Below are 288,358 nucleotides of genomic sequence, written 5' to 3'. Positions count from 1 at the left end.
AAAAGATCTACTATCTATGGGTTTGTAGGTTTGCATTTTTGTTGCTGTGCCTGTTACAGCTGCTTGGAGCTGCACAAATCCTCCAACCTTTGCTAACCCAACATGGGCAACTGGAGAGGGGACACAGAGCTTGGCCTGATGTGGATGAGGCATGAATATTTTCAGAATCTCACTGAAGAGATCTGCAGATGAAGATTAACACTTACAGGAGTGTCAGCCTCAGTTTTCTGACTGATCCAGAGCTGATGTCCACCTGGCAAAACCCTGCTATGAAGATGGGCTGACAGCACGGCCCAGAATCCAAGAGATGTGTCCATTCTTCCATACCCACTTGTGACTGCACTGGTATCATCAGGTATCAGCTTGGGAAAGTGTTTGGCACTTTCTGGGAGCTCTGGCAGGATGGGTGTCTATGCTTTTTATATAAAACCACAGTGATGCCTGGGAATCAGGCAAAACATCTGGGTCTTGGTCCCCAAGGCTTGGGAGAATCCCAAGGGAAGGGAAGGAGAAGGGCTGGTGGTTGGTGAGGGGGATTTACTCTTTGGGAAGAGTTCAATCCTGCCCTGATGTCCACTTGGAGGGAGTGAATTTCCTAGTTCTAGTCCCTCTTTGTTTGGATTTTAGAGAAAACCCAGACGTGCATTTCTCCTTGGTTTTTGTTGCAGTAACCTGGCAGGACACAAGCCTAGCCTTGCTTGAATGACCTCTGCCACTGGGCAGACAACTGGCTGCAGCTCCTGGCTTTGCTGAAGGATATTTAACAAAGATTTCCCCTTTTCAGTGTTTCAGTTTCCTCTCTCCTTCCCATACAATGCTGCTGTCTTTCTAAGAGTTTGAGGAGGATCTAACTGCTCCCACTGGGGGAGCCTCATGGTCAGCTGAATGCCCCAGCCTCCCTGGGGAATCAGGAACATGGAATATAAAAGGCTGCACTGCAGGGCACTGGGATGGGACATTGGTAACCCAGCCACGAGGGCAGGTAGGGAAACCACCAAACAAACTGCTCTGCAAAGCACAGTGTAAAGGATGTGTTAATTCTAACTCCATTTTGTGTTTCTTCTCCCCAGTGAGTGTTGCTGACGTCCCATCCATGTTCCTCGCTTGCTATTTCCAAGGAGTTATCAAGTTTAAGTGCTGTCTTTTTCTGTCTTACAAGAAGGGGATGCTTGAGCCTGCTGATTAAACACATCCCTTCCTTTTCCCTGTTCAGGCACAAATATCCAGACTCAAACTCTGAATGTAATTTCTATTCCTCCCACACCATGTGAATGTTGCAGAATTTTACTGTCACATTCCATAACTTCTGAAAGTTATTAACAGAGAGGATGGGTACTTCAGCTTTGACTACTCTAGACTTTTGGAGCAGGATAGGCTCTTTATTTTGTTTGTTTTGATGTTTGTTGGTTTTTTGTTTGCCTTTTTTTTTTTTTTAATGAGGGATTTCAGCCCTTGGAGATCTGCAGAAAAATGGGTTGAGGCACGATTGCATGGATCAGTCACAGTTCCTTGCACTGTGCTATCAATCAAGGTAAAACACAACATCCTAGATGACCTTGTAGAACTTTATATACCAAAACGGATAAGCATGTCACTTGGGTGAAAAACAGCCCCCAAAAAGGTACTGAAACTATCTGATCTTATTACAGTGTGTTGAGCAAACTGTCTATTATGGTGTCTGTATTGCTTTGTTATTGCACGCGTGGACATGGACATGACACAGTGCATCACACACATTATTTTTAATTCGGGAAACATCAACAGAGAAGCCATTAGGTGCAGGGCAGAACTCGCAGTGTGGTGCCTGTGAGCAGAGGAATGATTGAGGATGATTTGCAGAGGACATTTTAAAGGCTTAAAATGATTCTCAGGGCCAGGCTGTGAACTTCATTCTCCAGGAGACTCAAGCTGTTCACTGGTTACCCATGGGAATGCTCTCCAGTGGGAGTAGGAGGTGCTCAGTCTTGCTGTAAATGCTGGTTTCCCTGAGTTTCTCACCAAGAAACACTGATAATTATTGTCACCTGCAGGGTTGGAGACATGCAAAACAAGACTCTTGGGAGCTCTCCCTGGAGTAACTCTAGTTCAGGATTTCCAAGTCCTCCTATTCTGAACATGGGCTTCAGAATGCTTTCCTGCCTCCCACCTTCAGTCTGGACACTGGATTTTCTTTCTCAGGATGTGGCTCTGGAAATCTGATTTACAAGAGCTGGATAAGGGAAGGTGAGAAATGAAGGTTTAACCCTCATGTTAACATGCCCTGTTGTGTGACCCAAAACATGGAGTGTGCCACCATGGTACCAGCACCCTCCTTGCATCCTGTTTGTGTCCCACCACAGTGAAGTTGCTCTGAGGTTTCTTTATGAAGAGTGAGAAGTGATTTCTATCTTCAGTGGCCTAATGTTCTCAGGGATTGCCTCTGCCTGGAGGCAACTGATGTGAGTGTCTTCAGGCCACACTCAGATGCTTCATGGCTCTCACAGACCCTGAACAGGTCAACCTGATGCCCACAAGGACCCCTCTGCCAAAACCAGTGAGAAAGAAGGAACGTGTGAGTTCTTTACTCACCTGCATTTCAAATGTGTGCCAGATCTGGGCATTCTGGACCTGATAAAATGAACTTCTGCATTCAGAATGGTGGGAAAACAGGACGTTGGGAAGCCACTGTGCCCCTTAGGCTGTGGACAGAGAGCAGAGCTCAAGCAGCAGTGCCTGCATTGCCACATCCCAGAGTGACTGAGTTGGGAAAATTGAGCACCATCAGAAGAGATTTCTGCCAAGTGCCCTGTTGATGACAACCCTCTGAAGGAAGCACTTTTTAGACAGTGCTGGGGCACCTCTGGAAGTGGCAGAGCTGAAACTGCTCCAGACAGAGTTGCAGAGCTGCAGAGAGCAGCAACTCAAAAGCTGATCCCTGGGGAGGACCCTTTATTCAGTCCTTCCACTGGGGATGGATTTCCTGGGCCTGTTGAGCCCTGCAGAGATGGGTTTGGATTTGGGGTCACAGGGTGGAAGTATCTGAGGGATCTCATTGCCCTGTTGGTTTCTCAAGAGAAAGAAGAACACTGGAAGAACACTAATGCATAGAGTGCTGCCAGGGCATCCTGGAGTCAGGGTCTTCAGGTGAGATCACATTGCTGATCTGTTCAATGCTGAGCTCCTAACTTAACTCTACTTTTCCACCTCCTACTGCTGTTTTGAGCCAAAAAATGTTCCATTTCTTTTAACTCCTTGCACATAGCACTTAGGCATAAGAAAATATTGCACATCAAAGAATTACCTGAAATTTAATTTTTCTCTGGAATTGCACTGAGGTTGCTGGTGTTTCTCTATCCTTCTAGTGAATATAATCAGCCACTCTGAGTCTTTGGGCTGAAGTGAAGTCACTGGCCATGTCAACCCTGTCCTTCCCAGAGCAGCAGCCATTCAGCTGCACAAGTTATTGGAGAGGAGTAGTTGGGGAGCAGATGGAAACCATGTGCAAATCCCCAGCTATGCTCCTGCCTGAGCTTTGGGCCAGAATCAAATCCTGAATTTGAGCAGCCTTCTGGCTGTGGAGGTGGCATAGACAAGAAACCATGTAACTCAGCTCACAAAGCCAGAAGGCAAAAATGGGATATATTTCCTCACTTCCCCTCGGAAACCCCCACATCCCTCTACTCTTTATTCCTCTTTTCCTTTGTGAATTCTCTGCTCTCATCTCCCTTCACAAGAGTCCTGTGTGACAAAGGGGTGAATATCTTTGATATCTTCCTTTCCATCAAGCTGCAGATATGATGAGAGGGAGATTCACCACAGTCTCGACTCACTCATCAAACTTCAGGCGCTTCACCAAGGCTCCAAAATTAGAAGCCTCATTGTACTGACTTACTGCTGTTTGTGCCAGCAGCATCTTGAGAAACGGAGAAATACTGGCATCTTGAGAGAATGATTCACCCTCCTCAGATGTGAATCCCTCTCCTGAGGTGTCTCTCTTCTCTGTGACTGTAGCTGGTGCCCAGATAACAACAGTCCTGACTTCAGTGTCTTTGCTATCAGGTGGGATCCATCTGAGCCGAAATGCCAGATAAGCAAAACAGCCTGTCAGAAGTAAGGTGGGGAATATGAACAACAGGACTGATTCAGCCGTTGCTGTGAGAAGAATAAAAGTTATGGGAAGTCTTTAAATCTGTTTCTTTTTTTTTTTTTTTTTTGAGTCAATCCTCTTGCAACAACTTTCTGGTAATCCACTTTGAGCAAGAGCAATGGCAGTTTTTTAGTGGTCACCTTTCAGAACAAGCAAGGAAAAGCACTCCCACTCTTCCCCACTGCTGACAGATGATGTGTCCACTGAAGAAATCAAAACAAGTCCTACTCCCTCACCTCAAAAAAAAAAAAATAATCCCCTCCCAACCCCTACCAGTAAGTAAACTTTTAAATAAATGGTTGCTGCTTTTCAGGAAAGGGACTTAATAGGAAATATAAAACCTCTTGAATGACAAACCTATATCTAGCCTGCTAGCAGGTACCACTTTCCCAAAATATTGATGCTTTTAAGCCTTAATCCATCTGTCAGAGCTGATAGGATATTTTTAAAAGGAAAACACTGCTTCAGGCTATTGAGGGGAAAATGGAACAGAGTATGTTAGCAAGATGTGTTACCTGTCTTCTGACAGCTAATGTGTCTTCCTTCACGTCACTGCGCCTTTGTCCTCCTCTGGTACAAGATAAAAACAGAATCATTACGGATGTCCCCAAAAGACAGCTTGGTAAATATGGAAGATAAATTAAGTTCTGCATTCTCCCAGTGGGATCTCGGTGCAGAAAACTCAGCACAGAGTCTGAGTGGGGCCCAGGTGCCTCTGCTCCGTGGCTGTGTCAGGAGGCAGTGGGAATGGCAGGGCCTTACATGGGTAAAGGGTTTTCCTCCTTATTTGTCACAGTTCACTCCTGTGTTTTTGCTAAGGCTCTTCTGCTCATGTGCATGGCCAGATGATTTGACTTTCCAAAGCCACTCAGAAGCCATTTAAAGCAGAACTGAGGAGCCTCTCAGGTTAAGGCACCATCCACACAAACTGATGAAAAGAAAAAAATCAGATGGAAACGATGGGTTGGAAGAAGCAAAGGGGCAGGACATGAATTTGTAACTGAAGGAGGAAGAAGAGAACATACTGTCAAGGCAATTTAGAAACTGTCTTCTGGTAACTAAAGGATAGGGAAGTAAATATTATTTGGAAAACCCTAATATTTACTTGTCTGGTGGCAGTACAATGTGAAACCTTATAAATAAATAATCCAGAAGAGAATAGCATTAATTTAACCACCCAGATAATGGTTTTGCATTGTTTTCTTGCATTGAGGAAGAAACAGGATATGCCATCAGAAGTGATGATTCTGCTTTCAGCAGAAGTCGCCCTCAGTATCTTCTTACAGAGAAGAGTTTCAGCTGAGCTTTTCATTAGCCACCTGCACAAGTTTTCCAAGCTATTTGTGCTCTGTGATTTGCTCTGCTGCCTGCTTGAGGCCATGGTCCCAGGTCAGTCATGTGAGACACAGGAAAAGCAAATGGTCCCTCAATGAGATATAAAGAAAATGCCTGACTTGCTTCCACCCAGGAGAATTGACGTGTGGCCTTGCAGGTCACCTGCTGCAGAAGGACTTGTGTGTTTGGGTTCTCTTTCCAGCTCCATTACAGATGTCTTTTGTAGTCCTAAGAGATTTTACTTTGGAACATTTCTAGAAATCTATGCTATTTAGTAGATAAACTGATTTTATCAGTCTCTTCTGGCCTTAAATTCTGTGCCTTGGCTTCACACGCTCATATTCCTTTTTTTAAAGCCTCCCTTGGGCTGCACTAAAGGATAACACACAGCCATCCTCAAGCTGGATTGACTTTACCTTTATTGGTATGATCAAAATTTTTAGCAGGAGTAAATCACTACTGCTCCTCTGTAGGGAGTAATGTAAAAGGTCTTACTCATTTAAATATGTGCAAATCAAGGGTAGTTTAAGACAGGTTAAGTAAAGAATTATACTAGTAGAGGAGTAAACACAGAGAAAAAGGAAAGAAAATAATGGGTTTTATTGCCAAAACACAACAATTTGATGATTATTAAAATGGATTTATTTCCAGACATGTCCCCTTTATGATGTTATTTTCACCTCTGCAGAACACACACAAACCTGGAGCAGTTCAGGAAGGTCCCTTTCACATCCAGTTGTCACTGCATTACAAAGTGCTTTAGGATGTAAGAAGGCAGGAAATCCCTTCACTGGGAAGTCTTTCCCTGACATCCTGACTCTTGTCACATTTTTTTGGAGGCTGCTGGTTGTCCACCTCCTACCCAGAGGCCTCCTACAAACACTCACCAGCTGCCTTCACCACTCACCCTTGCTGCCTTCCTGCTCTCCACTTCCAGTGAAGCTTCTGTGTGGTTGATGTTTTCCCATCTAACAGACTCTCTCATATTCCCAAGCTGCTGCTGGAAAACAGCCATGAGAAATTCTGCCACTAATATATTGCCACCTGGTCTCTGAAAACCTCCTTGGTATCTGGTTTTCTTGTCATGCATGTGACTTTTTTTCCTGATTTTCCTCTTTCTTCCAGTTAAATACTTCCCTTACCCCTTTTATACTTCTCTGTGACAAATTTCTTAGTTTCTGGAGCAATAAATTAACAATGCAAAGCCTCTCATAGGGGATGTCAGCTGGCTTATTTTTTTCCCCCTTACAGCCTCAATGACCTAAAAAGAAGCTCCTGTGATGGCTACAGTTCCTGCAAGAAATGCAAAATTATTTCAGGCAACAGGACATATTGGCCACTGATTGTGGCTTTGATGCTCATATACACATGCACACAATGCTGTCCTGGAGACTATTCCCTGTGGCTATTCAAGTTAATCACAATCACAGCACAAATGGCCCAATACTGCAGGAGAAGTTTATTTTTAAAGACATTTTGAGGATGAAGTCTTAAGAAAATGCTTGGTAACTGTAGGAAGATCCTATCTGAAAAGGGTTGTGTTATCATTGGTGTTTTGTGCTAACCAGAATGGCCATACAGGAAGCTATGCTGAGTTGTAGATTTGGGGGGCTTAAAATTCACAAAAGAAAATCTCTGGGAGTATTCAGGTAGTTAGAGGGAGATGGAAAAGAGTTAGAGCTCAGTAAGGACTGGAGCCTCCTACACTTCAGTCCACTGTCTCCTTGGGACATACATTAGCGAATTTTTAAAAAACCCCAACACTGAATGGTCTTTTAAAAAGAGGAAAGGTTGATGGGTAAGTGGTATTTTGTCCTCCAATTTTTTCTTAATGAGGTCAGAACACATTTAAAAATATTTCCTTAGGTATCTTGCTTAATGTGTAGAGCGTGTGTTTAGATCAGAGAATGGTCAATGAAACCTACAGTTCTCCATCCCTCTGTGGTTTTTAGCTGTTTAGAGACATGGACAGTTCCCATAAATACTGTGCCTTTGGGGCTGACTCCATGCCAGGCATACTTACATATTTTGGTTTCCATGCTGGATCACCCTGGAAAGCCCAGCCTTGAGTGTTGTCCCCAGGTCACCTCTGGCCCTGCTCTGGGGGAAGGCTCAGAGTAGCAGCCCTGACCATTGGGACACATCTGCTCTCCTGCCTTTTGCTGATGTTCTGCAGCAAACTGCTCACCACCATCTGTATTTTCTGTCTTGCTTTTACTTTAGATAAATGTAGTCTTTAAGGAGTGGATTGATTCCTATGGAGACCATAAGTTCATCAGGACAGGGCTGGGGTCTCACTGCCCAAATATACTGACCTTAAACCAGCTGGTAGCTGCCAAGAGCTGGGCTGCACAACCAGGGATTGCCTTGAACCACTTTTTTCCTAGTATCTCTGCCTGCCTTCTTACAGCTCCTTGGGGATTTGACCACACAGAGTGCATGCACTTAATTAAAATTAGTTTAAAAACAGAAGCAGTTGAAGAGATGCAGAAGATGCTGGGGACACAGCTGGCAAATGCAGAGCCTCAAGTTAAACTGAATTTTTTAAAAAATAAGTTTAAATCCACTGAGAGTATCTACACAAGGGTTTCTACCAGGGTGAGTTAATTGGTTTAAAAGAATGCTTTTAATTAATCCTGTGTGTTCCTATAGGTGGCTGAGGCCTTCCTTGGAGGCAGCAGAAAGTGGCCAGCATTCTCAGACAGGGCTGATGGCAGGAAGAAGGATTTTTAGTCACCCATGTTCTCCTCTCATGGGAGCCCAGCTGCTGTGCCAGGGATGCTGATTCAGACCCACGAAGTATCACAAAACTTTTTGTGTCACCTGGGGCAAGCTGCTTAACATTTTACCCATTTCTCTGCCCAAGAACAACAGGATAATTGCATCTAATTCCCTGGGGTGCCTAAGAATAAATATATAAAGCATTAGGAGGGGAAAAGATGCTGCAGTAATGGGAACCGTGTTAAAAGTACCTCTTCCTTTCTATAAGCTGGTTCTAATGATGTATTTTGCTTTGCAGGGTAGCTGCTAGCCATACATTACTTTTCAGACAGTGAAGGCTTTAGATGTGTCACTACAACTATTACTGCTGAACTTGTGATGTATATTTTTATGAAATTTAAATGTTTACAGTGCCTTGCAAAAATAAAGCAAAAAAAAAAAGAGGAAAATTAAAAATCTACAAACCTTTCACCCCTAACATCTTTCAACAGATCTTGTGGTGTTGGATGGAAAATGAATTTAACAGGATATTACAGTTCTGTTGCAATATTTCTGGTGTACAACAATATTATAGTTGGTGTAAAACTTTATTACTAGCCCCGTGATAAAATTAGTTCAATATCTGCTGCTTTTATAATGTGGTTTTACAATTGCAAACATGGGATAATGTGATAGTACCAAAAAAAAAAAAAAAAGAAATCAAAACCAAACCCAAACCTCCTAAACCTAAAAAAATGGAGTGAGGGGAAGGAGCAGGAAGGTGCAGGACAGGGGCTGCATTTTAATGTGGGGTGCTGTGGAAATTTTTTTTCCTAGAATGGCTTGAAGCCAGAATCAGCTTTTTGATTATATTATACACAGGCTGATGGCTGTCACTGCGAAAAGTGTCAAACGGGGAACAGGCAGGAAAGACAGGAAAGAAGGTAACAATTTCAAGGCAGTGATTGGTTTGCCCAGAGGAGAATTTAGAGCAATGTCATTGAACTGTCACTGGCTCCCCAAGGAACAGAGGCTTCCCAAATGGGGATTTTGAGGTTACTTGTGTTCTTAAATTGGGTGACCTTAGCCACAGAGGGGTTTAGTGCATTGGGGTGGAGATACAGCCCTAAGCAGTGCTGTAAAAGCAGAACCAGGGTGTGGTGTTCAGGCACCCAACCTGCAACACTCTGCCACATTCCATCAGACATCTCCCTGTCACTGGGGTGTCATTCCCTGTTTCATCTAGAATCATGGAATCTTAGAATCCTTAAGGCTGGAAAAGGACTCCAAGATCACCAAGTCCAATTGTTGACACAGTACCACCAAATTTACCACTAAACAATGGCCCCAAGTGCCACAGCTACATGGCTTTTAAATGGTAATTCTACCACTTCGTTGGGTAGCCTGTTCCAATGCCTGACAACCCTTTCAGTGAAGAAATTTTTCCTGCTATCCAATCTAAATCTCACCTGGTGCAACTCACGGACATTTCCTGTTGTACTACTGCTTCTCACTTGGGAGAAGAGAACAACCCCCACCTGGCTGCACCCTCCTGTCACGGGATTGTAAGAGAGTGAGGAGGTCCCTCCCTGAGCCTCCTTTTCTCCAGGGTGAGCCCCCGCAACTCCCTCAGATGCTCCTCATCAGATCAGTGCTCCAGAACCTTCCCCAGCTCCATTCCCTCCTCTGGACACACTCCAGACCCTCAGTGTGTAGTGAGGGGCCTTTTTCTTTCAGTGAGCCTCTTCAGATAATATCTCTTACTTCAGGTTTGTGTAGAATCTGGTGCAGCAGGAACAATTCCCTGGTGTTATTTGTGGTTTCTGGACCAGCATAAATCCCAGAAGATCTAGGACTGGATAACCTAGATCTGAGCTGGTACAAACCTGGGCAGCTCTGCTGGAGCCAGGACAAAGCAGACAGAGAAAAATGAAGGAAAGTTCTGCTAAAGGTGACTGAAAATCTTTGTCTGGAAGCAGTGACTTCAGAGTTGTGTTTAGGATGGTGTTTCAAAGCTGTGCTGTAGCTGGTGTCTTGCTGTGTCTCCTTTGGTCTTAGGGATACCCTTCAGGGAACAGCTGGTCCTTGCTGCACCTTGGCATAGAGTACAAGATGAAATCAGAATAATGTCTTCATTAGTATTATACTATTATATCATCTCTTTTCTTCTTCTTTTTTTTTTCTTTTATTCTTTTTTTTTCTTTGTGAAAGTAGGAATTTCACTTCTTGAGATTTATGGCATCCACTGGATGCTGCTGTTAGAAGCAAGGCTGGAGTTAAACGAACTGTCACACAGTTACTGTTGTCTGTGCAGAGCTCTGTGCTGATTTCCAAAGAAATTTCTGCTATAAAACCACTGGGCCAACATGGCTGCAACATTTCCCCTGCTTCAGCTTAGTCTGTTCTCATGTTGGAGCCCATCTCTAGTAAAAAGGAGGAAGGTGGAAAGAATCTGGAAAATGTATTGCCTATATGAGCAGCAAATGCAGCCAGCAGAAGCAGCTTTTCCTAGTAAAGTGAGCTGGGAACAGTCAGGAACACTCACAGAAGAGTACAAAACCCTTCGGGCTTTGTTGTAAAGATCTAGTGATACAGATATGTGGTAGTTTCCAGAAGGAAAACACAGCTAATGAAAAGGCATGGCAAAGTTTCAAAACTTGGAGGTGAAGTTGAGACATTCCCAAATTAACAGCTAAGCTGCAAACTGCCTGTGGAAGCCTGGGCTGTGCTAACTCTTTTTTAACCCATTGGATGCTGAATCCAGGGAATGCTTTGTGCTGGATGCTTGAACTAGATTGCATCAGCACATATCTGGTATGACAAACAATCCTCAGTCCAGAAAGAGAGCAGGGTAGATGTAAGGACCTGCTCAGAGGGACATCACTACCAGACTCTCTGTATAGTGTCTGATGGTTCTTACATGCCTCAATCTCACTATGATTGCCTTGTTTTGCTGTTCCTATAACTCAGACACTTCGGTTTTCTCAGACACTTCTCAGATGAGCTGGTCCTGAAAGCCACCTCTCTCTGAGACTCCTTCTCTCCTCCAAACAATCCAGGCAGAAGATTTGGTTTGTGCAGGACATTTTTGAAGCAATTGGTTTGGCTGTGAATTGCCAGATTCTCCACAACACTCAGTCCCTTTTACATAGCTGAGTTGCACCTCATTGGGTGCATTTCAGTGAGCAAGGTGGTGGGTTGGAGAGCAGCATCATTCAGTGCTCCATGATCTTAAGGGCTCTTCTGCAGCTGAATTTTTTCCATGTTTCTATGAGGAACACTTCAATGAGAACATAGCATGGTTGTGGATGATTTCATTTAAAGTAAAAGTGGCTGGAGGGTATGGGAACATCTAGGTGGGGAGAATTAAAAATGGCGAATAATTAAATCCTGCAGATAAACTGTCTGCTTAACATTGCAATGGCCCTGGTAGCTAATAGTATTGCCTCCACTCATGTCTGGAATTGGTGGGAAGAGGGGGAAAAACTTGAAACTGATTGTCCTTTCCCACAGATGTATATTTGATTCAGCAGCAGCACTGCCCACTGCAGAAAGTACAACATAAGCTCAGCCAGAAGGACTGGCTTCACCCTTGGTGACACCAATGGACCTGAGCTGGATGGCACCACCCCCCCTCTGCTCCTGAATGTGCATCCAAGAGCCACCTGCCCCCCTGTCCCAGCTTTTCCCCTTGGGAGAGAGACCCTGGGATAGAGATCAGAGTGTCTCCACCTCACTCTGGTCACCAGGGGCCATCTCTGTCCCTGAGCATCCTCCAGGAGCAGCATGCCAGAGCAGGAGCAGGGCTGCCTCACCCCGTGCAGCCACCCCGGGGACCCCCTGAGCCAGGCCTTTTCAGGGGTGATTAGGAATACAAAGGGCTGTGCCTGACAATTAGAGAGAGGCTGTGGGAGTGTGACAAGCATGACTGGAATTTGGAGCAGATGAGCACTAAAATCACCCATGGCCGCAGCCTCAGCTTTATGTTTCAGCAGCAAGTTTTAAATCTGGGGGATGTATCTTGTTGTTTTGGGGGTTTATTAATGTAGATTTTTTTTTTAAATAGCTTTTTCAGGGAGTTGGGAGGAAACTGGTGCCAAATCATCCCGTGGTGGAGGGGGGAGATTTGCAGCATTTAGACGGGGAGTAAAGAACGGTACCCAGAAACAAACTGTAATGAGAGCGTGTCCTTTCAGAGCCAACCATCAGGGAGAGCAAATCAATCACGCCCTGCCCTCCTCTGGGAGCGGGATGATTGATTCAGCTCCTGTCGGCCGTCCATGGGCCGGGATGTGCGCGGACATGAAAGGAGCAGAACAAAGACCCCATTACCACAGTGGGCAGGGAGAAGGCTCCCCTGCTGCTTGATGCATCTCTCCCTCTCTAAGCCATTGCAGCCTCCCCCTCTTTGTCCTCCTTTCTCCTCTAGTGCTTTGATCCTTCCTGCCCCTGCTTTCCAGCCAGCCTGGCCCCAGTTCCCTTTTCCAGTTACTCCCAACTGTGATATTTCCTTGTCAGGGAAGTCTCAGTATCCTCATGTTGCAACTGCTGTTCCTGCCCCGTCCTTATGGTCAGTCCTTCTTCCCCATCTATTTTTCCTTCCTCAGCCCTCTTCATCCACCCTTGCAACAGGGATAATAAAATTCAGGCTCAGACAAGTGTCTGTATTTTGGGATCCCTTACTGGTGATGCTCTGGCCTCCCAGTTCTTGCCTGTGGTTCTTAATATCTGTTTCTCTCCTCCTGGGATGCTCCCATTTTTCTTTATTTATTTGTCTCAGTTAGGACCATGCAGTTGAGTCACAGAAGTGGAATGGAGCATAGTTATTTTGGTTTGAGAAGAGATTTGTCCCTTCCCACTGCACAGAGGAGTGTGAAGGGATGAAAATTTGCCTGTGATTTTTCTTCCCTACACTTCTTGTTTTCACCCACATTATTCATAGTCCCTGGCTCTTCCCCCTCAGGGCTTTTCTGGGCTCCCGTTGCTGAGGCCCCCCAGAAAATTGATGGCTGCAGCTGGCAGTGCCAAGGCATGAGATAAATGGTGTGAGAGGTGTGGTGCTGCCTGGAGCTGACTCGCTCGGTGCTGAGCGGCTGACGAGCTCCTGGTACCCCAGAGATGGATGGTGTGAACCTTCAAGCTGTAGCATCTCAGGTACCTTCTAAGACCAAGGGCCAGTGGGGACTTGTCCCAGCTCCAGATGTCCCCACATGTGGCTCTTGGTGGATGTTGAGTCCATCCAGCTGGAGTTCACAGGCTGGGATGTCTTGGATGCTGCTTTCTCTGGGACTCCCTGACTTCCCAAGGAAGGTGTCTTGGTTTGGAAAGCCAGGTGTCTGCTAAGGAAGGCAGGAGTCTCCCCTGAAATGGAGAATGTAAACCCTCCCCACCCCTCTGAATTGTTATAAATTTTAAATTAAGGGGCTCTCAGGCAAAAATATGGGAGCAGGAAATAACAGTTCTTTAATAGGGAAAGGAAAAAAATAAAAGGATAAAATAAACAATGCAGTAAACTAAAACAACACTGACAGAGTCAGAACCCAACCTGACACCCTGTTGGTCAGGGTGTTGGTAGCAGTCCCATTGGAAATGTGGCTGCAGTCCTCCTGAAGTGTCAGGGGTGGTTCTGTTGGAGCAAGGGGGTCTTGTACAGAAGAATGTATTCTTCCTCTGAACATCCAGTGGAAGAAGAGACAGCTGCTGTTCCTCTGGGGAATCCAGCAGAGAAAGCCATGCTGGTGTCTCAAAAACCTCCGGATTATATCCGGGTAGGAATGCTTGGCTCCTCCATCTGGGCGGAGCATCTCACAATGGGATGTTCTAGTTCTTATCAGCCATGCTGATAAGACATTCAATAGTCTGTTATCAGCAGAGGTCCCCTCCCAAGGGAGGTGTGAATGTGGTCACTCAGAGAGAGAGATAAGGCAAACTGCCCACTTGACAAAGGTAATCTGCCATACAGATGGTAATTGAAAACATCTTCCATTGCAATCTTCAACAGAAGATCATGAATGCTCAGAGCTCCAGCAACCCAAATGCTGCTCTGGTTGGCCTTTGGCTTGTGAAATCAAGTCCTGTTGCTTGTTTTGCCAGAAAAAACCCTAGAGGTACAAGCATAAGGCCAGGGGAAGGTTTGGTACTCCAGAGTACCTGGAGTTCAACAGCTCTGTACTGCTTCCAAAACATGAAGAATGGATCAAAGTAAGGAAGATTGGCCCTTCCTCTGCTGATTCATGGGACAGTCCTCCCTTTAATATGTCTTTTCTTTCTCAGCTCTCTTTAATCACCCCTTCGTTACTCATTCAGTCTAAAAGAATTTTCTGGTTGTGCCGAGTGAAGAATTTTTGTTTCTCCAATCCATATGCCCGTGCAAGCTCAGCAAAATCCACTGGCACAGAGCAGCTTGGTTAGAATTCTGCAGCTCCAGGGATTGGCTTTGAGAGTGTTTTTCCCCCCTTTGTCTTTGTGTGGACACATATACACACACAAGGAGAGGGCAAAGGCTAAAACCTCAGAGGGGCTGCTTACAGTTTCATCAATATTTCATGATTAAGAAGGTGACAGAATTCTGCTTTATTTAATAAGAATATTCCCTAGGTAGGTCCTGTTTTCCCAGCCTGCTCCTGTAATTACAAACTGTTTGTGCATTAGCTGAGCAGCTCCAATGGGTTATCCCCCCCTCAACTGTTTTAAATTAAAGAGTTGACTTTTGCCTTGGTCAGACCCATGCTTTTCCTGAAAACCAGTGACATTTTTCATAGATTATTTTAAATGAATCAGGAAGGGAAGAAAAGAAAGTGTGAGAGAGAAACTGGTGTGTGATTGGAGGAGCTGAATTTCACCCTCTTTGAGCACAGCTTGTGAGCATCAGGCCGTAGTAGCCAAAATGTCAGAAGAGACTCTCTAAATTAAGAATTGTAATCTGGGGGCAGCATTGCCCACCAGCTGGATAAATGGTGGCCTGCAGAGAGGTGGGTTTGGAATCACATTCAAGGCTGCCACAGCTCCCTGCAGCAGAAGCTGTCCCTGGGGATTTCCACAACACAGAGTCCAACAGACCAGTACCTGGTTGGTCTTTCAGGGCTACCACAAAATACCTTTCTGTGAGTATGCTCAGTGCTCTGCAAGCCCCTGGTGCTTTACAGACAAAGGAAGCACGAGGAGCCATATTGGCCATATTTTGAGCTCCCAGCATAGAGATTGGGAGGGGCTACAAAAAAGCGCTGCAGGTCTTTGGCTCCCCTGCATTCCTGCAGCTCAGCCTGAGTTTGGACTCAGTCTGGGGATGGACATAGCTCCAATGTGAGATGGGAACAGCTCAGGTCCATGGGAGCAGGCAGTGGTGCCAAAAAGGGGGAAAGGAGGGCTTAAGGCTCCTTAGCACTCTCATGTAAGTGAATCTGTGGCAAGTTTAGAAGGGTTTCTGTGGCTGGGGCCATGTTGGTTCATCTCCAGCTCCTGATGTTTTGAGGCACAGGATGCATCAGGGGCAAACCCAGGGGTTCATGCTGGGGGCTTTGACCCTTGAGGAACTCCTCCTGGTTGGTATAACACTCTTCTGTGAGCTTCTGGGAGAAAAGCTGGTTTTCCCCTTGGACAAAGCAATGGACATCAGGACCTTAGGACCTCTGGAGCCCTTGGGATTACCCCTTAACAGGATATGTTTCATTAGCATCTCCAAGGGATGCTGTTAGATGGTCTGGAGGTGTCACTGTGGGAAAGCTCCGCCCTTCCAGGACTCCCCACCACGATTTCTGTTTTAGTCCACAGTCACAGCTTAAAGGCAGCAGTGTTTGCAGAGAGAACATGGCAAGAAAATGACAAGGTGAGCCACCAAAGGGTGTGGGAGGACATGGGCAGAATTTCGAGAGGTCGCTGCTGCTGTCCCACCCCCCCACATTCATCCGACTTCTTTGTTCCAGCCTTAGGAGGGCAAATTCCACAGGCAATCAGCGATTCAGGATCAAAGAAGCCTCATTTCCAGGGCTTGTCTGATGTTTGGATTCTCTGGCACGGGGACAAAGTCAGGATTATCCATCAGCTGGGTCACGCAGAGCTGCATGTGCTCGTATGTGTGTGTGTCTCTGTTTGGCTCCTCTCACATCTAACACTCTTTGGGGTCTCCATTCTTCTGCTTGGAGCTCTCTCATCTACCTGGCTGGTTTTTATGAACCTTGAAGGAACCTCTAAGCTTTAGAAATGTTTTATCTCTTTCTTGTCGGTGTGAAGTGTCTATTTGGTTCAAAAGTTATTTGGGAAGAAGATACATAACAAGAGGTTAGGATTTTATAAATAAAGTAGAAGTGACCCTTCATTTTCAGTGTCACAACTCCCACCTTGCCTCTCAACAGGAGTTAAGAGTGCATTTTACAAAAATGTGGTATTTTCCCCCCTCATTTAAATGAATAATAGAATACATGTACTTGGAAAGGCTCAGTAAGAGCCATGAACATGTAAAGATAATTAGTGTGATGTGAACAGCACTGCTCACCTGTCTTTTCCCTCTGAACACAGCCCAGTAATCCCACATTCTCCTGGATAATTCTCCCTCAGCCAACACCACATGGAGTCAGTGTGGTACAGCAATAGGATCTGAACAAAGAGGGGAAAAACCCTAATCTGTGCCTATATACCCCAAAGAACATTTAAGACCTCCTGGAAATGTCTTCTGGGGCATGGAGACATCTTCCAGCAACCTGGAACCTGTGGTCTCCTTATGGGGCACCAGCATGGGTGGCTCAAACCAACAAGGCAGAATTATGACCCACGGTTTCCTGCATTTATTTGGGACTCTGATGAAGTGCTCTGGGGTTTCCACCTTCTCTGTGCTGCAATTTTCCTTTGGTGAAATGAGGTGCTGCTACTGACCTTGTGTAAGGTGCTTTGGGGTCCTCAGTTGGGAAACTGCCCATAAAAATGATATATTGTTGGGAAGAAGAATATAAAGCCCCAAGTTCAGAAGGCGACTGAAAGAGCTGTTGGCAGCTTAGGCTGAGTCCCTCATCTCTGAGGGATACTCTGAAAACCTAATGTCAATAAATGGGCCCTGTGATGGCTCTGAAAGCTCCTGCTGCATAAAGGCAAGATGGGAGTGACTCTGAGAGGCTGCAAAGGCTTCTCTTGTCTGTGGCACATCACCAGTTAAATCTGAGCTGGGATTAGGCAAATTTACTGCTCCAGGTTTAGAAAAGGGTACCAGGTTCTGGAGGGTAGACATGCCCAGTAGGGATAGTGCTCAATCTTTTTTTTGAGACCAAAATTTATAAATGACATTGTCCTCAGGACACAAGTTGCCTTAATGAATGTTTTCACAGACCAAGTTCAGTCTTATCTTGCCCCAGGACATAGGTTTGCTTTTAATGGAAGTCTTGAAACTAAACAAACAAACAAAAATTAATAACTACTTATTAACTGTTTATGCTATAGATGAGAGCTTATGGCTTGAGGTGTTTGCCTGTATTTCATGGGTAATTTTCCTACATTCCTGCATGTGGATGAGTTTATACCATTCTGTTTGAGCTTTTCAGAGGTGAGGAGGCAGCTGGGGTCAATAGGAGGCACAGGCTGTGCTCTGCTTCATGGCAGAGCCTTCTTGCAACAATTAGAAGTGGATGCAGTTCTGTGACAGCTGTAGAAGGGATCTCCAGTTTAATTAGGCTGAATGTCCCCTTAGCAGATGCACAAGTGTCTCGAGAGTAGGAGAAGCAGCTGGACCTCATGCACCCATGTGAGATGGAGGGCAGTGATCTAGAGGCATAGGGAAGGTAGGGGGTCTCTGAAGAAAATTTCCAGTTGGCTGTAGTGTCTTTCCAAGCTCTCCCATGGCTCCCGGTCCTGTAGCTGATCTGCAAGGTCAGACTGCCCCGTGCTCTCAAGCAGTTCTGGAAGATGAATTGACAGAGTCCATTGTGGACTTGGTTGTCTCCTAGAAGGGCTCCAGGTTGGCCTAGTTCTGCTTGGATGAGGAGGCTTAGGGCAGTACCTACTATTCCGGCTCGTGCACCGAAAATTAGGTATAAGGTCCCAATATCTTTGTGATTAGTTGAAAATAATCATCGGTTAATGAATGTCACAGGTAAGATGGCTGAGTGTATAAGCATTAGGCTGTAGTCCTTTTTACAGAGGTTCAATTCCTCTTCTTATCGGCTCTGTAGTGAAGTTCATAGTGACTTGCAAGCTCAGTGATGTGCATTGGTTATGTACCAGAGCCTTAGGCAGAGGCCTGTTGGTTAGGGCATATAGCTGTTAACTATAGTATCATGGGATCAAAGCCCATCTGTCTAGTAAATTGGAAGGTCCTATCTTAATTAGAGCCCCTGAGTTGCATTTAGGGGATGCAGGGTAATGGCCTGTGGACTTTAGCAGAAACAAAGAGGGTGTAACTCTTGTTAAGGCTTTGAAGGCCTTCGGTTTAGGTAATCCTAAATTTCTTAGACAATGGTAAGGATTATAGGGGAGATGGGAAGGAGGATGATGGACATGGTAGTAAAGATAGCAATTGTAATGCTGGTTGGCTTGCTAGTACTGTCATTGTTTTATGTGGTTTGTGGTGTGCGGGGGGAGTGTAATTGTTGTGCAGTATGCGAGACTTTAAGGGAAAGGAGGGAGTCTGTTTGCTCTGTGGGGCTTTTGTCCTTCAGATCCCTTGGTTTGGCCAAGTGAGATTCTGCTATGTGGTGGGGCATGTCACCAGCTCCAAGGGCTGCCCCAGAGCTGGGTGCCCCACACAGCCCCTCTTGCACCAACTAGATCTGAAATCACCAACTGGATCCATGGACAGCAGGTCTCTGACCTCATCAGCTCAAACACCATCCACCCTTCAATCCTTCAGGTGCTAAAGCATCTGTAAGACCTTAAAAAGTTGTCTAGCACTCCAGGGCAGTCCCCAGCTGCTCAGCCTCTCTGCCCCAGCTGACTCAGGGTGTCTCCACAGAGGAGCCTTGGTGCTGAGCTCTGAAGCCTGCTGGATGAGCAGCAACACTTGAGTGTGTGCCCATGGACACAGCTTGTCAGCACTGATTGCTTGTCTCACTCTTTTCAGAGGATATTTTTCCCTGCTTTGAATGTGCAGGCAGGATTTTTCCTTTGGAAACCAGCACTGACTGGACTAGAAGTGGAGCAACCTGGGTGCATGGGTCTGTAGACCTGGCTGTGGCATAGATACAGCCAGCGGTGGCAGAGTGGAGGCAAGAAGGGCAACTCCTTCAGAAGATGGGTAAATAGTCCTGGTTCTTCCATCAGTGAATGTCTCCCATAGCCAGAATACAGCAGGATGATACAATGACTGAAGAAATACCAGGCATCATTCCTGGAGTTCCCTGCAGCCTTTCAGAAAGACAGCCTAGCAGGGAGGGAGAAGCCACAAGTTATTTTCCCTTATAAAGACAACACAGAATGGATGGGTCTCACACAGCATCTCCAAAGCTCTGTTTGTGCTGGTGCCTCTGTTTGCTGCAGTGACACTCACTGAGACAATGAGAAAAACCTTTCTAGAATACAATTTCTCAGAAGAGGTGGGCTCACCTGAAAATCTGCTGTTGGTTAATAAACCTTGATCTGCTCAGTCACGTCTTTGTGCAGTCTGGGCTGGTCTGCTGTGACCCAGGGAGGGTTTTGTGGATCTGAATGCAGAAATCTTTGGCATCCCTGTGCTGCTACAGAATCCTTAAAAACAGTTTCATCAGGAGTAGCTGTTACTGTGAAAAACTCTGCCTCACTTGCAGTATGTTTCACGCAGTCAAGGTCTAGGAGAAAGTTATATAGCAGACAGTAAACCCCACCTACACTTTTTTTTTCTTCTTTTTTCCCTTTTTACAGACAGATGTCAGTGTCTTTGAGTGTATGCTACTTTTCAAAGGGGCTTTGTAAGCTGATAACACATTCTTCCGAGGCTACACAATACTTAGCACTGCTCTAACAATTTTTATCTTCAAAGTGCTCTCCCCTGTGTGAAAGGAAAGTCAGTCTCTTCCCTGAAGAATTTCAAATCTAAAAAGACAAAAAGAGGCTAGTGGAGAATGGAGCTACGTGAAGCAAGTTCTCAGCCAGTAGTTCACTCACTATAAACAAGTAATTTTTGGTTAAACTGAAACCTGGCAAAATCACACCACATTTTCAAGGTTTTTCATCCCCAAAAATGTAAGAAAAATATTTCTGAATATATTGCAGTCTTGTACCTTGCTGTTTGCTAAACCAAAACTTCACATATCAAATCAGTATTTTCTTTGGAAATATAACTTACTTTTTTTCTTCTAAAAATAATAAATATGAAAAAACCTCATAGAAAGCAACAGATAATTCATTTTATATTTCCTGGTTCAGCCACTGAATCACGGAAAATAAAATCAATGCAGGGAAGAGCCTTTAAAAAAGAAAAACATTATAACCCCCTCTGTAAAATGGAGAAACTAAATGGTGGTGGATACCACTGCACTGATTTTTATGGTCGACCTTCTGGCTACCCTTGCCCTTCCCAGCCCCATGTCATGCATCAAAGCCAGCTTTGCTGTACTCATGATTACTTGAGCACGGCGCTGAGATGCAGCTGCATTCCTTCATCCTGTTAAAACCAGGGCCCTTGGAGGAACGGCTCTGCACAACACTTCTGCCTCTTAGCTCCTCTTTCTTCAAGATCAGCAGGTTGCAGAAGGAACACAGGAGCTTCTGGAGGTAATGAAAAATACTGTGGGGTGGCTGCTGCAGAACACTTCTGTTGTATGATCCTGTTTGGGATGTAGGTAATCCCAAACCCCACAGACACTGCTGGGCAGCAGTGGGATGTGAAACAACAGCCTTCCCCACAGGATAGCTCTTGGACTTCGGCTGAGCAGCCACTGGATTGAGAGTTTAAGGCATCTGGTTGCCCGATAAGAGCAATTTTCCCTTGAAAATTCATCTTCGGTATCAGTGGAGACCCAATAAACAGCTGTGTTGATTGGAGGGCGAGTTTGGACTATTGATAGGATCCTGGTCTTGACTTATGGTTGCAAACTGCATGAGCTGTGTCCTATAAATGAGTATGGCAATGGCCAAGGGAATGCTGCCTTTGTGAAGGGGATGAAGCCCCTTCCTTGGTGGAAGAGTGTGGAGAAGCTGCGCTGATTCAGGAACATTCAATCTTCCTGCTCTGAGGTGGCACAAGTGTTCAGTTTGTGGATCTCAAAATCCTTTCTCTTCTCATTTGTGGTGAGGCTGCTTGAAGGGGCCTTGAAGGAATATTTTCTCCTAAAGCAAAGGTCTGATCATGGTCCTATCCTTGGAAGGAAGGGACATTTTTGAAACCTCCCATCCTGCAAAGGACTGAAACCATGAACTCTATCCCTCACTGGGGTTTGCACACCCTGCTGCAGACTGAGGTTGTAGAAGGGTGCTGGGGAGCATGGTGAGACTAAACAGTGGGACTTTCCCTTTCCTCAGAGCTCCCTTGCTCTGGACACCGCGATAAGAGCTCACACCACAGATTTACAAAAGAAGCAATCAAAGATCACCACGAGCACTCTGAGAAGCCCCAGCAGAAGGCCTCAGCCTTAAAATAATTAGTATTGATTTGCTCCAATAACTCAGGCTGCATGTGATAGTTCCACAAGCTACATCTGCCTAGAGGCTTTGTGCTCAAAATAGCTTCCTTTTCCGCTCCCCTTCAGCTCCCGCTTCCTTCGCTCCTCCAAATCACTGCAGAGTAGCATTCTACAGGGAGCTATGAGGAAAATCCCATTATAGACTGTGTGGGAGCTCAAAAGATATTCAAAAAAAGTGAGCCAGGTTAAGTGAGGTTGGAGTATTAGAAGACAAATTGCTGAAAACCAGGCCACGCTTCTGTGGTGTTTCGTCGGCGAACAACCGAAATCGACGCCGACAAAATCAGTTCCTTCAAAATTTTGTTGAGAGGAGCAAACACCCTGTTGTCTGCAGGTGTTAAAAAGCTGCCTGGAAGTGTTGGTGAATAACTTTTAAAAAGTCCCCATTTCTTACCACGGCTGTGCTAACAGCACAACAATTCTCCCTGGTCTTGTAATTTTGGAATATAATTCCTGCAGAGGGGAGATGTCTGTTTGCATTTTCCCATTAGTGACCAGCACCGTGGGTGCAACAGAAAGTTTAATTATGGTTAGGCTGGGGGAGATGAGAGAGCCACAAAGGAAGAAAAGGTTCTCTAGCTGACCACCATTCTCTCCTCCTCCTCCCCTGGTTTCTCAGAAAACCTCAGGGAAGTTTCTCATACTTCTCCACAAACAGAATGAGAAGGATTTTAAAGAAAAATTTGGGGGAGGTTAGAAGAAAATTAGTTCAATGTGTTCTGCCAGTTGATCTCCTTATGCAGCCATTACCCTCTACAGTGGTTACCTTAAAGCTTTTCTGATGTGTGCAATTACTGGTCCCCAGAGAGACTGAAAAAACACATTTCACAAGGTGATGCTGGGGCCACCCCTGGGCCCCAACTCCTTCCTCTCATAGCTGGGCACTCCTCATCCCTGATGTACATTAATACATTCCAAAGTTTCCCACAGCAAAGATTTGGGTCGTTTTCCCCCCTATTTTTCTATTTGCAAAGCCAAAATAAATAAAAATAAATAAAGGCTCAAAGCTTCTAATAGAATTATATAAATCAGTGAGCTGTTATGTAGTAAAATAGTCATGCCCTGAAAAACACACTTACACCATTCTTATGCTCTTTTGGGAGCAGCCTCACTCTCCAAATGGTAGGAAATCTCTTCCTGTAACTTTCCAGAGATGCATGTCCCAAAAGGGGGGAGAAATATTCTTCCAGACAGCTAAGAAGCAGCAAAATTTTGGAGTATGATTTAAAGGAATGGATGTTATGATAGCAATACTTACCATGCAAATGAAGCCTTAGGTGTGAGGTCACTGGGGATGAAGCTGGACCAGCACCAAGACGCAAAATGATGAAATAAAATGAAAGTCATGTTTGAGATGAACTGCTTGGGGTAGACCAGTTTACTCCCTGCTTTAAAAGCACTTTATTTCAGAGGGAAAAAAATAAGGGATGCAATGACATGGGGAAAAGGAACAATTCTATTTCCATCAGTGCTGTTGGCTAGGGAGTGCTCTGCTGGTTTCAGTGTCATGTGGGACCACATGTGGTTGTGTGTCCTGTGCTGTGCACACGTAGATCCACGTTGTATTCCTGGGTCTACTGGACCTTCCAGCTCTACAGGCCTGTCCTCAGACTAGATTTTACCTCTGTAGCAGTTGGGGCATGAGGAGAGGGGGAGCAGATGGATTTCCCCTGCTCAGCCCTGCTTTGTTCAGAGGGACTCTGCCTGGCTTTGATCACGCTCGCAAATTTCGCAGCTGAACGGATGCCAAAATAGGAGCTGCTTTCTTGAAAATCTGACCTCTAATAGCCTGCTCTGCTGAAAACGAGGAGACTTTGACATTTTTGGGTGGGATTCAGCCCACAGATTTAGATGTCCAGCTGTCCAAATTCCCATTATAGTCAGTGAAGGTCAGGGGTGTCATGCATTTGTCTAAACATAGGCATCTGATGTCATTTTAAATGCTCTCTTTTATCCAAGATATCTCCCTGGGGCTAGCGAATATTACCCAAAAGCTGTGGAAAACTGCACCCCTATGGAGCAGTAGCTGGGAGCTAGCCAGGACATCCCAGAATCTCTAATGGTACCAGATGCCTCTTTTAGGCAAAATATTTTTATCTCCTGACCAATATTATGTAGAATCAAGAACGATGGACTTCCACAGATTATGAGCATTGACTAGATCTCCATTGGCTACAAAAGACATTAAGCATCTAGCTTACAATACACTTAAATTTAAGACCCAATCTGACCCTTGATCCCATAATTAAGAGATGATTCCTTTTGCTGCCTGCAATTCATAACCCAAGTGGAACAGCCCTGAGCTCCTGACTGGTGGCCCCTGTCCCAAACCCCAGTGTATTACAGCAGAGTGGCCAGGACAGCTGCTTGGTCTGGCTTCTTTGGGAGCTCTTGGCTGGTTCATGGAGAGACAGTGACAAGGCTGTGTTCCAGGTGGCTCCAAAGAGACCAGTGGTACAGTGGAGCAGCCTGATGGCCAAAATCCAGGACGGTTCCACTTCACAAACTCTGGAGCAAGCCATGCCCAGCTCTCCATGCAATCCTTGACCTGGCTTGTCTCTTCTGCTGTGCTCTGTTTGCACTTTGTTCATACTATCCAGATTTCAGGTGGTGGTCATGGTGCTTTTACTCCCTTGGAATTAAGGTGGGTTTTTTTTGCTTAATTTTCAAGCTTATATAAATTAAAGAGCTAAGAAAGTGTATATGAATATGACCTCATTTTTCCCTCCTACCTCCCCCCACACACTTCCCCAGTTGACATGTTTGTGCAAATGTTGAAGATGAGTAACGTAAATAGACTTCTTTAAGAGTGATAACTTATTAAAATAGCATGGGTATGTGAATTTCTATTGCTAACCAGGAACCCTGCTGCTTACCAGTGGCAATGCCATCCATGCATTATTCAGCAGATGAAAAAGGCCATTGTTCCTGTGTTCTGGAATTAATCAGTTCACTATGAAGATTACCTGTCACCAAAATATCTTGTTTACTGAGTCCATCAAAACAGCCCTCTGACAGCAGTTGGGTTTCCTCCATAGGGCCCTTTATGTTAAAATATGTTTGTAAATATGACAGACACCTGGTGGTGGTGTTAAGGAGAATGCAAGAAACTACCTTTTAAATCTGTCTTGTGTGCTGGAGTTTCAAGCCTGTTGAGGGGGCAAGAAGGAAGAAATGCATGGAATAAGGAGCACCTGTGAGTTATAATTCAATCAATCTGAAATCCACAGGGTTATTGTGACAGATCCAAATCTGACTTTCAGGCTTAAGCTCTTTCCAGCTGCAGCAGAGGCATGTGAGGTCCTTGACTTCATTATTTTGCTTCCATGCCCTTTCTGAGACTGGGTACTTTTTTTTACTGGAAGTTGAGGCCTTTCTCCCATTTCTCTTCTCCTGGCCCTTGACCTCTCAGTCCATTCACTTCTCTTGCTGCCAAAGTGAGGTATTTGAACATCTGGCCTTGCCTATTTTCACCACTCTGCTGCATCAGATTAAGGAGGCCCAAGGCTGAGCTGTGCTGTGGCGTATCTAAAAAGACTATTGAGGACAGACTGATGGAACCAAGACCTGAGTGGACAAACCCAAAAACTTCTGTAAAGAAGAATGGCCTGCTTGGCTTTTTTATTTTTGCTTCTGAGTGCCCGGGATATTTGAAACAGGTGGAAATGCTACTTACACAGAGCACCTTCCATTTTTTATTTATGCACAGTTTTTTCCCAATGAATACATAATAAAATATCCATTGAATGGGATCCCATACCTTCAGATGCATGTGCAGTTGCACAATCTTAACTAAAACCAAGTGATTTCCTGAGTGGCGACAGAGGAGGTGGATGGAGCTGTCCCTGTCATGTCTCCAGGACCTTGCGGAGCCCTGGCTGGGCAGAAGCAGATGCGCAGCAGCAAGGTGCTGCCTGCCTCTTTGTCTGCAGAGGCACTGATTTCAGTCTCTCTCCCTTAATTTGCCCAGATGTTGCTTTTAATTAAGCTGCAAAAGTTTCATGGTCTTTGAGGCCTCTTCCACTCTGTCAATTTTGGTAGGAGCTGGCAGGCAGTGTGATCACAGCCTTGCTTCTGCTTAGATTCAGGCTGAGGTTTGTGCACAGAGATGACTGTTTCCAAGCAGGGTTAATGCATTCACCTGGGGTGTGAAATATCAGCCATGCTGCGTGTTTCCCGCATGACCTTGACTCTGACAGTGACTGCCCATATGCTCACTTAAGCTGATGGCAATTTTTTTCCCCTTCTGTTGCCTTCAGGGGGTGCCTGCTCAGGGCCCTAATCTCTGTGTGTCTGTAATCCCAATCAGTAAATGAGCACGCACTTTGTTCATTTAAAACGCGAACTCCTCATGAACACCGACACTGTTTGTGCAGGTTCCAGGATCGTGATGTGGGGGCTGGTGTCTCCTCCTGGATCAACCACATCCAATAATAAATACCAAGCCTTGCCACCCTCCCAGAGGGGTGCTGTTCCATGGCCAAGGACTGTCACAGTGTGTCGCTGCCTCTGACAGCTGTAGTTCAACTGCGACAATGGCAAGGAGTGTAATCCAGGGAATAGGCTGGCCTTGCTACAGGAGGAATATGTCCCCTAAAATCTGGTAGCTTTGAAAAGATGTTTTAAGGATGTTCTGCCATTTTTGAAATTTCCCAAGGAGAAAAATGGATGATTTTAATGGAAAAGGCCAAAGGGAAGATAATCTCTTTAAAAAGTGTTTGGGGGCAGGAAGCAGATAATGATATGCTTTTGAATATTCCAATTAGTACTTTCAGAAGAAAACTGTTTTTAGAAGTGTTTCTTTGTTCTTTTGACTGGCTGAAGCCAATTTTGTGAGTCTGAATGCTGATGTCTCTGCTCTTATTGTACAGATCATGTCCCTGGCCTGGCCACTTGAATTCCCTAAGCTAGAAACAGCTTCATTCATTGCAAGTATGTCTGCTCTGCTCCAGGCTCTGTAATAATAACTCTTTCACTTCAGCTGATGAGATCTAGATACCAATCTTGCTGAGGTCACCAAAGGAAAAAAAAATGAGCTTGGTCACTTCTCCATTGACAATTCAACACAAACCATATATCTCTGCCTAGGGCGCCTCACACTTCCTCCTTATTTTATCCAAATTGCACAAAAAGCACCACTGAGATTTCACTGAGCTTAAAGAAAAAAAAAAAAAGCAAAATCCCTCCATCCCTCCATGACATCATTCATGTTTGGTACCTCCAATGTCATAGCACAAGAGGCAAAAGGGCTCTCGTTTTATTAATGCCAAGCATCTCTAATGGAAAAAAGCTGTGAGGCTGACCTAAGCTCTCCTCAAATGCAAAGCACAAAAACCCTGTACCCAGAGACATTACATAAAGCTAGTAACAGCCTTTTCTCTGGTGCTACTGAGAAAAAAGCAAATGAATTCAAGTCTGTTTATCCCCATCTGGTTAGATGATGTGTTATTGGCAGGCCTGGCTGAATTTGCTTTGTGTGGCACCTTATACAAGACACCTAAGGCATATGTCTTCCAGATAAAAGCCAAGTCCCCTGATTAAAGGGTCAAAGCAGAGTGCTGACAGTAGGAAGACGAAGCAAGCTGTTACTGAGCTCTGTGGAGGGATGGGAGCAGAGATTTCAGAGCAAGGCAGTGAAAAGCTGAGAAAAGGCACATTTCATCCAGGCAGAGATACCAGCATTGAAAGGACTGCACAAGATGCAAAAAGAAATAAAGTGCCTGCTGTTAATGGAAACTGGAGAGAATTCCCCTCCAAGGACCCAGACAGGGGCAGGGGGAAGTGGTGTGTGAAGGAGACCTGCAAGGGGCAGATGTGCTCCTGCAGCAGGTCCTGCACTGGTGGCCTTCACCACACCCTGTCTGTCCCACCATCACCTCCTTCTTTCTCCTGAACCCCCCAGCTCTGGGCTAGCTGTGGGAGGACCTTGCCCTCACCAGCACACAGGATTGGGGTGCCCCAAAAAAAGGCACTGAGCTTTACTAAGTGGCTCCAGGTCCTCATTCAGAACCAGCACCAGCCCTGGGGTGTAAGAGCAGTTAACCACCACCATTTGTTCCTCTCTTGTCTACATTGCCCATTCCTCCAGGTTTTTGCCATTTCACATCTCTTCTGGGGACAGCAAGGCAGCCCTCCTTGCCTCCCAGAAGTGCAGAGCTGAATCCTCCCTGCAGGAGGAATTTCCACCCCCCAGCTCCTGCATGCTCTGGCAGCTCCTTTCCTGGGGACTGGCTGGTGGTGCCCTGTGGAAGAGACTGCTGCACAGGATCCCTGAAGCAAAGATTAATTAATGAGTGTTTGCACAGCACTTTAAAGGTGTGAAGAGCCATATAGATGCTGCTAAGTATCATTGTTAATTATGATTAGGTGTAATATCGTAATATATAAATATTGCACAGTAAATAGCTGGAAGAGCATGAGAGAGGATTTCTCAGCAGTCAAGGACATTTTGTCTTTATAGCTGGAGACACATCTACCCCTTGGATACAAACCTGGTCTGGAATTTTGAAGGGTCCAAGCAGTGGGAGAAGAATAATCAGAAATCTATTTTGGTGGTAGACTGAGTGAGTGGATTTTTGTAGGGAATGGGGAGAAGACAGAACAAAGTGGCATTTTAAAACAAAACATTGGAAAAAATGACTATTGAATGAGCATAATTTCTTCAGTCCATCTAAATGAAGCTAAAACCTCACCAGCATCAATGTTTTTGCCAAGATGTGTTTTGTCCAGAGGCAGGTTTTGGTGCTGAGCACTGGGAGGGGTGACTGCAGCCCAGGGACTGTCCCTGGGGTGATCCAAACAGCCACTTGGAATTTTTCCTCCCCTGTTATAGGAGCTTTGGTGGTTGCTGGAGGAGTTTCATCTGCACCCCTGAGTGCCTGTGCCAAATGTTCGGGTCTCTGTCTGGGTGGGCAGATAATGCCTGTCCTCAGCTCTGGGGATTTTTCTGTGAGCATTGGGATCTGTGTATCCGCTCTCTGCTCACCCAGAAGGACCAAGGTGGACAAAAACTGCCCTCCACATTGCCTCTGTGCTCAGACTGAGCAAATGGGCTGTAAATCTGAGAGTTAAGCTCTTGACCCAGCACACCTGACAGACTTGCAGTATTAAGTGAAATTCTGTTAAAGTCAAACACCTGAGTGTTCCTGAGCCTGGGGCCCTAATTTCTCAGCTTCTCACTTTCCTCACCTGTAAGACTGAGGACAATAATTCCCTTTATGAAACAGGTGGAGATGTATGGCCAAAGGGCCTGAAGACAAGGAGAGTTAACTCCTATTAAGTGGATTCTGAAGGCCAGAAGGACCCCTGTGATGGATAGGTCTTGTCCACACACTCTTCCTCTGCACATCCTTTGTACCAATCCTTTAGCCTCTGTTTTAGTGCTGGAGTGTTGATATTCTGTGCCTTAACCCACCCCTGAGACCTCCATCTGCCTCCCCCAGTGCCACCCCAGAGAGCAGATCTGGTACCTGGTGCCTTTGTTTGTAATGAGGATGAATTTGTTAATATTTGTTAAAGGATATAATTTGATGGCTGAGGGGCAGGTCTATTAATCAGGGGCATGTGGATGCTATTGAAACCCTAATTTGCCAGAAAGAAAGGAGAAGAAGTGAGTAGAGCAGGGAATTAGCACATGATAAATCTACTTAATATACAGAAAGAGAAACTTATAGGGAGTGAGCTGCTCTGCTTCCTCTCCTTTCTGTCATTCATGCCTTATTAATAATGCTTGTGATGTTAATTTTCATCTCACACAAATGACAAATAAAAAGGCCTGATTTATATTGTTCTTGAAATACAAAGATTCATACACAGCCTTGGAGAGAAACTCTGCTCACTCATTCCCCCTGGTAAACATAAATATTCAATAATTAATATTGAATTTTCGGAAGGCTGATCTCTCCTCTTGATCTCTACAGCAGCCTGTTGACCCTGTCATGTGTTAGAGGCAGCATGAGATTGAAAACTGAGCCTCATCTCTATCTGTATATACCAAGTGAATCCCAGCTAAAAGCTGCTGCATTAACTGTCTCTGACTTGCCACCACTCTGTTACTGCCTTGCTGGAGAAGTAGCACCCTGAGTACCCCTTTCATGCAAAACTTTGGACATTATTATCCTGTATTTGCTCAAGGGACTCCTTGATATGCCCCATTCCAGCTTGCAGAGAGAGCTCTGCTGCACAATGGGTGGCAGGAGAGCCTGGTTTTCCCAGGATGGGCCCCCTCCCACCCCAAGGGTCCTTTGAGGTGCACTGCAACCCTCTATCTTCAGTTTTCTTCTATACCATGTGATGACCTGTGCTTTCTCCAACCCTCTATGGAGCACTCAGGCACTCTCTGGAGAGAAGGAAATGCCCTGAAGGAGAGAGAGAATAAACAAACAGCTCAGTCCTGCAAGGAATTTAGATCTGGCTCCTTCCTTGGTGCTGGTGTATAGAGAGCAGGGAGTTGGAATTTTTGGCTGGTAACCCCTCCTTCTTTCATCCACGAGGACAGCAGTGAGGAAAAGCCTGCCCATAAATTCTCCCAGCTCAGGGCAGCTCACTGCTTCTGGAATTGCAATTTTTTGCAGCTTTTGGACAGCACAGACCACTCTTGACAGCAGGGTACCAGCTCTGCTTGAGGCTGAGTCCACAGGGGACCATCTCTGCCAACTCACCAAGAGCCACCAGCACAGAAACCTCTCGTGACCTGTTGTGTCATCTCTGAGAAGAGTCTTCAGCACTCACTCTTTTCTAGACCATCACTGCCAAAACAGCAGTGATGTTATTCTTTCTTTTGATTTCTCCATGTTCCTCCTCTGCCAAAACAGCAGAAGTTATTCCTTCTTTTGATTTCTCCATGTTCCTCCTCTGTGGAGGAACATGGAGAAATCAAAAGAAGGAATAACTTCCAATCCATGTTATTTTGTAAATGAGCATTAAAATAAAAAGTAACCCAAAACCACAAAACCTAAACAACTGCAAGAACACCCCTAGCACAACAAGATTCCTCTCTGGACTCCCTAGTGGTTTAATCAGAAATTCTTCCTCCTTGCTTGACCTCCCTCAATGCCCCTGAAGTATAAATAAACTTGTGATAGTTATGACACAAGCCAGGCTGCCAAAGCAGGCATGGAAAGTGGATGGAGATGTTATGAATGATCTCTACCATTTCAAGTGTTACCTTACTGTATTTCTTGCCAGCGACCAAGACAAGAGAAAGAAGAGAGAAAAACAGCTGAAAAATATCTTCTCATTTTGCGATTTCAAAATCATTCCCTTTAAAAAAATGTTTTAAAATGTGTAGGTGTTTTTTTTCCCCTGTAAATACATGGCTCTTTTGCACAATAAACATGTAAATTGGGTTATCAAGCATTTCAAACACACTGTGTTCCCTTTTGGATATCATAAATATCACAGTGTAACCTCTGCCTCTGTTAGTTTCTCTTTCATAGTCAAGACATAGGAAGAATCATTCCCACAAAAATACCTTACTCCCTGGAAATGGCTTGTTGTAGGTCACCAATCAATCCCTTGGGAGTCTGTAGGCAGAGCCTTTCTTGCTATAAATTTGGGGCACTCCACTGCAGTCAATGGAGATTATACAAATGGAGGGTCTGACTCTGTGTGTGTCCCACTCCCTCATGCATGGTCTGCTTTAATCAGCTGAAGCAGAGAGCTTGCTCTATAACCCATTTGAGGAAGGAGGGAAAAATAACATTAGAGAAGTGATCTTCTTTATCTACGGCATGGATTTTCTGTTTGAAGCTTGGGCTAGTGGTGATGGCTGGGAAAAAGCTTGTTGGTGAGTGTTTGCAGGTCTGTAGTGACTGAGAAGAGCATTATTCTTTTAATATTCTAAACAAATTTTTAGGGTTTTCTTGTTTATGAAGCACACTTCTGCCAGTGGCACCTCTGACCACAGCAGCATTACTTGTCTGAGGCTGCACCCTTGAGTTCTGTTTGCTGACCCATTACTGCATCAAAAAGGGAGAGATTGAATTTAGCTCCAATAAAATTGCATTAAATTTCCAATAGACATCTTTTATTTCCAATTGGATATGGCATCTCCCTTTGAAAAAGAACCAAGTGCAGTGTTTCCAACAAAAACCTCTGGAGGTCTTATCTGTGACCTTCTCTCCAGAACTTTTAGCAAAGTCCTGTAGGATTAGGTAGTTACTTTGTTAGAAAACATACCTTTGAACTAATATTGATAAATATTTCTGGCTTGACAACACTTGAAAACTTACATTTGCAATGTAGTTAAACTCATAGGACTGTCCAGAATGCTCCAAGATGATCTTTTTTTATAGAGTAAGGAAATGATGTACTGTAGAGTGGGACATATTTCTCTATTTCCATAAATATCTGTATCATCTTGCTTTTGTCTAGACATGAACCACATGTCTTCATGAACATTTGCTACTCAGCACTCAATAATTTTTTCAGACAGTAATGATCAGGTGTTTGGTTTTTAAACTGTTCCTTCTGCACATCCACCACTTCTACTGGGTGACTGGCTCCTATCTGACTAAAAGAATATTCCAAACAGAAAAATAGGATGCTGCATTGTGTTTTATTGAATGCTGAATATTATTAGTTCAGCCTGGCACAATTTGGAAACATTCTGGGCATTGTATTTGTTTTTTTTTTTTTTTTTTTTTTTTTTTTTGAATGCCTAAAGTCCTAGCTCTACTTGTTTACAAAGAACAAGCAAAGCAATTGCACAAAATACCAGGAATCAAATTCAAGCTGTTTTGTTTACACTCATTTACCAAATCTGTTTCCATTCTCTGACTAGCTCTCATTGTAACTACAGTTTATCAACATTTTTCAAACGCCAACATTTCAGTGAAACAGATTTGTTTGGGGGGAGGAAGAGGAAATGTTCACTTCATTCCAAAAAAAGAAGACTACTCATGAGTCAAATTGTTCCATTTGATTTTAAAAAAGCCCTCTTTTCAATTATCATTCCACATATCTTGCAAGTTTTTCATCTGAATCAGAAAGTTTTCAAGATATTTCTAAAAGCTGTATAAAAAAGCTCCTGAATGACAATTGCAAATGTACCTTGTTTCTGTCCAGTGAGACTGATGTTTCTGAGTATCCCCATGTATGACAAGTACTTCATTTCTCTTCACATCTTCAGTGCTTCAAGGTTTAATAATTACAAATTATGAAATTATCTAGAACTGCAAGTGTACATAGACACCCTGAGGGCTTCAGAGAAAAAATACAGGAGGAACTAGAGCTAAGAGGGACTAAATCAATATGTTCTTGTCATTGCTTAGAAGGTGATACATGCTATGTTATTGGCTTCACCTCCTCTCCTGACCTGTCTCCCTGCCTGATTGCAATGCCTGATATACATACTGAGAGTAATCTGTGGCACAGACTTGTCTATAATTTCTCATTGTTACTCAAAACAGAAAACCCAAAAGGTTGTGCATGGGCTTCAGTGAAGTGGGGCCTGAGTTAGGGCTGTGCCTACAGCAGAACTGAGCCTGACATTTATGGCTGGGATTGCTGATCTCTAACACTACTGATTACTTAATATCAAATGTTTTGTGTCTGAAATAAGTTTCCTGGTAGTTTGACTTAACAAGTACGGTTTGTACAGCCCACATACTTTTAAAATAATTATTTTCCTCCCACAGCTATTAGTGAAAGCTGTGACATCTTCCCCTTCTTCGCAGTGATATGTCATCTCTGCTTCAGCACCAGATGGTCCAGGAAAATGAGCAGGAGAAATAAGCGTGTCTATTTTCCCCTTCCTTTGCATGGCAAAAAAATAAATGTGAAATAAAGAAAGTGTTACCTGTGCTAAGTTAAAGCCTCTGGATGTGATGGACCTCTCTGCCAGCTTCCTCCTTTGCTCTTTCCTCCTCGCCCCCTCCACCAGTGCAGTCACAGCTGGTAACTGGACACTGTGGATGGGCTGGTCCTTCCTCAGACCATCCTCCTAGAGCTTCAGGTGCACGAAACACCTCAGCCATCTTTTTATAACAAAACCTGTTGCACATTATGTATCATACCTGACCCATCTCATGATTAAGGCTCTCTGTTGGGATTAAAAGAATTGACATTGGTTTCTGACTCTGCTATGGAGAACTCTAATGACCTTAAATGTTGTTCATGCTTTATGTTCCCTCAGTTGTTGAGAGGAGACAGTAACTATTGCTTTTTCTCCTGCATATTCAGAGGCAGGTCTTGTCTGTGGTTCCTGAGTCAGGCAGTCAGAGTAGGGATTCACTCCTAAGCCTAGAAAGGTGATTCTTACACCTGTGAAGTAAAACTCAGAGACCTGAACAGAGTATGATGGAGAAAAATAATATCTATACACATGTAGAAGCAACTGACACAATAGTTTGGAAGAACATGACAAGGGAAGCATTGTCCCACCACCAGACTGCCAGGCCGCAGTGCCAGGCCATCCATGCCTTAGCTTTGGCAGGAAACTGAAGATGGCAGTAAGTGCCAGCAAATATGCTCTGATTAATGTCCAGGCTGGTGCCCAAGCTGTCTAGGAGGGTTCCAAGCTGTGGTGTCCCCTCTTGTGGTGTTCCCAAGCCAGTATTTGCCTTTATTCAGTCTCAGTGTTCAGAGACAGGGAAGAAAGAATGAGGAGTCAAGGATGGCCTTTCCAGTTCTCCTGCAGCCAGAATTCCTCACACATTAAGGCTGTTTCACACACATCTACAAGTCCCTACAAGGACCCTACAAGTCCTTCACAGAATCACAAAATGGATGAGGCTGGAAGGGACAACAGTGGGTCACATCTAGTCCAACATCCCTGCTCAGTCAGGCTCTTCCCAGAGCACATAGCACAGATAGTTCTAGAATACCTCCAGAGAGAGGGAGAATATATCCACAACCACTCTGGGCAATCTGCTCCAGTGCACAGTCACCAGCACAGTCAAGAAGTTCTTCCTCTTCACTCAGGCTGGAGCAAGAACAAGGGGAAGGTAATTTGGACATTAGCTCTAGTTAGCATGTAGAGCTTCACCCTCCCTTTTATTTTGAGCTGGAGCTGCTAAACCAGCTTGAAATTCAAACTGCCCTACCACTGCTGCCTTAAACTGCAACGTCAGGTCAGCACTCCATGCAAGGGACAGACCTTTCACACTAGAGGCACATTCTCCTTGCCCTAGTGGAGGATCCAGTAATCTGATTGCATGACAGGAAACAGAATTCATGAGGGTGTGAGCATGAAATTCAGCTGTGAAATGTCTGTCCCCTCATTTTTTTCTACTCTCTGCTCATCAAAGTGTTTGTTAATCTTCAAATTCCTTTCAACTTCTGCTCCAGTGAATACATGTTTCAGAGTTTCCTAATACATGTTTCTTGTCCTTTTTCTTGAAAGCCCTGTCATTTATCAGATAATAGAAACAGTATGACTGAGATCTAGCACAACCCAATAAGGATATAAAATATTCTGGGTGAACATCTTATGAAGACAAAGGTCGTGAACTTCCTTCAGCAATAGCTTGACAAAAGCAGGAATAAAGAGTACCTTTGCAAAAGCATAGTTTGGGTCATAAGTATTTTCTGTCCCAAATTACAGCTGTTTATCTCTTCTGATAGGCATCCATCAGAAATGGTTTGAGCAGTCACCCATAGTTTTTATTCTTGGCAAAATGCCGTGCTTCCATTTTCTTTTCATTACTGGCTTACAATAAATTGCACTCATGTCCCAAAAGCAAAAGTCTCTCCAGTCCATTATCATTCCCTAGGGCCATTCTTTCAAATGTAGTTAAACTTGGATCTCTCTTGCCTCTGAGGCATCTCTCTTTTTTAGACCCTTTTCCATTTGGACTGATGAAAGTTCTAAAGGTTAAATGACTTGGCCAGGGTCACGTAGGGAGTCTGTGGCTGGGCAAGAGAGAGAGAGACCCTGAACATGACAATAACCAGCCAAGCCCCCAAGCCCCCAAGCCCTCAAGCAGTATAAAAGGATTTTATAGGCAAACCAGCTCAGAAAATTGCAGACTCTTAAATAGTTGAGTTTATAATGGAAATACTAAGAGAAACCTGACTGCAGCAGTGGAATAGTAGTAATGCATTACTTATTCCATTAATGGCTGTGTTCTTAATAGAAACAGGTTCATTACATGGTAAGAAGCAAAGTTTGCATTAAATAGAAACATCATTTGGTGTTTTATTGATTAAAAGGAGATTAGATTTCCATGATGTTCTTTAGCAAATAGGATGCCTCAGAGGAAATGTGTATATTTATATTATAAGCAGGAGGGTTTTATTACAGCATAATGGAAAGAAAATGTATCTCATAATGATAGTTTATATCACACAAGGGATCTGATAACTAAAAGTTTAACTCCTAACCTAGCAGTGAAGTCCAGAAATCTGTATTCATGTATTAGTGCAGAACTAATATCTTCCATTTGGAAAGTCTATTGTTCCATGCTGCAGGTGACATCGAGGTTAGACCCTCACTTCTCAACCAGAAGATCAAATCAAACCTGTCCCTGTGGACTACATGGTGAGGGCAAATTATTACACTGAAATATCAGCATCAGCAGAAACATAATCATCTCCAGTCAGAGAATACATGACACACCCTTGTTTCACTTCTCCCCAGATCCTTAATGGTATAAATATCAGCAATGCTAATTACCCACCAATGATTTCATTTCTCTCTTTCAGACACATGTGGCTGTGAAGGCATCCTTGTTCTCAGCTTTAGGACTGTGGGTGCTGGGCTGAAATTCAGCTGTGTGAGAGCCCCCTTTCCATCTGCCCAACTGTTGCATCACAGTTGATCCCGGTCTCCCAAAATCACCACAGAAACTTTTGTTAGCAGACCAGAAAATTTTGTTAGACCAGAATCACATCAGCTCAAATTGGAGAGCATCCTGGTGAAGGCTAGGGAGGGCTAAGGCACCTTGCAGACTGCTCTGACTTACACCTGGAACCATCCTCCAAATGCTCTGATATCTATTCCCCAAGGAGTGCCCTGGATTCAGGCTGGTGGATTTAAAAACTAAATCTTTAGAACCTTGTGCTGACATGAGTGTGGGGAATGTGTAGGCTGACTTAGAAACAAGCACCTCCATGCCCCAGTGTGTATTTCCAGTTCAAGAAGAAATATGACAGGTGAGTACTTTTTCAGGGGTGGATGAGATTTTACTGAGTAACCCAAAGTGGATGGGTTGTTTCAAATCCTCCCTCAGTACCCAGCCTCCCTGAGACAATATCCCTGCAGCAGATGTTGCCATTCATGGATCTATGGCTTGAAAAGAAACCCATCACTTTTCTATCTGCCATCCATCAAGTCAGTCAAGAGTTAATTGAAAGGCTCCCATTAACTTCAATGGGGCCAGACTTTACTCCTAAATAATTGTGAGGAGTTCAATTAATGTTAATGGACACCTAATGCCAGTAACTAACAATCTCCCTTTAACAACCTAATTATTTCTTGACAGATGTTGGACTAGTAAATAATCTAGTGGTCTTTGGTGGTAGATGTAAGACAGCTTTGGAAAAATGCCTCTCATGCCAAAGTAAAAATGGTTTTCCACCAACCACCCTGCAGATGGTCAGATTTTACAGCTTGGCTGTGTTTTGATGACCTTTTTTTTTTTTTTAACTATGGTTAAAATATGTATGATAGGAAGGAAATACTGTAAGTGTAGCTCAGTTGGCTTTATGTTCTGCCAGAGCACAGGAATATAGTTCCTAAGTGCTTACTGGCAAGTATGACCTGATCATTTGTGGCCAATATTTCTGTAAAATAAAATACCTGTTTCTAAATATCTGTAAAACGGGGCTAAGGATTCCTGTGCCTGACTATGAGCTTTACCCAGGGAGCAGCAACAGCTCTCACCACCCTTTCACCAAGTGCTGCATGTAAAGATGCAGAGAACATCTCTGATGTTCAGACATACAGCAGGTCAGGGTTTCCAGATGGGTGCAAGGGATGAGGTGGGAAGAAAGACCATTTTAGAGGTCTCCCAAAACTTTTATTACTTAATATGAAAAATGCCTCTTGCTTTCAAATAGCCAAACACAAAAAAGACAATGTCAGAAGAGTAAAAACCAGAGAGACCTGTGGAAATTACAGACTACTTCATCCACTGCCCCCTAAGGCCCAAGTCCCTGCTGTGCTGTCCTTTTGCTCTGCAAACAAGGGCTCCCAAAAGATAGCTCACATTTGTCACACAGGATGTAATCCAGCTAGTCTGTAGGTAATAGAATAGAAACATGGCATAAATAGAAATAGAATAGAAACATAATAAATCAACAACAGCTTCAGGAAACACTGCAGCACTTCTAGGTGAAAAATGACAAATTTCTGAAGAACTTGCAGAATACCGAAATTTCTGTTGAAAAATGAAAACTGTTCTGTAAGTGAGGTTAGGGAGGCATAATTAGATTTGGAAATTAATGTGATTCCCCTCATTTTAACCAAAGAGTCATTGAGTTTGCCCCTGTAGCTTACCCAAGCTGTGAGATCAGTGCAGCATTCAGCCTTCCTTTGCATCTGCCTGCTTTTCATATGAAACCCATGTGAAAACCTCCTTCACTCACAGAAGCCTTTTTCACCATTTTCAGAGGCCAGATCTAGAAAAGACTGTTTCTGTAACCATGTCCACCTCCTGCCTGGCAGCCTGCCTGGTGCTGCCTGGCACCAGCTTTGCCTCCTAGGCAAACAACAAAGCTCTCAATCCTTATTGTTTTTATAGGAATGAGGCATAACGATGATATTTATACAGTCCAGTATGCGTCTGATTCAGATTAAACTGTGTGAGGACCATTTTTAAGGATATGGTTTCCTTTTGGATGGTACTGAAAGTCTTCTCAGTATGTTTAATGGTGCTAGACCTGGACAGGAAAAAGGTAAATTTGATACATCTGTGAATTCTGTGTGTTCAAAAGCCTGCTGGGGAAATGCCAAATAATTCCCCAACACAGTCCTACCTGAAGATAAATACTAGGGTATTTGTTACAGAGTGTACTTGAGGGCACCAATCCCACATTTCAGGAATTTGCCTGGCCTGAGTGTTGGCCTGATGGTCAGAGCAGAGACAGAGGTGAGCACTGAAGGGGCCACAAACGGCTTCTTTTACACCCAGGCAGAGAAAATGGGTGTGATTATCTGACCCTGAAGCTGGGTGGTTTAGGATGAGCTGAACTGCAGAACACAAGTGTCTGCTGCTCTGCACACAGCCAGGCTGTTCAGTGCAGGCAGTGGGTCAGCTGAACCTCTCCCACCAGGCTTGGACACAGATCTCTCAGATGGCTGCAAAGTGGTCACTGGAGCAAACAGTGTTAGCCCAGGCCAAAGATGATGATTTTAGATGAGTTTGTTGCTCACTTCCTTGAGAACTGTGATCACATATTGATCTGAGATGATTCCTGTGAATTAATTCCTTTGTTTGTTCACATCTGTTCTTCAATAATTTGGTAATAATACACTGTTTTTTCTTCCTGAATTTTGAGGCAACATCAAGTGTGACTTCTCTCAGTGCGAGGCATTGCTGAGAGCTGGGACACTGTGTGGATGAGGAATTTTGGATGGGATTGGTTGAGATGCAGAGGAGCAAAACCACAGTGACTAAAGACATAATGCTTACATCATTGCTTATAAATAAAATAGGCCAAGGCTTGTGCTCTGGTGCTGGAGCCACTGGCATCTCACAGCTCATGTCCATGCATCTGAACTCTCTTACCCCCATAATTAGACTAAAATGTGCCCCAGATTAGATTAAATGATCTAAAGGTTTGTTGGTTTTCTGGGTTTTTTTTGGTAAGTCAGATGTGGATGCTGATCATAGCATTCATATGTGGGAATGAAGAGAACATGGAGATGTGATGTGTGAAAGTCAGGAGGGGGTAATGGAAGGCAGGAAACTTGTACTTCTCTTGTCAAACAGGGGAGGCTTTGCATCACTGCTGGCAGAGGAGGGACAGAAGGTTCTGAGGTTTTAGGCATGATGTTTTCTGCTTGTGCAGGCTTATGACCCTGGGTGAACCTGCCACTGCTTCATCCAGGCTCTTCTCAACAGTCACGAGCATGGAGACTCCTCCAGGTGACAATTTTGTGGTTCTGCAAGAGCGCAGGACTTCATGGAGCTGAAATAATGTGCCAATTTGCATCTGTGAAGTTTCACATCTGGCCACTGGCTGATAGTTTGAAAAATATAATTTTATGGTCCTGCTTATTGCTCTGTGTGGCTGTAAATGTGGATTAGTCCATTTCCAAAGTAAGAGCAACGCTTTAGATGATAAGCAGACGTTGGAGAAGAGTATGGGGGCACCTGGAACTTGTCAGTGCTGAAAAAAGTAAGGAGAGATTGTTTGAAGAAGTGAGATTTAAAGACAGATTTGGATGTGAGAAGATAGAGACCCAGATTTTCAACTGTTCCCAGCTGCTCTCGAAATACAACACAGCAATAAAATTAGGATTTGAAGCTCTGGGTGGCACAGAACTGGCAGATCCCTGGGGATTTTTATACCATTCACTTCAGGAATTAAAATTAGGAAATCCTGCTTGTGGGAACTGTTTTTTAGGATTACATTTATAAGTCAGAGAAACTCTACTTGTGGTGGATTTGAGTTGTAGATGGAGTAACTCAAAGTCATTTATAACCCCTTTAGGTCCTCCACTAGAAGTATTTCAATGAATACCAGAAGAATGTGGCCCAGGAAACATCCTCTCAAAGAATCTTGGATTCCAGAGCAAAACAAAAACAAGAATGGGAAAATGTAGCAATAGAACCAAGAAGACAGAAATACTTATGGAATAGTGTGGAAAAGGGAAAGATGAGGTCAGAGACATCACAGAAAGAACAAACTGTATATTCCCTGTCCCCTTGCAGCATCTGCTAGCTAACACAATCTCTCTCTCCTTTTCTCACTTTCATTTTTTGCACAACTCGGAGATGAAACTGCTCGTGGCTTTATTTTTGGCTTTTCAATATCTGTGTCCATATGAATTTTGCTCATCTGTATATCTCCAATAAATGAGATATGAAATGTAATTAAGCAAGTAAATTAAATTAGTGTGATTTGTCCTGTCCTTGTTCCTTGCCTCAAGTCCATCTCCTACATGTTTCCACAACTTATCATTTCTGTGGGGAAGTAGATTGAAGGCCTAAAAAGAATAATGAGTTGAAATTAGCATGGTGCTGATGGGGCCCTTGATTCAGTCCCGCTGTACTTTAATGGCATTAAAAGGCCAAGATCTATCACCTCACACCTCTTGAGCAGTGACTATTTCCTGGGTTATATTTACTTATCAAGGGAAGCAAATGAGGAACGATGAAGGTGCATGGTGTATCTGCTCATATTGCTGCAGCAGAAGCTCTCACAGTTCATGCTGGAGCTGTAATCACCAGGTGAATGATGAGGTTGAGTGCGTAAAGCGGAGGAATGCTGACCTGGGTCAAGAGACCCTGTGGGTTTTGAAGTGAGGAAAAAGAGCCTTGTGTGAATTTTGCATTTTTATCACACTCTAAAGTAGCTTGGGTGGAAATTTTCCCTTTCATTTTCCCCCAGTACTTGGAGCTGGTGAGATGATTGCTTTGTATTTTGTATTCTCCTTTCTTTTTGTGTTTGTTTTCTTTGTGGAAATGCATATTGCAAATGTCAAGAGCCTCCTGTTCCCATATCTATTTCATCTCAACATCATGCACTTCTTTGGGCTGACAGATGATTTGTCTCAGTGTTGTAACACTACAGTGTTATGAAAACATGAACTCATAGACCAGACCTGCTTTCCAGGCTTCTTAAAAATGACATTTGGCCTCTGGTTCATGGCCCTTTATATTCACCTCCAATGGCACTGTCTTCTCTCTTATCATGAGGGTTTATCATGCATTGACCCCCATGGGGAAATGGTGGTGACAAGAGGCTCTACCAGCCTGGGGCAGCAGCCAGTGGCCACCACCAGGTATTGCAGAGGACAGCTGAAGAACCTGTGGCAGCCAGAAGTTGACTTTTCCCCTACCATGTTCACATCTCAATTTCCTTATTTAGACATTGCCAAGTGCCCTGACAGGTTTGTCCCCCCCTTCTGCTGCCACTCAATTCCAAATTCTGTGCCTTAATGAAGTCTGTGGCACATCTGGATGGTCTGAGGTCTTTCCAAATGGCTTTTCCCTCTTCTGCATCCTTCTGAGCTCTCAGCCTTGGTCAGGATGCCATCATTTCCTTGGCGCAGCGTGCCACTGCTGAGTTACACATGTTGCCAAGTACCATTCTCCTGCAGAATTCTGAATTTATCCTGTGAGCTATGAAATATCTGTTAAAACTGTACAGTCCTTGCCGACCTGCTACTATTAAGGGAGTAGTGTTACCTTAACCTAGACTGCCCAAAAGAGGAAAGGAGGAGCTGTTCCTGGTTCTCCACCTCATCCTACTCCAAAAGCTGATTTTTACTTTTATAGACACATTTTCCTGTTCTTTGGGGCTTGTTTTCTTCATTCCAGATGCTTTGGAAGAGACCACATGAGCACCAAGATGAATGGCTTGACCTTGCAGAGGGAGGTGTACACATGTCCTGGGGTTTTTCTCCTGCCCCTGAGCATTAGGGACACTTATTTCAATGATCTAGCTTGCCTCTGACTTATGGGATGTGATTTTCCCTTTGGTCCTGCCTGCTCTCAGTGCTCCTAGCCCTGGGGCAGAGAGGTGATGGAGGTGCTGGAGAAGGTTCTGGAGAAGTGTTTGCTTGGTTCTATCCAGTTCTGGTAGTGGTAACCCAGCACTGCTGCCTGTGACAAGCTCATTAACCACTCTGCTTGCTGGCTCTTACCTCCTCCTGAAGAACTCCCCTCCCGTGCTCACTGAGCATTAGCTGGAGTGCAGCTTTTGGGATGGAAATAAAGTGGCCCAGACAGAAACATGACGTGTTTCTTGTTTGAGGGGGGTGCCTCAATCAAGGCACAAACCCCAGCTGTGGTTGAGATGTGATTCCCCTTTTTCTGACACCAGAGGGGGACAGGAGGAACTGGATAATGGCCACCATGAGCACAGGCATTGGAGGGGGATTGACTTGCATGATTAGAAAAAGATGCACTTGGTCAAGTTGTTTGCAAGATAAGCAGTGTCAGAACAGAGAGAAGACTCTTCCCAGGAGTATGAGCACAGTGTTCTGAGGAAAACATGAGCAGAACCATTCAAAACTCTGTGCAGGCAACCCAATCCTCACCTTCACCATCCTGCCAGCAGCAATGAAATCCAGATAATTTACCCTGGGGTCTCTGTGTTGGTGCTCATGGTCTTTGCCCATGTGGTACATGTGTAACTGTGGCTTAATGATGAAAAAGAATGCAGAGCTCTTCTCTTCTTGGAAACACATCCAGCAAACCTCCTTCTCAGAGGAAAATAGGGCCAAGTGTCACAGTATTGGCTCCCTCAAAGCTCTGGAGGCAGTGGTGCAAGCCACTCCCTCTGCAGCCCCTTCAGTGGACACAGCAGCAGTGAGAAGAACCAGTCGAGTTCCCTGACACTGAGGTTTTCCCATCTTGCCAAGGACACAGGAGTCCATTCTCTTCTCATCCCAGCTGCCTGTCCCAAGGACTGCTCACTGAGTTGGGTCTGTTGTGTTACCCTGTACCAGAGGGATCTGCAGGTTGGCCTTCCACCCCAAAGGAGCACAGCAGGCCTTTGGGGCTGTGCTGCCACCTCCACAGCAGTTTCTCTCCTTCAAGTAAATACAACAGGATTGCCTGGCTTTTTGCACATGAAGCAACGAGCAGAGAACTTTATGACCACAGAGTCAAAATCTTGTCTAAGTCCTTGGGTGCCTCCCTGCAAGGAATATCTGGAGGATATTCATTTACACTGCTACCAGGGAAGCCCCTACAATCCCTTGTTCAAGGATTATGCCTTGCACCAGTCGGTGCTAATGGTTGGATGGATTCTGCTTTCTGGGCCAATCCCAAAACACAGCCTCAATTCTGCACCATCACCAAACTGCAACCACTGGACTGAAAATTTATAATACTGGAATAGGCTAAATGCAGGAGAGACAGGACTCACCAAAGAGATGTTTTAAGCGAGAACATAATGTGCACAAACCTGGCCCAGGACACTTTGACTCCCAGTGGTCTGAGCAGGTTTGATAGCACACGTAATCTGGCCCAGACAATTTACTGGAAAAAGTTGTGTCAGAGCAGCAAACTCCAGCCCAGCTTGCTTTGTGAGGATGTGGATGCCTTTAAACCATGTGCTTTACAGGTCTCTCATCTCTGCATAACTCTGCTTGTGGTATGTATATGGGAGGACTGGGCTCATTCATGAACTTTCATTAATTGCAGATGGCAGCACTGTTAAGGGAGTGGTAGATTTTGGTTTCTGGGGAGAAGCTTTGCCTTGCTTTCACCTTCACACCGCATCAATTTATCCCAGTGTTCTCCTGATATCCCCCCCTCCACTCCACCTCGTTAAAACTGTTGCACAATAATTGTAAATTTTACAGTGCTCAAATTAGATTATTTCCCTTGACACAGAAACAAACAGACTGCGAGGAAATGACCATTTCAGATTACTGGAAGAGTCACACAACACTACCGAGCCCAGGCCAATTGCTGCTCTCGGTTGCACATGTGCAATCCCAGGGATGTCATTTAGGGCTGTGCACATGGAAGGAGAGCGTGCATTGTGCCCCAACACGCATAAATAGCCATGGACCCCATCCTGTGCACTGCTGTCATCAAGTCCAGACTGCTGTGCTCATAAACCAAACACGGTAAATTTAATTAAAGGATGATCCCACAATGCTAATCAGATGCATGTGCAGATTCCAACCGCGGGATCAGGCCCAGAGCTCTTGAGGGCTGAGACACATCCACTGCTGTGGACTTGTTTAATAATTTGGGGGCTGATGAACCACAGGATTGGGCTTTATGTTGTTTTGCTGATCAACCAAAGCCCACGCCAGGAAATGCACCCAGAGGTTTTTCTTCCTTCTCCATGATGTCCCTGTGGCTGGCAGCAGCAACAAGCAGAGCTCCCTCCACCATGCAGGCAGGCAGGTTGCCCAGAGCAGTGCCAGAACAGGCTGCTTTGATCCAGCACCAGGCTTTGCCCGCTGTGAATTTAGCTCAGACCAGCTCTGGATTCACCAGGCCACATAGCAGTGAGGCTCTGTTCAGCTTCCAGCAGCTGCCAACACTTCAAAGGGAATATCAACCTGGCATTAAACCTGATAGATGCTGTACAGGGACATCACTGTCGTGGCCATGCTGTGCCCTGAAGTCTGTAGGCACTTGGGTCTTGGCTCAGAAATTCTGAAAAGAAGAGCAAGCAAAAAAATTTTACTGGTTGTTGATCATCATCCTCACAGGAACTGTGGGAGGACGAAGGCACCATTTGCTTGTGTGTGGAGACCACAGGATAATTTGCATGGGTTAGAAGGTATAGGAGAGGCTTGCATGGCTTTTACCTGTGCTGGGTTCAGGCTACAACCTCTGTAGCTGAAGCCCACGCTCTGTCTCCTCTTATCCCTGTGATCTGCTCTTTGCTGGAGGAGGAAGGGAGTCCAGCCTGCTTTATCCAGCACCTTTCCTCCTTTGACAGGAGAATGAAAGGCCCTGCCCTGAGTCTCTGTTGTGCAAACAGGAGTGGGAAATCCCATTTCCCACGAGCTGCTCACCACAATGCTGCGTCGGCTGCCGCGAGGAGGACTCCAAGCTAATGATAGCGGTTATTCCAACAATGTTAATGATTTGCAGAAAGATGATTTAAGCAAAGAGAGAGAGCTGCACAAGTCTATTATTACCCTGTGCCTAACTCTATTAAAAAGAGCTGAGCTGTTCATCCATTTATGAGCCATTGACAGGGAGGCATATATCTCCATGAAAAAGGTCAGATTGCTCCAAAATGGTCATGGTCACATTTCTTTTCAAAGAGGAGCCCTCTGTGACAGAAAGTCTGTGTTTGGCAGAGAGTTTCCAGATGCAAGGCTGTCTGAAAGGCTTACATCCTGCCTGCTGCCTGCACTAGGACTTACCTTCAGCTTTTGAGGTGCTGATTAAGGTGACAAGAAACCAAATTCTGCCTTGACTGCCTGCTTGCACCTTGCACATGGCAAAGGCTACAACCCTCTGGCAGAGGAAAACTCTTCATTTCTGGGGCAGGGGCAGGTCAGCCTTGAGGAACGTTTAGTGTTTTGGATGAGTGTCATTCCTCTGCCCCACTCCAGTCTAACCCATGGGGCTTTCCCTGACTATCTGCCTTGGAGTATTTTAGGAAGCTGTCATTGTGGTATTGAAGTGCCACTTGTTTAGTGCAGTTGGGATGAGACAGAGCTGAAGTCCTCTATTGATCTGCAGAAGAAAAATAGCCTCAGCTGCAGGGGGGCTAGCACTGCTGGCAGCAGCACAGTCTGCTTGGGAGGAGGTGAGGATGTGAGAACCTGGCTCCTCACCCCTGTGGATGCATGCACACCAGAGAGGACCTGGGCAAAGGGCAAGACAGGTTTGAAAGAGGAATTCCTGAGCTCTGAGTCTGTTTTTGTGTAGCTTTAGGTAGCACTGAGAGCAGATTAGCTGTCACCACCTCAGTATGGGTGCACCAGGGTCTGTAAGCCCTGCCCTGCCATTCCCCTGCATACATCAAGCCTCTCTGGAGGTGGAAAAGTCTGCTGGTGTTCAAGTCACAATGGAAGTCAAGTGACAATGGCTCTTACCTACCTAGTGAGCTACACAAGACTCAGATGGAAATGATGACTTAGAACTAAAGCTTCATATCTCCTTCTGTCCAACAACCTGATGTTTAGTGCTGTTCTCAGTTTAACAATGAAGGCAAAACCCAGGCAAGCTGCAGGTTTGGCTAGTTCATCTGTTGGAAGCTGTGAAACTCCTGCAAAGTGTGATGTGCTTTGCAGGATCTGGTCCTGTCTCTCCCTGGCAGCTGCAGAGAGATTTTGTGTATGCCGGAAATTTGTGTCATGCCTTGGTTTCAGTGAGTTGTGCCACTTCTGTTGTGTCGGGGTGTGGTGCATCATCCCTGATGCCACAGCATTATTTACTGACATCTAAGGAAATAAAATGGAAGCATGGTTTGAGCTGTCAGTGCTGCTTAATATTTTCACTATAGTCATGTCTGGACAGCTGAAGTGAGACAAGGCTCTGCAATGATGGCAGCACAGCAAAAACAAGGTAAGAAGTAGACCATTGCCTGATGGATGTGCCTTAAGTTGAACATGAAAGGAAGGCATCAGAGGAGGGAAATATCATGTCTGTGTTTTCCATGGCAGCCTGGGCCACAGAGAAAGGATGTCACTGATCAAGAGCACAAAAACCATCATCAGGGGAGTGGGATGGACCCGGCTCTGCCTGATCCCACTTCTACACTTCATTAGATCTGTCCATCCTTGCCTGCCATTAAAAACAGAGACTGTACCAAAAAAGAGCTCTTTTGGTGTGGAACACCACATTCTACTCTCCAAACCTTTAAGAGCAGTCTGTGCTGTGTGCTGTCTAAACAATGCACACAGTTCTGAATATTTCCTGATATTTCCTCTTATTGATAATGATGTGCAACACAAGATAAGCCCCTGATGAAGATCAAGTGTTTTTTGTGACATGCAATCCAATTTGCCCACCCCCTGCTGCCAGCCAGAGCCACACCATTGCAGCTACTTCATGCAAGACAGGAAAGATGCTTGTGAAGCTCCTTTCAAGGGACATTGCTTCCAAACCAAACCCAGCATGTAGGTTATGGAAGGTCGTTCCCTGAGACCAGTGATGGGTGAACAGGTTTCTGTAAAATAAAAGATAGTCCCAAGTGTCTGGGGATGTTCTGACCTTTTCCTCCAGGCTTGGACAAACTCTATTCAAAAGTTTGCATGCAAAGTCTGTTGTTAGCCAATTTTTGGTAGGGCTTTTCTGGATGGGTGGGTAGGAAATATCTCTCAATTGTGTTGGCTCCATTGTGTTCACTTAACAGGCCTGAAAAAGTCCTGTTAAAACCCAGCACAGCTGTGGGGAAGACCCTAGGTTATATCCTTTAGGTCCAGATCGTATCATGGCTTTTCAGCCCTCATCAATTACTACAATTCAGACGAATGTCTTTTTTTGCTAATTCAAACCAAATGACCCTAGAAGACATTCAATTGGCATCCTAAATAGCACATGTCATCTGTCCATTACTCAGGCAGATGGCTGCAGTTCCCCAAAATCGATGTCCCTCTGCCCCAATGCCGCTAAAGGACTCAATTCTACCTCCACACATTTAGAGTCTCCTTCCTAAAATCACTGTGATAGATCTCTGGAGACAACAGTGAAGGTTATGTTAATGAAGATAAAAAGGGTTTAAGAAGAGCTGCTTGGTGCTTTTGGTATCCAGCCCTATTTCCCTTAGTTTTGTGAGCAGAAGTTCATAAAGCAGTCAAACAAAACAAAGCAACAGGTTAAGCAAAGCAACAGGTTCCCTGTTTGAGTGAAGAGTTTGCTGTGGCCTGAGAAGACCTTTGTAAAAAAAAAAAAAAAAAAAAAAAATGGAACTGAAATCTTCTTGGAAAAGTGGAAGTCCTTAAGGAAGAAAACAAGGGCTGCAAGCAATATAGTGGATAGTAGGGCTGCTATTTTCTTTCAGAACAGATTATAGATAAGAACCAACAGGAACCAAGCAAAATTGATTTCTGTAGCAATTAAACCTACTCACCTTTGAGGAGTTTGTTACAACCTCAGAAAAGAGGAGATAAATGCTTGGGAAAGCTGCAGAAGATGTAACAGAGCGTTGTGCACCACAGCCAAGCAATTTGGTTGTCTCCTTTGAGTTTCATAGGATGAGGAGATGATGTGGCTGAATATGTGGCAGAGCTGGAGGGGCTAATTGAATGTTGTTTGATTAGCAACCTCCTGAGGGATCTGCTGTGAGACAGATGGAATTTCATCATTATGAGTGCCATAAACCATCTCTGATTGCTGGTGGAGAAGAACTTCACCTGGCCCAGAACAGCGCTGTCGGCAGCAGCAGTGGAGGAAACTGAAAGGCTGAAAAGATGGGTATTTATAAATACCCAAATCAACTGAGCTGACCAACCATAAAATGGAAAACTCAATGAAAGAGCAGCTTGTTTTGTAGCAAAAATTTGCATGTGAGCTAGCCCACAGTCATTTATGCCTCATGATGGGATGTGCAGACAAAAAAGGCAATGGCAGCTATCAAAAACAGCCTCTGAAATCCAGTTTTTCATCCAGAGGTAAAGGAAGGGAGCAGGGGGAGGGTTTTATTTTGAGGAGAAGGAGGAAGATGCAAGAAATATCTGTTTTCTAAAAGGCAGTGATGTTCTTTATGGCATAAATGTAGAGTTGAACTGCCTGTCAGTTTCCACAGAAGCACATCCAACACCCATCAATGAATTTATATTCCAGAGGGAAAAGAGGTGAACCCACTGCTGAATGCCACACTGATATGTGGGCTTGCTTTGGAGGACTCTTTCTGGTGACAATCTCATGGTTTGTTTCTCTAAAGCACAAACACACAGATAAAATATAGATTTGTCCTAAATACCTAGGCCAAGCCCCAAACCAGTCAAACAGATATTTTTTGAAAGAATCAAAAGGGGAATGTCAAACAGATCCTGTAGATGCACTATTTCTCTGTGATAACACATGCAGGTGCATATAAAGGGTTAGGACATCTGGAAAGGAGAATAACAAGGATTTATGGAGAGGATGGGCTCATGCTGAAATAGCTGCTGGTAGGGTTAGCTCCCCATGCCCTTGGAGGGAGGATTGAGGAGGGATGGTGGAGGAGGGCATCATTCACAGTTGTTCTTATCTGCCTGGATTGCACTCTGAGTTCCTGTGTTTGAATCAGGAAAAAAAGTTGGTTCCACATGGAATCAAGTCTCTGGAGGAAAAGAGCCTCGTGTCCCTCAGACCCTGCCTGTCGGGGCAGGGCAAGGGGTGGGAAAGCTTCATAGAGTGGGTGCACAGCAGCAATCTCTGCAGACAGGGATAGATGAGCAGTGAGGATCTGATTACCAGCAGAACAAAACAGGCAATGAGAAGCCTCAGAGAGCATCAAAGAGCAAATGAAACCTCAGTGAAAGGGAGCTTGTGTTTTACAGCAAGAGTAGTGGTGGCCTCAAGTGGAAGAGAAGATATTTCTGCAACTGAGGGCAGCATGACTTCATAACCAAGTGTCTGTTCTCTTGTAAAACTAGAAGTATTGTAAGATCCAGAGTGCAGTACCTGGAGTGCTTGGTGGGCAGGGAGAGTATTTACCCTACAACTGTTCACTTGTGGCCTTTAAATAGCCACCTCAGAGGCAACTAACTTACAAAACGTAGTTTAAAAAACCTATTATAATAGCCACCCACAAATACTTAAATTCCTTTAGAGTCATCACATGAAAACCTGGGGTGACTTAGAACCAGGGGAAAAAGCCAGAGAGGACCGTGAGAAATCTAAAAAGCCATGAGGTCATGGCAAGTGCTTTCCATTTGGAGCATCTTAAAGATCATCAGTGCCACATCCTGTGACATTTTGGTACAAAACGTGAAGGCTACTGGAGGGTGGACAGATGGCTTCATCTTCAGGTCAGTGACTAGGGCAGAAAAGACTAAATTAGCTGATAAAAGAAAGCTAAGTTGTTGTGCTGTGAATAAAACATCTTCATCACTCTCTAGATGGGAAGTACTTTATTTTTCTGGCAGATCATAGCCTAGTGAAAGGATTTTTCCTTGGGAAAAAGGCAGGCTGGCCAGTACATCCGAAAAATGAAATAGTCTGTAAGGTGAAGGATAATGTAGACATCTTCCCTCCACCAACCACTGGTATTGCAGAGATGGAGTCACCCAAAAAAGAGAAGGAATCTCCTTCCCCACTACAGGAATGGGTGACTTGGACACAACACATGTTCCATGCACAGTGCACACTGTTTGATACTCAGAGACCAAGAATTATATCAAATGCATTGAGTATTTTTTGTCTAAAATGTTTTCAAAGGCTATAAGGACCTGAGAAGTCCATCAGGGTGATTTCTTGCAAGGAACCTTCTCCTTCTGCCCCTCCCCAGCATCACTGGTATGCTCGAGGGATGTAGGATTGATCTCTTGTGATTTAAAACTTTGTATTGTGGGACACATACACCTACAGAACAAGAATGTTCAAGGTGACCTCAGTGGCCTCCACTGCCATGTCTCTGCCATGTGAAGGAGAGGCACGGTGACCTGAAACAGGTATGAAGGCCTCCACTGCCATGTCTCTGCCATGTGAAGGAGAGGACACTGGTGCCATGAGGAACAGGTATGAAATAAGTGACATGAAAGAGGTTCTGATTTTTAATGCAGTGTCTCCTCTGCCATTTCTCTGCCATGTGAAGGAGAGGACACAGGTGCCATGGGGAACAGGTATGAAAAAAGACATGAAAGAGGCTCTGACTTTTAATGCAGTATATTAACTCTAGTTAATCATCTTGGTTGTTAATGCAATAGATGATAGATGTCACAGAAGTGTTAATATCTTAACCAGAGCACTGTGGAATGCAGCACCCTCATTGTCTCTTTTCTGCAGCTCTGTGCTGAATAAGACAGCAGGTTCCCACCTGCAGTGCTGTGAGCAGTGTTTGGTTTTCTCCAACCAAACAGTCTCTTTGCTCAAGGAATCACTTTTCCCCCCCACCTTAGTTGAAGCCCCGAGGAGCTTGATCCTTTTTGGGTAAACGTATTCCTCGTCTATATGAAGATATTTCCTTTTACTCCCTTTTCTTTGTTTCAAGGAGAGCATATCAGAAAAGCTGGGCTAGTCTGGAAGACTTTTATCTGCTCCCTGGAGGCACATCAGTCAGTGCAGCAGCCCTGGGGAAGTGTTTGCAATTGCGTGGGTGCCAGATACTTGTCCTAACCCGATCAGCCCAGGTCTGGAGCCTACAAATGCTCTTAGGGAAAGATACAAGGACCTGTGAAGGGAAAAGCATCTGCTGATGGAGATGGGGAGTGAGGTGTAGCCTCTTCTTCCTTCCATCTCCATGTCCACACCAGCTCCTACCAGAGAGCAGAGAGGCCAGGAAGGCCCAAAAGTGGGATCTCATGAGCTTAGTTGGTAATTGCAGCCCCGAGATGTGTGAAAGATCTCTGTTTCAGCCCGCGCATCCGAAGACCAAGTCAGAGCTCTTCAGTTTTCGGTCTTGAAGTTGTTTATTAAATCTTATCCATAAAATTTTCTTTCTGCCCAGCCAAGGTCTGCTCAGCAGGGCAGCCAGTGGCACTCTGACCGCTCCCAAGGCGATGTTGTCTTTTTATACTACAAACTACGTATAACATGTTTACAATTCCCTTCCAATACCTATGTTAGACAGTGCACTTCTATTCTAAACCAATCCCAAAGTGCCAGCATCACTACAGAAGATGGAGGTAGAGAAGGAGAAGACCTGGACACGCCCAAGTCCCTCCATCTTGTCCCCAAAACCCCCATTCCAAAAATCCTAAAATCTACCTTTTCACTCGGTGATAATTTTATTATTACATTATTTAAACTTCTGTGACTTTCAGGTCCTCATACAAAGCTGGTAATTTGCTCTACGGGTCATAATCAAATCCACAGGTGTTCTGGGCTGTGTGTCAGGGTCTTTGAGCCCCCTGGCAGGGGCCCCAGCAACTCTGGACACCCAGAGGGATGTCCTGAGTTCTGACAGTGGGAGAGCCCAAAACCAAACCCACACTGAACTAGTTTGTGTCTGCAGTAAGGAAATGAATAAGGCCGCACGGCAGCCGGCTGCTCAGCCGTGAGCGCGCGGCGAGGCCCCTATCACAGAGCAGAGAGGTCAGGAAGGCCCAAAAGTGGAAGAGCCCAAAACCAAACCCACACTGGACTAGTTTGTGTCTGCAGAAAAGAGATAAATAAGCGCTCATGGCAGTCGTCAGTCGGCTGCTCAGCCGTGAGCGTGCGGCGAGGTGCGCGCTGTGCGTGGGACCGCAGCCTCCTTGCCAGCACCTCTCAAAACTGAGACAAAAGAGCACGGTTTGGCTTAGCAGCTGCTTTTTGGAGTTGTCTCTGGCTGTCATTTTTTGGGAAGGGATGGGGGCAGGGAAATTGGGTTGGGTGGCAGATGGTGTTAAAAAGGAAAGGAGGCAGTGTTTGTTTGCAAACATGGCGAGGTGTCGTTTCCATTATTGCCCGGCTCTCTTGACAAAAATCAGTGTGGGAGCTTCCTGCCAGCTCCCGCAGCCCCGCAGCGCTGCTCGGCAGATGAATCAACGCCAACCCGGGAGCGGCTCCGTGCCCCGGGAGTTCCCCGTGCGAGAGCGGCGGGCAGGGGCTGGGGATGCGCTGCCAGGCACGAACGGGCACGGCGCTGCCCCGCATTTCAAGGCTAGCACGGGGCACCGGCAGCCTGCCTCCAGCCAGCCGGCATCTCTAGCTGCTTGTTTCTCCCCCTCACCGTCCTCGGAGATGGAGCGGGATCGGCAGGGAGAGGGAAGAGCCCGTCTGGCGTGCCCACGCGGCGGGATGCGGGCGCGGTGTTCTTTCCCTTCATCCCTGCGGCAGGGAGGATGTGACAGCCCTTCAGTGGTGCCACGGAAAGGGACAGGGTGATGGCTGCAGCCACGGCCGGTCCCTTCCAGGAGGGAGCCCACTTGTGGGTGTCACAGGCATATTTTCTGAAAAAATCCTTTCATTAGGATCTTTTCTCCACTTTTCTCAGCTTCTCCATGCTTTGCCGCTTTGGAATGTGATTTGGAGAATTGTTTACCCAGCGTGTGAGATTGTTTTTACTTGATGGCCAATGACAGCCACCTGTGTCGAGGCTGTGAGCAGCCACAAGATTTTATTATTCATTCCTTTCCTTTTCCTTGCTAGCCTTCTGATGAAATCCTTTTCTCTCTATTCTTTTAGCATCATTTCAGTATATAATTTTCTTTTAATATAATATATATCATAAAATAATAAATCAGCCCTCTGAAACATGGAGCCAAGATTCTCATCTCTTCCCTTGTCCTGGGACTCCTGCAAACACCATCACACTGTGGGTGCTGATGGAGACCCCTCCTGCATGGGGAGAATCCCGTGCTCTCAGCACTTCTGTGGGCATGCAGCTGTGAAGCATCTGCACCTTCTGCACATCTGGCAGCTCCTACAGAGCAAGGTGGGAGTCTCAGGAGTTTGGTATGCTCAGGAGAGTCAGCTTTGCTATGGGCACAAGTTTACGGATGGTGGGTTGGGAGTGGAGTCAGGGATTTTAGCCGTCCCCATAAGGCCCTGGGTTGCACCCAGCCTGGCAGGGTTTTGAGTGGCCATCCCTGGTGCCAGATGTAGGCAGCACAAGGGACTCAGCAGTGACCTGCTGAGCCTGCTGGAGTGGACACCTCCTGCAGGCCCAGGGCAGGGTGAGGGCTGTGGAATCAACACCCTGCTAATCCTGGGGCTGCAGCCAAGGCTGCCTCCACAGACATTGAGGGGGTCAAGCACTGAGGAAGAGATGGCTGTTTTATGACCACCCCCTAAGCCACCACAGATCCTCTTTTTCCTTTCATTTTTCTGTAAACATGGTGTTTAAGGACACTGCTGTTTGTGCATCTCCTTTCCTCTCCTGCTGGGAGAACCAGGATTGATGACTCAGAAATTGCTAAAAACATCACGCTCAGCACTGCCACAATCAGGAGCCTGGCTTAAAAATCATAAGATTTCTACCAAACAGAAATCAATTCTTCTCCCTCGTCCTCTAGTGTTTTTGATGTGGACGACATGCTTCAGTTCTCAGCTCTGAGGAATGCATGATTTTATTTGGTTTGTTTTTTAAATGGAAAATAGGAGTTCCCATCTTGTCTCTGGGAGGGCTTGAGCACAGTACCAAGTTATGTGCCTGTCCCATGAAAAATGGGAGCGCTGCCCACATTCAAGTGTAGGAAACACCAGGAAGGACAAATGCAAACACCCAATTCTGCACCATTAGCTTCTATATGAATATTAATGGCCAAGCACAGTACTGCAGTGAGTCAAGATCCGGGGAGGCAGGTTGTCTCCAGATCCTGTGACCACTTGCCAACAGGAAAAATGAGCGAACTTTCACTGGCTGTTTTTCAGGGCTGGATATTGTACTTTAACAAACAATCAGAAGGCAACTGGCTGGAAAATAACTGGACCTTTAACAGCCTTGGTGCTTAATTTACCATGTACTTTTTCTTACATTCTCCCTCTCATTGCTGATATTATATCAGCATGACCGCCTCCCTGACATGGGTTTTATTCAGATACTGCTGTTTCATCTCGCCTCTGCTCCTCACTCTGCTTCCCTGGGCTGTTTCACCAGGTTTGCCTCACGTGTCAGAACAACCCATCACTGTCTCCTCAAGCACAGCCCGTTAGGAAAGGCTGCACCCTGGAAACCTCCATCTCCATGGTCCAAACACCATTTTCTCCATTGGATTCGGGGCTGGTTTCAAGGGTGCTGAGCCCACCCTGTTGGTGGAGGGGGCTGTGTGTAGTGGCTCTTTGGATGGAATAATTTAAATCTGGGATTTATGTGTTCTCCAGGCTTTAATTGCATCAAGGAATCTCTCACTCAGGCAGTGTGTAATCTCTGGACATTTCACATGCTCTGTGTGATGTCTGGAGATGAATGGCCCATTCAGATGGGGAGTGCTTCACATCCAGATGCACTGACTTACAATGCTGATAGACTGGAGCAAGAGATGAAGGATAGCAGCAGGAACTGGGAATTGTTGTGCCTACCAAACCTTATGCATTCAAAAATAAAATGTGCTCTGTGTTTATCTGTAAATTATGGCGTTTGCACTCACCTGGCTTTCTCCTTGCATCTTCCAGCAGATCTCCTCCCTATTTGCTAGTCTCTAAATAATCTGCAAAGCATATCTTTGCCCTCAGGGTTTGCAGGGTGGTGCTCCAGAACCAGCCTTGGTAGAACAGGCTATTGAGGAAACCTGAAAGCTCTATTTAGAATATGTATGTGAGTATTGTTACTGTTTGGCACTGAATCTGTCACCTGAAATGACTGAGATTTTCTTAATGGTGCATGCACATTTGGCTGGGTCCTTTTCTCTGCTCTCTTTATAATAATTTTGTTATTAAACACTGTGGAGCCGAAGTCCTAAATTTAATTTTTTGGCAGGGTAACAAATAGGAAGAGACCACACCATATCATCAGACAGAGTGGGAGGAAAGAGGTGACTTTATCTTCATCAGAGAAACTAACATTAAACAATTGGCCCAAGGTCATACAGAAAATCTGTATCATCAGATTAGGGAACTAAAACCAGATCTTTTTCAGAGTTTTGATTATAGGACAAGTTTTATCATCCTAATCTGCTATATTTTCACACTGAAAATTATTACTTACCTTTAGAATGGGCAAAACTTGCTTACAAAGGACATTTGCAATGTGTTCCCATCCAGTCAGAAGATCCACTGTGGATAAGTTCAAATCCTCTTCTGCAATTTGTGCATTTGCGCTGAAGTGTTTGGAATAGATGAAGGAGTTAATCTGTATTGAGATGTGGTACAGCACATGCAAGAACAGTCATATCAGACAAGCCTATGTAAATAAATAGATAAATAGAAGCACGAGTCAGAAGTTGGCTGATCTAAAAATCTCAATGCTTATAAATTAGCAAATGTGAAGGTTCATCCAAGGAAGGAGTAGAAGGGAATGTGTCTCACTGAAACTGAAATGTTCTGTTTATTACAACCACCCAGATGATAGCCTGTAAATCTTATTTGCTTGCCTAATAAACATTAAGTTACTTGTGCAGAGGAGGAGCAGCTCCAGCAGAATTTGAGGCTTAGCTCTGAGCAATCCTCACCCTGGCTGGAGCTGGTTAAAGAGTTCTCCTGCACAATTACTCCTTGGTGATTGAATCTCTCCATAATTTTCAGTCTGGAGGCTTTCTGTCAGGCTCATATGAAAATTCTTGGAATTTTGGAAACATTTCGGGGAGAGGATAATCAGTTTTGGCCCACAGCTATTCTTGAAATGCAAGGTCACGGAAGAGCACAGGGATGGGATGGAAATGGAGGGGTGGTCTTTGTGTTTCAGTTGCAGTCTTATGAAGCACTTACAGCATGAAAAAGTGATGTAATTGCACATATCTGAGCAGTCATATACTTGAAAGTCAGGAAGAGAGACTATACCTATCTGCCATAACCCAGGTGTGATCCAGGGGAGGATGTGTGCATTCAGCTTTGAAACGTGCATAGGACTCCGCCCTCAAACCCACCAGCTGAAGTTTTGTTCCCAGTATTCATTTTCTAGGTCGAAATTTCCTGGCCATATCCCTCTGTATGTAATGAACTGCCTTGGAAATGTTGATCAAATATAGCTTCAATTATATATTTCTCTTCTTCTGAGAACATATGAAGAGTAATATGAAAATATGGATTTTTTTTAACACAGAAATCACAGTTGTAAATGTTGTCCTGCTTTGAATAAGACCAGTAAATAGCTGCCTTTAAAAGGGGGGATGGGGCTTTGAAATGGATACAACAGTAAATTTGCTTGTTTATCATTGCAGAGAGTAACATGATGAGATGCTGTCTACTTTAATTTCCACTAATTTGGCAAGTTACTGAAGTAACTCTAGGTCCAGATTTTTGGAAGATCTTAGAGGCTTTTGAGCGTATCCAAAAATCTGGCTCTTATTTTAGGTGTCTAAATGGGAATCAAACACTTGTAAAACAATCTAGCCCAGTTGTGGGTGCTGAGCACTTAGAAATATGGCCTTCAGTTGTTGAGAAAATCTGGCTGCTAACATATTTTAAGACTGAGAAAAACATGGCTGGAACATCAGGCCAAAGGAAACAATTTGTCTTGTAATGACAGGGTTGAGGGGTAGATGATATTCTTTTAAATATGTACAGCACCTAGGCCTGGATGATCTCTGCTTCCAACTAGATGAGGATATAAAGACACTGGTAATGAGATTCATTACAGCAGCTTTCTAATCTCTTTCGCTACAAAATACATTACATTTGGAATTTAACTGTGTGTGCAGCACACCAGGTGGCCAAGCTGCTTTTACTGGGAGAAAATAAAGAAGCTGAAATGCACTGCCATGTAGTGCTCTTAATGCCTAATAATGTCATAGAGGAAGAAGTATGCCCCTGCTCTCTGCTGCTGATGACTGCCGAGTGAAGCACGTGTTATACAAAGTCACATATGCTGGAGAATAACGCTGCTGTGGGAGCCCTTAGCTCACTGGTATGTGACACTGCAATGTGATTAGGAAAGAAATTACATGCTGGCAAAGAGCTTTCCCCCATTTTGAGAGTGAGGGAGAAGAATCACCACCTTGGAAATGTTATATCTGAGTGAATTTACTTTTCCATAGGCTGGTATTCTTCTAAGGAAGAAGGATGTTCCAGCCACTGCTCAGCAGAAAGGACATTATTTTTGTTTTACTTTATTGGCCCTAGGTGGTCATGGGGCTGTGGAACAAATTTCACCTTGGGTGAAGCAGAAAGCATTTCTCCAGTTACAGGGGAAATTTAGTCCGAGGTTTGTGTTGTGCTGAATTTGAATATGGAGACTTAAAAATAGGGCTTCTAGTTCACATCCCAGTCTCTGAGGTGTTCTTGCTAACGGTGGAGGTGTGTTGACATGGCAACTCCCTAAATCTAGCCCTGAATGCTGTAAGCTTAGCTGCTGGCCTACCAGGACTCAGAACTCTTCTGATTGAAAGACTAAGGCAAGGCTTTCTGTCTGCTGAGGATGATGCTTTATCATGTAGGTGAAGTTGACCTATAGGTTTTTTTCTCCTAATCACACAAAACCCCTCAGAAATTTTGCATTTTAAATTAATAAAAGCAGAGAGCTGGGCTGCTCACCTGTAGTATGTGGTCATTATAAAACTGTGGCAAACTCCATTTCCCTCTTTTACTTCCTGAGCCTCTCATGGTGTAGAATTCCTTTACCTTTTTCTTTCCCCCTGTGTTTTTTGATTTTGACTGGAAGCAGTGTACAGGCTGTGAGGCACAGTACGAGAATGAAATGCTATTCCCAGCTGTTTGCCATGGCTCAGATTTCACTCTTTGCCATGGGCTGGGATCCAGTTGCAGGACAGATGCTTTACAGTTTTGTTTATTGGATTTTCTACACAAAGGGTTGTGCTCCACATTGACTGGGAGCAGGTGGCTCGTAGAAAGGAAAAAAAAACCCACACCATGTTTTTGTAATTTTTTCGACTATCTCCAGATTCCTGTGACATACTGATTGCAGCTGGATGTGCAGGAAGGCAGGGCTGGAAGTGTCCATGAGACTGCCATCCCATCACTCACACAAAACACTGATGCTCTAAGACTTGTGTTTTTTCCATGGTGTTGCTCCTGCCATGGCCCATGGGTGAGCTTAGCCAGCTCATTTCCCTTTCCCTTCTCCCATATGTTCTTATTCCTTGACAAAGCTGTGGCCTGTGTGGGTGACTCTGGAAGTCTACCATGTGAGATCCCAAAAGTGCTGGAGAACCACCTAAGGGTGACCAAAATGCACCCAGGGCTCCCCACGTCCCTGTGCAGACGCCTGAGTCCGGCTCTCGTCACATGCAGGACACCTCCCTGTCACTGCCTGGGGGACACTGCCACCTTGGTGACAGCTGTGCTGGATGTTTCCTCAGCCTGTCTTCACTGCTGTCATGGACCTTGCTTAGAATGAGTTGAGAAGTGAAGCTATAGAAATAGGTAGGAAAATTGGCTCACTTGGAAAAGTAGAAGGAAAGTGAATGGACCACTGAAGTCCAGCTTTTGAGGTTGGCCCCAAATGGACCTGACAGTGACTGTGCTCCATTCCTGATCTCTTTTCTTCATCATATGAGGAGACATGAGCCCTTGTGTGGGCAAAATTTAGGTGTCTCCCCATCCTTGCTGTGTCATAAAAGCCATTTAAAGGTATGGGCAAGAAATTTCCTGTATGGGACTGAGGCATGTGGTCTGTGTGAAATCCCATGTCCCTGTGGACCCCAAAGGAAAAGGAACGCCAGCAAAAAGTAGATTAGTTTGGATGGCAATCCATGGAATGTCTTCACCATATAATTTTAAGATGAAATTCAGGGGGGATACAGGGGCCTCTCAAAAAATAACCATATAGAAGGCTCGGGAACTGTTGCTGTCAGCACATGAAGTAGTGGGTTTTGCATTTGGATTGCTCTGAGCAACTTGGTCTACTGGGAGGTGTCCCTGACCATGGCAGGGAGGTTGAAACTGAGTGATGTTTAAGGTCTCTTCCAACCCAAACCATTGTACAATTCTGTGGCTCTCAGTTTATGCAGTTAAAGGACGGGATAAGGTGCATGGTCCCAGCAGCAGGAAGAGCAGATGAGGAGCCAGGATCCTCTTCTTATTCATGGCTGTGATGATCAATGTGTGAGCAATCCTGATGTCAGCACAGGTTTGTATATTAAGTGTGAGTAGGTGCAGATTTGGGAAAGATCAGCATCTATTAGTGGCAAAGGCACAAACAGGAAAAGAAACTGAATTTCTGGGACTGCTCACAGCCAGCAGGTTGCCTGGCTCCGGGCATGACTGAAGAACTTCTGTGAAAATTTAGAAATCGAGGACAAAAATTACTTCACTTTAGTATACAGGGAGGTTAACAGGAGCCTGCTGGAACCCTTTAAATTGGCAAATAGCCCCATGGAGCCTGGGACATGTTAAATGATTGTCCTGGTAACTCAAAGCACAGCCAGGCTGGAAGTGTTCACCTCTATCTTGTGAATTCCTTAAATAACCAACACTGTACAAAGCTCAGTAAACACCCAGATCAAACCTTGACGGAGAGGCACAAGGAAAACAACTCCACAGAGACATCTCTGGAGCAGTTCTGTGTAGGGAGGAGAAAATCACACAGAGATGGAGCCTGGAGCTGATGTCTGCTCTGGAAGGATTTACTGGCAGCATGAGATGAAGTGTTTTGGGCACGGCAGGTGCTTTTTATTCAACGTTTTGAAGCAGGAATTAGAAAACTTTTCCAAGGGCTGGATCAGTCTTTCAGACTCATTTGATGGACCAGAAATGAATGTCAGTCCCTATCAATGCCAAGAAACATTGTGTTCATGAGCTGTATGGAATGGAATTGAGGCTGGTGGAGGGGCCACAAGTACTCCATTCCCATGCCTGAAGTACATGGGATTTGGTGCAACAAATCTCTTTCCTAAGCCTTCCCCACTGTCTGCTACTTCTCTCTGCTGGGGAAATTTCAGTGTCTCTAGATCCTCATAAACTCAAAGTGTGTCCCCCCTGAAGCACCATTTTATCCCCCTGCTGATGGAGGTAGGTTCCTAAAATTGTGGAATGAATCTACAATGTGATGCCTTCAAGGAACCCCATAGGTGGGATGGCTGGGCCAGTCAGCTTGGTCCCAGCTGCATGGCAGGGATTAGAAGCTGTGGTAGGATGAGACCAAGCAGAGGCAGCTTGGAGGTACCCATGGGGAGCAGCTGAGCATCCCTCTCTCCTGGGGAATCGCAGTCCAGGCCTGGTGGGTGAGGTTTGTGGCTCAGGTGTTACACTGTTGGGTGTATGGGTGGGCTCCTGGGGGGATGTGAGTGATGCAGACCATGGTGGGATCTATGGGATCACACACAGGAGGGCACTGTGCCATGCACAGGGCTGAGGGAGGTGGGGAGCAAATAGGGGAGAGCTGAGAGATTGTGTGGAAAGGGTCAGAGCTCATTCTGACACTGCACTGAGGGTGGTGATGTATCCTGGATAAATATTGCTGTGACATTACTGTCCTTGAAAAGGAAAAAAAAAATTGGCATCTCTTATTTGGCCAAAATGGAGATCTCTGAGCCTTTTGGACATCACACCCTTGTCATGTTTACATGTGAACTGCTGGCTTTCCTCCAGCCTACCTGCACCTTGCCTAAGCCCTTATGCCAGGCCCCTTATCATGCCACACTTTGCTGTTTGCAGCTTGCTGATGGGTTGTCAAGACAGTGCAGGGGATGTCACCGCGCAGTTTGTCACCTGCCATCCAAGTGGAAGAAGGCGGTGGTGACATGCAGGTTCTTCTTCCCTGCCTGCCTCCTCCCTGCTCTGCTGCTCATGGCAGCACCAGCAGGACTCCTTCCAGCCCTTCATCACCCCTTGCAGAAGGTGGATGTGACTGGGAGCATCTCCCAGGGCTCCAGGTCTCTCTCTCCTGGGCTGGAGGATGGAGTTCAGTTTTCCTATCATGTCACTGTAATTCCCAACAGTAGTGAGAATCCCAGGGCAGTGGCACTGGAGGGTGTCTGGTCCCTGCTGTGGATGCTAGAGGGAGCACCCTCTATCCACCCCTATCCACCCACTGTGGATATGGGAGCTGATTTCTTCTGTGAAAAAAGAGGAAGAAAAAAAAAATCTTCATTCGCAGTCTCATTCTCTGCCATCATGTCCAAGTGCAAAATCCAGCTAAAAGAAGGAAATAAAACTGCTGCCATCATGGCAGGTCGATGTTTGGGCTTTGTAAAATTGTATTTTTCAGGATGAGGAAGCAGCAAAGTGGGCCAGGTATCAAATAGATATGATTTCATCTATTCACCAAAGAATGTCAACAAAATCCTGCTCCTCTAAATGCAGTAGAGGCAATGAACAGGCATCCCCATCTACTTAAAAAGCTCTAAAGTGCAAACAGCTTGTCTTTTTGTCTATTCTTAAAACCTTCATTTCACCAGCATAAATCCTTGGCTCAGCATGGCCAAATCCAGGGAATTCCTCCTTTAAGAGTCTTCAGACACAGCCTGAGGTGGGGTGAGCACATGGGCAGCTCTACACAATGTTTGTGGATCAACATCACTTGACCAAAGCCTGGCAGACTTTTTGGCTATGATGGGATCAAACTTGATATTGCATCTGAATCCTGTGAGCAAGGAGGACATTGATGATGAGCTCTGGAAGGTGGAGCAGCAGTGAGCTGCAGGTATTTATATAAGGAGGAGAAGCACCCATCAAATCACTCAGACTGCTGGTGGGTCTGGTTGTAAACAAGCAATTGCTGAATTGCCATCAAGTCTCAAAGGACAATAGTGTGAGTGAAGCACCAGTTTATGGCTGTGAGGGCTTTGAATGGAGTGATCTCTACCCTGGCCTCCAGGAAATGAGGCAGAGGAAGCTGGATGGGGGCTGGATCACCCAGGCTTCAGTTATCCTCCTTGAACACAGAGCACACACCAAAATATTACACTTAAAAGGTGAAAGAGAATACTTACCGTGATTTAAACCACTCTCTTGCCTGCTCCCTAAGTATTTTTAAAACTGAAGGATAATGTCAGACCTTTGTCTTGCATGAAGAATGAGTAAATTTCCTATTGAAGTGTGGCTAGCAGAGCCACCCAGGAAGGCACTGAGCTATTGGTGCAGCAGTGGGTGATTTGTACACTCTGCTGCATGCAGTTTGTCCTCCAAAATCATTGGTGAGTGTTTAGCTGCTTCCCAAATCTTGGTCCAAGGAAAATCACTGGGATCTCTCCTGCATTCAACTGGGTGAAGATTCAGGCAGAGGAGCTCTTCTGCTTAGGTCTAGCTCTGCAGAGGGTGTTTGATTGTCCCATGGAAGTGAAAGAAGCGTGGTCACTTGTGGGAAAGCCTTCTGGTGCTGCACCTTTCTTGGGAGCTGATGTTCTTGCAGAGGGGAGCAAATTCCTGTGAGAAACAGGGTGGAGGATTTGCACCCATATTGCTGGGGATGTGATTTAGCTGGCCTAGTTTATGCACATACAAGACAATTTTAGTTGCAAGCTCAGAGAGAGTTTGAGTTTGAAGCAGTTCAGGGCATCCTTTCTAGCCAAGTGAAGAGGGAAAGAGAATTCAGCTCCTCCAGGAAGTGCCCACGGAGTCCTTGCATTGTTTGAACTTGTTTCACCATCAAAAAGGGAAAGCTCTGTCCCAAATGCTTAATTTACAGAAAGAAGCCTAAGGAATTTGTGATCAGACCAAACCATCTGAATCAAGTCTCCCATCCTTTTGTCCTAATGGCTCATATCTGAGGACAAAGCAGGGTGATGCTGCGAGAATAATGTCAGCAGGATTTCCTAATCTCCTTGTTTCCTAGCTTCAAGAGGAGACAATGATCTGCGTGGGTGATGAGTCAAGGTTTCTGATGTCACCTCCTGTGTTGGTGTGGACTCTGTCCAGTGCAGGTTCAGATCAGCTTGAGAGAAGGGTGAGAGGGACCTGAATTGAATTGAATGACCCTGGGGTAAATCAGCACCTAGAAGATTTGCCAATTTTTATTTTTTTAACCTAAATCTGACCGATTGGAAACATTGACTCCTTGCATTACTGCAGGTAGAGCCTGTCTCTTTGCACAGCGCAGCTCAGCTGGTCCTTCTCAGAGCTCTCAGCACCTCTTGTGGGCGCTGATTGGTGGACCAATGTGTTGATGTGAAATTTTGGTCTCTGTAGGATTGTGTAAATGTGTCTTTCCTAAGTTCCCCCCGAAAATTGGACCCTGGATTCAATTTGCCTGGACCTAAGAAGACAATGGGATGGCAGTAGGAAGGATTTGTGGGATGTGTGCTGCATTTCTTTGGAGTCAGCATCCTCAACAGAGGGACAAGATTTGGTTTTGGCTGCAGGAACCTCGAGCTTGACACTGTCTCTCATGGCACCCCAGAGCCCCAAAATGAAAATGTTTATTGCCTTCTTCCCGTGGGCCTGTGGCTTGTGCTTTGAGTCCCCTGCCATGCAATGGGGAGGCCCCCGGGGAGCAGGGCTGTAAAGGAAGCTTCTTTGTGTAAATTAAGCATTTGGGACAGATCTTTCCCTTTTTGATGGTGAAACAAGTACAAACAATGCAAGGACTCCGTGGGCACTTCCTGGAGGAGCTGAATTCTCTTTCTCTCTTCACTTGGCTAGAAAGGATGCCCTGAACTGCTTCAAACTCTCTAAGCTTGCAACTAAGTCCTGTAGGTGCATAAACTTAGGGTGTCACAGACATCTTTTATGAAAAATCCTTTCCTTAGGATTTTTCCTCCTGAGAAGCTGAGAGGGTTCAGGAACAAAATGTAAACAATGATTATCTGCTGCTGTGGAATGCAACAGGTGGATCTGTGATTGGTCCCGTGTTGGTTGTTTCTAATTAATGGCCAATCACAGTCAGCTGGCTCAAACTCTCTGTCCCAGACACAAGCCTTTGTTATCATTCCTTCTTTTTCTAGTCTTAGCTAGCCTTCTGATGAAATCCTTTCTTCTATTCTTTTAGTATAGTTTTAATAGAATATATATCATAAAATAATAAATCAAGCCTTCTGAAACATGGAGTCAGATCCTCATCTCTTCCCTCATCCTCAGACCCCTGTGAACACGGTCACACTAGGGCAGCTAAATCACATCTCAAGCAATATGGGTGCAAATCCTTCACCCTGTTTCTCATAGAAATTTGCTCCCCTCTGCAGGAACATCAGCTCCAAGGAAAGGTGCAGCACCAGAAGGCTTCCCTACAAGCGACCACACTTCTTTCACTTCCATAGGACAATCAAACGCCCTCAGATGTGTTCGAGACTCTAGCCCAGAGAAAAGCCCCTGCAGTTTGACTCCATCGGTGCTGCAGGGCACGGAGAACAAGGGAAAATTGAGTCAGCCCCAGGATACCATCCGGCCTTTAGGGCAGACAAATGCATCTGATCTCGGCCGGGGCTGTAAAGCAGCATTGCTAGGCTGGAGGAGAGGAATGCGGGCCGGGAGCTGCTCTGATGGAAGGAGGGGCTCGGGAGAAAAAGGGAGAGGAGCGTTCCCTCTCCCTATCTGCGAACTTGACGCTCGTAGTTTCCAATAAGCAGTTCATTTATCTTAACTTAATGCCTTTTTACTCCATCGCTTGCAGAGTGATCCCAATTAAGGCAGCACAGCGGGGCTCCCCGTATAAACCTCCCAACGCCGCCAGTTACGTTATTTGCTACAACCAGCCAGAGTTATGATCACCAGTGAAAAATAAGCTTCCTATCTGGCAGCTGGCCAGATCCATCCCAGCAAAGCAGGGCTGGGAGAGGGAATGCATTGAAATGTAAAACAGTTAACATTTCTACAATACGTGTCAGCATCCACCAAGCAGTGTGGGCAATTAAGTAATGTTACATTGTACACTTCACCTTGGAAGAAAAGCTCATTTTGGTGGAATAAAATACCCAAATGCCACAGTCTCTGCCGCTGAATTCAAACCTAAGGCAGTGTTTTCCCTTCTATGCACAACGCCTAGCACAGAAATAAGAAGGGAGAATAAAGCAGCATGATTTTAGACTTAGAAGATAAGTAAAAGTGTGGGCCCTCTGCCAAGTTTCTCACCATTTAGCAGTGCTGAGATGGGATAAAGAGCAGATTTCTGACTGCTTCCCACAGCCACTTTTCTCATTTTGCAGAGCTGTTTTATATTAGAAAATTGTTGAAAATCTTTCATTTCATCTTTTCCCCCGCTCTGATTTAAGGGATCTTCATGTCTCCTCCTCCCCTTGTGTGTCTGTGGAAGCAGCTCCTTTAGGGGTCCTGACATCACTCACATGGGAGCAGTTCACTTGTAGGAATGACAAAGCCCTTTACTGGAGTGACCTGGGAAATTACGGTCTGCACATGTCAGTCCTGCTGCACTGCTGGTTTTTAAGGTAGGGTGTCCCAAAATTTAGTGTGATAGCACTGCTGGAACCCCATGGACAGCCTTGAAACTGGGCAGTGACTTCACTGAAAAATCAAACAATGTATGTGCATCTGGGCCATTAGTCTGAATAGCTGAACTCAAGAGATGAATGGAAATTGCCTGTTGCTTGAGTTCACCAAAAGGGAAAACCTGTCTGTCTTTACACACACACACACACAAAAAAAAAAAAAGAAAGAAAAAGGGAGAGAGGCAAAAAAGGATATAAGCAAAAAAATGTAGTCTCTAAATTCCTGTGGGTTCTATTAAAATTCTTCCTCTGTTGCTATGTTATTGGAGAGCCTTTAGCTTTGAGAACTGATTGTCCAGTACTGCTGGCTTGTCTTTTAAAAAACCTGGATGCTGACTGGAACCAGATGAAAAATTTTAGCTGAAACATCTATTAGGAAACTAATTCTGGGAGATATTCACCAGACTTTCAGGCTCATTTCTGATACCCCCAGATGCCAAAATAAAGAGATACTGCACATGCTGCACAGAAGTAGAAGGAGAGGAATGGGGAAGGAGAGAGCAAAAATAAAATGGCAAAAGTGTTAGCAACACTGGGAAACGTTTTAACCAGGTCTTCTTTTCTCTTTGGTCCAGGAGTCTCATGAATGCTACTGTTAGTTTAGTCACTAAGCATAACATAATTGTGATATTCAATGAATAAAGGTCCTAATTGCAGCTATGTTAAGTTCTGAGGGTGTTTTGAACACAAAACCTGTTGTTATTGAAATGTAAAATGGCTTTTTCTGTTTTATTTTCTGAACCTCTCTGTTTGGGGGCATTGTATCCTGGTGCTGCGTCTTCCTTTGGTGTGGTATTTTGGAAATTGGGCTCGGATTCCAAAGGCAGGCTCTGCTCTTAACACTTTGAGGGTGTAGGAGGCTGGCTTTGATATTTTGCATCGGTTCTGCTGAACCTATTTCAGGCTGCAGTTTGATGGTTTACTCAAGAAAATAATCTGAAAAAAGTAACATTTAAAACCTGATTGTTCATGAGCTACCAAAGCCAGGAGGAATTGTTTGTAACGGGAGAACTGGGAATCACAGTTGTGCAGAGATTCCCTTCTGGTCGGCAATTTTATGCTTCCAAGTAGTCACTGGTTATTCATACCATACAGGGAATAATTTTTTCAGACATCCCAGAAGAACAAAACTGGGTTTCTCAGGCAGCCAGGACTAAATTACTCCCAGAAATGCTGTGTCTAACAGAGGGATGCTCAGATTGCAGCAGAGAGTCCTCCTAGAAAGTATCCATGTGACATTAGGGACATCTGAGCCATGGAGACTGCCCTGAACTGAAATGTCAAACACAAAATGTCCACTATGGAGCTGAACACTTTCTTGCTATGTGTGCAAAATGTTTTCTGGGCTTTGCCTTATCATTTACCCAGGTAAGAACAAAGAATCTCTTGTTCTTCATTTGAGGTAGAGCTGTGACACAGACAAAAAGTCCAGGAGGTTTAAGGCCCTGATCCTGCAAGGACTTTGCCCCCTGAACACATAGACTTAATTGGGACGACCTGAGCCTATTGTTAAACATACATGCAGGCCTTTCCCAGGCTGGAGCCTGGATTAGTAACCAGGACAATAAACTGCTACTGGTGGCTTAGAATGCCAAGAAGCAGGGTGAAAATATTTAGGCTTCCGGGACCTGAATCTAAAGAAAACAGCTTCTGTATTTCCATATTCTGAACAGATGTGCATGACATGGGGTTGTTTTTAATGTTAGCACATTGTTAACCTCTATTGCTTGTACTAACTGGAAAATGAAGGTACTGCCTGTGGTAGCAGCCTGGTTCACCCTTATGGAGCAGCCCTGGCTGCATGGCAGCCCCAATAATAGGCTGGAATGATCCATGCTTTTCCTGTGTTGCTTTCTGTTCCTGATTTTCTTGCCTATCTCTTTGGCCTTCTAATGATTGCAGTGGTCATGTTTGCAGCAGAATTCATAGGCCATTCTGTGTTTCCTAAAATCCTTTGAATATAAATCACCCTGTTAATCAAATGCTGCAGTTGTTAATGTGTCCTGCTACACCCAAATCATGAACATTATGACTCTTGTATCTTTCTTCCAAACTTCTATTTATCCAGTTAATACCCTTTTAATGACTTTTTAATCATCTGAAACTATTAATGATGCAACTCCAAACACCTCCTCCTGCTGTTGTTTCCCATACAGATTCCAAAATGGGACCCACGAGCTTGAATGGTGTCTGACTATGGAAAATCATCCCTACATCACTGGGAGCTGTTCTGTCTAGGAGAATGGGTGATGGATCAGGCTGGATGAACTTGTTACTCATGTTTTTGGGCCACTCATGACAACAGAAACGTTGAGGCACTGGAGTGAGTCCAGAGAAGGGTGATGGAGCTGGTGAAGGGTCTGGAGCACAAGGCTGATGAGAAGCAGCTGAGGGAGCTGAAGGTGTTTGGCCTGGGGGAGGCTCAGGGGGGACCTTATCACTGCAGCTACCTGGAAGGAGGCTGTAGCCAGGTGGGCATTAGTCTCTCCTCCCAATGAACAAGCAACAAGATGAGAGAGAAGAGCCTCAAGTTGTGCAGGGGAGGTTAAATTGGATATTAGAAAAAAAATTTCTTTGCTTTTGCAAAGCAGTAGAACAGTCTGCTCAGGGAAGAGGTAGAGTCACCATTCCTGGAAGTGCTCAAATAAATGTGTATTTATAAAGATGGATGTGGCAGGTTGGGGAGCACACAGCTAACCCCTGAACTGTGCTTTGTGAGGCTTTAGGCCACCCCATTAAAAAGCAACTCACATGCTGTTACTTGGAAATATTCTTGGTCTGTTCAATAGGACAAATTCATTCTCTGCCTGATTTTGGTGAGTTTTATAGCAGCCCTGGATGTAACTCCCTGTGCTCAGCTGAGACAACTCTGGGTAAAGCCAGCAGTGGGGAGAGCTGCTCTGTCATTTGCTTAAGGATCACTGCTACAAGCACAAAGCACTATCAGCAAAATGCCCCTGAATGTGATATCCTATCACATGTTCTGCAGAATGATTACAGAAAATACCCCTGTGTAAGCTGACACACCGAGCACCCCAGATCCAGTGCCCTGAGTTCCAGGTCCTTGTGTGGTGCCCTGGAGATATTTTAGCCCAAAATAATCCATAATGGCTTCTGTGAGCCAGGAGCTCTCCTGTGTACAAAAAGCCTGTGCTAATCTGTGACATGGAGAATAAATTCAGCCCATGGCTCAAATGCACTGTGCAGTCTCTGGGTTTCCTGAGCCTCTGTGAAATTAGGCAAAGCAAAGCTCTGACAGCCCCAGAACTCAGTGGTCACTCACCAGCAAACTTACATGGCCCTTGATAGGCCCAAGATATGGAAAGGTCCCAAACCTTTTGTCCCAGTCTCAGCAAGAGGAGAAATGAGGCTTAAAGCCTGCCTTTGCTCCCTCTAAATCTAGTTCTCTTGGCAAGATGGGTAAAATTCATCTCCACTATAAACATCTTCAAATATTTACATACAATAACAATTATGGGCATTTTGATTTAAATGATTAAAACACCAGGCTTGACTAGACACTAATTGCTATTGATTGTTTAATGATATTGTGGAATGGTAATGCAGGCTTCATATTGACAGTCAAAAGCAATTGACCGAAAAGTCATTATCCATTTTTAGCCTTACAAGTAAATTGCCTGAATTTTGATTGAAAAATATTGCACTAAAAGTAGAAGACTTCCTAAAGAAAAAGGATGAAAACTCTAACCTCCATATTATTGAAAGCATTTAAATTACTCTCATGACCACACAGCAGGAATACAAGAAGAAATGTAACCTCCATTTCCAGAAGGAAGCTTTGACTACAGTCAGTGGTTAGAGCACTAATCTTCTGGTTCTGGGACTGGGATTTAAGTTCCTTCTCTGATTTTTATGTGCAGTATGTTTATGGCCTCATCTCACTCCTATAATTGGCATTGCATTTCATCACAAAACCATTATGCATAATTTAGCTGTGTTCTTCATAGGTCAGATCTGAGTAGAAGGTCACATTGGAGCTACTTAAAACATATGCATTCTGAAGATAAACACTTAATCTTGATGTTCATTCTGTTGCCAATTCTTTTTCTTCTCCTTTTGGTTTCTTTTTTTTTTTTTAATTTTTGTGGGAAAGGGGGAAGAGTGAATCCTGAAAAATGCTGAATTTTCTCAATAGCAGTATACTTTTAGTGTTCTCAGTGTATGTTGTTATGCATGCTGCTTACAACATAATATGGAAACCTGTTATAATATATAAAGTTATAATATAACCTTACCTGCTGGGTAAGGTTAAGGGTCCACAAATTCACTATCTTTCTTCTCATGGCCAGTATGGGAACTGTGATGATATTATTTGAGTTAATGTTCCTCAAGGTAGATGTAAATTAAGTCAGAATCAAAGCCGAATCATAGACTACAGGATGCTAAGCCTTTGGGAGGATCAGAGCTGGACTGAGCTTAAACAGAGCTAATCAGCTCCAGAATTATCACCCTGATGTTGGCCAAGCCCAAATTCTGCATCTCATCTCTCCCACTCAAGTAAATGATTGTCCAGGTTTCAAATCAGATCCAGTTTCAGGAACCAGATTAATTACCCCAGAGAAGTGACTTCAATGGATTTCAGTTCAATGGTGGAATTCTGCCCCTCCTGAAAATCAAAAGTCATAGTTATCATGTGAAACAGGAATGAACCTTGAATTAAAGGAAGGATTTGAGAAGATGAGGATTTCATTTGACCTGGTAATTGAAGGGTGGACATCATCTAAATGATCTGAATACCCAGAAATCTTCAGAAATTCCCCACCCAGGTGTTTTTCTGGATTTCTCTACAGAGTGGTCAAAGCAGGGCTGGCTGAATTGCAGGGGTGAGATTGTTGGGCAGAGCCATTCCAAAGTCCAGCCATGCCTGCAGCATGGAGCCTGGCACCCACAGGGGCATATCCTCAGTATTTTTTGTCTTTCTTTGCGCTGGGTGAGCCATCTCCCATGCTTGGACTGTCCTGGTCAAATTCCATGGGGAAAACAGAACAGCTCCACCGGAACACTCAGAAGAGAGAAGCACAATTTATGCACTTCAATTGGTTAAGAAAAACATGCCTTTTCTGTACCACTTATTGTGATACTCAGAAATCTCTTCCAAGAAACTGAAAACACAATTCTGAGAGTACACAGAAATCTCATCTTTTCTCCTTGTTCGAAGCACAAAGCTATTTCATTACAACTCTGAGAGGATGGGCTGCTAAATAGGATGCCTCAATCAATATTAAATCACAACTGCTTCTCAGGCTCTAAGAACAAAAATACACACTTTGATAATGCTGCTGTGACCCCATTATATGACAGGAATAAACCACAGCAACTAATGACTTGTCAAGAAATAATGTGAAAGGAACCAAATAAACCTATAAATAGCAATTTTGTCGTGAAACAGTTCAGAATGTATTTTCTTAAATTAAATACTCAAAAATAGCTTTCAAATAGTGGTCTTCAGGAAATGTAGAAATATTTGCACATGTTACAATTTAGAATGGAAATTAATACTAGAAGGTAATACCTACCCACCCAGCACAAATCATGACCTTCCAATCTAAGAATGCACTGAGGTTTGCTTCTATATAAGACCAATGTTTCCAAATGTTTGTTTTCACTGGCAGACACCTAAAATCTAAACATAATCAAATAAAATTTGCCTGATTTTCGTAAGAAACTTTGAATGGCAATAGAACCTGGGAACAAATTTTATTTTTTTAAGGCCAGGAAACCTTTAGAACAGCTCATGAAAACAAAACTAAAAATCCCATGGTTACTCTACCAATGATATATCCTAGTGGTATATCCAGATAAGTATTCTCTTCCTGAAAAAAAAAATCTCATTTTGTCTGGGATAACACCATCCATGGAGAATCTTCCTTTTTTTCTTGGTATTCTGCTAAATTTTTGCATTACTTTTAGGAAAGAAACATGAGCATTTTTCTGTTCAAAATAAACTGAACCTCCACATGTTGAATCTAGCAGACAAAGTTTCTTTGCTAAAAAGCCCATTAGGACCTGGTGTTCTCTCACCTTGAAGACGCTTGATGGTGCATAATTACCATTGAGGTTGACCAGTTTTAGGCTGAGTTCTGAGAGCTTCGGTCCTTTCATGCAACCTGGCAGACACAATTGCCCTGTTTGGGAATTAAAGGGGAAAACCAAATTCCCCTGGTGTTCAGGGACACTGGGGATCTGGGAGTCAGGGACTCTGCTCCCTGATTTTGAGTGGTAGGAGAGGTAAGCCCAATCTGGCATGGCAGCTTCCCTGATGTGTGCAGTTCTTCCCTGACACTGCATCCATTCCCTGAGCTGTTCCTGCATGAAGAGCACCCAGGAACCAGAGGGGCTTCTCCTGTCCACTTTTGATATGAGAGTGGAAAGCCACTGGCCAAGCTTCACTGCTTGATGTTTATGATGCTGTTTCATTGGAATCGTAGCTGCCTCATCCTGGGGAAGAATGGAGGGGATATTGCCCAGTTCTCCTAAGACACCTCAACTCTGGGTACCACTACCCAGCTTTAACACATCCAGCCAGGAGGAACGCCCTGGTCAGCCCAGCAGGAGGGGCATGGATCCCTTCTGTCCACCCCAATCAGTGCCCAGCAACACTGGGACAATCTCTGCCTTCACTGCTCTCCTGGGGCTGCAGACCAGCCAGGATTGGCAGACTCACAGGGCTGGCCAGAGGGGATGGAAAAATCTAACTTTAGTCTGATTGCAAGGGCTCTGGGTGGGGGAAATCAGAGCTGGGCTCCAGGCCTGGCTTCCTGGCAATCCCATGTCATTTTCCTCAACTCATCAAGGAGGATGGAAAGGTCTGCAGCAGGGACCACAAGCCCAGGTCTTTTCCCTTGACCACCAGTCACTCCTTTCCCCAGTCCTTGGGAAGCATCCAGGGCATACCACTGAGGATGAGAATTTAATTGCTAGAAAAATTAGCACCACAATCACTGGCAGAGAGAATCCACCACCCCGTGTCACCGTCTTTGCTGCAGCCCTGATCACATCTCTGTACCTCCAGCAAAGTAAGAGACAGCCATCATGAATTAAATCAGGAATATCTGGTGATGGCTGGGGACCACACCCATGCAGCCAGCAAGCTTTGAGGCTCAGTGCCCTTAGACAGCTCCAGGAGAAGACAATTTTGGTGTATACACAGCCTGTTTGGGACTTCTGATGAATTTCAAGTGTTTAGGTCTCATTTGAAGCAGGATTTGAGCTACCTAGATCCTTTTGTAAATAACTAAAAATTGTATGTTTGTGCCTTAATAGATGGTCTATGGGATTCTCAAGTATTGCTTTGGGAAATGAAATACTTTTGAAATGTCTGGCTAGGAGAATGCAATGGCTTTATTTCAAGTCACAGAGACTTTTGCTGTTTACTTTAGGACACTCAGTCACCACCTCTGGTATACCTTGTGCACACTGGAATTAGAGATGAAGACCTTTATGTGTTTCTTTGCAAAATCTATTTTTTCTTAGGTGATGGGTCCTCTACTCTTAAAACTGAAAAGTTTCTATTTGAAACTGTGAAGCTCCAGTTATGAGCAGCACTGTTTTCTGCATATACCTGCCATCTATCTTTATATCTGACCTTTTTGGTGTTAACAAGAGACTTAGTAAACTTCTAATAGGTAAAGCACTCTGGAAAAAACAAAACAAAACAAAACATATAGGCACTTTCTACGCAGCTTTGTTTGTATTGCAGGTTGAATTTGCTGGAATGCAATGCAGATATTAATTACAATCCCTTTTGCTGTGCAATTAGAATAATATAGGAAATACTTTCCACTCTCCTGGCAGTGGCCCTGACCCAGCAAAGCACTTACAAGTAGGATTCCATTCAAATGGGCAGGAATTTTATAGGATCAGAGTCAAAGGGTATATCAAAGAGATTTTTTCTGTGTATCTGAGAATATGTATGCATACACACAGATATTTCAGATTAATTTCTTTTTCTCGTTAAATACCTAAAAGAAAATTCTCTATTTTCTGAATATTAAGGTCAGATCTAAAAGGAGGCAAATGCTGCTCTTTGCTTCACAGCGTTTACTTGAGGCATCTGTCTGTTTGGTAGTACTTCTACTAACCCACATGCAGCCCCATGCCAAGGTGGCCATACGTGACCCCTGGAGAAGAGCTGGCTGGTGGGACGAGTGGGAAGGAGCTGTTCGTCCATCCATGCAGACATGCCCTTAGTCATGCTGAGTGAATCACTTTTTAAAGAAAAAAAAATGAATTCCTAGATGAGAACATCCAGTTCTTTGGAACTTATGATAGTATAGTCTGAAGTTAGATCCAAAATTCATGGCTGACTCTTCCCACCAACAATCCAAGCCAAAACTCTCGACAGGAATAAATATCCTGGAACTCTTGGAGAATCTGAGATCCAGGCCCAAATTCTGCAACTCACATTCCTCTCCAAGGGATTGCAAGGTATTTTTTAATTGAATTGTTGTTTCCTTCAAATAACGCAAGGTTTAGAATTTCACTTTCACCTCCAGCTCTGTTTTGTCACTGGTGAGCAATCCATTCTAACCTGTCCAGGTTGTACCTTGCACCCAAGGTTTACAAACACAGATTTGCATAACATCTCTCTCTTTCCTTGTCTCCAAAAAAGGTCAAATCTCATATGCACTTTATTAACAAGCAGAGCTTTTAATCCTTTATAAGTTTTCAGCTAAGAATGAAAAATTTAAAATTCTCAGTGCTTGTAACTTTTAAGATCTGATTGGATTGAAGGAAGGGGACAAGCACTGGTGATTAGGGGATCAGCAATGTGGCTTCCTCCCTACACCTCTTCTGATTAATTGTAAAGACATTCCTTTGCAGTCTTCAGGCCTCAATCCTCCAAAAATACATAGCTCTGCTTAATATTGCACACAGAAACCTGATATATGAGGAAATCTGCAGAGCCAGGGCCCCAGTGAACAAGGCATTGACTGAGAGAAGTGCAGGGAAGGAACAGTTTGCTTATGGTCAAAATCACCTGGAAATAGCACCAGAAACAAAATCTTGTTCTCCTTAGCATCAGTCCACCAAACCCTCCTGAGTGGCTCCTTCAATGAAGAAGCTGTTGCTGTCCTCTCTGAAGGACCCTTTGCAGTACTGCTGCAGGTGGTTTTTCACCTGGGAATGTGCAAGCACAAGGTCTGAAGAGGTAGAGGCAGATAAAGAACATCTAGAGCTCAAGAGAGGCCGCAGCTGATGGAATGAGAATGCAGGAAAGCTGTTTTCTCCCTTCTACTGGAGAAAATCCTACAAGACCAGTTGGAGTCCCCTAATTCTATAACACCTGGCGAAGAGTTAAGTACTACAAAGGCTCCAGCCTAACAGCCACACTCTTTGTGAGTAGTTAGGAGCTCTCTGGCCCATTCTTCACGCTTTAGGAGGCCCCTCTCAAAGCAAATATACGTCAATAGTTTAGAGGCAGAAACTATCAAATCATGCTGTGTTACTCAGGAACAGAGAGAAGAAACTGGTATAATGGGAAAAAGAAATGAACTCACCTGCCTGGTGGTAGAGAGGCATTTCTCACAACACTTGATCTAAGAACCAGTTTTAGCCTCTGGCCATGTCTATCATTCATCATGACTTAATGAGAGAGGAATTGTCTCATATTGGGTGCAGAGCTGTGCAACAGCAACAACAGTAAACATTTTTGTGCTTGTAGTGGAATACTTTTACCTTTCTTCTTTTTTTTTCCCTTTTTTTCCTTTTTCTTTCCCTTTTTTTTTTTCTTTTTTTTTCCTTGCTTTTGACATATCCAGCACCACACAGCAGGGAATAGTTTGGCTTTCTTTAGAGCTGTGCACTCACTGTGTGCCTTGCACAGTAATGGATTGGTGTAGTAGCAGCCATGCAATGTGCCACTTGGGCTGCCAGCTCAGCAAGGGCTCACTGGGGGATGTGGAGCCTGTGGAGGTGGGGTGATGGTTGGGGCAGCAGAGAACTCCTCCTCCTTCAAGATTTGCAGGGATCATTTGCCAGCAGAATAAAAATATGAATTGCAAAAATCCCACCGGATCTTAGTGATCCTTCGCATTTGAACACTGTTTCTGAGGCTGTGGTGCAATGAACACACAACTGGATTTCCAACAAGGTCCTTCAGACACTGGATCCATTTTAGCTGGAGTGATACCAGGGTTTCCACAGACCCATAGACACCTAAATCTCCATCTTAGCCCTGTGGCACAGTGTCTGTGCAGGATCCTGGTTTTTCTCTGCTTTACTCAGGAGAAGAAGTGAAATGTCATCTTTTGAGCACTCCTTGTTTTCCCTGTGCCTCCTGCTCATGTCAGGTGAACATGGAGGTGTCTCCTTTTGTTTGAGTGTGCTTGCCTTCCAAAATTTTCTCTCTGTCCAGCCACCATATCATAAAGGACAACATATATTCAAGGCCAAGCCTACTGATGTGAAAATCTGATATAGGAAAGGAACCCTAGCCAAGTTATTTTGAAAGTCTGTGGAAAAAGGTATCCCACTGATGTCCAGAGAACAAAAAATTGCTACCAAAATATGATTTTAGATGTGTTATTTAGTGATGTCAAATCCATCTCTCTAGAGATTTTGCTTTCTGGCAGATGAGTGCAGTCAGAGGAATGACAGCCTCAGGTTTTGGTAGACAAAAACACTTGGCAAAATAGTAAGAAAGTGAGTGCTTCTTAAAACATACAGCCCATTCTGGGAAGGGAAGGGGATCTGAGGACTCACAAGCTCTTCAGGAAGATGGCTTTTCTTGCCTCTGCTGTCCCTCCAGGGCATAAGGATCACAGTGTTTGCCAGCTCTGTGATCCACCTAGACCAAAATACAAAGTGGCAGCTGAATGAACATAGTGTGAAGTAAAAAATATTCTTTCTCTCCCAAAATCTACTCTCCTCTAGACAGAGATTGGAACAACGTATCAAGAAACAATACTACATTGAAAAATCACAGTGAATTATGGGGTGTAAAAGATGCTATGAAAAATGACACCCTTCCTCCCAAATATCAAGCCTCTCATCCTAAGGCAAAAGCTGATGGGAAGTTTTGGGAAAAAAAAAAAAGATAATGATATTTAATAACAGTAAGCTGGACTTTCACCCACTCCTTTTCCCCAAGAGTGTTCTTAGAAAACCCTGGACTGCTTTTGATTAGATTGAAAAGAATCTACCTGAGGCAAACACTCCATGTGGAAAACCTTCTCTTATACAGCCAAAAATTTGCAGAGTTATAGGAAATGGAAAGCAGAACATTTTAATGAAAAGCATTGGTTTCGATTAGAAATAGGCAATATTAGCTTCTGTTAAAACAGTATTGCTTATCCATGGATGAGATTACTAATAACCACATTTCTAAGAACAAATTATGGCATGTTCTTAGGAACTGCTCCAAAACCCCTTGAAGTCCATTCCACCAATTTCACTGGATTTTCACTTGGATCAAGACCAAGGGCCTGAATTTGTTAAAACAGCTTAAGACAGGACTTTGAGCTAAAATTTGCAGCTAATTATAAAAATAGTTGGCTGTTGAAGTAATGTACAGGAAAACCACTGTTTGTTAATGAGCATAGCAATGAGCTTAATATGTCTACCTAGAGGTAATAAATAAATGAGTCTCAGATTTAAAGTCTGGGTAGTTACCTGAAGCCAGGGTGAAAGAAGCTGTAATATTCTCACATATGCTGTATAATAGGCACTGAATTTGATAAGGATTTTGGAGATTTGTCTAGTGACAATGGAGCTTTAACATTACTTGAATACATTACTGGATTATAGGCACCAGCTACAGATACACTTGTGAACAAAATGTTAGATTGAAAAAAAGACTTATGTCAAGATTCCAGTCTCACATCAATGACACAAAGCATCAAAACTCAGACCTTTGCATGTCCTGTTCCTATATGTCTTGTACATCCAACCCTTTTGAACTTTTAGGTGATTTTGATCCAATTCAAATAGCTTTCTTCCTTCATCCTATAAATTTCAGTCTGTTTGATCACACTAGTGGAATAGCACAGTTTTCTTCCAGCAGATAAAACAACTCCTTTAAATTCCTGTGGGTGTTAAATGTCTACTACCCCAGTGCTAGTTGTTATAAAAATGGATTCCAAGCTATGTTCCACCTGGAAATGCTTTCATTGGAAATTTCTTCAAGTCTTTTTACAGTGGGCAGGTTATTTTAGAGTTTTTCCTTTTCATTGCCTGTATAAATTCATAGACTGTGAATCTAATTCCTGTCTGAAGCCAGGTCTTACTCTGAAGGTGCCTGGAACTGATTCTGTCGAGCATCAGCTAAAGTCTTGGACTGGGGTTGCCAGAGGAAGTTCTACACTATAACCTCTGCATAGTCTGACTTCTCAGGTACATTTTTGTAGAGTTTATAAAAAGTGGAGTTAAATGGTAGCCAGAACATTGAGCAGATCTGGGCAACAGTTCAGTGCAGTGTGTGGTCATGGACACTGGTGAGGACCTGGTCTGCATGTGTGAGTTAATTTGTGAATATTGGGGTGGAGAACAGAGGTGTACAGCTCTGTGCAGGTGTGGCTGGGGTGGTCACTCAGGTGACTGGATGCAGCACCCATGGCATCCCCAGCTCTCTCTTTGCTTGCTAGGCACAGCTGAAGAGAGTCTTTTTGGAGCATCCCATCATTTCAGGTGTGATTGGGGTTTATAAGGTCCCTGGTTCTTGGTCTGGGCTGTGTGAGGGCAAGCAAGGCTGCTTGGAGCCAAGGCAGAGCACAGAAGGGGCTCAGGACAGCCAGTTTCTCTAGAAAGCCAAGGGAAGCTCTGTGTATCCAACAGATGCTGCAGCCCTTGTCGTGAACAGGAGATTTATTGAGAGCTGCTTGGCCTCAGCTGAACCTGAAAGCAACCCTCCTTCCTTGTCCTCTGCCAGTCTTGGCCCAAAAACAGAGGAATACTTGTGTCTTGGAGTTGTCCTTTCAATTTGCGAGCCCTACACACACCCCCACAGGCAGAAGCATGGAAAGCACTAAATCAGGAATGTTCTCTCTTTGTAGGTGGGAGAAAGAAATGGGAAGGAAGAAGATGTACCTGGAGACAGGGTGGGGAAAAGCTGCAGGGCTAATTTAGGAAGGATGGCTTACTTAGCACAACATACAAACACTCAGAGGGACAGTGTGCAGAAACACCCACCATGCTGGGGTGGGAGAGAGAGCTCACACAAAAGAGCTTTTGCAGAGCAGGACTGTGAGTGAGGACATGGAGATGTTCTTCTTCCTCTGCACCCAGAGCAGTTCCCTTGCAGTCATCTTTCACATTCTCCCCTACTGGGGTTTTTGAGGGTAATAGTTAAGTTAAGGGTCAGGAAAAAAAAAAAGTAACAGAATGGTTCAGGCAGATGAAAGATGTTCCTTCTTTTCAGAGCAAGAAGTCAACATTGAGAAGGGTTGAGGCTGATGGTGGAAAGGGATGAAATTTCTCCATCTGCCCCACACCAGGGAGATGGAATGTGAGGCTCTTTGGGAGGGGTCTTTAGGCAGTTTGGGACACAACCGATGAGAGGTGAAATAGAATTTAGTTCTAGGGATGGCAGCAAGGCAGATGAGGTCCAGCTGCTGGGCAAGGAGACATGCAAGGTGGTGGGCACACAGAAGGATGGGAAGAATGAGCTTTCCCTGGCTTCCTAGATGACTCTAAAGGTACATGCATTAAGAAGACTTGCCTATTAAAGGTGACAGACTGACCTTTGTGACTCAGTCTTTCCCATCCAAACTGGCCCATCCCACTGTATATATAAGATATTTGAATGGAAATAGGTGAAATCCACAGCTGCTGAGAGGATCTTGGCATAGCCACAGCAAGGGCAGCCTTGAAGCTTGTAGTGATCCTTCTTCCAAGGGAGAATGCTGCTCCTGAAACATCTGCAGCCTCTCAGATGGTCAGCAGTTGGGAAAACAGCAAGGAAGTGGTTGACTCTGAGATTTGAAGCAATAAAAGTCAGGAGAAAGACATCTTAGGAAGATGGGTCTGATCTGAATATTGTTGAGTGAAGAGGCACCAGCTCACACAGAGGATCTTTGAAGATCCAGATTTCCTCCTCCTAATCTAAGCTGCATGAGCGTGGTTCACATGTGGAGCAGAAAGGAAGCCCTTCCAGCTCCTGGTCTTGTTCACAGCAAAACAGAAATAATTTTGGCTTTCAGTGAGTATAAAACCCTCAGACTTCTTGAAAAAAAAATAAAAAAGTCTCTGGTAGTTGAGAAATGTGGGAACAAATTCTGAGTCTTTCTGTTGTTTCAATTTTCTTTATTAAAAAATAAATTAAAAAAAAAATTAAAAGTAAATATTAAAAAAAAATACTAATGGCCAAAATGCATTAGCCATGGGAATGGGTTGTGTCATTCTGCTCCATCATCTCAGTGAGGCTAAAGAACACAATGAAGGACAGTGAGGCCATACAGCATCCAGCATACTCTGATATTATTAATATTGCATTGTGAGAGGCCTTTATCACCCAGATTGCAATGGCAGCGGCAATAGCACAAGGAAATTCCTGTGCATTATAGTACAATAACAATTATATAATTGTGCCCCAGAACTATGCTGCCATTAAAGAGAGCTCTGAGGTACAAAAAATTTCAGTGTCTGAATTCAAAATAAATTAATTTGGCCAAAGTCCCTCTCACCAGTAACCTCTTTTTCTGCCTATTGTGGAAAGAGACTGATGATCTGCCTGCTTTGCTTGTTTAAGGATCACCTCCAAAATAATGCCCTTTATGAAAAATTTCAATCAGGTTTCAGACCTTATCATATTGTGGAGGCAGCTCTTCTCAGGGTCAGAGACAATTTACATATGTATGATTTGCTGATCACAACTTACTGTCAGCTGGTTTATTTTTGGATTTCTCATCTACTTTTCACAGGACAGACCACACAGTCTTGAGCTCAGCCTGGGGAAAAGTGACTGTAGGATTTCCAGCATGGCTTTTGGTGAGTTCAGTCCCTACGTTACCACATTCCACCAACTGATTTAGCAAACAAGATGGGATTTTTTTTATCCTCCCACAGCTTTGCCTACCAGTTTCCTGAAGATCAGAGCTTTGGGTTCATGCCTTAGTAGAGTTAATATCTTTTGTATTGGCAATTAAACAGCATTAGAACTGAGCCATGTGTGTGTCATTGACACCAGCCTAATCTGTCACTGAATTCCTCTCCTAACAAAAAAAGCAACATATTCCTTAAATAATCTACAACAGCAGAGAAATGGGTCTGAATTTTCCTTTTGACTTATATTGCTCCTCTCCTTCTCCTCCTTTTTGCACTATTCAGCAAGAAAAATAGAATCATGCCAGTGAAGCTTGGGTTTGTATTCAGGGAGTCATTTGTTTTAAAAAATACCACTAAATATCAATTTTGTAATCAGGACTGAAAGCAAATAGGCCCCCAAAACCCCTTAGCCCTTCCCAAGTGTCCGAATCAGACTGCAGAACAAGAATTATTTTTTGGACTCATTGAACTTATATCCCTGAAAAGTGTCCAATTTTAAGCCACTTACCTGGACCAGATGAACTTGTTATTTCAGCACCTCATGTTGGGAAGGCTCCTCTTAAAGGTCTTAACCCCACTGCTGTTGCTGAGAGAAAAGAGTTATAAACTGCCTTATTTTTGAGAACCTGGATCTTGTTGAAGAGAATTAGGAGTACTCAGATCTATGAACCAGGGCCAGCACACACCCAGCACAGAGCAGCCTTGTTGGCATGAGTGGGGTTGGGACAGGCATCTGATAATAAAATGTCTTTTTTGGGTCTGATTTTTGCTTTTATTTGCCTCATTTGCACTTCTTAAAAGGAAGATAATGACTGTGAAAGGCACTTCAGGGTCCGAGAAAGTCAAGAGCAATTGTTCTTCCTCTTCACTTAGAGGAAAAGAAACGTGATGGAGAATGAGAATGTTTTCCCTCAGAAAGGCTCATCTTGGTGACACTTTACAGTGATATCAAGCAAGGCATGCCTCGTATCATCCAGTGTACACAACCTCTGATTGATCCCATTAACTTTATGATCTTGTTCATGTTCTTAAATTGAACCATGAGTCTGAGCATTGTGCTAAACCGGGACCGTGGTACTCTGCTTCTCTGCTCATGAAGACAAATTGGTTTAATGCAAAGTTCACCTGAGCTTCTTGAATCCATTTGGAAAACAGCAGCTACTCTGGAGTACTGTTCTTTTTATTTCCTATGTTTCTTTCAATTGGATAAGGAACCAGGCACAGAGAATTGGTGACCATGCAGAATCCAAGTGCAGCATGTCAGACACTTTAACACTGTAATCAAACAAAAAAACCTTCATGAACCTGGTTTGTCTGGCTTTTATTTTCTCGTCTTAAACCCTACTTTTCCTCCTGCTCCTTCTTGTGTCTCATGACAGCACCTCAGGGCTACAGTCATGACAGATGTCTCTCCTGCTTATACAAACGCTAAGAGAAGGTTCCTGCCTTGAAGAGATTGTGATCTAATAGAAGATAATGCAGCAAAGATGCAGCAGAGAAAGAAGGAAAGGGAAAGAACATACATAGCATAAGAAGAGCACACAGTGGCTTAGTTGGATGATTACATGCTTTAAAAAGGCCATAACCCACAAGCACAGATAGTTTAAGAGCTATTAGGTCTGCTACAGCTTTTTCACTTCTTTCAATATTTGTTCCCTTTAAAAGATATTGAAGCCAGGTTTGGAGGATGTAATAGACTAAGTTTTGTAATTTTTTGAAGAGCAGCACGTTGTTCTTTTTTTTTTACCCCTTCATCTTTTTAACACCCTTCCATGTGTCTAGAAATCCTGAAAAAATGAGTCAGTAGGACAGCAAATTCATCAGTGAAGCTCCCTTTGATCTCTTCGGAATAGATGTCTGCAGCTATTCCCTCAAGTCCCCTGTCCACTTCTTACTGACAGATTTGACTGCAACTAAACAGTAGGAGGCCAGAAACAATCTGTCAAAACTCCTTTTTATTTTTAATGTTTCAGTAAACACAGCTCTTTAGGGAAAACATCTGCTTCCTGAAGAAGACTTCCACTTTGGCAGAAAAGCGCTGGCATTTACACACAAATTTCCTTTCTCTTTCCTTTTCCTCCCTTGCCCTGCCTTGCCTTCTCTTCCCTTTATGAATTTTTCTCTTGATATCCTTCTAAAATTGATGTTCTTGCTCACTACCTGTTGAGCCAGGTTGATGGGGCTCTGAGCAACCTGGGCTAGTGGAAAGTGTCCCTGCCCATGGTAAGGGGGTGGAACCAGGTGGTCTTTAAGGTCCCTTCCAGCCCAAACTACTCTACTATTCTCCAATTCTATAATGCAAGGGTTACTTGCTGAGTGAAGCAATTCAGAGGGGGGTACAGCTCCAGATACTCTGACTACAGTGCAATAAGAAGGGGTGGAAGATGAAGTTGACTGGGATACAGCCCCTCAAATAGATAAATAAGCAAAGTTGGGGGGCTCTTCCCTTATTTTAAAATTGGCAAAATTTGCATTTAATCTAAAAAACATGATTATAAGATGAGCTCTTATGCCTTATAAGGTATAAGATTGTAAGGTAGATTCTTATACCTTATGCACATCCTAATTGCCTGGATCTTGGCTGGTCACCCTCAGCTCTCTCTCTGGTCAGTGGAGGTCTAGCCCAGGGAGCCAATGATTCATTTCATCATAATTAGGCATTTAAAATGGGTGAGAGAATCCTGCCCTAGGTACTTGTTTGTCTCCGTTGTCTGTGAGGCAGTGATTTTCTGAGTGACCAACTCACCTGTGACATCTGCTTACAAGCACCTGGAGGTGGTCAAGGCAGACTCTGCCTTCTCAGGCTGATTCCTCAAGTTTCATTTCAGTCTCTCTGCTTTTGTGCCTCTTCCTTCTTTGTTAGCTAACTAACCCAATTTCTGTCTTCAGATGCTGCGAGTTGGGCCTGGAGGATTGGATTTAATTATCACAAAAGTTGCAAATATTTACATTTCTACTGTTGTATACTGGCAGGTGTGCCTTTTCTTGTGGAAATACATCACTGTGTTTGTTTGATATAGACATCAAAAAATCTATTTCATATCCAAGTGGGTTTATTTGCGCCAGCTATTGAGAAAATAATCATTTACTGGAGAAATAGTTTCTATCAATATTCATTATCATATGCCTTGAAAACTCATACACAAAATGTAATCACAGCCTGTATTAGTTCTGTAATTTGTGCACCTGACATGCAATTGTCTAAGAGAAACTTTCCCCTTGCAACGTTCTGTAGTATCCAGATGGGAAAGAAGAAATGCTGAAGAGATGTGTGTTATTTCAATTGTAGTCCAAAAGGGCCAGCCAGGTTAAGATCTCTGTAAAAACTGAGAGTTTTAAAAGCCTGGCATGGAAATTGGAGGGGGAAGAAGGTCCTGATGCACTGCTGAGGTGTGTATACACTTAAGGGGTTCACTCAAGCTGAGGAAGCTTGACTTCAGCTTGGAAATTGAATTTGAAAAATAAACATCAAAATGTTTTTATTGTGGTTCAGTTGGAGATGGAGGAGAAGTGAAGCAAAACCTAACTCAAGCAACCCATTCAGTGCTACAGCACATCGGAAACTCAGCAGCAGACACAAAAAAGAGGAACAAGACATAGGGGTGAGATTCATCTCCTCTAACTTCAGAGATAGGCTCCATCTTGCAGAAATGTGGGTGTGCAAAGAGTGATTCACTGACCAGACGTAGGAGTCTGCTTTGCAGTGAGACAAATCGCTTCCTCTGCTGCGCCGACCACGTTCAGCAGATCCCCGAGCTGGCAGTGGGAGTGCAGACTTCCAGCTCACATGTAGACTCTTGCATTACACCATCCTACACTGCCTCCCACCAGGCTGGCTTTGGGGACGGGATTTACTTCGTCTAATTTCAGACATCTCCACAGCACACATCTCCACCAAGCTGGTCACCCTGGGCTCCCCGCACAGTCAATGGAGAGACGCAGATATTTTTAGGGAATGAGTCACACCAATGCAGATCTGTCCCTCCCAACTGCTGGGCTGCAAAGCCAAAGCCCCTCTTGCTTGATCCTGTGAATCCTGTGTGCTGGTCTATATTTAAAAGAAGGAAAAGGAGAGGCTGTCACCTCAGACTCGTGGTAACCTATAGAACGGGGAGCTGCAGGCTCAGTTTTGCAGAAGGTTTGGAAGACAGGTTTTCCCTTTCCCCATTCCCCATCTGCAGACACTTCAGCTGAGTGCCCGTGCCCACAGACAGCTCCAGGCCTTCAGTGCAGGGGATGGCATTGGAATTTACCAATATAGCAGGACGGAACATGCTTGAGCTTGTCTGGTCTTAGTGCTGAACCAAATAGCAGCAACTGTGGTGTTTCACCCCAGAGACACTTTTGGCTGGCTGGGTGTGTGGTGTTTCACTCCAGAGACACTTTTGGCTGGCTGGGTGTGTGGTGTTTCACCCCAGCGACACTTTTGGCTGGCTGGATGTGTGGTGTTTCACCCCAGCGACACTTTTGGCTGGCTGGATGTGTGGTGTTTCACCCCAGAGACACTTTTGGCTAGCTGGGTGCTTCAGCTGGGCGTGTGGAGGCAAGTCCAGGCCTGCAGGAGCTCTGGTGGTGCTGGGATGGAGCTTTCCCCCATAACAGAGTCTGCTCCTCAGATTTACCTCAGGCAGAGAAGCTTTAAGGCGATGGTGAAGGAAAGGAGTCGGTTCTGATGGAGGGTTTCGATCCAGAGCTTTATTCTGGCCCACAGGCCTTTGAATCCAGCAACAGCTCCAACAGAACTCCCAGACCGCATGGTTGCTGTTCCTTTTAACCCGGGGAGAGGGGCAGGGAAGGGGTAGGGAGCCACCAACCAGGTACATCTTAAGGGACAAAGGACACCTGGATGGCCCAGAGGTAGAGGGCATCTTTTGAATTCTGTCAATCACTCAACGCCTTTCTGGAATGCCAGGATTGACAGACAGTGCTCAGCAGGGGTCAGGGAGGAGAAAGGGGAGGTGATTAACGCATCTGGGAGGGAATCTTCAGGGAAGGGACCTGAGGTTCTGAGGTAAACCCTGAAATCACAACGCAACAGGATGGCATTGCTGTTGCCTTGACCATGACTCTGATTCAAGCACCAGCATCTGCAGTCCAGTGCAATTCCAGACCTGGGGTGTCCCAATCTGTGTTCAGAGCTTGATGTCACTCTGGCTTCTAATTAAGTGATGTTGAAACCCAGCTCTGCCCTGTGACTTCCACACCATGGCCAGGTAGCCAGAGGTGTCACCATCACTTCAGTCATGAGCTCACGTGTGCTCTCTGGGTCACAGGCTTGCTAACACCATTATTTCAGCTAGGTATTTTCAAAGAGAAATTGGTTATGGCAGACTTCATTGTGATTTTTCCTTTCTTTCCAGAGAGTTCTGGACTTGGGGAAACACTGCTTTACCTGTTCTCAGCTTCTAAGATCTTGTACCACAGTTGCGAGACCGATAGCAAAGGAAACAAAACCCATCACTTGCACATTGCTTCTCTCCTTTGCCCAATTCCTAAGGTCCCAAGGTGCCTTTCAAACTGCACAGAGGAGACTTGATTCAAAGGACAGTGAGTATCCAGCAGACAGCTGGGCTGTTCAACTGCTGTTTTGGACAGGAAAGGAAGAAAATTGCTAAATGGCAGGGAAAATGGAGGAAGAAATTTAGATAAGTGGGAATAATTACCTGAGCTGGGACAGAGCCAGGACATTGAAGCAAAATATCTTCATTGTTTGGGCTCTCCAGCGTCATTAAATCTTCTCAGATCAGGACTTTGGTCTTTTGCTATGCATGAAAGGGGTCAGTTCTCCCTGAGCGGTGGCACTGTTGGTGGGCTACACTCTGAGCCAACAGTCTCAAAATGTTCCCCTATGGAACTTTGTCCCTGCCACTTCCAAATTTACTTAGCTCTAAGAGATGTCTGGAATTGCTTCTTTTGAGCAGGCAACTGTTGATTTTGTAGTGAGCCACAGTTTTTCCAAGTGCAAAACACAAAATGTAACAAGCAGCACATCTGTCTGTGCCTGGAGAGCTGCAGTCCAAATCCACTGGAGACAGGAAGAGCTAATTCAGCACTCTTGCTGAGCTCCATTAATCCACATATTTAATACAAACACAACATTAGAACTAATTCAGGCTCTGATGTAGAAAGCAGATGTAAAGGGTGCATGTGTGTCAGAAAATCCAGCTTTTCAGATTACCCATCATTTGTGGTTTGGATGTTAATGTGGTAGTCAAACCTCTTAGGATTATCTACCTGTCAAGAAGAGAAAAGTAGTAGTATTTTCTGCTAGGCAAATGTTAAACCACATAAATGAAGTTAGTCCATTGCCAGCTGCCTTAGAGGATTGTCTAAGGATCCACTGTGGTTATCCTGTTTCAGAACTAAAACTTGTTTATCTAGCTAAGTGAATTTAATTATTTGGATTATGTATGAAGGGCAAGATCATCAAGGATGACTCCATTTTCTCTACTTCAATGGCTGGGTGTTCAGCAAGGTTACACCAGAGAACAAAACTTGCAGCACACCCAGGATCTCTGCCCTGCTTGCCTCTCTAGAGGCTCAAATGCTCATGCAGGTATCCAAAAAGAAAAAAAAAAACTTCTTTTCCTGAGCCAAAGGCACGCAGAAATGTGTAGGGCAGAGACTAGCAGTTAACACCTATAAATTTCTTTCCCATCCTTGAGGCTTTGACCTCCTGAATTCCTTTTGTGTCTTACCTGTCAGGTCCTTACCATGACATATTCCAGTTTGCCCTTGAAAGAGAGGTGTCTGCTTGGGGCCAAGCTGGGGCTGGTGCTAGCAGCAGTCAAGAGGAGATGAGATGAAAAGTATTTAAAGGTAGCCACTGTGCAGTTTCCTGAGAATTCAATGGAAAAGGTTTCCTTTCCCCTGGGCACAATCTATGAAGCCCTCTCTGTGCAGAGGGAGCCCCCAGCACAGAGCCTGGCTGGGGCAACAGAGGTGTCCCCGTGCTCCGGGGAAAGGCAGGGAAAACAAAGAGCAACATTACCATAAGGTAAAAACTCTTCGGTGGGGGAGGGATATTTAGTGCTGGTTCTTGTGATCTTTACCATCTGTAGAACAGATGGAGCTTCATTATGAGGAAGGGAACACCTTGAGAAGCATTATAATCTCACACCGGCCCGGAGAGAAGCAAAACCTGACTACAGCCGAGATGTCTCTTAGGGAGTATTTCTGCTTGTGTTTATGGAGGTTTAGGGAGCAGGGAAAAGAGGCTAATGAGTGATTGGCTCAAAAAAAACCTGCTGCCAATAATTTTGTTAGCATGGGAGATGAGAGGAGCAGGAGTGGCTTTATTTAGTTCTCGGTCTGAAATAGCAGAGTGTATATTTATTAATCCTGGGAAGCAAGCCTCATGCTTGCACCTCAGAGCTGAAGTTAGCTGGGTGGTTTTTGCTCATAGGATTTGGTGCAAAAATTTGGGGTTTTTTTTTGCTTGTTTAACCTTTGTGCCTTCACCCCCTGTCTGCCCTTTGGAGTGTCTCTGAATCTGGCATTCTTGCAAATCCCAGACTCTCAGTAGCAAATCTCAGCCTTACCCACTGTGTTTTTTCTGCATTGGCATGCAAATACCAGGAAACTGAGAGATTCATCCAGCTTATGAGAGGTGAATGCAGCACAGATCCCCGGGAGACTGCGCGGGCACTCCTGCCTCACATGCCCAGGGCAGAGCTGGCTGCAGGGAGCCCTGGATGGGGGGAAAGCAGAGGGGAAAGTAGACCTGAACCCCCTGGCAAGTCTGCACCTGGCTTCTGCACCTCAGAGCCATAAATCAGCATCAGCAGCCCCTGGGTTCCACCACCGTCCTGACAAATCACAGCTGAGCTTCAAGTGTGAAACGAAATCCAGGTGAGTTGGAGAGCAGCAGAAACAGCACCACGAAGCTCCAGATCCCATGGGGTGAAGAAGTGCAGCTTTGGGACAACAGCCTTTGCTCTTGATGATGTCCTAAAATTCCACTCTGCAATTTCTCATGGTCAGATACTCCTGATCTCAAAAACTGTAACCATTAAGCAAACCTGGCACGTTCTTACCACTCTTGCAACGACAGCGATGTTTGCCTGCTAGAGGTCTGAGAAGCTTTTTGGTGAAACATCTGGTCTGCTGCGTAGGGGGCACAGGACTGGCCAGCAAGACCTCAGCTACACTCTTCCTCCAGCTTCTCCACACAGCTTTTATCTGCAGCTGCCTTGTCTCTGCCCTCTGTTTATGCCATGCCTGGCACTGTGGGGCTGGGGGCTCAGCTTGCCTGCAGCAAGCAGCCCCATCCCACAATAGAGCCATGCCTCTTTAGAAACTCTACCACCTTCCCTGAATAGCTGCAAGTTTGGTTCTGATCCAAGCCAACCTTATCCACAAAGTACAGAGAGAACCTGTCATGGTGTGAAATACTGAACTCTGCCTCTCTTTGGAGGAAAGCCATCATTTATCAAGCTGAACACCACAAGGAGCGGATCCGTCTGCCTACCTAAATCTTCCTTGCTAGTTAACAGCTAGGCAGGGAGTTTTGTCTTAAACACTTTTTTTTTTTTTGTTATTTTTTAAAACTCAGATCATTTATTCAAAGTGTAATGACGACAGTAGATGGGGCTCATAACAGCTTCAAAATTAACATAATTATATTTGATAATAATCATAACATTTCATAATATTGATTGCTGGAGAGAACTGACAGCAAAAGAATGTACCAGCTGTACGTGTAACATCTCCCAGCTTTTTAACTTTTAATCTCCTGATGGAAGGTATCTAACAGAAGCCTCTTTTATTTATTTATTTATTTGGAGATTGTTCCTTCATAGAGAGGGGACAGAGAGACAGCATAAATACAAACTTTAAAGTCTCTTCTGAGGAAGGTAAAGACCTAAAATCCTTGATCTGGGCCCAGATGTACTTTCTGACCTCGACACCTCTTTCTTGGCCATTCTGACCACACCACCTCTTGCTTGGCCATGCTTGAGCATTCCAAAGAGCACATCCAGATCCAGCACCTCTGGATGCCCAGTGGGACTCCCTGGGCTCCCAAGCCATGGATGGTGGGGAGTGGCTGAAGCTGGTAACAAGAAGGGACTGCTCCCTCACCTGAAGCCAGCAGCAATGACACATTTTATATCTGTATTTCTAAGCCCTCCTTCCCTCTTTTCTCCTTTCAGCCTCAGAGTGGCAGTGTCCAAACTGCTTCCTGCCCATGGCCAGGTGCACAAACTCCTGACAGGGACAGGGACAGAGATCATGAGCCAAAAAACACCCCAGGAACAGGGCAGCCCTGTGGGTCACTGGAGACGAGCCCAGGGCATGAAGCTGTGATTTTATTTATGGGTACACATGGAGCCCGGGTGCTTTGCTGGTCCTAATTCAATGGCACAATTAATCCTTTGCTGGGCAGAGCTGCTGTGGTGCTGCTGCTGTGGCATTTCCAATGGCCAGATGCTTTGAATTTCTTCATTTTTACCCTAGTGGATTCCTGCAGATGTCAGGCTGAGATTTAACTTTCCAGGTGCTTTCAAGCTCTGAAAAGCTCTGTATGTCAAGAGGAACATTCAAAATCACGAGTCACATCAGCCAGCATTGTCTGGGGAAGTGAAGTGTTTCTCAAGAATATGCAAGTTTGAAGAAGAGAAATCAGCCTACCTCTCTCAAGCCTTATTCCAGCTCTTTAATTATAAAATCTGATGGTTGCTGAGCTTCTTTTGGCCACTCAAAGGAGAATGAATTGCTAAATTTGTACTGTGGGGAATTTGTATTGTGGGAAATTATTACCACTCTTACCACAACTTTAGGGTATAAACTCTTCTCCGTGCTAAGGAACAGCTCAGAGGGTTTGTGCACAGGGATGTTGGTGTGCCTGAGAATTCCTTAGCTCCCATCCCCAGGCTTTAACTCCTCTCCTACATTATGGGATAAGTTATAATGCAACCCTGGACATTTTTGGTGAGGAATTTGTTATGCGCATACAATATAATGAAGTGTAGGCAACATCTGTGGCTGGCATTTTCCATCCTGCCATGGAGTTTAACAGTGAAATCAGGGCTGAGATCCATTTTCTGAGAGAGAAGGAGGGAAGGAGTGAGGGAGAGACAGTCTGTTGACTTAAGAATCCCTCCAAAGAGCATGGGATAAGGAAATGAGGAGACTGGTGGAACAGTCAGTCCTTGTTTGGTTGGCTGACTGCAGATTGAACAGATCAAATATTTACTGGTGCCCCCAGTGCAGAAGAATAGCTGGATCTCTGGGTGATTGGAAGTAAAGTGATACTGAGCCCTGTTAAAATATCATAATGCCTAATGCATAATGCAGTTTTTCAGCCTCTATGCTGCTTTTCAGCTGTACCCCTGCTTGGGAAATCTGTTCATCACTGCAATAATTTTCTCCTTGGATGAAGGTGAGCTGGGGAAGAAAAGACGCATTAGGATTGGGCTAATGAGTGATTTTGTGAAGGGAAAAAGGTGCCACTGGTGTGAGTGGAAAGAAACCTTCTGAGGGAAGAATTCATCTGTTGCTGGCAATTCCATATGCAGGAGGGGATGGAGGGACCCATGTCTCCCCATTCCTTGCTGCAATTCCAGCAGCTCCAGGGCTGCTCCTTTGCTCCTCCCTGAGACACAGGCACCAGGCACAGGACCAGCCTGCATGGAGATCTGCTTTTGGGAGATGGCACTGGAGAACTTTGACCTGGCTTTTTTTGGTGAGCTGCCCAAGCCCATGAAAACAAAGGGTTGATGGGTGAGAGCACACCCCAAAGAATTGCACTGGATTCAGGGACACCTGGTTTGGGATGGCAGCAGCGCCCAGGTGCCAGTCTGTGTGCTGGGAGAGGTGCATAAGGCTGCTACAAGTGTGAACCTTTATAGCAATCAGGGAAGCAAAAGGAAGGAAGACACAACCTGAGTTTCAGAGTTGCTGAAATCATTCAGCCTAATGATTTCAGCTGGAATTACAAACACTTGGCACCCCCACAAGCCTTTCTTCTTGGAAGACTGGATGTAAAACAAGGGTGACTGCATTAAGTGTGGTGGGTGAAAGGAGAATGAGGCTCAAAAGGCACATGTGCTTTAGCTTGGTGCTCTCCAGCCTTTTAAAGCCTCTGTAAAATCCTGAAGCTTTTACCTAATGTTGATTCATCCTTGCTCTAGGAAAACATTCTCTTGTCGCAGCGGATAAGTCGCCAGAGGAAATTCTTAAGGATTTGTCTGATAATGAAAAGATGATTGGAATGGCTGAGTAAAAAGCATAAAATGGTGAGAAAGTAGCAGCAGAGTGGTTTGAAAATAACACGTTCACTTCTCTGTGTGTACAGCTCCATTGAATCTTTTGTGTAAACTCTCAGAATTCCTGGAAAAGAAAAACATCAACCAAAGGTGGCATTTTCCAGGAAACTCTTTTAAAAGAATCATCCTCATACTCATTCAGTAGACACTGCCAATAAACTCGTGTGTGAAATTGCAAAGCCTTTTGAGAGAGCAGTTGAATTAAAAGTTTGCAGTTGTTGGTTTTGTAAGACAGAGGATTTTCCCAAATATATTGTGCTATAACCCCTCCCTCCTTTTTTTCCTGTTGGTGCAAAAGTCAGACATTTTAAGTAATTGTTTTTCCCAAACAGTTTTTTCTAAAAATAAGAATTAAACCAATTCCTAAACATGAAAAATGAAAACTTCTGAAGTAGAAGTACTTTAAATGTTCAGCAATCATGTATCAAAGTTTAATGTAGTGATTCTTTCAGTTGCTGAAATGTGAAAATCAGTTTAATAAACATTTCCTGCGGTTATTTATCTGTGGATCTGTGGATGGAATAATTGTCTTGATGGTGGTAGAACACGGAAATGAAGGATTCAGGAGTGAGAATTAGTAGAAAGTGAGCAAACTGCTCAGTGCTTAAATTCCTGCAGCAAGTAAATTAGTCATGGTCTCTGCTAACGAGCTACAGCCCTCAGTTTTTCATCCAGTGTGCTTTTAATTCTCATGTGTTTCACTTCTCTGGAGGGCCCATGGAAGAGCCAGGTGAGAAGTTCTGCTGCCATCCAGCCTGCATGCAGCTGCAGGCTTCAGTCTGAATTGACCCATGCAGGACACACTGATTTATTGAAGAGGATTGAACACATTAGAGATGGTCTGCTGGAGAGGAAGGAATGCATTGAAACACTAAGAGAATCCTCAGGGTCAGCCAGATTCAAAATGGAAATCACAGCTGATATTAGTTAATGAACTACTGGGAGAATGGCAGGAGAAAAGATGATTTTTGATCTTGCCAAGCATGTCAGTTCATTGGGAGGATGGCTGAAGGGCCTTACATGCTCTCCATAAATGTCAGAGAGAAAAATGCACCCACTGGGGAAAAATTTGGGGTGTGTGAGATCAGAATGCCTTGCTGGGGAGTCCTGACTCCCTCCTTTACAAAAGCAGCCAGAGGACATTACATTTCCAACTTAGATTCCTTAATGATCTGCTCTGTGAGGAATCCTGAAATTGCCACATCCCAGAGCTGGTTCCTGAGGAGGGTGGGTTTAGATCCCTGCTTTTCCATGCAGAGAGGGAGGGCTCCAGAATGGCTAAAGCCATACAAAGGAGAGGGAGGTTTAGAGCTCCTGAATGCATCCTCTGTCTCTGCTTCTCATGCTAAGAAGCAATTGAAATATTAAAGGTAATAAAATGTGATTTAGTTCATGCTGTGAACTTCAGTTATTTACTTCAGTTCACGCTTTGCATTTTATCTGCTGGGCCTCAGACTGTCTATGTTGATAAATCACCATGTTCCAAGTACAGAAGGGGAAAAGAACACTTTATTTCATAACTGTTCAATTAGGAAAGCAGGGGAGGAGGGGAAAATGCATGGATCAATATCACTTTTTCCAGAGTTATCAATATCTCTAGAGTCATCATTGTTTTACCCTTTCTTAGCCAGGGATTCTCACCCCCCTTTTAAAGGCAGGAATAGCCACTTGTCCAGAAAACCAGGGATAAAAATGAAGTTTTAAACTGAGGTTAACTTCTTCCACTCTACATAGCTGCAGGGTATGACAGTGCTATGATTAAAAAACATTTCCTCCACCCAGGGATCCTCTGGGCTCAAATCTTCCATGCAGACACCACGTAGCACGTGGAGGTTGTCAACAGCAGCACAGTAAAATTATGAATTGTGACACTAATTGACAGAGTCTCCCATAATTAAATGGAAGGTTGAAAATTATTTTCTTTTTTTTTCCCCTTGCATTTCTATCCTTTTGCCACTCCCAACAAAGGACAAAATGCCAGTCATAACGTCAGCCCATCAGAGCTTTGTCACTTTATCTCACTTTCAAATGTTATTTGAATGTTAGCTCTTTGCATTAGCTTTTCTTTATTTGATAAAAAAAGCCAAAGTGATCATAATAGACATAAAAGCATCATGAGAAGGTCATAAAATGCATATTGCTCACTGAAATGAACAGGGCATCTCCCATCCTCTCTATCTGGTAAATAAATGCTGAAGGAAGTTTCTCTATCTTGCTGTTGTTTACACATTTTTAAGTGTACCCCGAGCTGGTATAAAGTGCCAGATTGACAACTCTGCTTGTTGCCAGAATAGTGACAGCATAGACTCCAGGCAGGGTGAGACACCATCATGCAAATGTGTTCCAAGCCTTTTTTGGACCAGACTGGGATGAAAGAAAATGTTAGGGGGTGAAAGATCCTGTGTGTGGCCCATAAAATCCTTTGTCTGTCTCTGTAGTCTAGCATAGATGGTGGTTGCATGTGTCAGAATACAGAAGGGGAAAAAAAAGAAAAGAAAAAAGAAAATAAAATAGCATTAAAATATTTACTAAGCACAGACTTGGCCAAGATTTACAAATAGAGTGATTTCAGTGGGGTTCATGCCATTATTTGTGTGTGTGCACATTAAGACACCTTAGAGAGGTGATTTTCAGAAATCACAGAGCACTCCTTTGTGAAAATTGTGCTTCTAAAACAGCACACCCCTCCCTCAAAACCTAAACAATACTTCTGAGTACCCAGCTGACATATAAACAGGACATGAAAATGCCAATAGCTTGTGGCAAGTAGGAAGTTTCACTCTGTAAACTGCCTCTGGATTCTACCCAACCAAGCATCCATTAAAATGGAAAGAAATCCCCAGACCCAGAGGTTGCTAAGAAATCCTTTGGAAACTTGAATAATTACCTGGGACCTGTATGTATTTGCAGCCCAGGAGCTGAATAGGTGCTTTTCCTCATGAGCTTGATTTTGTCACATTGGGGGATTTAAAGCTGTCCAGACCCTCATTACTTTAGACTAATCCATCTTGTAACTCTGGCACAAAAATCAGGTCAAGCCCATGCTGCTGGAGCTGAAGGCTGCACAGCAAAGTACATGTATGAATCTATAAAAGATCTGTGAACAGAATTTTCCTTAACCTCCATGCTCATTGGGGGAAGAAAAAGGACAAAAAATTACTTTTTTAACCAGAGAGGGAGTGTGGCTCAAAGGAAAATCGTTGTTTAGAGGTTTGTTGAAGATGTCCTCTTGAAATAGAAGTTGGGGTAAGATAAACCAATGTTTCCATGTTTAAATCTGCAGGTGACACATCTGATGGACAAAGCAGTACCATGGGTGTTTTTCACCTTGGAGCTCAAAGCCAGTAGATGTCATGTCAGATTTGGGGGACTTTTGCAATAACCTCCAACCTGTGGCTGAAAAACCTGTAATCCTTCCATTTATTGCCTCCACAGGAGCTGCTGCCAGGGCAGAAACCCCTCAGCAGAGGTTGGTGTAGCCCAGGTTGGTGCTGATGTGCTCCTGAGAGGTCTGTACACACCAACCCAGCCAAGGGGAGGGGAACCCAACTGTGCTGCTTCATCAGCTCCTGCAATTAATTGCATTTAATAGCAGGACCAAACAATAGCAATTGATGAATTAATGAGCTAGCAAGAGATGATTAAGAGAACATGATGTGGCTTTCAGAGCCTTAGGACTGACACTGCGATGTGAAAGGGAAGGAAAACCAGGAATGAACAAATGTTTCCATCTACCCATTTTGCCTTCCTGTTCCCAGAAACAGGAAAGGCTCCTGGGAAAAGAGTTCCTGGAAGAGCTAAGGCTCATTATAGGAAACAAACCTAGTACAGAAGACCCTGTGAAGGTGAAAGAGCAGGCATGGATGGTATGGGAGAAGGACAGAATCATTTTTGCCAGGGCACCCTGAATCCCCAGTTGGATGCATGAACTTGGAGTTCTTGTGCAGGAAACACACAGCTAAGCCTTGGACCAAACCCACAGCTCTGCATTTAGGACAGCTCAAAGATGAATGTTTAACTTTACACTTGGGCTAAAGTTCCCTCCAAAATGGTCAAGAGCTGTCCAAGAACTCAGAAACAGCAAATGCATTTCTCTGCCTTTTCAAGGGCCACACCTCTTTTAGAAACTGATTTCAAGCCATTTTCAGCCCACTGGGCATTTTGCTTAAGTCCTTTCTTGGCCACTAGTGACTGGCTGCTTTTATATCAGGAATGTTCTCCAGCTTACCCTGGACAGCAGCACTGCCCTGAACTGGGACCATGTGATCTTTATCATAAAATCTGATTCATTTTTGTCCTTTTCTTCTACATGTTACCCTTATTTCCCTTATTGCTGAGCTTACACTGCTGGGAAGCACTCTGGCCTGGGACACTGAACACATTCATATTGTGTTATACATCTCCTTCCCTCTTTGTGATGCAAGGAGTCAGGGAAATTTGTGACCAAGACTGAAGTGAAAAGCAACACATTGCCACTTCAGTCTGGATGAGGAGCTGTAGGCAAAATTCTACCCTTTAAAAGCTATGGACATTTGAGACCCCACAAGGCTTTCTGTCTTACAAACCACGTGATTTTTGGGGAAAGGAAAGTTTGGGTGGCTCTCCTGGCACGTGTCTGGGTGATTCCCGTTCAGATGTTGCATTCGTACCCGATGGACTCCTAGCCAGGTTCAGCAAGCCAAGGAAGTGCTTGGCTGAGCAAAAGAGTTATTTGGGGTTTGAGTCATGGTGGAAATTAGCCTCCCTGAACATTGAGGCCCCAGCTAGGATTGGGAAATCACTGTGTGTCTGGAGATCTCTCCTCTTCTGTGAATAACAGCTTTGCTCAGTTGACTTTTAGAATCCCTCTGTTTGGTCCTAATACTTCTACAACAACATCTTGGGGAAATTTGTCTTAATCCACAACATGCTTATGTTTCTGTTCGTCATAGTCTAAATTTAGGCAAGGACAAAACTACAGTCCACTTACTTTCCCTGCTGAAAAAAGAGGCTGAGAGGGAGCTTTTACTGTTTGCACGAGCTAATGGAGATACATCTCCTAATTCCCCCTTTGTCTCACAGATTTGAAGCTGCTTCTTGCTTGCTGTTAGGGCTGGTAACGGATAATAAAGGTAGCAATTATTTTTACATTGCAGGGTGCTCAGTAGAGAGGCTATGCAGGAGGGTCATTACTAAACAGTATTTGATATTTATTCATGTATGTAAATTCCACTGGTTGAAATCTTGACACATTCACAGCATCACATATTTCATTCAGTTTATCCTCTGTAATTGTTCCCAACTGCTCAACAGCTCTGAACGATGACTCCCATTGAGAGCAGGAGGTACAATGAGTGTAGTGGCTGTTGCTTCATAAATAATCTCAGAGCCCTGAGGACTGCAAATGACCTTCTTGCATTTGAGATTGGAAAAAGGAATGCACTGCTTAAAAGCTGTTTGGTGGTTTTGACTTTTATACTCCGAGTCATAGATGTGCTTCCTTACTCTGTCCTCTTGAGGAGAAGGTGGATGGCACGAAAGGGTATAAGGAACACAGGGTGTAGGTGTCAGCAAAGTTGATATTTTTACTCTGGTTTGCTTTTTTTCTTTTAGTATTTATTATATAGAATCAGATTGTGCAGTTGACAGGATCTTTTTGTAACTTAGAAGCATTTTAGGAACAAAAGTTTTAAGGTGGATGTATGTAACACTGGGTGGAGATTGGGGAGCAGAAGATTAGCATGATTAGCATGCTATAGCTTTTATTTAAATTTTTTCTCCTGTTTTTTCATCTCTGTCTGGAAAGCATTTTGGCATGACTGACTACATTCAGAACGATTAATTCAGTGGAACTTCTGAACCTGACATTTTAGGCATGTGTAACACCCAGATTTTTTCCTCAAACTGTTCACATTGATGGCCCTGGGATCACTGGAAATGCTTGGGAACTATTCCTGAACTGCAATGAATTTATACTGCAGAATTAGTAGTGCTTTGCAGTCGTCCAGCCAAAGGTAAGCCTAAGAAAATGGAGTTCTGACATGTTATTTGGGCACTGCTTTGTTTTCTTACTTCTTAGATTTATCAATGCTGAAATTTCACTCTCTCATTGCTGCTATGCCCCAGGGTGCTGCCTGCCTCTGAAAGCATCAACTGGTTCAGCTGAGGGAAAGAGACCCCTCTGAGAGGGCTGAGCTTTAATAACACAGAGATTATGCTTTTCACCTTCACACGGGGCAATTTGGAAGACACTGCTAAACATGTTGAAAGACAAAAGCAGGAGGCGAATATTTTCACAAGGCAAATCAACACCAGCACAAGGAAAGGAGGAGAACAAAACACCCAAGATTTTTTTAACGTATCTGCATGTTGTTTGTTGCTTTAAGCAACACTCGAGCATTGAAATGAAGCCCAGAGAGGAGGTGGAAGAATACAAACATTATTACTATGTGTAAATGTGGATGTTTTTGAAGAAAGACTTGCCACAAATAATCACAGACTAGAAACTTGCACTGGGGAACAAAAAAGTGAATGGCTGGAGTCCCAAGCCCAGACAAGTGGAAGATAATCAGCAGGCTTGATCTTGCAGAAGGAAAATAGTGAGGAGACTTGAACTCCCATTTAAAAACAAACAAAACTGATCTTGGCACAAAAACGATCTTGGCCTTATTATTGCTGCCTAAAGTTTAAGAACTGCACAGTAGTGATTATCATCATGGAAAGGGGAGAGAAACTGCTCCAGGCTCTGGCCGAAATTACAGCATCTTGTCTTTCACAAACCACTCCTCTGCAGCTCCAATCTCTGCCTATGTGGCAAGAGGCTGTCACTGAAACCTTGGCACAGCCACTGTGTGCTGCAGACAAGACACACTTGCTGAGCTGATGTTCACAGTCCTTTGACATTTGTCCTTTTTTATTGTTTTCTTTGAACTAGGTGATGTTAGACTGAAAGCATATGTTGGCTGCTTGTACAAAGAAAATCATGACCAACCAGGATCTATAAATTACAGCTGGTCTTGTTACTTCTCATTAATAAGAACAAATTTGAGAGGATGTGGTTTATGCTCAGCCTGACAAGGATCTTACATCGTGTCTGTCTCCAGAGCAGACTTTGGAGATTCAGAGTTTTGTATTTCTGCTCTGCCATGATGTAACCTGGCCCATCTGCTAAGTTCAGGCTGCATCACAAGCTTAGCAGGAGTTACTGGGGAGAGAGCAGAGCATGAATGATGAAAAGGAGCCTTGACCAGCTAAGCTGCAAAGGCATTTGACAAAAAAAGTCTGTGTCACTGTCACAGTAATTAATACTGAGAAGCATTTTGGTGCCATGAATATTGTACTTAAGGAATTATATCAGCATGTTAAAAAATGCATCATGAGAGGGCACATTTCATTTGACTTGGTTTCAAAAAGGAACAAGTAATAATACAATTACATAAAACCATGCCAGCAGGGAAAATCATCCTTTCTTTTCTTGGATCGCTGTAACCAGACTCTTTCAATTATTGAGATCCCAAGAATGTGTGCATTTATTAAATTTAAGCTTATCAAGACGCCAGCAATACTGCCCAGTGTTGCCAACTACTTATCAGGTGGTCTCAACAGAAAAATGAAACCTTTCCAAAAAGTTGCATGCTGAACTAAATGTGTGACCACATCTTTTGTGCAGTGCGCAGCTCTGGTCCTCCAAGCCAGAGAAAATCCATTAGAACTACAAGCAAATGTTGCTAAAAATGTGAGGAGATTGCTTGCAAGTATAAAAAGGCTTTATTAGAAGAGGGCTATACCTGTGCTAGTAAATGAAGTGGTCTGGGGCCCTGGGGACAGGTAGCCCAGCACATCTTTCTTGTGCACAGCTAAACCCTTCTTCTGCAACAAAACATGTGGGTCTGCTCCCTGCTGCCTCCTGCTTGGATCTCTCCTGGGGAAGGTGTAGCATCTTCCTTGCTGGAGAGTCTGGAGGTTAAAAGAAAACTGGTTGAAAAGCATCAGGAATAGTTAAGCTCTACCTGAACCTGCCCTGAGACTGAGACTCAGTATCTTTCTTCCAGCACCAGCGCTTTCAGTTCTGTTGGTTTATAAATATAACACTTTTTGCCCTCAGACATGCTGCAGTTTTTCGAGGCACTTTTCAAGCCTTACCTTTAACTCTCTTCTGAAGTGGCTGCAGGAGGTGGTGAAGTAATCCTTGTTCATAACAATCTTTGTATTGTCTGTCTGCACACAATGTCCCTTGGGATCCAGCCCCAGGATTGGATGTGTGCTAGACGTGACTATTTTAGCTATCACCTTTCTCTTTAAGCTGTAGGATGCTGCTCTGCTCTTCCTTTCATTTGATGCCATCATCTGTCCTATTCTTCTTCCAGCTTTTTTGTTTGTTTTGTGTTTGCAGAAAGTTCCTTGATTCTGAACTAAATGGAGAGGTCACTAATGGAAACCCCGAGTCTGAAACACTGGGAGGTGAGAGAAAAACTCTGCCCAGCTTTGAGGGGCAGCTTCTGGGTATGTTATGAAATTGGCCTTCATTTTTTGTGCCTGTGGCAGGGGACGCTGCCCTGGAAGCACAGGGACATGGGCTGTTCTGCATGGATCAGCTGCTGGCTCCATCTCCAGTGACCTGTACCCCCAGCAGTTCTTTGCACCAGGATGTGCTGGAGTTTTACATCCACCCCCTGCAGTTATTGATCTGCAGAGGGCAAAGAGCAGCAGGGAGATGGGAGGAGAGGGAGAGTGACACCAGGGGACAAGGCTGCCATCTGGGGACTGAGCTCCCAGGAGAATAAATGTTCCAGCTGAGCTTTGTGCTCTTCCCCACTAAGTGTTAGATGCCAAGTCTGATTAATTCAGCCTTCTCCTGCTTTGTCATCGAAACCTCCTTCGTGCTCTAAATTCATGAAAAACATGTTTCTTTTACCAACAAATTGATTTGATTTTCTTTGATAAATTATGAGTTATCACAAAAGAAGAAGCACTTTGTGTGCCTGGTGACAACTTCCTTTGAGGTAGAGCATATTAATCTACATCCTGCGTTTGCTTTGAAGTCAGAACAAAATCCTAAATTGTGATGTGTGTGCATGAAAAAGAGACAGACAGCAAGCTCAGTTCTGTTCTGCTACATCTGTGTAAATCCAGATCAATGCCAAGGCTGCAACAAGGATAAGAATCAGGCCCCGTATCTTATCTCCATGTATATCCCATGCTTGGTAGGGAGCAGGAGACAGGAAAGGGAGAAGTGAAAATTCCCCATTTTGCCCAAATGTCATCTTGCTGGTGAATGATGTGTTGACCGAAGGATGATCTTGCACATTAAAGGTAATATTGTGTATCGATATAGAACAGCTTAAAGTGAACCAGTAATAAAAAAAAAGTCAAAGGAAGCAGTTATGGTGGTAAATATCAGGGTGGCACAGACAAAATAAGTCAAAATGTTTTTTACTGACACAACGTCAGGAAGATGTAGAGCCTGTTTCTCCACTTGTACCAGTTTTACAGCCACATAACTCACTGAATGGCAACAGAATAATCCTTGATTTGTGCTAGTTCAAGAGGGTCAAGCCATTATCCAAATTCTTAGGCCAGCATTCTTATTTGCTTTTGCCATAATACAATCTCTTCGTTCCCAAATCTGCCATTACAAAGCCATGAGCCTCCTGCTCTGACACCTCCAGCATTGAGGGACTGGATATCTGCAGGAGGATCCCCCTGCCCTCTGTCAGCATCCCATTTGCAAAAACCTTGTTCAAAGGCAATCTGCATAATGCTGAATGCAAGGCTGCAGCCATGGAAAAGTGAAGAAAGGGTTATCAAGCAAGGGAGATATTTTACCTTTTGTTCAGCATTCATCACTTCCCTTCCTCTGGTTTCCTCTCTTTTGGACTAAGTATGGACCTCAGTATCACCCTTGAATTTGAGTATATGTATATTAATTTGGCTTAAGATTTATACTTCCCAGGTATGTCTAAACACACCTTGGTAAAGGAAAACTACTGCGTAGGAAGAGGTTAATACAGAGAGAGTAATGAATCAGGAAAAGAAATCACAGGCATTTGTGCTCAGATAACATGAGAAAACCACAGAATAAAATAAAGAGGTGGTGAAATCATTGGAAAGGACTGGTTTTATTGTCATCATTGTTGGAGACTGCACCACAGCCTGTAACGCCCAAAACCACAGAAGCAGCTGGTCCACTTCTGGTGAGAGAGAGCTCCCTGCCCTCAGTGAGGTGGGGATGGCTCTGCAAAGCCTGGGGACAGGGTACCCCACCCTGAAAAGGGCCACAGCTTGCCCAGGACCTGTTCCAGTTGAGGTTTGGCATCTCTGGCACACAGCCTCTGGCAGCCTGTTTCAGTGCTTGACCACTGTTGCTCTGTTCTTCCAAAGTTCTTCCAAGCCTTCTGATGTTTACCTTTTTTGTAATGGAGTTTCTCACCCACTTTTCATGTAAATAATGATTGTTTTGCATTCCTTTCCAGAGGAGGAAAGAATTGATGGACTGTTGGTTTGACCAGTGTGGTTGGAGAGGTGGCAATTTCATCCTCCAATCCATGGTCACTTTTGGAATTCTGTAAATATCAAAGTCCAAAAATAAACATGATTTTGCCTTGGACATCTCAGTGTGTGAGTTTCCTTCATTTAGTGTCTTATTACAACAGACCACCCTCACTGTAAAAAAGTTTTTATTTAATTTAAATGGAGTTGTACATATTTCAGTGTATGCCCATTGCCTCTTGTCCTGTCCCTGGACAGCACTGAGAGGAATCTGGTTCCATCTTCTGTACACCCCACATTAGATATTTATCCACCTCCTTCTTGTTCTTTAAGTGTTTGGAAAAGGCTTCCATGGAGATTTGTTCTATCATCATCCCAAGGATCAAGGCAGGGTTGACTGGACTGTGTTGAAGACCTTGGTGACATTTGCTTTCTTCCAGGGCTCAGGAACCAGTCCCAGTTGCCATGACTTTCCAAAAATATTATACAGTGACATTTGGCCAGGTCCTTCAGTGCTCCTGGGTGCACATCACAAGGTTCCAAGGATTTCTGTATTTTCAGATGTTTCAGATGTTCCCTAACCTGAGGGCAATCCTCATTGCTCCATAGTTTGATACAGGGGTCTGGGATTCCTAAAGGCTGGATTTAGCAGTGAAGAAAAGAAAAACACATCCAGCCACAAAAACCAAGTCAGCCTCTCATCTCTTTTACCTTGTAAATAATTGCAAGAAATGCTGTTTAAACTGAGATGAAACAATGTAGAATGCAGAGGCCAAGTAGTGTAGTGACTGGAGAGGACACTAATGCAGCCCAGTCCTTCCAACTGTTCATGTGATTGCCAAATAAACGCTTTTTTTTACTTGAATAGCAGCCTCTTTGACCTATCAAGTATGTTACAACCACTAAAGCCACAGTTTACTCCTGTGAATTTTCCTTACAAGCCTATAAATACTGCAGAGTCTTGCTTATAAATACTCTCTTAATTACACAAAAGGCTCTTGGGGTCTTCAAGGCTTCCCTTTAAACACACCTGGCTGAAGAATCTGATGTTCTTCTCAGAGGGTGATTGTAAGTGAGACAACTAGAAAGGAAAATATGCAATCTGGATGGGTTTGGATCCATCTCAACAATTATTTCAGTGTACATTGTATGTAAGGGATTATTTGCATCTGTACAATCCTTGGCTTTTCTTAAAAAAAAACAAACAAACATCTTTTTTTTTTTTTCTGTGAAGGCAGGGTGAGAGGGGAAAGAATTGTTTCTGAATCTTATCAAGAAATAAAATAACACAAAGTACATTTTACGAAAGAAGAGGCACACTGTGTCTTTTTTTCTTCCACTGGCCTACAGCCTAAGGGAAGCATTCACTGGCAAATCTAAAACTTGTTCAAAACCCTTTGGAGAAGCAGACTATTATTAAATTATTTATTTTATCTTTGAAGTGTTTCCATTTATATACTGTTAAGGATTTCTCTGTAAAAGCCGGGGTGCCTGAGAATATTTGGCCTGTAGTGATCTTTGAAACATAAGCCTCCTTTTTTTTCTCTCTGTCTTTTCTTCTCCCCCACTCTCTCCGTCCCAGTTTCTTCCCAAAATGAATGAGGATCTGTCTATTGCAGAGAATCTGTACTCATTGGGGAAATTTAAGGAGATCTTAGTAGCTGGAAAGAACTAGACCCTGATTTGCACTGTTTGCTCAAATTTATTTTAGGAGAAACAAACCTGGCAGAATCAGAAAGGGTGGGAGACATCTCCAAATGCTCTCGAGCACTTATTAAAATGTTATGTAATTAAATGTTAAGATCATGCCTGTAGCAGTGTCTTTTGAAATAACTGTACTAGCTGGGCCTCCTGAAACCAGCACAGGAAAATAATTCATTTTAAAGGTTATTGGCCACTGAGGCAAATGCCTTGGGGACCTAATTTAGTGGGAGAACTCCCATTGCCTTGCGTGGGCTGGGATAGGGGCCTGCTGTTTTTTCCCAACATGATCCTTGCAGGCTTGGAGGGCAGAGAAGTTGAGGTGCCATATGAGGAGCACAGAGCTTTGTGTAGGGGTGAGGAGCTGCTGTGACCCCTGGGGGGTGGCAGCAGAGCTGGGGGGCTGAGCCTCCATGGGTGGTGGGTACAGGGAGCAGGAAGGATGCTCTGCTGGGTGCTGGATGCAGCCCTGCTGCCAGCAGGAGCTGCACTACTTGAAGACACAGGGACCATCATTGTCTCTGCAGGATTCCTCACTGGATGGCAGAAAGAGGGAACTCAATACACAAGCTGGCATGTGAGCCTGCTAGAAATGTGCTTTTTAAAACAGCATGACAGGACTTTCTGCTCAGCATTGGTTTCCCAGTTAATCCAAGGAGGGTAACTCTGTTCTTGCTGCTACAGGCTCAGGGAGCAGAAATGGTCTGAGTGTTGGGACAATGGATGTGGAGGTGCAGCCTGGGCACTGCAAGCAGCTGTGTGTCAGCAGCTCCATCCCCCAGTCCCACACTGACAGGGTGAGTTGTGTGTGTGGAGGAATTAAATAGGAAAAGGGATGTGTTCACCCATCCATGGATGGGGACTGGATGTGTTAGGGAGCATTTCTATGCAGCAGGGCTACAGCTGAGCTCAGCAGTGAGGAGTGGGAAGGGTAGGGCGGGTGCCACTGGCTGATGAGGCTGCTGCTGCTCCTTCCCACCCCAGTAAGTCCTAACCCATAACACTCAACGACCATCATGGGGAATGTCTAGCTCCCAAGACTGCTGGTAGTGAGAGGTTTTCCCTTTTAGCCAGATCTCTGATTAAAGGGCACAGCTAAAATGCATTGAAAGCAGGTACACAATGCTCCATTTGTGTTGTTGAACTTTATTCCACAAGGGAGGGCTTCTGTGCTGGTCTGTTTTGTCTTGTGCAACCTCCTTTGCTGTTTTACCTGCATGTGATGATTGGGTAAATGAGTCTCTTCTTTCTGGGGAGTAATGGGCATCTTTCTTTAGTGCAGTCTGGGTGGCAGTGGCTCATCTCACACTTTTATCACCCAGCATATTGCCTGTCATCAGAAATCTGCTCATCTTTCCTTCATTTCTAAGGCTGGTTAAGAGCACTTGGCTGCAAATGCCTTCAGGTGCTGCCCCTGCTCCCACACCTCTCCTTTTACAAAATATTTGAAACTTAACATGTTGGAAGGGCATCTTGTGAAGGGGAACCCTGCTGCTGCAAATTTAAAGTCACATTTCCATGGTCTCCAGTGTCAGGCCAGAACAGACACATCTACAGACCTGAGTCTGGACAACCCCATACTTCCCATAAACTTGCAGGAATGGGTTGAGATAATTGTGGGAAGACTAACAACAGAACAATTCCTCATATGGGGTGAATCTCTGAACAGCTCTGAACAGATAATAAGCCCCTACCAAACCAATTCTCTCTGCCATGTGGTCTTTTAGATCCAGAACTTTGACCCCAAAGCCAGAGGTGGTGTTTCATCAATCCATGGCTTAAGTTTGCTTCAGGATCCAGGTTATGATGGGAAAACAGAATAAGTCTGATGCCAAGATGTCCACAGTTTTTTGTGAAATACCTCAAGTGAGTGCAAATAATGATTATATGACCCAAAAGAAATACCAGAATACTAATCACTGAGAGGTTGGTGTTTTTCTGTGTAGCTGGAACAACAGGCTGGCTTTTGGTTCTGGGGAAATCAGTGGAAGCCAGTGAACCAGCCACATTTCAGCTTCCAAAAGGGCCAAGTTTGGAAGGGCCCCACTAAAACTGAGAGAATTCTGTGTGTCTGGGCATGCCCCTGAGAAAACTGCTTCTGCTAGACTGAAGGATTTACTGAACAGGGTACAAGGAGAGAAGACATTTTCCTTGCATACAGCTGTGACCGTGTTCACAGGGGTTCTTGGATGAGGGAAGAGACAAGGATTTGACCTTATGTTTCAGAAAGCTTGATTTATTATTTTATCATATATACTACATTAAAATTATACTAAAAGAATAGAAGAAAGGATTTCATGAGAAGGCTAGCTAAGAATAGAATAGGAAAGAATGATAACAAAGGTTTGTGGCTCAGGCTCTCTGTCCGAGCCAGCTGGGCTGTGATTGGCCATTAATTACAAACATCCAACATGGGCCTATCAAAGATTCACCTGTTGCATTCCACAGCAGCAGATAACCATTGTTTACATTTTGTTCCTGAGGCCTGTCAGCTTCTCAGGAGGAAAAATCCTAAGGAAAAGATTTTCCATAAAAGATAGACAGCAGAAAAATCAGATCCAACAAACAACATTATTTTTATGTCCCCTGAGCAACACTGTGAGGGTTTTTTTCAGTTTTTTAACATTTTCATCTACTGCTTGCAAAGCCCTACAGTCCAGCTCTCTCTTAGCAGATGGAAATTGGAGGGGAAGAGGAAAAAAAAAGGCTGCATGTGCTGACGTATCCATATGGCATTGAAGTGAGAAATCACTTGGAACATGGGGCCTCCTGTGGGGTCACAGCCTCCATACGTTCTTTGACGGGTGCAAAGGGTCCTGAAACTTGTTGCTGCTGTAGCAGTGAGGGAATGGGGCTGGTGCAGCACAGGCTGAAAATTCCTGACAGAGACAGAGGGGAAGGCAAGAGACATTTTCAGATATTTCAGGTATGTTCCCTAACCTGATCCTCCTCTACTGAGGGCAATCCTCCATGCTCCATGCTTTGATACAGGGTTCTGGGATTCCTAAAGGCTACACTTATCAGTGAAGACAAGAAAAACACAACAGCCACAAAAACCAAGGCAGCCTCTCATCTCTTTTACCTTGTAAATAATTGCAAGAAATGGTGTTCAAACTGAGATGAAACAATGTAGAATGCAGAGGCCAAGTAGTGTAGTGACTGGAGAGGACACTAATGCAGCCCAGTCCTTCCTACTGTTCATGTGATTGCCAAATAAATGTTTTTTTTTTTTGCTTGAATTGCAGCCTTGTTGCTGCTGTAGCAGTGAGGGGATGGGGCTGGTGCAGCACAGGCTGAAAATCCCTGACAGAGACAGAGGGGAAGGCAAGAGAGATGAACATCCCCCAAGGTGTTTTGTTGGCTATCTGCTCCCAAAATCCCAGGCACCACTGCTCCGGAGTGATTTGCAGCCTCTTGCTGTAAAACCATAATTGCATCAGAGCAAATATACACCAGCTTTGCAATGTGTAATAAACTCCATCTGAGAGAATCCCTCTCCAGCACAGAGGATCTGCAGAGGATGCTGCAAGCCGTGTGGGGAGGGTTCCAGTGTTGCAGGAGGCTCTTTTGGGCTTTCTGCCTCTCCAGGAGGACGTGTGAGGACTGCACGTGCTGCAGCAGAGCACAGGGGGATAAAGGAGATGTTTGTGCATTGTTCTGAGAGGCTCAGTGTCTGCTTGAGCTGTCTGAGCAGACACTCTAACGAGCAGGGTCTTTTCCCTTATCCCTTCTGTTACCTGAACCTGTTCTGAAGTCATCTGGTACATCCATCCCTGGGTTCTCATTGACTTGAGCAGGTTTGGCACCAGCCCCGTGTGTTCCTGTGTCTGTCTGTGCTTCTCCTCTCTGTTTACATATCTGTCTGATGTGTTTATTTTCCCTGGTACCCAACACTGCAGTATACAAGGCAGGAATCATCCTCCACAATGCCAGTTTCTTTTGGCTCCTTTCCTGTGCGTGTCTGGCTTTGCACTTTTCCTCTGAAGTTAGGGCTGGGATTCTCAGTTCTTCTGCATGGTAGCTCTGACTCTGCTCAGATGAAGGGTCTCCCACCAGCTTCACTGGGAGCAGACTCAGAGCAGGGCTGAGTTTCCCTGGATATCCTGCCTTATCCTGCAAGAGAAACAGCCTGGAGTATCCTCCAGCAAACAAAAGGTGGTTGACTGTGGCTTTCCCAGAAAATCAGAAGGACTTTGGACACCCTTTCTCCCCTGTCCCCCCCAGGCTCAAGTGTTAGTTGTTGCATCTCTAAGAAGGAGTTAAAATAGAGGAGGTGGAAATAGTTTTTAAGAAAAGGATGCCATATGCGAAAAGGAAACGAGCTGTATTCAAAATGCACTCAGATCCATATATATAGATGTAGAATCAGAATCCTGTATATTTTTAAATATATATATATATATATACACACATATATAAAATCATACAAATTCAGAATCAAGGCAATGTGTTCTTGCAGCCCAGAAATCCTGCTGTCTCCTCAAAAGAAGGGTGCCCAGGAGGTCGTGGGAGGTGATTCTCCTCCTCTGCTCCACTCTCATGAGACCCCACCTGCAGTGCTGTGCTCAGCTCTGGGGCCCTCAACACAAGACGTGGATCTGTTGGAACTAATCCAGAAGAGTCCACAAAGATTATCACAGGGCTGGATATTCACCTCTCCTATAGAGTTAGGCTGAAAAAATTGGCATTGTTCATCCTGGAGAAGAGAAGGCTCTGGGGAAACCTTTGAATCCCTTTCAGTGCCTAATGGGGCTCCAAGAGAGCTGGAGAGGGACTTTGGACAAGTGCATGTAGCAATGGGACAAGGGGAAGTGGCTTTAAACTAAAAGAGGGTAGGTTTAGTTTAGATATTAGGAAGAAATTCTTCCCTGTGAGGGTGGTGAGGCATTGGAACAGGTTTTCCAGAGAAGATGTGGATATCCCATCCCTGGAAGTGTTCAAGGCCAAGTTGGAAGGGGCTTGGAGCAGCCTGGGATAGTGGAAGGTGTCCCTACCATGGCAGGGGTTGGAAATGAGTGATCTTTAAGGTTCCTTCCAACCCAAACAATTCTAGGATTCAATGATTCTATCCCCATACCCCAAACTTCCATGTGTGTAAGTCAAGGGCAGAATCCCCTTGCTCATATTCAGAGTGCCAAGAGGATTCTGCAGAGAGGTCACAGGACTGCAGCACTTGCAGTCTGCAGGATCCTCTGAGGCCAGCTCTGGTTCAGCCTCTTGCCAGTTGATTGTTGTGATCCTTCCTGAGATTTTTGCTGGGAAAACCAGACAACAGATGCTCCAAAACTGACTGGAGTGATGGGAAGTCTTGGTCTGAAAACCAGCTCTGTGCAAGACCTTCATGGAGCCAGTGTTAGTGATTCAGCTCCAGGCCAACAAACAGACATTAGATTTGTGCTCCTTATAGCTCTTTGCCAAAAAATTTGCCCATTTATGTGCCCTTATTTTATATTAAATATTAATCTTAGTTACAAGGTCTGAGATGGGCCCCTCATCAGTAACTATAACAGTGAACTTCAACTCTTTCAGATCGAGTCAGTTTTTTACTTCTAATTTTTCAAAAGAAAAGAGTTTTGTAGAATTCCACCCTTCTCATGATTTCCTTACTTGTACCTAAGCAGTCCTTGTAGGGCCTTATAAGAGGTGTGCACCTGTGAGAATGTGTTCTTGTAGCAATAAAATAAAAGATAACCACATCTAAATGCAGAGACCACTCTTTAATCTATTGTGGACTGGAAGCCCAAGAACTCAGTCATTATGCATGGACAGCTTTATACCAGGCATGAGTATTGCTTGGCATGGGTCCTTCTTTAATTGCATTATACAAACATAACAGAAAATTGACCCAAAGGGGGAAAACAATTTTATCCTTAGAACACTCTTCTGACTAAGTACAGAGCTTTTAATTAAATTCCCTATACAAAGTGACTGCCTGTCTCTCATGTTGAGCCTAATTGATATCAAAGCCATCCTTAAAATCAATATTTTTTTCTGGAAAAAAGAGCAAATACCTTCTCCACCCCAACAGAATTCAATAAATAATTTGATAGTACTTGACTCCTAACTGTAATCTTTGTCTCATTTGAGCAGAATATAAAGTGAAAATTTGTCCCCACTGCCCCCCAGCATCCCCTTTGCATCACAAATCAGGCACCACAAAATGTCACTATTCCTCCTCAGCAGGTCTGCTGTTTCCATTTATTTTGGTGCACCACGCTGAGTAAGGGAGGAATTTGAAACCTTCAAGTGGCAACACATTTATGCGGCTTTTGTTACCTATTTTATATTTTTCACTTATTTATGATTATGGTTGCAATTGGATCCCATTAGGAGTCTCAGGAAGATCAAAGGCTTGTTAGAGCAGGCAATACACAAACCCACACTCCTCCAAAGCTGTTAGGGAGGGTTTACAGTGCATTGTACCCCAGCTGCAAACCCCTAAGCAGGTGCCCAGCTCTTCTACTAGAAAAAATGATGTGCAAAATGGGACCTTGCTTTGAGATGGCAAACACCCAAATCAAAGACAAGGTTTGTTCCTCACCTTTGCTTTCTCCTCTCCTTCATCTGTCCTTCTTGCTTTGTGCAGGGACCCTGTCAATCTCTCTCGTCAGAGCTGGCAGGAGCGTCGGTTCCCTTTGCCAGGAGCAGTTTATAAAACTAATGGAAAAGAGCAAGAATATTAAGCTAAATAACAGGATGGTTGGTTTGGGGGTTTTTATAATTATTCAGTTGGAAGCCTGGCATTGATTATTGCCCCACCAAAAAGATGGTCTAACCATAAGTCAAAGCAGAGTCACCACGTGCAGTCCTTTTGCAAAGTCTGTTTCTGATAAAAGCAGGAATAATCTCTGCAGAGACCATTGCCTGGCGAGGGAGCACAGACTTGAAAGCTCAGCCCTGATCTCCAGTTTCTGTCTGTAATGTCTCTCTGTTGATACTGGCCCTTGGGGACTCTTGCTACAAGCACAATTTTCTTTCAAGAGCGTATGCTAATCGTGGCATTAGGGGTGTATTTATGATCTCTGGCTGACTGTGGCAGGTGAGATTGGGAGGGAAGTGATACTGAGTCTGCAGACTGATCACACACATAAAGCATGATTTTCTGCTTCCCCTGCACTGTGACACCCTGAAGCACAGGGGATTAGCATAAAGAGAAACCCGCCTCAGTGTTATTGGAATAAAATTTCATCCATGATCCAGGCAGCTGAACCAGCTCCATAGAGCTGGCAGCGTGTTTGTGCATCAGAATAATGACCTGGGAGCTGGTTTTCCTAGGCAAACAGCAAGTCCTGTGGTTTGAGAAAGGAGAAAGGCTGGGAAAGACTGGTGGCATGGAAAGATTATGTTACTTTACTTCATTGTGCCCAGTCCTTTTTTCCAAGAAAACATCATTCATTTACTCCTGAAGTTTCTTTTGCTTCCAAGGTGGTTTCGTGCCCTTGCACCTTCAGAAACAAAATTTGCCGGTTGCAAAAGGAGCTCGGAGCCAGCTAGCCCTCCTTTTGGGGGGGTTTCCCTTTTGGGATCTGCATCCCACAGTCCTTTTGAAGCCTTGCTGCTGTCTTTGGCAGATGAACACGAGGTGAGGGTGTTTGTGCACACCTGGGACCGACTGCAGCTGCCGTGCACAGAAGGGCCTTGTGGACGGCGTGTGTTCAAACACAGCCCACCCCTCACCCAGCACAAACCTGTTCCAGCCACACACAACACAAATAAAATATTTAGCAGAGGCTGGCTGTACGTCTGAATGCCAGAGGAAAGTCAGAAGGGCTGGAAATAAATATTGACGTGGAGGTGTCGAGGCTCGCGGGAGGCCAGGTGGGTGCGCCGCTGTTTTATAGGCTCTGCTAAATGGTCAGAGCCTGACTCTGCTCCCGCTGCTGTGGTGTAAATCTGAAATAACTCTGCTGGTACGAGAGTTACACCACCTCAAAACTGCTGTGCACGAGCCTCTGTCCAGTGGGGTTGAGTATTTCAATGCTGTCAGGAGGACCCAGACACCCCCTTCCCATTAATATTTATGCAGTGGTCCTCAGGCGTCTTCGGGAGAGCCACCATAAAATTTCTGTTGCTGTAGGGAGAGCCCTGGAAGAACAATTTGCAGGCAGTTATCATCATTATTAGACATGGTAATGGAATTAGTAGTTATTTAATTATTATTATTAGTGTAATAAATACTCCTCACCCTCCTTGGTCCTTCAGAATGAAGCCTGAGGAAATCCCAGTGAGTGGGAAGAGCTCCATTTGGAGACAGTTATTAGGAAAACACTGCAGTGAAGGAAGAACCACAGGAAATATCCATAACCATCCAGAAGTTGATTTCTGCACACTCTAAAATACACAGAAGGTGCCTCTTCCAGAGGTGTTTTTGATTTGGGGAGGAGTTACCCTGGGAGCCAGAATTGCTGATTTATATGTATGTATATATACTGGGCTTTGTTTCGCTGAATACATGGCATACAGCTCCCCAGTGTAACCAGTTAACTTTTCCAGGGACAAGTTGCTTGGAGTTAGGAGAAACATTTATTTCCTGATGGAGGCTGTGTGGTGACAACACAGCCTGTGAGGGAAAGCAGGTGGAAGGAAGGGTCCATCTTGGCCAGTCTTTAACACGAGCCCAAGAGATAAGTGTTTGCAGTGCAGCATGCCAAAGCCATGCAGGGAGATTTGTCTCCTACCCAAGCTAATGATGGAGCAATGTCACCATATGTGTGGTTAGTTTCCAGCAGCTCCTCACTTTTCCAGCACGAATGGAGGGTGACAGATTGTGTATTAGACAAATTACTCTTCACTTGAAAGCAGCTGTCTCAGTGATATCCAAGCGCCTTCTTCACTCTCTCTTCACTGAACAATTTCTGCCCCATCATTCACAGCTCTGTGCAATAAAAAAGGTGGTTGGTGATCAAGACTCACAGTGCTGCTCCTTAGCTCCCAGACAGTGCTTCCTGAGGCTGTGCCTGGACCAGGGACCACAGCAGGCTCCCATCCATCCTCCCTACTCGCTGCCAAATGCCGTCATCCACATGGGCCAACCCTCTTCTTCTGAAAAGAAAAGGAGGCCACATCCCAGCTGCCTGCTGAGAGCAGCCCTGCAGGCTCCAGCCAGGGAGGGGGGACAGCACTGATGGCCCGTGGAAGGGGTTTGAGCCAGGCTGTGGACCTGTGTCTAGCCTGGGATGGGTGATGGGGGGCATCTCCAGGCATTGCAGGTTGGGTTGGTTTCCTCATCTGGGGCTGCTTCCAGGAAAGTCTCCAAAGAAGCAGATCCATCAGCACTGTGGGAAGGTGGTGGGGAATTGATATTCTCAAGGGGAGCCTTAGTGGTTGCCTCAGACAGCAAATTCAGTGGTTGCCCTGGGGGCAAGAAGTGAAAGGCACACAAGCTCCTTAAAAAACATCATATCCCTGGGAACTCTTTGGTAGAGATGAACATTTGTCACTTTTTTCAGCTTTCAGAGGCAGATGGTTGTTCCCCTTGCAAGCTCAAAATTTTAAGGCCTTTTAGATATCAAAGACTGATCTCAGTTATCTGTGGAACCCCGAGTTTCCAGTGGTCATTCCTGTGGATACTGCATGAGCATCACCCAGCTGGTGATGCCAACTGTCCTGAGAAGAAGCCTCCTCTTGGGCTACCCTCCTCTGAGGACACACCTGTAGGTCCCATCAGCCAGATGTTGTCAGGGGTCTGGTGCTCCATGTCACCCTCTGTTTGTTTGCTTTTGGCTCAGATCATCCAGCACATCTCCCAGACACCACCCAAGCCCTCATTCTTGCATTTTCTCTTTGCCCTTCTGCCCTTTTATCACTTTTCCCCTCTCTTTGCCCCCTCCTGAGGCTTCTGTTGCTGCTCTGTCTCCAGGACATCACTATGGATAGTGCATTGCCCTCTAATGGATAGATTTCAAACTCTTCCATCCACAAGAACTTTTGGGAAAATCCTTAGACCAATTAATGAGGCTAGCTAGCCACATCCAGATCTCTTTATATTCCCTGATCCCTTGAATCAAAATAAAATACATTTCTTTTTTTCTTTTCTTCTTTTCTTCTTCTTTTTTTTTTTTTTTAATACCACAGACATCAGACTGGATCTTCCAGCTATTTTTATGAAGAGGCAGAGAAATCTGTGCCAGTATGAACGCTGGTTCCTTCATGTCCATGAATGCTTTAATTGGCTTCAGAGTTAGGAATGCATTAACAAAGCTGATTCTGTGATTCCACGCATCTGGATTTCAGGGTGGGTTTTGTTTTTTTTTTTAGCTTGCCTAATCCTGCTTAAAGTCTTAAGATTTATTTGTATGTTTATAAGACACAGCTTTTCTCATTATATGTATGTTATAGTCACCATTAAAGTAATACAAACAAAAGGAAAAACAGAATGGACTTGCAAGCAGCTGATAATTAATTACAGAGGACTTTTGAAAGGGTGGCTTAGCATCTTAAGCAATTCCTTTTGCTGCCAGATACATGGGCTTGTTTTATAAACTACAATCAATCTGCCATTGGGGGGGGAAACTGCAAAATGAACTTAGTCATCTGAGCTCATTTTCAGTTTCAAAAACTGAAAGGCTTTGGAGTATAAAGTACCCTCTTCTTTTAATGTCAGTAAATAAGTTGATTTGTTTATATGGTTTTCAATACAAGTAAACTGCTTGCCATTTAAACAAGTTCAATCAGCTGTGAAAATTGACATTTTTAACCATAAAATCAGACTTCATCCTACCATGATATTAAATATTAAGGAATCATTTAAAGGACAGTATACATTTCAGAAACCTGCCTGGAGAGATGAATGCCAATTTCTGCCATTCAGAAGTATGTACAAAAAAAAAAAAACAACGCCCCTTGGCTGGAGGCCTGCTGCTCTGTAAAAGCCACTTTACAGACTTATTCCAACACGGTAAATCATCACTGCTCTGAGGAGACATTCAAGTTCCACATTCAGCCCTTGCGTGGCAAAAACCCATCCTCAGAGAGGATGGATGGAAAATGAGCATTGTGTGCTGATGCTGTCCCTGATGGCATGTCCAGGGCTGTGGGAGGTTTGGGAAGGGCTCAGCATCCTCTGCTCCCTGGGGTCAGGGGTTTTGCAAGCCTGGGAGGCATCTGTGGAAGTGAGCACTGGGATTTCCAGCTCCCTTTGCTCATCCATATGGCTGCCCTTGCAAGTGGCACCTGGAAATGGGACATTCCTACTACTATTACCAAGACTTCAGAGTTCTGCTTATACTCTTCTGGTCCCTGCATTCTTTTTCTTTCCCCTTTTCCTTCCTTTTTTCCCTCCCTGTTTCAATCAAATTCTGGGGACAAAAACACACCCCGTGCTGGTTCTGACCGGGCTTACAACTGACAGAGCTCTTCACAGCTCAACACCCCTGATATCCTGCCTGTGCCAAAGGGGTCCCATTGTGCAAGGGGTTTCCTTCTGAATAGCACAAAGCAAAACAGCAAAGCACTGGGATTACTGGGCTGCTGAAGGGAGACAATGGGGAAACAAAACTCAGGCCAGAGAGACATTTATTTTTTGGAGGGGCATGGCTGCCCTTACACAATCCCTTTTAAAGCTCTGTGAAGTTTCTCTAACACAATCCAGTCCCGCAGCCGGGCAGAAATCCAGCGCGTTCGAAACCTTTTCATTCCATCTTTAATGTAAAAAATGTGCACTCGTTTACTACTGCAAACTGCAAGGGTATTCAAGGTACAGGAAGCTTTAACAGCAGGCTTTGGGGTGCCTCAGTTTGGGCATTTCTGGATGTTTGAAGCACAGAATGATGATGGCAGTCAGCTCTTTCCATGTTGACGAGCTATTGCAGAAATCCGAGTGGGTGCAGGTTTTGGTGATCTGACTGAGCACATCTCTACCATTCCCTGTCCCATACTGGCTTCTTTTTGCCTTCCCACCTACATTTTGGCTCTATTTCCCCCCAAATCACCTGAAGTTTTTCTGACTAGGGGCAAGGAGCAGGTACATCCCTCTCTTTATGGCTGTGGTAGGGATTTGCATCCACCGTGGGGTGAAAAGGGGGTGTTAATCCTGGGGGTGATGGGGCTGCTCTTAGGGTCAGGGTTTGCTGGCTGGGGTGGATTCAGGTTGTGACTGTTTTTCCCTTGTTGAAATTTTCTCCTGGACTCCCCCCACCACCTCCAGTGCTGGAAGCTGACCTTGTGCCCATCCAGCTCACTTGTCACAAGGGCTGGGGATGAGCCCCCCAGATCAGCCCGAGGGATTAACTTCCTCTTACCTTCCTACATGCCAGGCTGTGACTCTCTCCCTGCCCTGGGCATAATGAGAAAAATGCTGGAGAGGGAGCACTGACTCATCCCAAGAGGCTGCTTGCTATAGGGCTAGCTCTTGGCACTCCTTTGTTCCCCTACAAAGGCATGTGAGATGGGGGGGAAGCCAATCCCATCATAAGTAAACAAATGCGTTGAGTTAAATTTTTTAAATGGAGTCATAAATAAAGAACTATCAACTGGAGAAATCCCTAAAGACACTGTTTGTGCTAAGGGTTTTTTTTTTCAATGTTGGCAGCTTCAGCAACTTTTGCAGGGATGTCAGAGTAAATAGCCTGCGATCCTACAGCATCTTATAAAAGTCTTTAACAACAAGAAGATTTTTATGCTTTCATATTATATGTGTTCCTAATAGACATTCTGTTCATGTCTCCTTATTTTATGCAGTGTAAAAAAAAATAATAATCCCTGTCTGCAGCATATCTCAAAAAGTACATCTTTAGCAATTTCTGACTTGAGAAAGAAAGAACTAAATGCCTTTTGGACAGAAGATAATCAGGGTTTTCTGGAATTTGGAACATCCCGTAGCTTCTGCACCAGCCATAAAAGGGGAGGGAGGGGAAAAGAGGTTTATTCTGTTTAACTTAGCAAACAGAAATTTACTTGAGACTTAATCACACTGTGCAGGTAAATTTCCTGATACAGTATTAGAAGGCTCTTTCATCTCACAGATTAAAGGCTACCAGGGGAAGCTGTTGCTCAGTGAGGTAAAGGATGCAACATCTCTCCTGGCTCAGTAAGTACAAGGAGGCCCATTTCACTTTCAAAATGGAGTAAATTTTCCTCATGAGTAGAATTACTACAAGCAGCATTAGTACCATGTGCTATATATCTACAAATTATATTTGGGATAGGGTTGTTTTCCCCCCAACAGAAGAGATCAAATCCATGATGAAATATGGTAGCTGAAAGTTGAATATCTCAAAATTCAAACTAAAAATGAGCATACACACATAACCATAGGCATTTTTAGCTCCTGGAACAACTTACCTAAATTCCCCATCATCTGACAGCTTTAAATCAAGTCTGGATGTGTTCCTAGAAAATACACTAAATTAGCTAAAAGTCAAGAGTCTGATTCGTGATTCCCATAGGGAGAGTCTGCAGTCTGTATTATGAGGGAGGTGAGACCAAATGGGCAGAATGGTCTTAGGGATGCCAAAGCCAAAGAACAATATGTTCCACGCTGCTCTCAACCAACTGCATCTCCCTGCAGAGGGAGTGACTTCATAAATCCCTTTTATTTCCTTGTGGCATAAATCCCTTTTTCCAGAGATGAGTTCCTTCACCAAGGCTGGCAAGAAACTTTTGGGCTCAGGGTAAATACAGGTTATCTGGAGCTGGTGATCCCATTTTCTGCACAAGTCCAGCTCGAGGGGTAGGTGCTGCCAAATAGTGCACACTTCCTTGGACCACAGCTCCACAGAAGCGCAGGAGCTGTGCTGGCTGTGTATAGGGACAGCCCAAGCCTTTCCTGTAGGGGAGCTGCCTCCAGCCCTCTCTGAAAAGGGTCTTTCTCTTTTCCTTTCCGTGTTTGCAAACCATCACCAGAAGCTCAGTGTTTCCTTCAATGCTGTAAATAGTCAGACTGCTGCTTCCATGGCCCGTACAACATTTTCAACATTTCTTTAATGGATGACTCTTGTCTTCATTTCAGGCCATTATCAAATCCTTGCAAACTCACAATGGAGATACCACACTTTTCAATGAGGTAGGAACCATTCCAGCTACAGCTGCATCTGGTTTCCCTGCAAAGGCATGTCCTTTGTGCTGTCCTACATAGATAACCTTGGAGACATGGTTAAGGCAGAGGAGAAGTTTGGAAAGAGTGCCTCTACCAAATCTGGAGCAGTGACCGCAACTGAGATGGAGAAAATGAGCTTGGGCAGATCTCCATGCTCCTGTGGGTACTGGAGGCTTGATTCAAGCCAGGACATCGATGTAGTGCTGCACAGTCAATCCAGACCATTCAGAAGTAGATCTGGCACCTCCCATTACTCCACATGTCCATTTTATAGTGTTCATAAGAGTCTAAAGAGGGTGAAGTCTGGGCCAAAGGAATGCAATCCTGGAAATCAAAATAATTTCTTTACAAGGTAATTTCTTACACTGTGGAATGATTTCCAGTGGTGGCTCGATTGCCTGGGGCATTTAAATCTAGGTCTGGAAACAATAAAAATCAGCCATAGGATATGACCATTCGAAAGGCCACCTCCAGCTCCACTTCCATTGAAACCATGAACAGAAAAATGGTGGTGGATTTGCCATCCTGAGTAATTCTGAGGCCATTCCTGGCAGATGGCACTAGACCTGCTCTGCAAGGCTCTACCCAGACACCACCCTCCCTGTTCCATAGCTTATGACTGCTACCAGGTACTGGGTGAGACACTTTTCTCAAGCAAGCTGAACAAAGCTCTTAAATCTTCTGCTGGGCCATGAGGAAGTCATTGTTTCACCAGGATGTAACAAGGGATGATTCAGATTATCCTGTTCATATCTGTGCTGGCCATGCTAGTTTGGCATCCAAGGGCACTTAAGCATTAAAAGGGCTTTTTGCACAAACAGCAAGGTAATATACAGGGGTTTTTAAGTGCTTCTAAAATCTCTGCAGACAAATTTATATCTTTAGTGCACAGAGCTTCAGGAATTATCTTGGTGGTTATAGTGTCTTTGAAGCGCAGAACATCCTGGATACCAAAAGCAAAAGGCAAGTACCAGCTGGAAGTAGATGGAATTAGGGTGGCTTGGTTGTGTGGAGATGTGAAGTGAGACTGGGTTCAGACAAGGACCTTCTTGTTGGATCATGAATTTCTTGTTTACACAGCTCTGCATTAGCACTTTCTTATCCAGCAAATCTGCTGCAGCTAAGCCACGTGTGTGCCTGCTTATAAAGGTTGGTAAAACAGAATTGGGAGTTCAACAGCAACCAAAAGCACAGATATTCCTTGCTCACTCCCAGAACTGAGGAATATGCAGCTGCAGCAACACACTGGGGACCCAAATTTACGTTCCCTGGACAAAGTGACTTTTGTATATCACAGTTCTAAAAGTTACACTCAGCAGATCATGAAAACTCCAGTGGGTCTGTAAAAATCACAGATCTTCTTAAAGAGCCTTTGAAGACAGCAAAAACAAATAGGCTGAATATGGGTTGACTTCCTGATTTGTCTCCCTTCTGTTTAACAGGACCCACACCCTGTCTTGTTCTCTTTATGCTCTTTGATAGCTAAACAGCTACTGTGGGTAAATCTGTCATTAAGACCTTACTTACCTTTTAGACCAACTTTCCTGTTGGATGCAATTTGTGGGATTCTAACTTTGCAGACGTCAGGCAACTTGGTTGAATTGTGTTGATATGAACCAAAGCTTGTGCATTTTGAAATGTTGCAATCAAATAATCCCATCTGTACTTGGAAGCCTGTAGCAGGCTGACTTACTCGTCTTTTTGCAGTAATTATGGAAATGCCTTGCTACGGAACTGCATTTTGGCTGAGCTAAAGCTTAGTCCCAACAGCTTTCAGCTCCCTTGCAAGACAAGATTTATAAAACCAGTGGAAAACTCTGCATTTTTCTTTTTAATGATTTCTAGGAAGACTGACCTCTTAGTGGCAGCATCTTCTACTGTTTTCAAAACATCTCCAATCCTCTATACTTCAATATCTCCATAAGCTTCCAAGCTGATAGGAAGGTATTTTTATCTAGCTCTTCCCTGATTTTTGGGCATTTCAATTTTTTTGTTAAGTACAAGAAGACCAAGAGAAGGTTGCTGTCATCTTCCAATTCAAGCTTTGCCCAAACTCCTGATAAAGAAATGTGGTGTTGCCTGGTTCCTTCTTGCACAGCATTTAAGTGGGACACAAAGAAACCTTCATCAACATGAAAAATTAAAATTAATTTTCCCTGCTGCTTATTTGTACTGTATTTTGAAGGTATAGGCAAAGATTTTTTTTTTACAAACTGGATTTCCAAAGATGTGGGTTCAAGATCTGAACACAGGTTAATAAGGGTTTTCTGAATGCTAGTCTCCTCTTCCTGTAACTGGTGAGGTTTGCTTAGTAGTTCTGAAAAACCAGATCCATTGCTAAAATGTGCTGCCAGACAGAATTTGATATCTATTGTTAAAGTTCATTAGACTGAAGCCAAAAAAAAAAAATCCCCGTCTGGTTTGGTGCAAAGCTCTTTTTCCCCTGAGTGCCTTTGGCTATGAATTCTGCATATTCTAATTTTAAAGTATCATTCATTTTCTATTTGGTGATAAATGCTTTCCTGTGTAAGAGTCTTTTGATTGCTCTGCTAATTAAAGTGGATAGTTTCCTTTTATGTTAGGTGGTTGGGCTTCTGGGTAACTGCATTTTGCAGGGAACAGCCAAGGTTACATGGCAATGTTTATTACCTTTGCTCTTATCACCAATGGGGACATGTTCTGCAGCTCCAAATTCTCAGGGAGAAAATGAATTAAGAAGATGAGGAATTTGTCATTTTGGAAGCTTTTTGGTCTTCCTTTCCTAGAAATGGCTTTTTATCTCATTGCTTTCCCAGCTTCATTACACTTTGAGAAAGTTTTGATGACTTAAATGGCACAGAGACAGAAGTGGGAATGGAACTTCCATGAGGTCCTCTTTTTTCTGTTCCCTCTGAGCCTATTTTGGTCAGCACAGATACTTGTGATAGTGGCACATGGAAGTGCTTGGGAACTGACTCTTTTTTTGAATGCTGTTTTAGTTGCCAAATGACACTGTGCCTTCTCTTCTGCACAAATTCCTGTCTCTTGATCTGAACTGCTCTGGCAAGTGCAGGGGACTTGATATGAAATATTAGAGAAAACACCTGGAACAGGACAGAAAGTGAATATCTATGTCCATTCAGGGCAATCTGTTCAGAGGAAAGCCTCTGTGGGTGGAGATGCAGCTACTTCCCAGGTTGTTCTTCCAGGCTGGATTTCTTCTGTGCTGGAAGGTGGCCTAGAAACAGCCCAGGTGAATATTTGATAAAGGGCACTGTGATAACCAAAGAGAGCTACTGTATAACCAAAACCCTTTCCAGTGAATGGGATTACTGAATGCACAACAGAAGATCAAGGGGAAGGTGTGGAAGTTTTGGGGTCTTTCTGGAAGGATGTCACCCAGATTTTCATGTGTGAGTTCCTGCAGGTCTGTAACTCTGATGGTGTGTCTGTGTCGAGTGTGCACAGGGTTTAGGAGTGCTGTTAAAATGTGACATTGGGATCTTCAGCTGCTTTCACACTGTCAAGGTGACCAGGAGTTCTGCTGATGGTATGGAAGTGGTTTTAGTGAGGGGCAAAGTTCCTGTTGGATTTAAAGTCTGTGTCAGCTGACCTTCAGGAATCATATGGTGCAGGAAGGGGTACAGACCTTAAAGGCCACTCTCAGAGCCAGTGGCTAACGTCATCTCAGTCTCAACAGTACCAAAACTGATGGACCAAAGTTTGGGTTTAATCTTGATGACAGCTTTTAAGGAAGCTCTGTCAATTGTCTTCAAGAGAAATTTGCAGGAATCTGGACGCCTAGGCTGCCTGCTCTTCTCTGCAGACTAATTATCCCTTTCAGACCCCAGCTGCTCCCATCCTGAGTAGTGGCAGAAATTGTCAAACTTGCAGGTCACTTCAGCAAGGGAAAGCCACCATGGATGCATTATCTGTAAAAAGGGCAGCTTGTTTCAGACAGACCCCTAAAGCCATAAACTGAAAACCCTGTAAGAGCATCCTTTTCAGACTGCATGGGAATATAGGAAACCCAAACTGAAACTCTTCAGGCTTGAATGCTTTGATTCTCACCTGATCTGTGAACAATTAAATCACCCTCCCAAACTGAACAGGCTTTTGAGATTGAGAGTTTGAAAGGCAATGTGTGCTGGTAACTCAATAACCATGGAGGTATCAGTCTTCTGGGTATCATGTGAGGGAAAAGAATAAATCTAAAAATAATTTTGCCCTGTTATTGGGGATGTAGTCTCTTCCTGCCCAGGTTAAGGTGCTGGGGTGCAAGGTGAGATCAGCCCTGTCCTACAAGCAACCTTCCCCTCTGTACCTCCAGCAGCAGACTGCATGGCACATTGCATTTGATAGAAAGCTACACTGCTTTGATTTGTCTACAGTAACCAGGATTTTCCTTTTATAACTCAGGCAGTACATATTGTCTGTATGATTTCCCTAGAACCATCTCTCCTGTTCTCCCTGAGGCAGAGCCACTGTGTGAATCACCAGCAGGATTAAGGAAGCTGCTGTAGTCTTCATGTTCTTCACTTCTGCAGATGTGCCCCTTCCTTAGGAACAGAAACAAAGAGCTCAGACCTCAGGAACCTGCACAATGCATCTCCCAGTCTTGTTTACACATTGTTTCCCATTTCTAGGAGCTGAAAGAAAGCCATCACCTCCACCTGGAGGGGTGCAGGACATTTAAACAGGAGGGATCATGACTCTTACTCCATGTTTTGTATCTGCAATTGCAGTGACAGATGAATGTTACTACATCTTCAAAGCCAGGACACTCTCGGGTGGGTGCCTTTGAAATTCTCCTCCTTACACACTGGGGGATGGAGCTCAGGATTTTGCCTTTGGACCATTCCTACCCACCAGCTGTCATCACTGAACAGTGAGTCTGACTTTTTCCCACCTTGTTCTGAAGCCTCCTTTAAAATATGGAGGCACCCAGGGGAAAAAAACCACACTGCAACAGCCATGAGTCCAACACCCTTTTGCTCTGTCTGTAATGGCTGTAACAAGCTGCCATTCATTACCAGGCAGTATTACATGGAAAACAAATGTTGTTCATTTTCCAGGTATCCTCTTGTGGGCAGGATGCTGTCTGCCCTGTGGAGGTTAATTTGCTATTTCAGAAGTGCCACTTCAGGGTAATACACTGTTAATAGGTAGCCAGCAGGTCCTGAAAACAAATATTCAACCAAATAATTCTAGAAAGCAGAATTTCTCTGGATATGATGGAGTCCCCATGAATTCTCCTAATAATGCATTTTAAGCCTGGCTGCCTTGGTTCACTGCAGTCGTAATTCCAGAGCCCCTGTAGAGCTGATGTGGATCAGGGGAGTTGTTTAACAGATGGTTTCATTCAGAAGCTGGATAAGAAGAGCTGCTTGTTAGGCACAGGGCAAGCATCTGTGTGAGGATTTTTTGAGTGTTCAGGTAGCCTTTCAGCCCGACACATCTCTGCCTGAGGCAGCAAGGTTAGCCATGGGAGAAGGGACTCAGGCCAACCAGCAGGTAGATGAGAAGCTCTTGCAGACCCTGGGGAGGGAGCTGCTCTCCAAGTCCTCAGCCAGGGTAACAAGTCCCTTGCTGTGATTCCCTGATCTTATTGTGGGATGAGTCCTGTAAAGTCTAGGAGAAGCATTTTATTGTTCCCTATTTCTTTTTAGCATAGCCTAAGATCTGCAGCTTGGCGTGTTTGTTCTGAATGATTCCCAAAGTCACTGGGTAAAGCCATTGCAGTCATCTGCAGCTCTGCTCAAGCCAGAAAAGTTGGATTTGCACAAACCAGGCTCAAGATTTCTTGGTCTTGTAACGACCAAGTGAGGGGTCCCCATCAAATTGCACCCTCCCATCAGTGAGACTTTCAACAGAGGTTGCATGAAGATTTTTGGCCTATTCCTGCCTTGGGAAGTCATAGGGTCATAAAAGGCTTAGGTTGGAAGAAACCTTAATGACCATCAAGTTCCAGCCCCCCTGGGGTGGGCAGGGACACCTTCCACTATCCCAGGTTGCTCAGAGCCCTGTCCAGCCTGGCCTTGGACATTTCTAGGAATGGCACAATCACAACTTCTCTGGGAAACCTCTGCCAGGCCCTCACCACCCTCACAGGAAAGAGTTGAATCTACCTTCATACAGGTGTGCCCTTATCTCCCCCAGTTCTGGTAACCACTGGCAATGAAAGCCTTGTGCAATTGTGCGGATTTTGTCTCCCACAGAAGATAAGAAGATAAACTTGTGGTCGGACCCACAGCTGTGTGTTTTGTGATCAAAGGGAAAAAAGTTCTCATCAACTTTGATGAACATTGGTTTAAGTTTCCTACCACACAGCCCCAAGAGTTAAGAAGCAAGTTCTGGAAGAAGTGATATCAGTAACTGCTCATTATGGCATAGAGAACAAAGGGAGCTGGATGATTTTCCCTTGATGTGGACACTTTCTCTCCAGGATTCTTGGTGGCACCCTTGTTAAAGGTCAGACAGATCCCTTACATGCATTGCTAATGCTGTGAGCAGCACCGTGAGGAGCAGGTGAGTTTGCTGTACCAGGAGTGCAACTGTAAAGAATTTCAAATCAATATAGGTCTAATCTAAGTTGAACTGAGCTTTAGGGATTAATTAAATCTTAATTACAGATCAAACCACACAGCCACAGTTATTTCTAAATTCAGAGGATGAGCATTCATGCGAGTGTTGGAAACTAAATATCACCTTTTTGCATTACTGTTATTAAACATTGCACATTCATAACCTTTGCAGTTGTAAATTTTTAATGTGTGTAGTTATACTTTTAATTAAGACAAACTCTTAGGGACACATTCTACTGCTGTTATTTACCTTGGGCCCTTTTCCATCAGGAGTTCTCTTAACTTCAGTGGGCTGGTTTGTGTGATAAAGGTACTATTAATTTATATTTATTTTTGGAAGAGTGCATAGCACGTTAGACCATATATTCAACAAGGGAACAATTGAATCCAAAATAACTCGAAATGTAGGACTGACAGGCAAGAAGACACAAACTAAAAGAGAAGAAAGAGTGATACAGGAAAAGGATGGAAAAGCAAGGTGGTAAAATTTATGGCTAACATCACTCCTGTGTCCACGATAGGCTATAAAGAATTTCTGAAGGTCATAACTGAAATAGGCAAGTGGACAGTGTGAAAGGACCTGACAAGTCAGTATTAGCAGCCTTATTTTGTGGGCTTAGCTGTGGATCAAGGTCTTACTTTGTTAGGCGCCCCATAAACCCACATCAAGGTGAGAGACCTTGCCCTGCAATCCTTCAGTTAAACCATTGCTGTTGAATGGAAAATAATCCATATACAAGGGGTAGCAAGGAATATGAGAATGCTTATCAGTTGCAGATGCAGCACGATCATGAGACTGCTGCAGTGATAGATGATGGCAGGGTGTCTCAGGGTAATTTAAAGGGACTTCAGAAGGTTTACAAAAACTTCTACTAATCACAAAGATTTTAATTAGGGGGAAAAATTCCTGAGTTATGTTAACTTCTATTGGCTCAATACTTGTTGTCTGTGGGGGCTAGTGAATGTTTTTCTCTGCAGCCACTAATTACAGGTGCCTCCTGCAGGACCTGAACTGCTGGCAGCAATGGGAGGTGGTTTGCAGCTTTCTAACTGGAGTATTGCATTGGAAATATGAGCTCAGAGGGGGAATGCCCTTGCAGAAAGCTTTAGAAACAATGAATTATCTTAGTAACAGCACTGACCGACAGGAAACATCTCTGAATCATTATTGCACCCTTCTCACTTAAGTTTTCAGCTCGGGTGCAGCTTCTGTCAAGCAGGCAAACAAAAGGTTAGGATGTGTAAGAAATGGGATGGAGTAAATTTCAGTGTGGTATAAAACCAAGGCTTCTCTCTCATCTGGAATGCTATAAGTCACTGCCAAGGGAATTAAAGGATGTTCAGATAAGGATGACAAGAATAATTTGAGACTTGGGGGGGGAAAAAATCTTATATGGAGAGAGATTGAAAAGATAAGTGGTGTTTACTGTGGAAGGGAGCTAAATAGAAGGGCTGTGATAAAAGCTCCTGCTGTCAGGCTTGTGGCCAGGGAAAGAGGGGGAGTGGTGAGAGGAAGCCAGGAGGTGTGAAAGTGGCTGAGCCTGCAGGCAGAGGGGCTGCTGAGCCCACTGGGAAGGCATCAGGCAGTGATGGGAGAGCTGGGAGGATCAGGAAGGAGCCAGAAATCCTGCTGGGCTGGAGGATGTGAGAGCTCCAAAGGGAAGGGAGCTCATGTTCGGGGTTTATTTTGCATAGTGCAAAATAAAAGAGTAAAAGGTAGGGAATTCAAGATTAAATGTCACCATGGAAAGTGTGGTGAGTTTGTAGAGCTCAATTCCACCAAGTGTTGTAGTGGTCAAGGTCTCAAGAGACTTAAGGAGGGACTGGCCATTCCTGTGAGGAGGTAAAACCCAGTTCTGTCACAGTGAACATGAACAGATTATTTAGAGCATTTGGCCACCAGTGAGTGCCACCAGCCTTACTCCAAACAAGAGTTAAGCATTTCCTCTCCATCTCATGCAGAAAACCATTTCAACAGGAGGCCAAATTAAGTTTATCCAAAAGCATTTCATTTAGCTTCAGTAAGACAGTTATCCTATATTAGATAAATACCCACTGGATTTAAAGAGCATATTTATTTGAAGATTAACTGCAAGGCAGAGTTGTTTATCCAGTGGAACAACTGGATTAACGAGGTGAAAACTGAAGCACCTATCCTATTCTTCTACAACTGATGGCCAAACTTTGATACTTCCATATTTTAATTTATGCTAAGACCCTTTGCCTTGTGCTTCTCCTGTTCCTCCTGTCCAAGCAAAGCTGCTGACCTCAGCCTGTCCAGCTTCAGAACAGAGAACTCAGTTAAAAATGGGTCAGTAGGGTCCATGATGTTAAAGAAGTCTTTGGGACACAGTCTGGGGTCTTTGTTCTCCTTCTTGCCCTAATCCCAGGACCCATCTCTTCCAATTATTCTGCATTACAGGATGCTTGCAGAACTCAATTCATTATTCTTCAGCTTCTTCCAAAACTTAATTCTTTGTTTTGCAGTAGGTTTGTATCCTTTTGTCCAATAATGCTCCTCAAAGCAAATTCTTTCAGTTAAACACAAGAAGCATGTTCAGTTCCCTGGAGATATCTGTCCAGTGCCATCAGAAATGGTCAAACTTCTCCCACTTGCTGCTGCAGAGGAGCAAAAGTGGATTTTATATGGTACTGACTTGCCCAAAATGTCCTGGATATCCTGGATATTTACCACATACCTATTTTAACAACCAAATCATTCACTTCTGTGATTAATTAGATGCCTCCTCCTTCATTTGGGGATATGAGAAATAGAATTTGGGATGTGAAAGCATTATAGCTGTAAACTTAGACTTTCAAAGCAGAGGAACCAAGTTTCAGGTCCTGTTGATTTTTCAGCCTATTCTCTGAATTGGTTTGAAAATACCAGCCTTGCTCCTTGCAAGCAGCAGAACTACACAGCATCAACAGCATCCCAAATAGCCATGGTAGTCTTACCTGAGCCACGTCAAACAGCTGCTTTAATCACAAGAGAAGCAAAATTATCACCTCTACAAATCAGTGACAAGGAAATCAAAATCTCCCACGTGCCTCTAATCAGGGAAACATGGGGGGGTTTGTTGCTGTTTTTACAGAAAGGACAAGAGATATTCCAGATCAAAGATGTGCAGCAGATTAGTCCTTGTGGGCATTAGTAAAATGGATCTAACTTCAAATTTGGTGCTAGTTGGACTGGAGTTATCATCATCATTCTCCATCCACCTAAATCTCTCATTTTTTATGCAAGGGTGCATAAAAAATGATGAGTTAGTTGGGAAAAACAGGAATAAGCAGTAGACTATGAGAAGGGCAAGGAATTAGGTTGGGAAGATATGAATCAGTTGAGTGGAACAGTGACTTCTTTAGGGGACAAAAGATACAGATAGATCTTGGCACCAAAGGTGGAAGGGAGGAAAAGAAATGTGTTCGTGACACCAAGCTGAGAGGCATTATCAGTCCTGAAAGGGCTCCAGATATCCTACAGGAGTGTCTGGATGACCTCAGAGATTAAAATAGCAGAAAGGGGGTGAAACTGTAAACCCTGAATGCACTTGGCATTAATTCCTGACTTAATCAAAGATCCTGTGGATTTGCTGAGATTGCAGACCCAGATGCACGGGTTCATCATGAGATGTCTGAGCTACCAACATCCCACCACACCATGTCAGGCTCACACCAGCCTGTGATGCATCAGGAGACATTTCTAGCCAAGCTGCAGCTCCATTAATGTCTCTGTACACGTGGCTGGTGCAGCCTCCTGTGGAACAGTGTGTACAATTCTCATCTCTGGTGTTCAAAACTGATGGATCCAGGCGGAGACAGAAGGACCACTGACCAGGGAAACATCAAACTGCTCTGCAAGATGTGGCTCCTCCTGCCTGGGGAAGACAGATGTACATAATGATGGCATACAGGCCTATCAGGAAGGTAAACATTAAGGGGGAATAGACCTGTTAGCCTGAAGGACAACACTATCAGGAGAGCAAACAAGAATGGATTGTCCATAAATTTAAGGTAGCAAGGGGAAGAAGAGTTCAAGCAGCAGAAGAGAGTCTGCAGCAGCATCTTCTCTAAGTCATGGAGGGAAACCCCTGGCTAAGTGTAATTTGGAGCATGATCATTTCTGAAAAGGAAAATATGGAATATCTGCTGCTGTAGGGATTTGTTTAAAAAAAGCAAAAAAACAAAAACAAAGAACCCAAATAAAACAGAAGCACCTTTAAACCTTAAATAGCTTTCTTTCTTTTTATTATATTTTTTTTCAAGTCCAATGCCCACAATTATGTAGCATGGATGTGAAGGGGGAAGATAGAATCCTTCTAAGCAGAACTCCAGAACCCACACTAAAAGTAAGTCCTCACTGACATGCAGTTTTGCTGTTGCTTATCTATTCTTCATACACTGAACTCAACAGATTAATTTCTCCAGGCATTCTACAAGTGCATAAATGCAGTCCCTGCTCCAAAATCTTACAAACCAAGGCAGGACCTTTTGTTGTGTTAAAAATGTTTTATGGTGTCTCAGAATACTTTCCACAGGGGGGGCCAAAGCACTGAAATAAATTCAAAATATGCTTTTAGTGCTCAACTGATATATTAAACTGGATTATAGAGTTGTATCATAGGAAATTATCCTTGTGCTTTAGTTCCATTAGCCTACTTTAAACATGGGTATTAAAAGCAGATACTTACTTAAATACCAAACTGTGCCTGGGTTATAATCTGTTTCTCTGATATCATAGATCATTTGCAAGCCACAAAGCCCCTTTGATCTCACAGAATGCTCAACTGAACTTAAAAGGAAATTAAATGCAGAGCTCAATTTTTCATTAAATTGTCACCCACTGTTTTAGAGTTATGACTCTTCAGATCTGTTTCTTCTAACAGGTGGACAAACAGAATGTTAATACTGTGGTATCTATGGAGTTATAAAATCTGCACAGGCCAGGAGATTTTCTAATTATTATCACTTCTTTATGAGCAAGGCTAAAGGCTCATTTTTCATCACAGTCCCAGGACACTCTAAAACAAGACTGAAAAATCAGGTCTTAAAAAACTGGGGACAATTCTGTAACCTCCGATGGGTTAAGGCAATGAGAGAGGAACGCATTTTATAAAACTGGAGCTACAAAGATCAGGGTTTATGTGCAATTAAAGAAGTCCTTAATGAGTGTTTTGCTTTCATAAAAAATGGCAACAATTCCTTAAGACCTGCAATACACTCTCAGACTTTGTAAACCCAAAACTGCAGCACGAATTCTTGCAGCTGCTTTTGCCGAGGGACATTCACAGGTAAAGAACCTCCCTGAGAATTCCCAGCTCTCTGTGCCTCACCCAGCAGGAATGCAGGAATTGTTTTGCATCCCAGGAGTGCCTCTCCAGCTCCCCAAACTGCTGTGTGTGCAGGGCAGCTGGGTGACAGCAGCCATAGGCGTGTGTTCCATGGTTCCCTTGCTATCTCGCCCTCCGAGAAAAGATCTATTGCAGCTCCACCAAAACAGCCTTTGCTGTCTTTAATCCAAACTGTGGCAGCTCCCCATTTTAGGCTGGAAAGCCTGTGGGCTTTGGCCAGGATTGTGGTGGTAATAGATGGGCTCATCCAGCTGCCTATTAAGGGCACAGTCAGATGCTGCAGATACAGCACAGCCTGGCTGCAGGGGAGAGGAGATTAGAGCTCTGCCTGTTGAATGCAGCCATCAGTAACATCCATCCATCCTTTTGGACCAGGGTTAGGGTCAAGATGTGTTGAGAGCAAAGGGGAATTAAAAGCTGAGTTGGATCTGTGAATTATCTGCTCTCCAAACTCCAGTTTTTACATCCCAGAAAGCTGCTGGTGAAGGGGAATGGCTGCAATGAATGAGGCTGCTCTCTGTAGCACTTTGAATTAGGCACACTTCTCTGCTTTTCATTTCTTTGTTTGCAGCTGGACTTTGCTTTAAACAAAGATTTTTTAAAATTTGATTTCTAACAGCAGCAGCCTTTAAATTGGAGGAATTTGAGGTGGATTCTGCCAGCTCCAAAAGTCCTGTTCTTGGAAATCTGGAGTTTCATGCAGTTTTGGATAAATCTCACTCAGAGATTTCAGAAAAATTTCTGATTTGAGAACTTGGCTCAGCTTTTGTTTATCACACAGGCATCCCCCTTTCCCAGGAAATGGGTTCAGATCTAACATCTTCATCTGTGCACAGCCTGGCTGGCTCCTGGGCTGGCAGGAGCAGCACTGTGAGCTGTGCTTATTGCTTTTGTACCAGAACCATTAAGAAGTGAAGGGCAGGAGATGTTTTCAAACAGTGCAAGGAAAGAAATGGTGAGGATGCCCGGGCCTAGGTGGGGAGACACACACCCCTTTCCATCCTGAATTTCAGTGAAACAGTGGAAGCACAGCTGTTATTTCCCACAAGAAGACTTTGAAAATACCAGGCAGATGCTTTCATTGGAGGAATACAGGCAATGCTGGTACAATAAAAACTGAAGGCAACCATTTCCTCTAAGCCAGGGAGAAAGAAGAGATCTTTGTGTGTACTCTTTACCCAGAGAGTGTGGCAAGAGCAGTATTTTAGGATGCTTTGGTGAAATTAGGATGAAGGTGTATGAATTCCATATCCAAGGCCTATTGGAAAGCACTGTGAGTTGAGTATCACAAAAGATTCCAACTGAAGACTGTCAGCCCAGGCTGGTTTTAGCTGAACCCTGGAGAAAGTAGAAGCTTCAACTGTAGCCTAGTGGAAAAAAAAAAAGCTCATAAAGCTGCCTTTTCCAGATATATATCTGCAAGATTGCAGCTGTACTGGAAAAAAAATTCCTAACCAAAGGGCTGTAAGTGGATCACCTCTGAGAAATATCCTCTCCTCTGGGCACAGGACACCTTCTCCACATTCTCATTTTTGACAGGGTGAGAGGACACAGCATCAAGCTGCACCAGGGGAGATTCAGGTTGGATTTGAGGAGAAATTTCTTCTTGGCAAGGGTTGTCAAACGTTGGAATGGGCTGCCCAGGGAAGTGGTGGAGTGACATCCCTGGGGGTGTTCAGGGAACGGCTGGACAGGGCACTCAGTGCCTTGGGGGTGTTTACAGGGGGGTGCTCAGGCAAAGGTTGCACTCGATGGTCTCAGAGGCTTTTTCCCAACCTGAATCTGTGATTCTGTGACACCTGGGTGAGAGCAATTCTACTGACATAGACTTGGTTGATTCTGATGGATTTCTTTATCTGATTGGCTTGGAAATCTTTCCTTAATTAGTAAACCAGTGTTAAAGGAATAGCTCCAAAGCCCTTTGGAGTTTCCTAGGGCTGGGATCAGGCTCCAGGTGATTTTATTCTCCAGCAGGGGTGAAGATGTGGCAAGACTGAAGGTTTCTGTTGAGATCTCTCTCCTGACCACCCATGGAGGTTTATCAGGACATGCACTTGCACTCACACAGAGAGAACATCCCTGGCTAAAGGCAGCTTTAGGAGGAGGCTGAAAAAACCAGCAGATGGGTGCAAACATAGCAGAAGAGCATGAGGTAACAGCAAGATAGTAAAAACTAACTTGAAAATACCTTGGACCTCTTGACCCCTGCCCTATCCCCACTGTGGTGGTTTAGCTATTGTGTGAAAACAAAGAGAAGGGAGGAGCAGCTTTAAAAATGGCTCTGCAGTCGAAGGACGTTTAAAAAATTCTTTATGCTTAGTCTCCATTAGTCTTGTAATGTTAATTAGGTCTCCTGGGAAGTAAATGTTCTTCCAGGATAGCCTTTTGCTGGGAGGCAGAGTATGGATGGGAGGGAAGATGATCATTCTTTGGGAACAGAAGGCTCAGAAATCCCCTCTGAAAATTGACAGGTCTGGCTTACTCACAGATTCCCCAGCATAATACCTGTCTATCTGGGTGGGAGAACCAAAACCCAGGAAATCCAGTAGTGAGGGTTAAGTCTTTCTTAGTGTGGTCATAATTTTTAAACTTCAAAAAATGCTGTGCCCTTACAAACCAGGCCTCACCCTCTGGAGGCTGGAGGACTCCTTAGGGCTCTGGCTAACATCAGTGATGTGTTTGATATGTTTAATGCTGAGATTCAACCAGCTAACTGCCAATAATTAGCACTTAACCGGAAATACTTGGCCTCTGAAAGTGAGAGGAGATACTCGTCACACAGAGATGCTGCAAGCTTCCAAGTGTGTCTCATTCAAGTACTTCAAACCCTGTGACAGCAGGAAAGGCTCCACCCAAGGGGATCATCATTTGCACCGCGGTGCTTGGGGGGTCTTGATCCATTTAAGCACTTCCAAGGAACGGTTTACTGAGAAATCAAAAACTTTACAGCATCTTCCAGGCTCAGGAGAGCAAAGCTATCAGTATATTATATGACTACACCACATAACCTCCAGACAGAATACGTTATTAGGATTTATTAGGTTATAATCCTTTTTTGATTAAAAATTATAAATCAGCTCATGTTTGATGTTAACCCATAAATGCATTGCACATGTCAAGCAAAGCACAGTGTACGTGGCCCCTGGGCATGCATGGAGGAGCCCACCCTGCTGCTTCCATCACTTTGTACAAAATAATGGACCCCATCAAAGGACTGTGGCCCTGGCTGTGTCGGGGCCGTGGCTTTCAAGAGGTTAACTCTCAGAGATGGAGCATGCTAAGCTGTTGCTGTTTGATTTATTGTCCCTCCTTTGTTCTTGTTTCTCCTTGAAACATAAAAGCTTGCAGCCCACAGACTCTTGACATTTCTTTTAAATGCTCTTGTCATTCAGAAATTGCCACAGTCATCTCCTGCAACTTTGCACTTAGCGTTCCCAGCCTGTTTGGGGTTACTTGCAGGAGTTGAAAAGGAAATGTGAATAGATTACAGGGCTCAATCCAGCAAGGTGGAGAGTGTCCTAGCTCTGAACCAATAACACACTTAACCATTTACTTAACTCCCAGGGTGGGAGCAGTCTGACAGAACTGCGTGGCCAATAACTGAGTTATAATCTTGAGAATGAGGTGCTGAAGAAGTCTGCAAAACAAACAGCCAAACGTGACGCTCTGTGGGATTTTTAGAGGATCTTGTTGATTCAGGAGCACAATTGTGACTTGCACTGGAACCTGCCACTTCAATGCTTTTCTAAAAATCTCCCTGTCTGGGATCTGAGGTCAGGTCCCTGGGCATTTTGAATCCTCTGCTGCACAGCACAGCTGATTTTCTGCCCATCCTGACCACACCAGGCAGATCTCCCTTTCTCTGGCCGGTGCTCAAGAGGGATGAAGAGCCTTTCAATGTGCAAGACAGTTCAAAAGCCTTGAAACTTATTATCCCAGACCCAAACAACTCCATAGGAAACTCATTCTCTGGGCTTTGTAGGGTTTTATTCTAGGGTTTTATTCTCTGGGCTTTATTCTAGGGTTAAGAATAAAAGTTGAAGGCTAAGAATAAAAGTTAGGAAAGTCCTGAACTTTTGGGAAAGCACATTTATTTGCTTCAAGGCAATGCAGGAATGCCAGGCTGCCAGGTGGAGCTTTCATACCTTCATGAGCCATTGAACTAGCAGCACATTTTTTAGCTCTATTAGCTACGTATATAAACAGTGATGGAGCTAATCAGCTTGTAAATGGCTCCACACTCAACATGAAAGCAAGCATAATATCACCTTCAATATTGCCTTCTGACAGGCAGCCAGAGAGAGGGAAGACACTTATCAGGACCTTCACCTGACCTGAGTGGTGCTGTTGATCACAGACAGTGCTTGGGTTTGGTTTCTCACCTGTTGTGAATCTTATCCTCCAACCAGTGCTCATAGCCAGAATAAATTCTCTGTGATCTAGTCCCTGTAAACTTTTTTTTTCTTTCCTTGGATATTTTTTTCATTTATCCTTTTTGGTGAAATCTATGTCTTTTTTGACTTATGCTTCCAAAATCCTTTTCTTTCAGCCCTGAGCTACAGGGAGCTTGAATACTAGCCAGCTCTTCCAAGGGCACATGGAACTTGGATTTCCTAGTTGAATCCTGACAGTCCACTGGGCAAGAAAGTTTGGTTGTTTTTTTTTTCACACACACTGTAAATTGGAATAAAAATCTAAAGTTTTTCAGGTTGTTTGTGGCTGAATGTAGCAGTTGTTTCAATGAAAAGGTCATGGAAGTAAAGGGAGGGTGGTGGAGATGGGGGTTTCAGACATCCGCTGACAGATGAAAGGAATGGACCCAAGTTTTCAACTTCTTGGGTAAGTGATTACAGACAAGATATTCATGGGAAATGAGATCCCTTCTCTTTTCACTCTAGCCTGCCAAATGCAGTGCTGCTGGAGTCCAGAGAGCACCTTGCTCTGCCTAGGGCATCCTGGACATTTTGGGCAGACACCAGAGTGGCTGCGGGACCTGGATGGGCCTGGTGAAGGCAGGGACATCCCCAGACACAGGGGCAACGAAACTTCAGGGAGCCTCCTCAGATGATTCTGTCGGGGAAATGGAGACACAGCTTTGCAGGCACCTCAGTGGGATGGCTTTATTTTTTTCCCAGATCTCTCCGTTCAGCTGAGGTGTTTATATTCTGTACAACTGCTGTTTTAAATGCTGCCCTTTGGGAGCTGCAAGATGAGGCCTCAGGTGGCTTCAGGAAGCTGTGCTGCACTGAAGAGGAACAGCTTTGTCTCAGAAATCCTGGGCAAGATAGCAGCAAGTGACATGAAAGGTGTGTTTTGCATGATGTACATTGGAAAAGCCAATTACATGTAATTAATGTTGGTTAAATGCTTTGAAGATGAAAAGCTTTCATAGAAGTGTGATTAACATCTCTTCTGTCAAAATGATTGTCTTTCTAATGTTTTAAGAAGCTTAATAGCATGCTTCAGCTTTTCAGTGTTTATCTCTGAGATGTGATGACCCCATGGAAAGCATTCACTGGAAAACTATATAAGAAAGGCCTTCAGTGGGAGTTGATGTTGGCCACAAACCAAAAGTAAAGACTGAGACACTGTGGGATAGAGATGATTTGTCTGCTGACAGCTCAGTATCTCACAAAAGTCCCTAAGCACCAAACCAGTTGAACAATGCTAAAGTATTGTTTGATACAAGTCTTTAATTGTGAGTGCTCACTGCAGGATGGCTCGAGGAGCCTATGGAAAGATGGTCTGTGTGTGCTGGATCCAGGTTTAGAGGGTGCATGGTAAGGTGTACCAGCTTAGGCTTAGCAAGAACCTAGCACCTGGCACAGGACTGAACTGACACCTCCAAGTGGGAATTTTGCCACCGGTTTCAATGAACACAAGAAATGACTGCACTTTAGCATGCACAAAAATAAGCTGTTATTGACTGAAGGCTTATAGTCAATTGTCTTGCTCTGACATATTTTGCTTTCCACTGTAAATAAAGCGGATTTGATTGTAAACCACTCACAGGAGATGAGGAACAATAAGGGCCGGACACTGAACAATAGGAGTTCTGAGAAAACAGTGATTTCATACATTGGCAGTGGTTGTTATTTTCTGAAAATGAGTGCAGATGTTTCACTGTGCTGAAATCACTCAAGGCTTTTATGGCAGAAAGAGGACATGGAGTAAATAAACTGGTGACAGGTATAATGAAAGGCATTCCATTTATTTGCCTGTTCAGAGCTAGTTTATTCAAGGGAGCTCTGTTTTGCCTACCACAGGAAAATCCTTGAGACCATCTTGAAGGAGTATCTTCCTGGATAAAAAGAATTGTGCAAGATCATTTAGCAAGCCCAGGACTTCTGGATGACAATCAAATAGATTACTTAATTCTTTGTAAGCAATTCCTAGAAAGCATCAGTTCCCAGAAAAGACATATATGAAGGCTCTGCTCTTTATTTGTTGGTGGGGAAACACAAGAGCTGTGCCTCCAGTAGTGAAATGAATGTCATTTGAATTGTTCTCGGTGCTCTTGCCAAGAAAAGTGTCCAAATTTCACTGAACATCAGCCAGATAAAGGTCAGGAGGTTTGCAGGCCTATAGGAATGGCACAGATCACATACCTTTCCTCTGTCAGTAAGGGATCTTCCTGTATGAGCTGATCCATTTGGGTTAGGATCAGTCTCTGCAGCTTTTCCCTGTTCAGTGGAGGTTGCCAGATAGCTCTGAGTTGCTGGGACCACCTTCTCCTCCAATGCCCAGACAACCTGGCAAAACCCTGACCTGCACTGCCCTCCTGGCAGGAGTGGGTGAGGGGGTGCTGGGGTCAGCATTGGGATCACTTCCAGCCATATGTGCTCTTGAGCACCGGGACAGTGCCGCTCTGAGCTGTCATCCTTCAGGACAACTCTCTCTTGAGGTTCAACAGATCCCTCAGAAGCACCAGTGATGGGAGGTGGGGGCACTCAGCCCTCACAAGGTGCCACCTTTACCCAGTGCAAGGTCTGTGCTTACCTTGTCAGTCTGCACAAGGCAAACCAGGTGAGACAACTTCAGCTTCACTTGGACCTGCTAACACTCACGGAAGATAGATGAGGTCCTTAGGGCTTATCTCTGTCAGTTCACATTTATTAATACTTTGTCTGCTTTGCCTTCACTGGGATTTTACCTCAGGTTAATTACTCTGTATTTGCTAATGCCGTGTAGGAACATGCATTTTTTTCCCCCGGTGAAGAGAAGCTGGATCCAGAGAAGAGCTCACTTTTCCTGCAGCTTGCTGGAGCTCTGGCATCTCTGTCTTTCAAAAATGCAGTTGGAAAAAATACCAAAACCATTCCCATGAGGCTGTTGCTGCAGGTGAGGATTTACACCCTTTCCCACCAGGCACCAAGCAATGCAGCTGGAAACCAGCTTTGTACCTATCCCTGGTATTTATTATGATCAGACTTTCAAGTCCACCACCTTTCCTAAACACAAAATACCCAGAAAAAGAGTTTTAGAGAGAGAACTGCAAGACAACCTTTCGCTCAAAGGGAGGCATATGATAACTTCAGCTTTTGTTCTTGTGACCTGCCCTTGCAAGACTGAAAAGAGCTTTGAGCACACACCCAGGAGAGCAGGAAATCTCTCCTAGGGATCACTTGTAAAATAGCCCAGTTTGAAAAACACGCTGCAGAAAGAATGAAGCCTGACTGCAAAGAAGAGCGGGGTGGTTTTTTTTTCGCCTGTGAATAGGATTTCAAACTAGCAGCCAAAGTGAATCATTATACATCCTTGCCATATGCCACTTTCAATCAATAAGGCCTTATGCTCTGCTAACAATCATCCTAAAGCATACCTATTAACAAGAATGCACATTTTTGTAGTAATATTCCATGCACGTCACGGCACACAGACTGCAAACAGTCGAGAGCGATCACAGCCGAAGGGAGATGGCTTCTGCAGCGACGTGTGGACACACACCACACTGTAGAGGCTGCCACTCTTACACGTGTGGGCTGCCTTTCTGCTTCTTGCTCCTACAGTCTGATGGGTTTTTTTCCTCTCTTTTAGGCACACTCTTGCTTGGTGACCCAGACAGTTTATTTCCTGATGGCCCAAGACTTCCTCAGAAGCTGCTGATGCTCTGAGGATAAGGAGCTGCAATAGCCACGGGGAATGAGATATGGCTACAACAGGACCCCTTCAGCTTGGAGGGAGATGACAGCAATCATGAACTAATCATCACTATGATGAGTTCACACCTGAACTAATCTCTCCTTGAAGATATGAAAACCTGCTATAAAAGAGACACAGGTTTTTGAGGCATGTGGTGCAGGAGCAGGAAGCACAGACTTCATTTCCTACTGAAAACAGGCCACCTCTGTTTCCCCCCTGCTGTTTCTTTTATCTACTTAACATTGCAAACTCCTCCTGAGGGGTGTCGTTTCTCCAAAAATACTGAGCTTGCTGAAGCAGTTATTGACTGAAATGCCACAGTTTGAGCTGCTCAGAGCAGCCAAGCCCTACACCATGGGCACGAAGCTCTCGGCAGGTTCACCCCAATGAAGCAGAAATCTGCTCTTGGGCAGGTCACCTGTGGCTCCCCTGTGAGCCAGTGGAGATCCAGTCAATACTGTTGATGGACTCCACAGTGATTCATCTGTTCTTAAAGGAGATGCTTAAAACAGAGCAGATGAATGGCATAATAAACCCATCTATTTCTCCTTAATAAACCTTCCTTCTCCATAATAAACCTTCCTATTTCTGCCTGGAAAGCCCAGAGTGGCAGCTCCCACTTAGAAGTCTACTCTGTAAACACCTGAAATGAGTTGAGCCTAATCCCACCACTACCCTCACAACCTTCCCCTGCCCTGGTGCTCTTGGTGCACCTCAGGCATTTGGTGGTGCAGCCCCCCCTGTACCCCACAGTGCACAGAGATTTACAGCTGGACTGAAGGATGCCACAGCAGAGAGGCATTCCCAAAACTCAGGTAGCTGAAACATTCCACCCCTGAGCAACAGCTCACAGCCCCTGTGTGCCCCTATGACCCCAAGCCCCCATTTCCAAGCATGGGCCAGAGCCACAGGACTGTGTGAGCTGAGACTGCACAGCCCTGGGTGTCTGGCAGTGCAGAGCTCCACACAGACAACACAAAGTCCTGGTGACTAAGGATCCTGGATTAGTAGAGCATGTACAGTATCTAATACAATGGCCTTCGGATGCTACCACATCAAAACCCCTTCTATCTTCCTCTCAAAGAGTGAATTTAAGCTTTGCTTATTCCTGTTTTACATCTAAAGGCTGTTTCTGCAACCCTTGTGTAGATAATTGCTCATGGTCTGTGTGACACTCTTCCTGAGCAATCCTTGTGTGTTTTGCAGGGTTCAACATAAAAATTCATTGCTAATCAAAAGGCATTGCTGCTCAGATGTTTCTGTGTTGCAAAATAACCCCCAGTCGATCAAAACTCCCTCAAACAACCCCTGTGTATGCTTTTTGCTTTGCAACCTTTTTTCCTGTGGGCCAAGGTGGGAAAGGAGAACGTGCTTACCTTTGAGCACAAAACTGCGCAACTTTGGGTGTCAGTGATACCTCCAAAATGTAGCTGAGGTGCTGCAGTGCCCTTTTTCTGGCTTTCTGTGCAAGTACACATCCATATAATAGGATATCTGTGGCAAAGATTTCACTTTGTTTCTTCCTCTGACACAGTGTGCTCCCATTGAATGAAGAAATTCTTATTCCTCAGACAATCCTTCTTGCCTTTGATGAAGATTTGCAGTCCTGGAAGGACTGTGCAAAGTTAATTCTACTAATTTATCATAATTGCAGATATTAATGATGTACAAGCTACCAGATCCAGAACCAGAGAACTGGCCAAACTGCTGCAGTCTATTTTGTGTGTGAAGTAAATATACATGATCAAAGGGTTACCTCTGGCTTGAAAAGGCATTAATACTACTAATATCAGCTGGACTAATTAAACCACATGTTTTTATTTAAGTGTTTAGTGTAGATGTTGACCCTATGGCATCCTCTCCTTTCTTAACATCCACAGACACTTAGACATTGGTGAGATATTTAGGAATGAGAGCAGTCAAGGTGGGCAGAAAATGTTTTGCCATCACAAGAATGCTCGAGACCATGAGGGATGAAATCTCCAAATCACAGCCCCAGAATCCAATCCCCACAATGACAAAAGCAGACAGTCCCATCCAGTCTCACATCTGGAAAACACAGGCAAACACCTCCTAACACGTTTGGCTGCTGCTTCTGGCCCATGCAAGATGCACTTGCTCCCAAAGCAGCCCTGCATCCCTGGGGATCCTGTGGATGCATGGATGGGGGTGTACCTTCCTTATGGTAATGCCAGCAGATGGCTTTATTGGGGCTGAGCACACAAGGTGGTGGATATTTCACCTTCACAGAAAGGTTCCTTTTACATGACTTCAAAGGGGGCTGTGGCTGGTTGAAGGATGGATTCTGCTTTGCCTGTGGCGATTTCCCCCTGTGGTGTCCCCAGGCAGGACACGTTGAGTATTTGGGACTCAGGGCTGCTTCCTCACACGTGTCCTCTCTGAGTTTGTAGGAAGGACGGCACCCATTGAGATAATGATTCCATTTCTCCACACTACACCCAGAAATGCAGCTCCATCTCCTACATTAGTGTGTTTTTTCAGACACAGCCAGTGGGACTGACTCTGCTCGGACATGTTGGGCTGCATTCAGAGCAAACTCAACTCCCTGAGCTGCAGCTAATTAGAAGGTGCTTCCAGTGGGTGAGAGAAGAGCTTCAGCCAAACTGTGATCTCCAGCCAGACTTCAAATCCACACCCCCAGTAACAGCACAAGTGTGTTTCCTACCCTGTGCAGACATTTATTAGTATTTGCGCGTTGTCAGTTTTTTCATCCCTCATTTCCCTTTACGTAGTTTTATTTTTCCCAGTCAATAAGAGTGATTTTATTGTTCTTAATTAGATTTCTTTAGGTTTCCCATAGTAATTAATGCACTTTTCTTTGGCAGTATAACCGATTACAGTAGTTAAAATATTAAATCATGACTGTTGCCAGATGTAAGGGAACAAAAAACATAGGTTTTTCAATAACCACTTTGTCTTCATCCTTTGAATTAGTTTGCAGCCTGTTTTACATTTTTGGGTAAGTAATAAGATTTGTTGATTTGAATGAAGAACAATATAAAAATAAATTGCATTGTACTTTTAATTACATAGTCTTAATTTTTTGTGGTGACACTCCAGGCTCTCATATAATGTTGTTTAATGTTTACATCTCTTTATTGATTTGATAATTTAGATACAGAAATGTGGTTTAATTTGCAAATTTCTACATTTATCGTCGGGGTGCTGTGCTCATTAAGGAATCAGGGGAATTGTGCATTTTCCCCCATCTCCTTCACACACACAGGGATGGATGTACTGCATTTGCTTTTTCTCAGGCAGCAAAGCTCGGCTACAGAGATGTTTTTCTTCTCCACTGTTGTGTGACCATGAACGTCCCTGTGTTTGACATTCCAGACCAGGAGGCTCAGTGTGAAATGGGCTGCTGTTGAGTTTGTGAGAGTCCCCAGGATGAGGCAAGAGATGAGGAATCTGACTCCATGTTCTCAGAAGGCTGATTTATTATTTTATGATATTATATTATATTATATTATATTATATTATATTATATTATATTATATTATATTATATTATATTATATTATATTATATTATATTATATTATATTATATTATATTATATTATATTATATTATATTATATTATATTATATTAAAGAAATGCTCTACTAAAACTATACTAGAGAAAGAGAAGGATACAGACAGAAGGCTTCACAAGAATGAATAATAAAAACTCGTGACTGACTCCTCAGAGTCCGACACAGCTGATGGTGATTGGTCATTAAGTTAAAACAATTCACATGAAACCAATCAAACGTTCACCTGTTGTTAAACGATCTCCAGACCACATTCCAAAGCAGCAAAACACAGGAGAAGCAGATCAGATAATTATTGTTTTCATTCTTTTCTGAGGCTTCTCAGCTTCCAAGGAGAAGAAATCCTGGCAAAGGGATTTTTCAGAAAATATGACAGTGACAGGCTGCTGCTCCAGGGAGCCCTGTTTTTGGGGACTGCTTGGATGTGGTTGAAGATAGTGGTGGGCAGTGGCCACATCAGCCTTGGTGGGCTTTTTTTCTTCACCTGGGAAGTCAAATACTCTCACAGAACTGAGAGGGGTGTGAGTCCATCCTCCCCACTGCAGAGGGCATGGTGGAAGCAGATATTGCAAGACTCCCCAGAAAATGTGGGATGAGCCCCAACATCTCTAAGCCACCTCTTCCCTCACCCAGCATCTCTAAGCCACCTCTTCACTCACCCCAGCTCTCCTGGAATGGAGCCTTGGACATCTCTCCATCCTACCCCAGGCACTGACAGCCCCTTGGCTGAATTCCACCTCTACAAACTGTTTTTGAGGTGGTGGTAGTTTAGGTTTAGTGCTCCAAGCATACTTCAGAGTTTCCACAAGTTAGGCAAAATTAAACTTTTCTTTCAAAAATCCATCACCACAAAACTGTTTTCCCCTCCTCTTCATTAATGATTTACTTTCTGTGGAACAAATGCACCAACTGAGGACAGAATCATTATTAAAATCTCAGTTAACAACACAATATTACTTTGGGCCTTTCATTTCCTCCGCTATTATAAAATTCAAGATTCATTTCACTTATTAATATTAGCAATCTATTTTTCTTTAATTTTGATCAGGCAGAAATTAAAAGGGGAATGATATTATGGAACTGGCACCAGAACTTATTCCTTCTTATTCTTTTTTGTAAAATTTGCTTTTTCCCTTCCATCAGTTCTTTCTTTGCATCTAATACTGCCTTCTTTTGCATTGATATTCTGGGTGACTTCATTTGATACCTGGCATTACTCCCATGAAAGTCATCTGGAAGGGGCCAAGAGAATTTATTGGAAGGGACTAAAATAAGGGTCAATGAAAAGAAAGGCTGGCACATGGGTTTGGGAGCAAGGGAGCTGGCCTCTGGTCTGTGCCCTACCATGAAATTGCTCTGTGACTCTGTGCAAGTCATTTTATTTCTCTGTTCTGCAGTTTCCATGTGTTTAAAGTAGGAACAGGAGTGTTTGCTGCTCATTGTTCGAGTCTCCCAGCAAATAAAACATGATGTATCAGGGCTAACGGAGCAGGCAGGCACAGACCCTTCTCTCAGGAAAGCTGAGCAGCAGCAGACAGTGAGGACAGGGCACAACACAGACACACTAATTTTTTTTGAGGGCTTACAAATTGCTCCTGTTCCCTTTATAACTGATCACTGTTGTTGGGCTCTAATGAGATTTCCCTTGTGCCTCTGTAACACTAAATATAACCTGTGATATTCCTCACGTGAGCACCTCCTTGTGAAAGAGAAGCTGGATTTTCAATCCTTTAGAATAACCAGCTTCTCCAGTTATAGCACAGGCACTTCTCAGCTTGATTCAGTGCCCCCACAATCCTGGGAGCTGCACATCAGCTCAATATGCATTTGATTGCTCTTGCAATCCTCTTGATTACAAACAGGGGATTGCTATTGTGGCAGGACTTCCCAAACGCTGAAGAACTGAATTCCAATGACTTCAGTGGCAACTGGAACAAATAGGAAAAAAACCCAGATGGATAAATCCCTTTAAGAGGCTCCCAGTACAATCAACAACACCTCAAGTATCCCTGCAAGAGCTTTGTCCAACAACTTCCTGCAGTGCCAATTCCACAAGAGTCTGTGGGAATATCCCTGAGCTGAACTATCCAAAACACTGGAAATTTTTCCTGACTTTTTACCTGTGTTGCTCCTGCTGCAGCTGAAGCCCATTACTCACCCTACCTGCAGAAGGTACAAGGACATATCGTGCCACTCCTCTTTGCCTTGCACATATTTGGCAACTTGTTTTGTCTCAGTTCAGTCACCTCTTCAGGCCACACACTTCTCTTTTTCAGCTTTACCTCAACAGCAAATGTTCTACACCTCCAGCCACTCTTCAGGCACCTCTTTGGGCTTTTCCCAGCTAAGCCATATGCTTCCTGAGGTGTGGAAATTGTCCTTGAGCCAAGACCATTGCCAAGTGAAATGGAGAGGTTGTCCCATGTCTTCTGCAAAGTGCCCCTCAGAACAACCATCCCAGGAGAGCTCCTGGATTTCTGCAGCGCTGGGTTTGTGCTGTACTCCCAAGCATCACAGTCCTGCATCTTTTTCCCCATGGCAGAAGCCTGGCCAACTGCTCTTCATCTTGCATTTGAGAAATTGATTTTAACTCCCCTGCCAGGGAGTGCAACATTTTAATTACTTCTGTGGATAAAGTATGTTGTTCCCATTCTGATCTGGACTTAAGAGATAAGTAAAGCAAAGCCTATCAGAAATTCTGCAGAATCTTGAGCTGGAGCCCAGGATACCAGAATACCCCAACCAGTACCTCTGCCATATGTCCTTCACCCTTCTCATCCTTGCCTCAAGCTATCCTTGGTCTAAAAAAAAAAATCTTCTTTATCCCTCCATTTTTTTTTGGATTCTTTTCTCACCTGGTATTAGTAGCCACTTGCAAGCATTTGAACAAATGCAGGTGAATAATTAAGGGTCTGTGCACCATCCCACAGCACGGATAGGCCACAAGAATAGAAAAGAGATTGTTTGCATCCTGCATTACTGATAATTTCCCAGCTGCCAGTGCCTGTTTCTCAACACAAATGAGTGGCAAAAATAAAGGACAATATCAGTGGCCTTTGGGAGCAAGAGAGGACTGGGTGCATAAAGGGCCAGGAAAGTCAAGACATAAAATGCAGTCTTCCTTCCAAAGGACCTAATCCTTATTTAGGGAGCACCAAGACACCTACAAATAGACAAAAACTTGAGGCTGGCTATAAAAATATTTCTGTTTCATTCGTCTGAAATCCACAGAGAGGCAGTGCTGATGCCAAGAACCCATAATAATACCCTGGCATCACAACCTGCAGGGCTGTCTGCTCTCACTTGTGAATACATTTATCACTGATAACGTGCCAAAATGTCCAAGAGCCGAATCCTGAGAAGGAAAGCAGGTTCTCATAGGCACGACTGGGTGCAGCAGGACTTTTTCTGCATCTGTACTGGCAATGTGTCACTCTCACCTCCCTACAAAACTGATGGACCAGTTACTGGGATCTTAACAGAACAGTTTTTACATTTCATATTTGTTATGACCCATGGAATGTCCTATGCACAAAGTGCCCTGACACAGCTTGGCAAGAAATAGGTGGTAGGCAGGTAAAGAGGCAAGACCAAGGTGGAAGAACATGAAAGCCAGAAATGGCTTGGATGAGTTCATCAGAGAGCTCTTCAGCATCCCAGTGACCTGCAATGCAACTGGGAGGGATGGATCCAGAGGAACCCCCCAGAGCTGAGGAGTGGATGACAGAGATGTTGGCATGGGGAGTCCAGGACTTCAGCAAGGAAATTTAGCCCCTGGGATTTGGGTAAGCAGCTAAGGGATGGAGTGAGGGTCATGCTGCACAACCAGAAATACAAGGAAGGGACAAAAGAATTGGATTGTTTGGTTTTGGCAGGATGAAGAGAGACAATCTTCCCATGTGAAAAAACTGAAGAAGAGAGAAAAGGAGGAATTGTTTCCCATGTGCTCAGTAAGGACCAAATTACATCAGGAAAGGCTGAGGTTACACAGGATGAAAAAAGTTCTGCAGGTGAAACTCTTAATGCCCTGGGAGGCTGGAGCACTGCAGGAAGAGGTTGGATGAGCATTTACCAGAAATGCCATAGGTCAATCAACCACTGCCAAAGGGAGGAGGATGGATGGGGTGATATGTGAAGATCCCTTCCAACATGATCTCCCTGTTTGCACACCGACAGGATGTAGGATGAGCTTTGTCCAGGAGGGTTACACCAGCATTTCCACACAAGACAGGTACTTTACACTGTGTAAAAGCCAACTCTGCTCTCAATAAAGAAAAAAAGGAAAACTACCTTGTTATAATGTCCAATTCATTACTCAATACCATGTAACACAATAATGTTGCACTTTCAATCTTGGTGCATCTGCCTTGCTCTATTTATACTGTGGTCTTGAGTGTTTATCATCTCCTGCTAATGGCAATAGAGGATTTGCCACAAAAACTTAATTATTTGCCTTCTCTGAGAGGGTATTTTTCCTGATTAAAGCCTTCCTGAGAGCAAGGCAGGAAGCACTCAGCCCCACCGGGCATTCTTATACCCTAACCACTGAAATCTGGGACAAAGGCCAATAATCTGGGACAAACTCTAAAAATACACCAAACACTCCAGGACATATTTTATTGGTCCTTCCACACATGCCTTGAGTGTGTCAGGAGGCACAAGGCCACAGGTAACAGTGAAAGTTAACCCTGCAGTGCAGTCCAGCTGGCAGCAGCAGGGATATGCATGATTTTCTTCAGCAAAGCCATTTCAAAGGGACATGGCACCTCTGTAAGAACTTTCCTGTTGTTAAATCTTAATTGCAACCAGCTTAAAAAGCCTGAGTTGAGCTTTTTAAGTAAAACAGTGGAATTTGAAAGATATTCTTCTGCCAACTGAGCACCTGGGGAGAGAGGAAGGCGAGGGAGGGAGAGATGACAGGCTTTGGCTCTAGGCTGCTGTAGCCACCATATGTGCTTTAAAAGACCTGCATTGCATTTCCAGGTAAAACACCAACACCTGAACACAATGTGGGTGAATAACTCCTATCCTCTTTCACAGGGGATGGTGACTTAAGCAGAAAAGGCTGGGGGCAGTCCGGGGGCTCTCCTCACCCTGCAGGTTCAAGGGCTGTTGTATTCCCAGGCTCTTTTTCAGGTGCTGCAAAACCCCAGAGGTTCTGCTGGCAGCCACCCAAAGGCAGGCAGGCAGGCAGGCAGCACTTCAGGCTGCCCTGACCTGGCTCAAACACCCTCCAAGCCCAGAGCAGGTTTCACACCTCGCCCTGCCCCAGGCAGTGTCAGCAGCGTGGGCTGTTGTGCACAGCAAAGTGGAACGACCAGGGCACCTCAGCAGCCCCACACCTGCAGTGTCACACCTTGGCTGGCCTCCTGCCAACGATGGGGACATTTTCTTTAGCCCTTCTGCTTGTCCCTCTCATGCAGAGGCTTTGTAGAGAGCAAGAACGCCAGCAAAATGATGGAGCTGCATTTATTTACCTTCGGCTTTTAATGGAAGGAGGACAGAATGCTTTATGGCCACAGAGCAAGAGATTAATAGATTGCCATTACTGGAGGCTGTCAGTCAATAGGGCTGTCACCAAGAAGTGATTCCAGTGTTACTACACCAATTTGAGCACACATTTTCCTGCCAGGCAACCAGGCAGTCTTAAGCAGAAGGAATTTTGCTGCCGTGGCACTTGGTAAACTGTTTGAATGGTCACGTACCATCAGCTGGTAGAAATACCTTCCTTCCACTGAATTTAACCTGCACTGACTTCAGCTGGCTGCAACACATGCTCTAGGAAGTTAGAATTATTTACTTTTTCATGAGCTGCACCTCATCAATGCTGTTATTTGTATTTGACAGGGAATCTGAGGCAGAGAGCTTAAAAGCCTGAGATGTCTAAAGTTTAGGATTGTAGTTTGCTTATAAATATATATATATATATATATATATATATATATATATATATATATCTAAACTGTGCTTTTCCTGACTCCTGGTCACTGGCTTTGGAGCAGCCAGAGCTTTTGTACCCGAGGTTGAGGGAAGGCCCTCTGTGAGCTGTGAAAGCAGCACAGTCTGGTGTTCCAGGGGAGTTTGAATATTGGTTTCTCAACACTAAAAGGCAGAGCAGAGCTTGAGGGTATAATACAAAGCTGGCAACTACAGTAGCCTTAAGAACAGCGCATCTCAATGAAGAAAATACCTGAAAGGAGCCTCAAACATCAGGCACTGTGACCTGGGTTAAAAAAGGATAGAAAATGCAGTTCTTTACAAATTAAACATACACTGTCATTGCAGAATTAGTCATGTGCTATCCCTTATCCTCCTTGTCTGAGGACAGGAGTCTCCAAGTTGAGTGTGGGTGTCCTTGGGTACCCAGCAAGCTGGGATGACTTGGGGGTATGGATTAGAGCCTGGATTCTCCTTTTTGGGGGCAGGTAACACACCAATAGCACAGTCACTATCCATCATCAGTCTATCTGTCCTCCAGAGCCTTCATGCAATTAAGTTCCCCACCCAAAAGGCCAGACAAGCTCTCCTGGATTTGAAGAGGAATAATTATACAACAACTGCTGCTTACAGTGGTAAAAATAATGAGCTACGCCCCAGAAGTCCTAATAAAATCCATGGATGAGTAAAATGACACTAAAGCTCCGACCTGAACAAAGCTTTGGCACGTGGCTCTGATGCCAGCTGACATGTGCCCGTGGCTGGTATTTACACTCTAATCAAAACAGAGCTGAAAACCAAGGAAAAAGTTCAGATTCTGAGGGACAGCAAAACTGCTGGATTGTGGGCATTTCAGTAACAAATCCCTTTGCTCTGCGTATTCCCTGCTAATTTGTCAACATCTGATGCCTTGCTCTTTAGTCTGGAGCTAAGAAAAGCTATCAAAAAATATAGTTTAGGGCCCATTCTGTCTGCTGTATCACTTGCTATTTTTGCTAGCTGCACTGAAGCCAGACTGCAAAGGGCAAATTTGTCAACAAGGGTGGGCTTTTTTAGTGTGCAGCCCAAGGGCTCACACAGACAGGAGCAAAGACTATCTGCATCCACGTCTGGAAGTTCAGGCTCTGATTTCAAGCTGCTTCAAATATAGAAATTCCAGCAAAGTTAATTGTAGCTGCATTATGGAGAGGGGACAGCAGCGAGTCCTTAGAAAGCTGGGGAAGGTCTAAATCTGCCTCAGTCATGTTCACTTTGGAGTTAGGCAAATCCACTGGGAGCAGAGGATATTACCCAGGCTGATACTGGGTAAAAACCCTACTGGGAAATGTGGCCAGTGAGATTTGGTTTTGTTGACCACACAGCAACAGCCTTCATTGAAAATAAGGACAAAGCTCTTTAGCAAACCCACCTTTTCTCCCCCTGTTGAGAACTGTGCAACATCACCCTGCTGTATCAACTCCTCTGTGCTTTTAAAAGCTCCCTAATTCTGCTCACAGCTGAGAACTTGCCTTACTGTTATATTAAGAAACAGCTCCATGGTGTGGGTTGGTTATTACGGGGAAGCACTTAATTACAATAAAATGTGTAGTTAAAGTGACAATTTATTTACTCAAGGTTATGAATATAAATTGGTTTTTCTTACCCATGCATTTTAAAACGGGGAGGTAGAGGCTGGGATCCCAGGAGTTTCTTTAGGTTGGGGGTGATTTTCTGCAAGTAGCTTTAGGGACCAATGTGAAAAGTGAAGCCTGTGAACCAGTTTGCTGCCTTGAGGCCACAGCACACAGCTCCCACCTGTTGCAAGTAATGTGAGTTTTGCTTAAGGAGTCTGGAAATGGGTCCCTTTAATTGCAGCAGGGCTCTGTAACCTGCAATGAACCAACGCTGAGCTGAAAAATAAATCCCTGTTAGTGAACACTTGAAGAGATAAAGAAAATGCTGGGTCCTCTCCTCCCAGTATTTCCCATGTTTTATAACACCTCTGTCAGTATAAATTTCCATTCACTGAAGAAATTACACTTCATGAGTGCTACAATAGGATTTTAAGATAAATGACATGCGAGCTCTGCAGTTTTCTGCAGGCTTAAGTGATCCAAGTACCTTAATCACGTGTGCAGTATCAAAATACATGAATTTGACTTGTTACAGGAGTCACACGAGAAAGATTGAGTGTCATATGAGGCTGCAAAGCATAAACCACCTCAGCTAAAATTTATTTTAGCACAGGAGAGTTTTTTAACTGTTAAGTATAATCATTTAAAAGCAGTCGGAGCTGTGCAGCTTTAATGATAAGTGAAAACAAAAAAAACAGCTCTTGAAAGCGCTGCTGGTAAGGGCACTTCTAGCAAGCACTGCCTGCTCTGAGCACTTGCTGCCTTTATTCACCACTATTTCCGAAATTCTTGGAAGGCTGATGAAGTTTTTAAGTGTCATCTTGCCAAGGCTGTAACATTATCTCCAGTAACAATACTCACTCTTGGGCTTTGGTGTTGCAAGAAGAGAAAACATTTTAGCTTTCTGGGCGGGTAAACACCTCCCTGTGAAACGCTGCAAACTGCCACCATGATATTTTCTGAAAAATCCCTTCACCAGGATTTCTTCTCCTGGGAAGATGAGAAGCCTCAGCTACTCCATATTTTGCTGCTCTGGAATGTGGTCTGGAGATTGTTTATCCAAACATGTGAATTGTTTTTAATTAATGACCAAACACCATCAGCTGTGTCGGACTCTGAGGAGTCAGTCACGAGCTTTCATTCTGATTCTTTTCTAGCCTTCTGATGTATCCTTTCTCTATAGTTTAGTATAGTTTTAGTATTTAATTTATTTTAATAAAATATAATATCATAAAATAATAAATCAACCTTCTGAAATTCTCATCTCTCACCTCATCCTGGGGACCCTCACAAACACCACGGCAAATGAGATGGGAGGGTGTGACTGTTTACAGGGGTTTGAGGATGAGGGAAGAGACAAGGATTTGATTCTATGTTTTAGAAGGTTTGATTTATTATTTTATGATATATATTATATTAAAATTATACTAAAAGAATAGAAGAAAGGATTTCATTAGAAGGCTAGTTAGGAATAGAAAAAGAAAGAATGAATAACAAAGGCTTGTGTCTGGGACAGAGTCCGAGCTAGTTGACTGTGATTGCTTATTAATTAGAAACAACTTTTGAGACTAATTACAGATCTACTTGTTGCATTCTACAGCAGCAGATAACCATTGTTTACATTTTGTTCTTGAGGCCTCTCAGCTTCTCAGGAGGAAAAATCTTAAGGAAAGGATTTTTCATAAAACATGTCTGTGACAGGAGGGAGTTTAATAAATATGACACCCACTCAGGGTGTCATAAACCCCTGGGCAAAAATCCCCCGAGGTTCAGCCCTGGTGGGTGGATCAGCGTGCCTGTGCCACGCAGCAGGAGCTGCCCTGGTGCAGGAAGGCCAGGCTGTGCCTGTCCCACCGGGTGGCTTTAGGACAACATCCGAAACGCCCTGGGCGCGTTTCCTCAAAAGCGACGACAGGCGCGTGATGGACGCGCTGCCGAGCCCCTGCCCGCAGAGCAGCCATTCAGGTGCTGTGGAATGGAGATTTTCATAGCACAGCCAGGATTAAAAATAGGAGCAGAGCTGGCCAGGGAGTGCTCTGAGCCCGGGCAGGGAGCAATCCTGTGTTACTCACCCCGCCTGCTCCCCAGGGCTGATGTTTTCTTGGACCCAGCTAAATGTCTCGTTTTAGCCGATCATGGGGATGCTGGTACAGCGAAACACTGGGTCATATTTTATCACCCCACACATTTCTCCGTACTTCAGCCACGTGGTAGCTGTTTAACAACTTATTCCCCAAATGAAATAAACAGAAATATTGACTCATTATTTGCTTTCAAAGGAAATAAGCAGCTTTATAGGAAATATTGACACATTATTTGTCACTTCTCTTGAGGATCCAAGTGCATTCTGAGCTGCTGCAGCCCACAGCCAGGACATTTACTTCTCCTTTGACAACTGTTTTCCATTCCCTTTTGCATCTTGCCTGGCCTTCTCAGTGATTTTTGCCACAAGCAGGTGACAAACATTTTGGTGACAAAATCAGTCCTCACTGTGTGCAGATTAAGGAGCAACAAACCCAAACCCTACTTATGTGTTTCTGAATAAACAGTGATCACCCCGACCCATCTTCTTTTCTGTTCTTGGTTTCACCAGCTGTGTGGCAACATCCACCTTGCTATTTCCGTGCCATAGAACTAACTCAGAAGTTGATCTTTGCAGGCCTTTGCTCTAAAAATTATTTTCTTGAGCCTTTTACATTTCTTTACCAATTGCACTGCCCTTCAGCGCATGTGTTAGCTGTAACTTTTCCCCCCAAGAGTATCGTGTTTAAAGTCACAACCACCGTGCTCCTGCCAATGTATTCCTCTTAACTTACAGGAAACCTATGAATGAGGTATGATACCATGAATGATACTATTAATCACTTTATTGCAACTGCACCCTGGAATCCCATTCACTGTCGAGACCTTGTTACGCAAGTGCTCTACGTATATAAAAACAGTCTCCAGCTTCAAAGTGCTTACAAGCCTTTGTAAAAGCCTCCTGAAGTTTTCTGTGAACTTGTTACTGTAAGAAGAAGAAGGAAAAAAAATTACATATTTCTTCTTGGAACAAAATGCTTTTCAAACTTTTAGAAGAATGATTCATGTTTACTCTTATCTCCCTCCAGAGGAAAAAGAAAATGAGTTTAGGAATATTTTCTGCCTTAGTCCCCACTGGATGAATTTGAGGGAGCTGACCTGCGATTCACTGCTGTGCACAGCATCCATCCCTGCCACGTTCCTCTCTCTGATGAGTCAGTGGACCTCACAGACCCAAAGTCTTGAGAATGACCCGACTTCAGCATCCCCCCCTTCCTCCTCCTTCCCCTTAAGATTCCTTTGCTGCTCCCTATAGCCATATCATTTAGTTAGAATTAAAATAAAATTGTAGAGAGCGTTCAATTCCTGTAATCCTGGCAATGGAGAAAAGCTTATTAACCCTGAAATGGCCTAAAAAAGGATTCTGCTGAGGTGTCCCATCTGCCCTGGGGACCCTGGACACTGGCACTGAGCCATTGCTCCTGCTGGATCTTGGGGTCAAGGGGCTGTTGGGGTGCAGGAGGCTCCAGGACACGGGCAGGGAGCACATTCCCACTGCCTGGAAGAGGAGGATTGTTTTTTCTGCAAGGACACTGTTCATTCCTGGCCCTGGTGGGGGCTATGCTGCCCTCTCCACTGGGAAGGCAAGGAGCCAGAGAATTTCTCCAAGACAATGAGATGGCTTTGCCCCGTGCTACCCCACCCTCCACCCCATCCACAGCCCTGCCCTCCAGCATTCCCTGACCCCAATCCCCCCGAGACGCCCCTGCCCTTAAAATCTCCCCCCTCTGGCACCCCCTGCCCCTGTTTGCACTCCTCCCACTCCCTGCTCCTAATGCACTCCCCCAGTCATTCCCTGCCCCTAAACCCATCCCCTGCAGCCTCCTGCCCCTAAACCTCACCACAGTCCCCTGTCCCTATCCACATACACTCTCTGCCACCCCCTGGCCTGATCCACGTCCCTAAATCTCACTCCCCAGCTCCCTCCACCATTCCCTGCCCTATTTGCACTTCCTGCAACCCCTGCCCCTAAATCCCCTAAGCCATCCTTGCCCCATCCACACACACACCTTCCACCACCCTTTTCCCCTAAACCTTCCTCTCCAGACACTGCCCCTAAAACTGATCCCTATGCCTACACCTCCCTTCCTCTCCTCCCTTCTCCCAAACCTCCCCCATGGAGCCCCTTGCCCCAAAACCTGCTTCTATCCACACTGCCAAGTTCTGTCCCTAAATCTCCCCTTTCCCCAAAACCTTCCCTCGCAAACCTGCCCCTATCCACATATATCATCCACCTTGCCCTGTCCCTAAATCCTCTGCCCCCAAATTTCTCCCACCAGCCTGCTCCACCATCCCCTGCCCTATTTGCATTTCCCCCATGCCCAGCCCCACAGTCTCTTCCTGTCACCCCATGCCCCTAAACCTGCCCCTATCTACACACACTCTCTGCCACCTTCTGGCCCTAAATCTCCACCCTCAATCCCCTGCCCCTAAATCTTCACTTCCAGCCCCTGCCCCTAAAACTGCTGCCATGTACACATCCCCTCAGCCACCCTCTGCCCCTAAACCTCCATGCTTCCACAACTCTCTGCTCCTAAACCTGCCCCTATCCCTACACACCCTCTGCACACTTTTCCCCTAAACCTCTCCCTCCAGCTCCTGCCCCTATACCCTCTCCCAAACCTCCCCCCCACTTCAGCAGTGCCCTGCCCCTATCCACACCCTTCTGCCCCCTAAATCGGCACTCCCACCTTCTGCCCCTCTCCACACACCCTTCTTTGCCTCTTTATGCCCCTCAATCTGCACTCCTACCCTCTGCCCCTAAATCTCTCCTCTGCAGCCCCCTACCCCTAAACGTGATTTCCCCCTATCCCTAAACCTGCCCATATTCACATACACGAACTGCAGCCCCCTGCCCATCTCCACAAACATCCTCCACCCTCTCCCTGCCCCTAAACATGCCCATATCCACACTGATCTCCTCTGCCCCCTTATGCCCCTAAACCTGCCCATATCCACGGACACCCTCCACAGCCTCCTGCCCCTGAACCTGCCCATAGCCACACTCATCTCTTCTGCCCCCTGCCCCTAAACCTGCCCATATCCACACACACCCTCTGCAGCCCTTCGCAGCCCTCCGCCCCTAAACCTGCCCTATATCCACCCTCCCCGTGCCCCCTGCCCCTAAACCTGCCCATCCCACACTCATCTCCTCTGCCTCCTGCCCCTAAACCTGCCCATCCCCACACCCATCTCCCGGTGCCCCCTGCCCCTAAACCTGCCCATCCCCACACCCATCTCCCCGTGCCCCCTGCCCATCGCCGCCCTCCCGGTGCCCAGCCCCGCTCCAGCCGGGGCTCCCCGCGGGCGCGGCCGTGACGGGCAGCGCCGCTCCCCGCTCAGCCCGCGGAGCCCCCGCGCCGCACCGCCCCCTCCAGCCCCTTTGTATCCAACATCCGGGTTTCCCCGCTGGCTCCGCGCTGGCTTCTCCCTTTTTTTAGAAGCCATTTTGGACGCGGTTCAGTTTTTTTTTTTTTTTTAATTATTAAAACAAAACCCCAAAACAACAACAACAACAAAACCCCCAAACCCCATCAAACCTCCCTTTCCCTTCCTCCTCCACGTTGTGGTTTTGTTTTGTTTTTTCATTTCCCTCTCCCACCTCCCCATCCCGCACATGGCACCTCCCGCCGCGCCCCCGCGCCCGCCGTCCCGCGCAGCCCCGCGATGCCGCGGCCCCCCGCCGCCTCTTCCTCCTCCTCCTCCTCCTCCTCCGGACCCCGCGCCCCCTCCGCCGGCCCTTGCCTGCCGCTCCGCAGCCTCCCGCGATGCGGGGTCCGTACAAACCGCGCACGGTCCCGCTGCTGCCGCCGCCGCCGCCCCGCTCGCTGCCGGCGTGGGTTGCGCGGGGAGGAGGAGGAGGAGGAGGAGGAGGAGGAAGGGGAGTGGGGGGGATGCGCGAGTGTGCGCGGGGGAACGGGGGGAGCGCGCAACCGCGCGCGGCTGCGCGGGAACTGCGCGGGAACTGCGCGGGGGGGGGGCGTGTGCGCGCTCGCCCCGCGCTGCTGGGGGAGCCGGAGGGGCTGGGTTGGGAGGAGGAGGAGGAGGAGGGGGAAGAGGAAGAGGAGGAGGAGGAGGAGGAGGAGGAGCGGGAGTCGGTGTGTGGTGCACGCCGCGCTCCCAGCACAAAAGCCCAGGGAAAGAAACTCTTGGAAAGCTGGGAGCGAACGGTGGGGCCGGGCAGGAGCAGGTCGAACCGTCCGGGTCTGTTCGTCTCCACTGGATAAATTTTGCAACCGCGGAGGAATTAAATCCGATTTTCTTGTTGTTGTTGTTGCTTTTTTTTTTTTTTTTTTTTTTTCCACCCCCTACCCCCAGGATTTTTTTTTCTTCTTTTTTTCTTTTTGAGAGCGAGAGGGAAGGCAGAGCCGCGCTTCTCTCCCCCTTCTCTTTTCACGTGCTCGATCTTTTTATTTTCATTTTTGTTTCCCTTGGGGTAGAGGTGCACTCGAGGAGAAAAAAAAAAAAAAAAAGTAAAGGACTATGTTTGCTTCGTGGCTGACTTTCGCCGTGCTCTGGGGAACTTTCTGTGCAGGTAAGAGCCTTCCGGCGTGTTTACCTCCCGCTCGGGCTCTCGGTCGCGTCTCCAAATGCAGAATTGAATGGGCCGTGCGGTTATTTGCAGCCACCCTCCAGCACCCTCCGGAGCACAGCACCCGAGCTGGGGAATCCCCCCACCGCTGCATCGGCTTCATTTCCTTTATTGTTATTATTATTATTGTTATTGTTATTATTTTATTTTCACTCCCGCTCCCTCCCTCTCCGCTTTCTCCCTGCTCGCAGGACGAGCCTTCCCGTGCTGCTTTTTGTTCCCTCCAGGCAGCCTGTGGGAATTCATGGCAATGTAAACACGGCGCGATCTCGAGGAAACTTTGCAAAAATGGGCATTTACTTCTGGGGCGGGGGCGTGGGGGAGAAGCCGAGGATGTTGCGGGAGGGGGGCACAAGTTGGGAGCAGCGGGAGGAGACCTGGGCTGGCTCCGGAATGGTGCGGGGTCTCTCAGGTACTGGCCATGTGTGCGCTCCGCTCCTGCCGGGCTGCGGTTGTGTAACTCGGGGAGGGTGTGGGGGACACCCCCTCCACCCCAAAGGAACCTCCTGGTTCCACTTTTTCCCCCTCGAGACGCTGCGATCCCATAGGGTTAGCACGGAACGAGCCTATGGGAGCTGCCTGGCTCCGCGGGGAGCGGGGAGAAAGTTGGGAAAAAGGGGGTGTGTGCGGCGGGGGGTGCCTGGGGAGCATCCCTCCGGAGGAGGCTTCTGCGGGCGGGGGAGGGTGTTTATTTTGTATCTTCTTCATCCCATTTATTTTACGGACATGGGCTACAAAAAACTTCATCTCCAACCTGCGGGGTGCGCGCGTCGTGCCGGGGGACGCGGGTGGAAGTTCGCCCGGAGCCCGAGCGCGGCCGGGGGAGTTGGAGGGGACACCGGGCAGCGCTTGGGGACGCGGGGAGGGCTCTCCATGGGGTGGCGGGAGCGGTCAGCCCCGCTGTGCTGCCCCCAAGCACCTGAAAACGCGGGCACGCCGGGAATCCCCGCGCTCCCCACTTTCCCTCCTTGTTGTAATTATTCCTTATATTATTGTTATTATTTCCCCTATTCTTTTTTATCATCGCTGCGTTTTCCTTAGGAGAAACCCGTGCGGCAGCAATTTTGCCTCCCCCCTCTTGCCTGGTCACCACGACCCCCTTGGGCTGAGCCCCCCGCCCGGCTCTAGGCAGTGCCTTGTTACATCCCTTCCATCTCCCGGCCGGGGCTGGGGGGCCGCGGAGGGGTCGGGGCCGGCGGTGGGGGGCTGTTTGTGGCCGGGGGGTTCAGGGTGCGGGAGGCAGCGATGCTGCAGCTCCGCGATGGGCAGCCGGGGAGTTCCCGGCGGCTTTGGCATCACCCGTGGCGCGGGTGGGGGCCAGGAGGGGGTTCCCCGCGGGTGCGGGTCCGGGTGCGGATCCCCCGGCCCGGGGAAGGCGCTGCCCGGCGGGGCCGCGGGGGGAGCGGGCGCGGAGCCGGCCCCGGGGCGCTCCTGCAGCCGGGCTTCCTTTGTTCCGAGTGCCCATTAAATATGCGCTGCCACCGCCTGCCTCTGCCATTACCCGCCGTGCCAGCGCTTCGTTATTTATTTTTTTTTTTTAAGTCGCACCGAAAGTGCGTGCGAGAGGCAATAAAAAAAAAAAAAAGGAGCGGACAATAAAATTTAAAAAAAAAAATTAATTTCTTAGTGAGAGCAAAGCCAGCTCGGGGTTTTTTATCTGATGGCTGGGACACTTGTACGCAGCTTTGTTTGCATGTGTTGGGAAGGGGGATGTGCGGGTTTGTATTTACATAGCAGTGCTGAGGAGAGCAGGTATTTTGGAAGGAGCGGGCGGGGGGGGCTGTGTGTGTGCCAGCAGCATTCCTGGTGCTCGGCGTTGCTATCATCACAACAGCTCTCCTGGCTGGAAAATTCTATTATGTGCATAAAGGAGATTTATGGTCGATGTATTTTCTTTCCATATATCTTGGAATCCTTTTATCTCGGGTGATTCAATAAAAGAGATGGCTTCCGGATTTTTTTTTGTTTTTGGTTTTGTTTTTGGGTATGGCGTTGGGTTTTTGTTTGGTTTGGTTTTGGTGTTTAACCTGATCCTATGGCTGTGTGCACAGAGTGGCTGAAATCTAAGTTGGAGGGGAGAAAAGCAATTGCTTCAAAAAACCAAAAAAAAACCAAACAACACCCTGAAAGCTTCTTAAATGTATAATGTTATGAAAAAGATAATCTGACAGGGCATACCTATGCTGAATTTTCCTCATCCCCCTGAAAATACAATAAAGAAACCCCAGAAAATAAATAGAATTCTGTTTATTTGGAAAGGTCCTTTTGAATCACTAAATCAGTGCATTAGCCATTCTGTAAATCCCTCCCTCTCTTTTAAAGACTTTCTTGTGATATTTATGAGTATTTATCAACGTGATCTTTATTGTCCAGTTTTTCCTAAAGCTGTTGAGTAAAAAAAAAAAAAGGAAAACAAGCTGAGATACCCAAAGTTGGAATGTGTTGCTGGGATTCAGAGCACTGGGCTTTGCTCAAAGTGTGCCTTTTGTGTGTGTGCATGTTAGGGCTCTGTGAAAGTGGTGGGCTTTTCGAAAATCACTTAACCTCCATTGTTGATGCTTCTCATCTCTACCTTGGCTGGATGTAACAAAGCAAGCACGGGCTGCTGTTCTTTAGAAAAAAAATAAATCTGTTACGCTTAGTTTTTTGGAATATTGAGGATTCGTTGAGGAAAACATTATGTTTATTTTTAGCCCTTTGTTTGCAAATTCTCTGCAGCCCAAATGTTCAGAAATCATGTTTTAATCGATGAGCTTGAGAAAATACAGAAGGTGTAAACGGATTTGTCTTGCAGAATGCATTGCTAACATGTTTTCCAAGCCATTACATTACTTTTATTTCGGTGCAAGTTTAAGTAATGCCATGCAGCAATGAACTGTGCTGCAAATGGATCTGGTCTCCTCTTTCACTGTCTTGTATTTATCCTCTTGTGCTTGAGAAAGGGAATAAAACTGGCTTCATTAGCTTGCTAATTAAACACAATGAAGTGCGTGGCCCAAGGTTAATGGCAATGGCCTTTAAAAACACAAAACTCTGGAACAGGTGTTTAGGATATATACTTTTTTAATCTGCTATCAAATCTAGATAATTATACCACCGACATAGCCACTGTCAGAGCTCTGTGGAGAAGAAAATGCTGTGTTAGAGATGCCAGTGATCAGTGCATTATTTTTAGTGACATTATTTGTAAACACCTCTCCAGGTCCTGCGCAACCTGTGGTTTCGCTCCCCCCTCTCCATTTCCAAGCATCTCCTGCATCCTCCCTTAGGCTCCTGAATTAAAACCCCTGGATCCCTGCACCAGAGTGAGGGTCTAACCCGAGCCGGGGAGTTAACTAAAGTATTTACAGGCTGGAATTTCTGCCATTGCTGGTGCCTTTGAGCAGCCCGTGCGGGCTGGATGCGATGGGAAGGAGCAGCCAATTAAAGCCGAGGGCTGGCAGTGCCCGGTGGAGCTGGAGCTGTCAGCAGCCTCCTGTCCACTCTGCTCTCCATCAGCTAAAACACGCTTGTCAGGCTTTTCTGTTCTCCCTGTGACGCAACAGTTGTGGACCTCCCCTGCTGACACTGAATAGATGGTAGAGAAGAAAGAAGCAGGCCAACCTCGCTGGTTTTTCTTTCCACCCCCGCCGTTTTTTTTTTTCTTTTCTGTTTTGTTGTTGTTTTTGTCCTCCTCTCTCCCTGCCACCATTCTCCCCCTTCCCCATGCACACACTCCTTGCTTTGCAGATCAGCTTAGGAGGGCTCCCTGTCTCCAGTGCACAGGTTGGGATGGAGGAGAGCATCTTTTGAAATGTTGGTGATGGGATGATGAGACCAGCCCAGGAATCCTGCTGCTGTGCTCTCCATGGGATGGGTCCTCCTGCCGGTGTAAAAGGAACCAAGGGATGCTTATCTTTATTTATCAAGGGTGAAGGAGGTGGATGGCAGAGATTTTTTGAGGCTGGGCACCTGTCAGGGCTGTGTTTGTGTGCTCTGCCCAAAGGCAAAGTTGCCTGTTCCTAGAAAGTCATGACACCTTTAAAATAAGATAACTAGAAGTCAAAGTTACTCCATTTTTGGGGCCTTGTGGCAGAAGGTGTTTTGGCTGTCATGTTCCAGGACCTGCTTTTAGAAACATTTCTAAAATTTAGTGTTAAAGTAGTTGACTTTGTGGTGCTGCACTAGAATAGTCAGAATTAAATGGGATTTTAGGAGCACAGGACCTTTCGAGCCCCATGAAATGTAAATGTAATGACCTTTCTATCAAACACAGCCAGGACAGTGGTCTAAAAGTTGTGACAGTGTCTTGCTCACCCCTTGCTTCTGGCTCTGCAGGGCAGGACACTGATGCTCTGATGTCTCCTTGGAAATCCGTGTGTCCAGCCCTGTCTGCTGGCACTGGAGAAGTGTGGCTGAAATTTGGGAAGGATGCAGGTAGGGGACAGAACCTTCTGGAGCTGAGCAGTGATCGAGACCCAAAGGAAAGCCCTGATGGGGTTGTGCCCCCAGGCAACTGGAGAAGTGCCTGTGCACTGGGAACGTCTCATGGGGGCAGCTTGGGCAGGGTTTGTCGGTGCCTGCTGCAGAATTGGCATTTTCTTGCTAAATGGGCTGAAGGAGCAGTGTCACTGAGGCAGGTGGCTGAGTTTCCCAGGTCCTGAGGTGGGCACTGAGGTGGGCACTGGGGTGCTGTGCCTTGGCACCCCCACAGCACCCGCGCTCCAGCGCTCTCCCTGCAACAAAACGTTGTGGGAACTTGGGAAATGGGAACCACGGAGTGCAATCTCTGCTTTAAAGAGGTGTTGTCTTTCTCTTTTATCCCTCCTTGGCCTTTGATTTTAAAACTAGCAGGGGAGTGTGATTTTCCTGCCTGGCCAATAGCACTGCCTGGATCTGAATTATTCAGTGTAGCACTTGGCATTCTGCACCCTGTTCCCACTTAAGCTCTTTTTCGCCTGTTCCTTCATGTGGAGATTTTCACATCAGTGAAATTGGATGTGTTTAAGAGAGGTGTTTGTGGCCGAAGTATTCACCAGTATAAGCTCCACTCTTCCCCTTCCCTTTCCCCTCCATTAACCATTGAGGATCAACTAATGTCTAATCTCTTCTCTTCATTATTGCTTCATTCTGAAATGATTTTGTATGTCATTAGTCATTTGTTCCTTTAAGGTATATTAGAAAAATATATATCAGTCCCCCCCAGTCTTCTTTGTAAGGTTTCTTGGAGCCACTGAAGTCAGAGGGGCAAAGAAGTAAATTAAAAATGAAACACACTGAAATACTTTGCCTGTGTTCTGCAGACCCAGCACATTTTGTGCTTAGATTTGAATATAACTGTTGGTCTTTTTCACCAGTGTCATGTTCTTTTCTCTCTGTCATCTTCCTCCTTTACTATGGTATAGCTTCAATTCAAACTAAAAGTTAAGAGCAGCAATTGTCAGTGTACACTGTAAAATAATAATGTGCTTCCCTCCAGCACACAAGTGCCTCCGATTTTGCCAGTATTTGAATCTTTTATTCTGATTAGGTTATTGCATGTGGCATTGGTCCATCATGCTACTCAAGGAAAAAAAATCTGTTGCTGGTGTCCAGGTGCCTCAGAAAAATACAGCTCCTCTTTTTGCAAAGTGCTGTTTGTGTAGAGGGAAGGTCCTTTCCCCAAAAACCCTGAGCAGAGGGGCCAAGAGAGAGAAAATTCTGTCTGCAAGCTCTCCCTGCTGCATCACCAAGTGGCTCAGCCAAGGTCACACCCAATATTTTGTACCTGTACTGAAAGAATAATCTGCATGAAAAAAATGTTTCTGTCTGGGGTAAAATTTGGCTTAAACCTGAGTGTGCTCTGTCTACTTTATGTGATTTTTTAATTTCTTTTCTTCTGATGACTGTGCTGGAGGTGGTTGGTGGATTTTTAGTCTTGGAGAGATCTTTTTCTCTTAGGCTGGGCTGCCTGCAAGCAGGGACTGGCTCATACAGGTGTGCAAAGAGAAGCACAGAGGAAGGAGCAGCCCGTTGGTGCCTGGCTGCAGGAGGATGTGAATGCCCCATGTGAATGATGAGTTTCTCATCAATAATTCCACGATTTCCACCTTGGTGTGTGTTTCACCTCAGATTCAGTTTCGGGCTTTGGGGGAGCTCTGCTCAGGAGATTGCACAGCCCTGGCTGCAGAGCAGGAGCCAACCTGGGCCTGGAGCACCAATTTTGCCTTCATGATGGGGTTTGGGGTGTATTAAGGAGCTGAAATAAACCTTTGAAACTGTTTTCTAGAAGGGAAATTTGTATCTCTGGATGTTTAATCTGGGAACATAAAAATTTACCAGTTATTCCTTGGTGGGAGTGACTTCTCTGAGATCTTGAAGTCAGGTCAAGGACATTGCTCCCCATCCTCTTGGCTCCATGGCTGGTGCTCTGACCACCTTATTATCCTTTTTTGTCTACCTGAAATTAAATTTGCTGGGAAAAATAGAATGTTCTGGTAATTTTATTAAACCACAGGTATCATTTTGTGTTTTTTTTTCTCCTGTCTGAGTCTCATAGTAATGTATACTGTATGAATGCCTCCTCTTTAAATAAAGAGAATAAAGCACATGAAAAGATGCAGTGCTTTACAATCCCAGCTCCATTAATTTTCCTTGAAGTGGATACTCAGGCAAATTTAGATGTGGATTTTGAACTGGACTTCTTCTGTCTAATAAGTACTTTTGTGTGACAAAGGGAGAAGAGAAAGGTGCTCCTGGGAGCAGAGGGGGTGAGTTAATCCTCCTCCAGTAAAGCTGGAAATGGAATGTATTGCTGTCAGTTTTATAGAGAAATAAACAAAACCTGGGAGAAATGAGTGTGTGCCTGGCACTTTCTGGACCAACCCCAAATCCCAGACCTGTGCTGAATGAGTCCCAAACCACAGCAGCAAAGGCTGTCATTTTAAAAATTCCACAGTAGCTGACACTGTAGGGTCTTAGGTGCTGTGACTGCCTCTGCAGTTTTTTTTTTTAATTATTTATTTGTCTTATTTAAAGCTTTTTCCCATTATAGAACTTGTTTTCTTAGTGGTAGCAGAACTTGAAATTTTCTGTGTGGTGCCAGTGGTGCTAATGCGATGCTTCTTCCTAATTTATTTCTCTAAGGTGTGAGATGATAAGCCTTTGAGTGGATGAGAGGGATAAAGTTAGCTCCATTTGTGCCTGATCTATCAAATGGTCAATCTAGGTCGCTAACTGTTCTTTTCTTCGACATTTAGCTATTTTAAAATGCCTTGTGTAATGGGTGCAACCTCTAAAATTTGGCTTTTAGGAATATTTTGCTTATACATAATTTACCTCTGCTCACTGCTTTGAATTCCTGGGGAGGGAGGAATGCAGCCATGGGTCTGAAGTGAAGAAATGTTCAATCAAAACTCGTCTCTTTTTTGTGAATTTTTAAAAGTACTTCAGAAAATGAGAATATTGCAGGGTTTTAAAGCCATTTTAGTGCTGCTCTTATGTTTGGAGTCTCTGGATTGCTTCTGAGGGCTGGTGGCTGTTGCTGCAGTTTGGCTGAGCTGCTGCAAACTCCCCAGCTGCTCTGTTTGCTACTGATGCTTTCTTCTTCTGGGAAAAGAGGGAATTTGAGCTTTGCACAGTTGATGTCCAGGCCTTTCTCTGAGGCAGCAAGTTGAGCTTTACAACAGGAAAGTTGTGAGGAGGCTGTGGCACTGCTCTTGGAAGAGCCAGTGAGCTTTGTAGGCACTCAAATGTGGGAAGGCGCTGACTTTGCTTCAGACCTGTGCATTGCCACATGGATTTCCAGGAGTCCCTTACTCAGCAGAGAGAAACTGCAGTTGACTTGGGATGCAGCTGCTCAGCAAAGTCCAGATTTGTGGTTATCCTGGTGGTAGCCTTGTCCTCACTCTTGGGACAACAGAGCCATGGCAATGTGACCTCCAGGCTCCCAGATCTTTTCTTTCTCCAAATCTTTATGTTTTGGGGTTTTACTTCCCCTTAGTATGGTAACTGGAACAGTGGGATTTGTCTGGCCACTTTAGTTCCTGAGAGTAATTGATGGGTTAAGAATGCAAATTCCCCTGTATATTTGCAGGCAGAGAAATTCAGTTGTCCTTGGGTTTCTGTGGTGAGAGTATCCAGTTACAGCCCAGCAGCAGCTCTTGGGTGCACAAAAGTTTGAACTCATAATCCTTTGCTTTCACATGCACCCACAGCTTATCAGGCCCTTCTAGTTTTATAGGAAAGCTTCTGTTAAAGCACATTCTTACACCTGGGGTAAGGCATTTTTCCAAATACCTTTTGCAGTTGTGCTGGAAAACACAGACCTGGCTGGCTCCTGAAAAGTGAGATTTTGTGCTGGGCAATAGGCACTGGTGCTGACACACCTGGAACAGCTCCCTGCTATGAAATTCCTTTTTATGTAAGGAGCCTGGGATGCAGATAAAGCTTAGCACAGCCTGAAGCAGGATGGGATGGTGCTTTTTGATGCTTGGTGCTGCCTTCCTGGGATGCTGGCACTGGCTGCTGCCAGGTGTGCTGTGGAATTGAGTGCCCAGGTCTGGTGAGGATTCTGGAGCCATGGCAGCCCCATCTCTGAATGGAAGCTCAGGTGGAAATGCTGCCATGGGGTGTGCCCTGCCACTGAGCTGTCTCATCCCTGCTCCTGGGCTTCCTTTGAAATATTGCAAAGACAAATGGTTTAAAAAACCCCAAAACAAAACACAAATTGTAACTTCCTCCCCCCCAAAAAAGCAAACCTCAGAAAAAGCCAAAGAATCCCTCCAACAACCCAAAACTCATGGAAATTAATATTTGATCTCATTGCTGTTGTTTTAATGCCATAGGCTCTTCCTCAAGCTCCTGGAGCATCTTTGTAAAGTGAAACCATGAAGCTGGGCCCTCTGGAAGGGCTCAGTAATAGCAAGAAATTCCTGTGTAGGTTTTAATCACCTTTTACAGAGTTTGAAACAACACAGTGTCCCTCCAGTCCCAATTTCCAGGCTTCTTTGGGTCTGTGATAAAGACCAGCAATGCCTGATGAGCACACTTGCTGTCCCTGGGTGTTTCCTCTCCTGGGTTCAGCTTGGTGGCACAAAGCTCGTTCAGCCTGGATTTTGCTGGATGCTAAAAAAAAAAAAAAGGAAAGGAAAAAGCACCCAGCCACTGACTGTGCTGTCCCCAGGGCTGCTGCCTCCTGATGCCCTGGCACTCTGCCTGTTCACATTTGCTGCAGATTGGCTGCATGTGCCTGTTCCTGGAGGGTATTTTAACATTTATATTGTGCCTTAGATAACTATGGAAGTCTTTAACAGCTAATTTTTATTGCTGTAGAAAGTTTCCTCTAGATACATAGATTCTGTTATCATCTAATGGGACAGAGTTAGCGTTGCTAAAAGCAAACATGAGAAACTTTTTTTTTTTTTTACTTAATTGTTCATAGAATTTCCTTTCCCTTGCAATCGTGTAGGGATCGACTGCTTATTATGTAGCAGCTAAAAGAAACCCTCCGAGGTAACTGTGAGCCTCAGAAGTAAATGAGATGCAAGTGTATCTGTCTGGGTAACTGTGTCTGTAGGCTCCTTCTCAATGAATCCCTGGTGAAAGAAGAGACCCTGGGCGAGGGACATGCCCTTCTCCTGCACCCCAGAGCCGCCCTCTTGATGTCCCCAAAGCTTTTTGTGCGTGGAAATGATTTTGAATGAGCTAACATGCGCAGCTTTGAAGTGTGGTACAACAAAATAAAGTTGGCTAAAAATAGGATATGAAAGACAGGCAAAAAGTGGGAGAGGGGGGAGCTGAGAGTAATTTTCCAGGCATTGTTGATAGGATTTCAGGGTCCCGAGGAGGGGAGATGAATGTCTTTCTGTTATAGGAACAGCTGCTCTCTGTCCATCGGGATCCAGTGTTTGCCTATCCAACTCATAATAATTAAACAAAAGAGTTATTTCATAGCAGCCTTGGTGGAGGATTTATGTTGGGATTTTATCTTTTTTCGATTTATACTTTTCCTCGTCTAATTCAGAAAAATATAAAGTTAACCTCTCACCTGAGCTGGGGCTCAGCCCTCATCAGATCTGTTACAACTGTCTGGTGACCGGGCCATTCAGAGCTATATTAATTAAACAAACCAAAGAGAAAAAAAAAATCTTTAAGCTTCTCTATTGCACTTGTTCTTTGTGAGCTTTCCAGGGGTTTTGTGTCCTGAATGTGTGATTCAGGTGTTAGTAGCTCCCTAGTATGGCCACTCGATGCAATATGCAGATTTCTTTTCTTCTTTCCTTTTACTTCTTAGTGATTTCCACTCCCCTCCCCATCTTGAGAGCTAGGAGCTCTCTTGACTGAGAGAAGAGACACAAAGAAGTCTCAGATGCAAAGTGTAGCAGCACTTTGGGGATGGATCTGCACTTTGGGGATGGATCTGCGCTTTGGGGATGGATCTGTGCTTTGGGGATGGATCTGTGCTTTGGGGATGGATCTGCACTTTGGGGATGGATCTGCACTTTGGGGATGGATCTGTGCTTTGGGGATGGATCTGCACTTTGGGAATGGATCTACTTTGTGTGGCTTTATTCTGATGCAGTTAACTCTGCAGAACCCCTTGGTGTGGGTCAGTCCTGGGGGCAGGGAGGTCCAGAGTGAGGCAAAGCTTCCTTGCCTGGTACCTTCCCGTGTATTCAGCCACAACTTTTAACACAATTTGGGGTTGCAGCCTCCTCTTTGCAGAACTCTCCCACCATCTTCTGTCACCTGCCCCCATGGAGGGTTTCCAGAAGATTGCGCCTGGAAATTGCTGGTTTTCCCTTCTTTTCATCACAGCTTTTTTAAAAGGCATGCTGAAGCTACCATGCCTTGAAGATCACAGGCTGGAATTTATCCAGTGCTGAAGCACCACAAACAGCTCCCAGGTGTCCAGGGCTCCTATCACAGGATCCTTTCCCAGGTTTTAATGGAATCCATGCCTCCATGTAGCTGCCTTTTGAGCCCTGTCTGTTAATTTAATACCATTTACCCCTCTCCAAAGGAGAGTAGGCCCAGTTGGATGGTAAGGTTAAAGCCTGAGCTGTGCTATGTTTATATTAACAATTTCTACTGGTGAAATATGGATCTGAGACTTCATTCATTTAAACCTCATAGTTAATAGGCAATAGTGGAAATGTACCATGTGCATGATTATTGCAGTGACCTGATTTCACATGCACTTCTTATGTTATCTGACTTCTGATATAAAAAAAGGAAAAAAGAATTATACATAAAATTGATTTTGGGAGCCCTGTGAAGGAGAAGGAAACCACTTATTTCAACCCCCAAATTCCTCTGAGCTGTAGAAACATTGTCAAAGTAATTGTAGCCTTTTCAATTTTTTTTCTGTGTAGATTTCTTTCCGTGTAGTCTCGGAAAAACTGTGCTCTGTTGATGGATGTCACTGTTTTTTTACTTGTGACAAATATCTCCCAAGGTATTGTTTGAGTGATGTAGAATTGGTTCATGTGTAAAATTCTAGCTTTTCATGAATACTTTATCATGAATATGTGCATGCCAGGTTTTTCTGGATTAAGGTGTTATACCTTTAGAGGTTTGCTGTGGGATATCATCTTAATCATTTTTGCTGTAATTTAATCATCTTAATTAAAACTGCATTGAATTGTGGAAAGTAATTTGGATCTGGAGAGCAGTGGGGTTCATATTTGTATTTTTTTTTTTTGTCTTGTTAGATGATGGTAATGGTCTTGGCAAGTTTCTGCTAAAAATTAGCACAGTGTATAAAAACTCATGTTGCCAAGTTAGTCCAGTATTTCTCCAGCTAATTGTGGCCTTGAAGGGTATAATATAAAAGGTCATCTTTGTTAGTGAACTGCAGGCTTCTCCTGTGAGACAGAAATCCATGTCCTTATCAAGGATGAAATCTTGGCTCCTTGGTTACACAATTGAGCTTTGCTATAATTTGGACATCATTAGGCTCTTTATTAAAGCAGAGGAACACTCTAATCAATCTTGGTGCTTTCTTTTCTTAAATGTACTTCTGTTTCTGCATTCCTGTTATGGCTTCCCTTTCTTTTCCTGCACTGTGCACCCCATGAAGGAAAAGGGTCTGAAAAATGATATGGTATGAAAAGTTGCTGGTTTTCCTCTTTTTTGAGGTGTTTTTTCCCCAGAAAGCTTCTGATTGTGACAAGGGTTATGAGAGCAGGATGTTCAACCTCCTCATCTTGCGTTGAGACGTGTGAGGAGACATTCTGGAAACAGCAACCACTCAGTTTGGTTTGTGCTCCTAAACAATAAAAAAACACCCCATAAAACTCCACAAAACCAAAATTTATTAGCAGTTGGCATTACTTTTGCTTTAAACACAAACAAAAGGGGTTTAATTGTTTTTTTTGGTGGGAAAAAAAGCCTTCTACCCAAGCCAGATTTGTTTCTGTGGCACACGATCACGGGGCAGAATTCTAGGGGAAAGAAAAAGGTTTGCATTGTTCTTTTATCCCTTTTTTTGTGTTCTGGGATTTGTTTTCATTGGGATGTTGGCACTCCCAGGAATGTATTTTTGTGGCTCTGACTTGTGCATTGTAAAACATAGCCAACGCTTGCCATTTCTTTGTTTGACTGCTGTTTCTTTAACCAGCAGATATTTTTTCCAGTTGGATAGATAAATGGATGTTTCCCAGTTACTGGCAGTTAGATCTGACTTTGCACAGCTATAATAGTTAGATCTGTGCTTCAGCAGAGCTTCCTTCTCAGGTTTTTGCATAGTCCAGAATTTGGTGGCTTCCACAGATGGGTGATGTAACAAATACTGAGTAGTTTTGCAGTCAGTCCGTGCATGTGCTGTGGCACTGCTCAGATAACACATTACATCTTTAAAAACAAGCAAAACCTGGAAAAGAGACTGTGTTGTGCTGGCAGGTGGAGAAAGCTCTATCCAGGGACTTTGGTATCTAGCAACTTCTATTCAGGAGTCCTATTTTCCCCTGAATCTGCTTGCAGGGGCTCCCTGCTCGCTGTGTGATGCATGCTGAGGTGGAATCAGCAATGGGCTGTGCACCACCTCATTTACAACCCCCTGGCTGGCACTTCCCCAGTTCCTGCCTAATGGATCCACGAGCTCTTCAGGAGCTCTCCCCTGGGCTCCCTGGTTGGTGCAAAGATTTGCTCTTTGGGTAATGAGGAGAACTGAATGGCTCTGCTCTGGAGGGGTGAGCTTCCTCGGGCTGTGAGTTTTTAATGAAAACTTTAGGTTATGAATGTCTCATCATCTTATTACTGTTCCTTACTGCGTGGCATCCTGTTGGTCTAAGGTAGTTTAACTGTCTCCAGCCTAAATTGAGTGCTGCTTTTGGTGTTTATAAACTCCACAACTGTTAAACCAAGCCAAATCTCCCATTTCAGCAATGGCAGTGGGGTTGAAGACAAGGAGTTGTCTCTGAGGAATACAGTCTATTATAGGTTGGGTATAAATCAACCTCTGCCTTGTGGGTGTTGGGAGGGAAATTTCCTTGGGGACTAGTAATCCAGAATCAGCCTCCTATAAATCTGCCTGGATCTTCTCCTGGAGCGTGTGGAGGTGCTGGAGAGCTGATTATGGATGTAGACCATGGGTCTGGGAGTGTGAAATACTGCAGCTCATCCCCTTCCATCACCACACTGGACAGACAGGTCCGAGGAGCAGATTGTTTCCAGTGTGGTAGAAGTGATGAGTTCATTGTTCTGTTCCCTCCCTCCCTCCAGTAAAACCTGCAGACTTGGCTTTAGATATTGGGACTTGAAAGCAGACAGCAACAAATATAATGAAGTTGTTTTTGTTTTCTGGGGTTTCAGGTGCAAGAATGCACGTTAATTGTGTTTTTGTGCCTTTCTGTATTTCTTTTCCCCTTCCTTGAGAGTAGAAGATATTTTTCTTTAAATGAAAAGTGATGTTTTACATCTTCTAAATGACCCTGAGGGATGTAGCAGCAAAAATCTAGTTCCTCACGGGGTAGTGAGAAATCCTGGGAAGGAAGAGCAGGGCAGGAGCTGATGCCACCATATCTGCAGGGACAGGTTGGCTCTTGTCAGCTGGAGAGAGGCAGTGTTTGCCTGTCATTGCTTGCTTTCCTCAAACAATGAGTGTTTTTGTTGTTTTATGGTACCACCCTGTTGCCAGCAGCTCTCTTGGTGCTGCAGAATCAGGCATTACCTCCTTTAAGGTGTTGGAGTTGTCCCTGTCTCATGTTGGTCACCTCCTTTCCATACCTGTGTCCATCCTGGTTTGCCCAGGGCTCAGATGCAGTGTTTGCAGGGGGAAACACTGTTTACAGCAGGTTTCTCCTAATGGGAAACATGGCCAGTAGCAAGTGACACATGAGCTTGGTTTGTGAGCCTTTATTGACCTTTTTCTTTTATCACTTCTTGTGCAACTTGCCTCCTTCTCTCATTATTTGGGTTGTTTTGCTTTTTGTTTGTGTCCTCTCCACCTCTCATTTCTCTTTACAAGAAGTTGTCTGTTCCTGCTTCAGTAATTGTTTCCTCGCTTACCAGAACAAAAGCAGCTGAGCCTGGTGGATTTTTTTGCTTGTGTGTGTGCAGGGATTTTGCCAGGATATTTTTATGGACACTGCTGCTGAGCTCATCAGTAGTGCTGGGCAGGAAAGCCAGACTCTGGCACAGATTAGATATCTTTACAGATTTTTATCTGTGGCGAAGGGTGTCCTGAAGTGAATCTCCACAGTTCAGTAGAGGAGAGGAGGGATGGGGGCTGTGGGCAGGGACCCTCTTGCAGCATCTCCATCACTGGAGAGATCATCCTGCTGTGATGGTCCTGTCAATCCTTCTGTGTTTGCAATGAACTCTTCCCTTCCCCTCCCCAAGTGCCTGTTGCTCTTCACAGCTGGAGGAGCCTACCTAGATCTAGAGAAACCTGTCCTTGCTCTTTTTCCCCACTGAGGCTGTAATCCTCTCCAATGCCCAGAGCAGCTGCGGCTGCCCCTGGATCCCTGGAAGTGTCAAGGCCAGGCTGGACAGGGCTTGGAGCACCCTGGGACAGTGGGAGGTGTCCCTGCTCATGGCAGGGGATTGGAATCAGATGATCTATAAGGTTCCTTTCAACCAAACCATTTGGGGATCTCCTTGCTCTCCCATTGGTGTTCTCGTGACAACTTGCAGTTGGTCTATTCTCCTTAAAACCATATCTGATAAAAGCTTTTAATTTATCTGTCTCCTAAGTAGATGTTTGTGGGTGGATGCTTACATGCTTACAATGCTTTTTTGCTTATTTCTTTTCCCCTTCCTTGTCTTCCAAGAGCCCTGGAGGGGAGCTGAATCAATCCCTCTGGCTGGAGCATCCCCTGTCCCGGGCTCATCTCCTCTTCCCAGCAGGATCAGAGTTGCCACATTGTTTTTTTCAGTGCCTGCTGTGATTAGATCCATTTTGGCTGCAATTTATAGACATTGCAGGGTCCTCTTGTGTGACACTCATCCCTCCCCCATCCCCCGGGTATCTGGGACACTGTTATCTCCTGCAGCTCTTGTTTGGTGGAGGATGAGCTGTCAGGAGTTAGATCCCAAACAGGCAGCAGGTAGCTGGACTGAATTAAACTGGGAATGCCCTACTAACCCCCTTCTCCCTCCCCTCTTTGGAAATGTCTTTTATCTGGACTGTAAATTAAATTATCGTTGTTGATGTGGCTTCAAAGAAGCAGCAAGAATGAGTTGATGGGAGCTCCTGAGAGAGGTCTTCCACAAAAGCTTTCTCTTAGTAAAATATTCCGGCATCTTTTTTTCCTTTCTTCCCTAATTTTTTTCAAAGTTCGAATGGAAACAATAATTCAGTGTTTTCAACTTTCGTGATGCATTTATAGAGAAATAAAAGTCCTATAAATGTCTGATGTATTATCTCTTCTTGCAGGCTTCATTGTAAAAATATTTATTGAGGTTTCATGGGCTTAAAGTGTTGTGGTCAGCACCACGAATGCAATGGTTTTGTTTAGGTGTTTCTTCCTCAATGGCACTTTAAAAAAAGCTCCAAAACAAAAACAAAGCAAGAAAACCCTCATAGCTTGTTTCACTGGCTTTCTGCTATTTATTTACCACAAATGAATCTGAAAAGGAAAAGCAGCAGTTCCTTTCTCTTGTCAGAGCTGCTGTAGACCCAGAAAATAAGTGTTTAAAATAATACTTGGGTTTAGTGACATACAAAGTTTGTTTAAAAAGATAAGGTATAAAAGGAATAGTTCTATGAAGGATGTTTTTCTTTGCTTTGTTGTTTGCTGGGGTTTTTTGGTGGGGGAGGAAGTGTTGGTTTTTGTTTGTGTTTTTGTTTGGTTGGTTTTGTTTGGGTTGTCACAGTTTTGGAGCTTTAGAGGGTCCAGTTCCCAGGGAAGAGAAGGAGGGGGAACATGGAGCATTAACACGATTTAGAGAGGAAGGAGTGGAGCAACGGGAAGATTTGCAGGAAGACAGACAAGGCAGCCTGTCAGTGCTTCCATTATTTTTTGTTTGTCCTCTTCTGCCTCGGGATCTTGATATCACATGACTTAACACTGACAAATGGAGCACTTAACATTTAAGGATGGAGCACTTCTCCATGGGGAAAGGCTGAGAGAACTGGGCTTGTTCAGCCTGGAAAAGAGAAGGCCTTGGTGTGTGACCTTATGGTTCCTCAAGGGGCTGCAGGAGAGCTGGAGAGGGACTTTTGGGGAGGGCATGGAGGGATTGGACAAGGGATAATGGCTTTAAACTGAAAGAGGGGGAATTTGAGATTAGATATTAGGAACAAATTCTTCCCTGTGAGGTTGGTGAGGCCCTGGCACAGGTTATCCAGAGAAGCTGTGGTTCTCCATGGATCCCACCCCTGGAAGCACCCAAGGCCAGGCTGGATGTGACTTAGAGCAACCTGGTTTAGTGGAAGGGGGAGGCTGGAATGAAATGATTTTTAAGGTCCTTTCCAACCCAAGCTATTTTATTATTTTATGGTGTGTGCATTTCATACACATCTGTTTATCCCTCTGCCAAACCCCTCCTGTTGAAATGTTGGCTTTCACCCCTTGGGGCTGGACAAGAGACACTCAGGCACGTGGGGATGCAGGAAGGTGGTGGCACACACTGGGGTGAGGACAGGCCTGGGGGCCATTGCAGGTTCCCTGGGATGTGAATCAGTGATTATAAAGTAACAGGGAGGTGTTCCTGAGCATTCTCAGCACTGAAGCCCCTTTGAATTTCCCCTGGAGAGGTTGATGTTTCTTGTCAGATGTGTAGCTGAGAACATGCACGGGGCAGAAATGGAAATCCCTGGAAATACAGGGGGGAAAAGCAGCTTGAAAGTTATGTAAGTGTCTCAGGCTGATATCTTTTTATGAGATGTAGCTACCTAAATTTTCCTTCTCTGTAAAGGCATGAGGCTCAACCCTCTTGTGAGCTGTGGTGGCATTTAGCCAGGCCTGGGTGCTGGGGCAGAGGCAGATCAGATTTTGGTGCAAGAGATAGACTTTCTGGAAGTGACTGATGAACTAACTCCCCACATTTGTCAGTAAAAGTACAAACTTTGGAAATCTTGCCCCTGCCTTTGCCAAGAAAAGACAAAACCCAGTTGTGGAGAGTTTCTGTAAGAAGTATATTGCTCCAAAACCCAGCAGTGGTTTCTTGTTTCTTGCCTCTCCAGAGCACATTGCAACTTCTCCTCCAGTGGTTGCAGTGGCTGACGTAAATATTTTTCAAGTAAAAAAAATAATATTTTCTGCAAAACACGGAGGTGACTGTGTGTGTGTGCAAACCTTCCATCTGCAAATAAGGTAACCTGTGTCCTTCCAGGCTTCACCTCAGCTGATCTGTAGCACATGTCCTTCAAGGTAAGCTGGGTAAGTGGCTCGCAGTCAGAGCAGGGGAAGAGAAATCCCATTTGAGGCTGACCTGATGCCATCTGACATTTTGCTTATTTGAAAAGAGGAGGTTTGAAATGGAAGTGGCGGGGCTGGTTCAGAGCTGCTTTAGACCCTTACAACATATAAATCTTCATGTTGAATTACAGCCATGTAAAAATGAGGGGGTTTTCACTCTATGGCGAAGATTTATTCCTCCATGCATCTCCTAAGTTGGTTTGGGTCCTTGACATGTTTGATGCCTCACTTGGAGCATGTTGGGATGCTGTTGTGTACTGAAACTTGTGCATCCATTCTGTCAAACAGAAACCTCCCTAATGATCCATCTGCTTAGGTTTTATGGATGATGTGCTGCATGTTCCCTTGTAAGTGGGACCAATAGATTCTTGCTCCCTTTTTAGCCCTCCATTGTGGGGGAGCTGCAAGTTTGCAGTGTGCTTCCAAGAGGAAGTAGATACCAGCGCATCCTGCCTGTGCTCCAGCAGTCCCTCCCCTAGGAAGCATTCAGCCAGAGGCTACAGAAACTAAAGCACCTCTCCATACTGTAATATTGTTATTTTTTCAGTGGGGTCTAGTATTTTTAAGCCTGGGTAGGACTTTACAACTCCTGCTCTGCTTGGTTTCTTTTGGTCTTTGTGTAACAGCGTTGGCTTTGAGGCATGGTGATACTTTCTGTTGACTTTGTGCCAGGGTGAGGGTTTCTTGAGCCTGCCATCCATCTTTCCATGGCTGTACAGTCTGGAGCGTGCCATCAGCAGGCAGCAGATGAGCAGTCCTGCTTTGGTGTGGGAGCTGTTGGGTGCCCTGCCCTTGTTCCAGCTCCTGGTGCTTGGACTGGCAGAACAGGTGCAGAGATGTTTGAGGCAATGAAATGCCTGTCACTGGGAGCAGGAGTTGCTGAAAGATCGTGTTTTTCTCAGTTTTCCTTGGCACGTGTGGTGTCTCCAGGAGGAAAGGCAGCGACTTCTCAGTTCATTGCATTTCCCAAAACCCAGCAGCTGGCTGTGAGCTGGCTGCTCCTCTGTCCCATCTACATCCCCCTGGGTGCATTGATATGCTGGGGTTGCATTTCTCATTGTGCTCTTTGCTGGGTGCAGCCAGAAGATCTGATGGTCCCCATCCCATGAGGGCGCAGGGAGGGGAGCTCTGCAGCCACAAGCGAGCCGGGTGCTCTGCTGTTGCACTTTCTGCCCACATCCCTTCCACATCGACATGTTGCATCTCATCCAACATTCCTGATCCTCCTGGGTGCCCTTTAAACCACACTGTAACCCAGACATTGGCTCTGTGTGGTCTGTGGGCCACACCAGCCAGGCTGTGGGACAGGAGCTGCTCTCCACAGCACCGCTGTGGCCTTAGGGACATCCACGCAGCCATCCCCCCCTAAGATGTGTGGGAACCCAGAACATCCCTCTGGCTGTCCTGAGCAGCCAAGACCCCTGTCAGGGGGCTCAGAAGCCCTGGCATGGAGCCCAAAATATCTGTGGTTTTGATTATGACCCATGGAGCAAATTACCAACCTTAGATGAAGATCAGCAAGCCACAACAGTTTAGGTAGAATAATGGTGAAGTTATCACAGGGTGAAAAAGTAGATTTTTGGGGTTTTTGATATGGGGGTTCAGGAGGCAAGATGGAGGAATCTGGGCATGTCCAGCCTTTCTCCTTCTTCTTCTTGGCCTCCATCTTCTGCTGTGATGTTGGCACTTTTAGATTGGTTTAGAGTAGAAGCTCACTGTCTAACATAGGTGATAGGTATGGGAAAGTGATTGTAAACATTGTACACGTAGTTTTTAGTATAAAGACATAACACTGCCTCTGGGGCAGGCAGAGTGCCTGGAACTGTCCTGCTGAACGGACCTCGGCTGGACAGGAGAAAGAATTTTATAGATAAGATACAATAAACAACCTTGAGACCGAGAAATGAAGAGCTCTGAGTCCTCTTCAAGCACCAGGCTGGGAAAAGAGACTTTCCAACTCTTCTTGGGGTCACTCTGACGAGCTGGAGACCCCGACACAAATGGACATCAGGATGGGCCAAAGGGCTGTGGGGAGCGTGAGACAGAGTGGAAACTTTCCAGAGTAGAAATCCATTTTGATTTAGGTGCAATGTACATCTTTGAATGAAGTCTGTAGCTTGCAAACACAGCTGTTGTAAAGTTTGTTTGCTTCCTCAAATCAAGCAGCAGGAAGGTGAAGAACATTGGGGATCCTCAGGGGAGTCATCCCAGGGCAGCAAGGAGGCTTGCATGCTTTAGGAGGGTGCACATGGTGCTCTCCCATACCCCATTTTCCAGGCACTAGTGTGTATTTGGGAGAAGCAGTCACGATTTTCCAAGAAATAACCACTTTGAGTACAATTCCCTGTGTGGAAAAGCTGCTACTGTCCTGGTAGAATCACCTTTGAGAGTGCCATCTAATGTGAAATCACAGCTGAATCAAGATTTGCATCTTTTTCTTTTTTTTTTTTTGGTTTTGTTTGCATTCCTAAAAATCTTCCAGACATTTTCTCCTCTTTAAAAGCAGCAGTGCTCAAACCTCTCCAGCTGCCGTTATGAAATGAGTGAGTTATTCCAGCTAAATTGAGTAGATTGGACTGGAAACACTTCTGGAAATACTGTGCAGGTTGTGGACCAGCTGTTGGCAAAACCAGCCAGGGTTTCTTGCACATAGTGGGTCCCAAAAAAAGAAACAGCATTTCACCATAGTGATTTCCCCCCCTCTATTTATTCTGCTACAAGCACAATCCTGCATTTTTTAATTAAAACTTGAGCTGTGTCAGCACCAGGAGAGGGCTAAGTCTGCAGCATGAAAGGGCAGTGATTTCCTTTGTGGTGGCTGGTTCTTGTGCCTCCATCAGGCACTTGGTGACCTGAGACAATGGCATGTGTGAGGGGACTGAGTGGGGAGAGCTGCTTTTCCTCTGATAGCAGTTTTCCTTGTTTTTCCACCCCCCTGGTGGGGTGATTCTTCCTCTGCTGCACTCAACTGGTGGCCCAGCAGCAGAGGGAGTAGAGGAAAAGTTTGCAGTGATTGAGATAACTCAGCAGAACATCCAGAGGGGAGCAGGAGGGGTCCACTGGAGACAGGCACACCCGTGCTGATCCTAATCCATCCTGGCACTTGTGAGCATCTCTGTTTCCCCTCGTGGTCTCTCCACATCTGCCTCAGTCTAATGCTCTCAGGCCCAACCCAGTGTCTTGGAGGTTTTCTGCCTTCCCAAGAGTTTATCTGAACCTTTATTTGAGGGCAGTGGTTGTGCACTGAGGGCTCATCATCCTCCTTCCCTGCCCAGCATGTGGGGCAGGGCTGGGGGGCTGGATGGGGGCTGAGCACAGGACAGCCACAGAGGCTTCTGAGTTACTCTTTTGGATGTATTGTCAAAAAATCTCCCAGCAGCATCTGCTGTGGAGTTTTGTCTTCTTTTTGCTAGGGATTAAATGTATGAGATGGTATTTCTTCTTTGGACTAAGATGTTTGTTAGTTTTTATCTATATTACATTCATCTATATTACATTCTCACATCTTTCACTGGGAAGAATATTGTCATCAAGAAAAATGGAGAGAGACAAATTCTTGTTTGTGAAGCATATGTCCTTTTTGACTCCTTAAATATTTCTCCTTCCCAGTTTGGGCTGCCTCTTAATCCATCAAGTTTTCAATCAGGCACACACAGAGAGGAATTTTGTTCTTGCTTTCTTGCTGCACTTGCTTTGTTTTCTGCTGTCAGGTGCTCACCCAGTTCAGCTGGAGGCAGCTGCTCTGCCCAGGATCAGCAAAGTCCAGACACAGCCTTGCCACCACTGCTGAGGTGCTCTGCTGAATGAATCCAGCTCTGATGTCAGGCTCTCAGGGGTGTTTAGCTATTTAGGGCCACAAAGATAACTGAAGGGATTGAACACCTCCTCTCTAAGGGAATTCTGAGAGATTTGGGATTGTTCAGCCTGAAGAAGGCTCTGGATGACCTTCAGTATCTGAAGGTGGCCTTCAAGAAATCTGGAGAAGGTCTTTGGACATGTAATAATAGGAGAAGGGGGGATGGTTTCAAAATGAGAGAGAGTAGGTTTAGATTGGATATTGGGAAGAAATTCTTCACTGTGTGGGTGACAAGGCACCGGAACAAGTTGCCCAGAGAAGGCCAATTTGGAGGGGGAACTGAGCAGCCTGATTTAATGCAAGGGTATCCCTGCCCTGGGCAGGGGGGATTGAAAATAGATTATCTTTAAGGTCCCTTCCAACCCAAACCATTCCAGGATTTCTATGATATTTGAACATAAGGGGGACCTTTTCCCCAGATTATCCTAAAGGAAAAATCTCCAAATGCTTTAAAGTGTTGTGTTCGAGAGTCTGGAACTTCCTCCAACCAGTTGACCAAGAGGGTGACAGAACTGGGGAAGTGCTGCTGGCTGCATCCCATCTGCTGCTGAGTTACTAAAGCTCTGAGTCCTTAGAACCACTTTGAAATACTCTTTGCAGATTGAGAGGTTCCTGGCTGCACTGAACATAGCATTTAAAAGCAAAAGAGGTGGAGGCTAGCCCCCCTGTCCCTCCACAGAAAACCTTGGAAGTGCTACAGGTCTTTGCAGTCTTGGCCAAAGACTTGCTTCCATTTTGATGCACTTCAGCAGAAGTGGGATACTGAGAGAGTTGGCAGCTCATTTCTTGTTGCAGAGTGGCAGCTGTGCAGGGCAGGCTCCCACAGCTGACTCTGCAGCATCAAACTCAGGTTTTGAAGTGCTGCTCGTGGTCTAACACCACATGGCTTTCAACAACACCTTTAAACTAGGCCATACTCTGATTTTGGGGAAGGCCAGGTGATGGGGAGCTGTGACAGCACCCAAGTAGGCGTGTTGTGCTGGGAAGGCAAGAAATTTCATCTTCCTTCCCGTGCTGTGAAGCTTGCTGGAGACAAGACACGCATAGTGTTTGTTCATGGTGACATGTTGAGGTGACCTCCCTGTGCGTGAGAACCCCCCTGCTTTGCCTCTCTGATGATTTCAGAGGGGTAGAGCTATCATGCAATTGTTACCTTGTGGTAAAAATAAAATTTTGGGGGAAATTTTACCCTTTAGCTGCTTTATCTTTGTTTATTTTGCGGTTTGAATGGAAACACTTCATTTCACAATGCTGTGCACGGAGTCAGAGACCTGCATTCCTTGTCTGGAGCCCAAAGGCACTCAGGAAACTCCCAGGAGAGCTTGACTTGGGTGTACTTGGGACTGTGCTATGCTGATACACTGCTTCAAAATGCCGTGTGCACTGCGGCTGGGGATTTTGCAGGGGACTCCACGTGCTTTGGAAAGCCCTGCTCTGCTCCAGGCAGGAAAACAAGGACCTGAGGGGGCTCAAATTGCTGTGATCGACCTCGGAAATCCTCTGCCTGGCTGTGTTGAGTGAAAGCCTGGCTCTTGGCGTCGGTGGGGAGGGATTTCACCCTTTGGAAATGTTTCAGGAGCATGAAATGCTGTCCCTCCCTGGGCTGCATTTTCCCCCTGCCCCCTCTCACCAGGGGAACTTTTACACCTGCTAAAATTTTCCCTTGTGCTTTTCAAATCTGCATGATCAGCACAAATTGCTTTCTCTTCTCTCTCTCTCTCTCTGAGGTGTAAAAAGCCATTTTGAGTGGCCGGTGTGCTTTCCAAGGAGTTATTTAAGCACAGTAGGTCATCGATGTATCGCACATATTACGGCCATGCCTTGGCATTTGTTTAGCGTTTGTAATCCAACACCCAGCTGCTTCGGCCTCAGACTCCAGGCAGCTATTTAGTGCTTCAGCTTGTGCTGAGGAATGCATTGTGGTGCTGTTTACTTCATTACGTGCAAGGCTCAGATGGAGTACAGTGAGCTTCAGTCAAAAAAACCCCACAAACCTAACACAACAACCAAAGCTGAAAATCGAGAGTAGAAAATAGGTTTAATATAGATGTTAAGTCAGGGTAGAGGGACCCAACAGAGAAAATTTGGGTACATTCTGCAGTCATTGCAAGCATTCTTGCTGATGAAAGCAGAGATTACTTACAGTGCAATAGGGAACTGCACAAAAAAAAAAAAGCCCCATCTACTCCTCTGCTGCAGCTGTTCTGTTGCTTCTCCATCTCTGGCTGAGCAAAAAGCACTGGAAAACCCCACCCCAAGCAGTAAATGGGGCTTTCCTCTGGGAATACTCACCTTTTGCTGGTCCTGATCTAGGTTAACGTTTCAGTTGGTTTCACCCAGCATTTCCCCCTCCCCAACCCCCCAGTTTTCACTGGATTGCCATGGGGTCAGTCGCTCTGCTCCTTAGTTTGTATCCAGTGAAAGTGCGTGAAGCCAAGGCAAATTCATTACGTGTAGCTGGATAATTAGGATGCTGCTAGTTACGTAAGGGCTGGTAGTAAGCAAAGCTTTTGATCAGCTGATGAGGATTTTGCACGTATTCCTGCTGAGGCTCTCTAAGTCCCCCGGGGGTGAGGAGCCCTGGTGGCCCTTAAGCGGATCTAGGGTACGGAACCCTTGCTGCTCTGGGAGGAGGGGGAGAGGGCACAGCTCCCTCCTCCTGCTCTTCAGCAGGTGAACACTGTCACAGTGGGGCTCTCTTGGTTGCAGAGTAGCTTCTCATGGCAGAAGAATTTGTTCTCTCTGAAACGAGGAGTGATTAATGGGGGGCTATTCCCGTCCCCGTGCTGCAGCAGCTGGCGCTGGAGGAGGGGTCAGAGGATACAGAAAAATTCAGGAAGCTGAGCTCCTGCCCCTGACTGTCACCCTGGTGGATGAATTTGGTCGCTAGCTGGACTCCCAGCTTAGGCTGACCACAGCACCCTCTTTTTTTCATTCACACATACTGGTGTTGAAACCTAAAGAAGAGTTTTTCTGGACTGGAGGCTCAGTAGATACATGGGCAAGCTCTTGGAAGAGACACTGCACTGACACCTCCAAATGCTCCAGCTGACAGGGCAGGATGCTCAGACATAGAGCTTTGGTGGTCCAAACAGGTAGCACATGGTTGAGTCACTTCATGGCTTTACTGGAAGTGAGTGACAACCTTCTCCTCATGCTTTATAAAGCCTGGACCCATTGAACTGACATGTCTTTAAAAAATAAAGGATGGCCTGAAAAGAATAAAGGTGAGATTAGGATACAAATCTCATGACAGCTTGGCTGTGTGAAAAGTGTGCAGTAGGCTGGTGGTTTTTAGGTATTGGGGCTAGAGAAGAGTAATTCAAGTTTTAGGCTTGGGTTGGTTTTGGTTTGTTTTTGTTTCCCTTGTTTGATTTACCCATTTGCCACTGGGCTTTCTAAAGATGAGATCATCTCCAACTTAAAGCAGTCTGTGACTGTTTTTTAGCTTCTCACTCTTTTTGTGGTCAAGAAACAAGTGACATTCTGTGTGATGGTACAAGAATACATCCAGGTAGGCCTGGAGTGCTGGATGGACACAGTTATCCAACAGAGCAGGTTCAAAATGCATTTGAGTTTATATCAGCAAAATGTCCCTTGACATATGTAGCTGCTTCTGGCTTGGCATTTGTTTTTTGGGTTGAGAGATCTACTTTAAGGCTCAGGTGTCACACATTTTTGAGGGATGCCATTATATCCAGTAAGCAAACTCTGCTAGGCTCTGGGAAGGATTTAATGAGTAAAGGTTGGATCAGTGACCTTTTCCACATGTATTGTTTTGGATGTGATCCTGCTGTAGAGCCTGGTGTCTGAATGTCCTACATTTGTGCCTGGAGTCAGGGCTTTATCAGTTGAACTCAGCCTTGCTTATCAAATCCTGAGGCAGGAGTCCAGTTTCACTGCTAAAAGGCAAAAGTACTTTTTTTTTTTTTTTTCCTTTTTTTTTTTTTTTCCTTTTCCTCCCCCTTTTTTCCCCTCTGTCTCTTCTTTTTTCCCCTTCCCCTTCCTCCCCTTTTTTTCGTTTCTTCATAGGCACCATCCTTTAGAAACTATCTCTGCACTGTGTTTCCATGTTGAAAAGAGAGAGAAAGAAAAGAAATCTAAGCCTATTTATAACAAGGCAAATAAAAAGAAGCCAGTATTTCATTGAGAAGGGACTAAGACATCCCTTAATTCCAATAAGCTCTTTGTCCTTTGCAGTAGCAGTAAAGAAGGATCTTCCTGCCTCAAAGCTGATGCTTCCAGAAGGGTTTCCTTCTGTCTTTAGACTCAGAGAGGTGTTGGATCCTGCGCACGTCTTGAGCTGTGAAATTGTTATTATCCAGCTATTTCTGTAGCTGAGGGCAGGTAGAAGTGGCTGTGTGGATTTTCTTTGCCTGTTTTCCCTGTCAGGGTATGTTCAGTATCTTACACTCTGCAGTGGCTTTCATTAAGGTGGTTTCCAAGCAATAGCACTTCAGTGGTTTTGTTTTCTTTCTTTCCCTACTTTTCTGTCGGCACATCTCAGGTTTGAGAAAAGTTGAAGAAAGCTAGACACATTTTCTGTGTTTTCTCACCTAACCTGCCAATCTTCCCCTGCAACCTGAGACCAACTCCTACCTGTGCCCCATTTTTCCAGACTCTCAAACCTTTGCAGTACCAGGCTTAAAAAAAAAAAATAAATCCCCTAGCTGATGCTTTTTTATATGTTATGGGATAGTCTAAAAATAGTGCTCTGCCCTTTTTAACAGAACCATGTATTATTAAAGAAGGAATGAATAGGTGATGGAACCAGAATAAAATCTCCCTTCTTCTCACTGAAGAGGAGCTTTAAAAACCTCTAAGTGAAAATATTTGACCCTTTTGAAAACCAGAGCTTCTCCTTGGGGACTGCAGTGTAAACTTTAAATTTCTGAGCTTGTGGCGAGGTGCTTGTTTACCTTTGCAAATTCAGTACCCAGGTGATGCGTGAATTTTTTTGGTTTCTTTATTTTATTTCCCACCAAGAGGAGCAGCAGCAAAGGATGGAGCTGGAACAACCCTCACTTCCCTACCTCTATGCCCTTGTGTTTCTGCCAGGTGCTCGTAGGTGGTTTATATATAGTGATAACGGGGCCAATTGAATTTATCTTGGGATGCAGAGGTATAAAACACTCCTAAATCGGGCTGGTGGCACCTGACACTGCAGAGCCACTCACGGGGGTGTAAAATGACACCGTGCTGCTGCCCTGGCCTCTTGGATTGGCTGCTGGCACAGATGGAAGTGAACAAGATGCCCTGTGCCTGTTCTTGTCTGAATGACCGGTTGGGACAAATTATTGCAGGGTGTTTCTAAGCAGCAGACTCGTCTCTTTGGCTCGGTTTTCTCTGTGTGGTGCTGGTTGAATAACAGTGTGTGTAATAAGCAATTAATGTCTATACATTTAATTTTAGAGGACACTGTAAATAACAGGTTTTACTTCCCTCCCTCCCCCAACTGTTGCATTGAATTTCATTCTCTTTAATTATACTAACAAATGTGGGGGAAATTATAAATATTTATAGTGGAATGAGTGGCTTTATTCCATGAGTGAGTGAATGTCCCAAGGTTGATTATAATCTTCCATTCAGTCACAAATCAAAAGTATCTATTATACAACTTCAAGAATGAAACCCCAAACTTCTGCCAAAGGCAGAATGAAGCAACTTCAGATGTCGGGAATGTTGTTAATATGAACCATGGTGTGACTGGTCAATACATTTTGCTATCCTTCTTTCTTAGCAGCTAAAAAGTGAATTATATGGCTGTAATTCTGGTGTGACAGTGCATTTTAGATGCTGCCAATAACTAATTTTTGAAAAACAAATGTCAGGCATTGTGCTTTGACATTGACTTTGATTCAGCGTGTCCCTTTTAATTTGTTAAAGGGTATTTAGCCAGGCATATGAAATGATGGGAACACCAGTATTTTTCCCACGCTTTTTTTTTGCATTTATTGTAAACACCCTTCTTTCAATATTGCATTTATTTCCCAGGTTTCTCTTTGGCAATCTGGGTTTCCTCCTGCATCCTTTGCATGCATGCTGGTCACAGGAGAAGCCATCCTCCTGGCAGACCAGGATATTACTGGAAATGCTGTTTATCCATTCATCTCAAAGAGTATTTATTAGCAGCATAACCCTTTGTATGTCCTCAAAATTTTTTTACTTAGGTTTTTTTGCTTTTCTTTTCTCATTTGAGAAGTGCTGTGCCATTACAGAGATGGTCTTGCTGCAATAAGAATAGTTTCAAGTGGAGGTGTGGATGAGTGGAAATTTATGGCTTGGTAGAAAATAAGAGCTAAAAGTTTTGTGTAGTTTAAAATTAGTTAGTTTGCATCAGCATGTTCCTGCTTTTGCTTTATGACTCTATGGCTGAGAAGAAAGGAAAAACATCTCTGCTTTCACTACTGGATGTTTGATTGTCACTTCAGTGTTAGTGCTGTGAGCAGCTCTTGGTGGATGAATTCCTCAGACTGTGTTCTGCATCTCTGCTAAACTGCTGGGACTGCTTCTGTGGGCTCTGCTTGTCTATTTACATCCTCTGCTCCAAAGAGGACCTGCCTGAGCTTTTTACAAATGAAGGAAAAAATTATATATATCTATATGTGCATGTATATGTCTATATATATACTTATATAATAATATAAAAAGCATTGCTGCTACAACCACTGAATAATGGTCTGTTTGATTAAAATATTCCACAAAAAGAAATATAGAGAAGACTTTCAAACCGTCTTTCAAATCTTTATTAGCTATTCTTCTTTGTATCATCCAACTGCTGTAAGAGAGCCAGGTAGATTTTTAATGGTGTGGATTGTATTTTATAAAGAGCCCAGCATAATAGAGTCCTAACTGGAGCCTGTAATAGAGACAGTGATCATTATTGCCAATAAAAAGTGGCAAATTTGCTGGAGGTGTCTTGTGATTTCATAACTTCAGATGTCTATCTTAGCACTGTGCTTAACTAAACGGGTCTCAAATTAGGAATTTTAGGTTAGCCTAATATTCCCACAGGTTTCCTGATTTGTTTTGACTTTGAAGAGCTGAAATAAGTTCACTTTGGTTTATCACTCTTCTCCTTTGTTATTGAAGCAGACAGAAGTGGCAGTATTTTCTAAGTGGTCAGATGAAATAGTGGTTGTGTAACTTTTTTAATAGATGCCTTCAACTGCAAATAACAGGTTTGAGTTGAAGCTTGAGTAGAAGATGTCAGGCATAAATTTCTACCTTTTTTGTTGTTTTTTCTTAATTTTTTAGTTTTTAAAGTAAGTTGTAGTGATGGACAAATGGTATGTACTCTCTGATGTCAGGGCTCCTGGTGGTTGTTCCTTTGGCCTTTCTTCTCCACCCACAAACACTCCAGCCATCCCTCACTTCTTTGAACATCTCCCAGCCTTTTCTTTTCCCCTTCAACATGTCCTCCATCCCCAATATCACACAATCTGTTTTTAAACTCCTTTTCCTCATCTTTCAAGCTCCATCCCTGGTCACTTAGGTGAATGTGGTACTTTGTGTCCCTTGGATGATTCTGGCCTTAATCATCCATTTACCTGGCTCTGCTGTGGGTGCCCACAGCAGCTCTTTCATGTGCTCCTTAAATGGGTCCATGAAGATGCTATTCTTTCTTCTAATTGTTCTTTAGGTCCCCAAGGACCCTACAGAGGGTTGGCATTCACACACAATAGGAAAAAGGCCCTTTAGATTTACTCAGATAATTCAGAGAATCCCGGAGACAAAATTCCACAGGATGATAAGGGATCTCTCCAACCCCGATGAATTTTAGGTGATGCCTGTGTAAGATCACATTATCTGCATGTCTGGTGGCTTTCTGTTCTTATCTTTATTGCTCTCCCTTTCCATTGTTTCTTCTCAAATTAAATTGCAAATGACAAGGTGGCAGAGCAGAGAGGGGGGAAGGGCAGGAACCCTTCATGGAATCAGGAGGAAAGGCTGGAAAATACCTTCAAGATCACTGAGTCCAACCATTAACCCAGTACTGCCAGGCCCACCATGTCTTGAAGCACCACATCAACACATTTTTTGATGGTCCCTATGAGTTTGAGAGCTTTGTCCTGTTTCAGACCTTTGGAAACCACTTTAATTCCATAACATAACCATCCCCTGGCACCTTCCTGGAGCTGCTTTGTGCTCTCTGCATGGGCAGGCAATTTCATGTCTTTTACAAGGACCACAATGACTTTGTGACACTCAGCAAGGACATCCTTCCTTCCTAAAGCTGAAGTTAAGTTACTCATGGATCATAATTGCTGGTAAGGTCCCTGGTAGCCCAGCTCCATAAGTCAAACCAAATAGTGATTGTGGAGTGCTTCCCTTGTATTTTCACCTCACACTGTGTCACACTGGGCCTCAATGGCCACGCCATTGGAAAGAGGATGTGTGCTTACCACAGTGGGAAGGCTCAGAATGCTCTTCTGTGGGGATTTGTTTAATAAAGGTGAAGTTTACTGGTTGGGAGCCCACACTCTCCCATTCCTCAGCAGTTCTGATTTGCACTTCCCAGTCCAGGAGGCACCAAGTGTGTGCTGAGGTGAGAGCTAACCGAGAGCCAAGTACAAAAAAGAAGGGGGGGCAAGCAAGGTCCTAATTTTTCTAAAGGAAAGCATGGCTGAACACCTGCTGTTCCCCAACAGAATAATATGAATTTGCATCAAAAAAGGGTCCCAATCAGTTGTGCTGGCTGCTTTTGAGGAGAGCAGTTGTGTCTGGAGGCATTCTGTTGGGGGAGATGTCTTCCAGTGAAAGCATTTTCCACACAAGGGCCGTGGGGCCCACCCCGTGGCTGGCATTTACAGAGGGGTAGAAATGCTATTTAAATTTCAAATGGCCTCAAGTTTTCACAGTTGCCATGTCAATAGATCAAGTTCCTTGAAATACATTTTAAGCAGAGTTTACACAGAGCCGCGGGAGCCCGCATTGACTCCGAGGGCTGCCTTTATTGTGCCTCCAGCAGCGGTAAGTCAATATGGCACATTGAAAGCAGCCCTGCTCTGCCACTGAGTGAAAGTTAGCAAATTCCCCCGTCTCCTTCCAAGTCTTTTTTTTTTTTTTGGTTAGCAGCATGTTTAACTAGCTGAAATGGTCTTTTTTTCCTCCCCTTCTTTCTTCTTTCTGACTGGTTTTGGGAAGGCGGTAATTAGATCAGGCTACCAAACTCATCACAGCTTCCAAATGCATGTCCAGGCAGGGCTGAAAAACTGGAGTGATACAAGGGAAGGTAACAGGAAAACGAGTGGCACCGGGGCAGTGCTGATAAGGGCAGGCAGTTGCTTAGTACAGAACAATAGAAAATAAAACTTGGAAAACAAGACGGGCCAGAAGAGTGGTCGTATTTCATTGTAGGAGGTGATGAAGGTTACAAAGCTTTTGTTCCAGGAACAACATCCTCTGGGAGTGACCTGATCTGAACCTCCCTCCAACTGTCACCCATGCCTGATTGTAATTCTCACTCATTTATCTTCCCTCCCTATTCAAAATAGCTCCAAGCAGGTTTGGGTCTTGCAGAAGATGTGGGTTATGGGCAAAGACTGCTGCAGATGGGATTGTCTCCAAAGAGAGGTGGGATGGATGTGGCTGCTCCTGGGAAAGGCTTGAGATGTTGTCATTAACTTGCCTAGCTGATCCATCAGGGGATGACTGTACCTGACACAATTGCCATGGGTTAAAACCTCTGGATTTTTTTGGAGGGGTGGTGTGTGGAGCAATGCCCTGTGCTTCTGCAGTGCTGCCGTTCATGGCTGATGCTGGAATCCGATTTTGTCGCTGGTCTTCTGGCATGTGTCTGCATTTGGAGCATGCAGTGAGTCTGCAGCCCTGGAAACTGTCTTCTTTGATTTCTACAAGGCATGTTTGACACACTTCTGGAGATGCTGTGTGTGCTTCCCTCTCTATCATCCTCTCATGCGTGAAAAAGCATCACTTCTCCTTGGTGTGACCACCTTACAGGCTGTCCCTTGTAAAATGCTCTTCAATTATTTGTCCCTGTGCCTTCCCAATGGATAAGTGAATCTGAACATCCCCATCCGTGGTGGGCAGATCTCAGCATGTCCTGATTTTGAGTTTGGCCTGCTTTGATATTTTTTTATCTGCAGTCTTACCCCTTGTGCTGGAGTAGCCTGTGAGGAAGCTGCAGCAGTCTGGAAGCTGGAGTGTAGACTTTGAATTTTAAATGCTCTGGTATGAGCTGTTTTGTTTCTGTTTGGATTGTGCCTACCACTTCTATCCCTTAGCCCTCCCCTGCCAGGATAAATCACTCCTGAGGTGGCCACGCATTTCCTGGGGAATGCCATTATCTTGAGCAAGCAAAGGGATGACCTGGCATGGCACCATGTGGTGTTGGGTGCTGATTGATCCTTTCATTCTGCAGCCCAGGGAATGTTCCTCTTCCTTTTCCAGGGCTGATAAAGCTCTGTGATTGTGGTGCCCAAAAAAGGATGGTTAGATTTACAATCTACCAAAAATAGAGGGTAGCATGGCAGAAACATATGTCTTGATTCCTAAATGGGGAAAAAGAAAATATTTAGGAAGGAAAAACAGTTCTGTGACTAATTATTTTTAATTGTTGTCTTTTTTTTAAAAAAAGATCAAGATTGTTAGAGTGCTTCTTTCCCTCCAGAACATCTACAAGTGATCAGGCTACCAAACACACTAATTAGATGTCAAATAGACTTCAGTTCTCAAATTGGTTTAGTTACACAATGCAAAACATCACATTGGGAAGCAGATGGCGTGTCATTTTTAATATGTCTTGTAACTTGCCTGAAACCACTTCAAAGTTTCCTTAAAGAAAATATTGTTACTACTGACCAAAAGAGATGCTCTCAGTATAACAACAGGATGTTGGGTCAGTGTCTTACAAGTATTGTCAGTGCCTTCAGTGGCTGAAAAATAGAGGTTTCAATTTAAAGGGGTTTATATTCAGTGAATAAAGAGCTGGGGCTGTGTTAAAGAGTCAGGACCCAACTGGACACCAGAAAAAATGAAGGCTATGGTATAATTAGTTTTGAAAAATTCTTTTTCTATGCCCAGACTATATAGTTCAATTGGCAAGTCTGTAGGGCTGTGCCTTCCTTAGGAATGCCTTTGTTGCCCTGGAATCTAAATGATCCATTGAATAGTAATATGGGGAACAAGAAACCCTGCAGCAGTGGGGGGAACCCTCACCCTCATTTGCAAAAATATGAAAATCGCTCACTATCTTGTAACTTGACTCATTACAGCATTAATAAAAACAGCATTAAGTGCTGCCAGGCTGTTCCATTACAACCTTAATTACAGAAAGAGTAGGAAATGAGTGTTTGGGTGAAAAACAGCTTTAGGATTTTGGTGGGGATTAAGCAATACCAAATTGGAGAGAAAGCTGTGCTCAAGTGATCAAAGCTAGGAGATAACCTCAGCTATATTTCAAATCCATCCCCAAAGCTATGCTCCAGCGGCTTTGGAAGGGGTTTTTGTCACATGGGTAGAAAGGTCCATGAGATACTCACAATAGTGATGAAAACGAAGGCAATAGTATGTGGAGGGATGATTTTTTTTTTCTTACAGGCTCTGATATATATGAAAGGTCAGTTCAAGTGTCCTCAGATGATTTAATGCTTGAAGAAACACTTCTTTCCATTATAGGTTTCACTAAATATTGTTAGAGGAGTATTGGTTTGGGTTGGGGTGAAAAACAGGAAATAAATCAGTGTAGGCAAAATAAGGCAGAGAGTTTAATTTCTCTCTAATATTCTTTCATACACAGCTATTATTTTCTTCTTAGTTACTTAAAATTCCATTTTCTAAAGGAAAGTGATAAATGCAAAGAATTAGTTTGAAATTAGTATCTTAACGAGTTGTGCAAACTTTGGAAATATCTTTTTCTAGCACGAAATAATAAAAAAAAGGAATAAAAAATAGAGGAATTTCCTCCCTCCCTTCCATCCCAAGCTCTTAAATGGCAGGGGGAGCAGGGAAAGCTTTGCCACAGGGCATCCTCATATCAAGGATGCTTAATTGCCTCCAAGTCTAGTAATCTAATATATGAACAAATACCAAACCCATTAACTGTGTTGATTTAAAACCCATTTCCCCTCTTTTCTTTCTGCTTCCCCCTCCTCAAATCTCTTCACACATTCATCCTGTTGGTGACAAATCATCACTTGTGAAATTGGGTGATGGATTGACCTTTTTTGGGGTTGGGAGGCTGTGCCTTGCAGGGTGAGGGCTGCTTTAGGAAGAGTTTGGATGCCTTGGTGGTGGGGGATGCTTTCTGCTGGGATGAGGTGTGATCTAAAACCACTGTTGGATGTGGGACCTTTGGTCATTCATCCCCATGTGGAAAGAGGCAAACCAGGCTGGGTAGCACCTTCCCTGGGAAGGGAAGAGGGGAGATGGCCCTTTTGAGTTATTTTCACACCCTTTAGTCCTCCTGCTGGTAACACAGCTTTTAATTAACCTCATTAATAGGGGTATACAGGGCCTCAATCAATCTCTGGGCGAGGGCCCCCGAGGATGTCTTGCCTGGGGACTCTCTGATAAGTGCATTTGGCACCAGAACGTGCTGAAGATCTTTGTGATGCTAATTGCTTGTGTCATCCCTCTCCCTGCTGCCAGCTATGCAAGGTTCTGGAGGTTTTCCTGAGCAGCAGAGAGTTTCTGGGGAAGCAAAACAACCCTGACTGTACTTCTGATTGTTTTAAGTGGCAGCAGTTGGTTTTCAGTGCTGCTTGGGGCGTTGGAGGAAGTGGCAGAAGTTTGGAGAGGAAGCCCATGAGGACTTAGTGGGGAGCTGGGGAGTTTGGAAGGTGCTTGTCTCTTTTGGGTTCCTTAGAAAAATTTGTTTCTAAAATAAATAAAAAAAGCAAACCCAAGATGTAAATCCAAAGGAGTAATGAGCAGGATTGCTTGCCCTTGGTTCTTTGTGGCTTCCCCCAAACGGGGGTGTATGACAACATGGAGCTGCATCAAGGTCATGAAGTTTTGCAGAATAGCAGCCAGGTGGGAGAGAAGGCAAAAGTGAAGCAAAAAGACTGGAATTAGTTTAGTTTTTGGTGGAAAATGGCCATCCATGGTGTTTTTGTTGCGTGTTGCTTTCGGTTGAGTGCAAATCACATCATAATATTTTATTCATCTCTTGGAATGATTTTGTTTTTAATGCCTGATTCGTTTCATCCAATGTGGTTTTTTGGGCACATCCACATTTTTACTAAGGTTTTACAGATCTTGGGGAGCACCTTTTAATAATATTGGCAATAGATCAAGAGACTTGTTTTTATTTCCTGCTTCTCTAGACCCTTCATAGACAGTTTGTGCCTCAATACCTTCAAAATCCTCATCTCCTTTAATTATAGTTTTGAGAATTTGGACCCAATAGATTTTGATCCATTCAGTTCTCTTTTTTTAAGGGCAGAGCAAAACTGAATTTTTTACAAAGGGGTTATGGAAACCTTGAGCACAATCATGGTTTTTTACCTCACTCTGGGAGTAAAGATGCCAGAGCATTTAAGAGAAATTGCTGGGGGGCATGTGGGTTCTGGGGGCCTTTGCTGATGGATGTGGGTGTTTTCTCACCTTCCTGGTGGCATTGAATTGTTGACTTTGTGTGACTCTGGAATAGAAATGGTGTTGGAGAGGAGCATCTCTAATGTCCATCTTAAATGTTGAACCCTACCCTGATTGTTATTCTAATTACAGATGTTTTAATTTGCTGTTTGTTTGCATGAGGGCTCAATGCCACAGTAGCATCTTGACCATACACTCAAAGGAACAAGAATCACCCCAAAAATCTTTCATTCTCCAAGCTCTTTGCATTAACTAATTTTTGTTTATGCCATATCCAAAAGAATCCACCCATTTAGCAGCCTCCCTTGGTGGCCTGCAGAAGAATGGGAAGATCCCCTAACCATTTCCTCCCATTTTATTTTCCATGAAATGCGAGGATTTTGAACAGAAGACCTGACAAGTTGTTTCCTATCACGCATTGTAATTATCTATTATAATAGGGAATAAAGGATTAATTAGTTTTCAAGCTGCAGATATGATTTAATTAGTTTTCAAGCTGTATCTGAAACACCTGTCTTGGCAAAATCAAAGTGTTTTCATTTGGGGGGGGGAGGAAAAAATAGGGGAGTGGGAGGGAAGAGGAGGGGGTCTGTTGTTTGCTGACCTGCAGGGTTGTTCCCCCATTTTCCACCCTTATTGAGGTGTGATGTGTTTTTTAAATGGCCAGTTTATAGTGTGTTTAATTGTTCTCATGTGCACACACTTGCTCAGTACACACAGTTGCCAGTTCCTGCCACTCTTCCCCAAAATCGAAGAAATTTTGAGTGTTCTCTATAGAATGCATGTTCTCTCTCCAGGGATGTCACAACAGAGAGGAAAGGACCAAAACCCCAGGAGAAGCTTCTCTGCCTCAGATTGAAACTGCTGCCTCTCCACTGCCTTTTCCTTCCAAAGCAATAATAATGGTTATAATAGTAATAGTAGTAATAATAACAACAACAATAACAGCATCAACCGCAACAATAACAACAATAAAGGATATTTTGTAATATATAGTATATATTACATCTATCTATATAGTAATATATAGTATATGTTACAATGTATAGTATATATTGCATCTATATGATATATTTTATATGGTGTTTGTCATTATTATTTTTATTAATATTGTAATAGTCATTATCATCAAAATCTGCAAGAGACGAAGCTTGTTCTTCCTCTTTCCCTTCACAAACCCATATTTGAGAGTCACTCTCCTCTCACAAAACCATGTTTCAGTCACTCCCTCCAAAGAGGTGTGCAAAGGAATGAGAGTTTTCCTTTCTGGAGGTGAGAAAAATGGATAATTTCTGAAGAAAAAAACCTGCTTTTTTTTTTATTTTTTTAAATTCAGTATCTGTTGATTTTTTTTTTTTTTTTTTTTTTCCCCTGCATATATTTTTTTCTCTCCATCTCCCTTTCTCCCCCCCACTTTTCCTTGGAACCCTTGCCTTGTGGAGCAGCTCTCCCCCGGCAGGCAGGCAGGGTGCAGCGTGCTTCCCTCCTGTAGTAGTAGTAAAGGTCACGCTTCCCTGCCGTGGCTTTTTTGGCTGGGTTTATTTTTAACTCAGATCAGCCCATCCAAGCTTCTCCCTCTCCCTTACACCACTCTCACCCACTTCAGTATCCACAGGAGCAGCACAGCGAGCCGGCTCCGCTTCAATTTCTTTTCTTGTTGTTATTATTATTTTTTTCGCATTTATTTTCGGGCTCTTCTTTTTTCTCTCTCCCTATTTATTTTTTTTTGTTGTTGGAACCGCTGGAGCTCTGCGGTTGGGTTGCTCCTGGGTGCTCGCCAGCAGCTATAAATAGCCTTGTGTACAAGCAAGAAGTGCCTGAATGAGGTTGAGCGGCAGGAAAGGAAAAGCCCCTTTTGGCTTCCAGCTGGCTGCCGGCCAAGCAGCGCATTGCTTCAGCAGATGAGTGTTTTGAGGTAGCGTGGGAAGGAGAGAGCAGTGAGTAAGATGGTCTTTCTCTGGTTAGAGGTGTGTGTGGATGTCTCTGTGTGTGTGTGTGTGTGTGTCTTTTGTTGGGCTCTGATTTTATGAATGGCTGCCTGCAGAGAGGGTGGCTGGTGATGCTGAGGGCAGCTGTGGTCCCTCGAGCCTTGGGAAGCACGTGAGGATGCTCAGGAGGATCCCCAGTGAGGTGGTGCTGGGTTGGGAGTCAGGTGGGTTTTGGGTGTGATTTTACACCTGCTTCTGGCATCACTCGAGTTTCTTCTGCCTTTTTCTCTGGTCTGGAAATGCTGCGTTTGAACTGGGGTGTTGCACTTGTGATAGATGAGTAATACAATGATTTGCTCTCACAATTAACAAAGAAATATTATGGATATAGGTTAAGAAAAGTTTTTTTACTCCTTGAGTAAAAAAGGATGTTTTGAGGATCCCTGGTGAACTGGTGCTGGGGTTTTGGGTGTGATTTTACACCTGCTTCTGGCATCACTCGAGTTTCTTCTGCCTTTTTCTCTGAGTGAGAGTGAGACCCTCTGGAGGGAACGGAATAGGGTGGGAGCTGCTGGCTGGAAATACCATTAGGGGAATTTCAGCAGAGAAGGTCACCAGAGCCTTTTCTTAAACTCAAGTGAAGGTTGTGACCCCTAAGTCCTGGTGGGACAAGATCCTTTTACTCTGGTCCGGAAATGCTGTGTTTGAACTGGGGTGTTGCACGTGTGATAGATGAAGAATATGATGACTGACCCTCACAATTAACAAATATCATAAATATAGGTTAAGAAAAGATTTTTTACCCCCTGAGTAAAAAAGGATATACTGTGAGAATCCCTGGTGAAGTGGTGCTAGGTTGGTAGTCAGGTGGGTTTTGGGTGTGATTTTACACCTTCTTCTGGCATCACTCGAGTTTCTTCTGCCTTTTCCTCTGGTCTGGAAATGCTGTGTTTGAACTGAGGTGTGATAGATGAGTAATACAATGATTGACTCTTACAATTAACAAACAGATATCATGGATATAGGTTAAGAAATTTTTTTTACCCCCTGAGTTGTTATCAAGGGACAGCCGGGGTTGGGATATTTAGGGGGGGGTTGGCTTGTCACTATGGTGACATCTGACCTCCAATCAGGATTTTGGGCCGTGATCTCCACCACTGCACAGTGAAGGAGGACTCAATGGACAGAATTTTGGGAGGGGCTAAAGGGTTAAAATACAAAACCTCCATTGTGTGGGTGAGCACATGGTGGGAAAAATCCTTTGTTCCCTGAGCCTTAACATTTTCTCTATTCAGTCTTCTGTTGGGTTTTTGAAAAGGTTTAATAAACTTTTCTAAATCAATGAAAAGTGAGTGGCTATTGCTCACACACACACATGTGGATGGGTGTCCCAGCTCCAGGGCTTCTCAGGACAGCTCAAGATCCTGGTGGGTTTGGATTCCCAAGCTCGGGATTTGGGAATGATCCCTCTGCAGCAGAAGGGATGGAACTGTCATTGCTCCCTTGTCCCCCATCATCTCTGGGGCTGAGCTCTGGTTGGGTACCCCAAAAAGCACCCACAACCCCAAACCTGCTCCTGAGGATCTTCCTATCCAGGGGATGGTGATGATTTCTTGGATTCCTGTAGCACCCTGGTGCAACTGAGGCTGTGCAAACTAGAAGAAAACACTCGAAATCAATGCTTCAGAAATACATTTTTACCCTCAGTGCCTAGATAACTGATTTTTAATCAGACTTTTTTAAAGGAGACTTTTATCTCTTTTTCTCTTTATGTATATATTAAAGAGGCAAGTAAAAAGCACCTTTAAGTGCTGTATAGAAGCATGGATTAAATGGCAGTTACTATTGAATTAAATGAGTTTTTATCAGAACATTTAGAGATGCTTTTTCAATAAAGACTGAATTGGAATGGGGAAAGCCTGAGTTCCCTCTGTCCAGTTCTTTCAGCTCCACTGAAAAGCTTTCTAGGGAGAATCACTGCTCAGCCTGGAGAGCCTGCCAAGTTTGTGGGAAGGAAAGAGGATGAGGAGAATTTGGGGTCTTTGGCTTTCAGATTTAAAACCAATAAAACCACCACAGAATTTCCTTTCTTGAATTCGCTAAATTTTAGTCTGAAGCTTGAGTATTTCAATGAGTTATGATATACTAAAACCAGGTGAGAAAAGTAGAAATTAAGGAAATTTTTCGCTTTTCCCTCTCCTTAAGATAGTTTGTTTGCAAACTCAGTGAGAAACATTTATGCTAAAGCAATACAATGTTTAAGACGTACAGTTAATGATTTACTCAAGTGGGTAAGATTTCCTTAAAACTTTCAACCTGATGAATTAGCACTGCAAAAAAAAAAGAGCAGGATATTAGGGATCAACTGATCTGCTGATGATGGCAGCAGTGAATTTAATAGTGATGGTGATGAGTCAATGATTGCTTGTGTGGCAGGACAATAGAATCAGATGTTTGTGGTCCCCTGTGCTGTGTCCTGATATGATTTAGCAGTTTTTGTCACCAGAATAAACTCAGATCTTCCCCAATGAGCCTCAGAAAAGCCATACACTGTGGGGTTTGCTCTCCTAAATATTTTGGGGACTTCCTTTCCACTCCTCCCTTTTTTTTTTGGAGCTTCCTGCTAATTGTGTTGACCATCCTGCAATTCGGGTAATGCAGTGTTAATTTAAAAAAAAAAAATCAATCTCCCTCTTCCTGGTTTCATAGCTGTTCAAATGCTATAACTGCATTGTATTGATGGGTCATTTTTTCTTTTCCTTGTGTAATTGAATAGTCTCAAAATGCAGGAATGACACTCTATTTATTTGAACTGTTTAGAGGAAAATTAATAGGGCTATTTTTATGATTGGTCTTTTGTGTCATGGTCTTATTTTTCACTATCTGATTTATGTGGCTAAAGTAAAAGGACAAAAAAAGTCAGCCTCATTTGAATTGCTGATATTTCTTTTCTAAGGTTTAGGTTGGGATTTTGTAATTTCTGCTTTTGGAGCAGGACACAGAGAGCTCCAAGCAGGAGGATGAAACATGAAGTGAAACACGAAGTTTCTTTTGTGCTGTTGTGATGTCAGGGCTGCTTTGATTCCCACTGTGAAATGTAAGATCCTGCAAAATGCAGGGTGGCTTGAGAGACCCAGGGATGCTTTTCCCCCCTCCTTAAATTCTTCAGGTGGCTGGATCAGAGCGAGACCCTCTGGAGGGAATGGAATAGGGTGGGGGCTGCTGGCTGGAAATGCCATTAGGGGAATTTGAGCAGAGAAGGTCACCAGAGCCCTTTCTTAAACTCAAGTGAAGGTTGTGACCCCCCAAGTCCTGGTGGGGCAAGATCCTCTGTGGGGCTCCTGGATGGAACCCAGACGTGCAGGGCTGGATTTCCACTCTGGAGAAGGGAACAATTTGTTCTGCACGGCGCTGTTTGCTCAGCCCGGTCAGAGATCAAACGTCAGCCCGAGCTGGGAGTTTGCAAGGGACACTTTGGAGAGTCTGTGAAGAAGTGGACATGGGGACACCGCCTTCCCGACCAGGTCTGACCCCTTTCCTGGACTGCTTTCTCCCTGCTGGGGCTGGGGGAGGTATTTCAGAGGTGCTGCTGGGTTTATTTGTGCAAACACGGGGTTTGGGTGGGGGCAGTGCGTTGGTAGCTGGAAATTGGTGACTGCCTGGCCAAATGTGTCTGTGCCAGGACAGCGGGGTGGCTCAGACCCCAGGAATGGCGCAGGGGGCTGGGTGTCCCTGGCAGTGCTAAGGGCTGGGTGATTCCTCAAACCCAGCCCTTACTCACCTCCTCTCTTAGCAGAGGAAAGCATGAAGTCCCACTCTGCTTTGCCTGTGCTGAGCAGCTCTGCTTTGGTATAACCCATTTAAAATGCTGAGAGTTGCTTTTTTTCACCCCTTTGCCTTAGAGATGGTTTGAAGCAGATAGATATCACCAGCTTGTGGTGCTGTTCTTTCATCCCCTTTCCTGGTGTGAAGGTCTGTGAGGACACGAGGGGGTGCAGAGGGACTGGCCACCCATCCAGGGGTCCTGGCATCACTGTCACTGAGGGCTCCCTGTCTTTTCTGGCAACAAGAACTTGCTATCCAGAGGGACACTGTTATCTCTGTGATAAAATGCTATTTATGTGAGGGCTTTTACTGTTGTTTTTGTTAATTTGTGGGTTTTTTGTTTTGTTTTGGTGTTTGTTTTTTGGGGGTTTTTTTTTTTTGTTGTTGTTGTTTTGGTGGGGGTTTTTTACAAATAGCCTTATTACAGTCACAGCTCTGTCACAGATAAATCATCCAGCTCTAAGGAGCCTGAGCCAAGCAAGGCTTTTTGCTGCCTGGTCCCTGGGAGCTCCCTCTGCTCAGGGTGGCCTTGGCCTGTTTGTGGAACCGGAGCTGATAGGGAAGTGTTCCCTCTAATAAACGAGAGATAGCGACTAAGGAGATGTTAAGAGCAGAAGGTGCCACATGAGAAACAAACAGCTAAAGCACTTTGGGGGCTGCTGGCAATGATTGCCTTCCTGTGTGGACTTTGGTTCGTTCCTGGCTTGCACAGTTCATGGATTCACCACATCAGGGTGTTAGGAAGTTACTGTTGTTTCTGGGGCCAAAGCCTTCTTTTGCTAATTGTGGCACAATGCCTCTGCATTTTATATTTTACATTGATTTTTTTTTTAAACTGTACTGAGGTATTGTAAGTTAGAACCTGGCATCGTAGGAGTTTTTATTTTTTCTCTGAGCACCTAATGCTCATAGTTAGGAGCTGAAAACCTTCTGCTTCAGGTGGGGCAATGCACCCAAGTTCCACCACCCCACAGAAGGGATTCACATCTCCTGGTGCAGCTTGGAAGGTGGGGCATCAGTGGTGAGAGGCTGAAACCACACTGCTCCTTTGAATGACAGGCAGAACTAAGTAGGAGACTTTGAGAAAATTCATGTTTCAGCTCCTCTGCTAAGCCAGAAAAAAAGGGCCATGAAAAAATAAACTTGTTCCTCTTAGAAGACCCCATGCCCACATTGGTTTTATAGATGTTATAGCCAGAGTTGGTGGCCATTTTGCTTCATCCTGTTGATGAGAGGATGGATGGAGCAGTCATCAGACATGCTGGACATGTGGAAATGCTTGGGTCGATCCCCTCTTGCTCATTTTCCCTTGGGTTCTCCCTAAATCACTTTGTCTTCCAGTCCCCCAACCCCATGCCTGTAAGCACAGAAAAGACTTTCCAGCTGCACTGGGAGGCTGGAAGTGATGTATCAGTGTTTGCAGGGTACTCAAATAATAGAAATAATAATTAAAAACTAATGCATTATTAATGGTTTATTAATAATAAATAACAGGCATGAATGAATAATTATAAGAAAAATAAACACACAAGTAAACTAAATAGTTTAAGCAGCAGTTATGTACTCACCCAGCATGTGCCTTATGAAATTGTCTCTTGGTTATGTACAGGATAAATTGCCACTGTGATAATCCTACATGAGTATAAGGTGTCTTAAGAGATGAGGCTGCATAAGTTCAGATTGGATTGAAGGATTTCAAGTGAGTTCAATATGCAAAGAACAAGATGCATCATCCCCAATGAAAACATCTCTTCTCTATTGCTACTTTATTTATTGTTATCTAATTGTTATGTTTTCTTATGTGTCTGTGCATGGAGATTATGGAGAGGGGTTTGTGGAGTTTTTTCAGGAGCAGAAGCATCACTGGATACTTCCTCTGTTTGAACTTTGGAGTGTGAGATTGCATCTCAAAACCACAACTCTGTACAAAAGAGCATATTGGTGTGCACGGTGTAATTAGAAGTGTAATTAGCCTTCTGATTAACAAAAGTCTTGATTTTGACATCCAGAACAGTGTACTGGTGGTAAGGAAGAATGCCTGTTGCTGTGACAGGGTTGCACAGTGTCCCTGGGACTCCCTGAGAGCTGCTGGTCCCAGGGAACTCTGGCAGAGCTGCCATAGGGACCCCAGTGAAACAGGCAGGGCAGGGATATTATGTGATATTGGGAGAATGATGTAGGCTCAGTGCCACCGAGGTAGAGGTTAAATCACTGTGGCCTAATGCAGATTGGCACTAAACCTTGCCAAATTAAATGTTCAACCTTTTCTCTGTCAGGGGTTGCATTAGCCACCGGTGTAATTAAGAAAAAAACAGTAATTTTACTCTGAGAGAGAGTTCTGAGAGGTCTTGTGCCTTGAGTTGCAAGAGTGAAGAGTGCAAATGCCTGTCACGTTCAAGTGTTCATGCTAACAGGTTTTTACCAAAAATGAGCCAGCAGGGAGAATGAATTCTAATGCCAAGCAGAAGCTCCTGCTGCAAAATGCCATGGCCTAAAGAAATGGAGAAGAATGGAGGGTTGAAAGGAAAAGTAGAAACACTCTTTTCATTAGTGAGGTGTTAATGATAATGAGCTGCTTGATGGTTACTTTAGCTGTATCTGGTGGGTTTAGGGTCAGACCCCGCCCATTTCTGGTTTCCCTCATCAGAGAACATCCTTGAGACATAACAGGTTTTGTGCTAGGTCTTGCCTTTTTTCTGCCTGCCTCTTTCTAGCAGTTTGGAGCTCTGCTAGTTGTAAACTTGGTTCTAAATTAGCTAGTCTTTAATTTTGTGGCATGGTTTTCTCTTTTCTCCATGGAAGGAGAAGATGCCCTTCTCTAACTCTGCATTTAAATCAAATGTAATGGAGGTCTCCTCTGAGCAGAGGTAACAGTGAATGGGAGGAGGTGAAAAAATCAAACAGCTGCTTACTCTTTCCTGTTTCTCTCCTGTTTTAACATGGAGGCAACCGGAAGGCTTGATTGCTTGTGGTAAAAATGATTTTAAGCAGTTCAGCCATTTAAACCAGATTTAATTTTTGGCTTGTGTTTTGGCATCATCGTTCATTCACACCAATGAAGTTTACTGGTGACCAGTGTAGCCTCCAGGTCAGGAGAGGCATGAGCTCTGCAGGGCAGTCATGCTGATATGGTGGCCCAGACCTTCATCAGTTTTTATGTTCCTTATGATGGTGCTATTTTTTATTTTCTTATACTCCTTTCTGCTGTAGCTATCTGGTGTCATCTCAGCACGCTGTGCAGAACTGATCACTTTGGCTGTGATGGCTCTGCAGTGCTGGAAAGCAGTGGTTTGGTTTTTGTGTTGGGGTGAGGTGTTGAGTTCCTGATCCTCTCTGTGCCTTGTGAGCAAACAGAGCTGTCCCACTGCAACTGCTCCTTTCCACTGTGAGAGGCAACTGCTGACTTTGAAAATTTAAAAAGGTGTATTAAACCTTGACAAAAATACAACAAATATGAGGAAAAAGCTGCAGCACTGGGAACTGCCCCATGGCCAGTTCATCTTCACTTTGGATGCTCAGTCTTTTATACCCCTGGGATTGCATCAGCCAGCCCCGGCCCCTCCCAAAGTCTGTCAGTCAGCTCTTCTTTGCCATTTATCAGTGCAAACTGCTTTCTTTAACTGGATTGGAGGTCAGGTGTTGCCATGCTGCATCCCCTAAGCACCAAGCTTTTCCATTCCCAACTGCCCCAGGCAAGGGACACCTGTGCAGCTTCTTTGTACCTGTCCTGGACAGCCCAGGCTGTGTGATGGTCACAATACAGGGGAGAAAGGGAACTATGGGGAGAACAGAGGACATCTAAACTACAATAACATAACCATACATCACTAAAGCTTTTCTTAATATTCACACAATAGTTATCTTTTAACTGGGAGAGCCAATCATCTCATTATCTACCTGTAACAGGAACCCACACAAATGTGGGTGGGAGGATATGGAGAAGAACATCCACTCTCTTGGGACAGAGGAAGGACCTGTTCCAGTGGGAAAAAACCTATTTCAGGGGGAAAAACCCATTTCCGTGGGCTGGAGGGTCAGTGCAGGCTCATCAGAGGTGACAATCTGCTAGTGAGGTGACAATCAGCCAATCTGCAAGAAACCTTCAAGTGGACTGAGCCTCCCAGGAGCCACTTAGTCACTGATGGTCAAGCCCAGGCTCAGCAGCTGTGCTGCTCCTTTCATCTTTCCAAGATGACCCGAGTGCTGTCACAGTCGTTGAGGTATCATGAAAAATTCCAGATTTAATGGCATGGCTGCAGCATCAACCAGGAACAGCCCCTGTGGGTGTTGTTTGACTTGACAGATTGAAGGTGCTCCTTCAATTAATGCTGCATCATGGTTCCCTTGCAATAAGGCAGGAGGTGTCAGCAGTTTTGTTTACAAGCCTCCCCGCTCCCCGATTGAAGTCGTTCCTGACAAAAGGAAGTTTAAATGCTTGCATTGATTCCTGGCTCCGCAGTGCAAAATATCCACATGTGGCAAAGACGTGGAGATTTTTCAAAGCAGCCTAAAGGATTTAAAGTGCTTTTAACAGCTCACAGGCCTTGGACCACTGCTTTTAAGCATCCCTGAGTCACAAATAGATTTAGAAGATAAAATGCTGCAAGCTACTAGTTCCCTCAGCACATCCTTTGCTTATTTATTGTTTTGAAGAAAGCATGCTGACTAAATTGACCCTTTGTAATGTTTGGAGATTCGTATTCACATATTTGGTCTTTCTAAAAAACATGTTGGGTTTTGTAAAGAATGAGATGGCTTAGAAGTAAGATTTCTGGAGACTGTCATAAGTTTCCCTGTCACTGAATAAACTACCCAGAAATATAGTCCTTAACATTTTCATACGTGACACATGTAAGAAACAAAGATGCTTTCTAGTTTCCAAATAAAAGCTTGAAAATAGCAAGGTGGGTTGTGGTTTTGATTTGTGGTTTGGGTTGGGTTTGTTTTTTGGTTTTTTTTTGTAGAAACCCAAGTTTTTAAGAGAAGTTGTTAACCCTTTCCACTTTTCTGTGGACTTAAAAATGTTTCAACCCTGAATGCTTGCTTTGAATTTTTTTTAAAAGGCTAATTTTGTGTTTCATTCAGATTGTTGTATATTAAGGAGGCCCAGTATTAGATGAAAAATGTGGAAGGAGAAAAAAAAAAGCCACACAGAATTTAAAGTGTGAAACAATTTTACATGTCAGATATGTTGGAGTTAATTGGCTTTTGTACGGTGTTCATCTGCAGTGGGTCTACCAAAATAGCCTAGATGTGTGCTCTGCTCCATCTGGTTATTATCTTGCTTGCTGTAATATCCCTGTGCCACGCTGCTGTGGCCAGCCAGGGCTGGGAAAAAGCTCGCTGGAGATTCCCAAAGATCTGCTCTGTGATATGTTTCCAACTTGTCAGGGGCTCACTTGACAAATTGAAAATTAGCCAAATGCTTTTTCCAAGCCAAAAGTAGCCTGAGATGATGTCTATGCATCATACCAAAGAGCTCTTTTGAGTTCCTTAAGGTGCCTGACTCCAAATACTCCTCAGATTATTAATAGTGCCCTAATAAACCTGGAGAGCGATCCTATAAATTTCAACATGTTCGGAGGTCAAACAGTGAAGTCAATATTAATTAATAGTCAAAAGCAGTGTTTTATTTCATGTAATCAGCCTCCTGACAGTCTGAGCAGTCTTGGAGGTTAGTTATGCTCCAAGAGTGGGAGCAATGCCAGGGCGTCCCGTGCTCTGTCGCTATAAAGTACCAAATAATCTGGAGCTGCTGCATGGAATAGCTGAAGATTTAATGAATCTCCTGAAATGCTCTGTGCCCCTTCATGTGGGGCTGTAGGAGTGATGTGCTGGTGGAGCTCAAGGTGGTTTCTCTTTACCTCTCCACAGAAGAAAACAACAACACAAGAAGTTGGCTTTGTTGTGAGGGCAGAAGAGAGGTGCAAAAACCCAGGGTATGGTGTACGTATCAAGGTGTGTGTATGCACATCTCAAGGTTGAGATGTTTGCACATCTCAAGGCTTATTGGTGACCTCAGGTGGGTGGAAACTTCAGTGGCTTTGTGGGGGCAGCTCCAAAGCAGAAGTTTGCAGGGGGGAAGGAAGGAGATATGAAGGAGCTCTGCACTTGTAGCACAGATGGGAGAGAGGCTCCATAGGAAGGGAAAGTGTACCTGGGGATGCACTCATGAGTGGACCTGGCAGTGCTGGGTTCATTGTTGGACTGATCTTAGACTGGGTTCATGGCTGGACTGATCTTAGAAGATCAGTCTTCCCAATTCTAAATAATTCAGTGATTCTGAGCGGATGTCCCTGATGCCCTGTCCCTGATTAGTATAAATTAAATTACTTCAAATTTGTTTAGTGTGCACTGCTGAGAATATTTGAAGGTGTAATATTCTGTTTTGAGGGAACTGTCAGATCACTGTGCTCAAAAGCCATTCCATTAGTTCAATTAATTTTGTAGGAGTGATTTATAGATTATTCTGCCTTTCAATAGCTGTCCTGCTGCTCCTGGAAATTCCTCATAAACTCTTCTCCTTTTGCCTGCCCGGTAGTTGACATCTCACCTGATTTTGGCTGTAGAGTCGCCCTTGCTGGACAAAGGTGTGTGGTCCCAACAACTCATTGCAGAAAGCCCATCTTGCCCAGAAATTTTGCCTTCACTCATTTTGATGCTACCTCAGAAATACAATGTGCTGCAAATGCCACCCTCCACTCTCAAAAAAGACTGAGGGGGTAAGAGAAAAACAAAAGAATATTTGCCAGGCAGGTGCACAGATTGCTCTTAGCTGAGATGCAAAGGTGGATGCTTCATCCAGGTATTTGTATTTCCTCCCCAATCCATTATTAGAGTGAATTAAGATGCCTTTTGGCCACCATCTCTCCTCCTAGTGACAGGCTCCTCATAAGTTATTTATGTGGGATGTGTCACCTGATTAATTATATTCCCATATAGCCTGACCAAGCTGATGCAGAGTGTTCCCTGGATTCACGTGTGATGGAGCTGTGCTGGATCCACGGTGCTCATCTCCAAACCTGCACCACACTTTGTTCTTAAGGAAGGAAAAATATAAAAAAATTGCAGAGATTTGTGGCCAGCTAATCCAGGCAATGCTTCATTTTTGTGGAAGGAAAAAAAAAAGATTTGTGGCCAGTGAAAGGTTTACTATTGAATTTTTTAAATATCACGTATACACACACGTACCCATAAATAGAATACATGAATATAAAATAAACATATATTCACTGCCAGTGATAGTTATGGTACATTAGTGTTTTAATTCAATTTAAATTTGTTTTCCCTGCCATCCCTTGCAGCTGGAGTTGCAGTGTCTACAATGGAGTCCCTCACCGTGGGACAGCTGGGTGCATGTTGGTTCTTCTAAAGCAAAGCTTCCCTCTCTTTTCATTTATTCTGCTGTTGAAGCTGCTCAGTTCACTCCAAGAACATGAAATTTTGGCTGAAGCCATCCTGTGTCCCAGTTTTGGCCCCTGTTCAGTGGAGCACATCTTGTTATTCTTGTTGCAGCATATATTAATTTCTATAAGACCTTTGCTGAGAGAGGACTAAAGCATGTGGTCTGAATGCTCTGGATTGGTTGTTTTTAATGACATTACCCAGATGTTAGGCAGCCCTGGGGGGGATGTGTGTAAATGGAATGGAGCAGTGACATGCTCTTTGTCATCCACATTTTTATATCCTGATGAAAAGAAATGTTCCAGGTTTTAGCCATTAAAAAAAAAATGCTGTAAGTCCTTTGCTGTATCTTGAACTTTCCTTCCATGAGCTCTTCTTATCCCAAGTGTTTCCTAAAGGAGATGTTTGGTGATGGCATTGCATCTCTGCCTGTGACTGTGTTCACAGGGGTCCCAGGATAAGGGCAGAGACGAGGATCTGACTACATGTTTCAGAAGGCTTGATTTATTATTTTATGATATATATTATATTAAAACTATACTAAAAGAATAGAAGAAAGGATTTCATCAGAAGACTAGCTAAGAATAGAAAAGGAAGGAATGATAACAAAAGCTTGTGGCTCGGACACAGTCCGATACAGCTGGACTGTGATTGGCCATTAATTAGAAACAACCACATGAGACCAATCACAGATGCACCTGTTGCATTCCACAGCAGCAGATAACCATTGTTTACATTTTGTTCCCGAGGCCTCTCAGCTTCTCAGGAGAAAAAATCCTAAGGAAAGGATTTTTCAGAAAATTTGTCTGTGACATCTGCCCCCTCTGTTTTCCTGCTCAGCCTTTTGACACAGGTGCCATCTCAATAGATGGAGATTTTGAAGGTTGTGTGTTCCTGCTGCTGGCTTCTGAGACCTTTGCTCTGCCATCATCTTGGCCAGGTGTTTTCTCCCATCTGGGGTTTTGGGGTGCAAAGCCCAGCTGCCCCATGGATCTGCAGGAGGCATTGCCCCGTGGGCCAGCCCTCCAGAAACCTTCCAGCAAACCCCTGCCTGCTGGGGCACCCAGAGCTGCTGCAATCCTGCAGAATTCTACAGCTGCTGCCTTCCCCAGCTTCGTTTATTCACAGCATTTTGACTTCATCTCTGGTTGTAATGGATTTTGTGCCACTGAGGAGATAGACTGAGAAGCTCCACTCATTGTCAGCTTCTCCTCTGCCACAGGAGTGCTTTCTCATTCTGGCCACACGTGGTTTTGAGCCTAAAACGTCTGAGTTTTGGATGTGGCCTGTCAAGCACATCTCAAGGCTTTTTGGTCAGCAAAGCATGTGTGTGCACAGAGCACTCAATGGCAGCATCACAGTGGGTTTTCTTTTAATGCTAACTAATCAAAAAGGTTTAACTTGATCCCCTCCTTCTACACTGGTATAAAAGTAGGAGCAATAACCAGAGATCAGGTAATTTATTGAGAGATGGGCTTTTGGGGTGTATTTTTTTTCTTTTAATCCAAGGGGTCAAAGATTAGTCTTGGCTTCACTGGGGATGAAGGTGTGTTCCTGTGGTGTGGGTTTAGATTTAGCTGCAATCTGATACATCTTATGAGAAAACTGGGAGCCTCCTCTCCTCTGTGGCATTTCTTGCTCTGGTTTTGTTGTTATTTGGTTGGGTTTTTTAAGTGTGTGCCTTCATAGAATCATAGAATGGTTTGGGTTGGAAGGGATCTGAAAGATCATCTACTTCCAACACCCCTGCCATGGACAGAGACACTTCCCACTAGACCAGGTTGCTTCCACAAAGCCTAGAAGCCTGAGCATATTTTAGTTTCAGTTTAAACAACTGCTAATGTGCTCACTTGGCTAGGTTAGGATTAAGTCCTGAGCTGCCTGAGAATTTCCCTGAGAATTTCCCTAAGAATTTGTCTAAAAGAATTGTCACAAATCTCCAGCTTTTTTCAGCTACACCTTTGACATTAGTAAACAAACAGGTCAGTGCTTCTGTAAAGGACAAAATACATTCCAAATCTATATCAAATAACCCTTGTTGGTCAGACAGGGGTATTTTGGGTGAGACCATCCACCCATCTGGTATTTTTTTCACTGGTATCACTGTGCCTGTACTTGAGCTTTTATTGCTCTGGCTACTTCAGCCAGGGATGGTTCAGCCACAATGCTGAGGGAAGCAGGAGGTGATTAAATATCTGCTTTTCAAGCAAATTCCTCTCTTGTGGGATAGGTCTGAATGGATGGAGCCTGATTAATGCCCACAACTGAGTTTGGGCATTCATGCCTGAACTTCAAGTGTGATTTTCATGATAGGGAGAGGCAAAAAAGCAGTGTCAGGAGCTGGTTTAACTGGTGAAGAGTTGGTGTTGAGTGAGAGGAAGGGCATGATGGATGGGTGAGAGTCTGGGGTGCCTACCTTGGCTGTGCTTTGTTCTCCAGCTTGGCAAAGATGTTGCAGGCCTCAACCATAAAAAAAAACCAACTTAAGTACCTTGATATCTGGCCAGGTCAGAGCCTTAGATCTGTTTTTTTAAAGGATGTTGGACCCCTTGTGTGATTGTTGGGTTTGGGTGATACGTGCCCAGGCACATCCAGGTTTGCCAGCAGGTGCGGGAGTTTGGTCTTCCAGCTTCATCCTTGGTTTTATACCAAATGCTGAGAGGCTTTGGGTGGGATGCTGAGATACTTTTTCTCTTCCTCCTCCTGTGTTTCTAGGGGAGGTTTAGTGCACGTGCAGAGAGAGGATTTAATGCCAATGCATCCTCCATCAATATTTGTACTGAATGGACACAGGGCTCACAGAACTCCCCTCATGTCTGGTTTGTGTGGCTGAATGATGGAGACAATCTTGGCCTGCTTTGGAGAGAGGAAGGGGATGTGTAAAGGGAAGCAGGAGCTGGAGTTGCTAGGGAAACACGAGCGGGGATGCTCGCATGGCTCTCACCTGCTCCCTACCACAGCAGCTCTGCAGTGCAGGTTCCCTTTCATACAAGTCTCATGTGGCCTCCTGGGTGAATCCACGGCCATAAAAAGCTGCTGGAATTGTCCCAAGGCTCAAAGGGCAGCAGTGATGCCCACAGGAGTCCCCCAGAGAGCTGGAGAACACACAGTCAGCCCCATGAGTGCTCTGGGCACATGCAACCCATGGGCATCGCAGCTGGTCCCTGAGGGCTGCTCTGGGGAATGAGGCAAACGGGGATTTGCTCCTTCTGGGATCACTTTAGGGGAATTGCCAATTCTCCCTCACTGAGAAGGAATGCAGCAGGTTCAGTGATTTCCCCACTTATGCCCATATTATGGGAGGTGGGGATGATGCTGGACCCATCTGGGGTGTCCCCATTTTCATCATTTTTACCACTGTTGTTCCCATTTGTCCCTCTGGATTTTGAGTCCCAGAGTACTTTGCTATTTGAATAATTAGTGCCAGGCCATGTGCCCTGTGCTTAGCACACCCAGTACCAGGAAAGATGACTTCCACTGAATTTCTGATTATGCAGGTATTTTATTCCTTGCAAATGTTTTATTTCTTGCAATGGTTATTGATAGCTGCACATACCAATTCTGTTGAGGCAAAACAACCTTCTACAACTGCTTTTTTAATTTGTGCATCTGGAATAAAATCAATCCTGGCAAAAATTTGAATATCTGGATTCCTCTTGGCTTCCCCACCTGGTAAAAATTAATAATAGCTTGTAAATGTTTTCATCAGCTGCTCCTCTGTTCTTTAATTGAGCACAGATGAATCTTGAATGAGTAGTTTTTGTAAGACTGGGTGGTTTTTTTCACGTTTAAGCAGCGAGTGCTTTTGGGACATGGATGCAGCACTGTTTGCAGTGTGATTATTTTCTAAAGTTTGGAATGAAACAGTTGAGGAGGAAAGCAATCGAAACTTTTCCTGTGCTGGTGGGTTCCTGGAAAGCAGCTGGTACCATGCAGGAATTAGAAGCAGCTGGCTTTGCTTTATAACAAATCAAGGGAGTGATTATCTTGTGATAATCTCACCCCCTGCATCTCTTATTGCATGAGTAAACAGAGCTTCAGCTTGTAAACTTTGAGTTTGGCCTTCCACCTTTGCTACCAGAGATGAAAATCCAGGCGTGCCAGGATGTGCTGCCCCTCCATCAGCTCTCCCTGTCTCCCTGGGGTGGTGCAGGGAGGGGATGAGCGGGGCTGGCTGTGCCAAGAGCAGAGATGGAGCCCAGTGCCAGCTCATGGATGAGCTGTTCCTGACTCAGATGAGCAGGAACCACATTTCACTGCCAAAAAGCCACGTGGGGAGAAGGTGGGTGCTGCAGCTGTACTCCATGAACTGTTCTTTCTGTGACATCTGGCCACAGACTGTTGCCTCAGCTTCTAACAGAAGAAAGGTGATGAGGTTTTTGGTGTCGAGGTAACTTCAAGGTGTTAGAAAGTCTCTTTTTCTTAGCTTTGAGGCTGAAGAAGAAAACAGGAATTTTTTGGCTTTTGTTCTTAAGGTTGTTTATTTTTTTCTTATCTATAACATTTTTTCTTTGACTTGCTGAGGTCTGTTTAGCAGGTTGGGTTGAGGCACACTGCTTTTAAGGTGGTGTTATTTTTTATATTAAAAACTACTTGTACATTAATTACAATATTTTTTATTACTTATTGTGTTAGACAGTTTGTTTCTACTCTAATTTAAAAGTGTTACTATTACAGCAGAAGATGGAGGACAAGAAGAAGAAGAAGAAGGAGAAAGAGTGGACATGTTTAGATTCTTCTATTTTTCTTCTTGAACTCTCATTCTAAAAACTTTAAAATTTTACTTTTTCACTCAGTGATAAATTCACTGTCATTTTATTTAAACTTTTGTGGCTTGTAACTCTTTGCACAAATCTGGTAATTGTTTCTATGGGCTAAGATTGAAGGCAAAGGTGTTTTTGACTCTGTGCTAAGGTCTTTGAGCTTTTTGTCAGGGTCTGGAGTTTTTTAGGGCAGTCAGAGGAATTTTTTGGGTTCTGACAAAAGGGACCAAATAACAGATTGAAAGGCCCCTGCTAAGAGGTGAGGGTGAGGCTGTCACTGTGGTGCCAAGGAGTCGATGCCTGGAGTTCAGCAGGGTGGCACTGGGTGAGATGAGCTCAGATTAGCAGAACTCCTGTCCTTAAGAGCCTTGCTTACATCTGAACTCATGATGGGCTTGAGAGGCAGCTGGCACGCACACCATGGGCTTCAGGGCCAAGCCTCAAATCCCTCTTGGCCAGCTCACCTGAGTGCTGCCAGCAGGTTGGCTCTGCCCCTTCTGTGCATCCCAGCACCTCCGGCTGGGCTTTGTCTTTCCAGGCTGCTCTGAGGCCCTGTTTAAAAGGAAGGAGAAGGCATGTCTAAACAGAAAACTCCTCATCCATCTCCATTTTATCCCTTGCCCTTGCCCTGCAGTATTTTCCTGCTGGGAAGGTGAAACCATGAGCTGGGAGGATCTGGCTCCCTGCTCGCAGCGGCGCCGGCGCGGCCGCTCCGCTGGCCTGGAGGCGGGGGACGCTCGGTGTCAGCTCCTCTTCAAAATACATTTGGTTTCTAAATTGAGACAGGGATTCTGCACAAACACTTGGCATAGGTGAGCTGGAAAAAGGTTTTAAGGGTAAGCAGTTATTTATACTCTGTCTTGCGTGTCCAGCCCGTGTTTGTGCTGCTAAGTCGTTTATGTTTATTTTATGGAGGGAGACCTGTGCCATAAATACTGCTCTAACCAGCAGCAAGAGCAGGGTGCCATAGGGGCCAGCTTGGATGGAGGAATATGGTTGGGAAGGGGGGTTTAAATAGGATTTAGTCCCTTCCCAACGACTGTATCTAGTTTGGGTACCAGCCAGAGGTGTCTGGCTGGGGAGTGGGGTCTTAAATGGGGTTTAGTCCCTTCCCAAGGACCATATCTAGGGCATAGTATCCAGTTTGGATAGAGGTGTCTGGCTGGGGAGTGGGGTCTTAAATGGGGTTTAGTCCCTTCCCAAGGACCACATCTTGCACCTTATTACAGCTTACAGAGTTAACAGTGGGCTGGGTGGTGCACAGCCTCTGTTCTCCACCCCTGGGCAGCTTAATTTTCAACACTAGAAATATTTTCAGGTGCCTTGGGCTGGGAGCAATCACAGGTCGATGCATATGATAATTTTTTAGCAGGTGTTGGTCCTGCTCAGATGGCAGTGATCCTACTTGTGAAGTCCCTGGAAAGTACTGTATAATATACATTTTCTTCCTTGGGCACTCAGATGAGTAATAAAAGAGGTTTGGAGATGCCTCTTGGTTTGGGGTGGAAAAAAAGGTTTTGAAATTTGTGGGATATTAAAGAAAATCCTTGTTGTCCCATGTTGGTAGCGCACTTACCCTCACATTTGTCTCACAGGCCCTTTAGTGGGAAAGAGTTAAATGTCTTGTCACATGTGTTCATTGCCACAGCCTTGAGGAGATTTCTGGTCTTCAAGAAATAAATGCAGCACGTGTTCAGCTATAAATATTGCAGGAGGAATCCTTCCTTGGCCACAGCCCCGACATAGGAGAGCAGCTGTGAGTCGCAGGGATTTTGTTTGTTTTTAAACTTCATCTGTCTTCAAAGTGATGCTGTCCTGGGGTGTTAGAAGAGCCAAAGTCCCTGTTGACCTTTGTTTGCATCCACTGATGGCCATGGAGCAGGACTTCTTCACAGCTATTTGCAACAGGAATTGGAGGAGGCTGCTGGCTTTGCTTGAGGTTACCTGGAAAAGCAAAAACCTGGAGGTTACTGAGATGATTTGAACTTTGGTAGCTGCACGGTGGAGCACCTTTGAGGCTGCTCCTCAGTGTGACAATGTGCTGCTGCACAGAGGTGGAGGCTGAGGAGAAGAGTCTCAGCCTGGCTTTTTACAGGAATCACTCCATGATACCAAAACTCCCTCTTTGAGCAAGGTGCCTGCCTTGCTGTGTTTAATGGGCAAAATGGATATTGACCCTGAGAATTCGCTGTCTTCCTTTGGCTGTGTGTGCCTTTGGTCAGTTCACTGCTCTTGAAAAGTCAAACCACTCCCCTGTGTGTCTCACTGGGGTGGGATTTCTTAAGTTTGCCTTAAATTTCTGCTTTAGGGCCTTTTACCCCTGCAGGTAACTTCAGTTTAGTGTTTCTGTTGTTAAACTCTCATAGTGTGGGGTCATTGCTCCCTTGATAAATGGGTGGCATGGGGTGGGGCTTCCTGGCCAGCTGGGATGACTCTGCAGGTGGATGCTGCTGCTCATTAACATGAAGGTGCTGGGAAGCTGCACTCCAGGACTGGCATGCCCTGTGATAGCTGTTCCCACTCCCAGACAGCTCATTTTAAATGATGCTTCACTTTGCATTGTAAAAGCAACCCTCCCTCTTTTTTTCTTTATCTCTTCTTTTTTTTTTTTTTTTTTTTTTTTTGCATTGCATTGCTGTCCAGTCCTTTGCCCACCACCCCAAATCCCAATTGAGACCTGATGCTGAGGGCTAGATGAAGCAGTGAATGTATTCATCCCAATGATTTCCACATGAGCAGGGCTCTGCTGGTGAAAGAAGTGAACTCATTGCAGAAACCTCCCAAGAACAAAGCTTTGGAGAAAGGATCAACCTTATTAGCACATTCAGGGAGAAAGGGGGTTTGTCACTGTATCAGTTTATGCTTCAGCACATTAGTGTTGTAAATCTCTTTGTGGAAAATTGGTTAAAAAACTGTATTTGCTTTCCCCTGTTAAAAACCCAGAAAAAAAATCAAATCTCCAGCACACTAGTTTGCTGTAAATCTTTTAACACAAGTTTGTGGGGTTTGATGGTTTGAAGCCTCCCTCAATTAAAATGATTTTTTTCCCCCAAGCAATCTTTTGGTTTCCCAAGTATTCTTCTGGCCTTTTCACTTGAAAAGGAAAGGCAAACTTTCATGAATTGAGCAGGGGCACTCTGAATGAAGTGAGGGTCAGTGCTTCTCCAGGCTTTTCTTCCCATTGTTTGAAGAATACACTGAGGATAGTGGGAGCAGATGTGCTGCTTCTATTTGGGCTTATTTTGGCCCTAGTATGGAGAGATGTGAGCTGCCATTGCATTAATTCCTCCCATGGCTGCTGTGGCTTAGTCTGTGTTCCTTTGTAAATATCTTCTGATAAAGACTTGGTGCTTTATATTGACACCATCCTGTTAAAAAGAAAACCAAACAAACAATAAAAAAGGTGAAAAATATCAGTGGAAGGAAAAATCAGTGGAGAATCTCTTTGTTCTGTGATTTATGTTGTGGGACAGACACCCTGCACACCACTGGCAGAAGTGAATGCCACAGCTGGGATGGGCAAACCTGGCCAGGTGTGTTAGGGATTGAGGGTGAGCATGCATCACCCAGCCATTGATTGCTGAATGTGACTTGTTTCTAATAGTACCTGCCACAGGGATTTAATTCCACAGAGGGGAAAAAAAAAAAAAAAAAAAAAAGTGGAAGTTGAAGGAGATTGCATTTAAAAAACCTGCTTGTGATCTGTCTGTACTTCACACTACACAGGAAGATTAACCATGCTTTGAACACTGGACTGCTGCTTTTGTTTGGCCAGTGACTCTCAATTTAACTGTGCTATAAATGAAATGGAGAACAGACACTTATGGGCATGAATGTTTTAATGTTAACAAAGGAAAATCTCTGTTGTGTGTTAAGGTAAAAGGGTGAGCAGTTTGGCTTTGGAACAGAGATGCTGCAGTAATTAAAGGCATCCAGAAACCTGGCAGATCTTTTGCTTTTGGAGGGAAATCCTTCAAACAGAGGCTTGATTCTGCCTACATAAACTGATATGAAAATCTCTGCCTTTAGTTACAGAGGTGTCACCCTCAGATGGGCTCTGACCCTATAATGGAAATACTGTTCTATCACTGTATATTATAGCTGGAATCCTCTGCTTTTAAGGGAGGTGTTTTCTTGTGGGTACACATCATTGCAATCACTGCTTCAAGGACAGTATCTCTTTCATGAGGACCGCATCTCTCTCACCTTCTGAATCTCCCATCCTCTTGAAACAGAGCAATTATTCAGTGGGGAATGTAACACACTCACTCTGCCAGTAACAATGGAGGTGGTTTGTTTTGGTTGAGGAAAAATGCACATAATACATAAAATATATATAATTGCTCAGCTATTCATCTCCCTTTCTGTCCCATTATCTTACCTTGTTCACACAGGATTGTGGGGTGTGGTTTACCCAGGGGAGAGGGCAGAGGTGGGCTCAGATCTGTGCCAAAGGAGGCACCTCTGGGAAATCCCTCCTGCAGGAGCAGTGGCTCCAAAGAGGCACATCATGGTCTGCTCATTCCTGTCTGACAGTCAAGGAATGATCTTTGCCCCATGAAATGCCCATGTGGAAAATGAGGGACGCATCAGTGGCATGTGTCCCTCTTCCCCAGGGGGGGAATAGACTGGAAAGAAATCCCGGTCTGCTCTGCTGGAGCTGCCTTTGCTGCAGCCCCTCCTAACTCAGCCTCATCACGAGGAAATTACTGCTTTGCACCTGATGCATTATCAAAAAATATCCACTTGCAATGAGGCTGGATTAACCATGACATTTTACAGGGCCAGCTGGGAGGAATGCTTTGTGATTAAGTGAAGCTCGTTTCTAATGAGCCCTGAGCTTTACTTTCCAAAAGATCTCATTTTTGGAGGGTGGGATGTGTATTTCTCACTTTCTTTTCAACAAGCACATTCTAAAAACAGCACTAAACTGCAACCAGTCAAACCTACTCCATTGCCCTGGTCAAACAGGGCTGGAGAGATGCTATCTTCAGCAGGATTTATGATGTATTTATGTGCTTGGAATTTGCTGTGGGATACTCAGCCACAGGCTGACCATTCAGGGAAATGTTGGGATGAGAAAAGGAATTACCCAGCAGAAGTTTAGTGTGATGGGCTTGAGATTTTGTAGGTGTTAAGGTTGTTTAAGAGGACTGTGCACTAATTTAACCTTCTACATAGCATGGACAGAGGAACTTGATCTTCTGATACCCACAACCTGTCTTCTTTGTGCTGGATGCTTAAAATCCTGTCCAAGATAAGAGGCTACTTAAGCCTTTAAGATTGCTTAGCAGTCAGTAGAGCTGGAAACAGCTGGATGAGGAGCAAAATTATACTGGGTAAATCAATTCCAAATCCTGAAGGAATGCCCATCATGTGGCAGAAAGCTCTGCTGAAGGAATAGGACCAAGAAACCTAATGCATCATGGAGTTTGAGTTGAAAACCTTGTTTTCAGAGAGCTTGAGCTCTCCTGCTAGTCCAGCATGAGAAGATAGTGTGGGAAGAAGTTGTGTCCTTCCTCTCTAAGTGGAAGATGGAAATAAGAATCAGGGGATAGAAATCTTTCATCCTGTGATAATGAAGGAATCTTCCATCCTGGGATAGTGAGAGGAGAACCACAGAAAATACCTGGAATGCACATTTGGCTGATGGAGATGATTCCTCTGGAAAAAAAAAAAAAACAAACCAAACAAAAAAGGTCATTCCTTAATCTCTTACTGAGGATGCTCTGAGTCTGGGATTCCTCTTGTGCCCCAGAAAACATCATGCAGATTCATTGGACTTCCCCATGTGCTAAAAAGCAAGAGAAAGTTGCTGGATTTCTAACACTGCTGCAATGAGCTCTCTGTCCTTGCCACCCCTTAGGCAGATGGTTTGCAAGGAGGGATTTCCCAAAAGCACATGATATTGACTCAGCCCTGCTTCCAGAATCCAAGGGAAATATCTGCTGAGGCACTTGGAAACTCCTCCTAGAGTTGCTCAGGTCAGTGGGGACTTCCACATGTGCTTTGATCTTTCTGTCTGAAGCTTTTCTGCAACAAAGATTTTGTGGGGAGCAGATAGTCAGCATTCCTGAAGGCTTTTAATTCCTGTTCTGCAGCAGGTCTCAGCACGTTTTGCCTTCGTGGTGATCTTTGTTAGAAGTGAAGACCCAGATCCAGCAGAGCTTCAGCACAGGGAGACACAAGAGGGCATTCCCAGAGCTGCATGAGGGATTTCCAGTACAGATAAAATCAGAGCAGTGGCTTTCTGGTTTGCAAACTCTCCTTGATGATGAGCAATGCAATGCTCTGCAGAAGGGGACAGGTCAGGAATATGGGAATTTGGATGCAAACCACTAAATCTTGGTGCTAAAACAAAAACTGCAGTGGAGAAGGTGTCCCTGTGCTGAGTGCTGTGCTCTTTGAGTTTTTAAGTGAAATCCCATCCACGTGAGGCTTTCCTCCAGTGACACAAACCTGGCTGGTGCTGCTGCCAACAGCTCCTTGGATGCTGCACTGGGCAGAGCTCTTTGGATCATTGTTGAAATGCTCTGGCTCAGCACACCCCCTGTTTGCCTACCTGGTTTAAAGTGTTACTAATTCCTGACTGGAGGAACTGTCTGCAGGAGCTCAGTAGCTTCCCTGCTTTTCAGCACTGCAGCTTTTAGGAAGTGGCTGCTGCAGATGTGGTCAGATGAGCTGTTGAAATTAAAACATGATATGGATTTAATGTGAAAAAGCTGCTCCCAAATGGCTGCATCCATCTAGATATTCCTAATCTGGAGTGGAGATTAATTTTTAATCTGGTTTATTTCACTGCAGTATAACCACGAGGCTAAATTGAAACAAAACAGTATTATTCCAGGATAAACACACTCTCCTGTGGGTATTGAGAAGGAGCAGGAGCCTGAGCAGCTCTGCTGGAACAGCTCCATGTGTGCACAAGCCACAGACCCATTGCAGGCAGCTGCAGCTGTAAGAGGGAGCCCATGATGTGGAAAATCCCTTGCAGATGATATGTCAGTCATACCTGAGGATCAGCCAGGAGGGAGGGATAACAAACAGCACTTTTGCTTCCCATTTGAAGGTGTGCAGCTTGAAAAAAAAAAATTTGAGTAAATCTGGAAATAAGATGCTGGGACTTAGCGGGGAATCTCAGTGAGGGGAACAAGTGGTTTTAATGTTGGAGAATAGGAAGTAAAAACAGTTGAAGAAACAGAAATGGGAGCTGGTGCTCCTGATCTTGATCAGTGTTTAAAAAGCAGCAAGATTAATCAAAATTCCTTGCAAAGCAGCACATTCTGGGGTGCTGGCATGAGCCTGCTCTGAGTTAGGCAGCTCTGTCACAGGTGGCTCTGCAGGACTTGTTTGCACTGAGGGTCGTGTGAGGAGATGGGGAGTTTTTCAAAGTGTTTCTGGGAACTCATTAAGCTAAAAACCCCACATAAATCTGTGGTGGGTGTCAGTTATCACTGTACTTTCCCCTTTTAATGTGCCTAAGCTGGGCTGCCTCACCCTCCATCCCCCCCTCCTCTCTGCCCATGTGAACAATGCCAAACCAGAAATGCCCCTCCCTGTCCCCCTTGGGCAGATTCTGGGGTAGGGAGAGGAGTTCCCAGCTCACAGGGCTTGAGGTGCCTTCACAGCAGCAGAAGTTTCCACACCAGGCTGCCTCCTCATCCTCTCCCTGCCTTTGCAGCTGGCATTGTGCCAGTGATCCCAGGCAGGCTCATTGTCCCCAATGTCCTCACCCTCAGAACTGTTGTTATTTTAGACTCCTGCATCCTCTGTTTGGAAGCAGTGCAGGATGCCATATTTTCTCCTTGATAGAGTTAAATAATGATGGGGGTTTTTTTTTCCCTTTTATTTTATTTCTTGCCTTCTCTTTTCATGGGGGGTTGTGATGCTTTTTTTGCTTTGGGTGTTTATGCATCCAGACAACGCTGCCTGCTGGTGCTGGTCCCTATTTCAGCACAAAGCAGCTCCTTCCTTTGTGGTTGTCTTCATCTTTATTCTGTGATAAAATGAGCTCATCTTCACTCTGGTGTTACCTTTAGGGCTGTGAGTTAACTGAGTTAAGAGCTCTGGTGTTTTTCTCTTGGTCATTTAGAGGTGCTCAAAGCCCTGGTGCCAAACAGCTGATCCAAGTTCCAGCCTCCCAGGGTCAAGGGCTCGTGTAGAAACTGGGTGAAATACCCCTTGGCTTTTTGGGTTTTTCTATAAATTGGCTTTTGCAAAGTGGAAGAAGCTCTCAAAAGTGATTTCCCTGTTTTGTTGCTTAAGAAATCAAAAATCCATTGTTTCAAAAGAGTGAAGAGAAGAGGTACAGGGCTGCAGCTGAAAGTGCAAAGCAGTAGAATGCTGTGGGATCCTGGACTCATCACACCCCTGTGGCATCTTGCTGTAGGGGAATGCTGGATTTCATCTCACTTAAACCCAACAAGTGCTTTGGGATGACAGCAGTGACACTCCAGGCAGATTCCTTGTTTTTGATGATGTGCTGTTTCACCTCTGGTAGAAATGGGATGCTTTTCATCCAGCCCCAACATCATTTGTGCTGAAGTGGTTGGTGGTTGATGTGATTTTCCCCCTAAATTCAGGGAAATCTCAGCAGAAGGGTGGAGAAGAGCAGGAAGCAGCAACAAACACTGTCTCTCCCTCATGGGGAAAGATCCTCCTCCTTCCCTATTAGGAAATTAACAGTAATGAAATAATTATCTTCTATTCACAGCTGGTCAGAATACCCTTGTCTGTCTCCAGAGTTTCCTCATGTGTTTGCTGGGAGTTTTTACAGGATCAGGGGGCTCACTTTTTTCTAGTGCACACCCCTGGAAGTACTCAAGGCCAGGCTGGACTGGGCTCTGAGCAACCTTGTCCAGTGAAAGATGTCTCTGCCCATTTCAGGGGATTGGAATGAGAACATTTTGAAGTTCCCTTCCAGCCCAAACCATTCCATGATTCAAGGAAATTGCATCCTTGCTGGGAGGGATGCTGTAATGATGTGTTGATGGGGAAGTGATCCAGGCTTTGGCTTTCTCTCAATTAAACCTTACTGTAGGTTTACCTGCTGGAATCAGGAGGATTTAAAATGAAAATGGAGACATTCAAATGAAGGTAGCACACAGAGTCTGATGGTGATGGAAAATGGCTGTGAAACATTAGGGATGGCAGACTGAAATCTCAGTCAGAAGGCAAATGAGGAAAGATAAAAAGTTCCTTAGAGGTGTTTGCTACAAAAAGAAAAAAAATTAAAATAAAAATACTGATGCACACCTGAAAGATATGGCAATTCAAAGAAGAAAATGCTAAAAAAAGAAATTAAAATTCCATGTATTGTTTGAAAGGCAAGAGACTGCTGCCTTAGAAGTGCCATTGGCATGTGTGGCATGTTCTGAAATTGCTTGGGAGAGTATATTGGATTGGGGTGGGGAAGGGAGGGAGAGACTAATTATATATAATCTTAAAATGAATTAGGTGATATAAATGTAATGAAAGCAAATCCTGTTCCTGGATAGACTTTTCAGTTTGCATTTTGATATCCTAGGGCAATGGCATGTTGCTCTCTGACAGACAACCATTTGATTTGGAAATATGTGAATAATTGGGAAGTAAAACCTCTTTGAATTTGTTCCTTTCCCCTCTAGCATTTGAAGGACTAATTATAGGAAGAGATGCAGAATGCCCTGTGCGGGCACGGATGCAGCCAAGTTTCTACTTTGCTGCTTGCATGAGTCACTGTGCTGCATCCTGTGCTCTTTGATATGTGTCCTTGCTTCGAAAAAAATTATATATTTATTTTACAGATGGAGAGGTAAGAGAGTTCTGCTCCATGCTGGAGACACCTGTGCCAAAAGGATGCTCAGCAGTGGGTGCTGGAGGCTGGGAAGGGCTGGGACGTGCGGGTGGTTGGGGAGGAGTAAACACCCATGTGAGGAGTGAAAGCTTCAGCATCTTGGCAAGGCTGGTGCTGCTGGCTCGACTGAGAGGCAGCACCCTATTTTAAGATGGTTTTAAAATGGGTCTGAGGATCCTCCTGTCTGCAGTTCTGTGCTTACCAGCAGCCAGATGCTGACCCTGTTCCAGGCAGGAGGGACCATCTCCCCACTGCCAGTCCCCTGCATGGCACAAGTAAAATTGGTGTGTCCAACCTGAGCTCTCTGAGGAGAAGAGAGGGTTAATCAGCCTCATGGCTGGTCTGAGGCACTTGGTCTCATTTATCATCTCTGCCTGTGCTCAGCCCCAAGATGATGGTGGGTGTGCCAGGGGAATTAGGGCCAGCGTTGGGGCGGGAGACACCGAAAGCATGGATAAAAATACTCCTCAGTCTAGAAGAAAAGCAGGATTTCACCCTCTGGAAGAGCTCACAGATCCTAAATAATAATGCTGTACAAAAGTATGAATGTCTTCAAAATATATGAAGTCCTCTCCCACTGAAGGTGACATGCGTGATGGGAGCAAAACTGCTGCTGGGTTGGGCTGTGTGGGGGAAGAGAGGGAAGCACTTGCAGCAAGGTGATGGATAAAAAGCTCCCAGCCTGTGTGTGAGATCTGTAATTCCCAAGCTGTGCACAGCAGACCCGTTATAGTGTCTTCCCTTAGGCTCTTGTTGTTTAGGTAACATGGAAAGTTTGGGATCTTCTGACATGGATGAGTCAAATATTCCTGGTGGCTCGTTCCTGACTCGATGTATAACCTTGAGCTTGGAGCTGTGCCTCCTCCTCTGGCTCTCCCCACCTAAGATAACTGGGATGGTGACATTTGCTGCTGTTTGTAAAGCAGAGCTGGCATGGAGACCTGCAGAGTGAAACAGGGTAGGATGCAGGATGCTCTGTTCGCTGTTCTGGCCGAGAGCCCACGCATGAGGTTGCTCAAAATGCAGCACATCCTTTGTCTCACCATCTTTAGGCAATATGGTGTTTGGGAAGAATCTTAACACAGTGAGGACCAGATGTATGTAAAGCCCTTGGGGCCATATTGAAATGCAAATGGAAATGAAACAGTGCATTACTTCCAAGAGTGGTCTAAAGATGAAAACGCTGTGTTGGGAGATTGTGCATCCAAAGCGGAGAGCTGGGTGTGAGCCCTGACAATGCTTTATCCTGCTGGGAAACCTGCATGCAATGCAGTGTTGTATTTGGGGTTTTGAGGTCATTGTTACACAGATTATTTAAGCCTGGATGCATTTTTAGCTGGACTTTGTCTAAAGAATAAACATAGCCAGGGCTGTTTTCCAGTCATCAGCTAAACGCTGGATCAAGGGCTTGAGTCAGCGATTCCTGCAAAACATTACTGACTGTCTTCAAAAATATTTCCTAACACTTCTTGCTTTTGAAAATGTAATCATGCATAAAGTGATGTACGTTAGTTTTGCTTTGCAAATGATTCTGGTGCCTGGATTCTGTGTGTATGTTGGCTCTGCTTCTCACTTGCTTGTATGATGCTCTGCTTCCTACATGCATGCCTGAAATACAACCCAAAGATGGGATTTGTCCCCTTCCAGGAATAAAAGAGCTACATTACCTCCTTCTGCAAAACCAGGCTTTATATTTTTGCTGCATTAGGGATTTGTGGCTTGTATGAGCAAAACTGACCTGCATATCCCACTGAAACAGCTGCTGTAAACAAAGGGCTCCAGCTCTTGCTGCAAGGCTTGTAGGTGTGCCTTGGATTTTGATTCAATCTGTAGATCTACTTTGCAGTAGAAACACCAATATTCTTCATATTTCCTGGTGAGACAGCTACTCCCCATTAGTTCTCCTGTCTAGAAATTGTATTTTGTATGGCAAGGTAAACAAAATGTTGATTTTTCACTATGCTGAGATGAAAGGGGGTTGTGAGATGCCAGCTTGGACCAAGCACTATGGTGACTTCTCCTTTCCACTTAGATTTTTCAGAACTGTATATTGACTTGTGGATACTTGATCTGAGATGTTTTAAACAGTTTTTGTTCTCTCAAGAATGAGGCACCTTTACAAGATAGCTTAGGCTGGCTATCCTACATGAAAATATTTGCTCCCTTTGAAACTTCTGGCCCTGCCAGAATACAGCCAGGCAGGCACGTGGCTTCCTCTGCTTCAGTGTAAAGGTCACTTATGATGTGTTTTTAATGAATAATTACTACTGCATGCTTCCCTCTTTAAATGGCAGGGGCATCCTTGCTACATAAAACATTAAAAACTTGTTAAGATGGAAAATACCAGCAAAGAGATAGAAAGCCTGTGCAAAATCTCTGTCTATTGGGAAATGGTTGCAAGGGTATCAGGGAAGGACTCTGGCAGGAAGAGGGCTTTGTGTTCTCCTCTCAGCAGCTGTCAGCTCCAAATGGCCCTTCTGGGCTCAGGGCAGTTGTTCAGGGGGATTGGGTTTCTCAAATCCCAACATGAAAAGAAATGCAGGCTGGGCTGGATGGGTGGGGATGGAAATCAAGAGCAAAGTTGCAGTCAGTGACAAAGCGCATTTGGTTGGTCAGTAGCTGCTTGGGTCTTTCAGCATTTGAATTATTTTTAAAAGATCTTTTTAGGTTGATGATATTTAGTGTAGGAACTGAACAGTGGCCAGACTAGGCCAAAACAAAAGCTCACCCAGCCTGGTGGTCTGACTCCACCTTTTGCTGAAACGTGCCAGGGGAGGAACAGCAGAACAAGCAAATGCACGTGGTTCTTCTTAAAACAATATGGTGAATCTTCTGAGAAGGAGTTCCCCACATCAGCTGCCCTTTGGGTGAGGAACTGCCTTCTCCAGATGTGCTTTGAGCCTGATCCCACCAGCTGTGATTGGTTCACCCTTCATCACTTGTTGTTTACCACTTGTTTCACCCTTCATTACTTGTTTCACTCTTCAGCAGTTGCCTCACTCTTGCAAAGCAGGGGCCATGTAGAGATGGGGGAGGTTGATCAGCAGTTTTATTCTCTGGTTTTCATTCAGCACAAAGAAAAGTGCATCTCTTAGTGCTCACCAGAGCTCCTAGGATATAGCCAGAACAGCAGGTTATGTTTTCCTGGGCTTATTGTATTAAAGAAAGTGAATCCTGCACTAAAGTATTTATTTTGAAAAGCTTGAACTGTGACATGATGCCCATGGAAAATACACACAAGCAGCTTGGGCTGGCACTTTCCTATGGTCATTTCTTTGTTCCCAAAGAATGATATAAAGTTGGAGGGGGTTCCCCTCTGTGCTGCTGCCTTGCCTGGGGCAGGTGTGCTCACCTGCTTGTTGGTGTGGAAACAGATGGTCCTGCACCTTCCAAAAAGTTATCAAAAGTTTTGTTTGCTCTTCCCAGATGGCTGCAACGCCTTTCCAAAGTTCAGGGAAATTGGCTGAAGAGCCCTGGGATCCATGTGCCCCAGCCTAGTGGGGAGATTAATGGTTTTATTGCTCAACTGGCTGCTGTCACTGTGAAGCTTCTCACATTGCCTTGGAACTTTTTATTTTCTTTAGTGAAAAATGGAATTTACTGGTGGCACATCTTCCATTTCTGTTCCTACTGATTAGCAGAAGTGTACAGTAATGTCACAGAAAGTACCTTTTTATTAGAGACTTTGCATGCCTGTGTCCCCAGGTAAATCTGAGCAAGGGGAGGCAGTGAAAAGATGTGTTCAGGGCTGTAGTTTGCTCATGTCTCTACAGCTGCCAGTCCTCTGTGTGTACATTCCTCTCCCATCTCTCAACTGAAGCACGTGAACCAAAACAAGTGATTATTGCATCTTGTTGATGAAGCTCTTGAGGCAAAAGGAAAAGGTTTGACTGCAGCCTAAAATGATCTTGTAATAGGTTATGTAGGAGTATTTGAAAGATTTGGGTTGGAAGGGACCTTTAAAGATCCTTTTGTTCCAACCCCCCATCATGTGCATGGATGCCTTCCATTGACCAGGCTGTTCCACACCCCATGCAAAGTGATCTTGAACACCTTCAGGGATGGGGCATCCACGTTTTCTCTGGACAACCTGTTGCAGTGCCTCACCACCCACACAGGAAAGAATTTCTTCCTAATTTATACTTAACATCTTTAATTTTAAAACTATTTCTCCTTGTCCTATGACTACAGGCCTCGATAAGCAGTCTTCTCCCACCTTTCTTGTAAACCTCCTTTGTACACTGAAAGGCTGTGGTAAGATCTCCCTGGAGTCTTCTCTTTTCTTGAATTCTTATTGTATTTCCAGTGATAAATCCCTCTAAATATTCATGGTGTCTCTGAAAGTGCCAGACAAGGGCACCCTCATCTCCTTATTCACATACATCAGCATCTAAATATGTGGGAGCAGCATCAGAGGTGTTGCTAATGGAGATCCCTACCTGTCCAAGGTCAGGAAATTGAGAGTACTGTGCTGAATCTTAGAATATTACTTTATGCTCTTTTATGTAATATTGGGGCCTGGTCACCATGGGAACAAAATGGCATCCAAATAGAAAGTTGAACTGGAAGGGAGCATACCCAAGTTTTGGGCTGGAGCTGTTGAGCTCAGGTCATCCAGAAAGCTTGGATGTGGATGGAGGGTAAGTCATTCTTTCACTCCATGTGCATGCTGTTATTTGCTGTTTTAGTGTTTTAGTCTTCCTCTGGTGTGAGAAAACCAGGAAGGAAAAGACCTGTCCCACAGCACACAGTTATTTTATTGCTTCTTACCCATGAAACAGGCAGGATTTCAACTTCCTGGGACAATCTGCTCAAAACCATTTTTGTTTCAAAGTGGGATCTGGATGCTGCTTAATGCATGTAATCAAAATAAAAGCTAATAGGTGACTTTATTTCCCTCCATGCCCCTTTACATAAAATCTCTTCAGCATCTCTTTTATAACTTGTCTTTGGAGAATCGCTGCAGTTATCCAGACATTTCTTCCGTGCCTTTCATTATTGTAAGAGAAACAATCACTGGAAATTGCATGATGGTATTGGGCTGTGCTGCATTCCTTCCTCAGGTCGTTTGACAGCAGCTTTTTTCAGTAGACCCAGAGGAGAAAGGTGCATTTCTGTAAACATGAGACGAGTCCTAGATGTGCTGTAGCCACTAGGGAGAAAATTCCATTGTAAAAGAGGCTCTTAAAATTGCTCATGTGGGATTTGCCATTAAGAGCATAAAGAGTGGAGAAATGGACTTCTGATTTGGCTGGCAACTTGCTTCTCATCCTCGAGGAATTTTAGGAATGTCTTCACTTCCTTTTGGAGGGCTTAAGGCTGGTTTGTGATTGCAAGGGCCAGAGACTTGCTTTTTTCCTGCCTCCCTTCTCTTTTAGGGCTGGCTTCTGCTGGCTTGTTAACTCTTGAAATACCAGTGTACACTGGGGAAAGAGCATTTTAAAAATCAGTGGTTTCATCTGCAAACCTTTGATCTGAAGGTTTGCAGGTCTGAATGGTCTGAAGGTCTAGAGTGTGATGCAAAAGATGTTGCTTGCACCAAGGAGTTACCAAGTATTTTCACATGTGCTGCTGTGGGCTGGATGGAGGAATCTCTTTTTGGGATGTGGCAATGGATGCCTGTCCTTCATCAATGTAAGACTGGCTATAAATTCTGCTTTTTTGTGCACTGCACTTCCATCAGGCTCTACTCTTTGAGCTGAAACACACCAGGGTGTCTGACCATTGGTGATTCCTCATGTGCTGGGGGGAATGCAGGTCAGACTGCCTGGTAAAATGTTCATATTCATTCTCCAGAACATGAAGAAATATGGGGATTTTGTCATTGTGTATTTTGTATAGCATATGGACGGTCTTTACCCAAAAGGGCTTGATTCCCCATCAACACAGTGAACCCTCAAGCTTTGCTGCAGCTCAGGGCCCTTTGCAAAGAGCTGGGCAAGCATCCCCTGCATGCTCCTTCACCATTTCTTGTCACTGAAGCCCTTGGTTCCTCTGAAGAAGTTTGGTTTTCTCAAGTCAGTAAAGAAGAGACCCCAGTTGGCACCTGCCAACAACCATGCATCATCAAGCTGGATCTGAGGTTTGAACTTAGACATCTAGAAGATTTTCTCTCTGTTACTGCCTCCCCTTCAACTGGCTGGCAAAGAGAAGCTGTGATGTAGCAGAAATCTTAGAAACCTGATTTCTAGGTAGAGAGAATCTTATTCTGAGAGCATTTTCAAATTAATTGTTCCTTGAGTTTCCCACTTGCTCATGTAATCTGCTGATGAAGTGACTCATCTCTATGGTGTGTTTGAATTCTGGTCAGTGATGGAGTTTAAAACAGTGATTTTTGAACTGGTTCCATGGTTTAGAGTGGTTGTGGTTTTTATTGCCTTTCTTCCTCCATCCTGCTGAGAAAACTGCTCAGCTCCAAGCTTTGATTATTCAAGTAGAAGAGGGTGACAGAAACACAAACAAGCATCATTTAGTTCTTGGGGACACGTTTTCCTGATGCTTGACCTTTTGGACTTCCCACATCTTCTTGTCCATTTACATGCATTACAGTTTTTCCAATTACCAGTGAATTAAATTTGGAATTGTGGTATTTGGAAATGTCAAGCAGAATCAATAGAAAAGCACTTGGGGCCCAATCTTAGTAGACTCAGCACATTTTAAAGCATATTTGAAATGTCCCTGCTGATAAATCTCAGAGGACCCTGTGTAGATTATGAATTGAGATGCTGCTGTTCTGGTACCAAAGCTCTCTGTGGCTTGCCAGGTGTGCTGTGCTGTGTTGGACACACATCACTCTCTCCCTGGAGAAGACCTTAAAAATCAGGAGCTCTGAAAAGCATTTCTGCTGGTGGCAGTGTCACAGGATGATGAGGACAGTGGGATGGAGCAGATGCACGTGAGAAAGCTGGGAAAGGCATCACCACATGATTATTGCTGTTCCTTAAACCTCTGCACTCCACCAGGAGATGCTCCCATACCCTCATTCCTCTGCCTGGAAGGAAATTCATTTTCCAGGCTCGCTTTGAAAGCTTTTCAAAACTTCACTGTGTGTGGGGAAAATATTTATGAACGTTCGTGATTTCACTTCCTCCTCCCATGCTCTTTGCAGACCCCATGCTGGCTCCCAAGGAGAATGGAGAGAACAAATGATTGTGTTCTAAATGTCATTTCAGAACTTGCTGCATATTTTACTTAGTGATTTGTGGAATCTGGTCAAGACTTGCCCTCTATTTGATTTTCAGGAGTGCAGTTGGAAATACCTTAATCTTGCAATTAAGCTCTAATATTTTCTGGTTTAGAGGCTGCAAAGTTTGGCTGCTGAGACACCTTCCTGGTAGCTTGTGTGTGCAGAATGCTCAGCCCACAAGGGGCCATTTTTCATGCCAAAGAGTAGTCACTGCTGTTACAAGCCAAATAAATGGCCTGTTTAATGCTTTTATAAATGCACACCTCAAACTCAAAGAAGAGAAAAAAATTAATAACTTTATGCCTGTTTGGAAATTCATGGTCTGGGGGAGTAAACACAACCTCTCCTTATGGAATTCCTCTGTGGAGCAAGGCATTTTCTTGGTGTGGCTGTGCAAAGGAAGCCTGGAGGTGTTTTCTAGTGAACTGGGGGGATGGAGGAGCATCATTCCAGAGATGCTGCCTGGGGTGGCATCCTCAGGGCTGGTCACACACGGACAAGGAGCAGCTCAGCAGCTCTGGGGGTTTGGATGGGATCTGCAGCTTCTCCTGCACCCCGTGCCATGCACAGGCAGGCAACAGCACTGCCCTTTTTGGGTCTGTGACTTCGTGCTTGTCAGGGCTGCCTTGAGTTTGATTTCATTCTCTTGGGTGCAGCTGAGGAGGAGTATGTATCTGTGCAAAAAAAAACCAAGAAAAAAGAAAAATAAATTAGGAATTAGGCCTTTTTTGTGTGTTATTACTAATCTGGTTTGAGCTCTGCTGTCCAAATTGCCTCGTTTGTGACCCAAAGTGCATTTAAACATGAACTGCAAAAGCACCACAGCATTAAATGCTTTTGATTGATCTCCCTGATGGTTTTATTAAAGAACTAAAACCTTTTTGGGGGAGACAGATACAGTTAGTGATGTGAAGGGAGAAATGTAATTACATTTTTGGCTTTGTCCTTAACTGAAATGATACAAAATAGGATTTTTCTAATGGATAACTAAAATGATCTCTTCTTTAAATAAAATATAGAAGTGACCCTCTGAGTTCAAGTCAAAAATGCTCAGCTTCCAAAAATTGATTAACTGCTGGCAATGTTTCTGTCCTGCTGCACACCAGGCCAGCCAGCAACCTGGCCAAACCTCCTTGGATCACTCTGCCTGGCCAGAGGAATGATTTACTAAACCTTTTCCTGAGTGATCCTCCCCTCTGGGCCAAGAGATTACTCTCATCAGATCCGTGTGCATGTATGTGTGTGTGGACACTCAATAATTCACTCAGCTGAGATCTCTGTCATCTCACTCAGCTCCATCCTCCCTCTGCAGGGTCTGCCTGGTTTTGTGGCTTTGTGAGGAGCTGGGATGCTCCATGTCCTTCTCCAGGTCCTTCTCCATCCCATCCTGTTTGACTTAAAATACCAGGGAAGTTATTCAGAAGAATGAAACCATTGAAATGAAACCAATGAAACCATCCTTTCCCTGAGCTGGTAATAATAACTCCTAAAACACACCCCTTACATTTTATAAAACAGGTTTTGCAGTCTGTTTGGGGGGGAAAATTCTAATGAAGATCTAATTCTTTGGAATAATTTTCTTGTTATCGTTTACTGACTTAAAACCCAAGTTAAAAAAAGAAATATATTTGGGGGGGGGGTTGCTACACAGATGTCCGTGGAAGCTGTGAAGTGTGAGTCATGGTGTGAATATAGAAGCCCTGAGTTGTCATCCCTGGTGAGCAGGGAGGATGTATTTCTTAATATTAAAGTTCCTTTTTTAATTTTAAAAGAAAATGTCTTAAAGCCTCCTGTCCTTTCGAGAGTAGTTGTCAATGGCATCATTGCAGGTTACCATGGCAATATATGCTGAGATAATAGATTAACAGCCATTGATTGACTTGAAAACTTGGAGCTCTTTTACTGTGGGATAAGCCAAATCTATTGACAGAAAACAAAATTCCAAGTAATATCTTCCCTTGGCATTACACCTTTGCTTCCTCAGTCCTGCCTGTGCCCAGATTTACCTGATCTGGCTTAAGAACCAAAACATTTTGCAGTAATAAATCCTTCTAATTAGCCATCCCTGCATCCAGCTGGTTGGATGGGGCATCTCTGCCTGGACAAAGCCTGGCCATTGTGGTCCCCAAAGGTGGGGTGAAGTTTTGGCTTGAGAAAGAGGCTCTGCAGAGTCACAGGGGCTTGTTTCTGCTCTGCTGTTTAAAGACTTTAGTGAAAGAACAGGAGGATAAAAGCAACAAGTCTCCAAATCCTCATGTGCAGTTACGTGCTTAACCACAGATGTCATCACGAGTTTGATGCTTTGCCTAAAAATGTATTTAGCCCCTATTTTGTAAGTACAGCAGGAATGAAATCGCCCTGCTTGGGGAATAAGTGCTGGAGCAAGGCTTAGAAATCTCACATTCGTTTTGGAGACATGCAACTGGGTGGTCTCTCTCCAAACATTCCCAGTTGCAAGCCTTCTTCAATCTGGCTTGATTTTGAATTTCTAGCAACAACTATTTGAAATTCTTTCATTTGCAGTCCTGCACATGATTTCTGGGCAGGTGTCTGGCAGAGGGAGGCAGCAGCCCTCTTTCCCTGCCTTTCCCTCCCCACCAGTGCCTCTGAAAGTGCTCCACACATTCTTAGATTGTGGTCCCCCACTGAAGGCTGTGCCAAAATGCAGCTGTGGGTTTGGAGGCAGCTGGGAAGGGGGTGAGTGGCTCATCCCAGCAGATGCTGCACTGCAAGGTGAGCTCCCAGCAGCTCCCGATTTCCCAGCTCTGCTCGTCCTGCCACGGTTTGAGGGAGAGCTCTTGAAAGCAAACCCAAACCTCAAACAAAGGGCCCGACTTCCATAATCACACGTGCAAGAATGCATCCGCAGTTGCTTAATTGCTGCATGCAATTACCCTCCAAATTAGAGGGCAATTACCCCAATTCAGTGCACAATCTCTGCCGTTTTATATTATAAAATTACATGAACAAATAGCTATATAGGGACATAACGAAGTGTTTGCAAATAACTTCAGTTGCATACACTGCTTCATATAGAAAGCCCTGTGGTTTTGACAGTCAGGCAAACAGACTGTCTGGTAAATCACTCAGTGTTTATGCAGACTATTTTGACACATCCCATCTTTTCCTATATACTTTCATTTTAGGTTTTCAAAAGGGGACAGGCAGAGATAAAGAGCTGAGATTTATAGCAGCCTTCAGCCTTGGGGAAGATATTCCCTATGTATCTAATTATGAGTTAGGAGCCTGGCAACTGCTAACACCTAGACCTGGAAGTTGCTACACTGGATCTTGGCTATAATTTAGAAGCTGTTGGATAATGATACAGTCTCAGTGATCTGTCAGCGACTCCAAATTAGGAGAGCAGGGTTTAGTCTCAGATCAGCAGCAAGGTCCCATGTCTCAGCAGGCTGAAGTCCTTCAGTTCACGAGGATCTTTTTTTAATGAGCTCCCTCTGTGCCTTGTAACTCCCAAGTAGAGGCGAGAGGTCTTCCCATGTCGCGTGGTGCTTCGACTGCTCTTCCCATCATTATGTGCCTCAGATGGGTGCTGGGGGTCTTGCTTGGCACAAACCTAGTGATACTGCAGTCATTTGGAGCAGAAAATTGACCCAGGGGAATCAGCATAATGACAGCTCCTCAGGACTGAGGTCAAAAAGTTGATTTCCACCCCAAAATTGGGTGATGGTGGGTAGCCTCCCTCTGCCTGTGTGATGTATGGGAGTTATTTGGGCTTGGTTATTTTGTGTAAAGGTATTTCTGTGCAGCTTTTGTTCAGGGACGAGCCACGCTGCGTCATCCCCGAAGCGCTGGGTGGATGCAGTGGGATGCCAGAAACCCATCTGCTCCTGCAAAGCCTGATTCTTCCTTAGACTTTGATTTCAAACAGGACTTCAGGCTTTATTGCTTAAATGACTATTTGTGGATGGTGATATTAAAAAGTTGATTGTTTTTGTCTGGCTGCTGGCACGAGGCTCTTTTCCACAGAGAGAGCTGGGGCTAAGAGTGGGATGCAGTGCTGGGGATGCTGTGCTCCTGCCCCATGTCCATCCTCCTGCCCCATGTCCATGCTCCTGCTTTGCAACTTTTTTTTTCCCAAAGTTTGCAATGTGGCTGGTGGAAGAGGCTTAGGCAGGAAAGGAATGGGCGCCCAATGAATGAGACCAGGTTCCAACAGCAATCTTCAAACACTTGCTTAGCAAAGATTTTATATCTCCTTGCACCCAAGTCCCATTGATTCTTTGCCAAAAGTTGAGCATTTCTCTGGGGTGTTTATTTGCCTTCTCAAATGAGCCAGATGTTACCAGGCAGTGCCACCAAATGAAGGCACTCAGGAGCTTTCCTGTGTACCAAGGCTGCTATGAGGGAGATTACAAGAATAAGGAGGGGGAGAGCAGGACTGTGGGGGCACAACCCCTTTAATCTGTCTCAAGCTGTGGTTTGTGACTGCACTGAAAGACTTTTGTTTCAGGAAAGGCCCTTTTGGCCAAAATGAATGGTGTCACTCCTGTCAGATGCTCAGGTTTGGTACAAGACTTCTCTTGAGCCAGGTTGTACTGCTGGGGGCACAGGGCAGTCCAGTCAAATCCTTGTTGTGCTGATGCATCAGCTGTGTCCAGTGGAGGGAGACGAGTGTTTCCTGCACATATCTTGGGGGAACCTTCTGATTCTTCTTGCAACTTGAAATGAGAAGCAGGACATGGTTATCCATGCCTTTGTCACTTGGCAGAATCACAGAATAGTTTGGACTGGCAGGGACATCTAAAGGGCATCTAGTCCAACTCCTCTGCAGCTGAGACATCTTCAACGACACCAGGTTGCTCAGAGCTCTGTCCAACCTGACCATGAATGTTTCCAGAGATGAGGCATCTCCCACCTCCTTAAGCAACCTGTTCCAGTGTTTTATCACCCTCGTTGAGAAAAATATTTCATCCTTATATCAAATCTAAATATTTTTTTCGTTTAAAACCATTACCTAATGTCCAGCTCAGTGCTTCTTACAGACCTACGGTGGCCTTGGGGGTATCCATTGCTCAGTGGGGGAGGAGGAGGCAGAAGAATCTACACAGCTCCCTGGGGATGGATGAGCAAAGCTCAGATTTCCTCCTCTTAGTCACCACCTTTCTCTCTCAAAGGGACAAGCCCCTGTTTTGACTCCCCCTCCCTCTGTTCAGTGAGGGTTTTACCACAGCAAGTGCAGAACAGGCAGTTAGCTGCAAACTTTGGTCTCTGCGTGATCCATTACAGAGCAAGGTGTGAGTGTTTCTTGATGAGCTAAAGCAGCAGGTAAATTAATACCCAGACCTGGAGCCGTGCCCCTTCCTGCTGAGACCATCTTGGGTACAAACAGAAGGGTTTCTTGCAGTCGTGAGCACCCAGCGGGGCGAGGATCCTACCAAATGGCTTTTAAAGAGATCTGAGAGCAGGTAACAAACACACAGGTTTTTAAAGTGTCTTCTTAATGCAAGCATCCTTAGGAGCTGTTATAAAGAAAGCATACATCTATTTAGTCATCTCAAACTTTATGCATGCTTTTATTCAAATCATCTAAACTTTAACAGCGGGGGGAAGACTGGGAAAGGCCTTTTTCCTGGCGCGGTTGCTGTTTGCAGAGTTGGGTTTGCGTGTTTGCAAGCAGCTCTTACTCTTCAGCTGAAACTTGTTCCAGAAAAGACAACTGTCTTGGGGGAAGGGAGCCTGGGCTCAACACAGGATTTAGCAGCCTTGGTTTGCTGGTCCCAGAGCTGATACAGCTCCTGCTTCACATCTTTTCCACATTCCCTTTCCAAAGCACAGTGGAAATATCAAATCTCACCGCGGCTCTGTGCATCGCATTGGCTGTCGTTTATGGTGGGGAAAACAGAGGCTACACAATATTGCCTGAGTTGCAGGTGATGGTGGCTGAGCTAGGATTAGATTTTAGGGCTGATTTCCAGCGAAATTGTTCATTAAACCTTCCAGCTTGCTGGGAGATGGAGTTGGAGAGGGAGAGGAAATTTCTGTCTTGATCAAAAGCAATATTCAGTTTGGGATGATAAAAATGATATCACAAAGTGTATTTCCAGGAGTGGAGAAGAAGATGGTGGGTGAGGATTGGGTGTCAGGTACCAGCTGGAAGCCATGTGACTTATTACAATGAGAATGGTGAAACTCTAGCCCAGGTTGTCCACAGAGGTGGTGGCTCTAGAAGTATTCAAGGCCAGGTTGGATGGGGCTTTGAGCAACCTGGTCTAGTTAAAGATGTCCCTGCTCATTGCAGGGATATCAGACTAGATGACCTTTAAAAATCCTTTCCAACCCAAACCACTCTATGATTCTATGCAGTTAAGATATTTATTATTTCCTTTATAAGTAAAAAGATATTGCCCTCCATCCCCCCACACAAGAGAAAGCTCTTTTGCTTTCCTGCTGATTTAACCAGTATTTAGCAAAAATGCTTAATCTGCCCTAAAGAAGCATGGTGTAAGTATCAAGAGAACAAATATCAAGGCTTTAACAAGGAGTGTCAATATTGACATTGCTCTGTGTTGAGGGATATTGGTAGGTTGTTTTCATTATTGTAAGCAACTTGTCAGAGGAAAACTCTGATGGAGCTTTGCAAGAGCTGATAAAACCTGCAGGTGCTATTGAAATTGAGCTCTTGTTCGTGTGTGCTTTGAATATAATTTCCAGTTTCAGAAGTCAGCTTTATGACATTCTCATACCCTCATTCCCTTGCAGTCTCTCCCACGATGCCGATCAAGCAGTCTTCCTAAAAAGTGTTATTGAAGGATTGAACACCTCAGCAGCTTGCAAAGAGATCTTCCTAGTGTGATGAGTTTGCTCTGTGCCATGAAAATTACCCAGTGCTGAGTCCAGGTGTTGGGATTGGGAACAGGTTAGACCCACCACCCCTAGTTTATTCAGAACTGTGGTTTTCTAGCTAGAAACTTATTTCAAGGCTTCACAGGAATCTGGCTATTTTGGGAGAACAGCACTTTTGTTTCACCATCCTGCGGGACCTATTTGTGTTTTCTACCCAGCTGTCAACACATTTTATTGAGATACCTACATTTTCCATGATTGCAATCCATCAAAATAATGGCCAGGCCTGACCTTACCTTAGTTTGGGTAATCCCAAGGAGAGATGGCTGCAGGGCATTTCAGGATTTACAGAACCATCATGGTACAGGGCTCATGGTCTCTTTTGTGTTTGTATGCTCACAAGACATGTGTTTGTTTCATTCTTCATTTTCTTTTAAACTAATCCTCAAAATGCCACAAAGCAGAGTATTTCCAGATGAAGAGAGGATTTCTAAGGTTTAGGACAGAACAGGTCACCTGTAAATATCAAGTGTTCCCTTATTTGACTCTGGTTTTAATGGATGTGTCTGCAATTGTATTTCAGTTCTGCCACATGGTGGCTATGGGAGAATTGTTTCCCTGAGGACAGTAGGCGTTCCACAGTCCTTTGGTACAAGACTTTAAAGGAGGGAAGACCCACTGGCTATGGAGACTCATTTGTTTGTGGTGGCCAAGCATCCATTTGGGGTGGCCAGCGTTGTTTGGGAAACAGAATTTTCTGTTCCTGTTTTCTTGGGTGGAGAGGCACCACGAGCTGTGTCAAATGCAGCTAAAACCATGACATTTATCATATGGAGTCTTACCCGAGGAAACCTGAACCAGAATCTAAGTGATTCTGGTCTGGTCCTCCTCTGCAGGATGAATATTATCTGTTCTCAGTTACATCCATGGAAGAAACTGGGTATTTTTAGGTGGTGTTTCCCAAAGTAGTGGTGCAGAGGGAGAGTAACTCCAGTGCATGACATCCCAGCAAGCATCAAATAGCACCCTGGCAGGTTGTCTTTGCTAAACAAGGTTTCTGTGATTAGACATTCCTGGGCATGCATTGCCTCATGCATCCCCTGTTTTAGGGTCCTAAGGTTGAAGCATTGTCCAGAGGAGATCTGGGAAGGTCTCACCTTGGCTCTTGACTTCACCATGAGCTTAGGCAAACCTGGCCTCTCCATCTCCCTCCTCACCCCAGAGGAGAAGAATAATCTCCATGCTGTGTTGAAGCTCTCACTGCTGAGCTGCTCAGCTCCAAGGGAATGCATCACCTAAAACAAAGCCATACAATTCCCTATTTCTGATTCTACCTGAATGTTCTTGGGGCTTGATTTTTCAGGGCCAGGCCACGGGGAGGCTGAGACAAGGGAGTGCATCTACTACAATGCAAACTGGGAGCTGGAGAAGACCAACCAGAGCGGCGTGGAGCGCTGCGAGGGGGAGAAGGACAAACGGCTGCACTGCTACGCCTCCTGGAGAAACAACTCGGGCTCCATTGAGCTGGTGAAGAAAGGCTGCTGGTTAGATGACTTCAACTGCTATGACAGGTAAGAGCCCAGCTGGTTTATCCAAATACAGGTTTAATCAATCCTCTAAGTGTAAAAGCTTGTGATTTTTTGCATAGGGGGAAAGAAGGCAAGTCCAAGTTAATTGGCAAAAGCAGCTCTTGGAATTGTCACTTACCTGCTTTGACTTTCTAAATAGAAGCTGCAAAAATCACTTTTAGGGGCTTTGTGTTGTGTTTTGCTTTGTTTTGTTTTTTCCCTAGCAAAGCTTTGATAATTCTGGCATTCTTTGAAAAACCTGTCCTGTACCATGAAATGAAGAGCAATATGTTCTTTCAGGAGCATTTGGTGATAGAAGTTAAAACTTGGAATCATTTGGAGCTGTCTAGAAAAGCACAGATATCTGGGGGTGGTTAGGGGTTGAGATATTCTGATGTTTGTGATATTGCAAAAAGTTCCACTGTTCTTTGGCTGAGTGAAGAGGAGGGCCAGGAGAAAGAGTGGGGAGCAAAAGCAATGTGAGTTTGTGTGTCACTGCTTGTAGCAAGCTGAAAAGGAGTGAGGTTTTGTAGTGTGAAGGCTCCAGCCTCATTAAATAGCTGGGAAAATTAACTAGTCTTTTCTCACTTCCCTTGATGCAATTCTACAAAGGGGAAAAGAATTACAGCTAAAGAAAACAGCCCTATGAAGTTTTGTGGTTGAAAAGGACAATGTTGTGTAGCTCTGAGCTCAGGGTTTTTGTTAAAAAAAAACCCAAACCAATGACCAACCAACCAAGCAAAGCCCAGCCCTTCCAGTAAGGATTAGCAACATAAAATTGAAGGATTTCCCTTGATATAACACCGATGTGGGTCGATCTCACCTTTGTGCAATTCTCAGTTGTGCATCTTTGTAGTGTCTTGTTCTGAAAGCTTTAGGAAGATCAGGTGCTAAGCTGTGGGGTTAAGCTGGAACTAGATTTGTCTGTCCCATGGCTGCAGTGTTTTCTCCCTTTGGTGCTGTACACTTCCCCTGCTTTTGTGCCTGTTGTCTTGGCTTATCTTGACTGTAAGTTGTTCCTCATCTTTGTTCTATTATTAGCTCCAGAGCTACTTTCCTACCACACCTATTCCCTTGCCAATTGAGTAGCCAGGCTCTATATATAGTTAAATTTTTATTCCTTCCCAATAAATCAATCCTCCTTGGCCCATTAGTCATCTTAATGCCCATTCTTCTGAGAATAGAAGGTCACTGGAGTTTCCTACTTGCAAGCAGAAGTGTTTACTGTAAACAGATTTCTCCTTTCAGTGCCTGCTCTCATATCCAGTGACACTTGTATTGTCACTGAGTGTCTCTGCAGGGATGTAGTGTTTCTTAAACTCTGTCATAATGTGTTGCTCCGTTACAATGGTAAAAAGTTTCCAGGGCTCCTCACCAGCCTTTTGCAGCCCTTGAATTGAGCATCCAATATTCCATTGCCTGACTTTTCAAAGCCACAAGTTCCAGGGCAAAGCTAAAAGCCCTTCTGAGAATTAAAAAACCAGTACAAATATCAAAAGCAACATTTGGAATAAAGGTTAGCTTTAATTATATAAAGGAACAAACCCTCTTTAAATGCAGTCCTTTTCATTTTTTCTCTTCCCTTGAGTGCCCTTGGCAGACTTCCATGCAGGCAGTATTGCATCCCAAGGTGGCAAAAATGGTTAAGAAGATGATTTTTCGATCAGTGGTGCTGTGCTGATGCCCTTTGTGTCTCTGGCACTTTTGGACGCCGAGTTTCTGGAAGCATCCTTGGCAGATGCACCTGCATTCTGTGTCCCTGGATGCAGAGCATGGTCCTGTTCTGGCTGCTGCAGCTGCTTTTGGAGCAGCACGTGCTGGGATGTGCCAAATGCTCCCTCTTTTGTCACCAGAATGTGGAAAAATTTTAGAGTGCAAGGGTTGGGACGTTGAGGGTGACAGCTCCTTACTCTGTTCTTTATCTTGAGGAAACAAGAACGTGGCACATGTACATTTAAGGTTATAGGAAAAAGGTAGTGTTTAAAAATCGACTTGTGTGCTCTCATTTATTTACACAGCCCTGCTGGAGAGGTCATATTCACATTCCCCTGCAGAGCACGTGAACCTCTCTGAAACATGCCCTCCCTGCCACAGAAAAATGTGTCATTCTCTCCCTCTGCCTCAGCTGTAATATTTGCTAAGTGTAACATGTCATACATACCTGGATGGCTTCACTCAGAGACAGGGATAATGAACTGCAGATGTGGAGCAGGCTGTTTTCACTCATTAGCTTGATTTTTTAACCAACAGATTTAGCAAAGGATGTGTTTTCTATTGAAGGCTCCAACACTGATGCTGTTAAATCCAAAGGGCTTGTTATCTGATTTCACAAAAAAGCATCTGGAAACGCTGTTTAACTTGTTGAAACATCTTTGTTCATTTGAATAAGTCAAATGGCTGCTTTTTTGCTTTGAAGTTGAAAAAAATGAGAGCCTGAAAAACAAACCAAGTGCTTCCCAGCTGAGACCTTGGAGGAGACAGTTTGGCTATAGCCATTTTTTTTCCCCCTAAGGGAGTAAAGCACTGAAAACTACCCAGGCCTAGGATTGAAGGGAGCCCTTTCCATTCCTCTCGTGGCAGTATGTCAGTGATAACACAGAAAGGGAGGCCTGGCATGGGTTCAGAAATGAGTAATAATGTCAAACGCTTATGATTGTTTTGCTACTTCCTCCAAGTGGTCAAGGGAAGGAAGTTATGCATATAATTTAGCTGGGCTTCAGGAAATAGTTTGATACAGTTCTCTGTGGAGAGCAGCTCTGCAAGCATGATAACTAAAACCAGAGTATAGCATAGCAAAAGGTGGCAGGGAAAGGAAGCAGCATTTAAGAAACAGAAAGAAATGACAGGTAAAGTACTGCAAAAATCACTGCACATCTCTTTTGGCATTGATCTGTGGGGAGAGGGAGGATGTGTGGAAGTGGAGTTGGTTTGATCCATGGAAGTCCCCTAAGGCCTTGCACAATATGGAAGGAAATCTCAGTGCTGGGAAGGCTGTAGCAGTACCTGGATAAGAGGCAAAGGCAGAAAATGAGAGCTGCAACCTGATTTTCTTAAAGTTTATTTTGTGCAGAAATAAGCTTTTTATGGAGGAGACAGCACTTGAAAATTAAACTTAAAAACTATAGAAACGAAATGAGAATCATAGGAGCCTCAAATGGTTAGGGCTGGAACGGACTTTTAAAGATCATCTAGATCCAGCCCCCTGCCATGGGGAGGGATACATTCCCCAGGCCCAAGGATGATCTCCCATCCAACCCAACCTTGTAACACTTCCAGGGATGAGGCATCCACAGCTTCTCTGGACAACCTGTTCCAGGGCCTCACCACCGTCACAGTAAAGAATTTGTACCTAATATCCAACCTAAACCTGTCCTCTTTCAGTTAAAACCATTACCTTGAGCTGTCACTGCATGCCCTCAGACCTGCAGCTCTCTCCTGCTGCTGCAGGGCTGTGGCTGCTGCTTCTGCTGCCCTTCGAGTGTGGAGAGCTGGTGATGCTGAAGGCTGTGGGAGCAGCCTTAGCTCAGCCCTCGTCGTGTGTGCTTTATGGCACAATCTTTAATTGCATCATCAAATACTTCTCTGCCCTGGCAGTGTTCATATGGGCTGTGGGAAAGTCACTGCTCAGGGACTGAGGCGTCTCTCTGTCGTTTTTCTCCTTCTCATTCTGTTAGCAGCAGCGGCTGTTATTTATTACTCACCAGCTAATGCCCTCAGTACATATGGAAGCATTTGTTTCCTTTGCAGACTTTTCAAGGGTCTTTGCTATCCACTGGGGTGTTTCAGTGCCAAGTTGTTCTCCATAAGTGGAGACTGCTGGCCTGTGCAGTGCAGCTGCAGGAAAAGGTGTGTGGAGAAGACAATTTGGGGCAGGTTGGCTCCCAAAGGCAAGAGGCAGGAGTTGGCTGACAATGTTTTTCTCTCCCCTTCCTTCTATGTCTGTCCCTCCCTGGTGCAGGCAGGAGTGTGTGGCCACAGAAGAAAACCCTCAGGTGTTTTTCTGCTGCTGCGAGGGCAACTATTGCAATGAGAAATTTACCCATCTGCCTGAAGTCACCGGCCCAGAAGGTGAGTGATTGCGAGGATGGGGAGTTGGACTCTTTTCCTCTTGACACATTTTCCAAGGACTTTAATAGAAACATACAATGTCCTGAGTTGGGAGGGACTCACAAGGATCATTGAGTCCAACTGCTGGCCCTGCATAAGAATGCCCCAAGATTCACACCATGTCACTGGGAGCATTGTCCAAAAGCTCCTTGAGCTCTGAGCTTGGTGCTGTCACCACTTCCATGGGGAGCCTGTTCCAGTGCCCAACCACCCTGTGGGTGAAGAACCTTCTCTGAATATTTGTCCTGAACCTCCCCTGATTCATCTTCATGTCAACATTGAGTTGTTGGATGCTTTGGTTATGAAGTCAGAAATCCTTTTGCTACAGTTCTTTAAGAATTGGTTGTTTCACTCTATGGCTAAGGCTGTACCAACACTTTGGATACCATCAGTAAGGTTAGGTTTTCTTTATGGTGGACAGTTCACTATGGGATGTTACAAAACAAAATCCTACACAAGGGGAAGAGGGCAGAGTGATTTATAAAGCATGGATTGTGCCTCAAACTCTTAAAAAGTGTTTGATGCCTTCCTCATTAAATTCACAGGTCATGAGTTTCCAGATACCTTGAGCATCTGGGATTTTTGCATTCGATTCTGTTTTGTTGGTCTGGGGATTGAAAGGGAAAGGGTGTGTGTCAGCTTTCAGAGTCTGTGGATATGCAACAAGGAAGAAAAGTAATAGCAGTACCTTCTTCAGAGGCTAATAGAAAAACAATTATTCTTTTAGATGTATAATATTTAACGTATCATTCAATAAAAACTATTTTAACAGGTGAATCTTTTCCTTAGGTTGGTTTGAGCTATCTGCATTTACTGAGATGTTCCAATAGACCTTTATCAGATTTTCCCGGGCTGTCCTGATAGATTTTTAATTGTTTACATGGGTTATATTATCTCCTGTTATTAACGTACCCGTAGCAACCTAGTAGGAAATATTCTTTCTCTCACAGTTTTTTGTTTAATTTGGCAAGTCTTGCTATTTTTTCCTTCCCTGTCTCCAACATAGCAACATGGCTCCATTTAGTATTCCCATTGTTTGTATCTCAACTGCACTGATGTAATTTGGAACAAGAACTACTGTGGGAATAGTGCATTTGATTGTGGCTCCGGCAGCATTTTACTAAAAACTGACAACTTGTCAATCACTGTGAAAGGTAAAGCAATGCTGCAAGGGATTTCGTGCCGTCTTAATACATTTGGAAGGGTTAAGAGGAGGAAATGTTTTGCTTTTATGTATCTCAACAAGAAATACCTAGCTTAAATAAAGGTCAGATGGAGGCTCAGCTTGCAAAGTGTGGTTTGGGCCATTGTAACTCCATTACTAGCATTACTTCTATGGAGAAGAGAAAACCATGAAGCCTTATGAATGCTGTTGCTTTACATGCAAGAACTGTGAACATGGAGTTGAATCTGATGCCATGTTTATGTCTTTTTGATTTGTTTGCCCTCAGCAATGTGCTTTTACCCATTGATCAGCCAAAAAACAACATTTAGGTAACCTTAGCCAATGCATCAGGCTTAGATACCATTTGTTTAACTCATTCAAGCCCTGAACATTTTCAATTTGATTGGTTGGTTTGCCAGTAGATACTTGGCCAATACCAAAAATCATTCCTCCACATCTTTCATGATTCATTATAAATCCCTCTGATGGATGGGGTGTTTGGACCAAATTCCTTCCTGAAGCATCCTTTGAACCCCAAGAACTGGAAATTCTTCATTCTGTAAAAATAGATTTTTGCATCAAATTCGGCATTTTTGGGCTTGACAAAGAAAGTCAAAACATCAGATGTCACTCCCTATCACCTTGTGTATAAAGATGTGGATTCTTGGTGTAATTGTACCTCAGTTAAGTTTTAAGCACCTAGTCATACCCCTTTACATTTGCCATGGGGAATGTTTTTCATCTGTGGAGCTAGAGCTTGGCCAGCCATCCCATCCAAAGGTGGTCCATGTAGCATTGGAAGGCTTACTTTGCTGACACCTGGTGTAAATATGATTAAAGACCATAAACACAGAGGAAAAAGGTTTGCCCATCAGTGTGAATCAGACTGTAAAGATGATTCTGAACCTTGTGGCTATCATCATGGGACATGTCAGTCATCTTTGGATTGGAGGGACAGATGGGGTTTGCTTGCCTCTGGATGTGCAGCTGACAGTGCTGCTGCATTCCTGAAGCTCCTTTTCCCTCTCTTACCCTGCTCTTTTCCCACAGTCATATACGAGCCGCCGACGCCGACGCCGTCGCTGCTGAACATCCTGGTGTACTCGCTGCTGCCCATCGCCGTGCTGTCCATGGCCATCCTGCTGGCCTTCTGGATGTACCGGCACCGCAAGCCTCCCTACGGCCACGTGGACATCATTGAGGTCAGGGACTCGCTCCCCTTTGCTTGGGCCTTGCAAAACTCTTTCCAGCTGGCCTAACTTTTCTTCTTCTCGGAGTCTCTGCTGCTCTGAGTGACCCTGAGATGCGTTAGAAAGTCTCTTTTCCCAGCCTGGCAGTCAAAGGAGTCAGAACTCTTCAGTTCTTGTTCTCAAGGTTGTTTATTGTTTCTTATCTACAAAATTCTTTCTCCGACCCGCCAAGGTCTGTCTGGCAGATCAGGTTGAGGCACATTGGTGTTATCTTTTTATACTAAAAACTACGTGTACACTATTTGCAATAACTTCCCAATACCTATCACCTATGTTACACAGTGAGTTTCTACTCTAAACCAGTCTAAAAATGCCAACATCACCCAGAAGATGGAGGCTAGGAAGAAGAAGGAAAAAGGACAAGGCATGCCCAAATTCCTCCATCTTGGGACCCCATTCTAAAAACCTCAAAAATCTATTTTTCACCCTGTGATAAATTCACTATCATTCTACTTAAACTTTCTTGACTTGTAATTCTTCATATAAAGGTTGGTAACTGTTTTTTCCAAGGGCTAAATCAAAGGCACAGGGGTCTTGGGCTCTGTGCCAAGGTCTCTGAGCCCCCCAGGCAGGGGCTCGAGTCCTCCAGGGCAGCCAGAAGAATTTCCTGGGTTCCAACACTTCTCTGCTTTTTGAAGTTGGTAGCACAGTTGGCCTCTATGGAAGTGTCAAACTGATGGGTTTAGGTGGGGTTACCACCATGTCTGACATAACTGAGGGAAGGAATTAAGACAGCCCTGCTTGGTGGCTGCCCTTCCTCCCAAACTCTCAAACCCATTGCCTGATTTCAGACAACTTTGTAGAGCATCAGAGATCTAAAATAAGGTAAAGTTCCTGCCAGCTTTATGAGAGGAGGGAAGACGCTTTCCCTGATGAAGCTCAGGTTTTATGAACCCTCAGAGAATGGGTGCAGGAGACTTTGGGGTGACCTAATTGCAGCCTTCCAGTACCTGAAGGGAGCCCACAAGAAGGACAGAGGGGGACTTATTACAAGAGCATGTGGTGACAGGACAAGTGGGAATGGGTTCAAATTGAAGGAGAACAGGTTTAGATTAGATATTAGGAAAAAATTCTTTCCTGTGAAGGTGGTGAGGCACTAGCACAGGGTGCCCAGAGAAGCTGTGGCTGCCCCATCCCTGGCAGTGTTCAAGGCTGGGTTGGATGGGGCTCTGAGCAACCTGGCCTAGTGGAAGGTGTCCCTGCCCATAGTAGGGGGGTTGGAACTGGGTGATCTTTAAGGTTCCCTTCCAGCCCAAACCATTCTATGATACTGTGAACCTTTCCCATCTGAAAGGAGGTAGGACAGAGCTCCAACCCCACACATCCTACAGGGTCACGTTGTTCTCCTGGACAATGCAGGATTTAAACAGATGTGATCTGTGTGATGCTGTTCACTGCCCATGGCTGGGGTGACATGGAACATGCTAATGTAGTGAAGAGCAGTGGGAGGTTTCAGATGTAGTTGGCTCTCTGGTCACAAAGATCAAAAAGTTCCCACTTTTTTGCAGGAGGTAGCCTTGAGGACGTCAGTGCTTTACACCCGAAATAACTTTTGCTTTGAAAACACAGGAGAATTCAGGTTTTGCCCAGAGCATGGCAGGCTGTAGTGTCACAAAATGACACTTGGAGGTGTAGATTGTTATATGTGCTCTATACCAAAACCCTACAGAGCAAGCAAGACAGGGAATTTCAGGCTGTTCTTGCTGCAAACAGTGCACCTAAATAATTTGTATTAAATAAATGTTATTTCTTCACACTTCTTCCCTCATGTGCAGTATTTCGATTCCTCCCTTTATTTTACAGTCCAGCTTCAGCTGGTGACAGTGGTTTTTTCTCTTGTGCAGGATCCTGGCCCACCACCCCCTTCTCCCCTGGTTGGCCTAAAGCCCCTGCAGCTCTTGGAGATCAAGGCAAGGGGACGCTTTGGCTGCGTGTGGAAGGCTCAGCTGATGAACGACTATGTAGCAGTGAAAATCTTCCCTATTCAGGTAACAGGGACACTGCATTAGGTTCTTACTTGCCAGGGGCTTCCCCACCCGTGCTGAGATGCTCTAAGTGCCTGTAGAGATTATGGTTTTTGAGACCATAACAAAGATGCATTTGGGCTCTTCTGCTGGGGGAAAAAGTTCAAGGACCCTTCCTTCCTACACTTCTCCCCGTGTTATCTCATTACCAAATGCTTCCTGTAGCAGTACTTGTTGCAAGAAGGGCAAAACCAAGCATATCCTGAAATCTACAGGCTGTGTTAACTTCCCTGCAAATGTCTGTGTGGTTTAAATCCAGCAAGGCAGGGTGCAGCTGCAGTGCCCAGAGTGCACACAAAGGGCCAGAGCCCTAGCTTTGTGTGTCCTGCCTGGGTGGGTTGTAAATCTGGATCCAAACCTAGTGAGCAGTTTACAGCCTCCAAAAGCAGAGCCCTGGTGCTGTGAGAGCTAATTGTGCTGCAGTGTTTCTGTCAGCTCCTGTCTTCTGCTCTAGGAAACCTTTGAACACTCCTGACTTGATTCTCTAGGAATAGCAGATGAAAAGAGTAAAGCAATCAAAAGTCAAGTGAGAGAAAAATTACTAAAACATCTTTGTGCTCCTCTGCTGTTTCCATCATTACTTTTTCACCTCATATTTGTTGTCAAAAGAGATCTGCACATCTTCTGTCCAAGCCAGCTGTGACCTACTAGTAAATATTCAATAGAGCCTAGATTAGATTTTGCAATTGCAGCAATTACACTGCGAGGCTGATCCTGGGTGCTGTTTGCTCAGGCTTTCTTCTTGCAAGTATCCTTAGGAAATCTTGAAAAATATTATTTCTCAGTAAGGTTGGGTTTGGCTTCCTCTCCGCTCCCCACACATGTCCTTTAGGAACAGCTGAGGATAATTTTGGAGAAGGGAGACTGAGGACAGCAACTTGTCTTTCTTCTTTAGGGAAAACAGCCTGTTTTTGAAGGGATGCATCACATCCTAACACAGGAGCACGATTTTTAGAGTAGTGTGAGCAGCTCTGACTGCACTGAAGGAGCTGTTTGCTTTAAAGGGAAGCGTGATCTTTGATGGTGCCTTTCTCCCTGCTTCAGGATAAGCAATCTTGGCAGAGTGAGAGGGAGATTTTCAACACTCCTGGCATGAAGCATGAAAACCTTTTGCAATTTATCGCAGCAGAGAAAAGGGGGACAAACCTGGAGACAGAGCTCTGGCTGATCACAGCTTTCCATGACAAGGTAATGTATCATTGCATGTACATTTCAGGAAGGCAGAGAGGGAGCTGGTTGTGGTACAGCAGGATTATAATCCCTGTAATCCCCCCAGTCTGTTCCTGGTGGGCCATGATTCTGTGGTAGCAAAGTGCTCCTGCTCCCCTGCTTCAAATGCCCTTCCTTTAGTTTCAAGGCTTTCCTACACAAATAAAGGATTAATAAAAGTGGGATTTAGGAAGGGAGAGAGGCACAAAAGGCCACAGCTCACATCTGTAGTGGTCACCATCCCCTGATATGCATAGATGAGCTTCATGGGAGATTTCACAGATCCAGCTTGCCCCTTGCAGATGGGCTCCATGTTTGCTTTTGAGGCTTGGGGCACATCTCGCCCTTCATGGATTGCTTTAGTTATAAACCATGACTAACCCTTAAAACAAATGTGCAAATCTGGGGTTGAGCCAGCAGTGTTATCCCCCTGGTAAATCCAAGGTCTTCTTGAGTCAATCATTGCCACAGCCAGCTGATACAATGCTTCATCCTGCATGGAAGGCTTTCCCCTTGCTGAGGTTGGATGAATTGCTCTGGATGATTTTTTCCCTTCCTTACCTCCCTTCCCTTCCCTGGCAGATAAGTAGACATCAGGAGGTCTGTGCTTCAAGGGCTGAAAACTCATGGACACTTCTGTTTTTTATTTCTTTGTTTTGCTTTCACTAGTGATTTCCCCCCACCCATTAAATCAAGGCTCAGATTTTTCAAGCATTCTCTAAACTGATGAGTTGGCACATCTGTCACATAGAGGGGTCTGTGATTAAGAACTGACAGTGTCCTGTTCTGCAGGGTTCTCTGACAGATTACCTGAAGGGCAACATTATCAGCTGGAATGAGCTCTGCCATGTTGCAGAAACAATGGCCCGTGGCTTGTCCTACCTTCATGAAGATGTCCCCTGGTGCAAAGGTGAAGGACACAAACCTGCCATAGCACACAGGTAAAGCCTCTTTTGCTGACACTGTCTTTGAAATGATGCTGTTGAGTGGAGGAGGAAGTTGTGCTTTTAGGAAGTAAAGGCTTTTTAACCCAGCAAATCCTGTGCTAAGACAAGAATTTTTTTCAGCCACATATAAAATGGTGAGGGGAAAGTAAGTGTCTTGCCTGTGGGATAACACAGTTGGTAGTGGCTGGTGGTGAATGTCCAAAGAGTAGGGGTTTTCCTCTTCCATCAACTCTTCCCTTCTGGTGGAAAGGGAATTCTGGTTGCTGCAGAGCCACTCTTCGAAAGGACTTGGCTTGGTAATGTCATCATATTATGATCTGTGTATTTCTATGGCTGTACCAAGAGCTGGACCCTATTTTCCCCTGATTTAGACTGATAACTCCACTGTGTGTCTTCCCACAGAGCCTTTGATCATTAGGTAAAAAATGGAGAAACTGTGGAAAGGCAGAAAAAGCCTCCTAGTTACTTTCCCCTGTAGTTTTATAAGGCCCAAATCGTACCAAGATGCTTATAAAAGACACCACAGCAGATGCCACCCTGCCCCTGAGACCTCCTGGCACTCTCTTCACCCTGGGTGGCACTGCAGAGGGGACATCAAGAAAGAAGCTGGGTTAAACCATCCTCATGCTTCAGCCCTTCTCCAAAGTCCCACACTGCTTGCCCTAGATTAAAGCATCTCTTCAGAGTGGTTTGCTGTGGCAGGGCAGGATGGGGGAGATTTCCAGAAGGGATTTACAGGCTGTAATCCGTGGCCATGCTCCCCCCACCACGCACTGCATTTCATCTAGGAGGGACTTAAACCCCACGTCCAGCTGCAGCAATTTGTACCTGATCTAGCAGGCCTGGCTTCATGTATGGCAAGATAATCCCCGTTTTTGCAAGGGTATCCCTGCCCCCAAAACACCCCACTTCCCCAAGCCCGAAAGTTTTGGAGAGCTGGGGGCTTTTGAAAGAACCTGCAGCTGCCTTTGTGCTGCTCCTGGAGCTGACCCCTGTGTCCCTGACATTTGTCCCTGTAGAATAAAGGCAGTGGTTTAGAGATGAAAATTCCTGAGGGTGGGGAACGGAGGAAGGCTGTAGAAAGGCTTTAAAGCAACAGATCATGCTCATTAGTGTCCCTGTCCATTTAGCTAGTGATAAAAGCTGTAGAATGCAGCATTTGTGTGAATTTAGCACATACCTAGTGGAGGAAGGGTTTCAGGACACAAGGGATTTCCCTCGGATTATCCTTTTAATTTTATTTTTGAAAGAAAACACTAAATGCATTTTCAATCTGAGGAGGGGGGCGTGGGGGGTGTTTTTGAATGGCTTCCCACAGTGCACATGGATGGAGATGCTGGGGTTGCCAGGTGGGACTCCCCAGTCACTGCTGGGCAGGGGTTCAGCCAACTCCCCTCTGGCCCCCGGCACCACAAGGAGGATTAAGGTTATGGAATCACTTGTTGGTGCAAAAGTGCCCCCACGTGGAAGCTGCAAATAAAATCTCCAGTGTTTCAATTGAATTAACTCACCCATTACTCATAGTCTGCTTGTTCTGTATTCCCTAGTTTGAAGTGCTATATGAAAAAAAAAATTCTTCTTTTCACGCCACTTTTCTTTGGCAGTGACCATTTTAGGATGGTCTAATGCATATGATGTTATGGGAAATCTACTTGGCATGGCTTGGATTAAGTCCTTCTCCCTGGCCTGGGTACATTTGCATTGCAGCTCAGACTTGCCAGTTCAAGGTGGTTTGTGAAAGGAAGGAAGGAAAGCATGGAAAAATGGGGAAATGTATGGAAATGGGGGGAAAAAATGGAATTGCAAAGGTAAATCCCTGCATCGTGTATCAAGATGTAGGAGTTAACTGTTGCATGCCTGAAGGGCACTGCAGGTGAGGAGCAGCAGCACATGCTGGTACAGTAATGCTGGTTTACATCTTGTATCACCTTGGAACCACATGGTTCAGGCAGATTGTCTGATAATTTCTGTGTGGTCCTCATTGAGCCACAGCTTTGCAAAAATCTCGTGCACAATCTGTACCATCCTGAGGGCATAATCCCCTAAAGCTGAACGAGCAAAGGCGTTTATCCATGTCATTAGATGATGGCTGTTTCCTAAGCCTGTGGGGAAACAGCCATGGCATGGAAGCAGGCAGTCCCTGGGATGCCAGATGGAGGGAAATGCAGTTCTTCTGTGTAATGGAGGGGTACCAATGTTTGGGAGGCTCTGCAAAGCTGTACTCAGTCCCTAGAGCTGATGGAGGCTGGTTTCTGCTGGGGTTCACTGGCTGCACAGTGCCCTCCAACTTCACACCCACTTCCCCCATCTTAATCCTCAAGCCAGAAATGCCCATCACGCTGTGTTCAGTTTAGAGAGGATAAATCCTCTCTTCTGATATTTTAAGCTCAGAATCAAGGGCTGGGTGATTTTTGCTTGCAGTGCTTTGAGCTGATGCTCTGGCATGTGAGGCTGCAGGGAGCAGCCCCTTCTCTATGGTCCAGCAGTTTCTCTCTTCACAAAGAATTTTGACAGGACTCTCTAGTGCAGAACAATTGTATCTGCCCTCATTAATTATTTTGTGCAGGCCTGCAATGTCCTGCAATCAGCAGGGTCACCGAGTGAATTGATGATAGGGAAGTTATAATGCTGAGCATACAGGACAATTGCCATCTGCTGTCTAAGGTCTGTGATTTAATTAGATTGCCAAACATTCCTTTTCAGATGAAAATGCAGGAAGCCCAGGGAACAGGGCTCGACTGGTTTGGCATCTCAGTGTGATCTTCCTCCACCCCCCACCCTTCCCAGCCCCTGCAGATTTACCTGAGCTGCCCTGAAATGATCCTGCTGCAGCACAGGACTGTCACAAATGTCCCCTTCAGGCACAGAGTCACCATCTCTACTGCAAATTCTTACACCTGCCTGTCAGCTGCCTGCTCTGACCCTGACAGCATGTCTGTGTGGCCTCACCCCCTTCCCTGCTTGCTTCCCAACCCTCTTAATTCTCCAGGGAAGATCAATCCAGCAATTACAGCAGAAGGCTGATGGATGACTGTGGCAAAAGTCTGTTGAAGCATGTAGTCAGGGTGGAGAGAGTCTCACCAGCATCTGCTGATTTCCAGAAAGATCTGATTTTGTAGATAGGAGCAAATGTCCTTACTAGGATAAAGAGTAATGTACTCCCTTAACCTGCCTTGGTTTTGCTCTTGGGAATGAGAAGGGCCCAGAAGATGGAGGTCCAGAGCTGGTGCTTGGAGCAAGAAATGGTGCCTTATAAACAGCTTGCTCTAATTAAAAGAGCCCCTTCAGACCAGGTTTTACTTTGAGATTAATTCACTGTGGAGTTTGGCTGACTATGCTGGTCAGCTCAGGGCTGCTTGGTCATGTTTTGGGGACAAGGGCAGTGAGGAGCAGCCAAGTTTGCAGCACTGGCCATGCTGAGACTCTGGGGGAGAAAGGAAGAAAGGACGTGGGATTTACTGGGAGCTGCTGAGCCTATAGACAATGTGTGTGCTGCAGTGTGATTTAGACACATGCCATGATAAACCCTTCCCTTACTTCTTGCCTTGTCCATAGGGACTTCAAGAGTAAAAATGTCTTGCTGAAGAATGACCTGACAGCTGTGCTAGCTGATTTTGGACTGGCCGTACGGTTTGAACCTGGAAAACCTCCAGGGGACACTCATGGACAGGTAATCATTACCTTTAACTTTTTAAAAAGTTGGCCTTGCCATAGCTTCTCTGGAGTGGGGTCTAGTTTGTGTAGATGCATTTAATTCTCTTTGAGATATGTATTTTTTCCATAAAAACTTGTGCTCAGACATAAATTCTGGGAGCTGCTTTAATCTGGGTGAGTGGGGAGGGTGCTCAAACTTTCTGATTGCTGTGCAGGTGAGGTCTCCACAGCTCTGGGGTCAAGTGGCTTCCTCCTTCAGACACAGGGCTCATTGTCTCTTTATTGTTTTGGTATAAACATCCACAGAATCATGGAATCACAGAATACCAGGTTGGGAGGGACTCAAGGATCACCTGGCCCAACCTCTCTTGACCAAAGCAAGGCAAGACAGCCCAGCTAGAAGTGTTTAGTTTTGGAGTATGCTGCACATACCACTTCTCTAGCCCATAACACAAATAATAAAGCTCCTAAATATTAATACTGATACCACAATACTAGTATTAATAATCCTAAAATTATTGGTTTAATTTTAAGAATTCAGCCAGGCTGGCTGCTTGGGTGACCTTTGGCACAGCTGGCTGTGCACTGTGTAAAAATATACTACAATTTTATGGGTTCTTAATTTTCTGCCTTTGTGTTGCAGCAAGCAGCCCCTCATTCTGCTCTCATGTCAGGACAGCAAGGCCATCATCCCCTCCTTGTACCTCCAGTGCTTTCTGAATTCCCATCTCCAGTGTAATCTCCTTTTTTTACCTTTATCTCAGAAAGAATGAACACTCTCCTGGGTTAGCCCTACTCAGCTTTCTTCATTTTTGTCACCTTTTTTTGACTTTTCCAGTATTTTGCACATCTTTCCATATCCTGCCTTCACTCTGTCCCCACCACCTCAGCTAAGAGCAAGAAGAGATGAGAATTTCCTTAAAGAAAATTATTAAAAGTGTTTCAATTCTCAAGAAAGCTGCTGTTTTCTTTGCTGTTCTTTCTACTGTCCTACATTATGAACCATACTAAGCATAACAATGGAAGCATTATAATGCCTATTCCCTCAAAACAAGAGCAGATCTTTTCCAAACCATGGCAAGCCAGGGTTCATGTTTTACTATTCTGTGGATGCAGGAAACTTGTTTTATCTAGGGCTGTCAAACCAACACCTTTTCCTACTATTTCAGGATATATAATTTTTTCTCTTTTCCCTTTTTTTGATTGTGTTTTTGTTTATTCGAGGGGCTGTTTGTTTGGATTTGGAGTTTTTTGTTGAGAGTTTTTATTTTGAGTGAAAGAAGACTGAACTTTTCAAGCCAGACTTGACCTCAGGGTGTTCTATGTGTCTCCAAAGACAGCATTTCATGCAGGGTGTTCTGCCAGAGCAACATGCAGTGGGATGCAGACCTGCAGTGTGCACAGAATGAGTATCACACCTGTAGCCTTGCACTTTGGCTTCCTCTTTTATGTTGCTTATCTGGACTGGAGTGATCTTAATGAGAATCAGTGTCAGAAGAAACAGCTCCCCTTTGCTTGTTTTTTGAACAAGGTGCACCTTTAGCTGCAGTGGCCTCCAGGCTAATGAAACCAGCTGTCACTCACCTCCAAGCAGCAGAGGCTGAGGGGCCCAAATGCAATGTGACTTGAGCTGTGTTTTTTCTCTCTAGGTGGGAACAAGGAGGTACATGGCTCCTGAAGTGCTGGAGGGAGCAATCAACTTCCAACGAGACGCCTTCCTGAGAATAGACATGTATGCAATGGGACTGGTGTTGTGGGAGCTAGTCTCCAGATGTAGAGCAGTTGATGGTAAGATTAAAGATCCTCTCTTCCCTAGGGAGGGTTTTGTTTCAGTGTGGTTGTGTTGGCCAGAGGATAGATCTATCTCAGTTTAAAAAAAAAAATCAATGGTATATTTTTATTAAAAGCAGCTAACCTGGTTTTCCTTTGTTTTTTAACATAAGGTGTTACTCTCTGTATATTATAACCTTTGTAAGTGTTCCAACCTCAAAGTACTTTTTACTAGGTTGGTTACCTTGCACATTGCTGAGAATTCAGAGGGAGAAGGTGATCCCTACAGGATGGTTGTCCTTTACTCCTGAGCCTGCCCTGTGCTGCTCTCAGGGGCACTCTGCATTTCTGCCTGGGACCTGGGCATGCCTTGGGCTCCTGAGAAGAGCCACACAGCCAGCTTGGCTGTCACCTGGCTGATGCAGGGCAGTGGGGTAGCCTGAATGGAAAGCTATAGCAGCTGCACAGGTCTGGAAGGATCTTCCTGGGTCAGCAAGCCCATTTCCCTGCTATCATAAGTCATTAGTTATTGATCTTTTGCTGATAAGCCCTCTCTCAGCAGTGGGCTAGGTTAGTTGTTTCATTTACAGCTTTGGAGGATCTCACTTTTTCCTGAAGGATCTAAATGTATGAGCTTCATGGTGTCTCCTTTTTCCTTTTTTAAAATATTAAAATGATGCTGTGAAGTGGGGCATCTTTTCTGTCCAGTCAGCACATCTGTCCCTTAGTGACTCTTGCCATGTTCAGGACAGGGAAGCAGTCACATCATTGTAGTAGCTCCAAGGCTGCTTCCTCCAACTTTTTTCTTCTTGTATAGATATGGGTGCTCTGCACTGAAAATCAAGTTCATAAAGCAACACCATCTCACCTAGACTTGAAGTGTTTTTGTTAGCGTTACAGTAGGACTGAGGAGTGTGATTATAATTAAAATGTCTCCCATGAGTGTGTGGTAATAGAATGTGTCATCTTCAGAAATGTTCAGTCTAAAGAGGTAAAATGCTGTAGGAGCAGGGAGCTGGGAGCACAGTAGAGTAAAACAGTGGTACACAAATCATTCATGTAGGAATTATCCTTCTCTGTTGAGGTGCCCCAAATATCCACTTCCATTTTTCCTGTCACGTTTGTGATCTCTTGCCAGCCCAGGCAGCTGAGATACCCCAGGTGCCACACACAGCACCACTGAGTCCAGGGGAAGGCTTCCTTTGGGATGACAGGGAGTTACACTGAGCTTCATCTGCACTTCAGCTCAGAAGTAATGTTGTGCAAACAGCACATTTAGCTTGCAGATCACCAGTGCAGCTCTCCACAGCCTGGGTTCTTCTTGGAGGAAAAGCAAAGTCATAAGTGACCCTGATTGGAGCAAGTGTTTCAGTTTGGTTTAGTGACTGCCACTGAGTAAACAAGAATAATGATAAGCCACTTTAGTGATTTCATTCTTTAGAGTAAACACTGTGCTGTTGGTGTCACAATTCATGACCAGATGAAGTCGTCAGCTCTTTTATTTTTATCTGGAAAGATCCTTTTGAGGTATCTCTGCTCTGAAAAGAGGTCATTTTTTGCTACTGAGAAACCAAAAGTGGTGCCATGGAGTACCCTGAGAAGCCCATCAGTTAAGATGGGCTGCTCTTTCTAAGAGAGCATCTACACATTGCCAAAAGCCAAATGATGTTTCAATAAGCAGAAGTTGCTGCTATCATCCAGCATCTGCACTGATACTCATAACAGTTGTCTCATTCCTGTGGCCCTGGGCAGTTCACAGCCATAACTGGTGTAAGTAAAGCATTCAGAAATCATTTCACACTTAGGAGCCAGTACTTGGGACAACTGCATCTGGCTCCAGTGTGTCAGGGCTGACTCAAACCTATGAACAAACCAGATCACAAAGCAAGAAATTATGTGTTGTGTATATTTGACCATGTTAGTCAGTGCTAAAATGAAATTATGCTCATGCTGAAATCTTTCTCTAGGTTATTGTGTGTTGAATTGTTGTGTTAAAATGTGGGGAGGATGAGTTGATCTGCTCTTTATATTAAAATAAATCATGGATTACCTGGCAGACTTCCTCAAGGAAAGGGTGAGATCTGAAGGCCTGGCTGAGGGTTTGGATTTGTAACTCAGCGAGGTGGAAAATGCACGGCCAGACAAGCAGCAGGGACAGCAGAAACCATTGTGCAGGAGGAATGTAAATCACATTTGTCTGCAGTGACATGTGAACGTCAGCCTTTTGTTGCAGTGGGTTGAGGTTGCTCCAGAGCTGCAGCTCACTCATGCATGGGGACACTGTGGCTCTGCAGAGGCCATTCCTGCCCTAACCTGATTCTCTGTGTGCACTGCAGGTCCAGTGGATGAATACATGCTGCCTTTTGAAGAAGAAATAGGTCAGCATCCATCCCTGGAGGACCTGCAAGAAGTGGTGGTTCACAAGAAGATGCGCCCCGTGTTCAAGGATCACTGGCTAAAACATCCCGTACGTCCCTCCAGCTTAACAGGGGAAAATACTTTCCTGTGTGATGGGAATGAGGGATTGGTTATGCATTCCCAGTGTTAGCCAGAGTCAGCTCTGGGGAATGAGGGGTTGCTCAACATCTTTGTGCTCCCTTTTCTTTTTATCTCTTGTTTTTAGAGACTAAACAAGCTGCATAATCAACTAGTGCTGAATGTGGAGCGTGTGGTGCTTTAGTAGAGCTCCTTTAGTATGGTGAAATAATGGAAAATAAAGTCCTTTCATTAAGAAAAAGAAAACCTCCATACCATTGGAGACAGACTCCTCACAAGCTAGATACCATGCAAGACTTGGAGCAGTTTATGGAGGAAAAATTAATTAGATGTGAAAGCAAGCAGACAATGAAGCAAAATGCAGTGTGGGTTTCCCAGAGGTAGTTCATTTCAGGCTCATGTTTTTAATAAAAGAGCTGATTTTCCTTAGATCAGGAAGATAAGAGATGATGACATCTCACTGGGCTTCAGTAAGAAGTCCAATACCTCTATTTTTCCCGAACTGCTACAGATTTTGCTAGACTCAGGTGTACTAACTCATTTCCCAGAAGTTAGGGAGAGCTGTGGATTGTAAAAAAAAAAAGTGTTCCACTTCAAATGAGGGTTCAAATAAGAGCTGTGTTCTTCAAGCACTGTTGAATTCAGGTTTTTTGGGGATATCGAGAGAAGTGACTGCAAACAAAGCAAATGGTTTCATAGTAACTGATACAGTGCTGCCAGCTCTCACAGTTTCATCATGGGAATCTTAATACTTGTTGTCTTTTGAAGCTTCAACTGCTGAATCTTGGGATTTATTTTGATATTAAAAAAAAGCACTTTTGGGGCGGAATGCAACCAAACCTTAGAAAGCAGATGCTTAAAAAGAACCATGAAAACACATATTTAAAGTAATTTTTGAAGCTTATCTCATGGTAATCGGCATACTGTGGAAAAAATTATTGTAGGGGTTTTTTAGAGCATTGGCTGTGTTGAGTGGATCTCTCCACCCACTGACAAGGTGGTGCCCATGATGCCTTAAAGATATAGAAATAAAACAACACACTTTTGAGACAATATTAGCATAGGAGGTAATATCAAAACTGGTCTTTGATTGAAGGCCTCCAGGGGCAGATGTGGAAAAATGCCCAACGCATATAAGGCGAATACAGCTTTATAAGTTTAGTTGATTAGCATAATTAACATGAATCCCCAATTAGGTGATGAGGTAGTTCCTCCTCTTGGTTCAATCTCTCCTGGAGCCCCCCATTGGTAACAGTTGTACTTTGTTTATGAAAAAGTGTCTTGGGAGGGTCACTCATCCTTGGTTCCCAGGAAAACACCAGGTAGGATAGGAGCCTTTGGAATGTATTTTGTCTTTCTGCATATCAGGGTAGGAAAAGTGCTGGAGCTAGCTAGGAGTTATATAACTATACAGCAATAGTCTACAGAGCTATGAACATGTATGAAGGAAACACAAAAGCAAAAATCACTTTGGCATCCTGAAGGTCGTGAGTTTGATCCTCACACTGGGCACCACTAATGTTGATTTTTTTGTTTTTTCTTTGTTGAAGTTGGGATTAAATTGTGAGATGATTTTTTTTGTTTGGATTTAGATGTTTATTAGTTCATATTTAAATTATAGTTTCATAAGTTGTGAGTTTTATAGTATTTCACTAATAGGGTAAAATTTTTACTAATTTTACTAATAAGGTAAAAAATGCAGTTGTATTTCTTTTTTTATTAGGTTTTTAAGGGTAAACTGTTTAATTAAGAAATGATACTTAAATTATTTTTATTTTTAACTTAATAAGTAACTACTTGTGTTTTGTAATGTGGATTTTTTAAATTTAATTTCACAATATTACTTAAACTTATGAAGAAGAAGGTGAAGAAGGTAAAGAGGAAGGAGTAGTTTCTGTTTTAAAACTTCTATTTTGTTTTATATTATAAACAAACATCACTCTCCCCACCTATATCCCCAAAAACTTCTATTTTGTTTTGTATTATTATATTTTAAAACTTTAAGCTTTTTATTATGTGATGTTACACATTTTTATTTAAACTCTACACTTATAATTTTAGTTATATCACTTAATTTTGGATGTTTTTTCTATGGCTGTAGGTTAAATGCAGTGTTTTCTTGGGGGGGTTAGCATTTGTTAGTGTAGAAAGTTTAAAATTTTCAGTGTCTGGGGTTCTAGCAGCATCCCCCAGGGCGGGTGACATTGCTGAAGTACTAAAAGTACTAAAATCTCCCAGGAGGAGGTATTTTGCAATGCTGCTGGCCTTCCAATGGAATAACTATGATGCAAAAATCATTCTCATAGTGGGTGAGGATTGAAGGAGGTGGTTACTGCAAACCAAGTAACATTTTTGGCCTCAATTCTATGCCATAAGCCTGCACAATGCCATTGCCAATCTGTTCAAACTATCTGCTTATGAATTCTGCATGATCCTCATGGTAGAGTTGAAAGCCTGATCTTTCACCTGTTAATATTTTCACATTCGTCCTTAAGTTTGACAAATTTTGTACTGTAAAGTTGACTTAATTACAGTTGGATGTCAATTCTTGTGGAAAGAGCTTTCTGCATGTAACATTGCCACTGTCAATCTGTTCCAAATATCTGCTTAGGAATTCTGTGTGATGCTCACAATAGGGCAGGTGACATTGCTCATGAATTCTCCATGATGCTCATGATAGGGCAGGTGACCTTGCTCATGAATTCTGCGTGATGCTCATGATAGGGCAGGTGACCTTATGAATCTGTTTGCTGGTGATAGGGCGGTACTTGTATGAACTGTGTGATGCTCGTGATAGGGCAGGTGACCTTGCTTATGAATTCTGTGTGATGCTCATGATAGGGCAGGTGACCTTGCATTATGAATTCTGGGTGATGCTCATGGTAGGATGTTGTTGCTGAAGGTGTTTTCTGGCCGTTCTGTCCGCAGGGCCTGGCGCAGCTCTGCGTGACCATCGAAGAGTGCTGGGACCACGACGCGGAGGCGCGGCTCTCGGCCGGCTGCGTCGAGGAGCGCATCGCGCAGATCCGCAAATCCGTCAACGGCACTACCTCGGACTGCCTCGTCTCCATCGTGACATCCGTCACCAACGTGGACTTGCCACCCAAAGAGTCTAGTATCTGAGTGCTGGGTCCTGGTTCACTTTTGTCTTTCCAGACTCAGTGGATTTAAAAACAAACAAACAAACAAAAAAACAACAAGGAAAAGAGTTTAAAGAAAAAAAAAAGTACAAAAAAAACAAAATCACAAAAATTCAACAAACCCATGAATGCAGCTGCTATTTTATCTTGACTTTTTATTATTATTGTTATTATTATTATTATTATTTTTTTGGATTGGATCAATTTTACCAGCACATTGCTCTACTGTATTAAAAAAAATGGACATTTCAGCAAGCATTCAGGTGCCGACTAATGAATGCAGAAAAGGTGCAGGTACCTCAGAACCTCAACAAACTCACTTCAGTTGTTTTTATTTTATTCAGTTTTCTGGGTTTCTCTTTATCAGTTTGTCTTCTGAGCGGAGCATCTGTGACATAAAGGAAAACCACCTACCACCTTCGAAAACGCAATGCTGCAAACTGTGGAGGAAACTTAAGACTGTTATGTAAAGAATACACCTTCCTCAAAAGCATTTTTTCCCCATGTTGGTTTTGGGTTCAGTTCCTTTTTTATTTTTTTAATTTTTTTTTTTTGGAAGTGAGCTTCAGAAAAAAACAGCAGATGTGTCTTTTACGGATCTAACGGGTGTCATTGTAACATGGGAAAAAAAAAGTAACTGGGCAGAGAATGTTAATTCTTGATGGTATAATTGAAGGGGGGAGCGTAGAATAGGGGTGGGGAGAGTGACGTTGGACTTGGCAGCATTTGGGGAAACATCATTTGCTATGGAGCTACTTCTCAGGTAACCATTAGAGGAGGGGAAGGACATTTCTGGGCAGAGTATTTACGGCTGCAGCGTATGGAGAAAGCTGAGTTAAAGAGGCAGTGGTTGGAAGACAGGCACTTGTTTCTTCCTCCAGAGTCTGGGGTTGGGTGGTAAAAGAACAAAACAGGACTATAACTTTTATTTTTCAATTCCAGGTAGTAGTAGGAAGGATGCTTTCAATGTCATCAGGACAGGTGGGGAAGTGTGATTTCAGAAGCACTTTGGTAAAATACTGGAAGATGAGAAAATTTTTGCATCTCATTTTAAGTGTGAGTCAGCTGAGAGAATTTGGCCTTGGGTTGATTATCTTTCAGCCTAAGCTAATGGTGCAGATGGTGGAAAGAGGAAAAGGGTAAAAGCTGGTTATATAATTTTTTTTCTTTATTAATTTGGGACTGGGGGAGTGAATGGTGGCAGCTGGCTCCTGTAGCATCTGAGAAGCCTGAGAGCTGCCTGGCTGCAGGGAGCTGAGGCAGCTCAGCAGCAGCAGTGATTCCCACAGCACCTCTCCCACTGGTTTCTTTGACACTGCTTTCTCCTTACTCTGTGATGAAACTCTTTTGTCTTAAAGTGGTGCATATTCGAAAATACCGTTACTCTTATTATGCCATAAACTCGCTCTAGTCAGTGAATGTTCCTAATGCTGCTGATTCAACATTGAAATATTTTTTTAATTTGCAAAACATGCAATGTTTAAAAAAAGAAAAAACTTAAAAAAAAAACCAAACACAAAACATACACACACACACATTACGTGGCTTCTGAGGTTTAAACTGAAAAAAAATTAAAAACTTCATGACCACAGACCACCTCAAACCAGAAATACCTCAGAATTTTCTACTTGTATGAGTTTTATTATATATTTTGTTAGTTGTGTTGTCTTGTAGTAAGTATATTTTAATGTAAGTTGGCTTTTATGACAAGGGAGTTTTAAAAAAATTAAAAAAAGGAAAAAAGTTCCAAAATCTTTTAGGAAGTGCTACCATTTTTTTGTTGTTTTGTTTAATAAAGCACCATTGTAAATAACTGTATACAGTTGTGGAATAACTGCCTATATAAGGTACCTGGGCATTATTCACTCTTATTTGTGAAGGCTATTTCCATTCTGTGTTTTGGGTTTTTTTTTGGTCTGTTTTAGTGAAAGGACAGTACATCTTTTTTTTTCTTTTCCCTTTTCTTTTTCTTTTCTTTTTAAATTTTTTTTTCTTTTTTTTTTGCTTTGAATATAACACAAATTTTTGTGTCTTGCTAGACTGACAAAGTTATGTCCATTGGATGGCCAGATCTTCTAAATTTTTCTTTGTGTTAAGCCAAAATGCAGTCCTAAACTAATCACCCTGTAATGGAAACGTAAAAAGTCTGTATTATATATAAATGAATTGGACTTCTCTCCACTGCCAAATTATCAGTGTGCACCCTTGCACAGATATAATTTATTACGCAAAAGAAACTGCTAATTGGAGAAAATGTTAAAAAAAAAAAATTGAAATATATTTCTTGAAAAGTATAGCTTTAAAACCTAGAGGTCACAAATGAGGACATGGTCCTTTATCTTGAAGAGACATTAAGAGAATTGCCTTAATTTGTCTATCTGAATAAAGTCTTAACCTATTCTTTCAAGTTACTGAATGTATATTGCATATTAGTATGTATACACATGTAACTGTGTTTCCGTGTGTAGGTTTGAAAGTTTCTGTTTCTTGATGTGCTTCTGTTGAGAAAACCTTGACAAAACCAGACAGAACGATACCATTTAGACCCAGCCAATGTCCCTGGTGGCCACTGGCACCTTTGGGCCTGATGCTGCAACATACCTATGCTTAGCATTGAGGGTGTAGGTAGCTCTTCTGGTGTCATGACATTAGGCACTCACTTAATGTTAAGTGTGGTTGTAAATGTTTGCAGGATTGGTATTTTTCATGGTTAATACATTTCTGCACTGAGATTTATATGAAAATGTGACTATGTCTTAGAAGTGAAGTGATGTAAGGGTTGGGGTGGAGCGTAGAGCAGTTAAGATTGAGTGAATACTTGTTTTGTGGTGGGCTTGCTCCCTTTCCCCAGGGAATGGGAGCCAGTTCCTATTGCTGCAGAAAGAAAAAAAGCTGTACTGTCTTTTAACTGTTAATATCTGTTTGCTCTTCTGGATTTTTTCCTTCAGCATTACGTATTATAGCTAAAACAGGCTCATTACAGCAGTTGCTTTTTTATCCTGATTTCTTTAAAAAGCTTTAAAGTATTTATTGAAAGTGCCATATTATTTTAATAGCCTATTAAACAGTGTCTGAAATCTTCTCTTTTGAGAAAGCATGAACACAAATTCTCACATGTAGCTTATCTTACTGCGGGGAACTGCACAACCCTGTACAAACCTTGACCGAATGTTGATTGTAAAGTGTTACATCTTCCTGGTGCAATGGTTCCTTATAGATCATCTTGTCAGCAGGATTCGGAAACTGATTGGAAAAAGAATTTCCAAATTGGGGTGTGTACTGGATAACAAGTTTTATATGTGTGTAGGTACGTGTGTCTTGCTATTGCAGCATAGAAGGAAATCCTGAACTTTAAATGTGTACCAATTTGGATAAAGCTGGTTTTTAAACTGGTATTTATTTATTTTATTAACAAAGACAAGCTCTGATTAACTTGTTGGTCTTTCAACAGTTGAGCTTTCAAGCAAGTAGTTTCCTCACCTCTAATCCATTTGAACTCTCATTGACAACATGATTTTGGTTCTGTTTGGTACTGCAGAGGCTTTTTCCAAGTCAGGAATTGGGCACATCCATAGGTGTAGCTGTCATAAGCAACTGCAGCTCTTTTCCTTTTAACACTCCCTTGAATAAGATGGTGACAACACCTCTTACTTTACTTCCCAAAGTGCTGGATTTCACTTCCCATTCAGACTTAGAGGAAGCAGCTCTTCAAAAATTTGGCTGTAGAATTTTATTGGTCACCTCCCACCCTCATATGGAAATTCTTAGGTGAATATTAACACTGAGTATCCTGAGTAAAAATTCTCCTTGACTTTAGGAGCCAGGATTCCACATCTCTCTGGTGGAACTCCTTTTTATGAATTTCTTGCAGTGGCTGGGATGGTTTCCTAGGTGCAGAAAATTTGACTCCACATTTTAAACTGGAAATACCCCAGGAACTAAAACTGGGGTGTTTTTTTGAGATAGTAGAGCTGTGACTTGCTGATGAAATTGCATTAATTTGGAAGGCTGGAAGTTGTATATGGCTTATATTGAAATACACATGCATTTTATAAGATATGGCTATAAACCAGCCTAACCATCAGTTAAGTAGTACCAGGCCTATTCATTATAATTGAGGATTTTAGCTGGTCATGATCAATAAGAAATCTCTATTTAAGACAAAAGTAACCCACTTTTTATTCTGCTGAAATTCTGCTACAGAATAACTTTATGGGCTAGACAGTTACACCTATGGAAGTGCAGAAGTCTTTGTTTTGAAGAGAAGGTCTGTGAGTGCCCTCCGGTAACTCCCCTGTGTTTTCCTTGGATCTCCTGACTCCCTGCTGTTCCCACTTGAAATCAGTGGTTTCAGTGGAAGCAGACATTTCCAGGCTGGCTGGGTCAGGCCTGGCTGTTAGGAATCCTGATCCCCCTTAACATTGCAGCACTGAAACATTTTATTCCTCTTGTATGACTTTCTAGGCAGAGTGTCAGAACTTGCCCTGTTTTGCAGGGAAAAGTTCTGGTTTCACTTAGCATGGAAGGAACTTGTACTGCAGAGGAAGGTGCTGGGTGATAAGGTGTGACAGTGCTGTTGTTGCAGTCCTCTTCAAGCCACACTCCGCTTGGGAAGTTGCTAAGCAGGAAGTGTCCCACAAACTTTTGTCACTTTCACATACAGGATATTGTTTGGTAACATTGTAAATAAAATAGACTATATAATAGAGGAAAATAAGGACATTTTGACTTTTTTACTTTTGGAAATATATATATATATTTTAGTTACATATACAAACAAAAATTCTACATTGTGTGAGAATTCTTTTATACCACAAATTATTTTTGTAATGTCTAATATGTTTCTGCAGGGAAAAGGGAGAAAGGTCTGTGTATGCACAGCAAATAAATAAAGAAATATATATATAATGTTTAAATTAAGTGTGCACTACATCAAAGTTTAGAGGATAGAACAAGTGTAGCCTGAGAACAGTTTGAGGAGCAAGTTTGGATGTACTTGGACATGCTTTGAGGACCGCACTGAGTATATGTTTAGGTTATCTTGCATGTCACATCCCTTCTGCTAAAGATGCTTATTGCTTTTCTATGGCCATCTTCAGTTAACCCAAGAGGAGTTTTTTCACGTGTTCATGCGAGTAGCCATGTGTGGGCAGTGTGTCTTTTGGCATATGCTGTGGTGCTGCAGTGAGTTGTGAAGTCAGGGTGCTAAGAATTTACCGAGGCCAAATAGCTGGGCTGATCTCGCTCGCTGCCGTATCCGCTCATAGCAGCTGTGTCTGCTGCACTGACAATATGATCTGTAAGGAGCTGTTGCCAGTGGAATCCTGATAAAGCCAGTTCCTAGAAATTCCTTCTCTCTGAAGTGACACAACTAATCAGGCTTCACCAGAACACACAGCTATGTGCTCTGTGTTCCCAAAATCAGATTTAATAGTCTGTGTTGGAGGCACTAAAGAAAGGGAGCACTGTCATGTCCAAAGTCCTACTAAGAGAAAGAGCTTCCCAAATCTGTGTAAGCAATCCAAGGTATTCTAAAAGTATTAAAGGAAAAAAAAAAGGGGGAGCCAGGGGGGTGTAACCCAATTTTCCATTGGACTTAAAATTCACTCCAGTCTTTTTAGTCCTCTCAGCCACGATAGCACAGTGTCAGTGGGTGAGAGGTACTGAAAAAAGCTTTAAACCAAACACATGGCACTGCCTTGGAGCTGGTTTGACAGCTTGCCTTTTTTGACAGCTTTGCCTTTTGCAATTAGTGCTCACTAATTCAAGCAGACTCCTGCAATTACTGAGTCCCTCAGCTGTGTTCTGGTGAAGTCCCAGCCCTGTGAAAACCAGGAGGAGAGTTTCCATCCAACCCTGTGTGACCAGGAGTGTGTGTGTTTGTGTGTGTTCCTGGAACACTTTCTAAGCACACCTCGTCCCTTATTTACATGGGATTTCTTTTTCCATGACTTGTTTTAGGGTGATGCTCAGTTCCCTGACTGAAGTGGTAGCCTATGGAATAAGCAGCAATGCTTTTTGTCAGGACACTTCCACAGAAAGAGATCATACTTGTGTTATGTCCATCCAGCTGTTCTGAAATGTAATGCTATTCTGTTGTGCCTTTATTTTTCCATGTAAAAGCAACTGCTGTAAGCTTTCTTTTTCTTTTACTAGTTTAATTTTTTTTTTATCTCTGTCTGAAAAAAACCCACTTTTCATTGCCCAGCTGTCATTTCTGGATGCAGTCTGTGATCCAGGTATTTCAAGAACCAATTACCTCAAACCTCATGTTAAACAGTGTTGCTATCTGGATTCTCCTTGATACTACAATATTGTAACATACACAAACAGGAACCTTGCTCTATAGGGGTGTTTATATATATGTATCATATACATATATACATGTATATATATGATATATATATGTAAATGGAAAGTGATCCCCAAGGACTGAAGGAAAAAAGCAAAACTTATTTTGTATTCCAACATTGAAACCAAAAGGGCTTTTCTGAAGCTCTAAAATGGCATTGTGCTGGATATCTACAAAGAAAAAGTGTTTTCTGAAAAGTGCTTCCTTTATTAGCCTTTTATTTCAGTATTTTAATGGGGCAGATGATGTGAATAAAACACCACTTCTGCACTTTTGGCCCATTTTGAAGCAGAAGCCTCTTAGTCTTTCCAGTTGTTAAAAGAAACAAAAACTCAGTTTATAACATTCCAGTAAGGTTGGTATTGCAAAACTCAGACATGTTCTAGGAAAATTCCATAGCTTCTGGTTTTCTTACAAGGAAGGCCATACTTCATTCAATTGTCCAGTATTTTGAGGAACTGAAGTTTAACCAGTAACCATCCTAGTCAATTAAAGTCCTAATTCAGTAGTCAATGGCATCTCTGCATTGCCATGTCTGTTAAAACACCAAAATAAACTCCAAAATAGAAAACAGTTGAAACCAAAAATCCAGCCGTGATAGAGGAGGAGGAGAGTGGAGCATCTCATAGCTTTGGAAAGTGGACTTAGCAACTTTGTGGATAACAAAAAATACGTTGGCAAGACCTAGAACCTGTCTGGCCTTTTCCTTTTCCAAATACCTACTCCCAAGAACCAACTCATAAAATCAGACCTTCAAATACAGCAACATCTTAATGGTACTTTGCTGAAGAGAATTATGTTCAGGCTATATTTTTGGGGGAAAAATAAAAGTGGGACCATTTTTAAAATGACCATTTTATTTTATGTGTTGCCCTCTCAAAAGTCTTTTTTTTTTAATGTATCCATGTAGTTGATACAACATTAGTCTGTATTTCACTTGGACAGCATAGTAGCTTTCCTGTAGCTTTCCAAATACTAATAAATTTACCATTACTAGTAATTCATATAATTATTGGTAACGAATGGATAGTAATTAATTTACTGTTACTAAAGGAAGAGAACATGATATTTCCCTATTTTTTTTCTTGACTGCCTAATGTTTCTATGGCTATTGATGGTTGATGATTATTATCTCTGGTAAATCAAAGTACTAAAATCTCCCAGGAGGAGGTATTTTGCAATGCTGCTGGCCTTCCAATGGAATAACTATGATGCAAAAATCAATCTCGTAGTGGGTGAGGATTGAAGGAGGTGGTTACTGCAAACCAAGTAACATTTTTGGCCTCAATTCTATGCCATAAGCCTGCACAATGCCATTGCCAATCTGTTCAAACTATCTGCTTATGAATTCTGCATGATCCTCATGGTAGAGTTGAAAGCCTGATCTTTCACCTGTTAATATTTTCACATTCGTCCTTAAGTTTGACAAATTTTGTACTGTAAAGTTGACTTAAGTACAGTTGGATGTCAATTCTTGTGGAAAGAGCTTTCTGCATGTAACATTAGATGCATACAGTTAAACAACACAGCATAGTACAAAAACTCACAAGAAAATGTTTTGGCACCAGCAGGAAGAAATCTCACCCTAACCATTTGTCATTTTATAACCATCCTATTGTAAGTTTTACCAGCTACTTCTAAATTTGTGCTTTATTTAAAGAAATAAAATAAAATCCTAAGACTTGTCTAGCGTAGTGGAATATGTGTATATCAGTTTTAGGATAAATAGCTAAGTCTTATTATGCTGTGTTACTTAACTTGTATATATAGAGTATACATAAGAGTTTGCAGTAACCTGTTTCTCCAGGATTTCCAGTTGGAATGGATTTAAACTCAAACTATGAGATTAAATGATTTAGAAGATTGCAGAATAGACTGAGTGTAAATTACAGGAAGCTCTATCACATGGTGAAATAATTTTTAAAGAGTCTTTTGGTCCTTGGCTCAAATTCACTAAGTACTGTTTGTATACCAAGATATGTGAAATGTAAATGTTGTAGGTTATATTTCACTCTTGTAGCTATAAAAATGTAGAACAGAGATAGCTTGTACTACTGAGTTAACAAAAGTTATACTAAAGTATCCTGTTAAAGAAAAAAGTATAGAGAGTTAAGCTCGTTGCTGTAACCCCTTTTGGATTGAAGTGTGCTGATTTTCATATATGTACATTTTATATATATATATATATTCTGCAGAAATATACATATATAAAATGTATGTATAAAATGGCCTAACGCAGACATCCATTGTATTGCAGTTATGAAATGAAGACATTTTGGAAAGAACATTGTATCATAGTTCATGAATTTGCAGTGGATCTTTGTTCCTTTTTACTGTGGTATTTTAGAAAGAGTCTCAAGTTTGAAATTAGATCTGCCAAGTTGGAGTTTTGCTGCTTCAGCTTTGCACTGGGTGTCTGAATAAACCAGTATGAATGTAGTATTTGCCCTGTGTGAAGCAGCTACACCCCAACAGATAGGAGGAAAAAAACCTAGAAAGAACTATTTCAAGTTTATCTTTTTGTATATGAAAATAAACAGTAAATTACAAATAACTGTTTCCCTCGTTGGTGTGACATTAAAAATCATTGTTATTTGTCTTTGGCATCTAGCTGGAGGTTTTCCTTCTTCATAGATGAGTGCTCTTAGTATTTCAATGGCATTTCTACTATCCAAAATCCCTAAAAAGTCCCTGCAGAGGCATAGCTGAGGCCTGCCCCTACTACCCATCACTTGCAAACAGTTCCAAAGAGAAGTGGGAGTTATCTCAAATTCACAGAATCATAGAATGGTTTGGGTTGGAAGAGACTTTAAAGATCATCCAGTTCCAACTACCCTGCTAAGGGACACCTTCCACTAGACCAGGTTGCTCCAAGCCCCATCCAACCTGGCCTTGAACACCTCCAGAGATAAGACATCCAGAATATCTCTGGGCAGCCTCTGTCCTATTATTATTTCTATTATTATTATTATTATTCCCTTTTGAGTGTGTTGCCTCCTGTAGCACTGTGGTGACACTGCTTATCACTCCTAGCAAAGAACTGTTCACACAGGGCAATACGTGCATGTGAAGCTGTATCAAGGCAGTCCAGCAATGTAGCTGCAACTGCCAGAAGCCAAAAGCAGGGGAACTTGACCAGAAAAAAGATTAAAATTAAAAAAAAGCCTGAGTTCCCTGTACTCATAGCACCGCACTGAGGTCTGTAATCCCCTCACATGAGGTATGAAGATTCCATCAGCCACACACTGAGACCTCTCCAGGAAAGCTGCCTGCAGTAAAGTGATGGTATGGCCATGAAATCCTTATATTCTGGTGTTTTCCATTGCTAAACCAATCCTATTTTTCAGAAAATTGCCTCTGGCTTGGTGCTGGGTTGAAAATGCTTAGTTTGGGTGGATATGAGGCAAGTATGAATATTATCAGGCATTTGGGAGGGAAAAATAGTAATAATCAGGCTGGTGGTTTTCCTGAAAAGAAGGCTAATGTAACATCACCCTATATTGACTAAAGCCAACCCCATACCACAGTCTTCAGCCTGGAGAAGATCTTCTGGTGACCTTCCAGTCCCTAAAGGGGACTTGTAAGAAAGATGAGGACAAACTTTTTAACAGGGCCTGTTGAGCTAGGACAAGGAGGAATGGTTTAAAACCAAAAGAGAGTTGATGTAAATCATATATAAGGAAGAAATGTTTTACAGTGAGGGTGGTGAGGTACTGGCACAGGTAGAGGTGGTGGATATCCCATTCCTGGAAACATTGAAGGTCAGCTTGGACAGGGCTCTGAGCAACCTACTCTGGTTGAAAATGTCCCTGGTCATTGCTGAGGGGCTGGACTATCACAGAATCACAGAATTGTTTGGGATGGAAGGATTCTCTGGAGATCACCCAGTCCAACCCTCCTGCCAAGGCAGCATCATCTGAGCAGGTGGCACAGGAATGTGTCCAGATGGGTTTGGAATGTCTCCAGGGAGAGTAAACTGTGACCTCCCTTTTCCAGTGCTCTGCCATCCTAGGTGAAAAAAAGTTCTTCCTCACGTTGAGGTGAAACTTCTTTTACTTTGTGGCCATTGCTCCTCATCCAGTTGCTGGGCATCAACTGAAAAGTGTCCAGCACTTAAATGTATTAATGAGATCTTCTCTGAGTCCTCTCTCGACTGAACACACCCAGTTCCCTCAGTCTCTCCTCATAAAGGACGTGAACTTTTCTTCTCCAGCTCAAGACTTTAAAGCTCCTTTCTGACCCAAACCATTCTATGATCCTATGATTCAGTGATCCTCTGCGCTTGGAGCCCGGGCTGGTCGTCCCCAGCCAAGCTGGATGGGTGCAGTTTAGCCACTACAGTCCCTGTAGTCCCGTGAAGGAACTCATTTTATTTTTCCTCATGTATTGGGGAAACCCCGGCGGCCTCATCCCCTCACGCGGTCCCCGCGCACCGAGGCGACGCCGCCATGGCGCCCTCAGGGCTGTGCCGTGAGGGGGCGCTGCGGGGCCGCGCCCGCCCCTTCCCTTCCCCTCCCTTCCCCTCCGTTCCCGCCGCCGCCATGGCGGCCTTGCCCCGCCACCGCCGCTTCTTCGGCGGCTTCGTCTGCGGGGCCGCGGCCGGGGCTGCTGCGTCCTGCTGGGCTACATGGCGGCTCCTCCGCAGCCAGAGCCAGCCGGAGCCGGGTCCCGGGCGGGCCCCAGCGCAGGGTAAGAGCCGCGGGCAGTGGGGACGCCGCGGCCGGTCCAGGCGGGAGCGGCCCATTCAGCGCGGTCCTGGGTCCCGCAGCCCCGCTCCCCACAGCCGCTACTGTCCCTAAACTCTCTCCTTCTCCTCAGAAGCGCCTTTTCCCTCCTTCCCCCATTCCCGGAATGCCCAAATTGTGCCGGGAGATCGTGGGGTTCCCCTAGTGCTGCCCCGGGCTGAGTGGGGAGGAGGTTATCTGGGGATTCTGGGCTGCCGCTTGTAATTAGCAGCGTTTCCCTTTGCACCTGCTCACGAGAGAGTGTTGGTAGCAGGACAGGAATGTGTATTTAGTTTTAAACACACATTTCGGGTTAGATCATCGCTAAATTTCAGCTGTTGCTGCCCTGAGTTGAGGCTCGTTTATCAAGTCTGGGGTCTGGGGATTTAGGTGTGGGGAGAGATGTTTGGGGCACCTGAGGGAGTGAATGGTTTTCTCTACAGCTTCAAGGCTTTAAAAGTACCGGAGTGTTGGAAAGCAGAGGAAGAATGGCTCTAAAAACATGAGTTGCTGTTGGACAGATGGCTGGAGAATGATCAAGACAGTAAGATGGATGTAAATATTCCTCCATGAGAAAAAAAATTGTTGCTTGAAAAAATAATGAGAATTCGGTGAAGCTTTCATTCATTCAGCAGAGTATAAGCGTTCCCAGAGAGGGCAGGACTTGCTTGTGCCCAACTTGTAAATCTCAGTTTGTGAGGAATTTGATTTTCAGCTCCAAATGGTGAAATGTATGTTTTGATCTCCTGTGTCTGTAACTCCTTGTTGTCTGATTTCTCCCTACACATCTGAGAGCTTTCCTTCTGTAGAAAGAAAATATCTCATAGCTTTTCTTCTGCCTTCTGTAGGCGTTAGAGTAGATAGATGACTTAGTCCTAGAGCTGAGATCCTCATGTTAAAACATGATGAGAACCACAACTATTTTGGCAGATGAGAGTTTCACTGGATAGCTCTCTTAATGTATTTTAGGTCTTAATTGTGGCTGTAACCTCAAGTAATTCCCTATACAGTACGTTCACACCCACTGAGATGTGGTTTTTTCACTGTCCTGTTTATGATCACATTTCATCTTTGGATGGTTTTCTGTTTATTTTTTCCTTAGAACCAATAGAAGAGGCTCTGCTGGAAAGATATGGATTTCCTGAGGCTGGAACAGAGACCAGATGTTACACAAATCATGCACTGTCTTATGACCAGGCAAAACGGGTGCCTCGATGGGTGATTGAACACATTTCAAAACAAAAGATGCTGGGTATGTAGGTGTTTATTTGTTGCAGTAATAAGCAGACAGGACTCAGTTTCTTCATGCAGAAAAGCCAATCTTTAATGTTACAGCTCATTTTTATACATTTTTTAAGGTCTGGTGTATAACTCTAATTGGTTCATAACTTTCTTGTCACTCAGTTCATTGGTTAGTAAATGGCATTTTACATGTCCATCAAATTTCTCTATTCCTGTATAGTTTACATATTTTGTTCACTGATTCCCATGGGATAGACTTTATGTTTTTGCAGGTGGGAAGGGTTCTGTTACCAGAATAGATTGTTGTGCTAACTGACTTTCATTCTTATGATGTTTTCACATGGGAAGTTACAAGCTAACTGCTAGCTTAGCTAGAGTAGCAGGGCCTAAACCATATATTATAAGGCCTTGCTTTTATAATATCTCTACCTGTGTACAACATTTATCTCCTTACATTTGTGATGCTCTGAATGGGATTTGCTGCTCACAGGAGTTGGACCTTGGAGTAGTCAGGGAGAAAAGTCCTATAAGTGATCTCAGGGAGGGAAGCTCAACTTGAGTTTTTATAACAGGAATGGAGAGAAGATGAAACAATGAAAATTAACCTTTCCTTACTTGATTTGGATCTGCAGAGTTGCTTGAGTGCATAAAAATGGCTCCTGCTTCCTTAGCAGTGCAGTTCTGATGTCCAGTTTATGTCAGTGGTAGGCAGAGCTTTTAATGTACAGATCTTAGAGATTTGCTCAGAATGGCAGGAGATTATCCATTTGTGAGATAAAAACTGAGCAAAGGGCATCAATTGTTCAGAGCTAGATAGGGCATTAGCTCCTCACTGCAGCCATTATTTATTCTGATGCAATTCTCATACTCTCTCCCTGTTCTTTATGCAAGACAGAGGCTCAGTGATTTTTTGCTGTCAGTGGTGAATGAAATATGAGTGGTATTCAGTCATTGTAAATTAAGTTTATAGCATTAGTTCAGTTTTTATAAGGCAGATTATTAGTAATGGAGGTAATCATGTAATTGTAAAATGCTTTATGAAAGCAATAGCCCTCTAAATATATCTAAATCACTGTCTTCAAATTACCTTTGAAAATTAAAAGCAAATCTTGAAAACATTATGACCAACCCTTAAGTAGCATCATTGATCCCACTTTTTTCTGAGAAGAAAACAGTAATTTCAGGCTTACTTTCAAGTGGGCCTTAACAGCTGAACTGTTAAACTGTTTTCCAGATAATCAGATACAACTAACTTCAAGTTGAAATTAAGCATCTTGAGGCATTCAGTTCTGATTTATGTCTGTAGCTACTCAAATTGAGATTTGAGGCAGAGCTGTTTTGTTGGGGGAAGACTGAAAAGTCATGATGCAAAACCCCATCTATTTTATTGGTAAGTAAGAACTTAAATATTTAAAACACATGGCAGAAAAAAATTAGTGTTGCCTTTAAATGAGATGTACAGAATTCAGATTAATGTACTGAATCCTTAAGCATGTAAAGGATTTACAAAGGATGTAAATCCTTAAGCATGGGTCAACTGGCAAGATATGACAGAATTAGATCTTTTTGTCTTGTGATTATGATGGTTTCATGATAATCTTACCATTTAGTGTGTTTTTATTCAGGTGGTGCAGATCGAAGGCACTGTAAATTCAGACCAGACCCTAACATCCCTCTGATGTTCAGTGCTGTCAATGAAGACTACCTTGGCAGTGGATGGTCACGAGGACACATGGCACCAGCAGGAGATAACAAATTTTCAACAGTAGGACTTTTTCTCCCATCTTTTTAATTTGTGTTTATCAGCTGGAAAGGGTCAAAAGACCCTTTAGAAGTAATATGCAATGTTCCTTTTGCAGTTTGTTTTGAGGTGGAGCATGATGTCATTATTGATGCACAGAGCTGGATTTGGAGTTACAAGGTCTGTTCCTGGCTGAGCAGTGTAGGATGCTCTCACAGGCATCTAAATCAGATGCATGCTCTGGTGGCATAGCTCTCTTCATTAAATCACACCTACATCAGCTTGTTTGGCAGAGGTGATGTCTTGAACAGTGTGGTGTTAAGCAGGTTTTCTCAGCCTCTTGCATGTCACATTGTCTACCTGTAAAATGAAGATGATAATCTTCACCAAGAAAACCCTGCAAGGTTTCAAAGCTCAGTTAAAGGGAGACAGGGACAATGATGTCATTGTGGCCAGCAGCTGCTGAGATATTTAAGGCTAGATTGTGCAAAGCAAAGATGCTGTTAAGTACTGTTCTGTATTGGCAAGGGGATTGCCTGGATGATTTAAAAGGCTTTTTCCTTCCTTGCAGTGTGTATGAGGTAAATTAGACCCTTTTGCCATAGTTCTTTCAGTCTATAAAATGTCTTCACCTGCCATCTATTCAAGCTGTAAGAGAAGCATGCCTTAATGCCTTGGCTGACTCACAAAGCAGCTTTGAATTTATTGGATCCTCTTGTGAAATGTGCCTAATGCAGCAATTTGTTAATTAAGAAGCAGTTTGAATTTGTATTTCTCCAGACAGATAGTACTCAGTGGGGTGGAGTGACAGCACGGTGGCATGTGGTAAATGAAAGAATCAGTAGTTTTATTTCAATTGGAAATGTCTTTGTTGTTATTTATTTGTCATATCTGGGGTATTTTTGCTGGTGCACAGAGATCCTGGACCTGGTTTGAAATGCAGTGAGATGATACAGTCTTGCAAATAATGGATTGCAAAAATTGAATTTCGCAGTCTAATTAGTGGAGGTAGTTTGCTCATTATCCTAAGGAGTTCTGTCAGTCCCATCACTTTGCAGTAGTAGTATGTGAAAAATATTGACAAATACAGGACCTGTACAAATTCTGGATTAAGATCTTGGAATTTTTTCTCTCTCTATTTCCCTGTGTATGTCTAGTGATTTATCACCAGGTCCTTCACCTCTGGGGGTATGTGAGCTTCTGTTCAGAGATGTTTATGACACTTCTACAAGATGAAATTAAGCAGATATATGGATGTCTGACCGTTATGGTCTCATAAATAATTTCATTGCCTGTACATTATATATGTGTAAAATATTGATGAGTATATCTAATAAAACTTTTTTTTGTAAAAGAAAGAAAAAGTTAGCCATTAAGCAGTCAAATAAATGAAAAGCATGCTTGAAAGTGTCCTTCCCTTTCAAAATGAAAAATGACAAGTTGCTTTCAAAGACATTACCAAGTTGACATTGGGTGATTGTCCCACTCTAGAGGCGCAGGAATTACTTTCTCATGCTGTTTCTGCCAGGAAAAAAATAGATAACTTTGCAAGGTTTCACCTCAATTGTGCACCTCTTAATCCTAAATAATTTTGTAGGTGTTCTGACTTAGGTTTTTCTGATTTTCTGTGTTAATAGATGTTAAAACTAAGCTAGAAATGGGATTCTGATCCACAAACTGCTAAAATGTGTCTTCACTCATGATTGTTTCAGTGAAATGACAGTATTTTCTTTCTCTGTGCAGAGAGCTATGGCTGAAACATTTTATCTGTCTAACATTGTGCCTCAGAATTATGAAAATAATGCTGGGTTTTGGAACAGGTGAGAAATTACTTGTAAGTAACTAAGTGAAAAATACCAGGGAGCAGCATAAATCAAAAATGCTTTATTTTTAAAGGTTCTTCACATTCAGGTATTTTAGAGCAGTTTATCTGTAGAGGTCATAGGAGCTTTCTCTGAAATAAAAGCCAGCTCAGTCCTCTCAGTGAAAGAACAGTGTAACAACTATATTAGTTCTTTATTCAGTCAAACTGTTGAGGACATTTATTTAAAATAGACAAAATTATTGCTTCTGACTGATAAAAAGTACCAGACTTAACTGTCCTTAAGGAAGTTCCAGCAGAAGCAAGGAGAGGGTTTAGATCTTCCTCAAAGAAGCACTTGCAGTGTGGGACTATTCCCATGTCTGTGTGTGTGGATGTTGGTTCCCTTTGAATTGCAGAACTGAGTGCTCCCCACTGAGCCATCACTCTTCAGGTCTGAGGTGTTCCTTCAGGTCCTGGCTCCCAAGGAGCACTCAGGCAGGAGCTCTGTCACTTGTGAGTGCTGACTGGATTGTCTTTGAGGTGGAGTGGTTGATAAATTTAAACTTGCTTCATGTAAGATTTTTATTCTTCCCTTTCTTTGAGCAGAGAACATTAGAAAAGTAGCCTTCATCCAGTGCTTCCAGCATAGGAGTTAGAGAATGTGAAGGCTCAGAAATAGGAGGGGAAAATGATAGATTTCTCAAGGTTCACTCAAGGGAAGGTCAGCAAAATTATATACAGTGTTGTAATAAAAGTCCATCAGAACTGCATCATCATTCATCTGCACGCTGCTTTCCTGTTTTACAAGAATGTGTATAAAATCAGATGAGCCATTCAGTAAGGTTATACTGTTTTATAGACAAATAAAATGCCATAACATTTTAAGAGGGTTTTTTCTTTTTTTAATAACTCAAGTATTTGAGCATAAATTTTCCTTATATCAAAGCTAGTCATTTGTATCAATTCAAGGTAGGGAAACCCTCTTTGTTTCCCTTAGGCAGGATCTCTGCCTAATCAGGAAATCGTGGGGAGTGTTTGAAAATTTCCTCTGGCACTATCAACCCTGCAATTTAAGCAATTATTGCCACTTTTTCCCAACCCCAGCACCCTGTCCCAAAGTTTAAATTCATGAAAAAGGCAACAATGCCACTTTTTTTTTTGTCAGTCATTTCTTTAATAATAAATATTTTCAAGGATACCATATTTCACATGTTACATTGTTTCCTAGCTTCAATATTCTCTTCCTTTCTCTTGTGTTTTCTAAAGTGGTGTTTGCCCTCCTGCCTTGTGTTTTTGCTGGTTTCCCAGTTCCAGCTTTGATAGTAGCCTGACAGTGGTGGGTCAGTTTCATTTGCCAGCCCAGTTAAAAACTGATTCTCATTTTGTTTTGCTTGGTTATGGTTCTGTCATATTGCAAAATTGGATCAACTCATGAGATGAGTTCTAGAACCAACATGGAAGATGGATTAGGAGTGGTCAGCTGGGACGGACAAGGGGAGCAGTAGGAAAGGGGAGAGCAGGACTATAATCCAACAAGCTGTTAATAGTAAACTGCTGGACTGGCTCTGTGGTATACTCTAACTCCACCTTAGTATTCCTCATTCTCTTCCAACTGATATTTAACTGTTTCTGTCTTGTTTCGAGTGTCATGGTTTTGATTTCATGGTCACTGTAATCCTGTCCACTCTGTCCCTCCTGCCACCAAAAGCAGTTTGCTCCCTAGCTGCATTTATTCCCATTCTTTCCAGGTGGAGTTTGTATTTCCCTGCCATAAGACAGCCTGAGGAGCTGGGCTGCTTGGAAGCAAAGCTGGTGACAGTAGGAAAATAATGCACTTTTCAGTACACTGAAGCACTGACTTCATTGAAGCACTGAAGTCAGTGCTTCAGTGCAGCACATGAAGAAAAGGCTCATTCTTGCTCATTCTCATTCATGTGGCTCATTCTTGCTGATTTAAGTCACTAACCCAGCACAAAAGAAAAAAAACAAACTACTGGTTTTGTTCAGAGTTGACAGATAAGGAATGTTCACGTGGCCCAAGGGAGAGGTGTGAGGAACAGGAATTAGAGAAGGAGGTGAAACCTCCCCCTTTCAGAGGCAGCCAGATTAGCTGGGATAATCTGTTTTATACTCTGTCTGTCCATTACCTTTGTAGAGGACCAATGCTTGCTCACTGTGTGTGATTTCTTTAACAGTTGGGCTGTTAAATCAAAAATGTGCTATATTCATAGAATTATAGAATTATTTGGATTGGAAGGAACTTTAAATATCACCAATTTCCAACCCCCCTGCCATGGACAGAGACGCCTTTCCCTAGATCAGATTCTCAAAGCCCCATCCAGCCTGGCCTTGTTAATTTTTTGTTTTCTGTAAAATAGATGTGATCCAGGAACCTCCTTGTTTGAGAAATATTATATGCTGTAAACTGAATCAGTTTAAAAAGCAAAAATATGGTCGTGTTTCTGGAGTTACTACTTTATTTTGGAAGAGTTTTATATCTATAAAGAAAACCAGTAGAGTTAGTGGAAATGGCAGACAGAAACTTCAGAAAGAACTGTGTTGCAGGACTTTGATTCCTTGGGGATAAACACACAAATCCAATAATATGATAAACCTTTCAAAGTAAAAATGCTTCAGCTTGCTGCTTGGAACAATTCTATTTTTCCAATCCCTAGTGACCACCAACAGTATATTTCTAGTGTCAAGTGTGGGAGTAAGTAGAGAACTCAGCTATTCAGACATGTGCTAAGGCTGCAGAAACCATTTTCAGATGTGTGCAATAACACATGTCTATCTGTGAATAAATGAACTTTATTTACAGAGCACAAATGGGAAGCAGGACTTGGGCCTACATTTACCTACTTTTGTTTGTGAATCACTCAGATGAATCTGGAAAAATGCTCCCTGTCAGTAGTTCACCCTTCCCTTCATAGTGTGTCTCAAAGATTAAATCTTCCCAGCTGACTTTTCCCTGTCTGACAAATGTGTTCCAGAATGGAAATGTACTGTCGGGAATTGACTGAGAGATTTGAAGATGTTTGGGTTGTTTCTGGACCTCTTACCTTGCCTCAAACAGATGGTGATGGAAAGAAGAGTGTTACTTACCAGGTATGTATACATGTTACTGGGATAATAGTGCAGTATTAATTATTTATTTAAAATAGGTATCATAACTTGATAAAACAAAAGTTGGGCATCTTAGTACAGGCAAAATGTATAAAATGTGCAGTACTTGTTGGGACAAGATTAGCAGAAATGTTACAGCTTGCCTGTACATGAAAAAGCATAATTTAAAAGATTTTTTTTATTTACAGAGATCTATTTCATGTCCACAGTCAGCAGTAGAACTCTTTATCCAGTCAGAGTCAGTGGGATTTGCTAATGCATGGGCATCTACTTAATCAATTTCTTCATGTGCTTTAGAAAGAGTGGAATGCAAAGGTAGTATGTATCTCTCAAAACTCTACAGGATATTGGAGTGTCAGTGCTCTGTTAATTTCACAAGGAATTGTTGGCTGCTACACCATACGCATCACTTGGATGAGGCCTTGCAGCTGAGATTCTGGGCATGCCAGAGTCACTTGGAAGACTTCACTCAAGTGCAGTGTCAGTGGTACTGATACTCCCCTTCTTTTAGCCCCCTGTTTTTATTACCTGCTTAAAATACTCTGAAGATTTGTCATGCACAGTCTGTAGAAACCATCACTGACAGACAGACGGGACAGGCTATGAAGTTGAGAGGTGAATTTATTGTTGCTTACCCAGATTTACTCTTAGTAGGATTGTGTTTAGACATTTGTAAGGTTTGAGCATGGCAAGTTATTCAAGGGAGTTTTATTTTCTGCCCCCACTGCAATGAGGTATTACTGCTATGTGGAGCTGCAGATAAAAGCTGCCATAATGCAAATAATACATACTGCATTTTGCACCTCTTGAAAGAAACACTTTTCCTTGAAAATAAGTAGTTGGATCAACTGCAGCTTCAGCTTGTGAGCAATTCAGCTTCCAGCCAATTCTCTGAGGAGCAATGGATGAGCTTGCTGAAACAGCCCCTATTTCACAGGAATGTGGGAGACACAAAAGGGGGAGATGTTCAGCTCTCAACACTGGCTTGTTTAGCAGTAAGAGTTAGGCATTATTTCTCCTTTATAAATACACAGCTGATTTCCGTTTTGATGGAACTTGGAACTCGGTCATGATAGAGTATGATTTTTCCCATTTGCTTTTCCCTTTTTACTTCTTGAGAAACTGTCCCTTATGTCCCCAACCAAACATGTCAGACCTTGACTGCCACAAAATCACAGCTTTGGATTTGGGTTTGTTACTTTTGGGGGGAGTTATGCATATGAAAGTGCAATAGTAATAAGTTACCTTCTTCATGTTTAGTGGCAGTTCCAAACTTCAGCTCTCGCCACATCTTTGTGAGGGAGGTACAAACTGTGCTCATTTTTCAAGTGGATAAATAAGCCATGGTTAAGAGGCATGACCAGTGCCAGATGATAAATTAGTGGCAAAGCCAGCTTTAGATTGGCAATCATCCTGTGCCACCATGAGTGCTCACTTCACCATTGCCCTTTCTACTTTCCAGGCTTTCCTCTGCCTTTCTTTTGTCTGCCAGCCCTGATGACTGTCAGATCCTGCCACAAAATGCTTGATAACCCAGTGCAATACAAAACCATCCATACTGGGTTTAGTGGGCTAGTTTTGTACTGCTGTAGAAAGATTGAGGCAGCACACAGCTGGGAGCAGGAGGGAGATGTTCCCTCTCACTAATCTTCAGCTGAGCATTTGGCTTCCTGTCACTCAGAATGGTACAAAGTTCTCTAGGCTTACACATATCGTGCTGGGATTTGCTTCCTTGTAGCTGTCAGGATATTGCATTTATTTTTCATCCTTAAAAATATATTCATCTTACATAGCAAAGAATTAAAAATCCTGAGCTGACTTCAACATTTTGTAAGTGGAAATAATTTCCAGGAAGAAGTTAAATCATCTATCAACTGCATCTATCAATGGCTTCACTTTAATCTTGCTCATCTTTCTTTCATTCTTCTCTAGAGAAAGTGTTTACTTAGAAGAGGAAGATTGCATTTTCTGAAAAATGATTGTCATTCTCAGTCTGGGTTTTGAAATGTAAATTTTAGTATTCCACAGGTAAAAATCAGAGCAGACACTGCATCTTACTGACTTTATTCAAAATAACTTGATACCTGGATACGGTGATGAAATAATAGTGGCACAAAATGCCCACACTGTTGTGCTTGTGATCTCATTCAGTTCTTGTCTTTTGTCTTTATCATCTTTGAGTTTGATGATAACACAGATATTTTAGGAATGTTTTACCAGTTTTGGTCTTACTGTGAACTGAACAGAAGTTCACTGTGGGATTGAAAATGGTGAAGTGATGGTGTTCCTGTCGGTGTGTCACCACTTTTTCACATTCATAAATCCTTTTACTCAGCTTCCTACAGTGAGATTCATTATGTAAATTGATTTTTATTTAAGTACAGATAATGCTATCTCCAGGTGGGAAAATAAATTAATGATTTTGTGGGTTTTTTGTTTGTTTAAAATATTAAATTGTTTGCTTTGAGTCCTCTAAATAAATACAGGCAGAGAATGTTGGGGTTCTTTTATTTTGAAATTTGTTTATGGCTTAAGTTTTTGTGCTTTGCATTGCAGTTTGGGAAGAGAGACTTCAGAATAGAGGGATGTGTTGGGTTTGTTTGTTTGTTTGGTTTTCCTTTTATCAACACATACACTTAGAGGAGGAAACACAAGGTGTCAAAGCACTGAAGAGAAGTTCTTTTCAAACAGACACCTTGGATATAATTGCAGTCATTGCTATTGATTTTGGTGGTCTGGGATTCTGCCCCTAAAGGAAGAACACTAATGCTTGTGAAGGGAAGTATCTCTTAGCTGTCTTTCAGAGTGAGCTCAGCAGAGTTCACACAAATGACTTCAGACTGAAAGGGGTTGTAGTCCTCATTGTTTGGGCAGAGAAGCTGATGTGAGAAGATGTCCTTTCCTTTGTCCATGCTGCTCAAGGAGAAGTGCTGCAGTACACACCAGAGTGCTGAAACTCACAACCTGTAATCTGCCAATGCCACTCTGAAGGCTCAGCTCCTTTCTAATGTTTTTGCTCTCTCAGACAGAGCTGTGAAAAGGAAAAAAAGGAAAACACTGAAGTGCTACAGTGAATGTGTCTGCATTGATTTGTTTCAGATCCTCTCTTCAATCTTAGTTTCCTTGTTTTTGGCTAAAGGAGTGGTGAAATATGTATCTGTGGTTTTACATGCTGGTGTTTCTCTCATCAGGCATCCAAAAAGGTTATTTTTAGATCACTATAGAGGAGAAACAGAGCATTGGTCATGGCTTTGTTCCCAGTTCCTGCTTGGACTCTGGTACCATTTGCTCTTTAATTCCTGAAAGAGAATTAACCTTGAACTCCTTAGATGCCAGCATTGTTCTGTCTATTGGCTTAACTTGTGATATCCTCAGATATGTTCTGTCATTTCATCTGTCTCCAGTGGAGATTTTTATTGCAAAGAGGAGATTGATGATTGTGCTTGGTATCTGAAAAACATATTTTGAGAATATATGTAGAATAGAATGCCAACAGGAAAAATCTGTTCTGTGTCCCTGGAGAGGCAGATGTAGGTTTTTCATCTTTGTCCAGATCAAATCAAAATGACATTGTCTTGTTTGATACATTCTTGCTATCCAGTGACTGTCACTTTAGTGATTTTCCTCTGTCAGCAGATTTGGAGATTCAAATACAAGTTTTGCAGTAATTAACTACATCATGCTCAGTGCTCCACCCTCCCCATTCCCAAGGCCATCCTCGTGAATGCTAATTTAAGAAGAATTAGCTGTGGCTGGCAAATGAAAATATAGTTTAGATAATGTTTTGTTTGTTGTTTGAAAAAGACATTTTAATGTACTTTTTACTGGTACATGTGGTTCATACTCGAATAGTGTTTGTTGTTCAATTTTCTAAATTTGATCGCCAGGCTGGGCCAGAGAGGCACAATAACCATTCCAGAAGGTACAGTTGTCATCTCTGTCTGTGAGAAATAACTGGGAAACAAATTGCACTCTCAAATATGAGATAGTACTTTATGGTTTTACCCAGTTAACTTTCAGAACTAGTAGAGGTTGTCTCTTACTAAGAGACTATAGGGGAAGGAATGCTTGTTAAAGGAGGAGATAAACCTGAGAACTATTCTTTGTTTGTTGGCTGCTCCATGTGGTCCCAAGGCTACAGAGATTCCTACTTGATGTGGATCCATTATAGATGTCCCATAAACTTTATGCAAAGGGTTCAGTCTTAGATCAGCTGGTGTAAACCACCAGAGCTCTGTCAGCCCTAAATTTAGATGTGAGGTACAAACTAATGGAATGGACACTGGGTTAAGGTGGGAGGAGAAGAGACACTGAAGGTGCAGGAGAGATTATTTGGGATTGCTTTTATTTAGCACTGTACCCATCCTGGAGGTTATGCTGTTATAGGAAAAGGGGTGTTAAGGACTGGTGGATTCTTTTTTAAGTTAATCTAAGTGAATTCTGTGGAAGCAGTAGTCTGTCATCATGTAAATACAGTTTATTACATACATGATATATATACATACCCTCTTCATTAAAGAAAAATAAAAAGGGGTTGGGGCATCTGTCTTTTAATGTCATAACTTGGTATTCAGGAACAGTTTTTTGTTTTTTGGTTTTTTTTTTTGCCATCTTCTTTCTTTTTTTCCTTCCCTTTTTAGGATTGCCAAATGATTTGGCAATAACAATCAGACCAGCCATAACAAATTAAATTTTCCTGAAGTACTTACATTTGCATTTTGGAGTGCTTGGCTGTGCAGATTGTTACTATGATTTTTATCTGTAGTGTTTTCTGGTCTGTGTGTTGCTAGGTCTGCCTTCACACCCCTCAGTTCTTCTCAGTGCCATCTGACAGAGCTCTGTCAAATATTGGGGGAAAACACTCTTGGCAGAATCAGTGCTGCCTAACAAACCCAGAAGGAACGTGAGTGAAAGCAGTTAATGCTGTCACAATGATCGAGTAAATAAAGTTACACTGGTAGTAAATGGAATGTTTTGTACTGCCAGAAAGTCTGTTTCTGTACAGAATTCAGTATCAAATTACAACAAAGCTCTGGGTTGTCAAACGTGGGGTCACATCAGCAGGAATGATGTATCTACAGTGAAAGATATGATGGACCTGGTCAGTACCATGCTTGGGGACAGGAATGATTCCTTGAATTCTGTCCACCAAGGAGTGTGATGGAAGTGTTAATTTTGCTGCTGCCAGGTGGAGGGGGAAGGACTCTGTCACAGGAGCTGGGTGTGCTTCTTATCAGACAGTTCTGTTTGCAGTTCTGACTCACTTCTAAACTCAGGTTAGAGTTTCACAGAGAGTTAAGAAACAGCTACGGGAGTGTCAAGAGAATTTCTGGAGCTGACATTTTAAAGTATTTGATGGTGGTACCATCTGATGTAAGGACTCAGCAGTGTGTGCTGGTGGTTAAGACACGACTGAGAGTGATTTCTGTTTGCCAGGTTCTGAGAGAGTCACGGGCAATTGACAATCCAGAGCTGGCTCTCGCTGATGAAGGACTCCTTAGTCCCTTCTGCTGATTCTCTGCACAGTGGATTTTCAGTTTTTAGTCACTAGGTGGCAAAATACCACTTTTGGATTCATGAGCCCTTTCTTTTAGAAAGGATCTGTACCTTTGCAGAGGAAGATAATTTTTTGCAGTCTGGGAAGCTGTAACAAGTCCAGTGTAAAATTAAAATTTGATAATATTGGTTTGTGTTTAGAATTTCCAGTAATAGTAATATTCTGTTTTGTTCTCATATAATCTCAACTGTTCTGCCATTATGCTTCTTATATTCTTTTTCACTTGTTCATGGAGTTTTCTATCTCATAAACTCCAAAGTGACATTTTTAGGGATTGCCTTGTAATTTATCTGATTAACTAATGCCACCTTCATGATGGTAATGGCAGATGTTTAAACTTACTGTAGTTGCCATTAGTAGATAGCTTCATTAATTATTTTGGTATTTAAGGACTCCACAGGTATTATCAAATTTGCTTCCTCTGTTTTTAAAATCTGCCGTCAAGAACAGAATTTGGCCAAAACTGGGAGGAGAGCCAAGCTTAAGACAAATCCTCATCCAGTGACTTGGCTGTGAGACTGAATTTATCAAAGCTCTGAATTCCCTCAGGTTTAAAAAATCTTCTGCCCTTATCTGTCCCTGTGAGCTCTTTAGGTTTCTTTTACAACTGCTTACCAACATGTTTGTTGTTTTAGTGATATGTAAACATCTCTGAATGTCAGGAATTGCACACATTTTAATGACCTGCCCTCATGACAGCTGTCCACATTTAATTGGGCTTTGAGAACAATAACAAATTCACACACACTTGTGGAATGTCAGTAACAATGTCAGTAATGATGGAAAAATAATAAACACTGCTCTGAAAATGACACTATGATAATGTTACATTATTAAGAGATATGAGTTCAGTTAAAGAAACAAAACAAAAATGAAAGGAGTAAGTAGCTGCAAAAATTTAGGGCAGTGCATATTTTTACATTGAACTGATACAGACAGCAAAGCATCTGAAATGTTACATTGGTTTCCCAAATGATGATGGGAAGGAAATATATTTAATGCTATAAAAAGACGGCTTTTAGCTTGAGTGCCTTTTTTTTTTCATGTTTCATGAGCCTGTTGAAAATTCGGAAGATTAAGCAAAATTTTATAGCAATAGCAAAATGGGGATTTTCAAAGTATTGCACAAAAATTTGCCTTGTTGGCTGTTACCAGCATGGTGTGAAAGCATGTGGGACAGCAGCGATTTCAACAGGCAATTGCTGTATTTTCTTGCTTGTATTGGAGCACAAAATTCCTTTTAGAATCACAGATACTCTTAAAAAACTGCTGTTCTTCTCCAGCTGGGACAGAGAGCTCTTTCAGGCCTTGATTTCTGAAAGATCATCTGCTGCCTGTGGATAGACAGGCACAAATCAAAGTCAACATCTGTGCATGGATAATCTTGAACCATTTTCCATCCTGTTACAATAGGAGCATATGCTCTCTGCCTCTGCCAGGCAGAGCACTGAGATAAATGGGATGGTGCAGATCTGGGTAGGGATTGAGGCTGCTGAAGTTTAGGAGGAAAATCCTCTAGGTGGCAATAGGAAATAGAATTGTGGAGTTTGTTTTTCCTACCTCTTTCTTCTATTCCAAATTTCACTTTTGCAGTGTCACACTTCTTTCTTTGGGAGTTGAGCTGGTGAGGGGGAAACTCTGTGGAACAATTGCTCTGCAGCTTCTCTATTTACTCCAATAAAACAGAAGAGTGTGGGATATTACAGTGATGGAGATACTTTGCCATGCTCCAGAACTGCATTTCCTTTTTTAACAGAAATCACTGGGTCACACTGCAGAAATTACTGGTGATGCATCCTGTGCATGGTGCACATAAGTGTTAAACTGCAGAAAAAGACATTTATTCTTAGTCATGCATATTTATTCTGTCAGAGAAATCAGGCACTGCCCTTTGATGGTGTTCTCCAGCAGAATTAACTGGGGATAGAACTTTTATGCCCTGTTTTGAGTAAGGAAGGGACGCCTGTGCACTCTGCCAGTTTGGGCAGCTGAAGATGGTTTTATCTGCTTTAACACTATGAACACTCAGTGAAGTTATTGCAGTAGTAGTTTGCTGCTGTTCAGAGAAGTTGGTATGAAGCCTGTGCACTGCCTAAATTTTATGTAAATTCTCAGAAGAGAGTTTACATGGAACTGAAATGATACATAAATTACATACCTGACCATTACAGGTATGGAGTTGGATGTAGATCTACATTTCTCAAAAGGCCAGCCCTTCCTTGATTTTGAACTAGTCCTCTCTGTTTCTTCTCCTCTCTCTTCCTCGGTGCCCGTACTGTGCATAAATGTGCATTATTTTGCATAGAATATATATATTTGCATAATATTACATAAGCACCGGGTCTGTTTTCCCTTAACACCCACTTGAGGCATTCAGCGTTTCCATCTCATACCTAACTGTTTTGTGTGCAGCTCTATTCATTCCCCAGCCTCTTTATCCACCCACTCAGCCCTCAGCCTCAATCCCCAGTTCCCTGAGCTCGCTCCACATGCGTTCACCTGTTTGTTTTACATATTCCATGTACCCCCACTAATTGGAGATCCTTGTGCAGCTCCATCTGTGTGCTCGCCCTTCCTCTGGTCTTTTATGCAGCAGAGTGAGGATGCTGAGATGTGGATGTGTGTGGGAGGTGTGGAGATGGAGGGAGCTGAGCTAAGGAGGACCTGCTACATATCCTTGGATTTGTAGTGGGAAAAGTGTGCAGAGAGGCCTGGAAAAGGCAGGAATGCTGCAGGTCAGGAGATTTTTGGCCTGGAGAGACACTGAGGATTGGGGTTTAGCCCCACTGCTGCCCAGTCTCAGGAGGCTACTGCCTCTTCCTCCTCTTCCTCACCTTCCTCCCTGCCCTAGGAATGTGCAGGAGGAGGGATTGCAGTGCAGGCTCTGCAAGCTCTTTGTTCCAGGGGAGAGAAGGAGCCCCAGCCTACAGCCTTTGGCAGTGTCATCGCTGGGTGCCCTTGGGTGAATATGGAAATATGAACTCCTTATTCTCCCCTTCAGGGATTTTCTTGGCTCCCTCCCTCTCACCCCCAGTATTTTGCAGGTCCTCCCCAGCTCGAGTGCCACTGATCTCAAATAGGTTAAAGCTCCCAGCAGCATTTATTTTGTAATTCAGTGTTAACTCACCAGATACAGCAGTGTGTTGCTGCACTTGTTTTAGTACATTTGAGCATTGCCTGTGCATCAAGTCAGTTTTGATTATTTACAGTGCTGGTCCTGGGGAGGTGTAGCTCTGGTTTCACATACTCAGAATGCTAAATGCAAAGTGCTCTGACACTCAAGAGCTCTCATTTCCCTATCAACACATCTGTCATCATTGAAAGGGAGAGGAGATTTGGCATAAGGCATTTATTCTTTAACCAGTTTCAGTGACTGTTTGTCTAGGCAGAGTATTACCTGGGAGAAGGTTGGTGGCATAACCATGACAATTTTTGTAAGAAAACAAAAACCAAATAATGCAACTACCCCTCAAAAAACCAAAACCCAACCAAACAAAAACACCCCACCCTCTGAAAAAACCCAAACAATCAAAAAAGTTTAAACTACAGCAAAACTATTAAATAGCCTAATTTAGGGCAAGGGAGGGAGGTATTTTAGAACACAGTAAAGAAATCTAAGAACATGTGTTTTCCAGAAACAGGAGTAATGTTTCTACTACATTATTGCACAAAACATGAAAAAAAATTATCAGAGTTTTCCCTTTCTCCTGAAGGTACTTTCTCTGGTTTTGGTCTAACCAGTAATACTTCAGGACCAGTCATTTAAAAAACTGGCAACAGAGGTATAGGACACAAATCACTGAAAGAATTTGTAACTCAAATTTAATTAATATTGGAATAGACCAACATGAATCTTGGTTCAATAGCCACAGGCAAAATTTAATTTTAAAAATGTATTTCCATTTGCAGAAGGGCTGAATAATCAGAAAAAAAGTGTGCATAGGAAGTGTTTATTATGTGATTGAGTTATACTCAATATATGAGTGGACAAGGAATGTCTGAACTGTTGACACTTTCAATTAATGTGATAAATACCTGCTTTCCCTGAAATGGTATTTTAAATGTATCTAACAAAAACTGTCAAAAAAAATCAAAACAATCAGTGTTTGCTTTTGCAGGTATTGCAAATCCTAGAAACAGCACCAAATTGCTGGATTTTATTTACAGAATAAAATGCCTTTGTAGTTTTTGTAAGGGCTCTTCATCTTTTTCTTCCTTTTCAATTAGAATAATAAAAGCATGGATTTGAGAAGGGTACTTACAGAAGAGTTATGCAAAACTCAGATTTTTTCCATGTGTGAGCCTGTTACACTCTCTTAAGATGACAGATTCAGTTCAGCAGTAGGAAAGGAGCAAAAAAGCTTAATTCAGTGCATGGATGAGCATAACTTTTTGAGTCTTGGAGAGATTACATTTGCCATTAATAGGTGTATTACCTTGGAGTTATCCCTGGCGCAGGGTGGGGTGAGGCTGTGAGACTTTATACACTTTAAAGTGTGAGATTTGAACAGTCCTGATCCTCCACTCTTGGGGCTGCCGTTAAATCCCTGGATCCTGGTCTGAGTGACACAAGAGGAAACTCAGCATGTACAAGCACTGAAATTGGATTGTAGGGAATTTATGGAAGAAATAGGTGCATTTTCTTTGGGTAGGCTTCTCTTTCAAGAGGATACTGGGTCACTGAATGTGCTTTCTATCTGGATCCCCTCAAAAAAATGCTTACTTAGGTAAAGCAACTTTTAAATGCTACCTGGGTGTGGGTAGTAGAGTGAGAAAAAAATAAGTGACAGACGGTAACTTAGAGTTGATTTGAAATGTATATTAAAACCTCCATGGTTTGGAACTGTCAGGTCAGGAACTTTTATTGTGTGTTACAATATAAGTTATTGTTGTTACACAAAGGAGAGGAGCTCCAGAGAGAGGGGACATGAAGATGTGGTGCTTAGGGACATGGTTTAGTGGGCTTGGCAGTGCTGGATTCATGATTGCACTTGATAATTTTAAAGATCTTTTCCAAGCAAAAGAATGCTATGATTTTTTATCTCTAACAGTCCTTTCCTTTTGGCAGGTGATTGGAAAGGATGATGTGGCTGTCCCATCCCATCTGTACAAGGTGATCCTGGCCAGGAGGAGCAGAACATCCTCAGAGCCCCTGGTGCTGGGGGCTTTCGTGGTGCCAAACGATCCCATCGGCTTCAGCCACCAGCTCACTGACTTCCAAGTCAGCATTGAAGACCTGGAAAGAATGTCAGGTTTAGTTTTCTTCCCCCAGGTGGACAAGACCAAAGATGTGAAAAATATCTGTGAGGTGGATACCTGCAAACTGATGGGCTTCAAGGAATTCACTCTGTACATCACTGCCCGCAAGGTGCAGAGCGCCCGGACGCTGCGCCGGCTGGAGAAAGCCATGGCAGAGCTGCAGGAGGCAGGAATTGAGCCTGATGAGTATCTCCTGAAGCTTTACAAGAAGAAGGAGGAAGAACTGCTGCAGGAAAAACCAGTAGCAGCTAGAGAGGGGAGAGCTGGCTGAGTATTCAGGAAGTTGTTTGGGTTTTTGGAAAGGGGAACTGAAGGCAGATGTGAAGATGACGGCTCCTTGAATCATCCTTTTTTGAGTTGTGAGAACAATAAAGAAATATTTGGAAGCTGATGGGCTTGGAATAATGCTCATTCTTGTGTAACACAATGCAAACACATGGTTTGCTGCACTGCTTAGACATGGGATGTGTAAATGACCCTTTTCTGGCCTGAGTAGATCACTGGACCTCCAGGAAAGGCTTTGTGCTATTTTCCACCTGGCACATCAGACTTGGGATTTGTGTGGAATCTCTTCTAGGAATATCACAAAAATAGACAGTAGACACCTTGGGAGTACAGCTGGAACGTGTTTAAATGGAATTCCACCCACAAATCTCTCTCACTGCAGTGCTGTAGAAGCAATTGTACTTTCTGGAATATTTTGAAAATTAATTAAAAAACGTTTAACACTCTCTTATTAGAGACATGTAAGACATAATCTGGTCTTCCCTTAGTTGTATTAACCAAAACCTCTCCTGATCTTGTGTGCTTTGGATACTTCAGCATGTCAGGAGCTCACAATTGTTATCATTTGCAGCAAACTTAGTTCATCATGTATACTTCTGCAATTTTTTGGTAAGAAAACCCCAATAGAACTAAAGTTTAATCAAGTGCCTACCAGTGTAGTTTGGATTTTCACAAATTAGTGTAAGCTTAGTATTTAATTTTCACCACTAAATTTTGATAAACATGTTTTCTTGCATATTGTTTGATCTCAGACGTGAGCATTACTTTCTTTTTGTTGTCATAGTCACTGGCTTTTTTCTCAACATCTGCCTTTGGACTATAAACTGTACAACAAAACTTGTATGTTGACTCAAAAAGCATTTCCAGTTCTTTTTCAGTGGCAACTGATGTTTATTTGATTTGCATCTACTTGAAAGATTAAATTAATTTTTTTTTCATTAGTTTCGTACTTTATTTGTGCAACTCACTGTGACTCTGACATCTTACATCTGGAGAGAAAGAATAAAATCTGGAAATACTTAGAATTTTTTTTGATGGTGAGAATTGATAGACATTTGGAGTGTGTGCCATAAAAACACCTTCAGTCGTTTTCACATGAAAGAAGGGTCATGTAGTGCCTGGCTGAATGGGGCTGTTTTCATAAAGGATGAGTCAGGAGCATTATTTGGATGCTGTGAATCATCAGCTGGAGGTTCTAAGAACTCTGTGGTTTCCTTCTTCTCTGCTCAGTTGCAGTATCCCAAAGCAGATCACTTCATAAAGCAAGCCACGGTTCCCATGACACTTTTGTGTTTGCCAAGAACATGTACTCAAAATCCAGACATTTAAATCCAGAGAAATGTCACTAGCTAAGGACATC

The 288,358-nt window shown here is 44.0% G+C and overlaps 2 protein-coding genes across 2 annotated transcripts; both read left to right on the top strand.

Moving 5' to 3' along the window:
• The first annotated feature begins 156,068 nt into the window (after positions 1-156,068).
• Positions 156,069-265,814, top strand: ACVR2B (activin A receptor type 2B). Its single transcript, XM_030944070.1, has 11 exons — positions 156,069-156,535; positions 234,942-235,149; positions 239,105-239,214; positions 241,469-241,620; positions 243,513-243,656; positions 244,737-244,880; positions 245,694-245,842; positions 249,404-249,518; positions 251,152-251,290; positions 253,609-253,739; positions 256,697-265,814. The coding sequence occupies exons 1-11, from the start codon at positions 156,484-156,486 to the stop codon at positions 256,889-256,891; spliced, it is 1,539 nt and encodes a 512-aa protein (XP_030799930.1). The 5' UTR covers positions 156,069-156,483; the 3' UTR covers positions 256,892-265,814.
• A 1,968-nt stretch (positions 265,815-267,782) lies between these two features.
• EXOG (exo/endonuclease G) lies at positions 267,783-288,108 on the top strand. Its single transcript, XM_030943830.1, has 6 exons — positions 267,783-267,949; positions 269,087-269,236; positions 270,852-270,991; positions 272,711-272,787; positions 275,765-275,879; positions 286,523-288,108. Exons 1-6 carry the CDS (start codon positions 267,802-267,804, stop codon positions 286,982-286,984), a joined length of 1,092 nt encoding a protein of 363 aa, XP_030799690.1. The 5' UTR covers positions 267,783-267,801; the 3' UTR covers positions 286,985-288,108.
• Positions 288,109-288,358: the final 250 nt, after the last annotated feature.

The sequence above is a fragment of the Camarhynchus parvulus genome, chromosome 2 (genome assembly GCF_901933205.1).
Source record: "Camarhynchus parvulus chromosome 2, STF_HiC, whole genome shotgun sequence".
NCBI classification, from domain to species: Eukaryota; Metazoa; Chordata; class Aves; order Passeriformes; family Thraupidae; genus Camarhynchus; species Camarhynchus parvulus.
The sequence above is the reverse complement of the archived record's forward strand: the minus strand, read 5'-3'. Positions and strand labels throughout refer to the sequence as shown.

Excerpts from the sequence above, each read along its gene's own strand:
- EXOG (XM_030943830.1), top strand. The coding sequence starts at position 267,802 with ATGGCGGCCTTGCCCCGCCACCGCCGCTTCTTCGGCGGCTTCGTCTGC. Across the intron at positions 270,992-272,710 it reads GAGATAACAAATTTTCAACA|AGAGCTATGGCTGAAACATT; the intron begins GTAGGACTTTTT and ends TTCTCTGTGCAG. Across the intron at positions 272,788-275,764 it reads AATGCTGGGTTTTGGAACAG|AATGGAAATGTACTGTCGGG; the intron begins GTGAGAAATTAC and ends AATGTGTTCCAG.
- ACVR2B (XM_030944070.1), top strand. The coding sequence starts at position 156,484 with ATGTTTGCTTCGTGGCTGACTTTCGCCGTGCTCTGGGGAACTTTCTGT. Across the intron at positions 235,150-239,104 it reads GACTTCAACTGCTATGACAG|GCAGGAGTGTGTGGCCACAG; the intron begins GTAAGAGCCCAG and ends TCCCTGGTGCAG. Across the intron at positions 245,843-249,403 it reads AAACCTGCCATAGCACACAG|GGACTTCAAGAGTAAAAATG; the intron begins GTAAAGCCTCTT and ends CCTTGTCCATAG.